This window comes from Eublepharis macularius, chromosome 7 (assembly GCF_028583425.1).
Source record: "Eublepharis macularius isolate TG4126 chromosome 7, MPM_Emac_v1.0, whole genome shotgun sequence".
Lineage (NCBI taxonomy): Eukaryota > Metazoa > Chordata > Lepidosauria > Squamata > Eublepharidae > Eublepharis > Eublepharis macularius.
In genome coordinates, this window is record NC_072796.1 from 95,088,821 (window position 1) to 95,322,778 (window position 233,958).

Here is a 233,958-nt window from a genome sequence, read left to right on the forward strand (position 1 = left end):
TATAATCCAAAAATCCTGAAACTCTATCCAAACTCCTCCCTGCTTTTCCTAATAAACTCTGTATGTGTGTAGTGATGTTTTTGTATGATTGCTTTTAATACACTTTTAATAAAAACCATTCTGTGAACACCGACTTGGTCATTTCGAGAGTCCTCTGAGAGAAGGGACCTGGTAAAAATTGGTGGAGGATCTCGCAGTTACCCCCCTCTTGCTGCCTCTCCTTGCACGCTAATTCCCCCAACTCATAAGGAGACCCCCATTTAGGGTAGCACTCTAGGCAGGATAGGAACCACCACAAAATAGTGCCTCCCAGTCCCAGCCCAGAAAGGTTGTCCAGAAGGATACCATGATCAATGGTACTGAAAGCCATTGAAAGTCTAGGAGAATCAGCTGAATTGTACCCCTTCTGTCCATCTCCTGGTGCAGGTCATCCACCAAAGCAACCAAGGCTGTTTCAGTCCCATAACCATGCCTGAAACCAGATTGGAAAGAATTCAAACAGTCTGCTTCATCCTGGAATGCCTGAAGTTGACAATGATATTATCACACTGTTTCTAATGAGAATCACAGTTCTTATGACAAACTGATACATAAAAATGAAGAAAATAGCACCAAACCGCCTTCAACTAAGTGGTGAAATCTTTTGGAAATTGGAGGAGATATCATAGTGAGTTCAGAAAAACTAATGGCAAATATTCCTCATGGATAAAAGAGGCAAATGTAGACAATATCTGAGAATTTTTCAGTATTAATTTTCCAGCACTGACTTCAGGCTTGTTTAAGAAAATCTTATGACTCAGCCTGCCAAATTTCCTTTTGGTAATAGCAACAGTGCATCTTTACAGTTTCTTTAAAAAACACTTCTGGATTTAGCCCTTAGTAACTGAAAAAAGCGAGTTACAAAAACACAGGAAAACATACTATCTACTCAGAATGTTAATCTATTTTCTCACTTGCAATTGTATTGTTGAAACTAACAGGGAGATGTACAGGTTCTAACAGGTCCCTGTGCTGCCAGAGCAGAAAAAACTGCTGGTCAGATTATGTTGCTTCTATACCTCTTCTTTCAATGGCTAGAAGAGGTAATGCAGCCTTTAGACGAGCAGAATCAAATGATCCAAAGAGCCCCTAAGCTCTTGCTCAGATATTAATTATTGCTATCTATATCCTAGCTCTTTACTCAAAGTGCCTTGTTGTTTATTGTAATATGAGCCACTACCAGCCACAATAATGGTATTATGATAAAAATGATTCTATGAATGGGCACCTCTTTTTATAGATGCACTTTTTAAGAGGATTGTGGAAAAACCTCTGTTTTTCCACAAGTGAACACACTGAAGTTGTATGATGCCAGAATATTTAGAATGCATGAACAATTTTAAGTTCCACATTGCTTTGCTTGGATATCTCCATTAAAGATCTCTGCACAATTTACAGGGATATAATGTCAAACATATGGGTAAAATGCCTTGTGGAGCTCAAGAGGTCCATTCTCCCGATCAACACACATACTTCCAATCTTTTAATCGTGTTTCAGTTTGGCCACTATGAAGAATGGATTTTTCTTACTGTTACACCTTGGCCTTGAAGCAGCACCTGTACAGGAAATAAAAGCTCAGAAACACAATTGTAGTAACCAAATGGGAATAATTCCTCATTCTAAGCAAAAGACTCAGGGCTTCCACAGGAAATCCCCATTCTATAGACTCATCATGGGTGTATTGCAACATTCCACAGAGATCCTGGTATTCTTTAAGACCCATCTGAAGCAGTGAGTCAGCATATCAGTTCAAGTATTCAGCACATTTATTCATACACTTTTCTGTATCAGCTGTAATGCTGCATTGCTTCAGTGCTTTTGAACAGTGCATAGTTTCTAAGATGACATTGTAAAAAATCTGAGTGAAACAGCGAAATTCTGGACTAAGAATTATGTTAACTATATAAATTATAAATGTTAATTGTGTGTGTAGAGTACCCTCAAGTCATAGCGGACTTATGGTGACCCCTTATGGGGTTTTCATGACGAGAGACTAACAGAGGAGGTTTGCCATTGCCTGCCTCTGCAACCCTGGTCTTTGTTGGAGGTCTCCCATCCAATTAGTAACCAAGCCTGACTCTGAGATCTGACAAGATCAGGCTGTCCTGGGCTATTTAGGTCAGGGCAAATGTTAATTATATATTCATTTATTTGCACAATTTTTTTCTTGCTTCTGATCATGGAAAGATGGAAAGAGCCCTGTCCCAACCAACTGGAAATACCTTTTACCTCTGACTTCTGAAATTTTTGGACATTTCCCCAATCTTAAAACATTGTTGTATAAAAGCATGTGGTGCTATGGATTAGCAAATTCCACACTAATATTGCAAGATCATAGTGCTCACTGAGAGTTTGGAAATCCTGAACCAGAACATTGGTCCAGTAGTAGTACAGAACAGATCATTCTTAAAAACCATATGCGCAGTCTCTCTCATAAATTCTATAATAGCCATTGTAAATGTTGTGGTAGGAACAGATTCCATAGAAATAATCTTTTTCTATTGCAACCACAAAGGAATAATAGAATGGTCCGCACCATAAAAATTGCGCTCTCAGGGCATGTAAAGTTGGATTACAGCACAAAACACTTGACCCATGTGGCTGCAATTTTGTTTTTTACCTTTAGAGTTCCCTAGTAGGAAACACATTTCCTGCAAAAAACATTTCTAATGCTAATAGCAAAAGATATATAGTATCGTGAGCATATTTAAAAATATTTTTGGTTTTAGATGAAATGTGCAAAAATGAGCAAAATGGGCATGTTCCTTGTGCACACTTCCAATATGGGGCCCCAGAAGATGGTGGAAGCCCTTAAGCAACTCACAGTGCAATCCTATGGAGAGTTACTAAAGTCTCAGCCTATTGAAGTCAAAGGGATTAGACTGGATTAACTCTCTATAGGATTGCACTGCAAGTCCTTCAGCCCTACTATCTCATCAGCAAGAGGGAATAATAGTGGCCTGCCTTAAACAGCTGTTGTGAATATTAAGAAAATTAATTTTAAATACTTATTTTAATTTTTTTTCATATTATATATTTGATTTCATTTCCAAAACATACAAAAATACATACATAAGATATACACTATAATCCTATCATCTAAAATAAAAACTATATGCATACATTTAAGTGGAGCTTACTTAAAATCTTATTCTATCTTTAACATCTTATTCCATCTTTACCATCTGTGTTCATATCTAATTTTTATCAACTAATAACATTTTTATTATAGACATCTTTCCTTTTATGATTCTCTTTATTAATTTTGTTCTTAGTTTTCAGCTATATAATTTAAAAAAGCATTTCATTTATCTTGAAATCCTAAAGTTGGCCTATTATGTATAAAAGAGGTTAATTTTGCCGTTGTCACATATTCATTTAATTTATTCTTCCATTCCTTCAGGTCTGGGCATTTCATCGTTTTCCATTGTGCTACAAATATTACTTTTGCCACTGTCACTGTAAACTTGAACAGTTCACTGTATATTTTTGCAATTTTCCTTGGTAAAATATTTAATAACATATTTTTTGATCCATTGGAAAGTTGCATTTTAATATATTTTGCATTTCTTCATGTATCTCTATCGAATATTTTCTTGCTTCCTTGCATACTCACCACATGTGATAAAATATTGCATCTATATTCTGATATTTCAAACAGTTCTCATTATAGTCCTTATTTGTTTTTTCTCTCTCTTTAGAGGTAATATACCATCTAAAAACATTTTATACTTGTTCCCCCTTAATATTTGACATTCAGTAAACTTGATTTCTTTTGTCTATACATTTTCCCACTGACTGATGTGTATGTTTTCTCCAAAGTTTTGCATCCATTTTATTATAGTTTTTTTACTTGTTCTATTTCAGTGTCATATTGCAATAGCATTTTATAAATTTTTCCTAATAGGTGTCTTAAATCTCCAGTGATTATTTCTTCAAAGGTGATTTTGTTTCTTAATCATCCCTCTTCTTTAGCTTTTTCTTCTTTCAGTTTAGACAGCATTTGATGATCTAATAACCATGAAATATTTTTCCTTCTTCTTGAACCACTTGCCAAGATTTTATTTTTCCTTGTTTGTCCATCATATACTCATATGTCAAAATTCTTTCTTGTGCTATTGTCACAGTAAACATCAACTGGGAATGTCAGTGGTGAGGCTGGTGGATTTATTCTATTTCTACATTGAAACCATATTCTTAATAAACCATCTCTCAGTATATGATTAACATCTTGCTTTCAAATTGTTTTTAGTGATATCTTAATCCAAAAATAGTTATGTATTCCTTCTTTAATATAGATTGTCTACAGTTTAACATTCCTTTGATTTGAGTTTAAAATCTAGTCTGACACCCAGACTAGGATTTGAAAATACTTATCAAAGCGATACTGTTCCCTGTTATGAGACCAATCATAACCTGATTTGTTGAATGAATGAATTCACTTCATTATTTATCCTAACAGTCACTTGTTTTTAAGAGCTTCTTGGAAGGTTACTAGGAATCTAATGATGTGATTTTAGACCTTTTCTGATGATATAAGTGCATGTGATAAATATGTATAGGATTGTAGTGGCAACCCCCACATCACATCTACATACATTCATTAGGCTTTGTGTATGGGTCCTACATGTTTATAAACTGTTTGTGCAATAAGGCTGTGCAAAATGAAGCAAATGAGCTGGCAATACACCTGAAATTTGCTGTTTTGTTTCATTAAAACGGCTTCTGCAATGACACTCTCCCACTGTGAAGTTCACGTGTTTCATTTAGGTTCTTACTATGCAGTGGCAGCAGCCAGCAGACAGGCACTGTGCAGGCATGGCAAAATCTTGTTTTCCTTAGTGGTTCACTGACCAGATTCCAAAGGGAGAGAGCCCTTACGTTATGTTATACCAGCTAATTAACTCCATTGGCAGGAAGGGGGAATGTGTGCAATATGCATGAGTACATCTTTTTTTCTCTTTTACTACTTGGTCAGTGGCATTTTCTCCCTGCCAGTTGGGTAGCAAGGAGAGATCCCTCCCCATCTCTCAGCTTTGGAAACATCAGTTTAATTCTGTTGAAAGGAAGGGGGAATGTGCATCTTTTTTTTTTTTGTAGCACTACCTGGGTAGTGGGTATGTCTCCCCCACCCATCAGAGCTCTTGGAGGTTCAGTTGCTGTGAGGAAAAGTGTCAAAAGTGGGGTGCAAGCAGTCTGTCCAATTGACCAAACTTGATAAAAGCCCTGGTACACTTCAATTATAGGTCACAATCCTAAAGACACTCACAGGGAGTAAGCACTATTGAATAACATGGGGTTTACCTTTTAGTAGATCTGTTAAAGGGACAACGTGCACCTTAGTGCTGTTAACTGCAACAGCAGCTGCCTCAAAGAGCCCTGAAGGTCTCATTGCAAAGAATGGGGCCAAAACTTATGATAGCAGGAAAAATCCAAATGGATTCGATCCAAACTAGCTACACCCATCCAGAAAACACCCATAAATAGTTTATTCAGAAACCCCCGATTTGAAACTGAAATGAACATTTTCTCAGTGCTGACTCCTAATATGCAATTGGGAAGCTTACCACCCCCACCCCCCATGTTTCCCAATTGCACAGACAAAGCCATATGTGTATGTTTGTGGGTATGTATGGTCTACCCAAAAACCTTCTGAATTCATGTAGGTTGGTATCAGGTCTTTCTACTGGAATCCTCCTCCCTATCTCATGCATATTTACTTTTTGTGCTCAGATAGTCTGCAATGCAGCCAAGGAATTCACTCTTATTTCTAGTTTTTCTAAGCAGGTGTTTCTCATTTCTAGCACTGAATAAGGAAAGCACTTTTTATTCATCCTTGAAAACCTTGGTGAATGGAATCCCCCAAGTGTAATAAATATGAAATATGCTGATTATTCCAGCAGATGGCCAATTAGCATTCTTGACATTGTCTTATCTTACTCCATATAATGCAATGATATTGTCAGGAACAAATTATTTACTGAACTGAATTATCAAAGGCATGAGGCTGCATAAACTGGTGCAAATCTTGCTAAATTTAATTGCAAAGTTTCATTCACTTCAAAAATATTCTGAAAACTTGATTAATTTGCAACGAAGAGCCTGCCAATAAAATATAAAGTCCTATTCGTGGATCTTCTTAATGCTGGTTATATTCTGTCATATCCATGAGGATGTGATTTGACTAAAAATAAATGCCTCTAATTACCAAAGAAGAAAAATTTCAAAAACTTAGTCCCTAGCTTGCATTTTATTTGTATAAAGAAGGTGGGTGGGGAGATAAATGTCCAGGATCCAATAGCTCATCTAAGAATCTGGAAGGTGAAAAACCAAGAAGCCATGATAATATTAATGCTTTGCCACTTTCACCTTTACATTGCAGTAAGTAGGTTCTTGAGCACACTGGTGGTGTTGGTAGTTCTGGATTTGCTGAGTGTTGGTAGATCCTTGGTAATAGCATGGAATGAGAGGCTGTAGTGGGATGAAGGAATTGGTGTAAATCTCTTTCCTTTTGAATTAACTCTTCTGCAAAGACCTGTGTGTGGAAGAGCTTGCACATAAATAATGGGAGAGGAATTTGTGTACTTCTCCAGTTGTAACTCCCTAGGCTGCATTTTACACTATTGTCATTGGCCACCAGAAACAGCTTTTGGGGGCTGTAGGAGGACAGGAAAGGCAGCAAAGATTCTTTCTGTGATTTTCCCTTTGTTTGCATGTTCTTAAGATCCAAGCTGCTACAATTGAAATCCCTTTTATTATGAGAACAAATGGCCATATAATTTGAATACCTAGGCTGTCTGACAGTTCAGACAGAATTTACTTCTAAGTAAGAGTATTTGCCACCCAAGGATAGTGCAAGCAATGGAAATGTGTAAGCATTTTGATTGTCAAGTTCCTATGGAGGCACTGGCTACTTTTAAAGCTTTTGTCTTTAGTGCCAAGATTCTCATATAGTTCAAATACTACAAAGATATCTCACAATGGCTATATTTCATGGACCCGAAGAGTGACATCTCTTTTGCAAATAGAGTGATCTAGGAAGAGTGGATAAGTTAACTTATTAACTTTGTATCTTTCCTTGATAAATTCTCTTCTCCATAGAAGACAATAGTTTCTCTGTACCCTGGCTCATGACACAATTTGTGATGGGGCTTTCTAAATCATACACATTAAAGGAAAGAAAACAGAGAACTAACTGTTCTTGTTTCTCTTTCTCTTTTTTTCTTGGTGGCTCTTAATTTGTCTTTGAATAGACCCTCCCTCACTTGTTATTGAGAAAGGCAGTAGTGTTTTGGCTTAACAAAGTGCATAAGAGATAACAATTCTGGAAAACAGCCCTGCACAAGTATCTCAACATAACATGAGCCTAATATTATGGAGGTGTAGTCAAGACACACGTTATGGCAAACACTTATTCTGTATAATAAATAATGGTACAGTTACTGTTTATTTTTAAGATCTTATGATCTGATACCATTCAAAATCCCAAGCCAAACTGCAGATTTGATAGTCAGTTATAATCAGGACATTGTAGAGCCTGCAACTCTGCAGTCATACATATTTTGTGGAATTTGATAACTGTCACAAGTTCAGAAATTTGCACATGCTGTTGATAATAGACTTCCTACATAATTTTACCATTGTAAAGCAAACAGCACTAATAGCAATGTAGTATTTCTGGTCTCTTCCCCATCACTTGTGGCCATTCCAAAACCTCCATTCTCCAAATGCTCTCGGTAGCACTGATGACAAGTTTCCTAGTGATACATGGGAAAACTACTATGCTCTTCTTCCCCTCCTTACCATAAAGGTAGGTAAAGGTAGTCCCCTGTGCAAGCACCGAGTCATTACTGACCCATGTGGGGAAGTCACATCACGACTAGAGATGGGCATGAACTGGAAAAAAAATGAACCATGCGGTCCGTGGTTTATCACATTTCATGAACCATGAACTTTCACGAACCTGCCCCCGTTCACAAATTGGTTTGTTTTGGTTTGTGAAAAAGTGACTTCCGGGCCAGCAAAAGGCCCAGTCCGGGTCAGCAGAAGATCACTTCTGGGCCAGCAAAAGGCCACTTCTGGGTCAGCAGAAAGTCTGCAGGAAGTCCATCCCCTGTTGCCTAGGAAACTGATGGATCAGCGCCAGGCTGTTTGCAGTGACGAACCAAAAAATGAACCAAATGAACCAGTCTAAAGTTCATGGCGGTTCGTCAGAAATGGGCTCTGATGAACCGCTGGTTTGCAAACCACGAACCGGCCTGCTTCATGCTGAATTTTGGTTCATATTCTGGTTTGTGCCCACCTCTAATCACGACATTTTCTTGGCAGACTTTTTGTTACAGGGTGGTTTGTCTTTGCCTTCCCCAGTCATCTACACTTTACCCCCAAGAAACTGGGTACTCATTTTACCAACCTCAGAAGAATGGAAGGCTGAGTCAACCTTGAGCCAGTTATTTGAACCCAGCTTCTGCCAGGATTGAACTCAGGTCGTGAGCAGAGCTTGGGCTGCAGTACTGCAGCTTACCACTCTGCACCACAGGGCTCTTATACTTTACCATGCTGAGTTTATACTGCTCAGTTCCCCAGCATGGTACTCTGTATTTCAAAAATCAGGTATCAACAGCAATGATCTAGATGGATACAATTTTGAAGGCATATACTCTCAGGAAAGCTTCTTGGCCATGCTGCTCTGTCTCTTAAGGATATCCTGATGCTAATGGCTATTTGAGCTCTCTAAACTCTAAAACACCTTACACTGCAATCTGAAGCAAAGTTAACTTCAAGAACTCTGAAGAACTCTGCTTAGGATTGCACTGTATACCTACTTGCCCAATACTTAATCCACTTAAATCATTATATTACTTGCTTTGTACTCTTTGAGAATGTAGTGCAGGCATTTTTAAAATACATCAGATTCTAGATATATTAAACAAGACTTTTTCATTACAGTTAATAAAAAATATAAGTGTGACAACTCAGCCAATAGTGAACAAATTATATATTTGATAGTAACCAATTGCCTATTCTAATTACTCAGGTATTTTAAAGAGCTGGTGTGAATTAGGATTGCCTACTGTCACTTTAATTTTCTTTATTTCAGTGACACCATTTATTTTTTTTAAAATTATGATTCTACAGAATATATAGTATCATCCTAAGTAGACTTCAATAGATTTAAAATGATGTGACTCTTTTTAGGATGACATAGTTCGAGTGTCTTGCAGTTCTGATGCTGATTCATGTTACATTTTCTTTAATTAATTTTAATGTTATGACATACTGTATATATGAAGCTTATCACACACACACCCTGCCACATTTAGAGTTCATGGATTGGACAGTCTATATGCATTGCACAATAATCTCTGCACAGAAAATAGTAATGGTAATGTATCACTCTATACTCCAGTTTCTTCAAGACCTGTATCCCATATTTCTCCAGTCTGGAATCTCATCTGATGACTTCAAAACAAACATTTCTTCAGTGATCGAAGAGTAGCTACTTACTTTTTAATATCTGTATATCCCCCCTTTTTCCAGACCAGTGCAGCCTACTTCATACATAGGGTAGTCATAGAGTAGTGAAGTGATAGCTAGCCTTGTGCTTTCTGGCCCCTGCTGCCTCAGCAAGCCATGAGCAGCTTAAGATCCATATTAGCAATATAGAAGGGATTAAGTTGTAGTTCCTGGGAGGAATCAGGAGGTAGGCAAGTGTAACATCCACTTTATGTATCTCCTCAGTTAGGGGGGCCTGTATAGGAGAGAAAGTTGAGATTGGGAGAGCTCTGTAAATATGTTATTGCCATAAAGTTTACAGTTTGTTCAAGGATTGATTGTGTTAGACAGAGATAACACACTTTGAAACAGCATAGGTGCCAGACATGAAGAAATGCATTCAGGTGTACATGAGACCTACACAGATGCAACTCTGACTACATGAATTCGGGTACGGGGAGGGCCAGCAGATATGATCTACAGCACCTCCACCATGTGAAGACAACGGTTAGTCTGCAGAGGCCTCCTGTTACTGAGGCAGATGAGTGTACTGTACTGGCTTTCTGAGTTTAAATTATATTTTTTATGGTTTGCCACGTGAGAAATACACCCACACTTTAGTAAGTAATTTGCTATGCGCTTTGTGTACATGGACAATGATGCATATTTGAGAGATACTGATGCGTACACATCCAATCAATATTTGTTTCTCTAACAGACTCTTTATATTGGTGCATGTGTTTATATAATAAACTTAAGGGGTGGATGGAAATCTGTGGGTAGGAGGCTGAACACAAGAATAATAAACTCTGAGCCAGAATCCCAGCAGTCTAGCTCGTTTGGGACATTTTAAAGCTGCAGCCTCTCAAACTGGGAGATCTCCAATTAGCTCCTAACAAAGTAAAAATGCACAAGCTTGTGTGTAAAACAAGCAGTTGTTGGCATGCAAGCGTTCCCAAGGTTGTGCTTCCTTTGCTTTTTCCTGAGTTTTGGCGCAAGGGGAGGGAAAGGGGTCGGAGTCACATGGATACAAAGCTTTTGATTAATGGCCAAGTGCTGCTGCTTGAAGCCTCCAAATCTTTCAGTTATACAAAGCAAGCAAGGAGCCGGGTGACCACTCACTTCCTTCAGGCTGGGTCTCCCTTACTGGAAAAGGACATTTGGGGGAAAGAGTACACTGCTTTTCTTCTCACTTCTTCAGCAGTGGGAGCGTAAGGGGAGTTCGCTTAACAGGCTGCGAGCCTCAGAATTGCAGCTTCTGCTGTGGAACTGAGAGGGTTCTTTTGTTGCTGTCCTCTCTGAACTTGTGTGATTGTGGGTATGTGAGGGGGGAAGTCCCAAGGCATTTCCTCGTCTTTCTCCTGCCTGTCGCCTCACAAACTGGAAAGGAGCTGAAGCAAAGTGATACGTTTCTTTTTGGGGACAAGGGTGGGGGTGGGACAGGACAATGACAGAAGAAAGCAAAGGGGAAGGGAAAGGAGAAAGCGGGAAGGACCTGGAGAAACAGCTGCGCCTCAGGGTGTGCGTTTTGAATGAACTACTGAAGACGGAGAGCGACTATGTGGGCACTCTGGAGTTTTTGGTGTCGGTGAGTTACCCCCATAATACTTCTGCTTTGCCTTAGATGCCTTTGCTGACTTGTGCACAAACAGCCACCCAGCTACTCTCCCTCCCCCCTTTACCAAGTTTGCCAGCAAAGGGGGGGGAGGGGAATGCCATGAAGGAACTCAATAAATAGGGACCAATGTGAGAAACAGTTAACTCCCCTCCCCCTCCCCTAGAAATAGGCTGTAGCATCAGGATGACTTAGAAAGTACTGCGGTGCTTTAGAGGCTGACTGGTTCCTTGGAGCACAAGATTTCCTTATGCTGCACATATGATAAACGTATCACTTAAAAACAGTTTTAAAAATCTCTGCCAAGGTGCTTCCCTGAGAACTTCTCACAGGCCAGATAATTTCCCTGGGCGTTAGAAAGTGCTGAATAGGGCTTGCTTCAGGTACATATGCACTGAAGAGTGTTTGGGGATTAGTGAAGTTTTGAGTTTCAGCTCCTAAGGCGCCACAGTTTCTGTATTTACAATAATCATTGAAACACAGTATTCTGGCAGGGGGTGCCTGATCTACAGCAGCTGTTCAATATTGAAGCCACATGTAGCATTTACCCCTTCCTCTGTTTCCTCCCCCTACATCCTCCAATACAAAAATCCTCTTTGAGTAATAAGTTGTTAGATAACTGAAGGAACCATGAATTGCTTATAAAATAACAGCACACCTGGCCATAAAGCGAATGCATTTTGTATTGAAGCAATGAGTACTCCTCACTGTGCATTTTGTAATATCAGAATTTGGCTGGGTTAGTAGAAGAAGATTTTGTATTTAGATAAAGCAGTCTTCTGGAAGGCATAAAGGTAGAACTTCCTGTATAGGAAGATAACACAAACATCATTGCATTACCATCTTGGCCCATTTTCACATTTATCAGTAGCATCACTTATGAAGCATTTGGGATAAACACATCTCAAGTTGTCTGCTTAATTTTGTGGAGTGCATGTCATAACAGCCCTCACATTCCACGCCCCCCCTCGCCATCCTGTCTGAGAGGAAAATCTTTCAAACAGCAAACTTCCTGCTTACTTTTCTAGATCTGTGAACTTTCTGCTTATTACCATACAAGAAAAAAATTCTCAGCTTGCATTTTGGTAGGAAGAACAATAGCCAAGAAACCAAAGTAAAATATAATAAAAAGTAATCTTATTACCAATTCCATTCAGTTCTGTCTCACCGTCAGGGCTGTATTATTCATAAGGCTGACTAGGCTGAAGCCTAGGAGGCCTGCAAGGACAGCTCCAATGGTTAAAGGCACTTTGCACTCTGCGCCGTAGCAATATGTGTACATGTATATATATACATATATACTATGTATATATATACTGTCAAGTATACTATATATATATATTTATATACATTATTTTAAGCTGTAGTGGGGTGAAAGATTGAAGTACTGGAGGGGGCCCAAAATACCTGAAAGCTTAGGGGCCTGGCCATGGGTTAATATGGCCCTGCTCACCATGAAAAAGTTATAAATGGATCAAAGTATTTAAAACAATAATTTAATTTTAATATGGTATATTGCTTTGTCATTTAGCTTTTCTTATGCACAGAATCTGGGTACATGTTAAGCTATCCACTGCCAGTCTGATACACCTAAAAACCTTTACATGATGTAAAAAATTATGTGAAATGTTTAGAAAAGAGCTCTTGTTTAAATTATATTTTAAAAGGGCATGGGACAGCGAGATATAGCCATTCCTGATGAATGATGATGCAAATATTGTGTCTGGATGTGTTTTAGGAATCTGTGGAATAAAGGAAAGAAAATGTATAACAATGTATAACAATATTGAGTGACTTATTATGCATATTATATAATGTTATGTACTGCAAACTAACAAGATTCATATACAAAGACTTTGGTTAAGATAGTGATCTAAATGGGATTTTCAAGCATGATGTAAGCATATTTAGTATTGAAGGCTGAATGTAAGTAACCTGGTTGGCCCTACTTAGTTCTTAGATGGAAGACTACCAAGGAAATCCAGGGTCAGTGTGCAGAGGGAGGCATTGGCCAGCCACCTCTGTTCATCTCATCTTGAAAACCCTATAGGTCACCATAAATTGGCTGTGACTTCATGGCACTTTACTCTCTCTCTCTCTCTCTCTCTCTCTCTCTCTCTCTCTCTCTCTCTCTCTCTCTCTCATTAATGGCATGTGCAGAACTAGTCCCTTGTTGCTGATTTCATCATTGCTTCTCTTTGCTACAGAAGGCTTCCTTCTGAGTGGGAGAAAGGTACTGTCACCACCACTAATGATATCAAGAGGTAGAACCAATCCACAACTGAGTCTTTCTCTACAGAAGACATCTTACACAACAATGCTCCAGTGTAGGGAGATGCAATGTTAGCTGGGAAGCATAGTTTAAATTTCACCTCTCTGTACAGAGCTAGCACCTTCGGCTCTGTCTTTTTAAACTATGCTTCCCAGCTAACATGCATCTCCCTACACTTAAGCGTCCTCATGTAAGATGTCTCGTGTAGAGAGCCTCTTAGGGTCAAGCTATATGTGCAGGTTTTTGAAGAGTTGGGTCTGGGTTCCGCAGACCCAACTCAGGTTCCCTGCAGCTACACAACTGCTTTGGGGGATGGCTGATAAAAAATAAAGGAGAGCCCAAATGGCCTTAGAATGCCTCTACGGGTGGAGAAGGGGCTCTCTCTTCCCCAAGACATTCCCCCATGTCAAAATAGCACAGGAAGGAGGATTTCCCCTCTTTTTCTGCTCCATGTGAAGTATTCTGTGCACATGGGGCAGTAAAAACAAGGGGGGAAACCTCTCCTCGTGCTATTTTGACTTGGGGAAATGGCTTGAGGGGGGAGGGAGGAGCTCATATTCCAACTTGTTGGAAAGCAAGTCCTTGAAACAATCTATATAGCACTAAGATGCTGTTAGTATTGTACCAATCTAGCAGTTAAAATTCAGTCTGATCTACATGAGGCTGCACTCCCCATAAAGGACCAGTTATGCAGCTTGGGAGTGATATTAGATCCAGTTATGTGGACAGATGTCTGTGGCATGAAGAAACGTTGGCCATCCAGTTGGCTTTCTAGCAGTGGCTGTTCCAGGAAACACACAATCTGCCCATGTTTTGATCACATCCAGGTTAGATTACTGCAATGTGCTCTGTGTGAAACTGCCAATAAAGAGTGCTCAGAAACTACAGTTGATTAGAAACACAGCAGAAAGAGTGCTAAGGTTGACAAACACCTCTCACCAGTATTTAAAGAGGTTCACTGGCTAGAAATGTGTTCCCTGACACAATTAAAAGTGTGGATTCTTTCCTTTAAAGCCTTAGTCTGAGATCTCATGTTTTGTTCGCATAAACCTTTTGGAGGCTCTGCTCTGTGTGTCCAACCTTCGGAGTTGAGCTGGGTGGCTAACAGAGTCAGGGCACTCTTTGTTTTGCCCATTCATCTATGGACCTCCTTCCTCAAACCCGTTCACATGGTGTCTAAATGTTTGAGATTTAGCCTCAAGGTGAAATGCTTTCCCTCAGTGACTCCCCTTTCCCCCTTTTGCCCTATATGAGGTCTCTGCATTTTTAAATACGTATTTTAGTGTTTTTATTGGTTTTATGAGATGTTTTTCTAAGGCTCTGTTTCAACCATTAAGCCGCCTTGGTGCACCTGGTGAAGCAGAATGGCAGGATATACATTTTGCAAATAAAATAATAAAAGAAGCGCTGAAGTGACTGATCACTCAGTTTGCTCCCATCTTATTTCAGATCCTGCAAAGTGACTGGGAGAAAAAGGAGAAACAGCAGCATCTATTTCAGAACTGAGTGGCTGCAGGATGCTGCTCTCTTTTCCTTCCTCTCTCAAGCTTCCTTTTGTAGTTCATGCCAAAAGGCAGTGTGTTGCCATCACCTTCGGAGGAGCTGTCTTCTGATAGGCCCTCCAACGGCAGGAATTCTCCTGACAAAGGCACTGCCTTCCTGCTAGAGAAATCAGACATTTTTCCAGGAGGGAAATAGCCACTGCTTTGGGAAATTGATGCATTCACAACAATTGAAGGGTAGGCACTTCAGCTCCAATTCTAATATACCATCAAGAGTAGGAACGGAAATCTAGAATGTTAGCAGCCATGTGCATTCACCCATAGAATTTTTTTTAAAGTTACTCAAAGAATAAATAGGTGGGAAATATATGTACTCAAAGAAAATAAGAATAAACTCTTTTTGTCTAGATAATGGTGATGATCATACCTATCAGTTCTTATGCTGCCTGTGGTGGGTCTGAGCAATGAAGGCTAACTGACAAAACCTGTCTCTTTCCTTCCTGTATTCAGGTGTTTGTTTGAAAGAGGCTTGACAAATCAAGGTGTATGTGGGGGGAAGCAACTTTTCCAACAATTGATCAATACAAATGGTAAATGTATATTGATGATTAGCTTGGTTTAAACTTGCTGCTGTTTAGAACAGTGTTTAGAACCTTTCATGCAAGAGGCGTGCAAAGGGTGTCAAAACTGGCTTAGCAGCGCAAGAGATTAAACTCTTGAGTATGACGGCTGTAACACTTTTTATACCTAAAAGGGAGAATGATTTGTGAACAATTATTTCTGAACAGTATTTGTTTGCTTGGAACCTTTCCCAGCCATCTTGATTTACCTTGTTAAAGGATTACAGTCTATTGTTAGAGCAACTTGTTCCTTTCTCAGTGTAGGAAAAATGTCATACATGAAATGGCTATCAAATCATGTGGTTTTGGATTGGAGATTGTTCTAACTGCTGAATAGAAATATGAATTAGCCCTTCATTCCTAATTCTACAAGTGGTTAAATCTGGCTTCTTGCCAGAGGAACTATGCTCACAACACCTAACTCTTTTTTTGCTTCTATAATTCTTCCTCACTTGATCTGCTTACATTGCTTATTTCCCTTTCCAGACTCTCTGATGCCTTGGATTTTCCCCCTCTGTCTCCTTTCTCTTCTTTTCTTCAGAAGGATTTCTAGCTTCAGCCTTGACTCAACTCTGACAAAGAAATGTTGACAACTTGTGCTGACTTCGTATACTAGTTCTCTGAGTAGTAATATTTTGGCTACTGTCTATAATACAGGCCAGGATCTTTAGAGCAGATCATGCTGCAATACTAAGTCCATGACTGGAACTAATCCTTAATACATCAGACGTAATTAAGATTTCTCAAAGCAAACTCTTGTTTACATTGAAAAAACACATTAAACCATCAACAAATTCCATCAACTGGATCTAGTAAACAGGAAATAAAATCTAAATTCTGAGGAGTCTTAGCTCTAAAATTTTAAAATGCCTGCCCAAGGTTTACAGTTGTATCTGTAATAAATATCTAAAATTTAGTTGATAAGAGTCTTCATTAACTGGTGACAGATTCTCTAGGGGTTAGTCATGTTAGTATGTTGTACTTGTAACTAAGGGTTTTGTAGTAGTTTAAAGATCAATAGGCTTATCTTGACCAATTTTTGTGGACTTACTGTTCGATCCCAGCGGAAGCTGGGTTCAGGTAGCCGGCTCAAAGTTGACTCAGCCTTCCATCCTTCTGAGGTCGGTAAAATGAGTACCCAGTTTCCTGGGGGTAAAGTGTAGATGACTAGGGAAGGCAATGGCGAACCACCCCATAACAAAAGTCTGCCAAGAAAACATCATGATGCGACGTGCCCCCGGAGGTCAGTAATGACTTGGTGCTTGCACAGGGGACTACCTTTACCTTTTACTGTAAATGCTACAAACAAAAGATCAGCCTTTTCATTTTATGATACTTTTGCCCGGATGTTTATATCTTTTCTATGCACAGTGCAATATAACTGGATAAACTGCTGCTGTTAGCAGTTTCAAAGATTTTTTTAAAACACTAACAACAAAGCAGGAAGCCTATTTTCTCTTACTGAAACAAAGCAGGGGATGAAGAGTTAAATATCTTGTCGTCCTATTAATCTTGAAGTCATATCTGTCAGTTCTGGTGTCCCACTTTATTTATGCTATTTATTTGCATAGCCCATCCTTCTCCTGAAGGCATCTAGTTTCTGATGACCTACTGCAAAATTCTTTAACATTTCTAGTTCTGTATTTTTAGGATAAATATTCCCTGTAAATTTTAGATTCTAATTAAAGCACTTTGAGGGTGAGAAAAAGCTATTCTTATATCAGCTCAGTTATCATTAAAACAAGAGCTTTCTGACTTGAACCAAATGCAATCCTTCTTGCTGATTCATACAGAGATAATTCAAATGTTTCTTGGCTGCTGCGGTACAGTCCTCTCCCAGAGCTATATCACTTCAGATGATACGTGAAGAGGGACATTTTCAATCATGTAATTCCCTGTACATAAACTTAAGTGGCACAGCTTCCTGACTAATTAAACTAATGCTCTTATCTCTCTAGTTATATCTGTGAAAGGATTACATAAATATATAATTGATTTTAAAAATCTCTGACTGAATTCTTCCTACCCACCTGCTTCCCAGTATTCCCCCATAAGGACCTATCCTTACTTGGAACCACTCAATTGGAAAAAAAGATATGCTTCAAAGAAACATACCCATTTAGGATGCTATTGCTAACACTACAAAAGCCTCAGTTCATAGTATTTTGCTTAGCTCTAATCCTGCTCCCATGCTGGTTTAGGGAAGGACAATAGGGACTGTACACACTTCACCTGTGCAGAGAGAACATGTGTATGACAGGAGTGAGATTGTACCTGCAATCCTCATCCACTACACTGTGTAGCACATCTGAAAGAACATAATGCATACAGGTTGAACGTGTCCAGGATTTTCCACAAATTGTTCTGAGTACATATACAGATGATGTGGGTTGAGCAAGCTTGAGGCCCATATGTGTGTTCACTGTATGTACATGTAATGTGTGCACATTCTCTGCTAGGCCATGTGATCAGGTTGGGGATAATTTGTGCAGCATTTTTCTTTGTTTAAAATATTTGTACCCTACATTTTTACAACATCTTTATCTAAAGTGGGAGCAGGGTCTTATTTTGCTGCTTCCTCGTTTAATTTGGAAATTTAACAGAGAGATGGTTTCTTTACACTTTCCATTTTCATTGGCTTTTCATTTATACAAGGACCCTCTTTCTCCACCTATTCAAAGCACATAGGCATTGCTGCTATTTGACATACCAAAGTTTCTGAGCCAAAGTCTAGGTTATATTGATAAAAACCTGCATACAAGCACCAAACCTAAGATGCCTGTAAGTTTGATATACAGATAGGATTTTCAAGGAAAACATAGCATTTGAAGGTTGTTAAGTAATTTTAAAAGTCAAACATATCACTGTTATAAGTAAAGATGGGCTTGTATCTTATCCTGTGTGAATGCAGAAGTGGTTATGTAAGAGAACTATCCCTATAATAACTTCTGCTGCAGCCCCCCTCCCAGTTGTGCCTTAGGATTAGGGTTGCCAGCTCCAAGTTGGAAAATTCCTGGGGATCTGGGGAGGGGTGTGTGTGAAACCTGGAGAAAGTGCAGTTTGGGGAGGGAAAGGACCTTAGCATGGCATAATTCCATAGAGTCCACCCCCAAAGTAGCCATTTTCTCCAGGTGAACTGATCTCTGTAGTCTGCATATCTCTTGTAATTCTGGTACATATTCAGATCCCACCTGGAGGTTGGCGGCCCTATTTTGTGCTGATACAAAAGGAAGGAAGCAGCCAATAATATCAGGTTTCAGCAAAAGCTAAAGCCTTCTCCAGGAACCTAGATTTTCAGAGTTTAAACCTTCCCTTTACAGGAAAACTTCAGTGGTCTCTTAATGAGACTCGGGTTGTACCAGTAAAGGAGTATTCCCTATTTTTTTTCGTCAAGTGAAAATTTAAAGTAAAGTATGGGTTAACAGAATTGCCTTTTCTACTTTGCCTGAAAACTATTTTGCTTGTTCAGGGGTCGGTAGGAACCTATACTGTTTGAATTTGCCTAGTTAGATGGGGAGAAAACTTATGAGGCAGAGTGAGTCCACCCACTTACCTTCCTATAATGTGCACACAATTACTTATCTTTGTACCCAAGCTAATGCAAGAAAAATGGAAGTAGAGAAGTTATCTCTTAATTTAATTTCTCAGTTGCATGTATATCTGTTTTTCCCTCCTTTCCCCTTCATGCAGGCAGCTATAGCCTGAGCGTATGCATGTTTAATTATAAGTAAATACCTCTCAGTTCTTAGGGGCTTTCTTTAAGAAATATACAAAATATTGTAACTTTAATTTTTTTGTTTCTCTTAATTATGCGTTTGTTCTCTCTTCCCCCCATATCTTTCTTTTCCACCTCAACATGACTTAAAGCTATGATTACTGACCTCTTGCTATGGTGGGAGCCCTCTTTGCAGCAGCGGAAGAAAAAAACCCACTGCCATTGCTGACATCGCTATACTACTTCTGGGGAAAACCTTGAAGTGATGCAGTGTAGCCATAGAGTTTCTGATGATTCCTAGAGCTACCCTACATCACTTATAGGTTTTCGCTGGAAGTATTATAGCAACATCATCAATGTCGCACACTCCTCCTCATTTCCCCACCCCCAAACCCTTCCAACCCTACTTAGAGCACACCGGCACAGCTGCACTGTAGACGCTGATTGTTTAAGTGTCAGTTCAGTGCTTAGTTTCTAAAATGCAAATGTCTTAGGGATTGAAGTTACTTCCATTTTGCTATAGAACCTGCCTATTATATAAGTACATGGACCCTCTCGTGCAAGAATTTACAGTATAGTGCTGCAGCTATCTTCCTTATGGCCATGGTTCTTAAACTCCAGCTCAGTGAAAAGCATGGAATGAGACATTACATAAATTTTATGGTTGTTGTCTCTAGTGAAGAAAAACACTAATAGAAAAATGCAGTGACCTGTACATGACCCAAGTAGGGCTGCTGTCCTCCAGGTAGTGGCTGGAGATCTCCCGGAATTACAACTGATCTCCAGGTGACAGAGATCACTTCACCTGGAGGAAATGGCTGCTTTGGAGGATGGACTGTATGGCATTATACCATTCTGAGGCCCCTCCCCTCCCCAAGTCCCATCCACTCCAGGCTCCACCCCCCCCCATCTCCAGGAATTTCCCAGCCTGGACCTGGCAACCCTAGACTCAAGATAGATAAGAAAGGTACAAGACTGAATATCATGAAAATCCTTTTTCTTTTAGACAGGAGTTATCTCAAGATGTTGATAAGCAATCCTTGTCTGGGTAGTAAATGAAATGGATAGCATAAACAATTTTCTTGGAACCAGATACAACAAGGGATTACTAGTTTCCTCTAACCAATTGTTTGTCATATAGGACTATGTTATAAATTGAATGCACTTTACATCCTAGTCCTAAACAGAATACATCGTTCTAAGACCATTAATTTCAGTGGTCTTAGAAAGATGTAACTCTGTTTAGGATTGCACTCTGAATGTCTGGATTTGTCGAAGTGGTTGCATACTTATTTTCCATTGTAATGTGATTTTAGCTGCTGCTTGCTCTGATTATAAATTTCCTGGTGTTTCATTTTCAGAGAGTGTCAAAGAGATCTCATTTTATTCTTTTAATGCCAATTTTGGGATTACTATTGACAACTGTCAAGCTTCGCATAAAGCATGCACATAACTGCATAATGTATAGTCACTTGTAGAACTGTATAGTCACCTATGTAACTGATGGTTTATGCCAGATTGGGGGAATCTCCTAAGGTTGCCAACCTGCAGGTGGAATAGTGAGTTCTCCCCAAATTATAACTGATATCTAGGTTACAGAGATCCATTTCCCTGGAGAAAACGGTAGCTTTCCCAACCCAGAGTTGGCAACTCTAAAATCTCCAGAAGTTTAGAAGAAAAGACAGAATATTTGAGAAATAATGCAAGTATAAGCTCTGTTGGCAATGCAAGACCAATGTTGCTGTGGGCGTCTGTGTAGATTTCTTGGCTTTACTAGTTTTAGTTTTTTATAGTAGAGATGGAGCACTGAATTAAAGTAATGTAATGTGTTGCTTGACCTCTCAATATTTCTGTGCCACCAGAAGGTTTGGGAGCTAAAATTAGGTTTCTTAACATGTTAGTTTTCTTAGCATCTGTTCCATATATTTGTACTCCAAACAGCTTTGAATTTATTCATAGGAAAAGTATTAATCAACTGTTATAGTAGTTTGTGCTGTATGGCTTGCAAAAATGGTTTAAACAGGGAAGGAAGGACTTCAGATGCCTGTGCCTTTTGATAAGGTTGCATGGTTTCCTTTCCCCTTCCTCTGTAACAAATCAGTTGTATTACTGATACAACATGTGAAGTCAAAAGGAAGTTGAGATACAATTACCATTGAAAATCAAAATCTCTTCCAGTCACTTCCAGTTTGTCATTTATAGCTTGTCTGCTGTGTTACAAAGTGAGGAAAAACCTGAATGGTCATTCATTAACTCAGAATTAAATATCAATAGCATCACCCGTGCCCTTTATCAAGGTAGATTGATTAGTTCTCCTATGCATAAAAGAAAATGAAGGAAAATTATCTGCAAGAATATTTTTATGGTGGGAGTTTGACCAGGACCTGGAAAATACCAAAATTGTCCGGAATGTTAAAGAGGCTAATTAACTTTTGCTTTTGTAATAATCTAGAGCTTTAAGTGCTGTAAATCTACATTTCCCAAACAAAAATTAATTGGAACAATTTCTTTCATCGCTCATCTATAAAGGGAGGACTGATTAATTAAAAGAAAAGCCTGACCCCTACATTATGCTATGCAGATGATCTTGGCTCCAAAATGCAGCAGAAGTAGTGGGTTCCCGTATTGTTCTCCTCTGCTGGCCTGCCCATCCACTCTGACTTCCTTGTGTTGGGAAGAATTTTTTACACAGAATAAAATAAATATTCCAGGATCTCGGGGGGGGGAGGGGGGAGGGAATGACTGAGGTCGTGGCTGACCTTTTCACCCAATCAAAGAGCCAAGTATTAAAATTACTAAATATAAAACAGAATACATATCAATATGAAAAATACATGTATTTATTACAGGATAATATAAAAAGTATTACAGGCCCAAATAATAGCCTCAATTCAGATTTGAAATCAAACAAAAAACTCAAACAAGAACCTTATGCAACCCTGACCAAATGTGTTTTGGCCATGTGACCTTCAGTAGTCAAGCATAATTATTACACAGGAACTCCAGACAACGCAATAATATGACAGTAATTAATAAATATAATAAGAAGGACCACGTTGGAATTATACTAGAAAAGGAAAAAAGGAAAAAAGAAAAAAATATTGATTATTAATTAATATTAATAAGTCAAGGCAGAGCTGTACTTAAAAAGCCTCATTTGAAATCACCTTCTGTCCTAGTCAGGTTCATGTGTCTTGGATGGTAATTCAATTGTGTACCTACAAAGGATACTTTAAGAATATCCTAAGAGCAAAATTTGGAAAAAGATAAATCACATAGAGTAAACTATATGTAATTAGCTTGATACCCATGCTTTGCTACAGTATTTAACTACTTTAAATCCAGTTATATTATTTATGGGTGTGTGACATTTTTTGGTTTGTGGGGTTTTTTTTAGTTGGTTTTGTAGTATAATAGCATAGTACCCGAGCTGCACAAAGGTGTTTGAATAAAGTGAAGGGTGTTGATGCTGAAAACTGATGAAATGAATTTTGAAATATAACATTTATTGAAGAGATTTTTAAAAGGAAAAGATTGTATTGCAATAAATAAAGTGAAAAATACGTACAACCGGGTTTTTTCTACTGAAGAACCTCTTTGTAGACCACATTGGTGGTTTTCCCCTCAGGTGCTGGGATCATCAGGCTGCTGGGTGAGCTCACTCTGGAGCAGGCCACATAGAACTGCCCATGTGAGAAGCAGTCCTCCCTCATGTCAATTCCTGCCACCTTCAGTGTCTGCCCCTGGGACTTGTTGATCGTCATAGCAAAGCAGGCCTTGAAGGGGAACTGCATTCTCATGAACTTAAAGGGGTTCTCTGATGGTATGAATGATATGCATGGTATGAACACCCACTCCCTCCCGACCACTACTGGTGAACAATGTGGCCTTGATGGTGTTCCTGTGGAGGGCTTTCACTTGCAGTCTGGTGCCACTGCAGAGTTTGGGTGGGTTGAGGTTCCAGAGCAGCATCACTGAAGTCCCCACTTTGAGGAAAAGCTTGTGGGCTGGGAAGCCAGGAGGGTTGAGTGTGCTGGGGAATTCCACGGGGCAGTGGACTGTGTCATCCATTTGCACCATTGAGTCCACAGATCTGTACTCCATTTCTGTCCATTTGAGGGAGTTAAGTTGTGTTTCATTAATGACGACAGCCTTGCCATTCTTGGGGGTCAGAATGGCATGCTTGCTCAGCCAGTCCATGGACTTCTCCATGATAGTGGTGATATCAGGGTATATCGTGGCTGTTTGGTCTGCTAGGGTTGTCACTACTGTGCCCAGGCCTGCAGGGGTGGTCATCTTTCCCTTGGATTCAGGATGATCTCCATCCCCTATTTTTAGTAGGAGTTCAGAGAATTCCCCAGCGGACACCTCGCATCTTATGTGGACTCTAACGTTCTTTCTTAGTGAGAGTTTCCTGATGAGGGGCCACATATACGATGCCTTGACATACACGGTAACCTCGCCAGCTCGAGTTCCTCTTGGGACTACTGGCAGAGTCTTCTGGAAGTCTCCAGCCAGCAGCACAGTGACTCCTCCCATCACTCTCTCATTGCACCTGACATCTTTGAGGGTTATGCTCAGTGCTTCAAAATACCCCTTGTGCACCATGATGCTCTCATCCCAAACAATAAGCTTACAGTTCTGTAGCACTTGGGCCATGTTGCGTTGTTTAGAGATGCTGCACAGGGGTGTTTGACCAGTTCTTGTTTGATGTCAGGAATGTTGCTGCACCTCAAGCACAGTCCTTTTTCATCCTCGCCTATGAAATAGATTTGCAGGAATTGGGCTTCCTGTGGAGGTTTGGGCAGCAGACTTCCGACCAAGGGATAACCTTTGAAAGTCGGCATGAATAATAACATTAACAACAACAACAACAACATTTGATTTATATACTGCCCTTCAGGACAACTTAATGCCCACTCAGAGCAGTTTACAAAGTATGTTATTATTCTCACAACAATCACCCTGTGAGGTGGGTGGGGCTGAGAGAGCTCCAGAGAGCTGTGACTAGCCCAAGGTCACTCAGCTGGCTTCAAGTGGAAGAGTGGGGAATCAAACCCAGTTCTCCAGATTAGAGTCCCCCACTCTTAACCACTACACCAAACTGGCTCTCAGCTTGAAGCCATCTTGTAGTCCCTGCTTGGCCCCAAATGATGTCATGCTGAAGCATGACATGACACTTCTGTACACGGTCGATGAAATGTAACATACCCATAAGTATTTTAACTGGATTTAAAGTAGTTGTTTTCTTTACCTGATTTCTACCTCAGAAATCAGAGTTCTACAGCTGACCAATCAGAGAGAGGGGGTACAAGTAGGCAGGAGCTTTCCAGCCACACAGGAAAGCCAGGCCCCACAGGGAGATTGGCAACCATAGTGAACTTTTAGGGGAAGACTGGGAGATGCATTTTACCTCAGGACACATTCAATGACTCCCAAGAGCAACTGCATAGTGTTTAGAATGTGGGGGGCGAGGACTGATCAGGCTGCATATGCGAATGGTCTCTGTGTTCCAACTGTCTCTGGACGGAGAATGAGGTGTGGAAAGTTGTGAGCACATATACAAACGACCTTGAAAGGCTGGCCCAATCCAGGAAGAGCGGCCAAGTTGGCAGTTGGCCGGGTGAGGGGGGGAGCAGGCAGCAGCCTGCCAGCCACACAGGGAAGCTGTATCCCTATGGGAAAACACATTTTACTCCTTTTTACCCCCTTAGGTGGCGAATTTCTTAAAATTCCTTCTTAGTGGGTGTTTACTACATGAAAGGAACATTTCCCCAAAATGTCATGTTTTTAGGTCCAGGGGTTTGGGCTGGCCGTTGATGAGTCAGTCAGGAGGACACTTGTCTTTATATATATAGATAACACTACCCAATTAATAAAAATTACCTTCCTATTCTGGTCCAAGAAGAATCAATGCTAAGTGCAGTCTAGAGTAACGTAGTAGTGTGTAGTGCCAAATGTAAAGTGCCTCACCCCTTATATGGCAGGCTAGGCTAGGGGGTGATGCAGTCAGAATGGATGATGAAATAAGAATGGGGAGGGGGGGGAAGCACACACTAGGAATGTATCTATCCATTAGTACAGGAGAAATAAGTGGAAAGGGGAAAATAACAGTATGTACATGAATATCAATCATACCCAGCATAATAAATACATACTGCAAGGACAATATAATATCAAACACATAGCCAATGCGCTTCCTCATTCAAGCCATGTGGATGTAAAGTGTTCAGAGTGTAAATCCAATAGGTCTCTCTCGCTCTCAGATGTTGCATAAGTTGCAGGCTCAGAGCTTGAATCTTTTCCAGCATCCAGAAGCGCAGCTGTTTATCTGTCCCAAGGTCTTGAAAGTCTGGACCAAGGGGGGCATTTTTTATTTGGAATCTTATGCAGCTTCTGTGTTCACAAATCCATGGAAATGACATTGTGCTGTTGCTGACAGTCTTAATTTTTTTTGATGTATTGTCGAAGGCTTTCACGGCCGGAGAACGATGGTTGTTGTGGGTTTTCCGGGCTGTATTGCCGTGGTCTTGGCATTAATTTTTTTTCTTTTTCTTCCTTAGTGGGAAAGGCCCACTAAGGGCAGGACACCTCCCACTCCCAGGTGGCACATGGCAACACTATTTTTATCATGCTAATCCTTGCTATCATAATAGTAATGAACATGATGATATTTTCAACTTGGCCAGAAAGAATTTTTAATAGATTTCATATTTAGGATTGCATTTGAATATTCAATCCGCCATACTTTGCTTATTTTTGAAAATAAATTATATTGTTTTAATTATTGTTTGCAAAATTTGTATGTTTTTGTATGGTACATAATAATCTATAATAAATAAAACACTGATATTTCTTTCTTGTAAAGTGGATTATATAATTGAGGCTGCTCTTCTTTGTTTCTGGCAGAAGAACAATTAGGGTGTGTGAATTCTCCTCCCTGACCCACATACCAGATTTCAAGGCCTGACCAACCAGCCTGACCTGGTCAATGTAAGATCTCATAATACACCACAAAAGCTAGCTCAAGTTTCCTCAGTTTACAGGCTATTTAGCTTTTTTTATATTAGTTGTCATCAGGTTGTTCCATGCTGATAGCTAGAGCATGGGTTGTTACAAGAATACGTTCATATGCACACATTTTTTAAAACACTCACTTCCTGTAAGGTTTTACCAAGTAACTCTCAATGACTTCACTGCATGAGCCCAGGATCTGCATGAGTTAAAGCAATTTTATTGATAAGCTACTAGTATCATTCCCTATTATATTCCTTGCCAGGAATGGCGTTTCTCTACAAGCACATAACATATGTAGGCTTCTAAGCACAGCCTAATCCCCTGAGTCCCCACCCCCTTCAGGAAACAGGTAGCCAAGTTCAATAGATGAGCAACAGGACAAAGCAGAGATGATGAATTAGAAACGCCAAGGCCATGGGGCCCAGCTTCCCAGGCGACAGAGAAACAGCACAGATAACAGTAGGCTCTCACATTCCAGGCAGAGAACAGCTTCAGCTTCTAACATCAGAGTCAAACAGAATCAAACAGTCACAGGCCTTGCAGAGTATGACAGGAGGCATCCTGAGACACTTCCTTTCCATTGGTCCAAATATTAGATACAAGACCAAAGACCTATTTGTTTGTTTGTTTATTTATGTTATTTATAAACCTCCTTTCTCACTGGATGGCGGATTAAACAGTCAGTACCATCTACAGGTTGAGACATCTAATAAACAAAACAATAGGCTATGTATTGTAGAAATCTGAAATCAACCAGAAATCTAAAAACAGAATTGAAGCAGAATGCTGGTACTAACATGACATGTTAAACAATGCAGAAAACTACATAGTAGGGTCCTATTTACAGCAACAGGCAGCATGAGCACAGTATAGTATAAATCATAGTTCCTAAACCTTTACCCAAGCAACTTTCTAAACCATTCTGTACAGTACAACCTTATTGCAGGAAAGACCTCTTGTATAATTAAGTTTTGCATAGTTTGTAGATACCCAGGAGAGTGGGAGCTTTCCTGACCTCATTAGGCTGGCCATTCCATAAGGTGGGGCTGCAATGGAGAAAGCATATATATGAGCAGAAGGCTCTGCTCAGGTGAGTGGAGCTGTCGTGGGCTCTGTGTTGATTTTGAGGAGATACCAATGTAAAGTGCCTAGTCTGTTCTCACTGTTCTTGCTGTGGCATGGATCCAGGTGGCCAGGACAGCTATATCAAGGTAAGGGACCTCTTCTGGGCTAGACTGAGGTGGAAGAAAGAGCTATTTTTACAACTGCATTAACTTGCTTATAACCCCAAGGTTGAGTCAGCAAGGGTCAGCTGAACTCCATCAGAAGCGGAGAGTGCCGTGTCCTTCAGAATTTCCACTCTCCCAACCAGCATGACCTCAGTTTTTTCAAGGTTTAGTTAGATTTGTTTACTCTTATTCAATTAATCACACCAGCCAGACAACTATTCAGGATCTCTACGGCACCACCAGAAGATTTGGATAGAACTGAGTATCACCTGCATATTGATGACAGCCATCCCCAAAACTATGAATGTTTTTTTCCTAAAGGCTTTATGTAGAGATTGAAAAGTATGGGAGATACTTTCCACAGATATGTCCATAGAATTACTCAGAAGCAAGGTAAGCAACTAAGCAATAAGAACAGGTTGACAGGAATGGCATCATGTGGGAAAACCATTCCTCTTAAAGAACACAATTACTCCTTTCCCCCCTCCCATCTGTAAAACATGGCTTTTGGTGCAAACCTCTGCTGAAAACTTCTCACATATTTTTACTATCAAGTCTAGACACCGAGAGAGCAGGAGATCAAAGTTGAAACACAGTAATTCATGGGAGCGAGCAGTGTACAAGGTCAGAAGCACTGAGAGCTTCCAAAGCCATTAGATAAGACACCTGCAGCTTCAGTAAGACTGTGAAAGCAAAGCAGTTATGGCATTGGCAATATGACATTAAAGTATAGCATGAAACATTGGTTCAGAACAACAGGTCAGCATCAAATAATGTCATGGATGGGGCACAGACATGACATTACCCATATCACAGCTGTTAAGGCTTATGAAGCTTGCAAGGGTTTTTTTTTAATGCACCAGTGTTGCAACATTGTTGTTTTAAAAACAATTTAAAGAAAAACCTAGATTGGTTGCTATTCAACCTATCAGGATGCAGGGAGACAAAGGACAGGGTGAAAGGCAGGGCAAGAGCCAGATCACACACTAAAGAAAACATTCTGACTTCAAAAAAGCCCTGGTTTGATTTCTCTAGAAAAAAAACCAGAGTATGTTGCAGGGAGAAAAACTGCACAAACCTCAGGAAAAAATGAACTCTGCAGCTGATGCAGCATTTCACTGTGCAGAATGCAAAAATGTCTGGGAAGCAGTCTAGAGACTGAACCATGTATGTCATCTTGTTAGGGTTGCCAGGTCCAGATTGGGAAATTCCTGGAGATTTTGGTGGTGGAACCTGAAGAGGTTTGGGAGGGGAGGAGCCTCAGTGGGGTATAATTCCATAGAGTTCACCCTTCAAAGCAGCCATTTTCTCCAGGGGAATTAATCTCTGTTGCCTGGAGTTCAGTTGTAATTCTGGGAGATCTCCAGCTATCACCTGGAGGCTTCATCTTGTTGAGATGCTCGGAGACAGAGGATATTAGGGGATGAGCATTCAACTGGTTCAAATGGTTCTTCATGGATAGGGTTCAAAAGGTTGCCATTGGAGACCAGTTATCATCAGTGTGGGACCTATCCTGTGGGGTTTCACATCTCCAGTGGCCAGCCTGAAGCCCTGCTAGGCAAAAGCCCATCTGGCTCTGTCCTCTTTCTAAAAACCTTTTATGGGCACCAGGGTATCCATGGGTGTCACGCTGGAGACATCTGGGGTACAGTAGCAGACAAAGTTGTACATTCAGTTCCTGACTTAGCCATGAAGCTCATTAGATGATCTTAGGCTAGTTACTCACTTTCAGCCTAACCTACTTCACAGATTTGTTGTGAGGGCAACAAAATATACTGGCCTGAGCTCTTTACAAAGAAGATGGGATAAAAACATAAGAACAGACACCTCTGACTGCAGTAATATCAGAGTTAAGTCAAAGATCTTAACAGCTGGGTGTTAAGTTTCCTCATATAGTCAATGAAGGAAGGTTGTGTTTCAAAGTGATGAGGCATCAGTGGAATAAAATGCAAGTGACCATGTTGAAGATGCCGAGTGCCTTTATTTTGGATCATGGAGGATGTTGATTCTTCTGTTTAGCAAAGGAAGCAATAAAAGAGCTTAGGAATATCGTGGTCGAGGAGGATGGAATGGTTGCATGCCATTTTATTCATGAATACAAGCGTGGCGGTCAGCCCAGACTTCTCAATGAAGTCCCTGTGCAGCAGTTTTCAGCTTAAATTCATGCTGTGATTAGATGCAAAAGTTCTTTTTTATTTATAGCAGCCGAATGTTTTCAGCAATCGGCAAACCAGGGCATCCATGGGTGCCTTTAGATAGATTAAATTTTTTGTTGTCATTCTTGAAATATTCCCACATAGATTGTCCATAGTCTAAAGATGGTCTGTTCTCCAAACTAGATGTAATAACATACAGAGCTAAAAGAAGGATTTGATATAATCAGATTTTTTTAAATTTTAGGCTAATTAATATAATTTCTGATGCAGTGAAGAGGATAGGGTTCTTTTTAACAGAATGTACTTGGGTTTTGTTATGAAATTCTTTGTATAGTTTTTTTTATTAGAATTCCATGCTTCTTTTCTTATCTGCCCAACTTATTCATGATGGATTTTTTAAAAACGATATATGTAATCATCAATGTTTTCTTTCAAAGTAAATTGAGGGGAAAGAAATTCATCTATATTGTGCAAAAAAGCCTGCAATTGGGAAACTTTTGGAAATTCTCCCATACTTTGTGCTAACGTTAATGTAAGGGATGTTTTTAGCTTTATAGAAGTTCTCTGAAGGTCACTGGTATAATTTAGAATCAAGTTATATGTCTATTTCAAATGTAGGTCCTAAGTTTTCAAATAGAGACTGAGTACAACATGACACAAGACGTGGGAAATACAAATTTAAGGCTGTTATTCATGACAGGAAGTGCCAGAAAACTAGAGTGAATTCTCTGTGCTTTGTGTGTGTGGGGGGGTGGGGAGGTGGGGGGAGGAATGAATGATGTATTACTCGGCAGCACTTCACAAGCTGTTCTGTTTTTATGCCAATAGAATTATTTTTGTATTGGCAGAGTTGTGTCATAAGAAAAATATATATATGATTGTTTGGTAAATCTTATTCAAGGAGGAAGCTATACCAGGGAAGATTAGGATACAGTAGAAAATTTGTAATCAACAGGAGAACATTAGTTGGGAGAAAAAGTGTTTGATATTCCAGGTTGTACTGCTGTTGATTTGATCTCAGGAGAAAGAATGGTAATGGTTTGTCCTCACTGGCAGGGATTACTGCAGTAAGTATAGAAACCTCCTACTAGCTGGCACCTTCTTTGTGGTAACATACATGTTTGAATTCTATGAAATTCTATGTCCTGCTAGAAGTAGTGGTCAGTAGTGTTTGAACAGCTGCTAGAACCTGGCTTGGAGTCATGGGCCTCCTTGCCTGACAAGACAACTGGACAGATAAAAAAAAGAGTTGTTCTTGTCAAAGTCTAACAAGCACCATAGAGCCTTCTTGTTCTTGATAATAGCATTCACTTTGGGAATTGATTTACTAGTGAAAGGAGAAGTTGTACCTCTACTTTAGTGTAACATAGGAAGAACAGCAGTGTTCTTTCAAATCTTAAGCACACCAATGTGGAGACTGCCTTTCTGCCAGCATTCGTTGCAAAGGTGGTAAAACTAAGGCCAGGAAACAGGGAGCAGGGTGTCCTAATATACGAACAAAGTAAATAAAGTTTCAATTGTAGACAGTTACGGAACATTTACAAAAAATACATGACAGTTAATATGGGAGCCTGAATAGAATTAGAATGTAGTCACTAACGGGCAAATCATGCATAAGAACATAAGAAAATAACAGTCTTACATTTACAATGCAATCCTAAACAGATTTACTCCAGTCTGAGCCCATTGAAATCAGTGGGCTTAAACTAGAGTAGCTCTGCTTAGGAGGACTGCACTGTTAAGAGAGAAGTTGTTATATACATTATCGGAGCAGGTATTCATTATAGGGAAACTGTCATGGAAATAAGAATTTTTAGGAATAAAGAAAAGTGCTACCGTTGAAAAATCCATATCGCTCAGTCATTATCTACAGTCAATAGAGTTAACTATAGTCAATAGAGTAAAATCAAACTGGCAAAAAATAATAATAATGTGTTTTTAGTGGAAGGTCAATAAAAGCACAAAGAAACACATCTATGAGATTTACTGAGGTGTTTTCTACATGGTCAGTTTACAGTTATCCAGATTCTATTGTACTTCTCCTGATCTCCAGAGTTCCACACAAGAAAAGGAGGCGTCGGCTGCAGAACTGAACTTCCCCCAGCTTTCCCCCAACTTTTTTTCTCAGAGCACTTTTTTGAAGCTGCTATTAAATCAACATTGATGCATCTTATATTGTGTACTGCTTCTCTCCCACCCCTCCTTTTTTCTCCTGGGTGTCAATTGGTTAGCAACCCAGTGGAAATCACTTCATACCTTCCCCCTTTAAAAAAAAAAACAAGGAAAGGGTCATAATAGCACTGTGTCCACAAATTACATTTTTCTTATCTGACTGATTCTTTGGCTTTAGGAGAAACCTCACAGCAAGCAGCCAACTCCCCCCACCTTTTACAGTAGGGGAATGTTGCAATCCTGTGACATTCATGCATTCTACCCCTTTAAACAATGTCTGTCCCTTTCCCTGATGGCAATCCACATTCTCCACTGATCCGTTTCTTGGGTTTTCATTTTTTCCTTTCTTTATGACCAGGGATCATGATCATAGTGATTTGGAAACTGGGGGAGGGGGGATCATCTCAAGAATCCACCCTCCCCATCCTGGAACATGGCCATATGATGTGAAGAGGCCAATGAGAATGCTGTTTTATTTGGGCAGCAACATTTGAACATTTTGCTCTGGCAATCACGAAGAACTCCAATGGCTGCAATCTGCTACTGGAACAAGCGTGAAAAGCCCAGAACTCTGCAGCCAGTTGTGTCTCCAGAATTCTGAAAAAAAATGGTGGGCAAGAGACAGTCCAATCAGCAAATCAGGGACAGGGAGAAGGAGATGGTTGACACAATGAGTTCCATCACTGTAATGCTACAATGGATGCGCTAAATTTTTTAAAAGGTGACATCAGTGTATAGTTATATACTGTTTTGTATGTATTGCCTCTTTTGGAAATTAATAATAATAATAAAAAAGGTGACATCAGCTGCAGCCCTCACAAAAGGCAACTCCAAAGAGACACATTTCAACATGTCTGGAATAAAAAAACAGATGCCAAATCGCTTTGGCAGTGTGCAGTGCAGAATGTGGGTACCCCAGGTGAATTCAGCACTGATTGGCATGAACGCTCAGAAAAGCCAGTTTAAAGTGTGCCAGGTGAAAAGGGCCAGAGTGAATCTTGGCCCAGTTATTGTCTCTCAACCTAATTTACTCATGAAGTTGTTAATAAAAATGAAAAAGTCATGCATACAGTCTTGAGCTTCTGGAGGAAGAATGAGATAAAAGTATAATAATCATATTATTGGTTTATGTTTCTTCCATTATGGCAGCAGTATGTATTATGATCAGAGGTGGGCACAAACAGAAAACCCCCTGAACATGATGTTTGTTGTTCATTGCCATCCTTAAATAGGGACTCAAAAACAACCACGAACATGGCCCTGTTCACAAACATGTTCGTGGTTGGCTGTTTGTGGGGGCCAGCCAGCAGGCTCTCCTCCAGTCATCATCCAAGTCAAGATCCCTACTGCACCACTCCCAGAAACCTGACCTGAGTAGGCACCAGGAAAGGTACCAATAATAAATAATAGCTTGGCTCCAGAGCCTGGCAGCAGCCCTGGAACTTGAAGGGGTAGATCCTTACCGCACCACTCCCAGAAACCTTACCTGAGCAGGCAGCAGGAAAGGTACCAATAATTAATAGCTTGGTCCCAGAGCCTGGCAGCAGCCCTGGAACTTGAAGGGGTAGATCCCTATCCCACCGCACAGAAAGAAAATTCAAGCTCCAATGCACTCTCTATCAAAATGCCAACAGCAACCCTCTCCCTCTCCACTGTCTGCAAACTAAGCCAGAGCTGGGAGCCCCCCTCCTCTACCCTGCTCTTTGCTCCCTTGTAACAAATTTGGAGCCCCACACTTGAAAGGAAGACCTGCCTATCAAGCTAAATTGGGTTTAGATTGGGGTTTCCAGGGCAACAGCAGGAGTTCCAACAGAGTTCAGACAATCCCTGCCTAAGTTGCCAAGGGAATTGATTGCAGGTGCCAGACTGTCTGGCTTGACGAACAGCAATGAACAGCAACGAACGAGGCCTGCAACGACCACCTGTTCATTTAGAATGGGGCCTCATGAACAGCTTATTCGCGAACAGCAGATTGGGCTGTTCGTGGCTTTTTTTTGTTCGTATTGCTGTTCGTGCCCATCTCTAATTATAATATTCAACAGAAAATACTGATTTGATAAATTCAGCTAGATTTAAATAGGAAGCTATAAAATATTATTTTATATTATTTGCTCCCAAAGTATATTAAAAGGTGAAATGTGGATGAAAACTGGGAAATAAACTCTTCTGCATAATCTCTGAAAAATGTAATGGAGACATTAATTCATTATGTACATTCGCTGAAATTTCATTATAAATTATGGATGGATGGCATTGTTTAAAGATTAATGTATTTTTGAGTTGCAGAAATAGGGTCATTCTGAAATGTGGGAAGCCTATTAGTCAGGTTTTATTTACTGTAGAAATAATTGAATGAGTTATAATGAGTATATGGTACTATAGCATTATTAGATGCCAAGTGGACTGACGGCTAAAGCTTCTCAATATAGGGTTAATTTTGTACCTCGAATACCTTGAATGATAGTTTTGACCATGGAATTTTCAAGAAAGGAGACTAAATCAGGCTTTAGATTGCATGCCACTCAAAGATCTATGACATTTCATGTTCAGGCAGTGTCATCAACACTGAAGTTAAAGATTAGGGTTTTTTTTAAAGTTATAATGGGTACCTAATTCCTTTGTACAAATAGTACTTCCTAGGGCTTATTTTGATTCAAATAACACATTTAATATGACAAGGTGTAGTGATTGAAATAACAATTTTACCACAATCTTATCTATCAAAATTTCTTGATTATAGTCTTGGAATGGCATCTGTTTTATAAAGAAATCATCAATAAAAGCAGACAGCAGAGAATGTTCAAACTGCTGCAAGGCAATTATCAGATCCAGGAGTAGGATATTAGCTTTCCAGTGGATTGGAATACTTACCTTTTCCAGAAGGCCTTTTAGCTTTGTGCATTGGGGTTCTGAAGAAGGGTGTGCACCCCAAAAAAACAACAACAGTGATCAAGATACCAAATTTTTTTGCTATCCCTGAAATATAGGAAAGATTGTCAAAACTGGTTAGAAAATTCCAAATGTAGCCTGACATTATTTTCTATGGGGAAAACGATTGGGGGGCTATCCAAGAGATGAGAGGGGCAATTTTCAAGCAAACTCTACCAAATTTGCAGGTTACCTATTCCTTACTGTCCACTAATGACCCCCTAATTTTCAGAAAGATTGAACCCTGGGGTCCTTTCTATGGGCCCCTGAACTAAGTGCTCCCAGCCACTCTCCATTGTCTCCTGTGGGGGAAACATTTCGGAGGCAAAGAGAAAGCTTAAGCAAAGGCAGCCCCTGGCCAAAAACCAGTCCCAAATGCAAGTCCTACTCCCATGCAAACTAAACCAACAAAGCCCAACAGAACCAATGTCAAGGAGAAGAGCCAGTGTCCAGACAGAGAATCTAAGCTGAAGCAAGGGTGGTGGTTGTGAGGCTCGTCAGAACTGCAGCACTTAATGGAAGAATACATGTTTATATCATATTTTATATGTGCTCCCAAATTTAAATTCACAGGCTAGATTAGAATCTTTGCTTTAAAAAAGATGGGGCGTGTTATTGTCCTTGGATAGCGGGTTGTGTGTTTCCTTTTGTATCTTCAGTGCTCCAGCCAAATAGGGGAAACAGGTGGTCATCCAGCTGGTAAATTACAGAAAGAAGGGGCTTTTTGTTCAATGTTAGAGCAGCAACATGATTGGATGCCTCTTCCTGTACTGCTGGCACAGGTTAATGAACAGAGGAGGAGAGCCATAGGAGCCTGGCAAGTGCTTCCAAAATCTTTTTTTAAAAAATGTCACTGCAAGGTTAAGGAAAGCACATTATCTCCTACAAAGAATATTGAATGGTTATGAATTGAATTTAACATTCATATGTTGTGCACAAATATATCCCCTGCTCCCAGCCTCTGCCCCCTGCCATCTCTCACTTCACTGGCAGTGGGGGTGGAGGAGACATAGGAATGGGGCGGATAACTCTGGATCGTGCTCTAGAACACTTTCACATTGCTCTGGGAATGACCTCATTTCTCTCACAATGTAGAAGCAATGGGTTGTGCCAGGAGCTAAGTCAATAAAAATTCACCCCAAACACTTAATTTGGGGCCAGTTTTTACTGAATCGCCACACAGTGTGATCTGTCACTTCCACATTGCACCAGGAATGAAGTCATTAACAGCACAACGAGGAAGTGTTCTGCAAGATGAGTGCTCACAGGTGTCCTCCCCCAAGACCTCCAGTCCTCCTCTTTGAGCTCTATAGTACCGTACTGGTAACTAGCAGGATCTATGGGAGGAATAAGGAGCTACATGATCATATGTGCTATACAGCAATTGTTAATTCTTAAGTTAATTCTTCTAATGTACTTAAGCCAGTGGGTGCATTATACCACCATTTAATTTCACATATCTGATGAAGTAAATTGCCTGTGTCAACACTTCTTGTGTTTTTGCTGTCAGAGAATATTGTGAGTACTCTAATGCTGTTTAATGCCTTTATCATTTCTTAATTTTTTCCAGGCATTCTTTCACAGAATAATGCAATGGGCTGCTTCCAAAGTTGATAAAAATGTTACAGAGGAAACAGTTAAGGTTAGTAGTTACTTATTCTTGCTCCCTTTTTATTGTCATTTGCTTTTGTTTATTTATATTTTACATTTCTTAATTACAGATGTTGTTCTCAAATATTGAAGATATTCTTGAACTGCACAAGGATTTTCTGTCCAGTATTGAGGAATGTCTACTACCTGAACCCAATGCTCAACAAGAAGTGGGAACCTGCTTTCTTCACTTTGTATGCCAACTTTAATCATATAAGTATAGTATTTAATTGATATTTCTCTCTTCAACTTTTCACCCCAGTAACTGCTGGCACAGAAATGCATATACTCTGATTTGAGGACAAAAAAAGATTGCATAATTTTAGGTTTTTTGAGGACACTTGGAAGCTGAAATCAGTACTAAAAGTTTTACAGCGCAACCCTAAGCAGAATTACACTCTTTGGAGCTCAGTGAAGTCAATTGGGCTTAGAATTATGTAACTCTCTTCAGGACTGCACTACTATGGGCCAAGCTACAAGTGACGAATGACACTTGCCTGGCAAGTGTATTCCTCCCTGTTCACTTGCCATTCACTTGCGCTCCACTTGATCAAGTGGCGCACAAGTGAATGTCAAGTGAACAGGGAGGAACACACATGAGTTTGTTCACTTACCAGGCAAGTGTCATTCGTCACTTGTAGCTTGGCCCTATGTTACAGTGTTAATTTTGTTGGAATTGTATTTTCACTGTGGTAGCCTTTAGCATACTTTGCAGGCTACTTTACAAGCTACTGGATTTCATATTTTTGGATAGGTGCAAATAACATTGGTTTTTTATTAGTTTCATATTTAGTGTGGAAATATGCAGCAGTTTGTGCGTGACCTGCTATTTGTGTCTACACTAAGTACTAACTAATTTATCACAATGTTAAATTCGGTAACTGTGCTACAGAAGGTTAAGTGATAGCCCATGCTCAGAGATCTTGAGAGTCAACGAGCTATCAGGATGCTGTTTTATTTGAGAACTTTTAGATACAGGTAATGGAGCTTTCTTGCTTGCATTAAACTAGATGTTATCCTATATAACAACAGATCATAACATTTTTAGAAAGCCATTGCTTCTACTGGTGTACATCTCTCTAGCACTAGAAAATGTTTTGATTCCAAAAAATTAAAGTGTCTCTCCTGTCCAGGATTAGGCATTTTTACATATGTTGTTGAATTGCAGGAACTAGAAAAGAACTTGAAATATCAAGCAAGATTCCAGGTTTTGAAAGCCTCTGTAGGTGTGACGAAGTCCATATCAGGAGATGGAAAAACTCCGTTATTCCTCTTTTTCCCAGAGTCCTACAATTGTGGGAGTTCATCCTGTGTTTGACTATAATATTGTCACACATTTTTCTTTTCAACCTGACATAATCTTTAAAAAGGAGACCTGTGTCTGAAAAAGGGAGCTCTAGTGCTTGAAAGCTTACAATCTGAAAACCTTGGTCTCTAAGTTGCCACTAGACTAAAATCCTGCTATTCTACAGACCAACATGACTACCCACCTAAATTTTGCAAAGGAGATTTGTCAGAGGAATCAAGGGTTCATTAACCACAGATTGTAGGGTCCATACTCTTTCATCCAAGTAAGTACTTCCGGTCACCTGCAGGGAATTCTCAGAATGAATAAGTTGCAGTTGGAATGATTACAAATTGCCATATATGTTTAACCTTCGTGCTCCCTTGACATAGTTGCTTTAGCATGTGTTTAGATTCCCTGTTCAAAGACTCACCTTAAGTCAATGTGTTGCCTTGAACATGCAAATGATATAAACATTGCAGGCAAAAATAAAAATGGATTGATTGCTAAAAATTAAATATATTTATGTCATTTAAAATTTTGTACTTCATGATGATTGGGGACATGGAATATAGAGTGGACCAGGACACGGACTGACCCTTAATTATAGTGCAAACAATGGCACTAATAGTGGTCATGTTAAAACATTCCCAGATCAGTCTTGTTCTTCTCTATATTACCTGGATTTGGGAGGTGCAAGTGCAGTGAATTGAGTAAGAGTAATGAAGCACATTTTGGTTTTGGTAACGCAGCTTATGCAATGTCTAAACCAAATCTGCTGTTGCACCACTTATTACTATAAATTGAATTAACATTTAAAAATGAGTATTATACTACTTTTAAATACAAAAACAAGTCAAGTCATGAATCTTGTGAAATATGCCTCATATTGTGGTTGTATTGGAAACTGGAATTTTCAACAGATTTATAACAGCAGCAACAATTTTCAAAGGAAAATACACAGTGGAAGAGGTTTCCCACAGCTCTTCTGGAAGATGATTTTGGAGAATGGATGCTACACAAGGAAGGCCTTACCAGTGCTTATCTTATCTGACAAAATGATGCCACTGTCAGAAAATCTCACTGATCTGATCTTAGCTGGTACCTAGCTCATATAGAGAAATACAATCCTCAAAGTATGAAGGTTCTAAGCCATGATAAAGCTTAAAATGAGCATCTTGAATTGAGCCTGGAAAGCTGTTACAAGTGATTAAGGCCAGCAGCACAAGGCTGGTAATTAATGGGAGGCATGGGCATCACACTGCCCTCACTGCTGGTCAATGCTATAGCAATATTTTGTGCCATTTTTGTAAAGCCCTGGTGACCCAGGAGGGGACGTAGCCATTTTCTGTGCCAGAAAAAGCAGCACTGTTTGAAATGGCCACAGTGATTCATATTCAGTTCATAAATGGATGTAAATGCTGTTTGGAACTGCCACCACCACATCGCTTTACAACAAAGTTGGGGCAGCAATGGATGACCTGTGTTAAAATGGAAATGTGAGGAGAGCCAAGAAAACAGCAAAATAAGGCAGATCTGGAGATCTGAAGGCTTGCCATAGCTGGCTGGAAAGGCTCCTCCCCTCAGCATTGTTGCTTGACTACTACTGACAAAGCAAAAAAGGACTTGCGAAGTCTTACTAAGCACAATCTGCAATAACAGGAATAAAGCCAATCTATACAACCATTACTACAATTTAATAAGGTATCATAAAGTAATAATTCGTATACAATAACACAGTCTTCTGATTCAATACAAATGAAATATTCATTCAGAAGACTGTGTTATTCTGTATTAATTATTACTTTATTATTAAATTGTAATAATGGTTGTAGAGATGGGCTTTATACCTGTTATTGAAGATTGTGCTTAATAAGACTTAGCGAGTCCTTTTTTACTTTGTTACCTGATACCACAATACTCTCTTTTTTTGGTTGTATGGCTACCAGCAGCGGCACCAGGGTTTTCAGTGCTCACACGCACACACACAGCAGCCTGCGTGATGACGTCATGCGGGCAGCTGGGACGGGGCGCAGGTGGCCTCCGAGCTCTCCTGCTTGGTTGCCCTGCACTGCCGCAGACACCTGCCCGCGGCTTCTGTGCCCAGCCGGGGGCGTGTGCTGGTGGCAGCGGTGGCACGGGGCGGGAGGGCTAGGAGGCTGCAGCTCCATGGCACACACTCCCACCCCCCGCACCTCCTCCGGCGCCTCCTCTGGCACCCTGCACCCTGAGGTCACCGCCTACCTGGCCTCAATGAGCGCACTGGCCCTGATAGCTACCTCTGACTGCATGCTTGGATGAGTCTCAGGTGCCTTTGGAGGGACCCAAAGCTGATTGGGTTTTGCTGGCTACCTCTGGAGCTCTATGTCCTCTTCAACAGACGTCTGGGACTTGTTTGTTTGTGATCTCAGTGCCAGACTGTGCTGCTCTGATGGCTGCCCCCTTAACTGTATGAGCCCCAAGCTGGGGCTAGTAGGTGGAAGCAGCACTCTGAATCTGTTGGCCTCTAAAAGCTGGATAATTGTAAGACTCTGTCCCTTGTTTTGTCTCTCTGTCTCAGATCTATAATGGCCTGTATTGCTTCCCTATTGGTTGCTTGTTAGGTTAAATGTGGCGTAAGAGATTATTAGTTTGCCTGTATTTTTGTATTGTTGGTTTATAATCTCTGACAGAATAGTGGGTGGGTCTGATATTGGCCTGGATTTGGTGATGGAAGAAGGGTCTGCTTGATTGGGTTAGGGAGGGAAGTGGATCTAGCAAAGTGTATAATATTAGGCTGGGGACTGGATGCCACACTTTCAATGGAGGCCCAGGTCACAGCTGTTGCCCGGTAGGCCTTTTTTTCATCTTCGGCAGGCCAGTCAACCCTGCTTCTTATCCCAGGACCTGGTTTCAGTGATTCATGCAGAAGTCATCTCCAGATTAGACTACTGCAACTCACTGTATGCTGGGTTGCCATTGGGCTTGACCCAGAAGTTACAGGTGGTCCAGAATGCAGTGGTATGGGTTCTTAAGGGAACCCCATTCAGGGTAGATATTCATCCAGTACTATCAAAGGGGGAAAAGGATACTATGAACTGTGCCAGTTTCCCTGTGCCCTATTGAGTTCCAGACCCAGTTCAAGATGCTGGTTCTGGTATTCAAAACCCTTAAAAGACTGGGGCCGACATACCTATGGGACCATCACTCCCATTATGTCCCTCGCAGGGCCTTGCGCTCTGCAGATAAGCAACTACTGGTAGTCCCTGGCCCGAGGGACTTTTACCTGTCCTCGACCAGGGCTAGGGCCTTTTGGGCTCTGGTTCCGGCCTGGTGGAATGCACTCTCATTGGAGATTCGGGCCCTGTGGGATCTGTTACAGTTCTGCAGGGCCTGTAAGATGGTGATGTTCTGCCAGGAATTTGATCAGCATCCGTCCTTTCTTCTACCTTCCCTCCTGATCACCATGCCCTGTTTTCCATCCCGCTCTGGGTGCCATTCCACAGCTGACTCTATAGAATTTTAGTTTATATCTTTTATAGTGGCCCATATATTTTAATGACACCTGGAATTGAACTACTGTGATTGGTGATAACTTTTATAGTTTCATGTGTTTTTAAGCCTGTATTTATTGATGTTTTGTTAACAACAACAACAACAACAACAACATTTGATTTATATACCACCCTTCAGGATGACTTAACACCTACTCAGAGTAGTTTACAAACTATGCCATTATTATCCCCACAACAAAACACCCTGTGAGGTGGGTGGGGCTGAGAGAGCTAGAAGCTGTGACTGACCCAAGGTCACACAGCTGGCTTCAAGTAGAGGAGTGGGGAATCAAACCCAGTTCTCTGGAGTCTCGCACTCTTAACCAGTACACCAAACTGTTGATGTTAGCTGCCCTGAGCCCATTTGTGGGGAGGGTGGGATATACATCTAATAAAGTAAAATAAAATAAAATATTTTACTTATATAGGTCAATTACTACAAGCTAATAACTACAAATGCTTAAATCCCATGCTCTCCTTTCATATTTGGCAGTTTGCAAGATGGCAGAAACTGAGTTCATAGTATCCTTTTCCCCCTTTGATAGTTTATGTTATGTGATTTATTTTCCATTTCTTATAGCCTTTAAAAATTCTTATGACAAAATGTCTAATTCAAAATCTGTTTTCCCTCAGAAAGACAGATTTCATATCTATGATGAATACTGCAGTAACCATGAGAAAGCACAGAAACTTCTGCTTGAACTCAACAAAATAAGAACAGTACGGACTTTTCTGTTGGTAAGCAAATATTGATTTGTATTTTGCTCTCAAGACTTTTGATTGGGCTATTGCTTTGATACCACTTATCTTCTAAGTAGCACACTTGCCTGTTTTGAAAGACAATCATGGCTATAGATCAGATGAATACCAAAACATGTTTGCAGAGAATCTGTCTGCATTGCACAGTCAGTGCCATCTCCTGACAATTTACAGAACAACAATATAAATCTGCCTAGCTTGGAAACACAGCATAATGTATCTAATGACAACAAGGAGTAATCTAGATCTTGCTCCATGTTGTTTGCTTCTTTAGGTGCATTACATTTGCCTCTTAGCATCTTGTTGAACACTCAGCATGCCTATCACATAGTAAATTTTCAGAAGCTGATTGATATTTTTCTTAATTTTGTTTTTAGTATCAGTTTCCCTTACAAATCTGTGCTCTGGGCAAACTGATAAAAACAAGAAGGTCTGAGTACTGTTAAATGTAGAGTAACCAGCTGCGTATGTGCAGTTCTTTGAAAAATGCAGGAGATAGCTCAATTCAGACATAGTTTTGGTTTAACTGTAGTGGGTTTGAAGCCAGAATTTGACTATCAAACTATCATTCATATCTTCATTTGCCTAGAAGAAGCTGATTTTTTGCCTTTGTTGATTCTGTGCAACCCATGTAGGGATTTTGCATTGCAAGATGAGTGGCACTGAGGAACAAGCCAGGCTGAAACCAAGATGTCTGTGTTTTTACATCACGTGAAGCTATAATTAGAGAAACTGTAGTTAATCAATCAACCATACATTATCCAATCATGGTTTAATTAAACCATGGATTTGTGTGATGTCTGAAGTGAGCCATTGTTTCTTAGTTTCCCGAAGACATTCACATAGGTGAGACAAGTGCCTTTGGAATTTTGCCATGGTAGGTGTCTAGTTTGCCTTTTGGGATGGTTGCTGAACCTTTATCACATTGAAATCTGTGGTGTGTGAAGTGACAAAAACTACCTTTGAAAGGATATATGTACAACACACACATTTTATTTAAAGCATAGATAATATTCTTAACTGAAATTTGCTCATAATTTCTTTCCCCTCCTAGTTGGAATGAAGAGACAGACACAGGTGTTGGATATAAGGGCCACTTTATTAAATTAACCTCAACATTAAACATTAACCCATAACTGCGGCAAGGGTAAAAGCAGTACAGGTCAAGCCACGGGGTCACCCCTTTAATGCTTTTTAGTATGGACTAGAAAGAACTATATTGAAAGTATGTATTATACTGACATTCAAGAGTCTGAATCTATATTGAAAGTTCCACTTAATGGTTTTCATATATTTTTCAATAATAAAGAGGTTTTTAAAAAGCCAGGAATGCATCAGAATTATTATTCATTCATTTCTCTATTTACTTCATTTACAACCTGCCTTTCTTACTAAGACTCAAGGCTGATTACAAAATATAAAAACAATACTGCCAGACAGCATAAGACGTCTAATGAACAATGCAATACTAGTATTACAAAATTAGAAGACAATGCAGACAAAATATAATTCATGACAAATCATACTAGAAATTGTTAATTTCTGTGCATATTTGCACCAGAACTGGATATTCATGGTGTTTCTTTGGACTGCCATAGTGAAATTGAAAAATGTCATCTTTAAAAACCATTAAAATGATACAATACAAAGAATATAAATAAAAACAAAAAAAACACAGGACACCGAACAGAGTTTACCCCTGCTGAACCTAACGTAAGTTTATGTGCAAAGAGAAAAGGTGTTCCCAAAAATATGTGGGCCCCCAAACATTTAGATTTTTAAAAGTAATAACTATCATCTTGAATTGAACCTGGATGCATAATGGAAGCTATTATAGGTTTGATATGGTTTCTACAGGCATGCTCCTGTTTATAGTGTGAGTTTTGTACCTGATGAAATTTCCAACCGTTTTCAATGGCTGCTCTATTTAAAACCCATTATAATAGTCCTTTGGGAGGTTACCGAAATGTGGGTTGCAGTGGTTGGGTCACGTAGCTTCAGTCAACTAATAAAATGAAGTTGGTAAAAGGCACTCCTGGCACCACATGAAAACCTAGCAGCAAAACATGATTCATGAGCATTCCTATGCGAGATTTCTCATGGACTTATATAAACACGTCTGTAAAAGATAAATTCAAAATAAATTTTGATTCACCCTCCCATTTCTAGAACTGCATGCTGCTAGGAGGACGCAAGAATACTGATGTACCATTAGAAGGATACATAGTATCACCAATCCAGAGAATATGCAAGTATCCACTTCTTTTGAAGGTATGCATTAAAAAAATATTCTCAGAGTATTAGAATATGGTTAATAGAATATGATTGATAAATGAAAACATTTTGAGTCTACTGAGCCAGAGGTACTAGAGGATCAGCTGGAAAAGCTGAAAGTGCAGATGCCGGTAACAGACAGGTGAATGACTGCCTTGTCCAGTTTACTGACATCATTGAGGCCAGGCTTCTTTCAACCTCCTGTGCAAGTGCTGCTGACCTTTTGGCACCTCCAGTTTGTAGGTCTGTTGGCATGATTGCTCAGGGGTAGCCCTATCAGCTTGTCTAAGGGGTAGCCATGTTAGTCTGTCATAGAAAAATAAAATAAAGGTCCAGCGGCACCTTAAAGACTAACATTTATTACAATATGAGCTTTTGTGAGTCACATCTCACTTCTTCAGATAGATAAGCGAAGGAAAATGTTGTTAGTCTTGAAGGTTCTGCTGGACTTCTGCTGGCATGGTCATGGTTGGGGCAGTGATTGAGCCTGCTCCTGGTGTTTTCCCTTTTAACAGCATAAAATGACATGTAGCATGGAGGGTCACAGTGATGAGGGGGGATAAGTGAAATGTCCCCCTTTCTCTTGCATGAGTGAAAAGCTTGTTCCTCCAGGTTGTTTCTACTAGCGGAAGAATGAGAGTGTGATTCATCCTATATCCTGTGGTCATTTTGTCCATGACGGTCTCCCGATTTTCAGCATCTGCATATGGGTGGCTCACACAGAATTGCTGAGTGAACAGAAGACAGAGAAAAAGCCTCCTCTGCAAGTGTTTCATAGAATTTCCAGATTAGAAAATAAAATTAAAAAAAATTTTTTTTTACAGGAGTTGTTAAAGCGTACTCCCAAAAAACACAGTGACTACTCTGCTTTAATGGAAGCTCTCCAAGCCATGAAATCTGTCTGTTCCAACATAAATGAGGCTAAGAGACAGATGGAAAAATTAGAGGTTTTAGAAGAATGGCAGTCTCACATTGAAGGATGGGAGGTAATGTCACAAAATTTGTCATTTTATCAGTTTCAAAAGGCATTTAGAAGTCTGTCCATTGTATTTTTATCTACTTATTACAGTATATTATGTAACACTGGGAACAGTCTAAGAATAAAATTTCTTCATCTTATATCTTACTGGTGATAGTACTGGGTTAGTCCATATCCAGATGACAGAAATTGTAAAATGTTTGAGGCAGGCAAGGTTTCCAGTAATTACTGCCTCAAACCCATTGCTATATTGGTGATTCTTGGTAGTTTTGGTTTCTTTAATTTACTTTTATATTAATTGACATATTAATCAAATAAATGAAACAAATGGGTTAAAAAACCCAAACCCATTATAGGAGCTTCCCTTCACAATTCCATCTATATTTTCCAGTAGGCAATGCAAAGGGAGAAAAAAAGGCAAGAGTCCCTCCCACTGCTCTGTTTCTTCCTAGGAGAGTGGAGAAAGAAACTGTGGTGAGCAAGGCCAGTTATAGTGCTAGACGCTGATGTCCTCCTGACCCCCAACTGATGGGGACTTTATCCAGGTGCCAGTGTACTGAGCAGGCTGCTGCAAACTGAAATGGAGCTAAGCAGCAGTGACTGCTGGTCACTCACTCACCCCCCTTACAAAGGTCTGATTGCCTTGAGTGGTTGCTGCTGGGGTGTGTGAAAGGAAATGCAAAGTCTCTCCTGGAGCTGCACAAAGAGGCAGTTTGCTAATGAATGTTAGTTGATGAATTTAGATATGAAAGAACATAGGTTCCTAGAGATAAATTAACTTATTGATGCTGATTGATTGCTTTCAAGCTTGGAAATGTAATCATGGGAAGAGGGCATTGGAATGTGCTAATGGGGTGACACGGCGAAGCCCACTATTGTCATGATCTCAAGCCAGTTGCTGGGAAGATAGTAAATCCAATCACCCTACTCCTTTGCATTTACATGCACATTCCAGGCATACCTGAATCTCTTGGACTGGATCCAGCAACATTCTGCCTAGCCAGCTTGGAATTTCCCCTGATGCAGACCAAGGCTGCATCCACATGTACCCGGATAGCACTAAACTGTTGGAATGCCAGTGTCTTCCTGGCATGATTCCTGATGTCATCGCGCCACAAGAGTGGCATTGTGGCATGATGACATCAGAAATTGCGCTAGGAAGACGCTGGCATTCCGACAGTTTAGTGCTATGCTGGTACGTGTGGATGCAGCCCAAGCTGCATTAATCCAGGGGCCCTGTGACCTTTTATATCACAGCCCTGTATATCAAATATGGTGAAGGCCAGGGCCGACTGCTTACAAAGTGATGGTAAAAATGACTGTGATATGTTTGTATTCTCTGGGAAATATATAAATAAGACAGCTTTGATATTAAAAATCAACTTCCTTGAAATTAAAGTTCATCTTGCCTGTGTACTGGGGGTAATTAATATAATGAATTCAGCAAGTTCTCTTGTACCTTAGGTAGAAGTAAGTTGCTGATGTGTTATATTCTTTTGTGTGACATCTTGAGGCTGAAGACTCCAGAAAATGCCCAAAGCTGCCTACTTCTGATGGTTGGTGGAAGGAAAATAGGTGCTGAGAGAACGCCCTCCTTTCCCTATCTGTGTCCTATGCCCTTTCCACTCTGATTTCTTAGGCATTTCCACATGTTGATCTTATTTTTAAGTGAATCACTCAGCATAGAACTATACAGAATGCTCGGCTTCCACTGAAAGCATCCCAACATCCTACTGTCTTGTTACTTATTGAGATTGTTACACTCTGAGAGAGAGAAGAGGAAACAATGAGGTTGTGATGCACTCAACAGCTGCAATATGGTTTTGGGGTCATCTTGTTCCATGAGCATTCTGCAGAATCACATGATTAAATCAAAACAAAGACATATGTCAGCCAGTGGTATAAATTAAAATAATGAAAATATCAGGGTAAAGCTTTCTGAATTATAGTCTGCTGTACATTTTCACACGCTGATCTAACTTTTCATTTGGAAAAAAATAAATGGGGTTGGTGTGATTGATAACTGGTTAAGAAAATATAAGTGCCTAACTTTAGACAATGTATGATTCTGTAGCTGACAAATAGCAGCCTTCATGCATTAAGCAGCATACATTTAACTATCTCTAGAATATGTAATGATTTAGAATCTACAGCCTCATACTGAACTCTGTGTTGAAATTGTGTTAATGCTTTTGCCATATTCATAGAAATGGGATTGAGATGGCAAAGCACAGGCGATTTAATGAATAATAGTCATTGTTTGTTTTTAAAAAGACAATATTCAAAGGGACAAAATTTGTTTGTAATCTCCCTGGTCATTAAACAGGCTGTTGTGATCTCAAAATAACCTGGAATGGAAAGGCTGAGAATGGAAAGAGGTGAAGACTAGGCAAAATGACTTGAGAGGAAGCAGGAGTTGGGCTTGAATTTTATTTATCTATATTTACATTATTAATAATTCGCCATTCCATAGAGATTCAAGATAGATTATGTAATGTAAGTCAGCACAATCAATAGAATAGGACATCTGATAAGTAAAGTAATAGAACTAGGATGATAAAAATCTGAAACAAGATATGTTAACAATGGAAAAAAATGGAATCACACAGACAGAATACAAAGTAGTGAAAACTAGATTATACCTACAGCAAACAGATAACATACTATTGTTTCACCACAGAGTTTTTGTAAATCCTAGAGTGTCCAATTTTTGCACTTTTAGTTTTTACAGGAAGTGCTATCAGTGTGCTGACATGATGCCAGCATGCCAGTACCCACCCTCTGCTTGCTCCTGGGGGGTTGCTTGCTGCAGTTTGACAGCCCTAGTGGAGATCCAATCTAGTATAGTAACTACAGTGTTAGAATAGTACTAGACAGGGTGGGTTCAAATCTTCCTTTTCATATGAAGCTCACTAAAACATCCACTTTTCTTCCAAGAACAGAGAACCAAGGCACATAGCAACAACCCCCCCCCTCTATATATTTTAAAAACCATTAAAATAGTAAGAAAATTTTTAAAAGCCCAAGCGATTGTTGTTCAAAGTTCTAAAAATTAATTGTAGAGCTTTGGGAATGTAGGCTGTTGGGTGGAGCAAAGCACCTACTTAATTTGCATACTGGGAGGAGTGTATTTAGCTTCTTTGGTCACTGTAACCTTGGTGGATTGTGGAGCAAGAGGGCTGGTTATTTTGAACTGAGAGAGAGGTAGTGGGGGAACTTTTGTTTGCTCCAAGCAACTGTTAAACTATTGTAAAGGAGTCAGCTGAAGAAGCCACAGGCAGGCTTATACCAAGGTGTGTGAGTAGAAAGTGGGGTGCTTTAAGAAAAGAGACCATAGACCATGAAGTCACCCTTGATTCCACCATCTGGGTTACATAATCCTATGTGCCTGAACCTTCTTCACATATGTCACAGTGTTGTTGTGAGGATAAAAGGCAGTAGAGAAAGATTATGTTCGCTGTCCTGAACTCCAAGAAGGAGCTTGATTAATATTAATAAGACTGTAGTGAAATAATTAAGACTAGTCAAACTGATTCCATTCATTAGTAGGAAGTAGAATTAGCTAATATATGTACATGGACCTTTAAAGTAGGGGTGTGCACCAAATTTTTTTTGGGTAAATCCATTTTTTTTACCAAATCTGAGAAAAAAATTGGAATTCCTTGAATTCTGAATTAATTCTCTAATTTGGTTTGGGTATTTCTGAAAAATTCAGCCGTTGTTTTCTATGGGAAAATCACTCTGGGGGCAATCTGATGGGCTAGACAGGTCATTTTTCAACCAAACTTCATCCTCCTCCTGACTATCCTCTAAAGACCCCTCAAATTTCATGAAGATTGGACCTGGGAGCCAATTTTATGGGCCTCCAAAGAAGGTGCCCCTCCATTATTCCATAACGGGAAAATATCTGGGGTGGCTTTTTTCATGCAAACTTCAGCAAACATTTAGGAGACCTACTCCTGACTGTTCTCTAAAGACCCACCAAATTTCAGGACCTTAGAAGCCAGTTCTATGAGCCCCTGAACAAGGTGCCCCCAGCCTTGTGCTTGGGTACTGCTTGGTTCTGTCTTGTGGGGTATCCCCAGTGCCTGGCTGATTTGAATGATACTGGTTCTGTTGGACTAAGTTGCAACAGTGTTGCTTGCTTCAGTTTGGTTTGGGTGGAATGCATCTGATTCTCTGACGTGCTGTTAGACTCCTTGCTTCACTTTGGTTCTGGGGGAATTCCATTCCTGTGCTTCAGTCTCATTCTGTTGGGATTTCTCTGGAATGAGCTCAGATTGCATTTGGGAGTGTGCCTTGGCCATAGCAACCTTGCCCCAGTGTGTTTCTGCAGTGGAGATCAGCTTTGACATTTTCCCCATAGGCAATAATGGAGTGGCTTAGGGGCACCTTCAGGGCTTCATAGAACTGGCCTCCTGGGGTCCAATTTTCCTGAAACTTTCAGGGTATTTAGAGAGGACAGTTAGAAGAGTAAGCCTCCTGAAAATTTGATTGTGTTTGCATGGGAAAATGCCAACCTGGATATTTTCCCCATAGGGAATAATGGAGAGTGGGTGGGGGCACCTTTTCAGGGATGTATATATTGGATCCTGGGGCCCAATGTTCATGAAACTTGGAAGATCTTTAGAAGACAGTCAGGAGTGGGTTTCCTCTAAATTTGGTGAAGTTGGGTTGAAAAATGACCTCTCTAGCCCATCAGATAGCTCCCAAAATGATTTTCCCATAGAAAATAATGGCCACATTTTACTGATTTTTTTCAGAATTTTTTACTGAATCAGCCAAAATCTGGTATTTGATTCTGAATTCTGAACAAAACTGCACACTTCTACTTTAATGTGTAATAAATTGACACTATTGGCACCTACTCTGAACATGCTTAAGGACCAACCATCTTCCTTTACTGGAATTTTTATTTATTTATATAACTCTATGGCAGGATATACCTGAGCTGAAAATAAATTGGAAATTAGCTGTTTCAGGTTGGCTCATGAATATCCAAAATATTCCCAAACACTTCCAAATTCTGGTAGTAATGAAATATTATCAGAGGCCAGGTCTATTTTCATATAAAATAATGGCCCTTTCAAATTTGAAGGCTCTGGATACACCAACTAACAGCTGATCAAGGAGGCCTGGTCTCAGATAGTTCCATTATTTCCTCTAAGTAGACCTGGCCTCTCTACCACTCAGGAAATAACGGGCTTCTTCTTCCTATGAGCAGTAAATCTGGACTGTCTGTAGTATATAATGGACAGATTATTTCCAGTGGACAGTAAATAAAAAGCATGCCCTTCACAAGTCTGGATCTGGCATTATCATGCACTGAGGTGCCTCCTCTTCTCCTGGTCCCATTCCTGAATCTCCAGGACTTTACCAATTCAGAGTTCGCAACTCTAGCTCTGTCCATCTTTCAGAGTGTCTACTCAAAAATTTTGCAATGTAATGGTGATTTTTTAATAAGGGCATGACTAGTTAGGATTGTCAAGTTGCCATCAAGAGAGAAATGAAAGGGTTGCAAAGGGTTGCTAGCATCCTGACTTCTTTTTTTAATTTTTTTTTATTATTCATTTCAACAATAACGGTACAACAATATTAAAGATAATTAAAAAATAGAGATTATGAATTACAGTAAGGACTATAAAATTTGTTTAAGCAATTACATTATTGAGCATATGTTAAACAATCACATAACAAGATTTACAAAAAGCTAAGTAAACAGAGGGAATTACATTATCATTATATCTTATTAAATTAAAGTGAGAAATTGCAGATGTTTAGGAGGGTGTAGTTCAGTAACAATGAGATATTCAAAAAACGGAAACCATTTCGTTAAAAAATCACTTTCTTTCATATGATTTTGTGCTTGGTATAAATCATCATGGATTTTCTCTTGGATATAGTGGTCCCATATTTTGCTAATCCAACCTTCCACCGTTGGTATTTTTGTAGATTTCCAATTACATGCTATTAAAGATTTAGTTGCCATCAACAGGCAGCATCCTGACTTCTGACGTAACTGGAAGTGACATCAGCTTGTTTCTGGGGATGCTGTAGCATTCACCCCAAACTCTGTAGCTAAACCACAGAATTTTGGCCAAATGCTTGAATGTCCCTGGCAGCATGCTAACATAATTTCCAGTTGTGCCAGAAGTGACATCAGTGTGTTGCTAGAAACATCATTACATTGCCGGAAAGGGAATCCCGCAGTGGTGAGTCTGCTGCCAGTTGCCAATGTCATACTGACAATTCTAGTTAGTAGTGAGATTTTGAGACAAATCAATATCCATTTACTAAATGTATAAGAACAGACATTTTCTTCATATGATGATTTTCCCACTTCAAACTGTCTAAATTTAAATTATTTTTACAAGAGCTAGCCAAGTTTTATGAGCATTCTCAGCAATGAATCCTTCTATATTACAAGAGCTTCTTTAATTAACTAAACATCAGGTTTGCTGTGTTGCTTAAGAACTGAAGACAATACTTGGTTAGATATTTTCTGCTGGGGAAAAATGTTTAGCACATTGCTTAGATAGGAAAAGAACTATTTTTAGCATCTAATAGAGGATCAAAGCATGGCTTGCATTCCTACACAAAAGTATCATAAAACTTGATTTGTGCTGTTCGTACTAAAATATCTGTGGATAAACAGATATTTTCAGTGTTGTAGATACTAATTTTAATTTAATATTATAGATATTAAATTAGTAAAACTCAGCACCAAACTAGTTGGAATGGATTTTTAACTTGTAGTAACTCAGTAGTTAAAAATTGTCAGTAATGATTTTGTTTTGCGAGAGAAGAAACCCAAAATAATATTGCTTAAATTAAGCATATATAGAGACATAGAATCTGCTTAGCACATACGGAGCACTGTTTGTGGTATCAAATTTTCCAACTCTCCTGGCCCTTATTGAAGCCTGATGTGCCCCCAAAATTCATGATGTGGGGGAGACAAAGTAGTGGTAATTAGCGTGAGAGAAAAATTGGAAAACGTAACTCCATTTTTTGGTAGGCAGAAATGCTACCATTAGTGGAAAAGACAGTCCAAGCCTGTATTGTTTTATAATCAGAAAATCTATAGCAGGATGTATTGTCTTCTGTTACATAATAGTATTTTAAATTGCGGCATTATGCAGAATAGATATCTTATTAAGTTTTTGGCTGTAGCTTTACCTTGCATCCTTTTAAATAAAACAGTGGGTTGCATTCAAAGGTCCATTTCCACTCATGGAAGTTCTTGAACCTAGAGGGAAGATTCATCCATGTGCAGAAAGATGCTATTTGATCCAGTTTAGTGGGTCAAATGGATCACTATTATTACTATTATTAGTAATAGCTGGAGCTAGAAATCTTAATTCCATGTAAGTAGTAATCAATATGTTGCAGTTGGGTATTCTATTTTCCCCAATAACAAGTAGGGGTGTGCACCCAAAAAAAGATTCAGATTTCCGAAGGCAAGTCGCTTCAGTTTCATGTATTTAAACCACTTCAGGATTATTAGGTAAGATTTGGCCATTGTTTCGAATGGGAAATGCCATTCCTGGCTATCCGGGGTTCTGAGGGGGCATTTTCTTACCTAATAATTCCAAATTCTAAATTTGCAGGGGACCCTCTCTTAACCCTCCTCTCATGACCACCCAAGTTTCAGGGAGATTGAACTTCAGGAACCATGTTATAGCTTCCCAAAGAAGATGCCACTATCCACCACCAATCTCCATTATTCTCTATGAGGACCAATCTTCACATCAGAGAATCACACTATGGAGAAAATTTGGGGGGATTCCTAGGTGACTGGGGGTGGCATTTTGCAAGCAAAATGCACCAAACCTTCAGGGGACCCTTTCCTAACCCTCCTTTCACAACCACCTAAGTTTCAAGGACACTGGACTTCAGGAGGCCATGTTATATGCACCAAGAAGGTGCTTCTATCCGCCATCAATCTACATTATTCCCTATGGGGAAATGGGGGGGGGGAGCTAGGTGGCTGGGGGTAGCATTTTGCAAGAAAAATGCACAAAATTTGCCAGGGACCTCCACTTACCTGTCCTCTCACAATGACCCAAGTTTCAGGGAGATTGGACTTCGGGGGTGTCATGATCTGGCTGTGCCAGGAAGGCCTAGCAAGGCCTCAGAAGCCTGTTAGCAGTGGGAATAGGCCTGCTACAATTCCCAGGAGCCCCTGGGCTGTTTTGGTGCCCTTTTTGGCCAATCGGAACACAGGGGGCTGGTGCTATATAAGTCTGGGAGGGGAAAAGCCTGTGTTCTTTCTTCCAGGAAGCAGGCCAGAGGAGGTTTCTGCTAGGGAGAGAGGCCCTCATCCAGGTAGGGAGAGAAGACAGGCCTGGCAGACAGAGGGACAGTGAGTTCAGTCATGCTAAGGCCTTTTGTTTATTTTGCTTTCACCCATCTATTGGTTTTTTTATTATTCTTTATTTAATTTTAAAGTTACATAAAGGATCCAAAAAAAAAGTTCCAGTAACAAATTTGTATACAAGACATCATATCATCATATGAATATAGAAAGCCACTACATAGACATTTAATACCTCTTGTTCCTTCAATCTTCCCTTTTAAGCTCTCCAATCAGTTATTTTATTTCAGTGCTTTTTTATCCACTTATTCTATTTCTTATTTCATTTCTCATAATTCTTTCTTTTATATATATTAAGTATAAATCACATTGTATTGTCGAAGGCTTTCACGGCCGGAGAACGATGGTTGTTGTGGGTTTTCCGGGCTGTATTGCCGTGGTCTTGGCATTGTAGTTCCTGACGCTTCGCCAGCAGCTGTGGCTGGCATCTTCAGAGGTGTAGCACCAAAAGACAGAGATCTCTCAGTGTCACAGTGTGGAAAAGATGTAGGTCATTTGTATCTACTCAGAAGGGGTGGGGTTGAGCTGAGTCATTCTATAAGAGTTTCCCAGGGTGTGGAATGCTAATGGCGGGAGGCTTCACTGTATCCTGAGGAGGTTCTTCAACTGTATCCTGTTGAAGTTTTGCTTATTCACAAAAATTCACAAGCATAAGCAAAACTTCAACAGGAAAGAAGAAACCTTAAGAATAAACAGAGCATGGTTTCCAGTTCTGAAAAACACCAGGCTAACAAAACATTCTATCCCCGACAATAGCCCTGCAGAGAAGATTAGCACATCAAGTACCAATCCATATGCAAAAGAACCTCCTCAGGATACAGTGAAGCCTCCCGCCATTAGCATTCCACACCCTGGGAAACTCTTACAGGATGACTCAGCTCAACCCCACCCCTCCTGAGTAGATACAAATGACCTACATCTTTTCCACACTGTGACACCGAGAGATCTCTGTCTTTTGGTGCTACACCTCTGAAGATGCCAGCCACAGCTGTTGGCGAAACGTCAGGAACTACAATGCCAAGACCACGGCAATACAGCCCGGAAAACCCACAACAACCATTATAAATCACATTTCCAATCCCTTAAATTTTTTGCCAGAATAGTTAATCCCTTAATCAGTCCCAGGAGTAGAGGGTAAGATAGAAAAACAAAATAAAAAAGAGGAGACAGAAGATATAAACGGAAGAATTAATGCACCTTACTATATATCAATATAACAATACATTTTATACCAATCTACCCTCATTCTTTCATCAGTTTATACAAGCCATCTAATCTTATATACGAAAGTGAGGCTAGAAAAAGAAAACCAAATAAATACATAAAAAACTTAGGCTTAAACAGTAATTTATATTCTAGAGAAGATAGCTAAAATCTAGGAATAGTTGAAGCACTCCAAAGATCCAGTTATCACATTATCTCAAGTCTTTTAAAAGTAAATATACAGTATCTAACATGTTATAGAACATTTAGGCTTAAAATAAGTATGCATTTACATATCATTAAGTATAGGGAGGAGATTTAAACCATAATCTATGTTCCTCCTTTCTCTCTTTCAAAAGACAATAATAAAACCAGAAGGCTCTAAGAATCTATCCATCCCCCTCCATGTTATCCCTTCAGAGTACACAAACAGTATAACATGTTAGAAAAAAAGATAGACATAAAAGATTAAGCCTATGCAGTTGGACCATAATTTCAGTTTCATTCTGATTTCTTCTTCTTTTTCCCAGTAGAACGGTGGATCATTTTCTCTTTCATGCTAGCTAGCCAATAAGAGCTTTTCTTATTTTCTAGCCAGTTCTGGAGGGGGTCAGTAAAAATATTGCTGTTTCTCTGTTCACTTCTCTTCCCGAAGATACGTTGCACAGTTTTTCCATTGTCCAGAAGCAGCACGCTGTTTTCTCATCATAGCTCTGGTTGATTGCCCCTCCCCTCTCTTCTCTATGACTTGCTTTTTCAGAAAGGGGTATTGGAATGTTCCTCCATCTTGCAAAGTAACTTTTTTTTCATTCCGCTCTAATTTCCTTTCAACTAGCTTTGTCCCTTTAGAATTTTTTTTTGTATCATTATTTTTCACAATGCCTTTATTCACCTCCACTCCAAGGATCTGATCTGCTTTGCTTAACAATTTAGCCATCCAATTGACAATTACTTGTAAGCTGGACAATATTTCCTCTGAAAAAGCCATTTCAGAGTTGCTTGTAGATATTTTGGTAAAACTCTCTTCAAAGTGGTGAAAAGCTTCTCTTAAATTATTTATGGTTTCGAAAATGTATTTGCTTTCCAGCCTCTGCTGGGAGAGTTTTCTTTACAATCACTCCTTCATCTGTTTCCCTCCTCCCAGAACTTGTAAGGGTGGCTGCTTTGCCGGAGGTTAATAAATCACCTCCTAATGAAGCTGGTTAACTCTCATTAAGTCATAAAGTACTCTCCTTACTTGGTGGGAAGATTCAGGTTGCTTTTTTCGGCCTTCGAAACGTCTTTGATCTGTCTTGCCAGGAATCTGCTTTGTTTATTCGCTAATCGGACTTCAGCTTCCACAGCTTCGTAGCCATATTGGCTTCTTCCCCGGACGTTGCCTTTCAAGCTAGCGTGGGATCTTCCAGGGGATTGCCGGTCCTCTTGAGCTCCCTCGCCTTGCTCCAGCCTGCCTCCCCTCTCCGTGGGAGGGTCTTGGGGGCCCGAATTCTCAGGTCCCAAGGTACCAGGAAGATCAGACAGAGAGCTCATAACTCAACTGTCATGCCTCACTGCTTCATTTCCCAGAAGTCTCACCCATCTATTGTCGATAATGTGCCTTGCTTCTTGTTTGCTTGTCTGTTTGATATTAACTGACCTCCTTGTAAATCATAGAATCATAGAATCATAGAGTTGGAAGGGGCCATACAGACCATCTAGTCCAACCCCCTGCCCAGTGCAGGATCAGCCTAAAACATCTCTGACAAGTATTCATCCAGCCTCTTCTTGAAAACTGCCAGTGAGGGGGAGCTCACCACCTCCCTAGGCAGCTGATTCCACTTCTGAACTACTCTGACCGTGAAAAAGTTCTTCCTAATATCCAGCCGGTACCTTTGTGCATGTAATTTAAGCCCATTATTTCGGGTCCTACCCTCTGCTGCCAACTGGAACAGCTTCTTCCCTTCCTCCAAATGACAGCCTTTCAAATATTTAAAGAGAGCAATCATGTCCCCCCGCAACCTCCTCTTCTCCAAACTAAACATCCCCAAGGTCCTCAGCCTTTCCTTGTAGGGCTCAGTCTCCAGACCCCTGATCATCCTTGTCGCTCTCCTCTGCACCCTCTCAATTTTGTCCACATCCTTTTTGAAATGAGGCCTCCAGAACTGCACACAATACTCCAGGTGCGGCCTGACCAAGGCAGTATAGAGAGGGACTATGACCTCCTGTGATTTCGATGCTATGGCCCCTTTGATACAATCCAGGATTGAATTAGCCTTTTTTGCCACCGCATCACACTGACTGCTCATATTTAGTTTACAGTCCACTCTTACCCAAAGATCCCTTTCACATACACTACTGCCCAGAAGTGTATCTCCCATCCAGTATTTGTGCTTCCTATTTTTGTGGCCCAGATGTAATACTGTGCACTTGTCTTTGTTGAATTGCATCCTATTCACAGCTGCCCACTTCTCCAGAGTATTCCGGTCTTGTTGAATTTTAATGCTATCTTCTTGGGTGTTTGCTACTCCTCCCAATTTGGTATCATCAGCAAATTTAATGAGCAGCCCTTCTACTCCTTCATCCAGATCATTGATAAAAATGTTGAAAAGTACCGGGCCCAAAACCAAGCCCTGCGGCACCGCACTGGACACCTCCCTCCAATCTGATGAAACGCCATTGACCACCACTCTTTGAGTGCAGTCCTCTAACCAGTTCCCTATCCACCGAACTGTCCTATAGTCCCGTCCACAGTCTTCCAGTTTGCCTATCAGAATGTCATGGGGGACCTTATCAAAAGCTTTACTGAAATCCAGATAAATCACATCAACAGAGTTCCCCCGATCCAGTAGTCACTCGATCAAAGAAGGAAACCAGGTTGGTCTGGCAAGATCTGTTAGGAACAAAACCATGCTGACTTCCCCGGATCACTGAGCGGTCCTTCAGATGCTTACAGATTGATCCCTTTAAAATCTGTTCTAATATCTTCCCAGCCCACAGAAGTCAGACTGACTGGCCTGTAGTTTCCCGGGTCATCCTTCTTCCCTTTCTTAAAGATTGGATAAAATTCACTCTTCTCCGATCTTGTGTCACATCCCCAGTCCTCCAGGAGGCCTTGAAGATGATGGACAGGGGTTCTGCAAGTTCTCTAGAAAGTTCTTTCAGCACTCTTGGGTGCACCCCATCCGGCCCAGGGGATTTGTATTCATCCAGTGCAGCCAGATGCCTCTCCACACCTCTCTGTCAATGTCAATTAGCCACTCAGGTGTCCTGCCACATTTTCTACTATCTCTAGATGTGCCTGAGTTCTTCAGGGAGAAAACAGAGGCAAAAAAGTCATTAAGCCTGTCTGCTTTTTCTCTGTCCTGCATTAGAGTTTCTCCATCTACTCCCAACAGCGGTCCAATTGCCTCTTTTACCTTGCGTTTGCTTCTCACATATCTGTAGAATTTTTTTTATTGTAGTGAGCCCTCCTGGCCAGACCCAGCTCATACTGAGCTTTGGCCTCTCTGATGGCTGATCTGCAGTACCTAGTAACCCTCATATATTCCTCTTTAGAGGTATGTCCTTTTCTCCATTTCCTGAACATTTCCTTTTTCTCCCTTAGCTTATTCTGGAGCTCTCTGTGCATCCACATCGGTTTCTTGGAGCCCTTACCATGTTTCCGTCTTGCTGGGATAGTGAGGGCTTGAGCTTGCAAAAGCTCGTGTTTGAGAAGGGCCCACCCTTCACTCGCTCCTTTCACTTCCAGCACACTCCCCCACGGAATGACTCTCATCAAGCCTCTGAGTTCATCCAAGTTGGCCCTACGAAAATCTAACCTACGAGTCTGGCTACGAACTTCCTTGGCCCCCTACAGCAACTGGAATTCAAGGAGGACATGGTCACTTCCCCCTAAGGTCCCTACCACCTTCACCTCATCTACCAATTCTTCCCTGTTGGTTAATATCAAGTCTAGTATGGCCGAGCCCCTTGTAGCTTCCTCCACCTTTTGAAAAAGGAAGTTATCGGCCAGGCAGATCAGGAAATTGCGTGATTCATGACGCTTTGCTGAGCCTGTCTCCCAGCACACATCGGGGAAGTTGAAGTCACCCAGAATTACAAGGTTCTGATGTCTGGATACTCTACCAATCTGTTCAAAGAGGGCAGCATCCATTTCTTCTCGCTGGTCAGGTGGTCTGTAGCAGACTCCAACAATAATACCCTTTGTCCTTCCTCCCCTTATTTCTACCTATATGCTTTCCACCGGGCTGTCCGCCCCATTCTCCATAACTTCTTGACAATCAAGCCCTCTCCTCACATACAACGCCACTCCACCTCCTCTTCTACTCTTCTGGTTTTTCTTGAACAACTCATACCCATCCACTAGCACATTCCAGTCATGGGAATCATCCCACCATGTCTCAGTAATTCCTACTATATCGTAGCCCTCTGCTTGCAATAGAAGCTCAAGCTCTTCTTTCTTATTACCCATACTTTGGGCATTGGTATATAGACACTTGTAGCCTTGTACCTTTGTTTGACCTGTCCTACCCAGGTGGGTCCCCACTGCATTCACTTCTTCATTGAAATCCCCATGTTGATCGTCCCCTTCCCCTTGCGGCATCAGTTTAAAGCTCTCCTCATGAAGTTCTTCAGGTTCATCCCAAACGTTTTCTTCCCTGCCCTTGAGAGGTGAAGCCCATCATGTGCTAGAAGGCCTTCTCTAAGAAACCTATCCCATGGTCCCAGAACCCAAAGCGCTCCTGCTGGCACCACCATCTCAGCCAACGATTCACCTCAAGTATGGTCCACTCCCTGCGTGTTCCTCTTCCTATGACTGGAAGGATAGAAGAAAATACCAGCTGAGCCCCCAATGTCTTCAACTGCCTTCCAAGAGCTTCATAATCCTCTTTAATTCTTGCGACAGTATTCGCAGCCGTGTTGTTCGTTCCTACATGAATCAACACAAACGGGTACTTATCAGAGGGCTTGATAAGTTTCGGCAGCCGGTCAGTAATATCCTGAATTCTGGCCCTCGGCAAGCAACACATCTCTCGGAATAGGGGATCTGGCCTAGAGACATGGCGTTCCATACCCCTGAGCAAAGAGTCCCCGACGACTACCACCTTCCGTTTTTTCCCACTTCTGTGTGGCCCCATGTCCTCTGCACACCCTCTTCCAGATATTTGTGGTTCTCCTTCCACTCTCATCTCTGTCACCATCTCTAGCACTTAAACTATTTTGTTTGTTGTTACTCTGCTGGGTCCTCACTCCTGTTTATTGGCCAAGCTACGGAGCTCAGAAGGGTTGGGAGGGTACTCTGGGCCTTCCTAAGGGACCCTAAATCCCAGAGTGGTGGCAGCGTAAGGTGGCTCAACCCACCTGAGGCATAACGGGGGGGCTATGTTATAGCTCCCCTAAAAGTTGCCCTTATCCTCCAATTTAAATCCCTGCAGCATTTTAAAAAAGGCACTCTCCTTTTAGTGAATCCCCATTGGCTGGAAAGAGAGCTGCTTCAGGATTGGTCACTCTCAGATTCACCCTTCTCTTCCCTGATCCCCCTCCCTCCCCCCTTTCTGACTCACTTTACTCCAGCCCCCTCCTCTCCCTCCCATTGGCTAAAAACAGGCACAAAGCACTTTTTCTCTTGCTGGAACGGCAAGTGAATGAGTGCTGCCACGCTATCCAAAGCTTACCGAATCATTCTGAAGCAGTTCAATAAGCATTGCTTAGGTATTACCAAATCACTTCAGCAATGCTGAGGCTGATTCAGTAATACCAAATTGTTCTGAATCAGGCCTGATTTGGGTTAAAAACCCAAATCCCAAACCCAAAGCACACATCCCTGGTAACAAGTCATAATGTGATCTGTTAAGAGAATGAATATTAAAATATTTTGCAATTTATGTAGAGCTGTTGCTGCTGAAAAAAGGGTAAGAGGAAATGAAGGTGGTCATTGTCAGATCAGTCACATGAATCTGTTCTCATGCTTCCACTTGCCTCTGTCTTTGAGGATAGATGCATACCCTGGCTGTCACGTGGTCCACCAATATTCTGAGTCCCAAATCCCAGTTTCAAAACTGTCATCTCTATTTAAGGGCTGTTGAGTGTCTGAGCTTAAAAGATTTCTACCTGAAGTTTTCAAGAGGTCACATTCATGATGTTATTCATAATAATACATATCTAAATGGACCAATAGTCTGACTCAGTATAAGGCAACCCAGTATGTTCCCATGACACTAAATGCTCTGGATCCAGCATATCTAGACTTCCTGCTCTGGTACAAACTTGCCCATTCACTGAGTTTTGCCTTGTAGGCTACACTCCTCTACTAATTTTCTTTCTACATGCAATTAAGTGCATATAGGGCTGCAAGATGGGGTCTGGGATAATACTGAATCCCAAGGAGAAGGAGGGCACTAACTTTATTTTTGTGATAGTTGTGCATGGGTGCAGTGCCCACATGCTCCTACCCCAGCATAATGATGTCACTACTGGAAGTGATGCAATCATGCTAACCCCACTTCTGGACTCCTGACTGGCTGGCCATTTCTGGGTGGCATCATGCAGCCACAGGAGACTGACTGGGCACAGAGCTGGGTGACAGAGCTGCTGTGAGGATGAGGAGGAGCCAGGTTCTAGTATTTGGGGAACATTTCCCCTGGACAGTCTCGTAAATAAAAAGCTGTCCAGGTGAAACCTGAAAACCTGGCAACCCTAAGTGTATAACAACAAGTAAGAAAGTCTTCTTAGTGGTGGCTTTCTTGGAGGTTCACTAATGGCCTTATTACTGGCAAATGTATACTAGAGAGACTTTTTTTTGTTTTGTTACACATTTGGTTGAACCATTTTGTTACAAGACTTCTGCATTCAATTTTGGTCCATTAAGTTTTGTTATTAGTTCTTTTGATGTGGTTTTAGTGGAATTCAGTCTAATTCGATTGACTTACATTGAAATTAATTGATGATAGCTGCTATGAGCAAGTTGTTATTTGGAAAGTGGAATTAAAATATTGTTTATAAAACAGTCTTGGAATAGAGGAAAAGAAGTGCCTAGGAATAGAGAACACAGTCCATTCAGCTAATTAAACAAAGAGTAATTGGGAAAAAAATTGCTGCTAAAGCATTAAGTTTATTCTTTAGAGTACCTTTAAACAAATGATCCTGGTAACCCAATCAATGAATAATTTTAAAAGACCATACTTTAGCATAATGTATTCCTTTATTCAGCAAAATTTTGATTTGTACAAATGGCTTAGCTCTTCAGAGTTGCAAATTTGGCTAGCACTCTGGTGCTAAAGCTGTTTACCATGAAGCAAATCTCAGCTATTTCAGCACTTGCTTCCAGAAAACTGTATTTAGGATTGCAGCCTAAGGTTTTATATTTACAAATGACTTTGGCCTGAATCCAGAAGGATGTATCTAATTTTTCCCCTGGAGGACATTCTCTGGACAAGATGGTTGTACAGAATGCCCATTAAAGTTGATATGCTTCCTTGTGGAATTGGAACAAGAACTGTTTAAAAGGGGAAAAGTGCCAAGAAAGAAACTTTCAAAAATAATCAAATGCATACACTGATGGTGCCCAGTGGAAAGTCAGCCAGTACACAACAAAGTTCCTAATCTAAGATCTGACAGCAGATAATGCTTATGAAGAGTTTTGGTTAGTATAGTTTTTCCAGTAAAATGTGCTGTTCTCAAAAGTCATCAATGCTGTTCTGATAGTGTAACCCCCATGAGCGAATTGGTTTAGCCCAGGAGGGCGAAATGAGTGAAGCTGAGCAGCTGAGGAGAATGCTGGTTGCTGGGGAGCTTGATAATATTTTACGAGCTCTTATCACCTTGAATAAGAGCTGTAATTGCTAAGTTGAAGACAAAAGCCTGGGTTCCAATTTGTTTCCATAGTTAGATTTTGCTCTCCCTGAAGAGAGCAGTTACTTGGCTTAACTCAAAGACATTATTGGTTGCAAGTTTCTGTTATTTGTTGCAACTATGTATTTGGTTGTAAAAATCTAGTTGTATTGATCTGACAATTAAGAAGTTTTGATTTAAAGAAATTTCTTAATTTACATCTGTCTTGCAAGTTTAATTCCTCATGTAGCCATACAACCCATACAAAAAGAGGTTTCAACAGCTTGGGAGTAATCCAAAGATATTAAGCCTTTAAAGTTAACTGTATATAATCAGGAATTTTCTACACTTGAATTGTTTGTGGAATTAACCTATTGGTTTCTATGTGATTTAATGAAAATTAAGGACCGGTGCTGTAATTTTATGAATGAACATCAGTGAAAATGTATGGAAATGTATGTCCATCCTTATTTCAGTATTTTAAATTATGTAGTAGTATGCACATTTTTAATAGTAAGAGTTTATTAGAATGACCAATAAGAGTTTGAACTGATAATTGAAAGGTTGAGTTGGTTGAATTTATCAGCATTTGAATAATTTGCAAATTAAGGGGCAAGATTATATGGATAAATGGGAAAAAGAAATTGGATATCTCATTTTGCAAAAAAATGGGACTGGATTTGGTGAAATACTATTACAATTCTGATGTTTGTATGAAATTGTTTAGAAATTATAGTTAACAGTGGTATTTAATCAGTGCTGGATCTAGGGTTGCTCGCGCCTAGGAATTACAGATCAGATACAAGCTGAATTGGATGCACTAGATTGCAAAACAAGAAAAATTATGACAGCAAATCATGCCTTACATCCTCAAAGCAACATAGATTGATTTTATTTGCCCAAGAGTAATGATGGTCAAGGATTGCTACAAATAAAACAAACAACAGTAGAATTTAAAAAAGGGCACTGAATGTTTACATCAAGAACAAGAAAGAGAAGATGTTGGCTAACATTTACAGAGAAGGAATAAATAAAGGGTAGAAAAAATGAATATAGGAAATAAATGTTGAAAAACCATATGGAGGCATGGCAAAGTAAATCACAGCGCAGTTAATATATGAATACTGATGGTAAAGTTGGTAAGAGTAACAGCTTTAAAGGCGAATGCAAGGGATATTGAAAAAAGAGACAGAAAGACTTTTATTAGCTGCACAAGAACAGGCATTAAGAACAAACCATATGAAAGCAAAAATTAAAAAAGCCACAAATCACAGCAAATGTAGATTGCGTAATGAGATGGGTTGAATAGTTGATTTTCTCATCAGCAGGTACAGTAAGGTCATGCAAACTTACTACAAAGCACCATAATAAAGAAGCTGCAACAGTATATTGGAACTTATGGAAAATGTACAAGCCTGTGAATCACTGGTGAAAAAATATACCTGAGAAAGTTGTTGAAAATGAAAAATTTAAGATCTTGTGGCATTTCAAAATCTAAATGGATAAGAAGCTAGAACATAAATACTCTGGATATTACTGTGGTTGATACAGTGGATATTGCTGTGGATCAATGTGGCAATCCCAGGTGACAGCTGAATTGAGGAAAAAGATTGAAAAGATAACAATATCAGTATCTAAGATTTGAAGTTCAGTGTCTCTGGGAGAATCATACAGTGGTTATCCCAGTAGTGATGGTGGGTACACCAGGTGCAATTCCAAAAGGACAAAGTGAACACCTAAGTGATACTCGCATAAACAGAATATACAACTGGCACTACTTGGAAAATGCCACATACTAAGGTGATACCTCATTGACTCCTAGATTCTTGGATAAAATCTGAGTTGATGACGGACCAAAAATTCTAGCCCAAACATCTAGTGGACTGTGGAAAATAAAAACAACAACAATTTTACTTTATTTTGATTAAAATTGAAAATTAATTTGTATGAAAAATGGCTTTTTAAAGTTTTGCAAACGTCATTTGTTTGTTCTCTTTTTTTCTTGATTAGGGTTCTAACGTCACAGACACATGCACAGAAATGTTGATGTATGGCGTCTTATTGAAAATCTCTGCAGGAAATATTCAGGAACGGGTGTTTTTTCTTTTTGACAATCTTTTAGTCTATTGCAAAAGAAAGCATAGGTAAGACATTTTATTGGCTTATGCTTTGAAAGTTGACTTTGTATAACAAGTGGATTTTATTGCTAAAATAGTCCCAATATTCTAAAGAAACCATAATAATGCTAGGCTGTGCTCTTAATTTTTGAATTATGAAAGCTCCATCCAGTGTGAACTATATTAAAGATTTGGAACAAAATGCTTGAGAAATAATTCCTTTATCTTATCTCTTCAAATGTAAATAAATGATGAAATAACTTTATCACAGGATACAGAATTTTAAAAAGGAGTTTATTGCACTCTTAATACAATTAATTGCTAATAATTTTTAGTCTTGATGAAAATAGGTGCTTGTTTTTTGACTATTGGTTGTCTAATGAATTCCTCCTGTGAAGTAGCAGGGCACCATACTTAATTCAAGAGTTATTGAATCCAACCAAATGCCATTGTGTTTCTTCACCCCTCCACAGACGATTGAAGAACAGCAAAGCATCCACAGATGGACATCGGTATCTTTTCCGTGGCAGAATAAACACAGAGGTTATGGAGGTGGAAAATGTAGATGATGGTACAGGTACATGCATCTTAACCAGTCTAATAATACATTAAAAAAATGGGTGATATGTAGCATCTTTTTAAAAAATAAAATGTCATAGAACGATGTTCATCTGGTTGAAAACCTTGACAGCTACTGGATCAAATTGTAAAAGTACATTTGTAGGTAGATCAAATTTATTGTATATAGCCAAAGGCCAAATTTATTGTATATAGCCAAAGGCCAAAGGCTTTATATTCTAACAAAAACAACTGCTCAAGCAGTGATAAATAAAACAACAATAAAAGCACCATAAAATTTGATGTTAAAACTTCTGGAGCCAAAACATAACATAAACTGCAATGTGCTAAATGTTAAGCAAAAATTTGCACACGTTTTCTTAGAGGCCATTGTATACAAAGACATCATAGAAGTAACTTGCAGGTCATTATTAAAAAGAAGAGAGATTATTTTATTTACCACTAAGTGTGAAGCTAGCCTGGCTAAAGTGGCTGCAAAAAAACGGAGGCGTCCGACTTACTGGGCGCCCGGTTGCTGCCGTCAAGCTGGGAGGGAGCGAGGCCTGCGTCTTCGTCGTCGGCCCATCCGGGAACCCCCGGGTGGGCCGCCGACGAATCACATTCAAACCTCGGAGCCGGCCAATCAGGGTGTTCGGGCCGGCTCCGTGGTGGGGTGGGGTGGGGACTGCGAACCTCCGGTCCACAGTCTTCACTCAGGTCCGGCAGCTGGGTACTTAACCAGCTGCCATCCCCGCCCACCCTCACTTCGGCTCGTCGCGTCTCCCACCCACCTCTCCCTTATTTTCTGTGTTCCACTTTGTCACAACTGTCGGGCGGTGGGCATTGGATCAGATCACTTTTGGGGAGTTGGGGGCCTCCGCGCCCCAGGCTCCCCGTTAGGGGATTCCCATAAGGAATCTTGGGAGTGAGGCTTGGGGTGCATGCCCAGCTCGGGGGCTGCCGCGGCATCCTCACTCCCAGGTGGCAGGGGAGTCACTCAGGGGTGTACACCCAGGTGATCTCTCCTCAAAATGCCACTCCTATGGTTCCCTCCCCCAGCTGGCGTCTGGGGGGGGGTTGAGGTCCATCGGCTGGCAGGCGGGTCAGCCGATGTTTGTCTGGGATCTGATCCACATGCTGCACCAATACTCCTTTACTGCTGTTTCAATAAAGTTGTGGCCATGTTTTCTCCAAGCTTTGTGTGGTCTGGGTTTGTTCAAGCGTCCTCCTCTCTCCCCCCCATCAGCGCTAGGCAGCAACTTGGATCTGTGAGCCAAATAACGATGACAAAACAGGATGTAGAACTCAATAAGCTAGAAATTGGTATGTGTAGCAAAAGTGAGAACATTGCAGTTAAGAATTATAATTTGCCTTGCTGTATCAGATCTTGTCCAGAATACTAATGTCCTGCCCAAGGTTAAGGTCAAGAAATCTGGGCAAGAGTCTAGGCAGGGTGCTGGAACCAACAACGCTATAAGTGAAATCCTAAACAGAGTTACTCATGTACGTTAGTAAAAAGCTAGGGGTGAACTGAGGCCTTAAATACTGTTGCAAGGAAATGGTGATACAAACCCCTCCCCTCCAGGAGCAGACTACCAGTACTTACTAGCGCTGCATCTGGTTATGGTGGCAAGTACTGTGGTAGGGCTGAGGTGGTTCATGGCTTTGAGGGAATTGTTAGGGGAGAGACCTCTGATTCAGCAGCAGGTTGTGGGGAAGAAGGTTCAGGGTTCAAGTTGGAAGAGCTTTATCCCAGGATGACTCAGTATCTTGGGGCTCCTCCTGCAGGTCAAAAGAGGCTCCTGGAGGTGTCTGAGCTGCCTCCTTCTGCAGTGGTATTATTGCTCAGCTGCTTTATCCTTATAGGGCCAAGCTAGAAATGACGAGTTACACTTTAATGGCAAGTGAACAGACTCACACGTATTCCTCCCCGTTCACTTGTGCACTCCACTTGATCACTACACTTGCCATTCAAGTGTAATTCATCACTTCTAGCTTGGCCTTGAGTCTTTGGCCTCTTCACCTGATAAGGAGGAGTCCATCCTCTGGTCTATGACAACTAAACAGCTGGAAGTTTATAAACAGAACTTCAAGCATTTTTCCCTTTAAATATTACAAGCAGGATCCCCCAGTAGTGTATATGTGTGTGGGATATGCCTTATGCAATTTTCCCTATCTGAAATGGCCGCAGGAAACCACTGTTAGTTCCATTGGGCAACAATACAGGAAGCCATATTAAAACTTCTGTGTTTGCCTCAGTGAGAAAAACTGTAGTTTCTTTGAGCTGTTTTAGATAGGAAATATGGTGCAGGAAGGGAAAGCTTAAGCTCCCCTCCCTTCATGCTGAGACCCTGGTTGAATCAAGGACTTTCCACTCGTAAGTGGTTAAGTGGCTCCGTTGCAAACCAGCACTCTACAGGTTCAAATCCCACTACTGCTAGGAGCTCAGTAGGTGGCCTCGAGTAAGCCACTCTTCTCAGCCCCAGCTCCCCAGCTGTATTGTGAGGATAATAATAATACTAACTTGTTCACCACTCTGGGTGAGGCACTAATCTATCTAGAAGAGCAGTATATTAGCACAGTTATTATTATTATTATAAAATGCAACAATAAAAAGGCACCCTTAACTGCTAAAGCAACAGAAAGCATAGTGGGATTGGGTGAGGATGTCTGTATGCCTCATCAGCACAGTGCTTGTTGCTGATGCTGCCTTCATCTTCCCTCTTTCTGCTCACTATGTCAGTGCAGTAGTGCAACAATCTCCTGCCAGCCCCCCTCCTGAACCCAGCAATCCTCTTATCACAGCTGTGCTGTGCTGGTCAGAGCACCACAGCTCATCCATGAAATGAAAAAGGGGTGGGGGAGTGGAGCTTAGCTCTATCTCCTCTCCCCTGATTGGATGCAGGCAAAACTTCCACATGGAATCTTTGCCTGCAGCCATACTGCATTTCCTATTTCTATCGGATCAAACTAGGATTTTCTGAGCTCAGAAGGAATACAATAGGCAGTAGTCTTGGTGAAGGGTGACTCAGCAAGATGTATGGAAAGGTTTAGCACTCTGTGCTAGTGCCACATCCTCGAATTGCATTAGGCCATTCTGTGATTGCCTTTTAAAAATGGCGAGAGATCCTAACTATGGGTCCATGAGGCAATCTAGTTTGATTTTTTGTCTGGTGTTGCTAATCACTTTTATGGTCTGAAGTGTTAAGAGCTTTCTTTCTACTACCCCTGCCCAGCTGACTACCATAGCAGTGGCCATATTGTTATAAATGGATGGAAGATACACAACACTGCAAAGAACAAATGGTTTGTGTGTATGGCCAAAACAGCTGAAGAAAAGCAGGAATGGCTGGAAGCTGTTCTGAAAGAAAGAGAGAGAAGAAAAGGTGAGTACATAAACTTTACACTGTTTTTTTTTTGCCTAAGTAGATAATGTTACAGTTGAAATGTACTTGGCTGTGTGCTTTTTTGCCATTGTTCCCCTCATCTAATCCAAATTATCTTTGCAAACTCCTCCTTTCTCTTTTGCCTTCATTCATGCTTTCCTATTTCTTCTTATTTGAGCTGCAGCTCTAGAATCTTTACACAGAAGGATGTTAAGAGTTTCTTTAATCTCTTTCAATCACCATTCAACTAATGTGTTTCCCTTGCCCCGTTCATTAAAAAAGAGGAATAGTGAGAATAAAGACTCAAGATCTGATGAGGCAATGTTGCACAGTAGAGGATGTGAAGCTTTGCTGTCAGTAATATAGTATGGCATATTAAATTCTGAAATAAAGAAAAAAATGTTGAAATATTTTTGATACTTCCATATCGTGGTGATTTTCATGCACAAAGAAGCAAACGGGTAGGATTCTACCAACTGTGAGTACAAGTCATTCATACAGGTGGATTTCCCTGCCTCTCTATTCCACAGCAGCCCTCTAAGATCCCTGAAAAGGTGAGGCTAGGTGTTGGGGGATATTCATGGACAAAATGCACCAAAACACCGGGCTGGCTTCAGTAAGTAGGAGAATTGAGCGACATTTGTAAGGTTCAACTTGGATCTTATTAAAGGTAAAGCCAAAGGATCTGAGGGAAGGGACACATCTCTCACCTTTTATTTCAACAATCTATACATTTCAACTGTTTCTTCATACAATATTTTTAGACACCTCTTTTAATAAGCAGGATGAGCTCACACTTCTAAGCAGAATAACAGATGATTCATCAACAAAGGTTTGCAAAATTCAAATACCATAGCAAAAAGTTGCTATGAACTGCATTTCATTCACCAAGAATAAAAAACAATACTTTAAGTCTTTTGTTTACTTCAGAAGCTATTAAACAAAATTCTGCTTAATTCCATGGATGCAGACTAACTTAACACCAGTATATCTGAAAAGAGAATCCAGCAGGCTTTCTGAGGGAGAGATCTAGTGATCTTAGAAATTATGGAGAAAAATGAAAGGAGGCAGCATATTTTTTCATTTATCCTCCTCACAATTTTAACATTGTGGGTATTGGTCAACTGGATACATTAATACTTGTCATGCAAATAATGTCTTCTTGAGCACAGAGGAATTCATCCAAGAAGATTTTAACCCAAATGTTTGATGTGATTTACCAAAGCACTATTTCCCAGGGGTTGTTGCTTATTTCTGTGGCTGTATTTAACTCACTAATGTGCATGTTTTAAGATTAACTTGGATAAGATGGTAGGAAATCTGTGACTGGATCTGCTATGGCTTTTTAATATAGCTGTGTGTTGTGCCATCATGTTGCTTCTGACTTACGGAAGCCTTTTGAATTGACAACCTCCAAAATGGCCTATCATTAGCAGCCTTGCTCAGATCTTGCATGTTGAAGGCCGTGGCTTCCTTTATTGGATCAAGCCATCTCATTTTGAGTCTTCCTGTGTCTAATACATTTGCCAATTGGAAACAATTCTGTTTCTCCATATTCTGTTTTAACAGTAGCCTCTTGTCCAGAGTACAGGTTGCACATCAAACCAATCAGATGTTGTGGCACAACCATTTCTATGTCATCCACAGCTCTTCATGATCTGTACAGTCAAAAGTTCTGCTGTAATGTGTAAAGCAGCTGTAGAACTGCCTAATTGGACTGGGGGAGGGGGAGGCTTAAACTTTTCCTCTATTCTATTTATTCTCTTCCCCAGTTGTTATTTGGGTACTGGTTTCAACTTAGGTAAACATTTCAGGAGGAATGAATTAAAATTTCTCTCCCAGTGCCATAGGCCTGCTCTGATTTGCCCCATTGCCATGGTTGCCTTAAAGTAAAAAAAACAAAACAAAACATGGGAGGTCTACTAAGGACCCTCCTTTGTCTGATGTAGCTTCATCTTATGGAAGAAGGTAACATTTTTCTTAGCTGTCTATCCTCGTCTGAGTCTTCCAGAGAAATATGGTTGTTTCGGATTTGAGGCTAGAAACTATTGTGATATAACATAAATGGATACCAGCTTTTGTGTGTTTCAGTGTCTGCTTTTATTCGGTTCTTTCCTTCCAATCCCACCTTCATTAACTAATTTTGTCAACCTGGTTCCACAGCTGTATTTCTGGTTTCCCTGGTAACTCAATTTGCAGGATGAAACTAATTCCATTCAGACTTTTCAAATTATTATGTGTTGGGATCCCTCTTGAATGGTGATGGCCGAAAAGCTTCAATATACAATGGTCTCTATGGTCAATATGCATTTGACAATCAGCAGACATGATAGATATGTTGCCCTTTGTGTACCTTAAGTATCAGGGTCATCCGAATCTATCTTATGTCTCCTAGCCAGAGTCATTATCTGATGCAGAATAGCAAACAGCTGCTTTTTGGAGAAGGAAAGAGGAGGGGTGGTATATGCTACATTTCAGACATACTAGCTGGATATTTGTTTTTCCAGTAATTTTAATATTTGATTGCTGTGGTCAGGTGGAAGCAATTTCATTTCCCTTCTTTTCCCCCTTTCTTTCCTTCATTCTGAATGGAAACCTACGTTTTAAATTTCTATGTTCAGTTATTTACAAGTAGACAATTTAAATCGCTTAACTGAAAATGCTTATCTGGGCAATAATTCCTTTGTTTTTCTGGTGATAAGGATTACTCTTATTTTGCTTATAGGTAGCATGAGTCCTAAGATAACAAACGAAGTGTACTATAACTAGGAAATCATCTCAGATGTGTATTTGCCTTAAAGGGAGTTATGTTTATTATTAAGTATTGTGATTAACAGCTAATAAAAACAACTTTATTGAAGACTGGAAGCAGTCAGACTGAAACCAGGCTCAGCAGGAGCCAATTTATACTTAAGAAAACCACACCCCTTTTTAGCAACAACCAATACAAAGCAAGTAGTTAGAATCCTTCGTTTGCATGAACTATATACAAAGTAACTATTTACAGCACAGTAATTGGATTATAAGTAGAGATGGGCACGGACCGGCATTTGCCTACGGACCGCCGGTTCGGGGTTCGTGGGCTTCCACGGACCACGGTCCATGAACTTTTAACGGACCAGGCCCAGTTCGAGAACCGGTTCGAGAACCAGTTCGAGTCAGAAAAGGCCTTGGTTTTCCCACAGATTTTCACTTCAGTCGACTTTCCCCACCAAAGGTTCTCATGTAATGCTCCTCGATTATCACTTTTCCAAAGAGACAAACAACAACTTCCCCTCCCCTATTCTGACTGACCCTTACCCACCCTTGGGGGAAGGAGAGAGACTTGTGCTCCTATCCAGGAGAGGTGGCTGCCCACAAAACCCACCTACATGGGGCTGCATCAACAAGAGATGCCCTCCCCGGGCTGGGGAGACCAACTCCCCATGATGGGAAATGAATGGATGTACTTGAGTGAAAGCCAACTCCGCAACAGGATCATGTAGCAATTCAAAGGCCCCTTGTTGGAATGGAAGGCACAGGAGGGATGGAAAGGATGTCTTCCACACCTTGAGGGAAGGAAACTTATGCTACCCTGTTCAGAGGGAGCCTCTTTGGGCAGTGGACAATGAGTCCCACCTTAGTGACGTGGTGCGTCAGCTTGCTTGCTATCAAGCAAGCTGACCTGGGCCACTGTCCTACTTCTCACTGGACTTTGGGGATTGACCCTCAGAGGGGCCCTTGAGCTAGCAAGAGCAGGACGGTCGTCGACAAAACCCACTTGACTGAACGTGATGCAGTTCATCAAGGAAGCTCATCATGTGCCTTAGACTGTTTTGTCAGCATACAAATCATATCAAGAAAAAGAAGAGGTACTTAGAAGGTGCCAGGGAAAGGGCTTGTAGTCGGGAGGAGGATAATATATGTTTGTAAAGCTCAGTCATCATGTGCCTTACAATGTTTCGTCAATATACAAATACAAACCCACTATTTAGGGAGTGAAAAAGGCTTAGAAAGAAGTGAAGCAGACAGAGCCCCCCAAAACCTGCTGCCAGTGGTTCTAGGGTGGGTGTTTCACAGAGGCCAGTAGCAGTCTTCTCCCTGCACCTCAAAAGCCAGTCTGGAAATATCCCCCAAGTCACCCACTATTTAGGGAGTGAAAAAGACTTAGAAAGAAGTGAAGCAGACAGAGACCCCCAAAACCTGCTGCCAGTGGTTCTAGGGTGGGTGTTTCACAGAGGCCAGTAGCAGTCTGCCCCCTGCACCTCAAAAGCCAGTCTGGAAATATCCCCCCAAGTCACCCACTATTTAGGGAGTGAAAAAGGCTTAGAAAGAAGTGAAGCAGACAGAGCCCCCCCAAACCGGTTGCCAGTGGTTCTAGGGTGGGTGTTTCACAGAGGCCAGTAGCAGTCTTCTCCCTGCACCTCAAAAGCCAGTCTGGAAATATCCCCCCAAGTCACCCACTATTTAGGGAGTGAAAAAGGCTTAGAAAAAAGTGAAGCAGACAGAGCTCCCCAAAACCTGCTGCCAGTGGTTCTAGGGTGGGTGTTTCACAGAGGCCAGTAGCAGTCTGCCCCCTGCACCTCAAAAGCCAGTCTGGAAATATCCCCCCAAGTCACCCACTATTTAGGGAGTGAAAAGGCTTAGAAAAAAGTGAAGCAGACAGAGCCCCCCAAAACCTGCTGCCAGTGGTCCTAGGGTGGGTGTTTCACAGAGGCCAGTAGCAGTCTTCTCCCTGCACCTCAAAAGCCAGTCTGGAAATATCCCCCCAAGTCACCCACTATTTAGGGAGTGAAAAAGGCTTAGAAAGAAGTGAAGCAGACAGAGCCCCCCCCAAAACCTGCTGCCGGTCATCAGAGAGTGGGTGTTTCACAGAGCCTAATAGCACTCTCCCTCCACTTGCATCTCATCAGCAGCCAAGAAAGAACGTGTGGGAAAGAAGGCAAGGACTCAGGCAGACAACGTCCAAAGCTGCCTTGCACCCACTGTGGGTCTGTGCGTGGAGTGGCGTCGGATAGAACCCACTGGCAACCAAGAAAAAAGGAAGAGATTTGGGGGGGGGAGGGGGGATTAAGCCCGAGAAGAACCCAAGGACTCAAAACACAGAAAGAAATCAGAGTAACCTGATAGTGCAGTAAAAGGATTTTTTAAAAAGTGCTCTCAAGAAAACTAGAATAGAAAGGAGAAAAAAACAGGAATGGAGAAAAGAGTAAGCTCTCTTGCAACTGAAGCCCCAAAGCCCCAAGGCACAAGCCGCACTCTCACAAAAAAAAACCCCTTCCCCACAGCAAGCAGTTGCTAAGCTAACTCGCGTCCCTGCGCCAGCAAAACGGAGCGGAGCTTCGGGCGCTTTGTCTTTTATGCAGAAAGGCTGGTGATCTCTGTTTGGCTGACAGAGCTGCCAATCAAGGTTTTCTGAGCTAAGATTGGTGTGTTCCAAACGGGGAAGGTGGCTCCACACCACTGCCGAGGAAATTGTTTGAGCGGGAATCCTGGCATGACGGGCCAACAGACACACGGACAGAAAGTCCCAATGTTAGGCGGTTTCATGAGAAAAACACGAGCCCATGGGCCGCGTGTTCGCGAAGGACGAACTGGGTAAGTTCGTGACAAAATTAGGTCCGTTATGCGGACCGTGCCCATCTCTAATTATAAGGCAACAATTATGATTGGCCATTACTGGTGCAAAAATATACAATAGCCATGTAGGCCTCAGGAGCCTTCATTCAGACTCAGGTTCCAGCAATACACAACATTTATAATGAATGGAGCGCTGGTTTTGACTTTGGCAATCCTGCCTTCCTTCCAAGATAAATAGCCCTCCATACAATGCTTGTGAATAGAACTGAGTTATTGTTGCAAATGGTTGAGATATAGATATAGATATATTGATACTAATTTTGTTCTATGAAATGCATTAAGATACATTTAAATACTGATTTTATTAACATGAGTAATGGTGATAGTGAAAAGTTAAGACATAGACAAGAGATTAACAGAGATGGTTTGCCATTGCCTGCCTCTGCATAGTGTCTTCTTTGGACATCTCCCATCCAATTACTAACCAAGATTGACCTTGCTTAGCTTCCGAGATCTGATGAGCTATACAGGTCAGGACAACACGAGTAATAGGAACACACAAATAAATTTCTGTTTTTATTGCCCTGTAAAAGCAAGCATGAATTTCAGAGTGGCCTGGGGCTGCAAATGGATGTTTTCAAATTTTATTTAGGTGTTACCTGCAAGCAAAATCCACCAAATTTGCAGGGGAGCTGTAATGTACTGGTCGAACTCTAGCTTGATAGAGAACTCAAGGCTATGATATCATTGGCTACTAAGTACGGGTGGTAGCAAATCAGAAGAGAAAGATTAAGACCAATCACTGAGCTGTAAATAAGTTACATTGTATATGAGTTATGCAAACGATGGTATTCTAAAATACGTATTCTCATTGGCTATCACTATGCAGGGGGTGGAACGTATATGTATATATATTGAGGGTTTCTGTTTAGTTTGTGTTGTGTGTGATTATACTGAATAAAGAGCTGTTGGTTTACCTCAAGTCTGAACCCAGTATTTAATACTGGCGACGAGGATGGGATTTCTGATTGGGTAGGCAGCCCCAATACCAGAGCGAAATCACTAACAAGGTGCTTGGGTAGGCAGCCCCGAGACCTAAGCTGAAATCTTAAGTGTGAGGAATTGTCACCTCAGCCATCCGGCATACGCTCGCGTCGTCCAGAGGGCAGACATGGCCACTAAGGGCCACTTGGAACCGTTTGACTCAACAGCCGAGGACTGGGAATCCTACATTACCCGGTTCGATTTCTACCTTGAGGCGAACAAGATTGAAGACACAGATCTTGCGAGAGCGACGTTCTTCAGTGTGTGTGGGCGTTCCACGTTTGATATAGCACGGGCACTAGTGGCGCCAGCCCCGCTGCAAACTACAGCGTTCGACACAATAAAGAACAGACTCAAAGAACACTTCTCACCTCAGCCATCAGAAATAGCCAGCAGACACGCGTTCTACAAGCGCAACCAGGCACAAGGGGAATCCATAGCGGCCTTCGTCACAGCCCTCCGACAGGCAGCCCGGCAATGCAATTTCCCTGACCTAGAGATGGCACTTCGGGACAGGTTGGTGTGTGGGCTGAGGAATGAAAAACTCCAAAGACGGCTATTTGCGAAGAAAGAGCTGACTTTCAAAACGGCACACGAGGAGGCACTCGCCGCTGAAGCAGCAGAACAATCCGCAAAAGAGGTCCGGCAGTCGCACACTCCCCCGCCGTCCCGCAGGTCTGAACAGGTACATCAGGGGTGCGTAGAGGATCTGTCATCATCAGAGGATGACGAGGAAGAGGTACTGCGAACTAAGTTCCACGACAAGCAACAGGGGGGTCCAACAACATTTCAGGGCACCCCTTGCGCAAGCTGTGGAGGACCTCACTGGAGGAAGTCATGCCGGTTCCGGGAAGCACAATGCCGGAACTGCGGGAAACTGGGACACATCGCTCGCGCCTGTCGCTCCACAAAGAACCAAGTAGGATCGCCCAAGTCCAGCCACAAGTCAGCACCGGGCTACAAAAAGGCATCAACCCGCAAGAGCGACTGCCATACAGTAACAATACGCCACGCTAATGTAGCCCAGACTAGTGAGTCATCGGTGCAAGCATTACAACCTCCAAGCAGCAACAAAATAAAAGTAACCGTGAAAATCCAAAACATGCCCTGTGAGATGGATTAGTGGTAGTTCAAGGCCGCCAACCTAGCTTACTCGGCCTCGACTGGTTCCGACCTCTCGGCATACAAATCGCAGGCGTGCAGCGGCTGCATCGTGATGAGGTAGCATCAGTGTGCAGAGAGTTTCCAGCAGTCTTCGACGGGGCCCTTGGCAATTACACAGGACCGCCTGTCTCGTTTGACTTAGACCCAGCCGTGGCCCCCATCCGCCTGAAGCCTCGCAGGGTTCCATTTGCGCTCAAGCCAAAGATAGATGAGGAACTGGATCGTCTGATCGAACAGGGGATCCTGGAACCAGTTTCTCACGCCAAATGGGAAACTCCCATTGTAACCCCACTGAAGCCCAATGGAGCGGTCCGAATTTGTGCAGACTATAAATGCACAATCAACAAAGCACTGCAGCAACATGCCTACCCAGTACCAGTCGTGAGCCATCTCCTGGCATCGCAGATTTTTGCCAAGCTTGATCTGGCACAGGCTTACCAACAACTACCTGTGGACGAGGCGACGGCCGAAGCCCAAACGATCGTGACACACCGGGGGGCGTTCAAGGTTAAAAGACTACAATTTGGCGTCAATGTTGCCCCAGGAATTTTCCAAGGCATCATGGAAGGACTTCTACGCGGAATTCCAGGCGTCATTCCGTACTTTGATGATGTCCTAATTGCGGGAGAGTCGGAAAGCGCACTTGCAGAGAGGCTTCGCTGTGTCCTTCGCAAACTACAGGACGCCGGCTTAAAGGTAAAGAGAGAGAAATGCCAATTCGCTGTTGAGAGTGTGGAGTTCCTGGGATTCCTCATTGACGCAGCCGGTATTCACCCCACACCAGCAAAGGTACGGGCCATTAAAAGTGCGCCTCCTCCAGGATCAAAGAAGGAACTACAATCATTCCTGGGCCTATTAAACTTCTACCATGCCTTCTTGCCACATAAGGCCTCAGTTGCAGAACCCCTGCACCGTCTCCTAGATTCCTCTGCCCCCTGGGGGTGGGGCAGAAGAGAAGCCACGGCGTTTGAAGCAGTAAAAAAACTACTGTCGTCAGAGAGCGTGCTGACACACTTTGATGAGAAAAAACCGCTCGTACTCGCCTGCGATGCCTCCCCATATGGTATCGGAGCTGTCCTAAGCCACAGAATGCATACCGGGCATGAAGCGCCCATCGCCTACTTTTCAAGAACCTTGTTGGCCGCGGAACGGAACTATGCCCAAATAGACAAGGAAGCTCTGGCAATCGTAGCTGGAGTGAAAAAGTTTCATGATTACCTCTACGGCCGGAAGTTCCTCATCGCAACCGACCACAAACCGCTCCTGGGACTACTCGCTCCAGACAAGCAAACGCCCCAAATCCTTTTGCCCAGAATGCTGCGGTGGACAGTGTTCATGTCTGCCTACTCCTACGACTTACAGCACCGCCCCGGCAAAGCAATGGGACATGCCGACGCCCTGAGCCGCCTGCCACTTGCTGACCAGGGGACCGACCCATCTCCAGCTCATCACATCATGCTGCTAGAAGACTTGCCGAGTCCACCACTCAGAGCCTCCGATGTGGCGTCACATGCTGCTAAAGATCGCACCCTCAGCCGCGTACTCAACTGGGTGTGGAGGGGGTGGCCATCAGGCCAGCTGGCCGAAGAGTTTCGGCCGTTCCTCATTAGACAGCACGAACTCTCAGTACACAAGGGCTGTCTGCTATGGGGAAACAGAGTGGTAATCCCCAGCAAACTGAGACAACAAGTGCTGGAGGCACTACACAACGGACACTCAGGCATAGTGCGCATGAAGGCAATGGCATGCAGCTATGTATGGTGGCCAGGCATGGATAGGGCTATCGAAGAATGGGTCCGCACCTGTCAGCCGTGCCAAGAAACACGCCCAGCTCCAGCGCAAGCCCCAGTACATCCTTGGGAGTCAGCAAGAGCACCCTGGTCGAGACTCCACATTGATTTTGCAGGGCCATTTCAGGGACAAACCTTCCTAATAGTTGTGGACTCTTATTCAAAGTGGCTAGAAGTTGTCCCTGTCTCCACAATGACTACTACTGTGGTCATTAGGGCCCTACATCAGCTGTTTGCAACACACGGTTTGGCTGACACGGTAGTATCGGATAACGGAACACAATTCACATCAGCTGAGTTCCAGCAGTTCCTGGCCAACAACGGCATCAGGCAAGTCACGTCTGCTCCATTCCACCCTTCCACCAATGGGCAGGCAGAACGGATGGTGCGGACAACAAAGGACAGCCTTCGGCGAATCCGCCAAGGAGACTGGCAATCGCGATTGGCTGCGTTCCTGTTACAGCAACACGTCACGCTGCATTCCACGACAGGGCGTAGCCCCGCTGAGCTACTGATGAACAGGAAGCTCACCATGACTCTTGACAGGCTGCACCCCGACCTAGCGGTCGAGGAATGGCCCATGCCAGAAGGAGAGGTAGGGACCTTCCAGCCAAGAGATCTTGTATATGCCCGTGACTACAGCGGATGTCTGCCATGGGTGCCTGCGTCCGTGGACACCGCAACGGGACCAGTATCATACGCTGTTGTCGCTGCAGATGGCAGGAAACTACGAAGACATGTGGACCAGCTACGACGCAGATGGCCGACCAGGACAACGGGAGCCGAGAGCTTACCAACGCCCAGTGTACAGGACACCGTCACTCAAGAATCGGACAGTGAACCTATACCACAGCATGCACCAACATTCAGCTCATCGGCTGCAGAGGCAAGTACTACCCCCGAGAACCGAGCGGAATTAAGTAACGGGCTGCCAACCACCCAAACACTGGCTCAATTGTCGGACTCATATTGTCCCTCGCCTCAAGTGACCATACAGAGGTCCCAGCGGACTCGGACTCCTCCCAGCCACCTGAAAGACTATATTTGTTAGAAGGTCAGTTCTGACTTAGGGGGGAGGAGTGTAATGTACTGGTCGAACTCTAGCTTGATAGAGAACTCAAGGCTATGATATCATTGGCTACTAAGTACGGGTGGTAGCAAATCAGAAGAGCAAGATTAAGACCAATCACTGAGCTGTAAATAAGTTACATTGTATATGAGTTATGCAAACGATGGTATTCTAAAATACGTGTTCTCATTGGCTATCACTATGCAGGGGGTGGAACGTATATGTATATATATTGAGGGTTTCTGTTCAGTTTGTGTTGTGTGTGATTATACTGAATAAAGAGCTGTTGGTTTACCTCAAGTCTGAACCCACTATTTAATAGGAGCTAGTCCCCACTGTCCTCTAAAGACCCTCCAAGTTTCAGAGAGATTGAACCCTGGGTAAGCCCTCTTCACAGTAGTAAAAACTGGAGTAGCTGCTTGCAGCTACTTTGAGGGGCTACAAACGGACCTTTTCAATGTCCAAAACCCACCAAATTCGCAGGGAAGCTGGTCCTCACTGTCCTCTAAAGACCCCCAAAGTTTCAGAGAGATTGAACCCCGGGAAAGGCATGATCCATGGGTCCCTCTTCCTGTCCCTTTAATAGTAAAAACTGGAGTGGCTGCTGGCAGGTACATTGAGGGGCTTCAAACCGACCTCCCCAAGGTCCAATCTCCCTGAAACTTGGAGGGTCTTTAGAGGACAGTTAGCAGTTGTTCCCATGAAAGTTTTGTAGATTTATTTTGCAAAATGCCACCCCCATCCCCCTGGATAGCCCCCATAGTTTCCCCCATAGATAATGGAGGTCAGAGGTGGCTGATGACAAACAGGCAGGAAAGAGTTGTTTCTGACAGCAAGAAACCCTGCCATGGCTTCTGACATGGGGATTGCCCACTCCCCTTTGCATAGATGCCCCACTTCCTGGCAGGACAAGATGCAATATCTCCACAGAGGTGTGGAAGCCCCATTTTCAGCCCCCTCCCCACAGGAAACCCCTCAGGTTTCCTCCCTCCCCATAAATTTAATTCAGTAAGCAAGTCTCCCTCTCAGGAAAGCTGCAGAGGAAGGTTTGAGCATGTGTAAAGAGAAGATGCATCATGGGATACTGTCTCTCGTCTGGAAGGAATGGGAAGGAAACACGTGCAAATCCAAGCATGGGATCAAGTGCAGTATAGCTGCGTTGTGCAAGTGAACAGGAAAGCAAGTGGGAAACACGTGTAAGTGCCTTCATGTGTTATACACATGTAATTTGTCTTGTGTAGTTTAGTTCTGAGTTCAATGAGATTTACTCCCAGATAAGTATACATGTGGAATTGCAGCCTCAATCTAGTTCAAAGGTCTTGTGGTATAAGTGAATTGTCAATTTGTTTTGGAAGAAGGGCTGCCAGTCCCCTGGTAGGGGTGGCAGACCCCCCACCCAGCCTCTGTCCCCTGCCACCACTCACCTGACCAGTGGGGGAGAAAGTCATGGGGAATGGGTCCAAGTGCTGGAGTACACTTCCACATGCTCCAGAGCCTTCCTTGTTGCACTGGTAATGATCTCATTCCCATCACAATAAAGGAAGTGATTTTGCTTAATATCAGCCAATTTTAAGCTTCAGAGTGAACACATGCTACATGTCCATGCAAGGTAAAGTTTCCAGGAGTGCCCTCCAGAACCCCGCCCCCATCCCACAGTTACATCCAGGGGGCCTGGCAACCCTATCTGGAAGATCTGTAAAAATTATGCTAATCTTACCTCCTGTAGAAATACCACAGTTGGGGAATTTAAAAAAGTCCTCTGTAACTTCTGCTTCAGGCTATTTAGGACTAAAAATAACACCTGAAAACAAACTGGAAGCCAATGCAAGTGAATTTCTATGTGTTCACGTAACTATTGCCAGGTATCTCACAGGTATCTCACATATAAGATTTTAAAGTGAACACTTTGCATAGACCAGGTTGTCATTTAAGCACAGTCATCAGGTCTCTAGAGATGCAGCTAGTGGTCTTTCCCACCTCTGTGATCTTTGTACAGTGAAATACTAAACAGAATTACTATTAAAATCAATGGGCTTAGACTGACATAACTCTGCTTAGGATTGTGCTGTTAATGCATTAAACTTGAACTTTTGGCGTCACTGTTAATATATAAAAATAGGTAACATTATTTTGTTGGAAAGAAACCAACTTGAGTTCACAAGCTATTACATTTTTGTTATGCAGTCCTTTAAACTTAAGAAAACTTAGATGCCATTTATACATCCAAGAAGACCATATTCAAATGAAGTTTGAAAAATTATCCGTACAGCCGTAGGTACTGTTTCCTGGAAACATTTTTTAAACTTATTTTTCATTTTATTTGGCAGGGCTAAAACTAGGCATGGAACAAGATACTTGGGTTATGATCTCTGAACAAGGAGAGAAACTTTACAAAATGATGTGCAGGCAAGGTAACCTGATCAAAGACAGAAAGAGAAAATTAACTACCTTCCCCAAATGTTTCCTTGGGAGGTATGGGCCATTTTAATCTTACTTGAACCTTGTTTCAGCTATTATGATATTTATTCTCAAATATTTTAACTGCTATATTAAATTATTTTTATTGCTGATTTTAGGCCATTTTTATACTGCTGGATGTTTAAACCTTTAAACTTCTATTTGATGTTTGTTTATCAATATTTTGTTACCTTTATTGTTGCTGAATTTTTTTTAAATCAACACTTTTATTGAGTTAATTTCTTGCCCAAAACTGAAAATTTGAAATTTTGGATTAAATGGTAAACAAGAAACAAACTCTAATTTGTTGAAACACCTGAATGTCACAACTGTTAAACTAGAAAGGCTTCAATAACTCTACACATGAACAGAAGAGAGAATGCTAGGTATTAATCAGGCTTGAGATCAGCACAAATAAATTGGTTCACAAGACATTAAAACTGGCTCGTTACTTTCATAGATCCTGAAGGGCAACAATAAAATCAAAATGGCCTTTTAAAACTTGAGGCAGTTTTGTACATTTGTTTAATAGCATTTAGTCCTAGAAACTTTAAAGGGATTATATTTATATTAAATATATAAATATATTAAAGGGATTATATTTAATCCCATTCACTTTAAAGGGAGAGAAAATAATCATGATCCATGAAGGATTAAATATCTTTATAAATAAGCATAATTATAAGAATTTATTCAAGTTTCTCCAGATGTCTCTCCACAAGATAAGGAATACTCCTCTTAAATGAAGAGGCAGATGGTTTAACCACAGTTGATAGGAAACTGTCTCTAGCGATGCTGCTGCTGGGCTATGTGGCCATATACAGGTCCAGAGAGCCAGACTCCTCCAAAGTTCACCTGCATGTCACATGGCTTGAAAGAAATAGAGATCCTAGATTTTTGAATGAGTAATACATATTGCCACATAGTAAATTAAAAATCAAATTCCCCTCTATTGCGAGTCAACCATAGCTCTGCTGCTACAGCTGTTGTCACAATTCTACTGTCATTGAGGAGGGACTGTGGCTCAGCGGCAGAACATCTGCAAGACCTCTGCCTGAGTCCCTTGGGAGCCACTGCCAGTCGTAGACAATATTGGCCTGATGGACCAATGGTCTGATTTAGTCTAAGGCTGCTCCATGTGCCCATCACCAAGTGTCCTTTCTAGAAGTTCTAAAAATAATGCTTATTTTAACTTCTTTTTCTAATTAGTGAATTTGTATCTTGGTTGCTGGAAATTGGAGAGATTCACAGACCCGAAGAAGGTGTTCATCTTGGCCAGGCTTTGCTAGAAAATGGCATTATCCACCATGGTAATTTATTTCCTACATTTTAAATATACTTTTAAATTATCTCTAGGTGTGTTATATGAAAAGTCTGAGCTCATTTTATCATATATGCTTGGATTACTTTGGTTTTGAAGTGTTAAGATATGGATAAGGCCCTTGGACCAGTGCAGTTCTTCTGCTAGACCTTTGCTCTTTCTGGGTTTTTTTTTTGAGAGATTGATTCTATCTGGTAATGTCTCCGTATGGGATGGAGTGACCCTTGACCTGTTTAAAAGAAGGCATGGTGAGACTCCTTTTAAAAGAATCTTTTATCCTGCAGACCCTGGGAAATATCAGATAATTTCAATTCTGCCATCCTTGGCCTGTGTTCAAGAGAACATAGTGGTAGATCAGCTTCAGGTTGTCTTAAATGAAACTAATTATCATTCATAACCTTTTCAAACGTGCAAAAATACAAGATTTAGGATTAAAGCTACCTTGGTCCCATTAGTGGATAATTTTTACTAGGGGTATGTGATTGTTGATTCTCCTGGTCTTCTCAGTGAAATAAGATGTCCTCAATCATGGTGTTCTTCTGGGCTGGCTTAGAGGGTTGCAAGTTGCTAGGCACTAGTTCTGTTCCTATCTTGACATGTAAGTTCCAGACAGTTTTGCAGGGAACTGTTGCTCCATTATAGGGAATTATTTTCTGAGGTGCCATGAAGTTCTTTCTTATGTTAATGGTGTATAATATCTAATTAAAGTTGTTGGGAGAGGTTGTGTGAAGATTTAGAATCGCTACATGCCGGTGTTGGTTTTAAGTAGTTGCTTTTAAAGGATTATGTATTTTGTGGGCTATGTTGCTGCTTAGCTAAATATTTATTGCAATGTTTGTTGTTTTGTGTTCTGTGGCAGTAACAATGCAATCCTAAAATGAGTTACTCCAGTCTAAGCCCATTGAAATCAGCGGGCTTAGACTGGAGTAACTCTTCTTAGGATTGCACTGTAAGCCACTTGAGCACAGTTTTCTTTATTAGAAAGCAGGATTTAAATGAAAATAGCAATACATGTAAGAGATTATACATTCACAAAGATTGTGCATTTATTTAATATAAAATGTTCCTTGCTGACACTGCAATCCTCAGCAGAGTTACACTCTTCTAAGATCATTTAATGTAACTTCTCAGGATTGTGTGGCAAGTTTGGTGTCATTCTCTCCATTCATTAGTGGGCACAGCTGTCTTTTTAAATATTTTGCCAGACTCATAAGAAATGCAAGTTAATAAATGTCAGTTTCCTATCGGTGCAATGAAATGTTTCATATCATGAAGCCAGTTAATTTATTTTAATAAGAGAAATGAATAATAATCTACATTTTTGAAAAGGTAATAGACAAAGAGTGGGCAGCATGCAATTACTTGCTTCCTCTTTTGCAGCCCACCCACTTAAACATCCCCAGATGCTGTGTGTAATTACTTTTCCTGCTGCTGCTGCTTCCTTCTTATTTTCTTCCTGTTCTTAATGTTCTATTTACTAGATTTGTAGTCATTTCTAAGTTTTTCTAGATCATTCAGTTATTTTCTAGTAACTGTTTGGCTGCAAGTCTGTATCTTCTTGAAAACAGTTGCTCTGGTTGCAGAGTATGCCCACCCAGCAATTCTATAGCCAATCAGCCAGATCTCTCACATACAGACACATAGGCAGCATTCTGAGCCTGATAGCGAGATGAAACATGAGCCTGACAGACCATCCATATACTATGTCATTCATCAAATAAACATGTACTAAAGGACAGATAGTGAGTTGTTAAACTCATCCATAGCTATGGAATTGGATGCCATCAATATGCAGATGATATTTAGCTCAATATCTTGTTATCCAAACCCCTGATGATGCAGTAGAAATACCGAGTTGCTGCAATAATTTAAAAAAATTATTAGTGCAAAATAAAAAAAATTAAACACAGTGCTCACTACAAAAATACTATTAGCAAATCTATATAAATGCTTCTATAAAAGATGGTTGTTGTGGGTTTTCCGGGCTGTATTGCCGTGGTCTTGGCATTGTAGTTCCTGACGTTTCGCCAGCAGCTGTGGCTGGCATCTTCAGAGGTGTAGCACCAAAAGACAGAGATCTCTCAGTGTCACAGTGTGGAAAAGAGAAGAGATGTAGGTCATGACCTACATCTCTTCTCTTTTCCACACTGTGACACTGAGAGATCTCTGTCTTTTGGTGCTACACCTCTGAAGATGCCAGCCACAGCTGCTGGCGAAACGTCAGGAACTACAATGCCAAGACCACGGCAATACAGCCCGGAAAACCCACAACAACCATCGTTCTCCGGCCGTGAAAGCCTTCGACAATACTTCTATAAAAGGTTTCCAAATATCAAAAAAATAAGTTCATACGCAATATCAAAAAATAATTCCATTTGCAATTGTGATATTGTGATATATTCAAATGTTGATAAGGTCTTCAATTCAGTGAATTACAGGAATGGGCTTTTGTCTTTCCAGTGTTGTAGCAGAAGTCTTTTAGCAAGTGTAAAGGCATGAAGAGTCCATTTTCGTTGACCATCAGTTAGGTTCCAAGAGACAGGCAAATAGTTTAACACTACATTAACATCCTCAAAAATATATGTAATGACTCCCTCCCCAAAGGGCTGAATGGACATGTCCAAAGCATATGCTTAAGAGACTCATCTTGTAAATTGTACAGCCAAAAATTTGACATTATATTTAATTCTTAAGTAAAAAGGCACTTTAGTGTCCAATATACCCTAAACATATTTTTTTGCTGTGGTTAAGTGGTTTGGCTGTGAATCAGCACTCTACTGGTTCGAATCCCACTATTGCCATGAGCTCAGTAGGTGGCCTTGGGTAAGCCACTCCTCTCAGCTCCAGTTTCCCAGCTGTATTGTGGGGATAATAACAACACTAACTTGTTCACCGCTCTGGGTAGTGCACTAATCTGTCTAGAAGAGTGGTATAGAAGCGCTGTTGTTGTTATATTCATGACTTATCTGGTTGTACAATCTGCCACTATAACAGGCCCAACAAAATAATACTCCATGTTCAATTAACGTTGCTCTAATTATTTGTGGTCTTTCTTTGTCTACTTTCTTTATGGAACATGTTTGGCATGCTTTTAACAAGAGAATTATTAGTAATTTAAAAGGTAGGAAACAAAACTTGTTCAAATGGGGATTTCACATGGCCACCTTTCACATTTTGGACCTACATATGAACCTACTTGTCCACTGTGGTCATCTTCGCAGGCTGTACTTCAATGCCCTTACCGTTTGAGGCTAGATGGGTAGCAACTTGAAAAAAGGGACTTCTTTGTCATGGCACCAAAATTATGGAATTCCCTCCCCAAGGAGATTTTGTCTGTCCATTTTTATCACTGACTTCTGCCAGCAAATGAAAACTTTTTTTTGTTTTGTCTGTTGGTCCCTCACAGATTCTCATTGGCCCTTATTTATGTGTTTCATTTCAATTTTTTTTTTAAAAAACGTGAGTTTAAATTTTGTTTTTAATTTTTTTATTGTTCAAGGCCTTGGGTACTCAGTTGGGGTTGAAAAGTAGATTTTAAATGTTTAAAATAAAAAAAAATGAAAATTGGGTTGAATTCAGAGGATAGCTGAATTTGCAAGTGACACCAAAATAAAATCCAAGCTGTGGAAGAGTTCCAAAAGGATCTTTCAGTCTTAAGGCATTTGTAAATGAACAGCATTTTCATTTAAGGGCGAATTGTGTATATTGGGACAAATGGAGAGAGATTGTGGGATAGTGGCAGAGAATACACAGATATAAAATTAGTAGGCTGCCAGTGTGCTTGATGTGCTAAAACACTAAACTTTTCGAGGTAATGTTATGCTTGCTTTTGTTTTAGTTACTGATAAGCATCAGTTCAAACCTGAACACATGTTGTACAGATTTCGTTATGATGATGGAACATACTACCCAAGAAGTGAAATGCAGGATGTAATTTCCAAGGTATAAGCCTTTCGTTGTTTTAGTATTAATTTTCCAGATACAGAAATTCTGCTTAAAAGCTAGATAGCTGCCTGGGTCAGACTCTAGTGATTCCTGTCAGTTTCCGTTAATGTGAATCAGATTAAATTTTGCATATCATGTTTGATTCTAATCCTCAGCTCAAGCAAATGATCCTCTGTATATAAGCTAAAAATGAACAATAAAATTGTTATTTGAACATTACAGAACTACATACAAAATAGCTGGTGGTCTGGGAAAGTAAGTGCAATTTAATGCAGTGCTTCAATCTATTTTGATTCCATCTAGGAGATGTAGAGAACATTTGGAATCTAGCAAGATGTTTTCTACTACTTTTAGATCTGATTCGTTGTTGATTTTCTTTCAATGAGTAAATTATGATATTTATTTCTTTTCTTTCAATGAGTAAATTATGATATTTATCCCCTTGGGCTTTGTGTTGGTTCTTGGACTTGAACCACCCTGCTTGGGCTGGCCCAGCCCGTGACAGTGTCAATGAGAGCTGGTAATGCCATTGTATCATTGTCTCAAAGTCTAACTTGTGAGCCAGTTTGGTGAGATGGTTAAGAGTGGCAGTACTCTAATCTGAAGAACTGGGTTTGATTCCCCACTAGAGATGAATACGAACTCAAATATGAACCAAAGTTCATCACAAACCAGATCCGTTCGTGGTTCATGAACCAGTGGTTTGTCAGAGCACATTTCTGTTGAACCACAACGAACTTCGCCCATGCCTTTGTTTGGTTTGTTTGGTTAGTTTTTTGGTTTGTCATTGCAGACAACTTGGAGCCAATCAGTCAGTTTCCTTGGCAACTGGGGATGGGATTTCTGCAGTAGCAGTGTGCACCCAGCTGCTTTTCAGCTGATGGGAGGGGGATCCCTGACTTGGAACCGTGAGCTCTTCATGGGAATCAGTGAGATTTGAAGCTACAAGCCACTGTGCTTTGCTAGAAATCACTACATGATTGAGGAGAGTGAAGAGGCTTGGGAGGAAAAACTTAAAGCCTGAAACATGCCTTTCCTGGCTTTTAAAGCCAGCAGGGAATAAGCAAACTCCTGCAAACATGGGAAGCAGAAATGCTTTAAAGTCCCAGTGCTAAAAGAACCTCAGCTGATGGGAGGGGGATGCCCCTCCTCTCAGCTGAAAAAAGTAGCAGGCATTTGAAAGCAGCAGCACTTTTCCTGCCATGCCAGAAAAATGTTGCTGTTTTCAAAAGCCAGCAGTTTTTTTCAGCTGATGGGGATCTGCCTCCCATCAGCTGAAAAGTGGCCAGTGTTTGAAAGGAGAAAACCAGAAGCACATACCCCTATTCTGTGGACCTGCTGCTCCGGAAGTGATGTTTTCACGAAGCAAACAAACAGTTGACGAACTGGGGCAAGTTCATGAAAGTTCATGGTTCGTGAAACTCAGTGAACCACAAACTGCATGGTTTGGATTTTTCCAGTTCGTACCCATCTCTATCCCCCACTCCTCCACTTGCAGTCAGCTGAGGGACCTTGGGTCACAGCTCTCTCAGAGGTCTCTCAGCCTCACCCACCTCACAGGATGATTGTTGAGGATAATAATAACACACTTTGTAAACCTCTTTGAGTGGGCATGAAGTTGTCCTGAAGGGTGGTATATAAATCAAATGTTATTATGTAAAGTGTTGTTGGCAAAATGTACCATATAGCTTTTGCTATCCCTCTGGTTCAGTGCTGACCAGCAGTATCATTCAGTAAATACTCACCGTGATCTTCCCTTTGGTTGCTGGTAGGGCTTTTTTTCTGTGAAAAGAGGTGGTGGAACTTTGAATTAAGTCATGCGTGTGCGAAGAGTGTGTGCGCTCCTGAAAACACATGATGATGTCACTTCTGGGAAGTGATGTCACTTCCAGAAGTGCTGCCACTCCTGGAAGTGATGTCATCATGCAGGCCACGGCCGCCCCAGAGCGCTCCCTCAATTCAGGCCTGCTCACTTCCCCGCCCCTTACCTGGCAGCAATGTTTCCTCTAAGCAATGCAGTGTTCTGACCCAGAAATCCACTTTGTGAGCAGCAACTTGCAAGTTTTGAGCATGCCTTTTCCAAAACCAGAATCCATTTGATTAAAAGTCTTTTGAGTTAGATTGTCTGATACACTGGTATTTGGTGCCATCAATATGTTGTTGACACCCACTTATTAGCAACAGTGCACTGGCAGAACGTATAACCCTGCCATGCTGATTTTTTAGGAGATCATTGGGCTATAGCATGTTTTGCTCAGCAAATTATGGCCAGAAAGCTTGGTGTGTAACTTTGCCCAAGGAGAATTTCTCATTGACTTTCTTCTGAAATTGCTCCAGTGATAATGAACTCGCAGTATACCAGGCAGTGGAGAATCTTTCCCACAGTGTAACTTCCACATGGCAAAGCAGAAAAGTAGAAAATTTCCTCTGCTATTCATCCATAAATAAATACTGTGGATGGAATTCACAGTAGGGATTGTATACTACACTACTGTGTACTGTCTATGATCCTACTGGGTAGTTTGTGCATTGTTTAATATGTCTTAAAAATAACAACAACAACACAGCTTAACAACAACAACACAGGCATATTGCTATACTGTATAAAGCTGAGTCTCCTATTTGCTGTTTTCATGTTGGATTAAAGTAAAACATTTTGGCAACACATCTAAAAAAAAAAAGAGTTGCCCAGGATATTTTAGGCATGAAAACAAACCAAGTCCCAGGAGGTGATACTGCAAAGTAAACTTTACACACTCCCCAGACAGCAGGGGCTGAGATTGCACAGGAAATTATGCACATACATAACAATCAACAACTAGCAATGCACAGAGCAATTTACCCCCCCCCCCACACACACACAGGCTGCAGCAAAACAAAGGACATTGCAGATCCAAATAAAGTCTACTATACTTTGTCAAAAGCTATTTTAACTTTTTTAGAAGTGAACAGGCAAATACACTTGTGTACTGCAAATCACATACTCATGTATGTACCTCAAGAGCTGATGTTGCATGGGAATTGCATCCACACACATGAGGCTTAAAAGTGCACAGGAAGTTTACACACATGCAGGAATAGGTAAAGCAGAGAAGTTTCTGAGTCATCAGAAGTTATTTCACTCACACTGCAGCCAAGCTATTCAAGACATTACTTGTACAAACAGATAAGAGAGACCTGCCTTGGAGGGAAGTGTTAGATCCAGAAAGACTAACAAGGCTGCTTTCCCACAACCATACACAAAGCACACATCCCTGCATGTATAATGGCTTAATGCTGTATAATCCACCCAACAGATTCAAACAAGATAAAATGATCACGCACACATGTATATGTGAGATTTGATATGCACACACATTTGGGCAATACACACAGTCTTTATGGGTTTAACTTTGCACAGGTGACTCCTCACGTACCATGCACAGGGCACTCTCTTTGCATACACACACACACATAGTGGAACCCTAGAACTGTGTAGGCTGTCTGCCACACACATCATGAGAGTTGTCTCTCTCAAGAAGTAAGATTTGATTCTGAAAAGTTTACAGCCAGAAAATTGGGACTAAATTCCTGTTTGCTCTCTCTCTCTCACACATACTTTAAACTTCTTTGTATAGTTAGCTACCCTCACATGTTGGCCAAGTGTGGTGTGGCTGACTGAAAGATCTGGGTTTAAAATGGATTTCCCTGGCTATGTATTCCCCTTGCCTTTCTCCCAATCCAGGTCCCAAAATGGCATACATTGTTCTCCTCCCCTCCTCTTTTTGCATCATCACAACAACCCTTTGAAATAGGCTCAAAGTCACCCAAAGAAGTTTCCATAGAGCAGGGATTCAAACCTGGGCCTCCTAGATCCTAGTTTGAACACTGTAACCATGAACCTGAGTGGATGACTCCCTTGGCCTCTCCTACCTCACAAGATTGTTGTGACAATGCAAAAAGAGAGAAGAAGGAAGTAGGTGGGTAGCCACGCTGGTCCACAGGAGAACAGCAGAAGTGGAGTCCAGTGGCACCTTAAAGACTATCAAAATTTTCAGGGGATGAGCTTTTGGGTATAGAAAAAGGAAGCTCTGCCTCTCCGAAGCTCATACCCTGGAAACCTTGGTCTCGCTACTGGACTCCAGTCCCTGGAAGGGGTGCTCGTGTGGAATTCAAGGACAGGCCTTCCAACAGTTATTGGGGAGGCTAGCATGAATGGAGCCTCCTAGTTTGGAGTCAGTCTACCTTAAAGTAAATTCTACCAGCGGAATTTCAGGATTTGACCCTTGAAAGCTGAAAATCTCACCGTTCTCCACCTTCCAGCAAAGGGGGATTTTCAGCAGCCCACCCTACCTTCAAGGCACTCCCCCAACCCTACCTTCAAGGCATTCTTCCCCACCCTACCTTCAAGGCATTCCTCCCCATCCTACCTTCAAGGCACTCCTCCCCAAACTACTTTCAAGGCATTCCCCCACACCCTACCTTCAAGTAAGTCCGGCAGCTCTCCCAGGCAGCAGGGAGCAGGAGGCTGGCGAGCAGATCAGCTGGCCCTGGCATGCAACTGGGGTGGCAGGAAGGAAGGTAAAGGCATGGAAAGAGGGAGGGGCTACAGAAAGCTCACCAAGGAGCAGGAAGTGAAAGAAAGGAACAATGGAAGGAGAGACATGAAAAGGGGGGAACAGAAAGAAGGCAGCAAGGAAAGAAGCAAAGAAAGACAAAGGGAGGGAGAAGAAGGACAGGGAAGAGGCTGGGAAAGCAGGCGGCTGGAACAGACCTGCTGCTGCCCTGGAAGCACAGTAAGAAAGTGAAAGGAACGAAGCAAGGAGAGACGTGGAAGGGGGGACAGAAAGAATGAAGCAAGGAAAGAAGTAAAGAAAAACAGAGGGAGGGAGGGAGGGAGGGAGGCAGAGAGAGAAAGGACAGGGAAGAGGCTGGGAAAGCAGGCAGCCAGAACAGACCCGCTGCTGCCCCGGCAGAGCAGGAAGAAAGTGAAATGAACAAAGCAATGAGAGATATGGAAGCGCGGGGGGAGACATAAAGAAGCAAAGAAAGAGAAAGGGAGGGAGGAAGTGAAAGGACAGGGAAGAGGCTGGGAAAGCAGGCAGTCAGAGCAGCCCCACTGCTGCCCTGGCAGAGCAGAAAGAAAGTGAAGGGAATGAAGTAAGGAGAGACATGGAAGGGAGGGGGATAGAAAGAATGAAGCAAGGAAAGAAACAAAGACAAAGGGAGGGAGGAAGAGAAAGGATAGGGAAGAGGCTGGGAAAGAAGGCAGCGGGGGAGCAGGAGTCTTTGGGAACTGGGGATGGGGCCACCAGTCACGTGGCTGTTTGTTGGAGGTGTCAGAACAGCGTTCCGGCATGTTCCGGGTCAAAAAAAGCCCTCGTTGCTGGTCAGCGACATAGCAGTACCCTATTCCTCATATTTCCTATTAGGCTCTTTTGCTGTCAGGATAATTTATAGATTTTGCATTGGATGCTATATTATAGTTACTTGTTTTCAGTGCACTGTGCCCAGAATATACAGTGCTGTCATAAGCAGGTCTGTTCAGAGTCCTACTAGGTCTATTCAGCGGGGCTTACTTTCAGAATACATTCTTTGGATTTCACTGTTCATGTTCTTCAGGTGCTAAAACATTTAAAAGTCAATTACAGTATAAATTGCTCTTAAAAGATTTTCAGTCACTTCAACATGAATCTTCCATTTATTGAAAATGTCTGGATGATTATTTTTCAAATGGATACAAGCACAAACAGGCTTCAGTTTCTATGTGCCTGAGTGAAAAATCAAACACTTGTATAGTAACTGTTACATTTTATATACTGAATACATAAATTCTCACACATGGAGCAGTTTGCTTTTGTGAAATGGTAACTAGGGGTGTGCACGCTGGAAATATTTGGATTTCCTGCTTTGGGTTTATCTGAAGCAGGAAAAACATTCGGAAACACCCAAAACCCGAAGCAGCAAGCTGCTTTGGGTTCGGGTATTTGAATCGCATTGGAATGCTCTATAAAAATTTGGAGCATTCCAAAGTGATTCAGGGAGTTGGGTTTTCCAGCACCCCCACCCCCCACCCCAACCCCCCCACTTAGCCCGCCTCCCTAACAGCTGGCAGTCGGCAGGGGGGATTCCCCCCTGCTGCCTGCCAGCTGATAGTTTAAAGGGCCCTGTCCTACCCCAAGGCCCTTTAAAAACCCCACAACACCCGCCCCCAGCACCCACACTTACCATTGCCGAGCCCCTGGTGGGGAGGTGCAGGCTTATGCCTCAAGGCCCTTTAAAAACCCCACAACACCCGTCCCCCAGCCCCCCCACTTACCATTGCCAAGTGCCTGGCGGGGAGCGCCCAGCAGGGAGGTGCCCGTTTCCCTGCTCGCAGGAGGCATTTAAACCCGAAGCTTCCCGAAGCATTATGAATGCTTTGGGAAGCTTTGTTTTGGCCTTTCCGGATCATCCCCAAACTTTCCAGATCGGGTTCGATCTGGGTATTTTACCCGAATCAGATTCCCGAAGCGCACACCCCTAATGGTAACACAAGAAGCAAGCTCAAAAGGACCATGTGACAGGTATGAGGGGCTGTGGCTCAGTTAGATCACAGTTCCAATTCATTTAGATATATTTGGTAGAAAGTGGCCTGAAAGACCTGAACCTGAGAACCTGAAGATACACTGCTTGTCAGAGCAGACAACACAGACTGAAAGGTCAATGGTCTGATTCAGTAGAGGCAGTTTCATGTGACAGAACAGTTGAAAAATAATCTTATTTTATACAAGAAAATCCTGTGTACTAGTGAACTGTTCACTTGGTATGTGTGTGTATTTTCATGCCTATGTTTTTGCTTTTATGTTACTCTATATTGTGTTTTTGTTCATTTTAACAGAGATGGTTTTGTATGATTTTTATTGTTTTTACTTGTGAGCTGCATTGAGGAGGTCTTAGGAGATATGCAAGTAAAATTTTAAAATAAACAATTTAAGGTAATATTTAGTATAAGTATTTTGGATTAATTTTTTTGTCAGTACGTGTACTGATTTTACAGTGGTTTTAAGTTTTGTATTTTGTTTATCTGTATTTCTAACAGGGTGTAAGATTGTATTGTCGTCTGCACAGTCTGTTTACCCCAGTGGTAAGGTGAGTCTGTTTTTCAGAACGTTTATTGTGGAAGATTGGGCTGTAATTGCTACCCACATATTCTAGGCTAAAAGTTGGTTCATGTATTGGTAATGATGAAGCTATGAAGAATGAACTGGAATTTTTACAAAAGGGAGAACAATAGAAACCTCAAGCATGACAAGATGCATGCACAGATATACTAGGAAAAGTATCCTGATTCGTTGGTCGTCTCCCACCATATTTACAATTTAAAACTGGATATTACACATGCATGCTAGTTTCTTTGTCTTTTTCATAATGGCCTTAATCATTTCCAAATCTTTAGGGGTTTGGTTACAGAACATGTGATGAGCTAGTGTGAGTTAGGTTATCATACAAATAAATGCAAGTTCTTGGTTTGGTTTTTGTCTAGCCCAGGGTAGAAATGATTAAATGCAGGGTAGGACATCAGCCTCTTTGCTTCTCTGTAGCATGCAGGCAAGTGGGTGGGCAGGTAGGTGGACAGAGGAGGAGGAGTGGGAGCTTCTTCTGCCCCACCACCATTGAGGCCAGCCCCTCCACTACTGCCTCTCCTCTGTGAATGGAGGAGGAATGGTGGAAGCCACCTGGTCTTGCAGCTTGGCTCTCTGACTGCTGTCCAATGGACTTTTCAACTGTCACTTGTCCAACATTCCGCCAAGCTGCCTACATTTCCCATCAAAACTTGAGGGAAGCTAGCAAGTGTCCAACCTGTGTCAGGCGTCACTTGTGGTCCCGCTCTGAGGCAGCAGTGCCAGAAAAATCTTTTAAAGTTTTTTAAATATGGAGGGGTGTTTACATCTGCCAAAATGGTGGAGATATGAGGCCTGCTGAAGAGGAGAGGGGAGCTGCCATTGCTGCAACAGCCAAATAGGCAGAGGTGCTGCCAGGTGGGCAGTGGAAGGAGGATGAGCAGGAACTGCTGCTTCCCCACACTGTACACTCAGGAAGGGGGAGAGGAAGCAGGTGGATGGGCAGACAGAGTGGTGATGGGTCAGGCAGGGAGGAAGGCAGAGGAAGGGAAATAGTACGCAAATTTCCCACTTGTGAGTGTCACAGGTCCCCCACTTGTATGATTGTCATATGCTTAATAATTGTAATCAAACATTTACAGACACTGATAGAAACAGAGATGGTTTTTAAAGTGTTGGACATTATAAACATCTGTTCAGATTATAGTTTCAGGTGGGTAGCTGTGTTGGACTGTAGTAGAAGAGCAAACATTTGGGTCCAGTAGCACCTTAAAGACCAGTTAAATTCCCAGGGTATGAACTTTTAAGAGTCAAAGCTCCCTTCAACAGATACCTGATGAAGAGAGCTTTGACCCTTGAAAGCTCATACCCTAGAAATCTAATTGATCTTTAAGGTGTTACTGGACCCGAATCTTGCTGTTCATATTTATTATTACCGATCATATTAAATGGAGGGTTCAAGATGTTAAATATATCTGTTTGTGAGCAAAATATGTTTGTATTTTCTACCTAGAGATAAAGATTATCATCTAAGGACCTACAAATCAGTGGTGATGGCGAATAAATTGATAGACTGGCTAATTGCACAGGTAGGACTGTTTTCTGAAATACATGCACTAGCATATAAAATGGAAGTATATTTATTACAATGATAAATATAGAACTTTCCCCATCTTATATCATAGCAGTGGATATTCTTTCACCTTACAGTTCTTTGTAAATAAATGTTCTGTGGATCTGGAAAGCAGTTTCACTTTCATACCAAACTAATTTTATTTACTGTGTATCTTCTATAAAATATCTCCTTAATTAAAATTAATCTTTTTCACTTTTAATGAGTGACTATGTCTATTGAATTGTAAATACTGAATAATACTGAAAGTTAATCAAGGTATCACAGAAAATGAGAAAAAAAGACTTTTTAGTGATGTGTTATTGAAAGAAGACATTTTAAAGATGCAGAAAATATATTTCACACATCAGTTTTAATAATAAACGCATAAATGCAGATTTTAGTTGGGAGGTAAGCAGTGTATATCATACATTCTTTGACTGGCCCACAAAATCTTTTCCCACAGCTCTTATAGCCCTAAGATGCCATCATGCAGTGACTAATCTACAGGCAATAATTCCTTTATTAACAAGGTTTTTACCCTATCTTTCTGCCCTCATAGGGCCACTTAAGATAGCTAATGCATTTAAATATACAACTTAAAACCTCATCTTTAAAAAACCATTAAAACCAGCACACAAATACATTAAAACAATTTAAAACCAAAGCTTAAAATAAATGCAGAAGATAAATTTATTTATTTATTTAACTCGATTTATATTCCACCCTCCCCGCATCAGCAGGCTCAGGGCGGATTACAATTAATAAAATAGTATAAAATACATATAACTTTAAAACAAATAAAACTCCTTAAATATTTAAAAACAGACAACAAAACAATGTAGCAGCAGATTATAAGGACATATAGCAGCAGATTTCTCCAGTGACCGCCACCTAACCACCTCCAGAAGTATTTGGCAAAGGCTAGGTGATAGATACCCTTTGTAGGGGTACAGCTTCCTCTAGGTGTCCAGCGGGAGGCTCAGGGGTGTCAACCATATGCCTGGCAGAACAGCTCTGTCTTGCAGGCCCGGCGGAAGGATAGCAAATCCGGCCAGGCCCTGATTTCTTTAGACAGAGCGTTCCACCAGGTTGGAACCAGGACTGAGAAGGCCCTGGCTTTGGTTGACGCTAGGCGGGCCTCTCTGGGGCCAGGGACCAGTAACAACTGTTTGTCACTACTAGATCGAACTGTTGTAACAACAGTTACAACATTGGGAAAGGAAGAGAGATCACTGTGGGAATACCAAGAGAAACAAAAAAGTCTTCATCCGCTGCAGAAGATGGCAACAGAAGGGGACAGTCAAATTTCCCTTGCGAGCAAGTTCCAGATTTTTGATGTCACTACTGAGAGGGCCTTCTCTCGGGTTGCCAGCAGGGGGCGCACAAAGCAGGGCTCCTGAAGATGACTATAGTGCTATTTTAGTGAGTTATGTTATGATACTGAACAACTAGCCAACAAATTATCATATACAGTGACTGTATATAATTTTAAAAATAGGAGATACTAATTAGTTATAAATCCAGAAGAGTTAGCCGTGTTAGTCTGTAGTAGCAAAATCAAAAAGAGTCCAGTAGCACCTTTAAGACTAACCAATTTTATTGTAGCATAAGCTTTCGAGAATCAAGTTCTCTTCGTCAGATGCCTGATCCAAACTGGCCACATACAGAAGAGGAGGGGAGAGAGGGAATGAAGGGGACATATATCACAAGGGGACAGGATGCAATTAGCGTGGAGGCAACCCAAACATTCCTTTGCTAGTAAATGTAAACATCTCCTTTTGGTGTGGAGTCAGTTTGCCGTGTTTGTTTGGAAAGTATCCAATTCCTATGTAGTATAGGCCTTCGATAACCACAGCTCTCCCTGCCAGGCAGGGAGAGCTGTGGTTATCGAAGGCCTATACTACATAGGAATTGGATACTTTCCAAACAAACACGGCAAACTGACTCCACACCAAAAGGAGATGTTTACATTTACTAGCAAAGGAATGTTTGGGTTGCCTCCACGCTAATTGCATCCTGTCCCCTTGTGATATATGTCCCCTTCTTTCCCTCTCTCCCCTCCTCTTCTGTATGTGGCCAGTTTGGATCAGGCATCTGACGAAGAGAACTTGATTCTCGAAAGCTTATGCTACAATAAAATTGGTTAGTCTTAAAGGTGCTACTGGACTCTTTTTAATTAGTTATAAAAATATCTTTTATTGTTTAATAATAATTTGTTAACTTTGTAGCAGTCACATTCTGGCTTATGTGCAACAGTTCTCTATATGTCAAAAATAGCACAGACGTATGTGCAATCCAAGTTCTACATATGCTGCAAAAAGATATGTAATCTCTTTTTTATTTTAAATTGCTGCCTATGATGTCTGTATTGATAGTTGTACTATTTATATATAGGGGGATTGCAGAACAAGAGAAGAAGCAATGATCTTTGGAATAGCACTTTGTGACAATGGATTTATGCACCATGGTAAGCAATTCCTAACCAACAGCTTTAGATTGAATTCATTTGTTCGGCTTTTTAGCTCCACTCCCTCTATTGGTGTGCACAGTTCTGAGTTTCTGAATCAACTGATGACCAAGCAGAAAAGTTGATTTACTGTCAAATACTGTTGATTTACTGTCAAATACTGCACTTTAAAATGATGGATGATTTTGGCTTTAATTTGAAGTTCTTGAATTAGATGCCAGGCGTTGAAGAAGGTAATTCCTAGAATATAGGTGTCCACATTTAAGAAATGCTGAGATAGCTAGACAAGGATGATGGTTAGGCTTGGTTGTATGAAAGGTACAGTGTTCCTTATTCAAAGATCCAGAGGAGTTAGCCGTGTTAGTCTATAGTAGCAAAATCAGAAAGAGTCCTGTAGCACCTTTAAGACTAACCAATTTTATTGTAGCATAAGCTTTCGAGAATCGAAAGCTTATGCTACAATAAAATTGGTTAGTCTTAAAGGTGCTACTGGACTCTTTCTGAGTGTTCCTTATGTTGACCATTGCTTTAGATATTTACAAGTAGGGAACTGCAAGTAATTGTGTGTGGGGGATCTCCTCCTCTAGTATTTTTCTTTCTCTTTCCTGAAAGCCCATATAGCATCTCTCCCCCTTTCCTGCTTCTTTTCTCTCTTTCCCACTCACAAGCCAACCTACCTTTCTCCCCGCACCCGATCTTGTTTTCCCTCCGTTCGTACTCCTGGCAGCCTCTGACCAAGTTTACAGCACTGGCCACTAGCTAGACCCAGTTGTGAGGAACCTGCAAGGACTTGCAAGGGGTGCTGCAGTTTCCCTATATCCCTTTCCTCACACTAGGATTCGAGTCCAGTGGCCAACAAGACTTTTCAGGATGTAAACTTTCAAGAATCAGAGCTCCCCAAACCAACTGTTCTTCTCCCAGGGCTCCCAAATCATGCTGTTCTACTGCAGACCAACATGGCTATCCACCTAAAGCTTTCTCTACACTAGTTCCTCTTTCCCTTCTTCTGGCAGCCCCCATACCCTCACCTTTCCTTGCTTCCTTCCACACAGCAACCAACTTATCTTTTATCTGCCCCCATCTTCAGCTATATTTATTATTTACTTCTCTACATTGTGGACCCCAAACAGCTGATATTCCCCTCCATTTTATCTTCAGAAAAACCCAGTGAGGTTAGTTAGGCTGAATGTGTGTGACTGGCCCAAGGCCATCCAGCAAGCTTCCAAGATAGAGTGGGGACTTGAACCTGGGTCTTTCAGATCCTAGTCTGAAACTGTAACCTCCACACACTTGTTCATAGAGAGGCTCCATGTGCTCACCTTTCCCTACATCCTTCTTCAAACCCACTGAACACCTTTTATATGTCCCTATATTCATCTATATTTATTGATTTACTTCATTTATATACTTTCTTCGTCCATAATGGGAGCCCATACATCATTCTTACCTCCTCCATTTTATTCTCACAACAACCCTGTAAAGTAGAGGGTGTATGACTGGCCCAAAATCATTCAGTGAGCTTCCACAGCAGAGTGGTGATTTGAAACTCCCAGATCCTACTCTGAAACTCTAATCACTACAGTATACTGGCTTTTGTGGTGGGGTGGGGGGTGGGGGAATGGGGTCTGCTTTTGAACAGTAGCAAGTAGGGATGTGTGCTTTGGGTTATGGATCCTGGTTTTGAACCCGGATCAGGTCCGATTTGGGATGTTTTGGCATTCCTGAATCAGCCTCAGCATTGCTGAACTGATTCGGAAATGCCAAAGCAAAGCTTATTGAAGCGCTTCAGAATGCTTCATTATGCTTTGGGTAGTGTGGAAGCAATCTTTCCCTTGCTGTTCCTAAGGAACACCAAGAGGAAACAATTCTTCTGCTGCTAGTGGGGCTTTCTAGATGGCATTTGGGTAAATCCGAAGCAGGAAACCCGAATCTTTTTGGGGTGCACAGCATCCAGACCTGGGTGAGTCACACAAATCTTGTGGTATCAAGTCATCTGGTGGTTGCTTCTGGGCTGGCCCCAACGAGTCCTACCTCAAAGGTCAAAACAGCTCTGCAAAGAGCCCTTCCCTTTCATCCTGCTTTTTACTGATAGAAACAAAGCCTGGAATACTGGCTAAACTGTTATGGTTGCCTGGCAGCAGTCACTGAGAGTGTCTGGTTAAAGTTTGCAGGTGCTTCATTTATCATTTTGGGTTTTTTTTAAAACTGCCCTATATATTTCAGAATTTTCTGCAGACCTGGGATGTTTTTCAGGTGTGTAGAAAGATGTCCATTCAGGGCTTCAGACTCCAGATTTAAGTATCCAAAGATCAGGGCCACTTGGCTATATGTATATAAAATTATAGTTTTTTAATATTTTGGAGGATTGTAGTCTTGGGTGAGGTCTCTTTGCACACAAACATGCACTACCTTCCACTTTTGCTAGAATCCCTATGGTCCAGCAATTTATAAAGCATGAATGCATATTCAGGATCTCCTAAGCTAAAGCATGACTGTTTTGTGTTGTGATCTTTAGTACACATTTTTGATTGAGAAAATGATGGCTTGATGTGCATAATACCAAGGTCTACTTATTACTAGACCTTTCCAAGAATCCCTGCAGTCAGCAGGCAATAGGTAATAAATGGATAATGACTAGAGATCTGCCCTAGATTAGGGAACAAAATTTAGCTTGTTTCTGCAGCATAGTTCTGTGCAATAGTTACTTTTCAACTTCGAAATATGCAATATTTAATAATGGAACAATCTTCTGTCAGGTCAGTTTTAGATTTGGGATTAGCAAGCTGGAGTTTTTTCCAAACTATATAGAAAATAGCTCATTTTTTCCAAGCCAAATTCTGAATTTTGGATCCATCACTCCAGTCCACTCCGCAGGCGTCTTATCCTCTCCCCATCCAATAACTTCTTTCTTCCTCCAAATTTACCCGTGGGACAGCAGAAACAAGCTGGAGGCCTTTGTTACCTTCTACCCCATGTTTGTCCCCCAGACACCAAAGTGTCTTGCAAAAGTAGTTCTTTGAGGCTCCTGAGTTCATGCTAACTATCTTTCCCACGGCTTCTTGCAACTGGAACATCGTGGTGGTGACATTCAAAGCTGGAGGGAAGGATTCAGAAACCTCCAGACAAAGGACCAGTGCTGATGCCTCTGATGAGTCTGGGAGAAGGGGAAGGAGAGCACTGGGGCAAGAGGCAGGATGAGATTCTTGTATGACTCAAAACACAATGCAAGCTGGAGAAGAGCTCTTGGGGCTATAATTCCCCAGTTTGCTAGTGAGCACTGCACACTTCCATTCATATTTCAAGGAGGAATCATTTCCAAAAGTCTACCAGGTGTATGTGGTATCAGACAAGATAAATTAATATTTTATTTGTGTATTAAACAGTACTGGAAAAAAGTGAATTCAAAGATGAACCTCTGCTCTTTCGTTTTTTTGCGGATGAAGAAATGGAAGGCTCAAATATGAAGCACAGGCTCATGAAACATGATTTAAAAGTAGTAGAAAATGTAATAGCTAAATCATTGTTGGTAAGTTTTTTTAAAAAATATGCATTTACATGTGTATATGTCTTTTGCATATTTACGTTTGCATGTGTATATGTAGTTTGCTGATATATTCACTCCATGTTTGTGATGTATGAATTGTACATTATTTTTCTCATAATGTATGGTGTGATTGTATTCATGAATTGTGAATCAACTATGCTTTAACATTTTTCATCTTTTTTCCCCTGACGCCACCTCTGTAAATTCACTCACAGATGCTGATTTGCACGAGTAGCCCATAACACAGGTGGTTGAGTAGGTAGTCAGATTAGTAGATAAGTAGGTGGATAAAAGTGATAAAGTTAAAGCAGACTTGTAAGCAGTTTGACATTCACCTGAATGAGTTACACAGACTGAAGATCCAGGCCTGAGTACAGGACCAGACTGGGATTCTGTTGACCCCTGGTCCCTACTGGCCTAGATGCTGACGTAACATTCCTGACCATCTGTAGAACAGCATAGTTGAGATTAGCCGTTCACTTCTAACCTTCCATGGTCACATGGAGATCGAGGCACCTGGCCCCCACCCACAGTCTGAGAATACACCTGTGCCAGTGAAGCAGGTACATAAACGTATTAGGAATGCATGAATATTTTGTCTCATTTCTAGTCTCTTTGTCAGTCATGAACAAGGAGGTGATTTTTCAGAGATCAGTTTGACTGTCCTTTGACTGATTCATGGATGTTTGACAGGCTGCTTTGTTGTGTTCCTTGCTAACAGTGCAATACAGTGCAACTGTGTTTTCCTGCAGCCATTTCCCCTGCCTTGCCGGTGGAAGGCTTTTGGAGATTTTTTTAAAATTGGTAATTGCTACTGTGGTATGATATTTTAAAGATATAGGGCCATAATCTCCAAAGTCTTCGCTTTCATTTTTTAAAAAGAGAAGTCTCTGGCTCCTTCCTTTTGTGGCGCTATGAGATCACAATAGTGCAATAGTAATTATAGATTTTTAAAAACTCCAAAAACCTTCCAGTGGTAGTAATATTTGCAATTGATGGAAGTTTATAGGAACACAGGGTACTAGGAGGTCACATTTTAATTCACATACAGTATTTTGTAATAATATGGTGATGGCACAATTTATTTGTCATTTATTAAAGTAATTTTATATAAATAATAAGTATCTTCCCTCCTTTTCAGATTAAATCAACTGAAGGAAGCTATGGATTTGGCTTAGAAGACAAAAATAAAGTGCCAATAATTAAAGTAGTAGAAAAGGGATCAAATGCTGAGGTGATAAATGCTAATTCATAATTTTGCATATTGCTATATTTTCTTCAAAAGAAGATACTTTGAAAAGGCTTTTATAGAGTTTCTCTATTCAGTTTGGAGTATAATTCTGATTATATAATATGAAAGATGCATGGAACTGCTTAAGTGTTGAATATAATGTGAAGTATTGCTGACACAGAATAGTCATATGTTTATGTTGGGGGGTCTGTGTGTATAGATACTCTGAATTATCCTTACAACATGGTCAGTACAATCCTGAGATCCCAAACCGGGTCTGCAGTTTCAACCCGGGATGGGCGGGGGGGAGCATATGCCAGGAAACACTTCTGAGGTGCATACTGTAGCCATCAAAATGACAATTATAGACCCTGTGACTGCATCTGCTCCTTCTGCTGCTGTTCTTGCTGCATAAGACCCCAGCCTGCAAGGCTATGGGTCCCATAGTTGCTTGGCAAGCTGATCCACAGAACACAGTAGGACAGCTGCCAGGCACCCCAAACCATTGTTTTGCCCTGCCCCCTTTGCCCTGAGGAGAGGAGGCACCCTGACAAGAGAGTGTGCTAACATCGCAGCAGGGGCTGCAGGTATCCCTGCCCCCATCATAGGCTGCTCTTCTGGGTACACTTCCCTGGAGGATGGTGCTGGGAGGGCCTGGCTTGGGCTGCTCCTGTATATACAACCATTGGCCTCAGGTGTGGGAGCCAGCATTGATGAGGAGGTGCCTGATGAGGAGGTGCCTGGGCTCCTATGAAGGAACTGAGGGGGCAGGTGTGGATTTCTGGGCCAGAACAGCTGGATTCCCAGCTCTGCTCTCCTGTTAGTGTGTGGTTCTCCCTTTGGGTTGAATTTCCAGAGATGGGGTATGTATTAGGTTTCTGAAATGAGACATGATAGCCACATGGCATGGACTTTGTTTTCTCCTTTGTGAATCAATGCTCTGTGCTCCCTTAGTGCTCTCTCTGTGCCTTTTCTGCTATGAATATACAATACTGTGTGCTCTGCACGTGCACAATAGGGATCTCTGAGAGTTCTATCCTATGTGCGCTACCTACTGAACTGTGGGGCATCATGGCTGAAGTTTATATAGTGCTAGGTGGGCTGTGATTTGATGTTGGGGGGGGGGGGGTTGGCCACTGCTGCACAGAGGTGCATTGGTTGCAGTTGTAGTCAGCATACTGAGCTCTGCCAGGGCTTTTAAGCCTGTGGGGGCACTTGGCTTTTTCTGTTGCATGGGTGCCTATGGGCTATGCTGCGATTTTTGATGGCATAACTTTCCATCCATTTAGGGGAAGGATTCCCAGGCTGGGGTGATTTAGGGAGCAGGCTAAGCAGCTCCCCCCGCCCTCCAATATTTTGCTGTTTCATTATTTTTTAGTTTATGGTAGTATTGTTTAAAATTGTTCTTGTGTTTAAAATTGTCCTTATACTTAATTGTTCTTGTGTTTAAAATTGTCCTTATCCATTTGTAGACTTAAAGTAGTAAGTTGATAGGCTGATGTGTTTTACATTAAGATGTTTTTGATAGAAAGGTCTGTAATATAGTTGTTTTATGCTTTTGTGCCTGTGAGCATTTTTAAATTTAAATTGTTGGTTTTTAAAAGCTTACAGAATAAACCAGAGTGTTAAGCTACACAAATATTGTCATATTCTAATGCAAGTCCCTCATTTGTGTGTGTGTGTGGGGGGAGATAACGGACACTGGTGAAAGCAGGAAGTCATTGTTAATGTCTTAGCGGTGATCAGTTCCCAAGCAATCAAAGCTAATTATTAATTTCACAAAAGTTAAGTTTTAATTATGTTGAAATCACTAAATGGAGGTGTAGGCAGTTTCATTGTCAGATTACTCTGGATGTGAAGGGTTCTGTAACTTTAGATGTCGATTCACAAACTAACATTTAATAAATTCTGCATGTTCAAATGAATCTCTCTATCTAAATTAATATGGTGTTTGGTACATGGAAGAAAGGCAAATTGCAATAATATGTTATTATTAATTTAAACTTTTTAATTTACAACTTTTTGAGCCCTACATAAATTAGAGAGAAACCATAAAGCCATACTTGCAGTAATCTAAATTTGTAAAAACTGTACTTTTAGTACAGAGATTCGATCTTTTAGTTCTCTTTAAAATAACTTACTGTATTTCCCTTGTTTTCTTACCTAGATGGCAGGCCTGGAAGCTGGAAAAAAGATCTTTGCCATTAATGGTGACCTAATTTTTTTGAGACCCTTCAGTGAAGTGGATAGCTTTCTGAAAGCATGTTTAAACTGCAGAAGACCCCTCAGGGTGCTTGTGAGCACAAAGCCCAGAGAGTAAGTTATTCCTTTGATTTAGGAATTTGCAAAGATGATCAAAATGCATTATGAAGGCATAGATATAAAGCTGAAGAAGCTCCTTTTATACTAAACATCAAATACCTGGAAAAAAGAGATGTGGTCATGGGTTAAGGGAGTGATGGTGGAAAAGGACTTTAAATAATTTAAGTTTTTGGGACTGAGTGGCAGTGAGTGTTTTTAAAAAATTACATTACATTTTAAATTTACCTACCTGTTCACTTTAATGATGCTTTGTCAACATTATAGAAAAACTTGTTAAACACATACTCAAAGGTCAAACACACAGGACATTTTATAAAATATATAAGCCATTTTTAAAGATTATTATATAACTGTTTATTAAATAGTCATGTCAACATATATATATATAAACATGTCAACATATATATATAAAAGTTAAGCTTTATTAAAAGACTGTGTGATGAATTTTCGGTTAGGATATTTTTGAATAGATATGCATCTTTGTTAATTTAACAAATTACAGTAGATGAGTTGGCATTGGATCACTTATCTTGAGGTTTCTTTTGATCTCAGGACAGTGAAGATCCCTGACTCTGTGGATGGTCTTGGATTCCAAATACGAGGCTTTGGTCCTTCTGTTGTCCACGCTGTTGGAAAAGGTAGGAATTGGGATTTAAATTATTAGTATCTTTTAGGAACATAAATACGTTCATCCCACAAGAGAATATGTAAATCATATAATTGATTCTTGATTGATACTTGCCTTCAGCAAATCTCTGAGGGAAAAAGTCACCCTAATTGCAGAATGCATACAGATCAAAAACTTTGTTATTTTATGTCATTGTCACCTGAACTTTATTTATTTAGAATATTTTATACAGCTTCTCCAAGAATCTACTTGAGATGGCTTAGAAAACAAAAATAATACAAACAAAATATTTAAAAATATGGATTAAAACCAAGCATTGAAAAAGCCCCAGACAAGAAAAAACAGAGATCATAAAATCACTACAGACAGCTTAGTATAACAGTCTCCAGGATAAAATAGTGTTAATAAATTAAAAGCTTGGGTGAACAGAAGTAGTGTAGGAGCTGGGCAAGCCTCAAGAGGAAGGGGTAGTTGCACCTTCACGAGGGAGGTGCCACCACTGAAAAACATGGATCTGGGTCCAATAGCATCTTAAAGACCAACTAGATCTCCAAGATATGAGTTTTTGAGAATCAAAGCACCCTTCATCAGAAGCTTTGACTCTCAAAAGTTCATACCTTGGAAATCTAGTTGGTCTTTAAGGTGGTATTGGACCTGGATCTTACTCTTCAACTGCAGACCAACATGACTACCCATCTGAAACTACTACTGTGTGTCTGGTTGCCTTGAAAAAGAAGGCAAGCAACCATAGTGTGAGTAATTATGTAGATGAATCTGTACAAAACAAAATCATTCAATATAATTACAAAAGTTATGGCGGATTCAATAAAATTGTGACATAAATGACTTCTTCTGATAATAATATGGCATTGCTATTTAAAGACAGGATAATACTTTAAACCACACAGTCAAGAGCATACCGTATTTTTAATATTACCCCAAATCAGCTAACAAATACTTTTATCTAGCCAGGAACTAATCAGCATAATAAAATTGTGATCATATTCTAGAAGAAAGACATAGCAACTTTGGGAAAAACATTTCTTCAGAAGAAAATTTCCCCCCTAAGTTGTTGCTGTAGATGAGCTGTAACACTGAGGCAGAAAAAACATTTACCCTTCATTTCCTTCACATCATTCTTTAGTTTATCTATTTGGTAGTGGAGAGTGCCCTCAAGTCATAGCTAGCAACCTCCGGCAGAGTTTTCATGGCAAGAGACTGAGTGGTTTGCCATTGCCTACCTCTGTAAACTTGGTCTTTGTTGGTGGTCTCCCATCCAATTACTAACCCAGGCCAACTTGGCTTAGCTTCTGAGATCTGATGAGATCAGTGTCACCTGGGCTATCCAGGACATGTTAGGGATCTCTCTCTATAAGCCTTCATAATTGTCTAAAAGAAGCAGGAGTAGCTTTCCTCACCTTTTTTTTAGCCAAGCTCATCCTGTCTTCCTCTTCTCTCTTTTAAAGCTTCTGAAAACTATTCTGTTTTCCTTGTATCATCCTGTGATATTCCTACTATATCATTTACTCAGCTTCTCTCTATAGCCATGTGTCTAATTTTGTAATTTTGTAATTTACAGAGGCATATATGTCTTCCAGTATAGGATACATTTCTTACATCTGATTAAATGGGCTCTACTGACATATCTTTTTAAAAGATTAAGTTGTTTGTCATATAACATAAAGCTTAATGCCTGCAAATGCATTTAGGAATGACCAAGTATCAGATGTCACACCTATACAATAATAATAATATGAAAAATTCCTTTGTTTAAAATCTAATAAGATCACATCCAATTATTTTGAGGACAGTAGTTCTAACTACTAATCTCAGACTTCAAATATACTTTAACTAAGGCATTTTCCACATGGTCAGTTTACGACAATTTGGATTTTATTCTGCTTTTCTTGATCTCCAGAGTTACATACAAGTACAGGAAGCATGAGATGCAGAATTGAACTGTGCAGAATTTTTAGTCCTGTACTGCTTCTCTCCCCCATGCTCTTGACCACTATACCAATGAGAATGCTGTTTCGTTTGGGCAGAAGCATTTTAACATTTTGCTCTGGTAGGGGTGCCATTTTGCTCCAAGTAGACAATTCAAACCACACCAGAACAATCTGCTAGTGGAACAAGCACAAAAAGTACTTTGTAGCTTTCCCCTCAGAACTCTGCTGCCAATTCCAGACTTTTTTAAAAAATGGTAGGCATGGTACTGTCCAATCAGCAAATACATGGACAGGTAGAAGGAAGGGGATGGTGGACAATGGGTTCTAACACTGCAACATTACGATGCACACATTGACTTTTTTTTTAAAAAGTGATATTGGCTTCAGCTCATGCAAAAGGTGGCTTCAGACACATCTCAACATGTCTGGAATGAAAAAGTAGACACCAAATTGCCCATATGATGTGCAGTGCAGAATACCATGAACCCAAGTCAATTCTGTACCGATTGGCGTGAATGCTCAAAATGCTGGCTTGGGCTTCTTCCCAAACAAAACAAAGGGTTTGGGCATTGAAAGGGCCTTCCACTTGCAATCTGCAGGTCCCTTTAAACTATCAGCTCGCAGGCGGCAAGAGGGGGATCCCCTCTGCCGCCTGCCAGCTGATAGTTTAAAGGGACCTGCAGATTGCAAGCAGCAGGAAAAGTTTAAATGGCCATTTCCCCAGGGAAATGGCCATTTAAACTGCCCTTTAATACGAACCAAACGAACCAGTAGACCAGTTTATGGAAGTTTGTGGAAACGAGCTTCCACGAACCACGGGTTCACGAACCACAAACCGGGCTGGTTCGTGGGTTTTTTTGGTCCGTATTCAGGTTCGTGCCCATCTCTAGTTATAACTTTCCAGCCAGGATAAAGATGAGAAAGAATGAGACTAAAACCTGAAGATAAGGGAGGGAGGCTTTTTGCCTTGCTACAGTGCTGGCTTGGTTGATGAACTTAGCAGCATCTCAGGATAGGTAATTGTTTGCCTCAGTATCACTGTAGTATAGTATTCAGCTGCTGTGTTATCCAAATAGGTCTCTTTAATTAGATGGGGGATTAGCTTTAAGGAGGCAAGCAAGTGGGGGCAACTGGGATTCTCCACCTATGTTTATGGAGATTATTTCTTCAGAGATGTTCAACTGGAAAGGTTTTTTTATTAGAAAAGAAATAAAAAGGGCAAACATACAAAAAATCACACACAACACGCATACAAGGCTTACTAAGAAAATCAGGGATGAAAGGAGGAGAAAGCAGTGTAGGGAGGGTAATAATTACCAGTCTTGAAGACAGAGGTCCACAAAGACAGCAGAAAAATGACCAGGAGGTTGGACAATAAATTGAGAGAGGTTTGACGGTTCCTATCTCAGGTAGACTATAAGTGAAAAAGTGTTTCATGACCCTTTAAGCTACCAGGTTTTGCTGAATAGCTTTGATTAGCGTAGGTGGGTGCAGGCAAGTGAAATCTGGCATTGACAAGATAAATCAGGAGTTTCCTGGGAGCCTCATTGATCTAAGTTATGTATTTTTCTCTGGGGCATGGATGGACATCAGTCAGTCAGCCACGCTTACTCACGCTCTGGTAATTTTCCAGGCTCCCACTGGCTAGTATCTGCTCGGGGCCAGGCAGTAATATATGAGGAAGGGGTGTTTTAGATACTGTCCATAAACTGCCCTCTTAGTGTGTGTAAGGGTCTGACTGCTGACAATTGATGGCTTCCACATGGATTTAGTGATGTTGGAAAGTGGGTTTTTCCTGTTCCTGCACAACATCGTCATGCATTTGTGCATTTCTTGGCTTTTTGCTGGATTTTCTCTGATCTTTCTCAAACCTGCTTTGGGAAAGATTGATTGATTGATTGGATTTTTAGCCCGCCTTCCCTGCAAGCAGGCTCATGGTGGGTTACAATCATAGATAAATTACAACAAAAAAACCCAGTAAAATACAACTCAGAACCAACATGGATTTCAACATTCCAGGTGGTGCACCCTTCCCCCTTTCCCTGCCCACCATACACAAAGGAAGAAAAAGATGGAGGTGTGGGAGGCAGGTGGACCATATGCTCCCCCCCACTGGCAGGAGACCGGCAGGAAGGCTAATTAGATGGATCCAGTGCTGGCCTCAACCGCATGCCTGTGGAACATCTCTGTCTTACAGGCCCGCCGAAAAGATACAAGATCTTTGTGGGCCCGAGTGTCTTCCGACAGAGAGTTCCACCAGGTTGGGTCACAGTAAAACCTAGATGGATGCTATGTGGGGTACGATTGTACCCCTGCAGTCATTTCCTTCCCCTCACCACAGGAGGCTTTAAAATTTTAAATTAACATTAGAATATCATTATATCAATATGTACCAAGTTCTCTGAATTCTCAGGTTTCATTTTTTTACAAAATGTCTAGACCCTTCTGGTGAAGAGATACAAAAGGAAAAGCATATCTTTGCAATGGAAAGAACTATAGACGGACTTTTTAAAATGAAAGCTGTGGATTTAGATAACCTAATATACATGTGCTCCTGTAATTTTGTTCCCTCTGTCTCTCCTTCTCGGCAATGCTGTTGACCTGGTAGGGGGAATGATACTGATTTCAGATGCACTCTCTTGCTGCTTCCCAAATGAGATTTCAGCACTCAATTGTTTTTGAACAAGAGAAATTATCACAGTCTGCTGCTATCTCTACATCAAGATCAAAGTGTTTGTTCAGTACAGTATGGTTCTGAATGGACTGGCCAGTACATAATCAAACATTTTGTCCTCTTTTTCTAAAAAAGGAAACTTCTAACTTGGCCACTTTTCTCTTTTTAAAGGAACTGTGGCTGCTGCTGCTGGCCTTCAGCCTGGACAGTGCATAATCAAAGTGAATGGAATTAATGTGAGCAAAGAAACCCATGCAAGCGTTATTGCCCATGTCACAGCCTGCAGGAAATACAGACGCCCAATGCATGTAAAGTTGCTGCTTAATTTGTTTATTGTAGACAGTGCTGCTTCCCCCCCCCTTTGAAAACACATCAGATCAGCTTGGGAAATGAATGACAATAAGTATAATTAAGATAGCACTTCATAGGGAATTCTATCAAAGGCTTCTGTCTGATCTAAAGCTGTAATTTGAGGCACACATATTGGAACTACATTAATCCAAAGGGAAGGCTTCCATTCCAAGTAAATCTGCTTCAAAGCAGGGTAGAGATACCTTTCTGAATTTTTATTCCTTTCTATCACTTGGAGAAGATTATCTATGATAGATGGAACATCAAGGTGAAACTTGAGAGGAAAAGGACTATCAGGATATTTAACTTCATATTCAACAGATGTCCTTCAACAGCTTCTTCAATAAATTCCCGTAAGAAGGATTATTAGAGGCAAGGCAAAGAATAGATAGAAAGCTTTTTAATATGGCCCTCAAATTATGGTTAAATCAAAATTTATTATTCTCTGGATGATTTCACAGTGGTGCAGAATGGTTCTGGAATAATTCTAATGATATTTAGGATTACAGTGTTGTAGTAAGCATGTATGAGAACAGTCACACTTTGCAGTGGTACATAGACCCCTGGTTCTAATGATGTAGCAATATCAGCAACATCCACATTTAATATTCCAAATGCATCGACTTCAGGTTACCTTCCCCCATTTTACAAATGTGTCAGCATTTCTGGCAAGAAGGAGTTGTAGTATGACATAAAAGTTTAGAAACCCTTTATTATGATTAGTCTTTATAAAATAAAGAACATTGAATGCAAGCTTGTGTTGTGAAGAAAATATGTTTCAAATCTTTCAGGAATATATTTGCCATATGAAAGTGAAGTAGATTTAAAACCTAGCTTAATGTTTCATGTGGAAGCAATATACCAGTGATCTGATTCTTGATGTTCTTGTTCAACTTTTATTTCATCCCACACATTTCCCTTTACAGACTGTTTTTTCAATTCTGGCAGAACATAAGGCTATTTTTGTAGTTCATCCAGCTGCAATAAAATGTGTGTGTATGGGGGAGGGGATAGAAAATTTTGTGTGGGAGAGAATACATCTGTGAGCCAGTATGGATTGATTTTTATTTTATTAAATATATTTTTAAAAGAGTCACTTTTTAGCATTTTACTTTTCAGAAACTATTGCTACACAATTAATAAGAGAAAATATGGGTTTAAATAAATGTGGAATAACTAACTAGTCTGGCTGGAATGTAAGTCCTTGGTTCATGATTTCCTTACTAAAAATCTATTAACTCTTGAGATGAACAATATATAACACCCAAAAAGCATCAGCGTAGATTTGTATAGTTTGAATTTTAAAAATGGCCAGTTGAAATAATTTGTGAAGTAAGCACTTTAGTGGTAGCAACCAGGTCTCATTTGGAGGCGGAACACGCTGGAATGGTGTTCTGGTCGATCTGAAAAGAGGTCATGTGGATTTTGGCCCCGCCCACGTGATTCCGTTTCCTTCCGGCTGTCCTAGTCCTTAGCAGCAAGCTCTGCTGCTTTATTTTCATTTGTGACTCGTGAGAGAGAGGGAGAGAGAGAGAGAGAGAGAAAAAATGAGTGAGCGAGTGCAAGCCGAGTGGGGCTGGGCTCCAAAGGAACGTAAGCTGCTTTGAATTCATAGAATCATAGAGTTGGAAGGGGCCATACAGACCATCTAGTCCAACCCCCTGCCCAGTGCTCTGCTCTGCTGCTGCTGCTCTGCGGCTTGCTTTATTTTCATTTGTGACTCGTAGGAGAGAGAGAGAGAAAATGAGTGAGTGAGTGCAAGCCGAGTGGGGCTGGGCTCCAAAGGAACGTAAACTGCTTCGAATTCATTCTGCTCTGCCGCTTGCTTTATTTTCATTTGTGACTCATGGGAGAGAGAGAGAGAGAAAGTGAGTGAGTGAGTGCAAGCTGAGTGGGGCTGGGCTCCAAAGGAACGTAAGCTGCTTTGAATTCATTATGCTCTGCTGCTTGCTTTATTTTCATTTGTGACTCGTGGGAGAGAAGGAGAGGGAGAAAGAGAGAGAGGGAGTGCAAGCCGAGTGGGGCTGGGCTCCAGAGGAATGTAAGCTGCCTTGAATTCATTCTGCTGCTTTATTTTCATTTGTGACTTGTGAGAGTGAGTGCATGCATGCATGCGTGCAAGCAAGCTGGGCTGACTCTCCAGAGAAGGGTAAGCTGCTTTGAGTTCTTTCTGCTTTAAGGAAATACCTGGAGATTTTTGGGGAAAGGGGACTGAGGGGTGGATGGTGCCTTCGGACACACTTCCGGTGATGTCAGGGGGTGTGGCATATGTTAATGAGATATGCTAATGAGTTCCTGAAGTTCTTTTTCTAGGAAATGACCCCTGGTAGCAACTAAAATGGAATACATTTTCTGGGGAAATGTGTTTCTTTCAAAATATTTCAATCATAAAAAATTTCTACTGATACGAGAGTTATCCATTTAGAAGACCGTGATACTGTAGCTTGAACTAAGACTGCCTTTTAGCTATATGCAGTAATATAACAAGCATTATTGATTTGAATGGAAACCTATGTAAAAATATTTCTTTAATGTGAAAACATTCACAATGATTTTTGCTGCTCAATATTTTCAAGATGAAAAATATGCTTTTGAGGGCAAACAAAGGTCTTACCATTCCTTTCCCCTTCACACCAACTTTTCTGGTTGGATCCACTTCTGCATTAGTACCATTTTTTACTTATTGTTTAAATTCTTTCTCAGTAAGTCGAGAATCATATAGCAAATGTGGTAGTATGAATCATATTTGACATCACTGAAAACAAACGAAGTTGTATTATCCTTACTATGAACAGGATCTTGGAAAGAAAGCAAGATGTCCTCATGTTGTCAGCTGACCAGCATTTCATTTCATGCTGAGCTGCACAGCAGTGATTTCATTGTCTTCCCTTACTGTACTGCACAGTGAAGAGGAAGTATTAGGCACTATAGAAGTGTCTTTACTGTCTTGCACTATGAAGTAATGAAGTAGCATGATGAGATGAGGACAGTCTGGGTTGGTTTTGTAGTAGAGGGATTCATTTTCCATTCTGCCAGATAACACTATGGCAGTTGTGTGGTGGTGGAGACTGCCCTCAATTCACAGCTGACTTATGGCGACCCCTGGTGAGACTAACAGAGATGGTTTGCCATTGCCTGCCTCTGTAACCCTGGTCTTTTTTTGGAGGTTTCCCATCCATTTACTAACCAGGGCCGACCCTGCTTAGCTTCTGAGGTCTGACAAGATGAGGCTCACCTGGGCTATCCAGGTCAGAGCATGGCAGTTCTCCCTCAAATATTTTTGTGTCCTCCAAGCTCAGCAATTCAGTGAAGTGGGAAGCCCAGCTCCAGTAAAAACATTGTTTTCTCCTTCAAAGCTGTTTTGTTATACAGTTTTTTATGAGGAATGTACATTTTAAAATCAGTGATGTAATTTCCCTACAGCAAGATTCTATTCAGTGGGTATATAATAGCATTGAGAGTGCCCAGGAAGATCTTCAGAAAACAAACTCCAAACCCTTGGGGGATGAAGGAGAAGATGCATTTGACTGTAAAGTAGAAGGTAGGAAAGCATTGTGTCTCTCTGTGTTAGTAAGTTAAACGAAAGTCAACTTTGGATTTTACACAGAAGCAGAGAGAGAAAATATCTTAAAGGCTTTTGCATACTCTTTTCATGCTTTCAGTATAACATCTGAAGAAGATACGTTGCGTGTTATTTCTGCAGTGGGATAGATGAACAGAACATGAAGGGAAAGTAACCCAGTGCAGTGAGACACACATAAAGAAATACTATGCATGTGAGAAGCCCCTATGTGAGCCACTAACATGTCTGATTACCAAACATGCAAAGTTATTGAAAAATGATTTCTAATGGATTTCTGAATTCTACTATTGTTTCCAAAATTTTAAGCTGCTTTATAGATACTTGTATGAAAAGGTGGAATATAATTATGTCAAATAAATAAGAAAGGTTAAATTCAGTCTAAAATGCCTGGTGGTATTTAATTGTATCTATCTCCAAACTAAACAAGTGAAAGAGAAAGCTGGGCTACTGAGCAAAGCAGAGTCTTCTACACTGGGATGTCTGCTGAAAAGGTCTTTCTCATAGATGCACATTTTGACTGAATTTGCAGATTCCCCTTTGAACAGTATTCTGGAGGAGATGAAAATTCAGTCAAAGAAGAGAAATATATAAAAGAGAAAAATCGTTCAAAGGGATTTGGCTACCTTTGCATTTGCCCCACCATTTGGAATGACGAGACACACACAAGGCTTGGGTATAAATTTGGGCCATTTATTGACCAAAATTAAACTTAATAACGGCAAGGGCATCACTAGCGGTACAGGTCAGGACCAAGGGATCACCCCGGACCTCCTCCCTGACCTGTCTGGGTGAGTCACCCCTGCCCCAGGTGCGAGTTATCCATGTGAATGGCTGTAACCCGGCCGGCCAGGTGAATGGTTCCCCCCTTAAAGCTCCAAGCACCCCAAGCTGTGGAGCCTGAGGGAAGGACTTGCACAGAGAGTCCCACAGGCAGTCTGCCCTCTCAGCTGGCCGCCATAAAGCCTGCCAGCTGATCCTTGACAGATCCCAATTCCCCACCAGTGAGGAGGTGCCGCCAGGTGCTCACCGGCCTGCTCTGTCTACCCAAATCTAACCTGCCAGAGACCTAGGTTACAGTTCCACCACTCCAAATACCACTCCTACATGACAGTACATGGTAGGCAAAAAACATCTCTTCCCTGAGCCAATTTGGGAAAAAGAGAAAAAATTCCTACCTGGCCCTGGTAACCAGCAACCAGCTAATCCTGTACTGCCCTAAGGTGCGGTGGGCGGGCCGAGCTTTCAAAGCTGACTGAGCCCTACGGAGGCAGAGCCTCCCTTTATAGGGCCAGGCGCCACCTCCCAAAACCTGAATGCCTAGGAATGCAAGGCTGCCTCTCCCTCTGTGCAGTGAGGCAAAAGCGGCCCCCAGCCCAAGCATGTTTCACATGCAGCTGGGTGTGCCATCTTCCCTTCTTTTGAACTTTTGACCATACCACCCTAACAGAATTTGTCCATCCCTGATGTAAATGAGGAGTTTGTGTACCTTGGGATTAAGAAGATTGCTAGATGTTTCCTTGACTAAGGCCTGTGTCATGACAATCAGGGGTGAACTTGTCATTCTGTCTACGTCCATTGTTCTGACGAGCAATTTTGGGGTTTCAACCTCACAGCTAGAATGTTACAGTGATAATCAACTGGTTTCTTCACATTAGCTCATCCAGCTAAATCTTTAATTTAATTATTTTGTTTAGTAAATATAATAAAAGTTAGAAACAAGGAGAAAGTGAAAAAGTTTATTTTAATTCTTTTTAGAAGTAATTGACAAATTTAACACCATGGCGATTATTGATGGACTGAAGGACCATGTCAGTCTGACTGTAGATAATGTTCATCTGGAATATGGTGTGGTTTATGAGTATGACAGTACTGCTGGCATAAAATGCCATGTTTTGGAGAAGATGATTGAACCAAAGGGCTTTTTTACCTTGACAGCAAAGGTAAGAAGCATAGAACATTTTTATTTCTAGCCTACTTTTATCTTTGAAAATGATCCTTCGATTGTTTATGTTTTTAAAAAACTGCACGAAGTAAAACATACATAGCTCCCCCACCCCAAACCATAAAAAATTCTTTTCAGCAGAGTAAACTAAATTAATATAAGCAGCATTTGACTTCCCAAATCCAGGAGTGAGGGGAAAAGGTGGTCCTCTGCAAACAGTTTCACAGCTTTGGTGCTGCTATGGAAAAAGCCCTTTTTTGTGCAACCCTCCCTATACACTGTTGATGGTGGGTGAATATGAAGAACTGTCCAGGTAGATTGCTTCTGTCACTAAAACAGCATATTTTAGTTAATGATTAATGTGGTGTGGAAAGTGCCATCAAGTCACAGTCAATTTATGGCAACCTTTGCTAGGGTTTTCAAGGCAAAGGACTAATGGAGGTTGTTTGCCATTGCCTGCCTCTGCAATCCTGGTCTTCTTTGGAAGTCTCTCATCCAATTACTAACCAAGGCCAACAGTGCTTAGGCTTCCAAGATCTGATAACACTGGGCTTGTCTGCACTATCCAGGTCAGGGCACTGATTAATAACAATTAATAAGATTATTAAAAATTCCATTCAAAGTATTGTTTGTAAGTGACCTAGTTATCACTGACCTGAACAATGGTTTTGTAACACTCAGGAAAAAATAAAGCCATGGCATTGCCATAAATTAAACTTCTGAACTTAAAATAACAAATGCCAAAGAGATGAAATATCTATTAACTTCTTCCCTTGTGCTTCTCTCCTCCAAACTGCTTCTTGTAAGGTAATTATAGGGCAATATGGCATTTTTCTCTAAATTGTGTTTGGAGGTGATTTTTAATGAATCTGGCTTCAGTGTGACCCTCAGCTCCCACACTGAACTGGAAAATGACATCATTTTTTGTGCAACATAGGAGCTGTGGGTTGCATTGAAGATAGATTAATTAAAAATCGCCTCCAGATGGACTATTTTTAATTAATCTGTCTTCAGTATGACCGGCAGTTCTCCTATCACTCAGGGTAATGGGAGAGCACTTGCACTTCTCTCCACTTGTGCCTTTCTCCCCCACTGGCCAGGTGAGCCGGCCACAGAGTGGCAGGTGGGGGGTGGGGATTTCCCTGCCCCAGGTGTGTTTATGGTGGCAAGCCTACTTGTCAGCCATGCTCCTATATTTCCTCCCTCCTTTCTTCATGCATGGACAGCAACTGAAACTTCTTGGTTTTGGAAGCCTTGAATCAAACTAATTTGACATGATACCTAATTGTCGGTGAATTGAAATTTATCTTCTCACTATCAATCAGAATTCTAAACTCAAGATGCAGCAAGAAAAAGTTGCTTGAAATATAGTAATTTGAAATAAATTAATGTTGTACAGCAACCTGGTACTGTTAACTACATTGTTTTCAGCTATAACCAAATCTAGCCACTTTGAAAAAATGCTTTGTATTTTTAATTAAACTTGAGGAACTGTAAATTAATTGGAACCCTTTAATTAGTACGTTGATTCACTTGTACAACTCTGTTTAAAAATCTGGCTATAATTACTTCCATTTTAGGCTGACTGGATCTAAGCAAAAAATGAACTTCAAGTATAAAAAGCTCTTTATTCCACTTATTTTACGAATTACCATCAGAATATTTCACCAAGGATAAATTAATTTGAATCCAAATATGAAATATTTTTCCATTATAAATTTATAACTAAGTCTGTTGATATCTAATATTTGTTTGAAAAGGGAAAATTGTGTGCAAATGCTCTTACTCCCCCCCCCCAACTGTACCATTAAGGTGAGGAAGGGCTAATAGGTTATAAATCTGCACTCTCTATTGCATGCAAAGTATATTTTAAAGTCCTTTAAGTTTGAGAGGAGCAACAGAGCAGCATAGAAGTATTGCATTGCATGCACAGTTTTCACATGCATCAGTTCATTCCCCAGAGCTACAGCTGAGTTGTAGCAATGAGACATATTCAGTCTCAAAATGCATACTTTGCATGCATTTGAACTCCTATTTGAAGATTACATAAAAAAAATTGCCAAAGGATCTGGTGGTTTTGCTTGCTTCTCTTTTCTCTCATCTCCTTGCTCTAGCCCTTAAGCTTGTGTTTGTATGCGAGTTAAGATCTTGGAACTGAATATGTCTCATTGCTACAACTCAGCTGTAGCTCTGGGGAATGAACTGATGCATGTGAAAACTGTGCATGCAATGCAATACTTCTATGCTGCTCTGTTGCTCCTCTCAAACTTAAAGGACTTTAAAATATACTTTGCATTATACAGAAGTTAATAAATTTCCCACTGTTCTACAATTCAGCATTTTAATGTCTTTAATTCCAGCAGTTGTATAAGAATTCCAGCAGTTTTAAAATTAATTTCTGGTTCTTGTGATAGGATTACCAGCCAACTAATGGGAACAGGGAACCCCCATTCCCAGCCTCTGCCCCCTCACCTCTCACCTAATCAGTTGGGGGGAGTGCAAGAAAGCATGATGTCATTCCCAGTATGATGCAGAAGCATGAATTGTTTTGGGAGCTGATTTACACTCTGGGGGACTTGGCAACCCTATCTTGTGATTAATTTTAAAAGGCTTTCACAGAAGATTATAAATATAGGCATCAATTTCCAGAATTAATTTCAGTTAGTAATAGATTTGTTACAACTATGGTTGCCAGATTTAGATTGGGAAATTTCTGGATATTTGTGGGTGGACCCTGGAGAGGGCAGGGTTTGGAGATGAGAGAGATCTAATCAGGGTACAATGCCATAAAGTCTACTCTCCATCACAGTTCATTGTCTCCAGGGGAATTGATCTCTGTCATCTGGAGATCAGTTGTAATTCCAGAAGATCTCCAGGCTCCAAGTTGGCAATCTTATTTATTTATTTATTTATTTATTTATTTATTTATTTATTTATTTATTTATTTATTACATTTTTGACCTGTCCTCCCCACAAGTGGGCTCAGGGCAAGGTACAACGTTGATTAAAATACAACATAAAAACAATAATCACAGCATAAAAACAGCAATCAATAAAACCATTCCAAGACGGGGCAGTCCTGCACTCCTGCCCATCAGCATACAAAAAGGGGAGGTAGTAGTGCACAGATAGAATACTGTACCCCTTTTCGGGGCAGCCAGCAGTGGACTCTCCATAACCCCTCATAGAGGAAGACTGGTGGAAGGCTTGGCAATGATGGACTAAAATTAGCCTCCACCATATGCCTGGTGGAACATCTCTGTCTTACAGGCCCACCTAAATGATACAAGATCCTAGTCGGCCAGAGTGTCCTCAGACAGAGAGTTCCACCAGGTTGGGGCCAGAACCAAAAAGGTCCTTGCCCTGGTAGAGGCCAGTCATGCCTCCCTAGGGCCATTGACCACCAGTAGATGTTTTCCAGTTGAACAAAGTGTTCTCTGGGGTACATACGGGGAGAGTTGGTCCCTTAGGTATGCTGATCCCAGTCTGTTTAGGGCTTTCTAGGTCAGAACCAACACCTTGAACCAGAACTGGAATTCTACTGGGAGCCAGTGAAGCTGCTGCAAGATAGGCGTAATGTGTGTCCTACACGAAGCTCCAGTTAGGACATGTGCAGCAGCATTCTGGACCCATTGAAGTCTCCAGATCAAGCCCAAGGGCAGCCCTGCATAGAGCGAGTTACAGTAGTCCAACCTGGAGGTGAGCGTTGCATGGATCACTGTCGTTAGGTCCTGGGCCGAAAGGTAGGGCGCCAGTTGCCGGGCCTGCCAAAGGTAGAAAAAGGCCACCCAAGGCACACCCGTGATATGGCCCTCCATAGACAAGGAGGAGTCCAGAATCATGCCCAAACTCCTAACCGATGGTGCAGGCACAAGTGGTGCCCCCCCAAAGGTTGGGAGAAGGATCCCCACCTCTGACAGCCCCCAGCCCAAGTACAGGACCTCCGTCTTCACGGGATTCAACTTCAGCCTGCTCTGTTCTACCCACCCAGACACGGCCTCCAGAGCTCTCAACATAGTGTCAGGGGCAGAGTCAGGTTGGTCACTTATCAACAGATACAACTGGGTGTCATCTACATATTGATGACATCTCAGTCCTAAACTCTACACCAACTGGGCGAGGGGGGGCATATAAAGATTGAATAACAGGGGAGAGAGTATCACCCCCTGTGGGACGCAGCACTCCAAAGGATAGTCTGTGGACAGTCTCTCCCCCAGCGCCACCCTCTGTCCCCAACTGTGGAGAAAAGAGACAAGCCACTGCAAGGCCGTCCCATGAATCCCCACATCAGCGAGGCAGTGGGCCAACAACTCATGGTCAACCATGTCGAATGCTGCTAAAAGATCTAACAAGATGAGCAGCGCCGCCCCGCCCCGATCCAGGTGTCTACAGAGATTGTCTGCGAGGGTGACCAACACTGTCTCTGTCCCATAGCCCAAATGGAACCCGGACTGGTATGGGTCCCGGACAGAGGTCTTTTCTAGGAACAACTGTAGCTGATCCACCACCGCCTGCTCAATCACCTCAATCAATGGGAGGTTCGATACTTGGCGGTAACTGGATGGGTCAGTGGGGTCCAAAGAAGTTTTTTTTCAAAAGAGTCCTCACTACGGCTTCCTTTAGCATCCCGGGAAAACCCCCGGAGCTCAATGATGTATTAATAATGACCTCCTATTGGGCCCCCAACCCATCAGCACTGGCTTTCACCAGTGCATATGTCGGAATCTGGTATTGCATCTGGGTTTTCTTATAATAAAACTCATTATCTTTATGAATCACTGATTTTTGGTGTCTTAGTTAATGTGGGCAATTGCTGTTGGGAAAAATAACCTGAATGCAGAGTACCTTTAGGAAAATTAATAAATTATATCTCATATAAATATATTTGTTCCTTCACCTGGATAGCCCAGGCAAGTCTAATCTCATCAGATCTCAGAAGCTAAGCCAATATGACCTTGGTTAGTAATTGGATGGGAGACCTCCAGTGAAGACCAGAGTTGCAGAGGCAGGCAATGGCAAACCACCTCTGTTAGTCTCTTGCCTTAAGAAACCCCATTAGGGGGTTGCCATAAGTCTCTGTGACTTGATGGCACTCTCCACCATCACCAGACATATTTGTAATATTCATGACATGAACAGCAATCTTCTGGTTGCTCACCTTCCCTAATCTGCCTCTGCATATGATATGGTAACAAATCTGACATTAATTTTTTTTTGGTATACTTCCTTGATATTTTCCATTTTAGTATACAACAGTCCATTTCAAATAATTATGGGGGGTGGGGGGAGCTCAGACTAGACAGTAACATAAAAGGCTAGATTTTTAAATAGACTTTCATTTCATTATTAATATTCAGATTGTTTATTTTAGTAAATATTACTTTATCATTAGTTTATAATATATATGTTGCATGAACGTAAAATGTTACTAGCAGAAGATGTACTTATTTTAAAAAGATAATGTGCTTCATATATGTTGTATATTTGGATGTGCTACTATAAATTGGAAAGAAGTAGTTATTAGGAAAAGAAAATCCTCTCCACAGAAACAGCCTTTTTGTTTGCATTTCATAGATACTCAGATTCTTAGAATGTTTGTAGTGATAATTGTCATTTTAACATCTTGACATAAAATATTACTGTTGTCTTATTTACAGATTCTTGAAGCATTAGCAAAAAGTGATGAGCAATTTGTGCAGAACTGTAATAGCCTAAAAAGTTTAAATGAAGTAATCCCTACTGATCTTCAAAGTAAATTCAGTACAAGCTGCACTGAGAAAATTGAGCGCATCTGCAGAAGAATCAGTAGCTATAAAAAGGTAAGGTCCATACATTTATTTTTATGAAAGAATAAAAATATATTGCTTAAACTTTTGTTCATCTGATGTCTTACAGTGAAACAGCAGAAAATAGTTGAATCATCTATATACCTGCGAGGGTAGGATTTTGCCGGAATGGAGCTACAGTTATGTGTCCTGTATGACAAATCATGAATCCTTGTAAAAGAACTTATGATGTTGACTTATTCAGAGCCAGACCAGGAAACTCAAGGAAGATTTACAAATTACAGGAGATATTCAGAACTTTGAGGGTCAAGTGGGGGATATTCAGCAGAGGAGAATAGTTTATTCTGCCCAGCCAAATTCCCAGACACTAGATTCCTCTCCTCTCCCATTCCTGGGCCTAAAGTGGCACATTATTATTGTAGCAATAGAAAAAAGCAAGAGTCCAGTATCTCCTATAAGACTGACAAAATTTGTAGTAGGGTATGAGCTTTTGTGAGTCGTGGCTCACTTCTTCAGATCATTGTTGTTGTCTGCCTTTCTCATTGAGAGCCAAGGTGGATTACACACTGCAAGTAAATACAATATGATCAATAGCTTGGACATTCACTGAGCAAAATACAGTATGACCAACAGTTAGGACACTCAAGGAAAAATAGATACAATATGGTATGGTAGCCACAAATTTGAAAACAAGCATAAAGCTGAACACAGAGATGAAACCTTTCTGAAACAAAATGTAATTAATTAACATGACATCTTTAGCAATATGAAACTACTTAGGAGGAGTATATCTATATCAGTACCTAATAGCATAATCTATAGTCCCTGTCCTTTAAAAATATATCTCTTTGAGCTATTTCTTATGACAAAGCCCTGTAATCTGAGTAGAAGACCCATTATGAATAATTCAGGTTTGCATAGTTTGTGGAAAGTCAAGAGAGTGGGAGCTTTCCTGACCTCCTCAAGCAGGCTATTTCACATGGTGGGGGCTACCACAGAGAAAGCTCGTATATGGACAGCTGTTGATTTTGTCCAACTGTAGGGTAGTAATCGAAGAAGGCCCTGAACAGATGAGCAAAGCTGCCATGGTGGAACATAGCGAGAGAGGTGGTTGCGCAGGGGCCCAGGCCATGAAGGGCTTTGTAATAGTCATATCCTTGAATTGATCTGAGTAATGATGGGAAGCCAATGGAGTGACAGCAGAATGGGAATGATATGCACGCTCTCTCTAGCTTCTGAGAGTAAAAGAATTGCAGCATTTTGCAGTAGCTGCAGTCTCTGAGTTGACTTTGAGGGGAGACCTAGGTAGAGTAAATTACAGTAGTCTAGTCTTGAAGTTACCATGGTATAAATCCAGGTGGTCAGATCAGCCGTATCAAGGTATCTATGCTAGGCTGAGTTGGAAGAAGGGTTTTTTTGCTGCTGCATTTACTTGCTTCTCTAGCAACAGTGTTGGATCCAGTATAACATCTAGGCTGTTAACCTAATCATCCAGGGTCAACTGAACCCCATCCAAGGCTGGAAGCAAAATGTCCTTCAAGTTCTCTACTTTTTCAGGCAGCGTAACTTCTGTCTTGTCTGGGTTCAATTTTAATTTGTTTGCTTTCAGCCATCTGAAAACAGCTTTCAAACAGTGACTCAATAACTCTACAGGATCATTAAGGAATTTGGATAAGGAGCTATAGAGCTGGATATCATCTGCATATTAATGGCATCTATGGTTTCCAGGTCCCCATACCCTCTGGGCGGGAGGTGGGAGACCTGACATTCACCTTACAGACATCTTTGCATGCACACTCTCAGGGCTACGCAATAAAGTCACTTCTGGGAAGTGACATCATCATGCAGGCCATGTGCTGCCCTGGGAGCACTCTCGCCCTCCGCAGCTCCGCAACAAGCCCTGAAATGCTCCTGCGCTCTGCAGTGGCTGAAATTGGCTCACTGCAGCACGTCACACCACCCAGAAGTGCGCCATAATGGCATCCAATTCCATACCTACGAATGATTTTTCCTGAAGACTTTACAAAGAGGTTGAATAACATAGGGGATAAGATTGTGCCTTTCTGGAACCCTGCAAGTTAATTCTCATAATGTGGATAGCTGGTCTCCAATGATTTAAACCTGTCCAGAGCCCATCCCCTGATACCTGCTTCTGCCTCCAAATGTCTCAACAGGATGGGATGGTCCGTAATATTGAAGGTTGCATATAGGTCCAGGAGGAGCAACAATGAAACATGGCCCTTGTTTACATTCAGATGGAGGTCAATAACTAGAGCCACCAGAGCCTCTCTGTCCCATAGCCTGGCCTAAAACCAGACTGAAAAGGGTCCAGATTACAAAAGTTTTTTAAAAAGGCCTGGAGTTGGTCAGTTACTGCTCTCTCAACCCCCTTGCCCAGAAAGAGCAGATTAGAGACTGGGCGATAATTGGCTACATCATTTTTGTCTAAGGATGGTTTTTAAAGTACTGGATCAATGACTGCTCTTTGAGAGACTGAGGGAAGGTGTCTTGAGTTAGTCACTGATTTATGATAGCCATCAAGGGCTACTTTATGTGGTCTTTACAAGATTTAGCAGCCAGAATGGGCAAGGATTCAGTGTACAAGTAGAAGGGGCCCAGATGATGTGTTTAACATTATTTCTGCCTAACCTGTTTTACAGCTGGCATCCACATCAGAGCATTTTATTCAAGCTATTTTATTCGAGCTATTTTATCAGCAAAAATCTTTGTAAAGGTGTCATAGCTAATTGTCTCTTTTTGAACCATTAAGGGCTCAGATTTGGAGTCAAAAGATGTCAAGTTACCTTAAACAGTTGGGATGGACATGAACCAGCTAATTTAGTGGTTGCTGAAAAAGGCATGTCACAATCCATGCTTTAATAGAGCCTGTGTTTGGTATTCCAAACCTCCTTAAAGCATTTTGGAATCCAAAAGCCTTCATGGGTGGACCATTTTAGTTGGGCCTTCCATTTTGTGAGATGTCAGGGCCATATTCACCATTGACTTCACTAGATAGTGGTCAGACCATGGTTCAGGCTGAATATCAAATCCCAAAAGAACAGTTTCCCTCAAAGGCTTAGAGCAAAAGATTGAAGTCCAAGGCATGGCCTTTTTCATGTGTCGGTCTTGTCACTATTTGAGAGGGGCCCAGGGTTACCAAGGAAGTTATGAAGTCCTGTGCTGGCCCCAATGTGGAGCATTCAGCATGGATGTTGAAATAATCCAGAACTGTCAGTGTAGGTCTCTGGCACCACATCTGAAAGCATCTCTGTCAGCTCAGAAAGGGTGCTTACTGGGGAACTAGGTGGCCAGTAGACTAGTAGAATACGCAGGCTATCCTTAGCTCCCAATGTAAGGAGCATACAGTCAATGCCTGCTATAGTTAGTACCAGAAGTCTGTGGAAATTTAATGTGTCAAGGACTACAATAACAATTCCATCTCTGCTGCTGCCTGTGTGGGGTAGGTGAAGAACTTCCTAATCATGTGGAGTTAGCTGGGACAGGCACACCATGGCATTTTCTTCCAAACAAGTAGGAATCAAACCTAAAATTAAGGATTTGGGTAGTGGCCATATGGCCCAAGGTTTCACTGAATGTATGACTGAAAGCTGCGTATAGTATCAGTTTGCTTGCCTCGAGTGCTGTTTTTATGTCAGTTTGTTGCTTGAGGCATGGAGGGAATTTGATGACAGTATTGCATACATAATTGTGAATGCTGTGATTTTTAATGTCAGATTTATGTCCATTTCTTCTTTAGGCCATTTTCTCTTATTTTTACTTTTATATTCTTATTTTTGTTCTCTTGAGACCTGCTGTAGCATAGTGGTTGGGTCGCAAATCAGCATTCTACTAGTTCGACTCTCACTACTGCCATGAACTCTGCCTTGGGTAAGCGACTCCTCTCAGCTCCAGCTCCCCAGCTGTATTGTGAGGATAGTAGTAATACTGACTTTGTTCACCGCTCAGAGTGTGGCACTAATCTGTCCAGAAGGGTGGTATATAAACACACTGTTATTATTATAATGTTATTATTGCATAGAGACTGACCTGTTTGTCCAGTGTAGAGGGTGGAAGGGCATTGCTGACACTTGATAGTATATATAACATTGGAAGATGAACAAGTGAATGAACCTGAAACCTTGGTTTATTGCAGGGTCTGAGGTTAGTTGCTTACAGAAAGTAGTATTGGAGAGTTGTCTTTCAGCCTCCTGAATGTAGTCAGATTTTTCCATGATTTCTCCACTGAATGCATCATTAATGACTTGCAACTAGAGATGGGCACGATCCCATAAAAATTAACGACCCAGTGGATCATGAATCGGCACCAACGATGATCCCGCATTAACGATCTGCAACAACTATCTCCTGTTCCCAAACTGTGCATCGTGGATCGTGGAGGCCAAAGCAGGGCACGCTGGTATTCCCAGCTATGTGGGAAGGTGGGTGGTGGCGGTGGCCGCCAGGCCTGGCGGGCACGGAGAGGCGGTGACAAGCCACCTCCCCTCAGGTCCCATTCAGCAACACAGGAGTCTGTGTTTGGCCATCAGAGCTGCCTATCAGGGTTTGCAGGGATGAGATTGGAGTGCCCATGGCTACAGAACACCCCCTTCCCCCTCCCTCCCCTGGGTGTCTTCTCCCAACTGGTGACTGCTTTGCTGCTCCGTGGTTGGAAGAAAGCCCTGCTGATCAAGGAAAGCTGGGCTTCCATTCGGGTTTCCAGGGCGACAGAAGGAGGGCAAACAGAGCTCAGGCTTTCCCCTGGCTCTGTTGCCAGGGGAATAGATTGCTGATGCCTGAGTGTCTGGATCCCTGATCTGAGCCCGAACGCTATGATCCAGGCCTCTCCCGATTGCTGGATTGTTGGCCATGGCCGATCATGATCCGCTGGGTCACAATCACACGATCGCCATTATCGTGGGTTTTTTTCGATCGTAATGTGGATCATGCCCATCTCTACTTGCAACCTATGCTGGACAATGATACTTCTTTCTCAATAAACCAAGATGCCAGCTCTGTCCCCCCATTCACTCCAACTACACTGGGGTTGCCAGGACCAGGTAGGGAAATTCCTGGAGTTTTGGAGAGTGAAGCCTGGGGAAGGCAGAGTTTGGGGAAGGAAGGAATCTCAGCAGGTTATAATGCCATAGGATTCACCCTCCAAAGCAGCCATTTATCCAGGGGAACTGATCTCTGTGGCCTGGAGATCAGTTGTCATTCCGAGGGATCTCCAGCCACCACTTGGAGGTTGGCAACTCTAGACTACACAATCACTGGCCTGAACAACACCAGCTATACCATCTCAGGTTCATTCATTTGTTAATCTTCCAATTTTATGTATGTTATCAAGAGTAAGCAATGTCCTTCCACTCCTTACATTAGACAATGAATAAATGGACATAAATCTGACATTAAAAATCAAAACACTCACAAACATTCAAAAACTAGTAGGAGAATATTTTAATTTCTAGCACATTCCATTGTTGACCAAAAAGTGGCTATCCTCAAACAAAGAAGCTTCAAGGTAGATTACAAAGTGCGATTGCTGAATTTACACGTTCAGAAAAAGGGAACCTCTTGGCTAAATAGAGACATAGGATACGGATTTTGATCTCTGCTCTGATCAAGCTGCATTGCATTTATATCCTGACTCCCTTCTTTGCTCTACCCATCCCACCCTCCGACCGGGATATAAAGGCACTCAGATCTCCATTCCTTTCTGTATCTGAAGAAGGGATCTTTCCTTCCTGCTGTTCTACTGCAGACCAACAAAGCTACCTGCCTGAAACTAGTAAAAAGTTCAGTAGCACCTTTAAGACTAACCAACTTTACTGTAGCATAAGCTTTCGAAAACCACAGTTCTCTTTGGCAGATGCAACATGCATTTGATGAAGAGAGCTGTGGTTCTCAAAAGCTTATGCTACAGTAAAGTTGGTTAGTCTTAAAGGTGCAAATGGACTCTTTACTATTTTGCTACTACAGACTAACACGGCTAACTCCTCTGGATCTAGTACCTGAAACTAGTTTCTTTGATTTACTTGCATTTCACAAGAATTCATGGTTGTTGTGGATTTTCCGGGCTGTATAGCCGACCACGGTTATACAGCCCGGAAAATCCGCAACAACCATCGTTCTCCGGCCATGAAAGCCTTCGACAATATATCACAAGAATTCAGTTTCCAGATATCCTTTTAAAATTTTCTCCTGATATGTAGGGATCTGGAATTTGGCAAATAGTGAAAGGCTGCAAAAAACCTCCAGCTTGTTTTTCAAAGAAAGCTGGGTATTTTTAACTATACTCAGTCAGAAATTCTACATAGTTGGACAGCTTTTCATATATTTCTTGTTGTAGCACTGAATGTGATGTGCATTGTCCAGAACAAGAATAGCTAGATCGTATTGGGTCAAGACGAAGAACACTGGCACAACTACATGGGGAAGGAATATATAATTACTGTACCTGACATGATCTTATTATAAGCCCCCACATTAATTAAAATTCTCAGATAAGAACATTTCAGAATCCATAATCGTGATGCAGATTTGTCATTTTAAAATGTTTATTGTTCCTGATGGCTGTTGGTAACATGTTCTATTCCAAGAATAGCTGTGCTTTTCTTTTAGGGTGGTAAATGTAACCATAGTAACAAAAGTGCTTGAGAATGCCATAGCTGTGCAGTTAGTTTTAAATGTGAAAGTTTGAGACCTATAATTAGAAACCTGGAGGGTTCCTACAGTTTTTATTATTACATATTATTTATAACATAAATAAGTCCAGTACAGAAGTCCTCAATGGTTTTCTAACTCATGCATGCCTTTTTAAAAAAGGATCTGAATTTATCATTTGAATAAATTGTAACAGGCATTTTGGACTCCATGATACAGGCTATGTGATTATTGAAATGTGGAATATGTAGTGAATTGTCTCTAGTCTCCTCCTTGTTCCACATGTTCGGAGATAATAAAGCAGTTTAACCTTACCTGGACATAAATATTATCAACACTACTGTATCAAATAGTGACGTGGATGAAACTTGTAATAATCCAGTTCCAAATACAATTTTGTTATGCTTGTAATACATTCCATTAATGTACTTCTGTATTCTGACAAGATTCCATTCCCTGAAAATTCTTCACTGATTTGGATTGTAACTGTGGATTCTCACCACATCCCCCACATACTTGAGTTCTGCTGCAACAACTACTGAAATAGCTGCTGGGAATGAAAGAAGTTCCATTCCCTCATATGTTGTTATTGCAGCACACCAAATGCTGCAATATATAAGGAGCCCCGTGGCGCAGAGTGGTAAGCTGCAGTACTGCAGCCCAAGCTCTGCTCACGACCTGAGTTCGATCCTGGCAGAAGCCAGGTTCAAGTAGCCAGCTCAAGGTTGACTCAGCCTTCCATCCTTCCAAGGTCGGTAAAATGAGTACACAGTTTCCTGGGAGTAAAGTAGAGGACTGGGGAACGCATGGCAAACCACCCCGTAAAAAGTCTGCCAAGAAAATGTCATGATGCGATGTCCCCCATGGGTCAGTAATGACCCATGCTTTTACCTAATGACTCGGTGCTTGTACCTAAGTGCCAGTAACCATAGTAAATGTAATTTCAGATGGATATCAGAAACTTTGGGAAAACTGTATCTTCCAGGATAGTTGGGATACCGCTTTGCTTGGCATCAAAAAAGGAGAACAACACTTTATTTCCATTGTCATGGCAGCATGGAGATCATGGGAAGAGTGTGGGAACTCATATGGTTGAATGGGGGACATTTCAAAACTCACATATTCCTCTGTGAGGAGCACAATCAGGTTTACACATTTTGGAATTTAGCATAAATAAATGAACTATTTTTCTGTTTTTTTAAAAAAAATGAAAAAGCGTCTTGTTGTGCAAGTCAAATTTCAAACTTTTAATTCTGTTAAAATTTGTAAATGGTTTTAATAGCTTTCCTTATGGCAAAAGATTTATTGATCCCTTGAGGAAAGTGTGTCTAGGAGAACCCAGCTTCAATTTAGCTCAAATTGCCATAGGTAGTCTTTGAGTCTGGGATGATATAAAAGGAAATCCAGGCATCTTTCTAGTGTATCCCCCTCTCTCCGTACTCAGTTTTGGTTCATAGCACTTACTTAGAGACTACAATAATTGAATCCCCAGTTGAACAACTTGTATTTGATTTTAACAACCTGCATTATGTATGAAATTTATTGATCTATTGGGAAAAGTATCTCTAGGAGAACTTATGTTCAGCATAGCTCAAGCCATCATAGGCATTCATTGAGTCAGGGTTGTTTAATAGAAACAGAGCTGGAAGAGATTCCAATGGTCATCTAGTCAGACCCTCTGCACAATCTGATGTAAACTGCCCTGAGCCCGTTCACGAGAAGGGTGGGCTAAAAATTTAACAACATCATCAACAACAATAGCTCCCCCCCCTACAATTACCCCTGCTATATGCCCAGAGGAAGGCAAAAAGCCTCCATGATCCCTGACCAATCTAACATGGAGAAAATTCATAAGACCATCTTGGTTGCCATCCTTTGGACATGTTCCAACTTGTCAACATCCTCCTTAAACTGTAGTGCCCAAAACTGAACACAGTGTTCTAAGTGAAGTCTAAGCAGAGTAGAACAAAGCAATACTATAACTTTGTGCGATTTAGAACCCATAATTATGTTGATGCAGCCTAAAATTGCCTTTGTGGGTTGATATAGAAGGAATTCCAGGCATTCCTCCTAGTAGGACAGCCACCTATTGAAAATGCTGAAGCTTTGGATTTTGGGCACTGAGCAAGGAAGCATAAAATGAGAGATCTGTTGCAACTCTCATATCCATCTAAAATTAAATTTTCCAGGGACCTTGGCACTTGGGATACTGCCAAGTCAATTTAGCTCCTTACTTGGTAGTGGTAGATTGCAAAACTCTCCTCTCCTCACCCAACAATATCTGCAGGGCAGATAGAATCTTTTCTGTTCACTCTGAGGGTTCATGGAGGATTTTATTTATTTATTTTCTGCAATTTGTATTCTGCCCTCCCTGCACCAGCAGGCTCAGTTTTAGTCTAGTTTCTCTATTTAGTATGATTACTTTGGATTGAACTTGAGCACTAGTTGATAACTAGTGAAGGATGAACTTAAGTCACATAAATACAGCTATACTTTTTTTTGAGCCCATTTGAAAGCCTGTTGCACTCTCCATGACTTCATTGATAATGCAGTGAGGTACGAATGGCTTCTTTGCCCTTCTGCCTCCCTCCACCCTTACCAGAGCACCAGCTTCTATGAGCTTTCCTTTCACCCTAAATTAACTTGGTGCCAACAGTGGTGGCTGTGACCAGGATCATTTTTGTGAGGACTGTATTATTCCTGTATCTGAAATACTGTAATAGCAGTGTACCAGTTACTAGAAATCTCGAGAAGTATGGTTTTCCAGTGTGCCTGAGAATTCAGTCTGGTGCCACGCACCCTGCAAAGTGCATGTCCCAGAGCTCCTTGTATCTGGGACTCTGCTAACTTGCTCATGTCAGCATTGCAGAAATAGGAATGCTACATCTCTTGCTTCAGTGGGAGACCTTCTGCCCCCATTGGCCATTTCAGCTGCTGGTCTTCTGGGTGATCAGAAAAAAATGGAGGCAATTGTCAACACTGGTGTTGTGATTACATCATTTCCAATCACACTGTTCATCACGTCACTGGTGATGTCACCACATTGTCAGCAAGCCCCCATTCCCCATTGGTGAGCCTCCTGCCAATTTCCAGTGTTATCCTGGCAAAACCTATGCAGGAACAAGAAGACTTAGGATAGGTAGTGTTTGCGTGTCCTGGAAAACTTCCTATCCCAGTTCAGTTAATTTTCTGAGGCTTCAGTGAAATGGCCCTCCATTTGCATACAGCTGTACATTATGACTGGGAGAAATAACACATTTCAGCAAGTGAGGGAGGGTTTCCTTTCCAGCATTAGTGACTCTAATGTATTATGCCTGGCCCAAAAAATAATCAAATAAAAAGCCACTTTGGACTTAACTCCAGAATAGTGAAAGTAAATGCATAGGTGACAGGCATATGCATTATTTACACTTCTGCTGTAATATCTGGTTAGGGATGCTCGTGTGGTGAGATAAATGAACTGTACCATTCATGAACTGCAAATGTGGGCAGAAGTAATTTTTTTCACCGTAGGTGAGAAGTACAAATTGCCTCTACAGATGTTACACAAATCTGTAAAAAATAGATACAAAGATTACCCATGCATCCATAATTACTAGTTCTCTATAATGTTCAAAGCTGCCTTGAATACATCATAGAGACAAAAAAAAAGCCCTGACTAGGTGAGGATCTCTTCACTTGGTTAGGGCCAATAAAGAGATGTTGCGACGATGAGCAGAAATATAAGGATACTGAAAACTGATCCCCCCCACCCGTTTGGGTGACTGTCCCTTTTGTAATGTTAGAGACAGAGTAGTGCTTAACGAGGGAGAAAAAAGAATCTTTTTAATACCAAGTAAAATTAAGCTGACAAAAAGAAGCTTTAAAATTAAAAAAAATTCTGTAGCCTAGGTTGTAAATGTTGATGATATTATAAACTTCCTTTTATTTTCTCATCTGCAGTTCTCACGAGTTTTAAAAAACCGAGCTTGGCCTACCTTTAAGCAAGCTAAATCCAAGATTTCACCATTGCACAGCAGTGATTTTTGCCCAACTAACTGCCACATTAATGTTATGGAAGTCTCATATCCTAAAACTTCAACATCAGTAGGTAGTGCCTTTGGTGTTCAGTTAGACAACAGAAAACATTCTTCATATGAAAAAGAAAACAAGCATACTGGTCAAGGTAAGTTTCTAGATGTGCTCTTATATCCAACTATTTATCTGCTAAACTCACATCCACGTTCCATCCCACTTTAACAAGTTTCAGGAAGGGGCTATACAATTAGGAATAAATGGCTGGACTTGCCTGGGGCAAAAACCCACAAGAAAACCAGATTGTCCCAACTCAATTAATTTTTTTCTACATAACTGAAAGGCTATTATTCATTTGTGTGGGGGGAGTAAAGCATTGAATGAGATAGCGTCCTTGTAAGAGCAAAACTGATTTCTGTCCTTATCCTGACACTGGGTAGGTAGCATGGCCTAGTATAATGGAAATCTTCAAGGAAAGCTATCCATCCACACTCACACCCCCACCTATAATAATTAGGCCTCTGCTGAATTTATATCCAGTATTGATGTTCAAGTCCTCAAACATTTGAAGAAGGGGAATGGTTTTTAAATGAACCTTAAGAAAGGAAAGGGTAAGCATTTTTTCTCCTTTCATGGCCATTTGTTTCCCCTGTCTGCTGCTACTTTCCACTGTATTTTTCTTGCTTACAGCTGCTTTTTCTGTCTAGCCAACCAGTGATGTTGTTCTGAATGTGATGACATCATGGCTTAGGATTGCCAGGTCCCTTGGAGCCCAAACTAGGGGTTTGCCCGGTCCCTTTACTCCCCCGGCAAGAGGTTGGGAGCCTGGCACTTACCTTGCTGCTCAGGGTTTCCCCCCATGCACATGCATGCTCCCAGCTTCTGGAAGTGACGTCATCGTGGGGGGGGGGGTCAAAGGCCAGCCAGGAGCACTCCTACACTCACCAAGGAATCAGTCCCTGAGTGGCACGATTCTCCCCAAAATGGGCCCACTGTGGGTGCAGGAGCATGCAGCTTGGCTTAGCTCAGCTCGGGGCGTGTGATGCAGCTCAGCTCGGGGCACATGGCTTGGCTTGGCTCACGCCATGTGCCCCAAGCTGAGCTCAGCCATGTTGTGTGCCCTGAGCCGCACACCCCAAACTAAGCTGCGCTGCATGCCCTGAGCTGAGCCACGGCACGTGGCTTGGCTTGGCTCAGGGCGCACGGTGCAGCACGGCTTGGGACGCGCTGTGCGGCTTGGCTCAGGCCACATGGTGCGGCTCGGGGGTGTGCCTCAGGGGAGCTTGCCCTCTGCCACCCAAGTAAGTGGGCACAGAGGGCGGAAAAGTGGGAGCAGGGGATCCCCCACCCTGGCGGGGGAATGGTAACCCTACATGTTGACTTTATTGAAGGCAAAGGAAGGCTATTCAAAATGATAACAATAATTAGGCAAAGCATTTAATCTCCTTTTGAAGCAATCCCCTCCCCCACAATTGCCTAAAACAGGGATGAAGGACACCAGTTTTTAAGCAGAACTTGCTAGGTCCTCCCAGCAACTGGCAGGGGAGGTCATGGGGGGTGGGGACAGGACTTATCAGCTCCCAGGGGTGCTTGCCGGTGATGCAATAATGTTGCTAGCAATCAGCTGTGGTCACCTCGCTGGCCCACCAGAACAACTCTGATATTTGGGCAAAACCTCTGGTTTTTGCAAAATACCAGGGTTTCACCTGGTGATGTGATGATATCACACAGGAAGCGATAGCAGTGCATCACCAGTGACATGATGATTTTGCTGACAAGAGACTGCACTTCCTGGTGAGTCATTTCCCACCATTTCTTCCCCACTAGCCAGCTGATTGGCATTGGGAATGCCAGTGGGGAGGGAATCTGACATCCCCAGTGGGGGAAAGGGCAACCATATTTTAAGGCTGATAAAATTTTTCTTGAAAGTTACTTCCTCTTTTAGCATATAATGACAGGCATTTTGTTGTGTATTAACAACTCCTGAGTCTCTGGCTTTGACAAGAACTTTGTATAATTTTTTTATTCTTGGTTACTTACTACAACATTTCCCCACTGTCATGCAGACTATTTTAATTTATTTTGCAAGAACAAAAACTATAGCCACCCATGATTTTTTATACATATCTATGTTGTCAATTCCAAATGGCTTGTGTACCAAATATATTTTTTTAAATATGGAATGATTGTTAATTTGGTTTATGAAATTCAGTTAATCAGCTTTGGTTTTCCAATGGTGAAGCTACCTATAGCTTCAGAGATCAATATACCCTGTAATATATTTCATACATTTTAATTTTATTTCCATTATGTCTAGGTAAACTCAGTCCTATGGTTTATATACAACATACAATTACTACAATGGCAGCTCCATCAGGGCATTCCTTAGGTCAACAGGACGGCCGTGGTTTGAGATATTTGTTAAAAGAAGAGGATCTGGAAACACAAGATGTCTATCAGAAATTGTTGTGCAAATTGCAGGCTGCACTGAAAGAAGTAGAAAATTGTGTTTCTCAAATAGATGAGTAAGTAACCCAGGGAATATACTCCTAAGGCCTTTAGACGTTAACATATTCACTTGATATAAGAGGAACCTTTCCTTGTATTGTCATGTATTCCCTGTGCTGTTTTCAAATACCTACATTATCTAACTGTATTCTGCAACCGAAGAGAGCAAATTCTTATTATCTTTATTTATTTACTTAAAACATTTAATCCTGCCTTTCCGCTCAATTAGACCCTCAAGCAGCAAACAGTAAACATTACAATCAATACATACATAAAACAATATTTAAAAACATAAACAGGAAAGAAGGTCAATACCCTCAAAGATAACTGTTATGGTTCATATGGGAGTAAAGTATGGCAGTCCCAAACCATAGAGTGTTGTAAAGATCAAAAGCAGCACCTTGAATTGGGCCCAGAACAACGTGGAAGCCAGTGTAGAGAAAGCAAGACTGGAGTATAGTCTCTGCTACCTGCTCCAGTCAATGTTCTTGCTGTAGCATTAGAGCATTTATTTATTTATTTATTTATTATTTATTTACTTATTTATTTATTTATGTCATTTATAGTTTGCCTTTCTCACTGAGACTCAAGGAGGATTACATAATGTAAGATGACTACAATCAGTAGCAAGGACGAGGACAGGCATTTTCAGACAGTGTCGAGAACATTTTCATAAACAATGTCATAGGGTAAATGAATACATGTTTACAAAGACATTAGCAAGGACCCAATATGGGGTTGAAGAATTGCTGAAATAGAACATAATCAGTTCTAGGACTGACATGAAACAACATGAAGCACAGGTAGTATTAGGGTTGCCAGGTCCCTCTAGTCTCCCAGCAGGAGACTGGGCTGCTGGCTCCTACCCCCTTGGTGCTGTTGCTGTTGTGACCGTGTGCACGCAAAGTGCATGCACATTCCTGGTGTGTGTGATGACATCACTTCCAGGAGTGATGTCATCATGCAGGGTCAAAGGCGCCCGTGCACCAGGGAGGGAAGAGAGAGCGGGCAGCTTTCTCTTGCCGCTGCTGCTGCCGCTGCCACACCCCTTGTCCCTGCCGGGGTGGGCAGCACGGGGGCAGTGGCGGCTGTGGTGTGAGAGAGAGCTGTGGTGGCCACGGCCTGCTCTCTTGCTGCGGCCGTGGCCGCCCCTGTGCAGCCAGCGCCGGCAAGGACAAGGGGTGTGGGAGTGGCAGTAAGAGAGAGAGAGAGAGAGCAGGCCGAGGCCACCGCATCTCACTCTCTCGCTGCTGCCACCGCTGTGCCTCTTGTCCCTGCTGGTGCCGGCTGCACAGGGACAGCGGCGGCTGTGATGAGAGAGCGGGTGGCGGAGGCTGCAGCAGCAGCAGTGAGAGCAGCGTGCTCTTGCAACCGCCACCTGCTTTCTCTCTGCTGCTGCCACCTGCTCTGACGGCAGCCGGGAGCACACCCCGCACCCAGGGCCGCATTTCGCCACCCGGGGAGGGGGCGCTCCAGGGAGCATGCCCCCCTGCCGGCCAGGTAAGTGGGCGCTGGGGGGAAGGGTGGGATTGGGGGATCCCCCGCCCCGAGCAGGGGGATGGTAATCCTAGGTAGTCTATAGGAGTACATATTTAAAGCAACAGATAATATGTAAAGCAGCATAATGGTGAAGTCTATGATTCCTCCTAACTGATTAGCAAAACATCTGAGACCTCCTCTCTACAATATTGCCCTCCTATCTGAGAAAAAAGCCTTTTTGAATAATTTGGTTTTGCATTATTTGTGGAAAGCCAGGAGTGTAGGGGCTCTCCTAACCTCCTCAGGCAGGCCGTTCCACAGGGTAGGGGCCATCAAAGAGAAAGCCCGTGTACGGGCTGCTGTTGTTTTCACCCATGTGCAGGCTGGCACTTGCAAGAGACCCTGTTCAGATGAGTGAAGCTGTCATGGAGGGACACAGGGAGAGAGGCAGTCCTGTAGGTATGTCTGTCCAAGGCCATGAAGAGCTTTGTATGTAATAACCAATACCTTGAACTGAGCATGGTAACTGACAGGTAGCTAATGGAGTGACTATAGGATGGGAGTGATGTTTATGCTCCTGCTTGCTCCTGCTAACAGTCGAGATGCAGCATTTTGTACTAATTAGAGCCTCCTAGTTAACTTAGATGGGAGACCAATGTATAGTGCATTACAATAGTCAAGTTTTGATGTTACCATAGCATGGATCCAGGTGGCCAGGTTGGCTGTGTTGAGATAAGAAGCCATCTTCCAGGCTAACGTGAGATTGTAGTAAGCAGCTGGCTTACCTACAAAAACTAGTATCAGGTTCTCTTGGCAACTGCCTGCTTATCCAACAGGATGCTTGGGTCCAGCAGTGACCCTGTTCCTTTTGGGGAGTGCCATACCATCCATAACAGGAGACACCTCAATACCCTGATCAGTCCTTCCACCCACCATCCTTGTTGAGATTAAACTTCAGTTTATCCACCCCAAAACTTCTCATTCAAGGTATCCCCAGTCTCCCTAGGATATGCAGTGATAAAAATAAAGTAGTGTGAATGCCTGCTATGAAATGGCATGAAAACTGCTTGTGTACATTATGGGTTTTATGAATTTCAGTGTTAGCTTCAGAGTATTTGTAAATTTTTTTCAGATGGATTAAACTGTTTTTCCCTAAAGATATTTCATTTATAAATACTACAGCACAAACATTCTAAACCTGAAATATGCTTAACCACAGGATAAACCAAGAAATAATAAATTATAAAAAATCATCAATTTCTTTTGAACAATACTTTCATTTTGTGGGCTCAGTTAATATTTCAGAAGCTTTCTACTTACCAAGCTGTCACTGTTGCTGTTTTTTTGTTTCCTAGTATGTGTGATGAAAATCTTCAGTATAAATTTTCTATTTTTTCATGCAGAAAATGGTGCAAATTATGGTTGAAGACCTATGGCTCAATACAATGCCAATATTTTTTTGCATAACATTCCAGGTTCAGTACATGGTATTCCTCTTAAATAGTCTCAAGAATTAATATTGGTCGCATATACTAATCTCTGTGGACAACTTTTGAAAGCAGAACTAACTTAGTTGAATATTATCATGTTTCAGCCTTCTTTCTTCAATAACATGTTCTCCAAAATCACAACGTAAAACACATGAGTCATTACCACCAACAGACAGTGATAACGAAAAAGGAGAACGAAATGGTAAAAAGGTCTGCTTCAGTGTAGCAGGAGATGAGCAGGAAGATTCTGGTCATGACACTATTAGCAACCGGGATTCATATAGGTAATTGTCTCTTATCTCTATCAGTGGTAAAAGGATAATGCATAACATTGCTGATATTAAACATGAATAAATTGTGCTTCTCACTTTTAGTGCATATAAAATTGTTTAAGTATGCTTTTTGCCATATTCGTCAATCATTTAATTTCAGCAGACAACACATTGTGGCATTATTTGATTCAGTTTTAAATGATAGTACCAGTGAGCTTTCTACCATTTCTTGATGGGAAGATGAATAGAAGTTAATGTATGGTTTCTTTAACAGCACAAAGAATTTTGGCAAAGTATTGCAAAGAGATGCCTGGGTAAGAAATAAAAATAAAAAGATGTGAAATATCGTCTTTAATATAAATATTCTGAAAAAGATTTATATTTTTGCATGCTTTCTTTTGCCTATTCAGTGACTGCAACAGCAACAGGAATTCCATTGCTTCTTTTTCCAGTATTTGCAGTAGCCAATGCAGTTCTTACTTTCACAGTGATGAAATGGATTCAGGTAATTTTTAACCCCCACCCCTTTTTTGCTTCTTACCAGTGCATAAAACATAGCCTTCATATACAGAATGGGCAGTTCAGTTCTCATGGCTGTCTCAGTGCAGGTGTCCGGCTGCTAGAGTTACTTTGGTGCTGCTAGTCCATTCCCAATGGACATTCCACAGGGGGAAACAATGCCACACAGTTCCCCACTAGGCACAGATGATATAGCAAGAATGCTGGAGTCTATAGCAGCCCTGGAAACATCCACCAGTCAGACAACAGCAGTCCTGTGCAGCCAATGAGACAGCACTAATTTGGCCACTGTTCTCAACCTCCTCTCCCCCAGACAGACAGCGAACAGTGAAGGAAGGTCCTGCCTCAGCAGTACTCCAATAGAGGTACATGGTCTGAGAGCCCCACCCCCCCTACCCAGCCCAGAGAGGACACTCACCCTGTGGCAAACAGGGCATCTGCTCCTTTCCCTAGCAAGGGCTTGACAAGCAGGAAAAGTGCCGCTCACACATAAACTTCCCCACTGCAAATAACCAAATAAAAAGTAAAACAGAAAGGGAAAAAATGACAGATGCCAGCCTCGAACAAACAGCCCAGACCTGTCCCCCAACAACAGTGCTAGGAGAGGGGGTTCCAAAAAGACATACCAGCAGCCATTGGGCACCCCACCGGAGCCTTAATAGCAGCAGGAGCAGCCACATGGGGCAAGTCAAGGAACATTGCACAGGCAGGCATGGCTCAGTGAAAAGGCACTAAGATATATGTTAGTGGTTAGGGCTCCTGGCTCAATCCACATGGTACGAGGTGAGCAAAACTCTGGATCTCACTTTTGGCCCCAACAAACAGCAAAAGGAAGAACATGGCGGCATAGCCAATAGGCTACCCCAGAGAGCTATCATTTTGGCTGGTATACCCCTCCACAGTTCTCCTGCAGCTGCACCCATGACACTGGATCCCTTGCATCCACCAAGGCTTCCCTGCCGATACACTAACAATCTGTGTGATTTATCAGATACCAGCAGTGTTGTGGGAGAGTGTGGGGCCTAGAGACCGCTCTCAAACCAGCCCATTCTTCGTGCAATCTGCACATAGCAGCCAGAGAGTGTGTGCAAGGCGGGAGGGGAGGTGGGGACCTGAGAGAAATAAAAGGCAAAAAGCACAAAACACAGCAAACATACAAGGCTAGCTAAGAAACAGAGGAAAATGGGAGAGAGTAATCTGAGATAGGATGATAATTACCTATCCTGAAGAAGGAGGGGTATGTGAAAGCAGCAACAAAGCAACCAGCATTTCATGGGGAGAAAGGAGAGAGGACCCAGACATATCTGAGGGTGCATTTATGGGTCCAGAACACACACTGAGCACATCACTGGGCCTCTCAGTTATAGGGCAAATCTGATGTCTTGCTCCCCCAAACAATACCTTAATGGTTTGTCTAGAGGTAGGATAATAACTTGGAAAAGGTCTGAGCCAGTTTGGTGTAGTAGTTAAGAGTGACAGGACTCTAATCTGGAAAACCAGGTTTGATTCCCCACTCCTCTGCTTGAAGCCAACTGGGTGATCTTGGGTCAGTCACAGCTCTCTCAGAACTCTCTCAGCCTCACCCACCTCACAGAGTAATTGTTGTGAGGATAACAACGCAATGGTTGTTATGGGTTTTCCGGGCTGTATTGCCGTGGTCTTGGCATTGTAGTTCCTGACGTTTCGCCAGCAGCTGTGGCTGGCATCTTCAGAGGTGTAGCACCAAAAGACAGAGATCTCTCAGTGTCACAGTGTGGAAAAGGTGTTGGCAGGTCATTTATATCTACTCAGGAGGGGTGGGGTTGAGCTGAGTCATCCTGTAAGAGTTTCCCAGGGTGTGGAATGCTAATGGCGGGAGGCTTCACTGTATCCTGAGGAGATTCTTTTGCATATGGATTGGTGCTTGATGTGCTAATCTTCTCTGCAGGGCTATTGTCGGGTGTAGAGTGTTTTGTTAGCCTGGTGTTTTTCAGAACTGGAAACCATGCTCTGTTCATTCTTAAGGTTTCTTCTTTCCTGTTGAAGTTTTGCTTATGCTTGTGAATTTCAATGGCTTCCCTGTGCAGTCTGACAAAGTAGTTGGAAGTGTTGTCCAGTATTTTGGTGTCCTGGAATAAGATACTGTGCCCTGTTTGTGTTAGGCTATGTTCAGCCACTGCTGATTTTTCAGGTTGTCCAAGTCTGCAGTGTCTTTCATGTTCTTTTATTCTTGTCTGGATGCTATGCTTTGTGGTCCCGATGTTCACTTGTCCACAGCTGCAGGGTATACGGTATACTCCTGCAGAGGTGAGGGGGTCTCTACTGTCTTTAAATGACTCAGCTCAACCCCACCCCTCCTGAGTAGATATAAATGACCTGCCAACACCTTTTCCACACTGTGACACTGAGAGATCTCTGTCTTTTGGTGCTACACCTCTGAAGATGCCAGCCACAGCTGCTGGCGAAACGTCAGGAACTACAATGCCAAGACCACGGCAATACAGCCCGGAAAACCGACAACAACCATTGTTCTCCGGCCGTGAAAGCCTTCGACAATACATCGATAACAACACACTTTGTAAACTGCTCTGAGTGTGGCATTAAGTTGTCCTGAAGGGTGGTATATAAATCAAATGTTGTTGTTGTTATATGACTATCTGGGAAGGTCTATAGGTAAAAATATTGCTTGATGACCTGGTAAGTACCAGGCAGGAAGGCTATCAGATGTGCTGAATAGTCTTGATTAGGAAAAGTGGGAGAGGGGAGGCAAAGGAAAGTGTTGATGAGATTAGGCAAGGCATTTCCTTAGGAAATCATCAAGGTATATGATGATGTAGTGATCCAGCAGATCAAGGAACATGTCATTTATGAACCTCTGGAAGACTGAGGGCATATTACACAGGCCAAATGGCATGATGAGATATTCAAATTGGCCGTAGTGGGTCCTGAAGGCAGTCTTCCATTCATCTCAAGTGCGAATCCAGATCAGGTTATACACTCTGTGCAGGTCAAGCTTGGTAAAGTGGGTTGCCCCCCTGGAGCTGGTCCAGGAGCTCAGGGATCAGGGGAAGGGGTTAGCGGTCCCAGACCATGATCTGGTTCAGGGCCTGGTAGTCATGGCACAGTCTAAGCTCCCCTCCCTTCTTCTTCACGAACAGAACTGGAGCCGACATGTGCGAGGTCGAGGGCCAAATGAAGCCCCGCTTTAGATTTTTGGCTAGGAATTCCTGAAGGACTGGTTTGGACAGTGAAAACAGATGGCCCATTGGTAGAGGCTTGTCAGGCATCAGGTGATGGTGCAGTCATAGGGCCTGAGGAGCGGCAGCTGGTCAGCTTCCTTTTTCTTGAACACATCGGCAAACTTGGCATAGTCGGGTGGAAAGGCAGGCCTGTTAGGGCATGTGCTGGAACTGGTGAGCAGTCTCCTGGGAGGATCCGGTGATGCCATGGGGAACTGGACTGACTAGTGCTCCCAGTCGATGGTGGGGTTGTTGCTTACGAGCCAAGTCAAGCCTAGCACCATGGGAAAGCGGGGCATATGGACCAGATCAAACCGGAGCTGATCCCAGTGGCCCTCAGTGACTATCTCCAAGGTCTCAGTCTCATGGGTCACTGGACATAACTTCAGGAGGTGCCTGTCGATGGCCTCCACCAGGGACCTGACTTGATTCTCCTGCATGGGGATCCGATGTTAGAGGGCAAACTCCAAGTCCATGAAACTCTAGGGAGCACCAGAATCGACCATGGCATTTGTCTCCAGGTACCTCCTGTCTGGCAACAGGATCTCTAGGGGGAGGAGGAGGTGTCCACCACCAACATCAAGGGCCCCGTTGGTGCAGATATCTTGCCCTGGTCCACGTGGGCTGCCACGAGCCAGGGCCTGTCTTTTGTCGGCACCTGTGGGACGCATTTCTCTAGGCAGAAGTTGGCATAGTGGCCAGCACCCCCTCAGTAGAACAAGAACAACAAAGTTTATTAGCCAGAGTCCATCACATTCTTGAAATCAATTCAAAATTACATGATTGCACATCAGCGAGACACACGCCATTTTAAAATAAATATTTAAAAGGTACATATTTCAACAAATTACCACCTTTAAAAATTTACTTATAAAATCAGTCCTAAAAGCCTAATTATTTGGCAACAATATAAACTTAAAATATCTAGGCAATCATTAAAATTGTAGCTTACTATAATTTATATAATATAAATACCTAAAATTCAAATTACCTTATACTATCAAATTATAACAATACTTATCTAGGATTCTGCACACAGACAAAGTCCCTGGGTGCACTGCCGGGTCTTTTCTGCGGCCGTGAAGCGGGGCTATGCACCTTCCAGCTGCATGGGTTCCCCTGGACCTGTAGGCCCTGGAATAGTGGGGGATGGGTAGCTAAGGGCTGGCAATGGCTGAGAAGGGTCCCCCTTCCAAGTGGCCTTGCTGCACGATTGCTTCCAGGCTTCTAGGTGCTGATAGATGGGCTGGCATAGCACCACTAAGGCCCGGAGTGTGGAGGGGTGTTCAGTCCAGGTCAGCTCATCCAAGACCTCGTCAGAAAGTTCCTCCATGAACTGGTCCATTAATGCTGCCTCATTCCAAGACAGGTCCTGAGCCAGAAGCTGGAATTCTGCTGCGGAGGTTGCCACTCTAGCCCGCCCCTGGCGGAGCAGCTGGATTCACCTGTTGGTGTTCTCAGCACTGACCAGGTTAGCGAACGCCATCTGGAGCCGCTCCAAAAACCCAGCATAGTCCTGCAGCAGTGGCAACAGCTCAAGGAGCAGGGGGGTGGTCCATTTGGCAGCCTGGCCTTTCAGCAGACTCAGGATGAAGCCCAACTTGGTCCGGTCATCTGGGAAGTCTCAGGGGTGCAGGCTGATATATAGCTGGCACTGAGCCAGGAAGACAGGGAACTCCTCCATGTTGCCTGCAAATTTCTCTGGTGGAGTCACCGGGCACTTGGGTGGGGCTGAGGAAGGTGGCCTAAGCGTGGGCCACTAGTGCAGCAGCTGCTCCCACGTCCATGCTGCCAGTGGTTGTGTTGTGGTGAGAGCAACGTCTCATGCTCAGGGCTCGGGGTGCTCGACCCAGGCGCTAGGGCGCTGAGGGTAGTTCACCTGTTAATCTAACAGGCACTCAGAAAGCAGGTAGCATAGTCCAAAGTCAAGCCGAGGTTCAGAGCCAAGAAGTCAGTCCAATAAGGGAGCATGCAAGTGGGAGTCCAAAGTCCAAAAAAGATGGTGTAGTCTGTGCCACTAGCATAAAGTGCTTGCTTAAGGAATTAATGCAAAATTCAGTCCTATTTATTATGCCCTTTATCACCTGTTGTTCAAGGTGCATGTGTGAAGCAACATCCTCTGGAGTTGGAAGGCTTGGTTCTTAAACAGCAGACATACTGTTTCTGTTTTATTAAGAATGCACTGAGCAACTTTATATGTGTTTCTCGGTTGTTATGGAGAATCTGGAACCTGAGGTGGCACCATGGCAGGGAAATCATGTTTTCCCTTCATTTGCTCAATTTACAATTTTGAATTTCTTGGAAAAAAGAAACCTTCAGCTCTACAAATTGAAGTGTGGTGTGTAGACAATGGTTGCAGTACTATCATGAACAGCTGTTGAATGGTGTTTTTTAACACCTGGAAATAATACCTTGCTGTTTCAGAAAAGTTTTCTTCTTCATTCTTCCCAGTCCAACATTTCACAGTGTGCCTCCCACTGCAGGGACACAACAGTGCCAATGACTTCTGCCACAGCTAGTTTTTTTAAAAAATTGAGAAGCAGCATATTATCATTTTCCTAACATTTTGAGAATGTGTGGGGACAGTTAGGGATGAAATTACTAGTAACTTTTGAAAATAAGGGTGGCTGTAACGAATATGGATTATTTTTGAAAAAATTCCTTTCCAGGGAACACTAGAACTTGGATACTATGATCTACGTGAGTGCAAGACTGCATTGATGAGGATGCATTGGAAGATGCTTTCTTCAGTGGAAACTGCCATCTGTCATTTCCTGTTTTCTCCTGCTCCTCAATAGTAGTCCTTTCTGACCCCAGGAAAGGGTTGTGGGACCCGTGTTGAGTAAAGAGGGTCAGGAGGTTGTGCTGGGTTGGGGAAGGGAATGAAATTATCCCTCCTGCTGCTTCTGTCACCAGAGCTCCAACGATGGCAGAAAAAAGGAGCAATTCCCCCCACTTCCTACTGCAGTTTCCTCCTGGCAGCAATCCTTATGTTGGTTCCAATTCATTGTCATCTCTTCCCTCTTCTCATTAAAGCTTCTTCTTGCAGGAGAAGCCTTCTGGCAGAAGAATGAGGAGTGGTGATTTTACCTGATTCTTCTCCTTGCTGCAAAGTCCTCTGCAGGGTGGCTTTTTGTCCATGGGATCCTCCAACCCTTTCTCTGACCAGTGAGGTTTCAGGGGTGACATTGTCCACTGCAGGAATGTAGAGGGAGATCTGCTTCCATGAAAAATGTATTGAATTGCCAGGAGAGCTATCCTATGTTATTATACAAGATTACCTTCAAATCCATATCATAACTTATATGCATAACACTCTACCTGTGTAATTTCTATTCAGTCATGTCCACACAACAACAACAACAACAAATACCCTTATATACCACTCTTCTAGACAAATTAGCATTCCACTCAGAGCAGTGGTCAGTGTTATTATTATCCCTACAATACAGCTTGGGAACTGGGCCTGAGAGGAGTGGTTTACCCAAGGAGTTCTATGCTGTAGTGAGATCCAGTCCAGCAGAATACTGGTTCACAATCCAACTGCTTAACCCCTATGCTACAGCAGCTCTACATACATACATACACAGCCAGTAATGTTGTCAACTATTATTTTAACCTTCAGGAGATGAACTTCCGTTAAGCATTCGTATCTCTCATGATAAGCAGGACAAACTCCACGGTTGTTTGGAACATCTGTTTGGTCAGGTAGGGGATTTTGTTTTCTGTTGCTTCCTGAAACAGGCTTATGCCTATGGGATTACAGATACAGTGATCCCATAGGCATAGGATGCTATGTTATTTTCTACTTTTGTATGCTGTGTTTGCAAAAAGCACCATTGTTCAATTTTAGGACTTCTGTGCTGTGTGCTCATGCCTAACCTTGTGTGTTTAGTTGCAGTTCAATGTTCATTTACAAATGAGTAAGATCCATTAATTATCCTGCACAAATAATTGGACATAGTACTGTACCAAGAGTTGTGTTCTAGCCAATGAGCAAAATTAAGGCATTCCAATTGGCAGTAGTGGAATGACTTTCACTTGCAGATTTTTACCTCATAATAGGGGTTGATTTCACATTTGTTTTGTGAACCAGAGCCCTGTTTTTCCTTAATTATGCTTTCTGCTTCTTACTTCCCTGTTCTTTCTTATGTATTTTACTCATCTCTTTTCATAGTAACCATATTTCCCCTCAAGAACAGTTCCAGCTACTGCAAAAATTGGAATATCAAATTAACAGTAAAGAATGTAGCATTGGTGGATTGGGAAGCAAAAACACCCTGGGAAAAAAGCTTCAGAGTGGCCCCCTTGCTTGCTTCTGGTCATTTTAAAGGGAGGAACCTAGTCGGTCAAAGTGCACAGAACTAAAAAAATACCTAGTGGCAGAATGCAAGATTGAGATTTCAGAAGGGCGAGGGGAAGCCAGGGCCATTTCCAGATGGCTTACCTGAAGCCGCTCCATGCCACAATGTTGTGGATTGTGCCGGGGAAAACGCGAAATACCGTGTTTTCTCGTGCGAGTTTTGTGCGATGTCGTGCAAAACTCGCGTGAGAAAATGCGATATTTCGCGTTTTCCCCGGCACGATCCACAACATTGCGGTATGGAGCGGCTTCAGGTAAGCCATCTGGAAACTGCCCTGTTTGGTATAGTGATTAAGAGTGGCAGGACTCCAGTCTAGAGAACCGAGTTTGATTCCCCACTCCTCCACTTGAAGCCAGCTGGGTGACCTTGGGTCAGCCACAGCTCTTCCAGAGCTCTCTCAGCCCCACCCACCTCACATGGTGATTGTTGTGGGGATAATACTTTGTAAACCACTCTGAGGGGGTGTTCTTGTCCTGAAGGGCAGTATATAAATCAAATGTTCTTATTACTATTAAGAGCTAAGAGGCGCATGGTATCATAAACCAGGCAGGGTTCCCTAAGTTAGAGGATTGCTTTCACATAATCGATGACAGAGGTCAGAGGTTGAAGCCTCTTATTCTGTGGTGAACAAGCAAAATGATGTAAATGCAATAAAATATGTAAACAAAAAGCTAATTAAGGAAGAAGTGTCCTAAAAGTAAAGGATTAGGGTATATAGTAATAGACAACAGTCTATTAAAATTTCTAAAACTTGGTCCTGTTGGGTTGTTAGAAAGGTATCAACTGATTTTCACCTCTGAAATCAGCATCAGCACCAGGAATAAAGAATACTCTTCTCACCCATCAGAGGCAGTTCTGATGATTTATGGGTTCTTACTAGAGATGGGCATTAACCAAAACACGAACCAAAATTAAGCATGAACCAGGCCGGTTCGTAGTTCACAAACCACGATTCGTCAGATCCCATTTCTGACAAACCGCCATGAACTTTTAGGCTGGTTCATTTGGTTCGTTTTTTGGTTCATCACTGCAGACAGCCTGGTGCCAATCAATCAGTTTCCTAGGCAACAGGGGATGGACTTCCTGCAGACCTTCTGCGGACCTGGAAGTGAACTTCTGCTGGCCTGGAAGTGACCTTCTGCTGGCCCAGAAGTGAAGAATTTCTAACCCGAATGTGACGTTTTCACAAACCAAATAAACCGGTTTGCAAACCAGGGCCAGGTTCGTGAAAGTTCGTGGTTCGTGAAATTTGACGAACCACAAACCACATGGTTCGTTTTTTCCCCAGTTCGTGTCCATCTCTAGTTCTTACTTTTGAGGGAGTTACTTCCAGGTAAACATGTATCAGGTGGTGGCTGCAGTCTGATGCACAGCATATTTATGTCTCTCTTGTGTGCATGCAAAGCACATATGCTTCCCTACATGATAATGGCACTTCTGGGACATCATTGCACAGGTACAGGAGTGTGTGCACACTTCATAGTGGGCTGATTTGGGCCTCAAATGGGCCAAATTCAACCTGTTTGGGGCCGAAATCCGCCTGCTATGAAGCACAGGAGTGCTCTCAGGGCAGTGTGATAACATCACTCCCAGAAAGTGACATCGTTGTATCTCCCAAGAGTGTGCCTGGGAGGCCCATTCCCATTCCTTTCCCTCTACTGGCTAAGTGAGTGGTGGCAGGGGGTGGAGGGTGAAAGCAGGGAATCCCCTGCTACTACCAGGGGGCTGGTAACCCTAAGTCCTGGTGAGATTAATGGCCAGTCTACTCCTAGAATGCAGAGTTAATGCATTTATATACAAAGAGCAAATATGTCTATGCCAATTAGTATTTAAGTAGTGTAGTGTATGATTATCCTTTGCAAACATTTTAATTTTATGACAATTATTTGACCCCCCCCCCCATTGGTACTATTCACTCAAAGGCTACGCCTTTGGTTTTTATTCTTTTCTATGGCTGCTTATGTAACATACTCTCTTATCTGCGCCTTATTAAAGATCCTACTGTCTCAAAAGAAAGATTTATCTTTTACTCTTGGATAGCTTTCAACAATTAGTAAGGCCTGTCAAACAAGACTGTTCTTTGAACACTTAGGCTTATCAGTACATTATTTATATAGGGTCCTTCTTGCAATGCTTCTTCTCATCAAAGTACACAGATACCTTTCTAGAGTTTGTTTATTTCCTTTATTGAAATTACGCTCTAGTTGAAGCATGATATCAAAATATATATGGTTATTAATATAAATCCTACAAAAACAGAACACAGAAAGGCAATAAGTATTAGGTTTGCTAACATTTCCCAATAAACTCTAAGTTTAAAACAATCAAAGTTTCTATGAAATGCATTAAGATTCCCATAGCATACAATGCAAATTATAAAATTCTCACCTACATTCTCATGAGATCTTCCAATCAGAACTTTAACATACTATTTGCATGTTTTATAGGTTATCTTATGCAAATATCTAAGATCTTTTTATGTGATAGCGTAAACAAACTATGAATGGTTTGATGCTTCATTAGAAGCATACCATTTCTATGGTATATCCTTCTAATTAGTCAAAAAATGATGTTCTATCCAACTTTCAAAACAAAACTATAAATCTGTGACAAATGACAGAGTTAAGTTGGTAGATCACCATTAGTCTATTTTCTGATAGAAGAACAGTAATCTAGATAGAGTCCACTATTTTTAATTGGCTGTCAAAGATGAAAGCACACCTGTTTTGGTCACCTAACATTCTGAAAAAAAAAACACAGTTCATGCTAAGTTTAGAAGTTCACCTAGAATACTAATGTATTGCTTTATACTGCTTACTGCAATGTGATTTAATCTATATTATTGCAACACTTATTCAGAATTACCATAGGTAATATTTTTTGAGACTTGCTATAACAAATGCCTTAGTTTTTTATTTACTTGTCTATGTCTGACATGTATTAAAGTATTTCCAGGCATTTAAAGTTAATGTTAAATTATTATTCTTTTTCTCAAATGTTCACTAATTAGCTACTTTTGAACCACACAGGTAGACTCAATAATTAATATTCTGAAAGGACCAGCTGTGGTGCGAGCTTTTGAGCAGACAAAGTTCTTCACTCCAAGTCGAAGCTTACAAGGTATTATTAAAAAATATTAGCATGTGTATTAAAAGGGATACTTTATATGAATATAATTTGCAGAATATGTATATTTTTACAAAGGAAATTGTCTTATTAGTTTACAGTAGCACTATACAGTAGCACTATATGCAGGAAGGATCTTAGGAAATTTTTCATACCAGCATACCAGTGTATTGCCTCTTAAGAAGACTTTTAAGAATTTAAATGCACTGGGAATTTCTTATTATTAGAATTAATCTCACTGCATACAAGGCTTGATTCTTTTTTTTTTACTTTCTCACATTATCCCTTTTCCATTTTAATAGTGTGAGTTAAAGCAATACTGATAAACACTAGGGATGCCAGGTCCCCCAGGGACCCAAACCAGGGGATGGAGCGCTCTGGAACATCATTCCCAGCACAATGCTGGAGTGCTCTGGAGCATACTTACCCCCCCTTGCTCTGTTCCTGTGCCTCTTTGCTGCTGGGCAGGTGAGAGGCAGAGGGGTAGTGGTGGGGGGGGGAAGAGACTGGGGGCAGGTGATCCCTCCATTGGGGGACTGGCAACTCTAGAAAACAGGCACTCACTTTGGTCACTTGTGATGAGTAAACTTTGGTTCTAGGTAAAAAGTCAGGAAGAATTTTAAATTGAAAAAGAGACAGTCCTTTTCAAACAGTCTATGTACTACAAATGGCTAATAGAGGCATGTCTGGGCAGGAGGGCCAATTAAAGGGGTGGTGGTGGTTTGGCCACTCCAGCAACTTTTCTGGAATTATTTGCAAGGTTGTTTCTGTTTCTATGAGGAATCCAAGAGATTCTTTTTCTATAATATTTTGACTGTTGGTACATTAACAGTTGAGTAGTAAAGATAAAGCTTCTAAACTATACTTAAAATGTGAATCATTGCATTTTATAAGTCTGAGGAAATAAGGTGGAATATAAATTTCTCCCCCCCCCAAATGTAAAATCAATCATAATTCTACTGGTTTTTCCAGTATCTTGGGCACATAGAAAGTACTCTTTGGATGAATTTTTTAAATAACTAAATAAAAATAAATGTGTATTTATGTCATATTTATGTGAATACCCCTCTCCCATTAAGGCAGTGATTTCCTGCAGTAATAGTAAGTGGCAATAAATCAAAGAATGCTTTTGACTAGAGTTTCAGCAGGACATAGAACCTAAACTCAGCTGTCCCAAGAGGTTGAGACTACACATCAAGCAAGATCCTTGGAACCTTCCCAGCAGTGTTCAGAATCTTGCACAAAACATCAGAAAATTTGTTGAAGGTCAGTGAGGGGTTATAACCCTGAATAATATTATTTAATAATAGATTTGTTTTGTTGTGCTTCTGAAGCCTAGTTTGCAAATAATGTAGACTCTAGAAGAGCTGTATAGCCCTAGGTTAACTAACTGAGAGAATCAGTGAGATCTATTTTACATTATAAAAGGGAGAAAACAAGTCTTATTGCTTAAGACTTGGTTTGAAAATATGGGTTTGTGTTTTCCACCAGTCTTCATATACAGTAATTTATCTGATATTTCATTATCAATCTGCTAAATTCAAATAACTGTGAAGCAATATGTGCTGTATGTTATAAATAGAAATATTTAAATCCTTCATGGGGCTTTATAATATGAAACATTGTATAAAAGGAAAAATGATATACAAATTATATTAAACAAAGTCCAGCTACATTTATCACTTCCCAGTTTCTTTCATCAGAAGACATATTTGAAGATCCTTCCCAGAAAAGAAAATTCTTTTCATTTTTTATCCATATCACAAATGATTATTTTTCTTTCATTGTGATTTAAGATAATTTGGTATAATTAATTGTTTGGATTAGATAGGTGTGTTTTGCAGAATAATATTTATATCAAATTTTCTGGGAATCTGCTCTTGTCTGTTCCCTCTAGATTCCCCAAATTTCAGGAGGATTAGACCCTGGGATCCAATCCTGTGGGCTCCTATACAAGCTTTCCCTGCCACTCTCTGTTGTTTACCGTGGAGGAAACATTTCCAAGCCTTTTAAATTCCATGTCTCCCTCCCTTTGCTTGAGATACTCTAGTTCAATGTTAACTCCCTTGCAAGCTTATTGTTGAACCAGAGAATCCCAATGTCAAACCAGAGGAGAATCCATTTACTGAAATGGAATGGTGGTGTATGAAGTCAAAGGGTTTAAAAGGAGCAAGCAGTGGCTTGAAGGGGCTGTTTTGGAGCTTGGGAGGGGAGAGCAGCAGAATGCGATGGGAACACACTCTGCCTGTTGCTGCTCTGCTGCCGCAGTGTGGTGCTCAGCTCGGCTCCATTCCTATCGAACTGCCTGCTCTCGCTGCTGCATCCAAATAATCCAGCCTAGCAGAGTCCGGGTACCTGAATTGGATCTGAGGTTCTTCAGTGAGAATCAGGAAAAATGGATTTATCTGGATTGTAATAAATCTGCCCCCCCACCTCGGTTCACAGACTCAGATTGCACTCCCCTAAAACAGACTTCCATCTTTTAAAACAACATCTAAAATAATTTTAGTGACTCAAGTATGTCATGAAAGTCCATTACAAATGTTAACTAAATAAATTGTGTAATGAATGGGCTTTTTGTCATACTTCTTTTCTATTGTGTATACTAAATTAAATTATTTGTTAATTAAAAGCTGATGTAAAATTAGGCAATTCCTTGCATGTATTTTATTTGTGCAGTGAGCCCTTAATAATAAAAATAAAATATCATACTATGGTTGGATTCAGTGGATCTACTGTGCTAATGGTTATGCTTTTGTCCAATGCAAGGAGCTTGATGGTAAAGGCACTTCCAAACATAAGGGAAGGCTCCTTGCACCTGATGAAATTGTTAACAGAGCGGATATGTGAAATCTATTTGCTGAATAAACCAAGTGAAATCTAAGAAGATAAAAGGAAGTTGTCATAAGTTCACAACAAAAACTGTCTCACCAGATTTATTCTGATCAGAGTTGCATTGCTTCCTTAAGAAAATGGAAAAGATGTTTAACTGATTGTAAAATATAAACCAAGAAATTAATTTTTAAAAGAATTGTGACCAGAAAAAAATAAATTTATTAAGGGTATGATCTTGGTGAACAGATTTTGGAGCTGGTAAGTGTTCTGCATGGATCTAGAGGGGGAGTGGGAACTAATCAATTCAGAGGAAAGAAAAACTGCATAAAGCAGTAGTGGTGAGGACCAGAGGATTATAGTATGAGATAAATGAAGAAAACAGATTTGGATGTGGCATAGTCTCAGAGGCTTTTGATACGTGCCTCCATAAAGTAATGGAATGGATAAGGGCCAATAAACTGAAGCTCATTCCAGGCAAGAATGAGGTGCTGTCTGGCAATGGACAATCTGCTTGGGGACTTCTGAATCAGCCTATCTTGGAGGGGATTGCACTTCTCCTGAATGAGCAGGTTTGTAGGTTGGGGATGCTGGATGCTGGCCTGGAGGCTAATGTCTCCTCTGTGGCACACTGTTTATCAGCTCTGGCTGGTTTTCCAGCTATGGCTGTTCCTCAAAAAACTTCATCAAGCCACAGGAATTCATGCTCTGATCACATCTAGCTTAGATTACTGGATTGTGCTCCATGAGGGGCCACCTTTGAAAACAGTTCAGAAGCTTCAACTGGTCTAAAAATGTGGCAGCCAGGTTATTGTCTGGGGATGGTTACAGGGATTATACCATTCCTGAGCTGAAGATTTGCACTAGTTACTCATCTATTTCCAGACACAATAAAATTTCTGGTTCTTATTTTAAAGGCCCTAAATAGCTTGAGGTCAGGGTGCCTGGACCATCTCCTCCTATACAATCTAGCCCACTAGTTGCATCTGCCTCTCAAGCCCTACTTTCTGTGCTCACACCTCAGAGGTGAGGCGGGTGGTGATTAGATACGTGGCATTTTCTGTGGTTGCACCTTACCTTTGGAATTTCTGCCCCCTTGAGGCTCGTATGGTGCCTACTTTATTTTTTTTAGGTGGCAAGGCCAAAACACCTTTTTATTGAGGCTTTTAATTAGGGGTTTTATCTTACCAGCTTTTTAATAGTCTGCTTCTGTTTTATGGATAGTTTTCATACTGTTTATTGTCCAATGGCAGGACACCATCAGAGACAGTGTAATGTCACTTCTGGGAAAAACCTGGAAATGACATCAGTCCTATCTAAAAATCCCCAGAAACTCTATAATAAAATTGGCAATTCCTAATGAGGCAATTCCTAGAAAGGACTGATGTCACTTCTGGGTTTTCACCAGAACCACCAAAAAGAGAGGACAGATATCACTTCCGGGCTTTTCTAATATGACATATTTTGGGATTGGTTTTTAGAAGTGCTGAGGGGAGGAAAAACAAACTGTGATTTGTGATTTTGATTTTAAGGGTAACTGCAAACCACTATTAGAGAGATTGGGTGAAATAGTAAACTGACTTGCAAACTACCAGAAAGTACATCAAAGTATGAGGAAGAAGGAGGACACACTCTACCCTGAGGCTCATTCATATTACTCCAAACCATGGTGTGATATTATGGCTGAACGATCCCAGTGTGACAGAAAATATATATATTATGTTTTTTGTTTGTACTGAGTGTAAAAGTGCAGGTGAGGGATAATAAACCAAGACCATCCAGGGCCTCCAAATTGTTGAAAGCCTGCACAGATCAGTCAGCAGATGGCAGCAGACTGGGTTAAAACTTACTAGAAATATGGTGATCAGTTCAGCTACATAATATATATTGGTACTTCATGAGTAACTTTTTAAACTGTATGTTTACAACATACATGATTCCATCTTAAAAGATATAAATGAGAAGATTGGTTAAAATCACTAGAAATATGCATTAAAAGATTAGTTTCAAATTCATTTTGGAGGATTTTTTTCCTTCAAGGTTTTTTTTTTTTTTTTACAGAAGTTAAAGCAAGGATCCTTCTAGCACTCCTTGAATATACAGGTACTTTTTATAAATCAATTGCTATATTTTTACCAGTAGTTCTCTCTCTCCAGATGTCCTGTTAAGTTGTTCTAAACTCAAGCAATACCCATTTGATATGAAAAAAATGGTAATGGACTAAAATTATTAAATGTGTGAATTTGAGCCCTACCAAATTGATATAAAGTGTGAAGAAGTGCATTTTGAGAAATGGGAGATATAATTGAATAGAAATTATAAGGCAGAAAAACAAGAAAAATAAACATTTACATAATACAAATTAAAGAGGAAAAAGATTTATCTAGACCTGAAAAGGATTGCAGAAGGTTTAGTCTGTGGATTGAAAGACAAGGGTTTAAGCAGGACTGATTTTGCTTATTTATTTGTGTTATTTATTGCCTGTCTTCCTCACTGAGACTCAAAGTGGATTACACAGCGTAAGTCATTACGATCCATTGCTGAAGCATTCATTAATGATACAATAGGGAATAGGTTGCAGAAATTTGAAAAGAAGCAGAAATCTGATACAGAGCTGAAACAAAATATAAGGAATATAACACTACATATTAAAGTTCTGCATGAACCTCAAACCCGAAGAACTAGTCAAATAAATATAGTTGGATTTTCATTATTTCAGCGACTTATGAAATGGTTTGGAATGAGTCAGTTTGTAATAGATAAAATATTTTGACCATAAATGATCATCTATTGTTTTCATTATGATCTACAAACACACTACATAGGCAGAGCATAGTGTTTACTTATCAAAAACAAGAATTTCATGAAGCCACATTACTTGAGGCTTAATAGTGGCTTTTGTGTATTTAACATTTTTCCTCATAATATAATGGCATGACTTCTTCAAGAAAAATTATAGTTTCTGTTAATTTACTATACAATGAATGTATTATTCCTTGTTTATTTTTCTCCTTTGCTGTCATTTTTTCAGATAGTGAGATACAGCTCAGGCGAGACATGGTCTTCTGCCAGAGTCTAGTGGCCACAGTTTGTGCCTTTTCAGAGCAACTAATGGCTGCTCTAAATCAGATGTTTGACAATAGCAAGGAATGTGAAATGGAGACACAAGAGGCCAGCAAAAGGTGGTTGGAACAGATATCCATTGCAGGTGTCCTTCTTAATTTCCAGTCACTATTGTCGCCAAACCTGGTGAGAATTTCAGTGTATTTTCCTGTTTCATTCTGTATAAAATTCTTATTGTCCTTACCAAAAAGCTGCTAGAATCAATCTTTGCTGAGAAAAAGGAGTGATTGTCTACAGTGTGTGTGTGTTATGTGCTGTCAAGATGCCTCTGACCTATGGTGACTATGAATGAAAGACCTCCAAAACATCCTATCACTAACAGACTTGCTCAGATCATGCAAACTGGAGGTTGTGTGGCTTCTTTTATTGAGTCAAGCCATCTCATTTTAGCTCTTCCTCTTTTCATACTGCTTTCCACTTTTCCTAGCATTATTGACTTTTCCAGAGAATTCGGCCCACCTGGATGGCAGCACAGCAGCTTGGACAGGGGCCGCGTTTGCAGCCCTGGAAGAAGGAAGGCAGTTGGACATTTCCTAGGCATCCGAGGGCTTTGCTGGATGGGCGGAGCCAAAGGCATATTTGCCTGCTCCTCCCTTCCCCAGCACACAGTTGTCTTTGTTGCTCGGCCCACCCACCCTCCCTATAGCAGTGTAGGATTAGCTGGTTGCTGTTTATCAGGGCCAGGTAGGAATTTTTCTCCTCTTCCAATTGGCATAAGGAGAGGTGTTTTTTGCCTACCTTGTACTGCAGGATGGAGTCCTAATAATTGATACGGTGGAGCTGTAAATATTTTGGCCACTGGCAGGTTAGGATGGGAAAATGAGCAGGATAGTGATCCCCTTGGCACATTCCCATTGGTGGGGAATTGGGGTCTGTCAGGAGCTCCATGGCAGCCATTTGCAAGGGCAAACTGCCACGTGGCTCCCCTGTACAAGTAAGGCCCTTCTGCTGTACAGCAAGGTGCTGCAGGCTTGGAGGGGGAACCACTTGCCTGGCTGGTCAGGTCCCAGCCATGCCTTGTATGGCTCACCCCTGCAGCAGTGGGGGCTCACCCAGACAGGTCAAGGTGGAGGTCATGGGTGACCCCAGGGCTTGACCTGTACCGCTAGTTAGTTAGATCCCTTGCCATATTCACAGTTTATGTTGAAATTAATAAAGTGACCCAATTTTATACCCAAGCTTTGTGTCTGCCTTTTATTTCAACTGGGGGGGGGAATCTTCTATTCTCATGATGTGACTAAATACAATAGCCTCAGTTTTGTCATTTTAGCTTCTAGGGAGCATCCACGCTTGATTTGATCGAGTGCCCACTTATTTGTCTTTTTGGCCATCCATATATAGTAATGGGGAATACCATAGTTTGGATTATCTTGATCTTGGTTTCCAGAGAGACATCTTTATCTTTAAGGATCTTTTCTAGCTCCCTCACAGCTGCTTTTCCAAGTCTCAATCTTCTTCTGATTTACTCATCGCAGTCTCCCTTTTGAGTGATGATTGAGCCAAGGAATAGAAAATCTTGAACCATTTCAATTTCCTCATTGTCAACTTAAAAATTGTGGAGTTCCTTAGTGGTCATTACTTTTGTAATCTTGATGTTCAGCTGTAATCCTGCTTTGGCGCTTTCTCCTTTAACCTTTATCAGTAGTCATTTCAAGTCTACAGTATTTTCTGCCAGTAACATGGTGTCATCTGCATATCGCAGATTTTTAATGTTCCTTCCACCAATTTTTGCTCCACCTTCTTCTAGATCTAATCCAGCTTTCCTTATGTCATACTTTGCATAGAAGTTGAACAGGTAGGGAGATAATATGCATCCTTTGCCAATTGGAAACCATTCTGTTTTCCCATATTCTGTCCTGGTAGTATCTTCTTGCCCAGAGTACAGGTTGCTCATCAAAACAATTTTTACAGGCATCCCATTTAATTCAGTTTGCACCCTTAAGTTATGTATGTTCTCTAGAAAATTGATAAATTGAACTAATAAGCAAACTGCCATACATTCACTTTTACTTTTTACTTTAAATTAATAATAGCTTATGTTGGAAAGTTGGAATAAGAAAAGTAATTGGATAATTCAAATTAATATATACATACTCCCCGTATGCAAATCATTGATTTTGGCCCTTGTTGCCTCCTTAGAGTTGTTAGGTGATAATTTAAGTGACAGTAAATTTCATAACTGGCAGAATTTCCTTCAGGTTCTGAACTCTAGATGTATTAACCTTCTTCTCCTTTAGTGCCTTAGCCCACCACACTTCCTAGCTAGCCAAACACTCCTTGTCTGTCTACAGTTTTCCTGCTGATTTGTACTGCCAGTACTATATCAATGCCAAATGTGTAATTTCCCCTCATTTCTACTTTTTCTCCGTCTTTCTTCAGTTCTAAGTTTACAGTTCCAGTTATTTCAAGGATCCTGCATTTTAGGCCACTGCTTTTTCCTTAGTCAACTTGCTTGATCAGCCTGTCTACCACTTCTGGGGTCCACAACCTTGTTTAGCCTTCGGGCACTTTTGAGAAAAGATAGCGGGCACCACAAGATAGCTGCCGTGTGAAGCAATAGCATAATGTTAGGTGTCTCTAAAGTTAAAAATCATCCTAGGATGAAGCAGCTATTTCCAGACGGGTGCTTCCTGTAGCTCCAAAGGTGATGCCTTCTTGGGTCTTCTGAAACAACCAGTGAGACAGAGGAAAACCAAGGATTGGCTCTTTGATTTGAGGAAAAGATATTCTGGGGGGAAAGCAAGTAGGTATCAGTAAACATATTGACAGGCATCATATTGGGGATCACTGCTCTAGAGCATACAGCCATTCTCAGCCTGTCCCAGGTGAGGTATTAACCACACAAAAGGTCAAATTGACAACTATGCCTGCCATCACAGAAGCTCAACTTTATTTTTTAGTTCCTTGAACTGAACATTCTGTGCAACCACCAGTATTGTTACTTCTTTTTATTTATTTAGAGTTTCTGTCTTTTACAAGTAGATAAATAATACTATAAATTTTAATTTTTTCTTGATTTGCTAGTAAATTAAGGAAGGTTTCAGAAAATATAACGTCATCAATTACGTTGGTTTCTATTGTAGCTTCTGTAGTTTTTTTTACTTTGTGGACAAATGTTATTCTAGATGAATGCTTGTCCTTAGTGAGCATTCAGTCAAGTGAGTTGAGGATATTGCAATTCCTTTTTATAATCATAAGTAATATACAGAAATACCTTTTCATTCTAAATATTAATGCACATATTTTAAAAATTTAAACTCACTTTGTTTTACAGTATTTCTAAGTTTACTTACTTGCTTGAGTAATAATGACAGTTCCATGAAATTAAATGCTACAGCCAACACATCAAACTGTAAATTAACTTACTTCGTGCAACATATTTGAGCATTGTTAATAATCATCTTTTGACAGCAGAAGATGGAGTGAAAATTCAATAGAAATAGATCTATCTTCAGTTATCCATGAGATTTAATTGGATTAACTACTTTAGAGAAACAGGATATGACTATCTGCAGTTAATGTTAATAATCACATACATCAATTTAGAGAGATTACTAGCCTCAAGATACTATTTTTCTTCCAGACTGATGAACAATCTATGCTAGAAGACACACTGGTTGCATTGTTTGACCTAGAGAAAGTTACATTTTATTTTAAACTATCTGAACAAGAGCCTGTAGTTGCAAGTGAGTATGGCTAATGCTAAGTATATTTATGCTTTCCATTTTTCATTCAAAATATGGGATTGTATAAATGCAGCTGTGATGGACTGCATTGTTCAGACTTGTAAGACTCTACTTGGTCTCTCTGCTTGGGCTTTTACTGGAAAATGGTCTGGGGGGAGTGCTGTGACTGTTTCTGTCTTTCCAGCTTGTCTGATGATCTTGGCTGAAGTTTACAGTTTTTCGTTGCCTAACTTTGGACAACGGCTTTCATGTATCCCTCCTCCTAGCAGTTAAAGCACACTATCCTTCCCTTCCTATTTGGCTTAGAAGTGTTCCGTCTCACAGGGTTGGTTTTAAATGGCTCAGTTTTCTCTGAGGTGCCCCAAACTTTATTTTTCTTGATGCAGGGTGGGAAAAGAGGTCTTCCCAAGTCCCCTTCTATCTCATCTACTAAAGTGGCAGCCTCATTAACCGTCTTTAACTTTTTATCCCTCAGAAACCATCTAAGTTGTGTGGAAACTTGTCTATAAAACAGTTCTAAACCTATTAATTGCTTCAATTCTTCAAATGTCTGTTCTTTACTTCCCTCAACCCATCTGTTCAAGGCTCTATCCAAATGACAAGCTCACTGTGTGTATGTTTCGCCCTGTTTTCTTTTAATTTCCTGAAAGCTTTTCTACTTTGTTCAGTGGGTAGCCCAAATCTAAGTCTGACCCTTTCTCATTCCTCATCTCTAAGTACACTCAGAGCCAAGCTACAAGAGATGAATTACACGAGGAGGAGCACATGAAGGGAGTCACAATGTTAGCTGGAAAGCTGAGTTTTAAAAGAGATCAGAAGGCTTTGACAATTTCCCCTCTCTACAGAGCCAGGGAGATCACTGCTCGGAGGGTTTGTTAATTTCCTCTTTGCCTCCCAAAGGCTCTGTCAGTTTCACCTCCCCTTCTAAGAGGTGAAAAGGAAATAAACAAATCTGAGCAGTGATTTCCCTTGCTTTGTAGAGAGGAGAAATTAACAAAGCCTTTTGATCTCTTTTAAAACTCAGCTTCCTGGCTAAAATTGTGACTCCCTTCACGTGCTCCTCCTTGTGTAATTCGTCTCTTATAGCTTAGCTCTCAGTCCTCCACAAATCTGTGGGTGCAAATCATTCTGTCCTCATCTGGAACCTCAAAATTGTTCAAGACTGAAGAGAAATGCCTCTATATCATCTTCTATTTGATAACATAGAAACTTCTTTTGTTCCACTAAGGTATTTTTCCCACCTCTCTGTGGAAGTGGCAATTCTGGCCTTAACTGAATTTCCTTCATCTTCATATTAAACATTTCTTTTTCATGTTCCCAGATTCCCTCTCTCTCTCTCCAGTTGTGCCGTTTTTGCTAATTCTTTTTCTCTATCTGCCTGAATTTTGGCTGTTGTTCTTTCTCTGCTTCAATTCTGTTTTTTTTCTTTATTTGCTTCTAATTTTTTCCAGTTCAATTTTAATTTTCAAAATTTCTACCTCCTGACTATGATCCTCCTCAGAGGATGTTTCCTCTCCCTCACCTCCATGTGGCTCTCTAGGTCTACATGGTGGTGCCATTTCTGACAGGAATTCTGTGGTAATTCCTCACAAACGTATAGAATATTTTCTTATTTTAATTTATATCTATGGTAGGAAAAACTAGTTGTGGGTTTTATTTTCATATCATCATGACTAGGGGTGTGCAACAACAACAGAAAAATTGGGTTTCCTGCTTCGGAATCTCCAAAGCAGAAAAAGAGTTGGAAATAAGTGATTTCCGAAGCTGCAAGCCACTTTGGAAATCGCTTATTAACCCACTTCAGAGTGCTCCGTAAAGATTTGGAGCGCACCAACAAACTTCCTGCCCCACCGCTTAGGAGGAGATTTCCTCCTCCCCCTCCCATCAGGTGAAATAAGTGGTGGGTGGTAGTTTTTAACCCCTGCAGCTTTGCTTCAGCTGGCAGGTGGGGAAGCCCCCGACTGCCAGCTGAAGCTGGTGTTTAAAGCACTCCTTTCCATGCCCTTTCCATGTTCCCAGTTGATGTTTAAAGCTCCCATTTCAGGGCTTCCCCAGGCTTCAGCTGAGGGGTAAATCTCCCCCTCCAGGTGAATCCCTGTCTCCCAGATGAAGTTTAAAGTGCCCATTTCAGGTCTTCCCTACACTTCAGCTGGCAGGTGGGGGTACTTCCCCACCTACCAGCTGAAGTTTAAAGCTCCTTTCCAGCACTTTAAATTCAAACCCTGAGGCTGGCTGCAGCTGACTGGCAGAGGAGAGAGCTCCCTCACCAGTCAGCTGAAGCCAGCCGCAGGGTTTGAAAGTTCCCTGATGGTTTCCGAAGTGACCCAAATTGCTTCAGGAAGCTCAGTTTTAGCATTTCTGAATCAGAGCCAACATGCTGGGTCCGATTTGGAAATCACGAATCTGTACAAAATGGGTCTGATTTGGATATTTATCCCGAATTGTAAACCTGAATCATACACCCCTGACCATAACTCTGACACCAAGTATGGTGCCCCTCCCCCTTTTTTATTTAAACTACTTCAATGGCACTAGAGGCATTTTCAAATTCAAACAAAATATTTTATTTAACATAGAGGGGAAAGGTCAGATGAAATCAGAAGTTGAAAATTTCTGAGGTAACACAATATAGATAACTCTGAGGTAAAGTCCGTTTCAGACTAATGAGAGTTTCTTAAGCTTTTCACAGTTACTTAAATCCTTATGTTGAGATGCTTTTGTCTCAGTGTTTTCCAAATCACTCTAATACACTTTCTTGTCTTACTCTTTTGGTTGTAAGAAGGTTGGTATCCTCTTTCTGTACCCAGATCCCTTCTCTTGAAACATCAGTACTCATCTTTAGTTTTAACTGAATCTTAAGGTCTTCAAAGGCATTTCTAACCACACCAGACCACAGACCACCAGACCTCTTTACTCCTCAGTACTAAGTCCCTGTTTGACTGAGTAGGAAAATTCTTCTTTCACTAGAAGATCTATCCTCTTTCTTTGGCCCAAATGGGAGTTGTTGGCTATTTCCCAAACTTCCTTGTCAACTTTCCCAGTTTTCCTATCTGTGTTAAATTGTTCTCAGTCAGGGCTGAAAACAGACTCTCCTCTTCCCAGCCTCCAGTTCAGAAGTCTTTCCCTGTTCAGCTCATGCTACCCAATCAAATCCCTTGGAGTAGCCTGTCACTCAAGGTTCTCTGTTTCTGTGAATTCCATGAAGAATTAACCGTTAACAGTCCTTCAGCTCTTTTTACAGCACTTCTAAGCTTTTAAAAAGTGCAGTCTGTCACAGCAGCATAGCTAAATATTATCTTCTCTGTGTCCTATCAGATGTGGGCATATATATAGCTCTTGGTTTGTAATAAATATGTTTTTATTTTAAAGCAGGGCTTTTTTTCAGCAGGAACGCAGTGGAATGGAGTTCCAGAACCTCTTGAAAATGGCCACATCGCTGGTGGCCCCGCCCCCTGATCTCCAGACAGAGGGGAGATTAGATTGCCTTCCGCATCTCTCATCGGCATAGAAGCCAATCTAAACTCCCCTCTGGCTGGAGATCAGGGGGCAGGGCCACCAGCCATGTGACCATTTTCTCTGAGGGCAACCCACTGAGTTCTACCACGTCTTTTCCCAGGAAAAAAGCCCTGTTTTAAAGTAAAACCAGATGTAAGATTCCTACAATGCAGTCCTAGGAACAATTCCCTAGGACTAAGCACCACTGAATAGACATGAGTAGGATTCTGAATATTCCTTTTTAGGACAAAGAACATAAGAATGTGAGAAGACCCCTGCTGAATCAAACCAGTAGTCCATCTATTTCAGCATCCTGTCTCACATGGTGGCCAACCAGTTGGTATGGAGGGCCAACATAGGGGCATAGAGGCTGAGGCCTTCCCCTGAAGTTGTCTCCTGGCACTCATATTGAAAGGTTCACTGACTCTGAATATGGAGGTTCCCTTTATTCATCATGGCTAGTAGACACTGCTAGACCTATCCTCCATGGCTGTCTAATCCCCTTCTAAAGCTGACTGTGCCTGTGGCCATCACTGCATCCTCTGGTAGCGAATTCCACATCTTAATCACTTCTTGTGATTTACTTTTGTCCATCCTGAATCTACTGGTCATCAGCTTCATTGGATGCCCTTGAGGGTCTCACTACATGAGACAAAATACACTTGTTTTACAAAATACACTCAAATTACCCATGAAATTCAAGTGTATTTGAGTGTAATTCGAGTGTAATTCAAGTGTGTTTTGTCATGTGTGGTTTGACCCTGAGTTCTAATATTATGAGAGAGGGAGAAAAAGTACTGTCTGTACACCCTCTCTACCACATGCATGATTTTATGAACCTCTGTTTAACAATTATGTTTTAGCTCTGCCTTGGATCTTTTTAATTCAGCTCCTCGTTACATTTTATTAAATTTTTATCTTGGGAGGGCCCTTTTTTCTCCACACAGACAGAGCTTCATGTATTCTCTACTTTACCCAGGCTTCTACCTCAAGAACACTTTTCCTTTGGAGTTTGAATTCCAGCTGTGGTATTTTGCCCTCTCTGTGTGACTTATATATTACTTACCCCCAAAAGGTTTTTGCAGCCACCAAAGGCTTTTGCCTTAAATCTTTTTGGTTATGAAGGCTTGTTATAGGTTATGAAGGCTTGTTATATATGAAGGCTTATGAAGGCTTGTTATAGATGAGAGTTTGACAGAACTGTCAGAGAATGGGAATGGCTGTAAGATAAAAAAAGGGATCATTTTTTTGCTTAGCAAAAAGTAGAATTTATTGATAAGTACGTAAGTGTGATGATTGCAGAGTACTGATAAGCATATTAGTTTCAGAATAGTTCTTAAGTTTGTTGGTTTCAAAATAGTCATATATTCTTAAAGGTATACTCACAGACCCAGTCACAAAGATTAATTTTCCACACAGATCTTCACTAACAGAATAAACACTCCTCTCATTCACTCAGACATAAATTCACTCAGGCTTTTTCACGTAGCTTGCTTGACCTGGATGGAATAAGCTTTTTCTAAGATACAAACAGACTGACCCAGGCTCACATACACTGCCTTAGACAGAATTTATCTGAACTCCACACAAATTCACTGAGTGAGACCCTTTTCAGGCTTCCACAAATATAGCCTTACATAGCCAGAATGAACACTTCTACTCAGCACTCAGACTAAAAACTGCAGTTCACTTCATCCCTTAGGGTACAGCTACTATCCAATCACAGCATATTCTACTCACCCATCTTTCTTCAGAGGCCTGCATTTAAACCCACAGTAAGGAATATTTAAAACCCACACATTAATATGCACTCTTTATATTCAAAGCATTATATTGTATCATCATTCCTCCCTCCAGTCATCACTTTTCAAAACTGAAAAGTCCCAGACTTCAGTTTTCCTCATAGGAAAAGTGTTCCAATCTTCTCATCTTGATTGCCATTTTCTGTACTTTCTCCATCTTTGCAATATCCTTTTTGAGATACGATGAGTAGAACTGCACACAGTATTCCAAATGGGGCAGCACCATAGATCTATATAAGATAATTATAATATTGGCTGTTTTATTTTCAGTCCATTTCCTAATAATCCCTAGCATAGTTTGCATTTTCACTGCTGTGAAAAAGCTGTGTTGAGCTGTGAATCAGTACTCTGCTGGTTCAGATCCCACTACTTCCATGAGCTCAGCAGGTAGCCCTGGGTAAGCCACTTCTCTCAGCCCCAGTTCTGCAGATGCATTGTGGTAATAATAATAGCACTGACTTTGTTCACTGCTAGGGGGGCACTAATCTGTCTGGAAGAGTGGTATATAAGTGCAGTTATCATCATCATCATCATCATCATCATCATCATCATCATCATCATCACCTTCTATTACACTGAGTTGACACTTTCATTGAGCTGTCCACTACAGCTCCAGGGTCTCTTTCCCTCTTAGTCTCAGCAAATTAAAACCCCATTAGTATTTACTTAAAGTTGGGTTTTTGTTCTAATGTGCATCACCATATACTTTCCTACATTGAACTTCATTTGCCTCATTGTTGCCCAGTCTATGGAGATCCTCTTGGAGCCCTTCACAGTCAGCTGTGTCCTCTGCAAACTTGGCCACTACACAATTTACCACCAGTTCCAGATCATTTATGAATAAATTAAATAGCACTGGCCCCAATACTAATCCTTATGGGACCTCATTGCTTACTTCCCTCCATTGTGAGAACTGTAAATTTATTCCTACTCTTTGCTTCCTGTTGCTTAACCAGTTTTTAATTCATAAGAGGACCCATCCTCTTATCCCATGACCAGGGCACATTTTGAGCAGGACCGTGCCATAATACTGTTCTGGCAGTTCTCCAAAGAGGCCACGTGTCTGGTGGCCCCGCCCACCTGATTTCCAGCCATTCGGGGCCTGTTTCAGCCTGGATTGGGGCCGAAATGGCCCAGATGGGGGCTAAAATGGCCCGGATTGGGTTGGTGCTGTTTTGGTCCTGATCCGAGCCCAAACGGGCCCAAAAGAGCCATTTTCGGTCATTTTGGGCCTGTTTCAGCCTGGATTGCGGCCAAAATGGTCCGGATTGGGGCCAAAATGGCCCAGATTGGGGCCGAAATGGCCTGGATCGGGTCAGTGCCAGGCAGGGGAGGGTTCCCCCACCTGGCACCAACCCTGTCCAGGCCATTTCAGCCCCGATCCAGGCCCAAAAGGGCCACTTTCAGCTGTTTGGGGCCCTTTTCAGACAGGATCGGGGCTGAAATAGCCCAGATTGGGTCGGTACCAGGTAGGGAACCTCTTTAAGTCTAAGAACACCAACATCTCTCATACAAGTCAGCAACTTAAGAACCACACCAGGTGTTTTGTGCCTCACATCAGTGACGTATTCAGTTCAAAAACCTAAGTTATTCCAGTTTTTAAACACCTGCCTACATACCTTCTTATTTTACCTACTTGTAAATAAACCTTCTGTTTCATTTTGAATCTCCCTAAGCCTCATGTGCCAGTTCCTTTCCAAAGGAAGTGCAAACCCTTTTTCTTTCCCCTACTTTGCCTTGGCTGGGTAACCATACCACTTATATGGTTCTTAAGGGTGGGACAAGAAAGAAGGTTGATGCTACACCATGCTACTAAAGGCTTCCCAGCCCAGTATTCAGCTTCATACACTTAGTTAGGAGAGTTGTTACCTCACAGTAGAGGAAGGTCAGCCCAAGCCTGAGTTAGACAAGGGTTTGTGACACACCCATTATTACCAAATTATCTGCTTTAGTCACTTCTCTTATTTCCTTCTTTTTCTCAAAATTAGCCTCAAGGGTTCGATCAGGTGGATGATAGTATACCCATACCTTTAAGTAACCCTTAGGGCTCAATATTTCTACCCATATTGCTTCTGTGGGAGTTCATTCCCCTGATGCCTTCTAACTTATTTGATTCTATGGACTCTTTAATATACAAGGCAACCCCTTCCCTAACATGTCCCTCCCAGTCATGCATGTAGTGCTTATACCCAGGGATGACCCTCTCACATTGATTTTCCCTATTCCACCATGTTTCTGAGGCACCCACTATATCTAAATTGTCATTTAGCATCAAGTGCTCCAGCTCTCCTATCTTGCTTCAGAGGTTTCTAGCATTGGCATTCAGATACTGTAATGTGTTTTCTTCTCCAACAACCCTCTGTTCCCTCCAATCTTTGCCATTATATTCTCACTCCCAAGTTCTATTGTGTTCCTACCAATATCACCGTGAGTGTCTACACTATCTTCTCTTTGGTCTGACTTATCGTGAACTGGAGGCTCCCCAGCTTCTGTCAGCATTCTAGATCCTAGAAAGCAATTGAAAGCAAGAGACCAAGTGGGTCCCATTTTATTAAATTGGGTTTACTCCCAGGAAAGTGTTTTTAGGATTGTAGTCAAAATTTCCCAACAATAGTTAGGGGCTTGGACATGCAATGGGTTTTGCACATTCCTAATAATATGTGTTCATACATGTTGTAGAGGTTGAGGGAAAACCAAAGGCTGAAGAATGGTGAAAGTTTTAAAATTTACCCAGTTCTGTTTATCCAAGGTAAAATACATTTTGTGTGGCATCTTCAGGCACATGGAAATACAGCCTAAATTATATTTGCTGTGATATTACAGGAATTAAGAAATATAAGAATATTTATGCTATGTCTTTTTTTCCTATTGCTTCTTCCCTCTTCTGTAGTATTTACTACTATTCTACTACTACTCTACTACTCTTCTCTATTTGTTAAAATAGTGTTGAGAAGAGATAATGATTGAGTTCTTGCCTTTGGTTAAATTGTATTATGACTATTTTCAGATACGCCAATCCTTTATCAAGCAGAAGGAAGTCGGCAAGCCTTGAAAGTTTACTTTTATCTTGATAGTTACAATTTTGAACAACTTCCTCAAAGGCTGAAGAATGGTGGAGGTTTTAAAATTTACCCAGTTCTGTTTGCCCAAGGTAAAATCCATTTTTTCTTTTTTCCATGCATTAGAATTTAGGAGGAATAGACCATAACTTTGAGTATGTTTATATTCTTGAACACCTAAGGCATTCTTTAAAAAATAATATATATATAGGTACATGTTCCTTACACATCTGATTCTGCACCATTTTGCCACCCTAGTTGTAATGAAGAGACAGGCACCAAAGCTGGATCTAAGGGCCACTATTAAATTAACCTCAACATCATACATCAACCAATAACTGTGACAAGGGTCAACTAGTGGTACAGGTCAAGCCACAGGGTCACCCCTGGACTGCTGTCTTGTCCTGTCTGGGCAAGCCCTGAAGCCCCGGATGCAAGCCCTCCATGCAAATGGTTAGGACCTGGCCGGCCAGGCAATTTGGTTCCCTTCCTTCCAAGCTCTTAAGCCTCAGCTGTACAGCAGTGAGGGAAGGACTTGCACATGGGGTTCCCCCAGGCAGTCTGCCCACGTGTGCTGGCAGCCATCACAAGCGGTACCAGCTGCTCCTGGCAGACCCCTCTTCCCCACCAATGGGGAAGCACCAAGGGTGCTTATCAGCCTGCTCCCTCTCACCAAACTCACCAAGTTTCCTCCTGCTCATGCCACTTTGGCTCATATGAGATTTATTCTCTTCCACTGAGGACTCAAGTGTTGCATCTCATACTGTTCCTATTCCTGTACTAGTAAATACTGAAATGTGGGAGCTCTTCATGACATCATCATAGCCACATAACCATAGCTACATAACAACAATCAATATAAATTATAAATTGAATTTGATAATAGTAGTAGTAGAGAGTACCCTCAAGTTATAGCTAGCTTATGGCGACCCCTGGTGGGGGTTTCAGGGCAAGAGACTATCAGAGATGGTTTGCCATTGCCTGCCTCTGCAACTCTGGTCTTTGTTGGAGGTCTCCCATCCAATTACTAACCAAGGACAACCCTGTTTAGCTTCTGAGATCTGATGAGATCAGGCTCACCTGGGCTATCCAGGTCAGGGGAATTTGATAATAGTTGATAATAGTTGATAATAGTTGAAAAATATAAGAATATTTTATAAAGATTTCTTTTTCATTTTTTTGTAGCACTAGAAAGCATGGATGGCTATTATTATAGAGACAATGTGTCAGTAGAAGAATTTCAAGCCCAGATTAATGCAGCTTCACTAGAAAAAGTAAAACAGTATAACCAAAAGCTCAGGTAAGTAATCAGCTACCTACTTTGGTTCAGTCAAGTAACAGAAATTTTATCTACAGATCTCCAGCAGCCAATCAGATGCCATGCTGGGTAAAAGCCCCATCTGGCCCTGCCACTTTCTCAAAACACTTGGCAGGCACTACAAAAAGTGTTGGTGGGTACCATGTTGGAGACACTCTACTCAACACAATACTGATGGAGAAGCATCTCAAGTGTGTTAAGCTACATTATAGAAAGATACAAATAACTGACTTTATACTTTAAACTAAAACACAGAAAAATAATTATAAATAATAATCTGCAACAAGGAAAATGAACAGAGCAGTGAATGTTCATAATCTGAAAACAGTTTCACTTCATTGTTAAAGGTTTATGGTATTATTTTGACCAAGATAATCATGATACCATTTACACACTTTAACTTAGATGTAGCTTTGAAATCATAAGAGAATTAAAGTAATGTTGTGTTATAATCCTTTTATATAATATACAGTGGATATTTGGGTTTAATTTACTTCATCTATAAAATCAGTATTTATGCAGAAGGAGGACCCCATGAGGAATATGTCCCAACTCCTGCTGGCCCCAGTTTCCCCTCTTCATCTGCCTAATCACACTTTTTTCTTCTTCTACTCCCTTAGGCTGACTTCTTGTGGTGGTGGTGGAGGGGGGCTTATACCATTGCTATTATATCACTATGCTTGCTTTTATGATCTTGCTTACTTAACCATATTCAAGAAGATACAATGTCCCATATTTTCAAATTGCTGGTAACTTTATGGAAATTCTTCAGGATTACTCCATTGAAAACAAAAATTAGTTTTAGTCTTAGTTTAATGCAAAAAAAATGTTTAACTCACATAACGTAAAAGCAAAAGGAGAAGGTAAAGGAGAGGAATTATGCCACAACGTGGATAAGAATTTGCAAGAAAGGGCATTTTCCCCGCTAAATCCAACTAACCTAATAACCCATCAACCTCTTCTTTACCGAATCTATCAAAGTCAGTTTACCATGAAATATATGCCTCATTTTCCATATTTTCATATCTGTATTGTGGCCCCTAGGGTGATATACTAGGTTGTTGCAAACAATCAAGGCATAAGAAGAAAACTTCTAATATGTGTGAGTTCCTACTTTTAAAAGTGCACTTATGATTTTACAAACTGCAGAGAAGTCTTTAGTATATACCCCGGCTCATTTTAATAGCTGTATGTATTGTTGTTAAAATCTCAGCAACACTGCAGTTGTATTTTATAATTAGTCTTTACAAATTCTCTTGTATTGGCACTTGGCAATCTGATTTTTAAAGGTTCCCCCCCGCCAAGCTTGGGGAGAGATTAGTGTTGTAAATTTACAAATTTCAAATGCTGTTGTGATGAGTATCTTTTACTCTCACATCAATTGTTTTTCAAAAACCAATCTTTTTAAAATCACAATTTATTTAGCATATTGCTAATCACTACTTATACATTATATCTTACGGAGTCTCAGCAGAATGAAATTATTGTAATTTTATTTTTGTTAAAGGTTGATGATTTCCCATTGTTTTTCTGACACCATTGCACCTGCACAGTGCTGTCTGGCAATGCTACATAGGATTATAAAATACCTTAGCTTCCTGAAGTGAAACCATTTTGCTAAGCACTTTATTGATAAAATCATTTACATCCAGTCTGACTTAACTCTGTTGTTTCTTGAAGTTTCTGTTTGTTAAGTTCATATGGATGTATTTCAATCACTTCAGCCTGAGAATGTGAACAAGATACTTAGAAAAGTGAGACTGATCACATGTCCTTTTCATTTATATCCTTCAGGGCTAGTTAAATCAGCCAAATGAGGTCTGTCACAATGAATGGTACAGATTATAAACAGCTCCTTAAAAGAAGTTGAGCACCTATGGGCTTGAAAGAGGCCACAGTCAGACTTCTGTAAAGAAAGCATGTAGACCAGTTTCCAATCTCTAGTTCTTAGAAAACTCTTTGAGAGTGATGGCTGTACTTATTCATGAATAAAATTGAATATTTAGATCCCTTTATCTCCCTTTTCCATCTAAATCTAGAGAGGCAACAGAGATGCTAGACTGGTATCTGGAGACAGTAAAGGGCTAGATAAGAATAAATAAATTGAAATGCTCAATCCAGACAAGCTGGGAATGATGTGGTTGGTGTTGATTAAAGCTGATTCAAGAATAGACGTTTCACTAGTATGTGATGGGGTAACACTCCCCTTGAAAGATCAGAGTCTGTCGAATTAACAAACCCTTTCAGGAACAATCTCTGCTGACTCCGTGTAGAGAGGTGAAACTGCTCTTCCCAGCTAACATTGCATCTCCCTACACTTGAACATCCTTGTGTAAGAAGTCTCGTGTAGAGAGACTCTCTCAGTTGAAGTTGACTGGGATGGATTTTGACTAATCTCCCCAGACTATAAAACTATCTCCCTCAAACACTAGGGTTGGCATTGTCCCCACAGGCCTTTGGCACTGGAAGGCATTTAAACAGAATTAAGAGGGGATAATGCCTGTTGTTTTACCCCTGAACTTGTCTTAAATGGATTTATGTTAATTTGGATGGATTTATGTTAAATCTTATATGAATTTCATTGAGAAATTGGATTTGTTGTGAACAGCATTGAGGATATTTGGGGTATTTGCTTTCAAGGACAGACTAATTTCTTACAAGATTCTAATCTAAAATAATAATTCTACCTTATCACAATTCTACCGAATATTTGCAATCTTTATATATGCAGTGGTCATAGTTGACTTACTACAACCTCTGCTGGGGTTTTCATGGCAAGGGACTATCAGAGGTGGCTTGCCATTGCATGCCTGGTCTTCATTGGAGGTCTCCCATCCAATTACTAACCAAGGCTGATCTTGCTTAGCTTTTAAGATCTGACAAGATCAGGCTCACTTGGGCTATCCAGGTATTCCTATCTTGGGAAATACAGTAGGGTTGTGGTAGTTGACAGTAGAATTGCTTGCTATATTATAAATCACATTTTCTTGTCTTTTCCTATCAGTGCCAACAAGAAAGAGATTATATTGGTTTGGAGAAAATTCACCTGATTCTGCTAAAATGCTTACGTTGATTTAGAGCATCGGTATATAACATGGGGGACCCACAAAGACTGATGGGGAGGGGGCATCCTCCCACCCGATTGGTCCTTGTGATCTCCAGTGCGATCAAACAGAGGCTATAAGTGAAAAGCAAGCACTGCCTGCTTCAACTTTTATTCTCTCTAGCTAGGTGATGGGGGTGGGCTGGGCTTTGAGCAGAAAGCATACCAGATGGCTAGGGTGAGAGGCATGGAAAAGGAAGTCCATAGAACACACTGTCCATTTCAAGTTTCTTACCCCAGCCACCACCAACCAGCTGAGTGGGTAGCTGTAATGAAAAGTGTGCCCTGCATTCTTTCTACTATAAGTCTTCCCTTCCATTACTGGCCAGCTGACTGAGAGAGAGATCTCCCCTTGGAGCAGAAAGCATGCTGAATGCACTTTCTTTTCCATTCCATCTCTGACCAGTTACCACTGAGCTCTAATTATATTCAGTGTGGCTTTTTTATTTGTTTGAAATCTGAGGTCTGTGTTTGCACAAACATTGCTTCTCTATTTTCTGGGAATATGCCTACTTTTAAAGTTTTGGGATTGTTCTGCAACCTGCGATTTCCCAGGTTTGAAAAAATATTTCCCTGTTTTTGTACCTGGCCTCACTCATTGTGGATTTTTAAAAAATCTCCTCTCTGGAGCTAAGTTCAAAACTAGATACATAGATCATAGCATAGCACACTTAATTTTGAGAGGAATATATGTTATAACTCTGTGTGGTTTACTTATTATAATTTGTTTCATGTTCTGTACATTTCTGTAGAAATAATGTAGTAATTTTATCCTTCCCAAGCACATAACACATTCTGTTTGAGGAATTTTCTTTTTTCTGAGTTTATTTACAGAGAACAAGTCCTGAGCCAATCAGTAATTTGATTTTTTTCCACATAGCATAATTTGACTCAAAACAGATATGATGGCATTCTATTCTTTATTTCAGTAATGTATTAGAACAAAAGAAATATATGATTTGCTTCCAGCCAGGACTAGTTAATTATAATTTCAGAGATTGAATGCATGGGGAAATGCTTTTATTTTGATAGCAAAAAATGATTTCTTTAATAGATTTTAGTTGGAGGGCTGAGCTGACTTTCACTCTTTCAAATTAATACACAAAATAAATACTATAGATTCTACTAATTAATAACTGGTGATTCATCTTAGGAAATAAATCACAGGGGCTAACAGGCATGAATTTGTCAGCAATAGATTCTTTAATTCTTTATTTACATTAACCTGACAATAAGTAATCTAATCTAATCTGTGAAGAACTATTTAAACCAGTGCAAAGAACATCCCCTGATGCCTATTTCTGCCTCCAAGTGCCTCAATAGGATGGCATGATCTACCATATCAAAGGCTGCATATAGATCCAGTAGGAGCAGCAATGAAGCATGGCCTTTGTCTACATTCAAGTGGAGGTAGGCAAATAAAGCCATCAGAGCTGTATTCGTCATGTAGACAAAGGCCATGCTTCATTGCTGCTCCTACTGGATCTATATGCAGCCTTTGATATGGTAGATCATGCCATCCTATTGAGGCACTTGGAGGCAGAAATAGGCATCAGGGGATGTTCTTTACACTGGTTTAAATAGTCCTCTACAGATTAGACTCAAAGAGTGGAGACCAGTGTGTGCGATTTTTCCAGTGGGGTTCCACAGAGCCCAATCTTATCCCCCATGTTATTCCTTTCCTTTAGCCTGTAGAAGCTCCTTGATACATAGATCTTGAGCAGCAGACATAAAGACTGATAAGAACTTTTCAAATGCCAATGAAACTTTAGAATCCCTATCACTCAATAAAAGGGTATTACCTTAGAATAGATACTGATAATCCAGGCTAATCAGTTAAAAGAGGAGTAACATAACACAGTTGAAGATCCTTATAAAAGGGACAATCCAATAGCATATGTGCTAAATGATCAGTCGAACCGAAAGAACACAAACAAGCCCTTTTTGAGTAAGCTAACTTAATATATCTGTCTTTCATGACCATAGAAGGGTCAGTGCATACTCTGGCAAGGAAAAAAAAGCTTTTAAAAAGTACAAATGCAAAATTGTAAAAAAATAAATCTAAGATGTCAAACGAGGAGACAGATGAGATGGGCAAGCATGATGAAATTGCATCACCATGCTAGCATAATCAATCTCTTTAATATATTTTTTATTAAGTTAAGAAGGCTTCAATTCCCCAAGTTCACTAATAATATCTAATGATACCAATCAATAATAATTTATCACCAATTGCTTTTTGTCATGAAGACTTATAAGAATCTTGCTTCAAAAGAGCTGAGTATCCTTCTGCATCTTCTGCTTCAAAAGACTTATGACCAAACTCGACATGGATAACAATACCTGCAATGGCCTGTGGAACACGTAGCAACCTTTGCAAAAATTGGAGAGGTTGATCTATAGCCTCATCAACTGAGTTTAGTCAAATAGCAACACTAAAAAGAACTATTGGAGTAACTTTTAAGTTAAAAACTTGGAGAGTTCCTGGGATATATTTTCTTCCTTTAATATTAAAAAAAATTATAATAGCACCAGCACTAGGTTTAATTTTATCCCCCTTTTGGTGGGAATTCCAACTCAGATTATATGAAAACAGGATACTAAGATAAATGAAATTTGTAACCTGTTCAACTTCAATATCATCCAAAAGCCAATGAAATGAAATCAATTTCCTCTTTTTAAAGACGATTTAATTCGTGGTGATTTATCAACAGATCTTCCCTAGAACAATACTCAAAGAAAATTTTTGGTGACCTTTGCAATTCCACCCTTGTACAGAACAGGAGAACTGCATCATCTGTATACAAGAAGATCGGAATACTACATTTTGCTAACTTAGTTGGGTGACAGACCTCTTGAAAGTGTCCTAACAAATCATTCCCATGTTATTCAACCTCTGTGTAAAGCCTTTAGGAAAAAATAATTCATAGCTTTGGAAATGGACACCATCAATACACACTGTCCAAGTCTCCCGGTCATGCAGGAGATGCTGCCTGACTGCTGTGGTCAAATGGTTGAAAGTGAATAAGTTGAACCCAGACGAGATGGAAGTGATGCTGGTTAGGAAGGTGGATGGAACACAATACTATTCACTTGCAATGAGGTTCATCTTACTCTTGCTGATGTACTGGCCCCCACATTATGGAAGGGCCTGCTTGATAAGATAAGGAAGGCTCCCATTCTCCTGGCTTTCCACAAACTGGGCAAAGTTGAATTGTTCAGGAGAGCTTCATTCTACAGGTAATAGGATTTGAATTGCAGAAATCAGAAAATAAGCTGAAATAAAGCTTAATTATTATGATGATATTTTAAATGATGCAACCATTACATAGTAGGATCATACAGCAACAGGCAGTACACATTATGCACAGTCTCTATACCTTTACCAAAGCATCTTTCTGAAACTTGAAATGTCCCAGCTGTTGATTGTATTGACTTACACTGTGTAATCCGCCCTGAATCTCAGTAAGAAAGAGAGACTATAAAATAAACAAATAAATCTTTCATTCTTTGCAACCCCAGCCGGAATGAAGAGACAGACACAGGCTTGGAATTAAAGGGCCATTTATTCAAATGACCATTAACATAAACAAGGCAAGGGCCAACTAAGCAGTACAGATCAAGCCATGGGGTCAACTCCGGACCTCCACCTTGACCTGCCTGGGCGAGCCCCAAAGCCCCGGGTATAGGCCATCCCTTGAATGGCTGCAACCCGGCCAGCCAGGCAATAGATCCCCCCATCAAGCACCTAACGCCCCAGCTGTATAGCATGAGGGAAGGCCTTGTGCCTGGGGATCCCCGCAGCTTCTGCCAGTGCTATGGTAGCCGCCAAAAGCATACCACACTAATGGCAGACCCTGTTACCCACCCATGGGGAAGCGCCACTGGGTGCTCACAGCCCGCACCCTATTCCCAAAATCTCCTTCTGGTGACAAACAACAGCACCACCCCCAAAACGCCTCAACTCTGCCATTAGTGCAAGGTAGGTGAAAAAAACCCTTTCCCATGGCCAATCAGGGAAAAAAGGTAAAAAAATCCTACCTGGCTCTACAACAGCAGCCAGCTAGTCCTGCACTAAAAACAGGGAGAGGTGGGTGGGCCGAGGGTGTTTTCGCCTGCGGCCGGGGGAAAGCGGAGCTGCCTGCAAATGGCTCCTGGCTCCGCCCCCCCCCCCGGGCCAAAGCCCCAGATGCCCGGGAAGGGAGCCTGCCTCCTTTCCTCCAGGCGGGGCCGCAAAGGATGACTCCCTGCTAACGCTGCAAAGCAGCAGCAGGGTGAGTCACATTATCACAACATTTAACTTCAGAATAAAGTTGCTATAGCTTTGTAATATGAATAGAAATTATTCATCATAACAGCCCAGGTAAAGCCAATATTTTTGTTAATTTAAGGATGCAATTTATTTGTATTGTTGTATCTAATGATATAACACTATACATTTTATTGAAAAGTCACAGTTCAGCAGAAGCTGATGCAGGCATGGTTTTCCTGATCTTGTATCTATGAAGATCACTTCAGAGCTAAACATAGTTCAGAGTGTCATCTGTCCAAATGTTAATGTAAGCCACATTTGGTTTCCATCTAATTTAATCTCATTCTGTTGCTTAATGAACAGGTTATTTCCTACAAATATGAAATAACTATCCCCCAGATTAATATTTTTGTTTACAATTCAAAGCACTTGTACAAATAAACATAACTTTGGAATAAGGATATACAAAATGAAATGTAAAATGGTAAAATACCAAAAGTACTGATATGGATCTAAGGGCTTAACTTAATCTGTGGCCTGTCCTGGGAATGTCCCTTCCTGTGCTGGTGTGGCAGGTACACCAGTGGGCATGTGGACACAGGGCATTACAAAATAAGTTTGAACTTCTGCAATTCCAAAAATACTAAAAGAATTTTTTTTTTTGCATAAGGACTAAGTATTTAACATTTGATGCTGTCACTTTAAGTAGATTCAAAAATATTGTGGTGTTTTGGGCATCCTGCCAACTTTCCCATTAGCTTTTCTCATAAAATTTTATTAAGGTTCTAAGCAAGCATTTAGCAATTAAGAAAAGTGCTTCGGGAATTTGTATGCTGTCCTCAGCTTTCCATGGTCTGAGAAATATCAAAGATAATTTTTTTGAAAAGCTATTCAAGTGTTGTGCTTTCATATTTTCTGTCAACTAATTATTTCATTTTTTTTAGATAGCTTACTTCTGAAAACCAAATTGGTGTTGCAAATTATGTTATTCAGTTTCAATGGTTAATGAATAATGATTTCATTAATGCAACAATTAGCTTAATTGCATGTTCTCTCCTAAGATCCATGTAGCTTCATTTTCTGTATTGAGCTGATTATTTTTCATGTACCACATTTCTGCATAAGATTAGTCTAAATCTAGTATAACTAGTGTAATGTAGTGTTTAGATCATTGGAACAGAACCTGAGAGACTCTCAAATTGCTACTCAACTGTGAGTATATTGAGTGACTTTGGGACCCCATCACTTTCTTTCACCCTAGCCTATCCCATAGGATTGCTATCATGACAAATGGAGGTGAGAGAAACCACGTACATCACTGCAAGTTCGTTGCAGGATAAGTGGGATAAAAATATGATAGATAATATTTCTAATTTAACTGAAAAAACAATGTAGTTTTGCTGCATCTTAAATACAGATTTATATTCAGGGCCGGCGCACCCATTGAGGCAGGTCTGGCCCCCGCCTCAAGCGCTGAGGTGCTGAAGGGGGCACCAGAGGGGCGGGGGTGGGGGGTGCACTGCAAAGCAGGCAGCAGTGCTGGCGGCTGAGCAGGAGGGATGGGAAGCTGCTCGCGTGCTGCCCCAGCTGCCTGCCATGCCTGGCCCACAGCTGCTGCAGTCTGCCAGCCCTCCCGCCCCCTGCTGCCACCACTGCCAACACACACCCCTGGCCAGGCACAGCAGCCACCGGCCAGGCGTGGCAGGCATCCAGGGTGGCATACGGAACAATGGAGCGGGAGGGCTGGGAGAACACACGTGCACCTCCCCAGCCACCCACCGTGCCAGACTGGGAGCGCGGGCAGCCTCCGTACGCTGTCCTAGCCACCCGCCACACCAATAGGGCTGGCTTGCTGCATGATGACGTCACATGCAGTGACATCATCACGCAGTCCGGGGCACCAGCAACAGACTTGACGCTGCCCCCAGCCTCAGGTGCCAGAAACCCTGGTGCCGCCCCTGTTTATAATGCTGTAAATTTGAGCAGATTAAAACTAACTTTGTTGCATGCAGATGACCACTTTTTATAATTGCAGTATGTGACATTGCCAGGCCGCTGGGGAACCACACCTGCTTGCAGAGAGCCAAGAGACTGCTAGTTGAAAGGAAAGGGTATCCAGACAGCATTGACAAGCTGGCTTTAGGAGGGCAGAGCATGCCTCAGGCAGAGCAGCTTTTGGCTGATGACCCTGGGCTTGAACAGCACTGATGGACATAAGTTGCAGCAGCTAGGAGAGGGTGGGGCCATGAGACAGCTAGGTTAGGCTACTTGTCCAAGCAGGCCTTAAAAACAGTAAAAACAGCTTTGGGGTGACCAAACTCAGAGTCTGGTTCTTAGGTAATGCAGTGGGAAGGATAATGCTAATCACTTCTTTCAACGAAGTATGTTGGTGTTGAAATAAAGGACTGCAGTTGAACTGTCTGAGGAGGCTGGTGTGATTTTGGGAGGGGTAGTAAAAAGGGAGAGTTGCCATCTACCCAGTCTACTCAAGGTACTAATGCTCAGGGTGGTTTGGTAGTTGCCTATTCCTGCCACAGACTAGTATGATGTGGCCAGTTGTAACGACTTTTCTATCTACCTTTCTTGGTTTAGGTGACTGAATGAATGGTGGCAAAGCAGCTGCAAGTATGCCTGGGTGATATATAGCCTCATAACCCATTTCATTCTGGTGTCAGGCCTAGTTTCGGTATCACAGCATTCTTAGTTGCTATTTTGTACCACCTCCAGTTACAACTGATAGCAACATGGTCCTTTTTGGTTTGTTGGTGGCCTTTGAGACTCTTATTTTATTACACATGCTGAAAAATAGAGCTAGTATTAAGGAGCTGGGTCTTTATACCAATTCCACTTAAATGATTTTGGGCCTTTTTGTCCAAAAATAAGCAGAGAATTTCCAGTGGAGAGTTATCAGTTTGGGACCAATTGCATTTCACTGTTTGTCAGGCCATTGAAAAAGGTCATCTGAAGTTATGGCGTCAGGTTTCATCAATATGCTAATTACACCAAGCTCTTTTTAAACCTCTAGATACTGTTCTCTCAGTTTTGAACTGGTGTCTTGAGGCTATGATCAAGTAGGTACCACAGAACAAGCTGAAGTTTAATATATACAAGATGGAGGTTCTGCTGGTTGATGAGGCTGATTTTCTTGAAAGAAATTACCTACATAGCTTAGATGGGGCTAAATTATCTTTTGCAAATCAGATGAAGGATCTGGGGGTTCTTTTGGATCCACTGTTATTTGACAGACATAAGAATACAATATGAGTCCCATTGGGTCAGCATCTAGTTCAGCATCCAGTTTCACACTGAGGATAACCAGTTGTCCTGGAGGGTCAACAAACAGGGCATAGAGGCCTCTGATGTTACCTCCTAGCATTAGGCTTCAGAGATTATTCCAAATTGCAGTGGACCTTGTCAGGGACCAATAATGTGAAATGTTTATGCCTATATTAAGACATCTACATTGGATGTTAGTTTTTTCTGAGCTCAGTTTAAGGTTCTTATCTTTAAAGCCCTTCATGATCTAGGACTAATATATCTGAAGCATTGTCTCTTCCTAATACAACTCAAGGGCCAGTGATTGTCTTCACATGAGTTACTCCTTGTCATCCCTTTGCAAAGGGTTATCTGTTGTGTCTTGGCACCTGCCTTGTAGAACATATTGCCAGAAGACGTAAGAAGGGCAACTGCCTTCCAGATTTTCAGAGACATGTAAAGCAGTGTTTTCCAGGAATTTAAATGATATTTGTGATGCCAGTGTCCAGTTTAGTAATGCAACAGCCTACTCCACTGGTGGAAGAGCCTTTTACGTTATGGGAAGGCTCCTTGTGACAGAAAAATGCACTAGAATGGACTGCTGCTGGGAACTAATGGAAGTTTCATGGGTAGATTGCATTAAATTGTGCATTTCCCCTGCATGGGTTTTCATGATTCTTCTTTGATTTGTGTTGAGTGCTGTAGTCATCATAAAAGTACACCACTGAAGCTCTTAAACAATTAACTTATTGTAGATACTTGTTTTCTCAGGGCATTTTACCTGGACAAGTCAAATCTTCCACCTAATTCAACATCAAAAGCTGCTTACATAGATAAGGTAAACCAAAATGTTTTGTGTGTAATTAGACTTTCAGCATCTGAATCAGCTTTGCTTTGAGCAATATTTTAATGCATGCTGCCCACAAGAAAGTATTTAAGCCTCATAGGAGGCAGTAGATTGAAGGGCTGAATTGTAGGGGTGTGCAGTTCAGTTTGGTATTCGGAATTAAAAAACGAATGTTAGTTGATTTGGTAAAATCCAGATATTCCGGATCAAAATAATGAATACCAAATGAGGTTTGGAATACCAAACTCTGTTTGGTGTGACAGCCAGTTTGGTGTAGTAGTTAAGAGCACAGGACTTTAATCTGGAGAACCGTGTTTGATTCCTCACTCCTCCACTTGAAGCCCGCTGGGTGACCTTGGGTCAGTCACAGCTTCTAGCTCTCTCAGCCCCACCCACCTCACAGGGTGTTTTGTTGTGGGGATAATAATAATATACTTTGTAAACCACTCTGAGTGGGTGTTAAGTCATCCTGAAGGGTATATAAATAGAATGTTATTCTTATTAATTTACCAAATTTGATAAAATTCAGTAATACAGGCTGGACTGTTCCTTTTCTGTTTCTCTGCAAAGAAACAGCAGTTTCTGCCTTTTTTGCAGAGAGGATGGAGGGGCAGGGTGTCTTTTTTCAACCAAACACTGTTGCAACTTAGCCAAACAGAAGGAAACTGAAACAAGGGAATGCCTTGCCCTTGTGACTAGAGATGGGCACAAACAGCAATACGAACTTAAAAAAACCCACGAACAGCCCAATCAGCTGTATGTGAACAAGCTGTTAGTGAGGCCCCATTCTAAACGAACAGGTGGTCCTTGCAAGCCTCATTCGTTGCTGTTTGTTGCTGTTCGTCAAGCCAGACAGTATTGCACCTGCAATCAATTCCCATGGCAACTCAGGCAGGGATTGTCTGAACTCTGTCTGAACTCCTGCTGTTGCCCTGGAAACCCCAATCTAAGCCCAATTTAGCTTGATAGGCAGGTCTTCCTTCCAAGTGTGGACTGGAGCTCCAAATTTGTTACAAGAGGAAAAGACCAGGGGGGAGGGGGCTCCCGGCTCTGGCTTTCAGGGAGAGACAGCTGCTGTTAGAGAGACAGGGTGAGTGCATTGGAGCTTGAATTTTCTTTGTGTGTGGTGGGATAGGGATCTACCCCTTCAGGTTCCAGGGCTGCTTGGCTCTGGGGCCAAGCTATTATTTATTATTGGTACCTTTCCTGATGCCTGCTCAGGTAGGGTTTCTGGGAGTGGTGCGGTAGGGATCTTGATGGCTAGAGGAGAGCTTGCCGGCCCCCATGAACAATGCACAACAAACATGTTTGTGATAGGATCATGTTTGTCAGTGTTCGTTGTTTGTGGATGGCAATGAACAACGAACACCATGTTAGTTTTTTTCCCTGTTCGTGCCTATGTCTACTTGTGACTAGGTACTTCTTGGTTCTGTTCTATGGTGTTCCACCACTGGCTGAACCCAGTGACCAGCTGTTGTGAATGATACTGTTTCTCTTGGACTAAGTTGCAACAGTGTCCCTCGCCTTCAGTTTGGTTTGGGTAGAATGGATGTTGAGTTGGTCTCTTGGCTTAATTTTGGTTCTGGGGTGATTCCATTCCTTTGCTTTTTGGGGGCTTTCTCTGGGATGATCTCAGCTTGCATTTGGGAGTATGTCTTGGCCATGGCAGCCTTCTCTCAGTGTGTTTCTGCAGTGGGAGTCAGCTTTGCTTCCCCGCCCCCATAGGAAACAGTGAGTGGCTGGAGGCACCTTCTTTGGGTTCAACTTGAGGGATATTTAGAGGACTGTCAGGAGTAGGTTCCCTGAAAATTTGGTGAAGATTGGTTGAAAAATAACACACACACACACACCCTCAGCTCAATGGACAGCCCCAGGATTGAGTTTCTTATAGGATACAATCGCCAATTTTTACAGAATTTCTGCTACATTACCAAACAAAAGTAGAGAATAAATTTGATATTCAGGGAATACTGATTCCACCCCCCCCCCTCTGATTCAGTATTCCTAGTTCAGATTTACCAATTTTTGTGCGGGTGCACACTCCTACTGTATTAATCATGTAAAATAACAGACTATTATGGAACCATAAGTGCTGTAGGTTTGGAGGGCAGAGGTTGATACTGTCTTCCACTGTATGTTCTAGAAAGGGTCAGAGAATGTGAGATGTGGTACTGCTGCTGCCCTTTTTTCTATAAATACACAGATGTGATCATTTGCAAAAATGGCTACTTTATACTAACATACACAGTGTCATGCTAATTGGAAGTCATTTATGGATATGTGTGTGTACACACACACATATACACACACACACAGGAAAAATGTGTGATATTGAAAATCCACATGTTGGTAATTACACGTACTGGTGTATAATGCATTCTCCCTGTAAGCACAGTTAAATCTGTTGGCAACTGCACCAACCAAATTTTCTGATCCATTTTAATGTATAGAGCAGATTTTATTAATATACAGTATCTAATTATAATCATTGACTCATCTGTGGATACTTAAATCCAGAGACTAGAGCCGGGAACAAATAAGACAAATCCTTCTATAAACCCAAGGAAAGCCTCAAGTTTCTGGAAAAATGTGAAATGTAAAAAACAAAGCCCCTAAAATAAGAGAAATAGCACATGTGCCTTTAAGAAAGGCACTCTGAAGGCTACCACAATAGTATTGTCAGCCTTCAAACCTTGCTGGTTTCTATCAGCAAAAAGCAGGGGAAGGGCTTCTAGGGCTGTTCTGGCCTCCTCATCCACCCCTGTTCCCCATCCCCCTCATGCCCTGGAGGAAGGACTCAGTGGGGGCAGGTTCAGCAGCAACCACTAGGAAACTTGCTACCGTGCATTTTTTGTAACTCACCCAGGTGTGGCTGTGAGACAATTTGCTTCTGCACAATTTACCTGGGATTGGCATTAGCCATTATGCAACTCACCTTAACGCCACCGCAGAACTTTTGCAACTGGGCTATATTTTTCCAAGGGTGAACGGAGAGGGAGGAAGAGTTGAGAGCTAGTGTAGTGTAGTGGTTAGCATGACAAACTAGGATCTGGGAAACCTAGGTTCAAAGCCCTGCCATGGAAACTTGCTGGCTGAACTTGGTCCGGTCATTCTCCCTCAGTTTAATCTGCCTCACAGTGAGGATAAAATGGAGGAAAAGAGAATGACGTAAACTACTTTGGGACCCCACTGGGGACAAAGGGAGGGTTTAAATGATGTAAATATATTTTTAAAATAAAGCTGAAGGCTGAGGGGGCAGATAAAAGAAAGGCTGGTTGGTAAGTGGTAAGTAGAGAATGAAGGAGAAGGGATGTGGTGGTTGCTAGAAGGAGAGGAATAAAAATAGTGTGGGGAGGCAGATACAAGGAAAAATGGAGTGACTCCTGTAAGTCCTTGTGGGTTCCCCATTTGTAGCAATCCAATATTGATGTTCTCACTTTGTGATGGAAAGAGCCTTAATAACAAAGAGTTTTTGGCCCTTATTTTCAGCTGATGCGGCCTATCAATTCTTTGGATGAACTTTACCGACTGATGGTATCTTTCATAAGATCAAAACGCACAGCAAGCTGTGCAAACACAGCCTGCAGTGCCTCTGGAGTTGGACTACTGTCAATTGCTTCAGAACTCTGTAGCAGACTTGGAGCTTGCCATATCATCTTGTGCAATAGTGGAGTTCACCGGTATGATAATTTAACCATTTTCTTCAGTGCAATTTATTGCTATTTAGTTTTAATAAGATCTATTCAATGTTTAGTTGTATTTATTATGAACATGTATGTAGAGCTGATATAACATCACGATTAAGAACATGTTGTGTTGAGTAGAATTCTCTGACTCAAAACATTTCAGCTCTGCCATGAAACTCCTTTGGTGTCTTGAGGAAAGCCTCTCAGCCTCAATCATCCACCTCCCTCAACACTAATATAACACTGGCTGCTAGAGGGATCGAAAGGCGGATTATAGGTAACATAAATAAATAAATAAAATTGATGAGGTGCTCCATGTATAGTATTCTGAGGCAGAGAAAAGCGTTCCAGTCACATTTAGGCACTTTTAAATCCTATTGATGACAGTTGAAGTACATGCTCAATTCTTTAGCTCTGAAAAATTAATGTGACTTAAAATGTTTAACATTGGTTAGATTGTGTCCTGTGTGAATACTAAATTATTCTTAGTTATGATATTAATGCTCAAAACCTGATAGTTATTGCCAGCTTGCAATATGTAATGTACTTTCTCTTCACATTATACCTTCCAACACAGGTCAAGGAGTTTGTGTATACACAGAATGCATGGTCAGGAATAATATTTTGAAAAGCTTTTACCAAACTTTAGTGATATAATGATATACAGGAAGGTACAAAACAATATTTAAAAACGTACTATACAAAACTGGAGAGTGCAATTAAAAAAATCAGTAAAGTGCTGAGTAGATGAGATACATCCTGCTTTGCCAAAACGTAATGATGTTTGTCTGGTCACAATCTACAGGATGGCTGCCATCAAATTTCACAATGTGGCTTCAATGTGTTGTACCTGTAGAGTAATGTGATTATACAGTATCTGGTGCAAGCATCTGGTATGGATTAGAACAGAAAATGGATGTTTGAGAAACTGTGTTTTCATGTGAGGTGTGCAGTGAAATTAGCAAGAAGGTGCTGTGAAACAACCTGGGATAACAGCCAAGTCTGTTGTGGAGATGCAAGAGAAAGAACAGAGACTCTTAACACTGGGATTTTCTAAGACACAGCAGCATTCAATGATCATTTCCAAATCAAATCCTTGTTTCACAAATAGTAAAAGTTTCACATTGTGTCTGAACTGACCCTGTACTTTCTACTGGCCTATAAGGACTATAACCCCATACTGTGAGAGTGGCAATTGATACCCAAGGATAACTTTCAGAGTTGTTTTCAGAATGTGAACTCAGACTTTTTGCTTTGCACAGATGGAGCCCTAAATGGAAAAAACTGTTACAATTTTTTTTAATAAATAGGAAAATAATGTCTGAAAATAATATAAGCCCTTATTCTTAGAATAGTTAAATAATTATCACAGTAAATATAAATTTTAGTTTAAATTTACATTTTGCATAACTTGTTCAAGTATTTAAGTCAGGTATAATTCTGCCTCTCCAGAACTGGTCAACTATTTGTTCAATGTTTAATCAATTTTAAGCCAGATTCTTCCATAACATAAATTTCCTTAGCTTTAACTTTTGTATTTGACTTAATTCTTTCTCTATCAGAAAACATAGAATCATAAAGTTGGAAGGGACCTCGAGGATCATCTAGTTCAAACCCCTGCACAGTGCAGGAAATTCACAACTACCCCCCCCCCCCTGCTCCATGCCCAGAAGATACCATGTACTAGAAAGGGCCACCACATATGGTTGATTTATATGTATTGTATTTATAGAGTATAAGTGAATAGAGATTATCAACAATTTGACGCTTGAGCATTTTGCACTTTATGATAAATTATATTTATAACTACCATTAAGTTTGTGTTTGTGAACTGTTGTTTACCCATGGGGTATTTACAAACTCAGTATGTTGTACTATCATGCCCAGAAGATGACAAAACCATCAGCCAAACTGGTCTGGGGAAATTGCTTTCTGACCCCAAAGTAGCGATCAGCAATACCTTGGGTGTTTAAGAAGGGGCCATGAGAACTAAATACCAATGTAACCCTTCCTGCCCTCCCATAAACTATTTAAAAATTCTTCTGAGGTGATTCACGCTCCCTTTTGTTGTGAAATGCAAATTTTGTGGCCATTTTTCCAGACGGTGACAAACAGCAGCATATCAGTTCCTCCTGCAACAAAAGACATTTCCACTTATTATGTGCAGCTATGACAGACTCCTGGGAGCATCACCCAAAGGCTAAAACACTTTTTGTAATGGTTTGCCTGATTATATAGAAAAACCTTTACTGCCAGTGGTTTTGAAATTGGCCAGTAACACTCCACTTTGGAAAAGTCAGAAACCGTCACAATGGAAGATTTTAATCTGGTAGCCTGATAGAGGGTGGGTGAGAGCCAGGGGTATTATGAGACAAAGGAAAAAGTATTGAAAGGACTCAGCAAATCTTCGCTTTCTGTACTGAAAAAAAAATGGATACAATCAGATTAAAAAGATGATGTGATATAGATGATCAGAAATTGACAAATTGACCAATAAGACTTACCAACAAAAGATGTAATCAGATTTTCATTTTTTTGGAGTACATGTGCCTGTCTCCAGCTTGTCTCTCCCCCTTGGCACAGAAAGTAGCTACTGAACTTTAAAGTGTCTTTGGCAATTTTTATCAGTTGCCATTTCCCCCTGGTGTGATCCAAATTCAGTTGTGCTTTACAGCAGTAAGCTACAACAGCTTGAAATAAATATTATTTGAATTCCAGTATCCAAGCTAATAATTGAGTTCAGAATCGCCAGTGATTACTTACGCTTTAATTTTTGTTCTATTTTGTAGTTTTACATTAAAACAACAAATCATGTGTCTGTTTGAAACAGACATCTGAAATATGAGCCTTCACAATGATCTATAGAGCATTTATTATAATTTATAGAAAAATCAATTCTATTCCTTATTATATTGTGTATATTGGCTCAAGTGGACCCTGCATGTATGATAATGTCTTCACAGTGCCTTCTGTATGTATAAAAAGGGACTGGGTCCTGCCCATTGTCATTGTGAAGGCATCAGAATTAGTGATTAGAGTTTCATGAAATCATCCATAAGGAATAGCCATCACCTACCTTTTATTATTATTTCATAAATTAAATTGGACTCTTACTTGATATATTTTATTTTGTATTGCAGCTGTACTCTTAGTGTCACTCTGGAACAAGCTATAATTCTTGCTCGGAGTCATGGTCTACCCCCTCGATATATCCTACAAGCTACAGATGTGATGCGCAAACAAGTAAGCCTTATATAAATATAAATATATATAATTATAATATATTACATTTTCCCCATCCAAGACATAATTCTTTCTCCAATTGAATTGTTTATTTCTGTTTTTATTTATCACAACTTATTTTTAAAAACATCTTTACGCTCCCTTTCCATCCAATTTAGGGTCCCGAAGGTGGCAAACAACTGAAACCATTAAAACAACATTTCTCCATTCCCCACTGATGTTTCAAAGGCTGGCAGAAATGGGGGGGGGGACCCTGCCAGTTTCATGTGAATGTGCAACATTATTTCCAGAAAAAAACTAAGGAGACATCATGACATCAGGGTAATCCTCTAGGATTCAACCAAACCTCTGTGGTTTAACTAAAGAATTCTGGGTTAATCCTGGTGTGCCCCCCATGTCATGATGTCAATTGTTGTTTTGACCAAAAGTAATGTTGCACTCCTGTTCCCCCCAAATCCTCCTATTTTGAATATATTTGACGTTCTCAATATTTATTGTTGTTTGTCTTAACATTTTCTTCATTTAATTAAAAAGTAAAATTTAATTTGGACATACATTCTTGTATTTTCTGTGAGTAAAAGATATTATATTTTAAAAACTTGAGTCATATTAAAATTGCAGGGTAGGTACTCTCACCTCTCAATCCACTAATTCCAATTAATTTATGTGCATCTGTTTTTGTACTGACTTGTTCATTTTCCATGTCTGACTTGAGCTCAATACAAGCCACAAGTTAAATTCTGTGATGGAAAAATTCTCTGAAGGTTGTTCAGTCAGATTATGCAGGGATGCTCAGGAATTACAGCTTTAATTTAAATATAGGACAGCTCGGAACAAAGGAATTTCACCTAGCTCTAATAATATAGATTTGGAGGCATACATAGAAATGTACAGAAAGAGGAAAAGAGAAGGAAACAGAAAGAGAAGGTTAAATCTTTGTTCTTGGTTTTCTCCATCTTGCAATTTTTCCTCCAAGTATAGTATATCTTTTCAATTTTTTAAATTTCCTGAAAGAACATTATGGATAGCACTAGCTAAAGTATTTTAAGGGTTTATTCTTTGAACCTGACACATGCAGAGAGAATGTTCATAACACATAAGTTAATCATTTGTGGCCTTCACATCTGTTTTCTGCACTGCATCACAAATTTTTGAAGACTTGTTTGAGCTGCAAGAAAACCATGGCCTCATTGTAAATCTATGGCATTTTCTTAGAAAGATAAATACAGTTTAGCATTCCTGTTACATTTAACCATGGTAATAAAAGACCAATGGATGAAAAGGCCTCCTGGAACACTGGGGATGTGCCACAAGATTGGAGAAGAGCAAATATTATCTCAATCTTTAAGAAAGGGAAGAAAGATGACCTGGGAAATTACAAGCCGGTCAGTCTGACTTCTGTTGCTGGGAAGATATTAGAGCAGATTGTAAAGGGATCAATCTGTAAGCATCTGAAGGACCACTTAGTGATCCGGGGAAGTCAACATGGTTTTGTCCCCAACAGATCTTGTCAGACCAACCTGGTTTCCTTCTTTGATCGAGTGATGAGCTTACTGGATCATTTGAACTCTGTCAACGTGATTTACCCGAATTTCAGTAAAGCTTTTGATAAAGTTCCCCGTGACATTCTGATGGGCAAACTGGAAAACTGCAGACTGGATTATAGGACAGTTCGGTGGATAGGGAACTGGTTAGAGGATCGCACCCAAAGAGTGGTGGTCAATGGCGTTTCATCAGATTGGAGGAAGGTGTCCAGTGGGGTGCTGCAGGGCTCGGTTTTGTGCCCAGTTCTTTTCAATATTTTTATCAATGATCTGGATGAAGGAGTAGAAGGGCTGCTCATTAAATTTGCTCATGATACCAAATTGGGAGGAGTAGCAAACACTCAAGAAGATAGCATTAAAATTCAACAAGACCGGAATACTCTGGAGAAGTGGGCAGCTGTGAATAGGATGCAATTCAACAAAGACAAGTGCACAGTATTACATCTGGGCCACAAAAATGGGAAGCACAAATACTGGATGGGGGATACACTTCTGGGCAGTAGTATATGTGAAAGAGATCTTGGGGTAAGAGTGGACTGTAAACTAAATATGAGCAGTCAGTGTGATGCGGTGGCAAAAAAGGCCAGTTCAATCCTGGGTTGTAGCAAAGGGGCCATAGCATCAAAATCACAGGAGGTCATAGCCCTTCTCTATACTGCCTTGGTCAGGCCGCACCTGCAGTATTGTGTGCAGTTCTGGAGGCCTCACTTCAAAAAGGATGTGGACAAAATCGAGAGGGTGCAGAGGAGAGCAATGAGGATGATCAGGGGTCTGGAGACTGACCCCTACGAGGAAAGGCTGAGGACCTTGGAAGTGTTTCGTTTGGAGAAAAGGAGATTGAGGGAGGACATGATTGCTCTCTTTAAATATTAGAAAGGCTGTCATTTGGAGGAGAGCAAGGAGCTGTTCCAGTTGGCAGCAGAGGATAGGACTTGAAGCAACAGGCTTAAATTACATGCAGAAAGGTACCAGCTGGATATTAGGAAAAACTTTTTCATGGTCAGAGTAGTTCAAAGGTGGAATCAGCTGCCTAGGGAGATGGTGAGCTCCCCTTCACTGGCAGTTTTCAAGAAGAGGCTGGATGAATATTTTTCAGGGATGCTTTAGGCTCATCCTGCATTGGGCAGGGGGTTGGACTAGAAGGTCTGTATAGCCCCTTCCAACTCTGTGATTCTGTGTGATTCTGTGAAAACTAAGAGACTTAAGACAGGCAACCCAGATCTCTCTTATGAATTTAAGTCATAGGCAATGAAAGGAAAGTAACCACAAGAAACTGATTTTTGACTATAATCAAATAGTTCTATTTAAAAAAAAGAAACACATAATTAACTATATTGCACTGATAAGAAGAAATCCACTCTAACTGCCTTGTCAATATAATTTTTTTTCATGGAGAATCATTGTTGTTGTTTTTTTTGAAAATTTTTTTATTGGGTTAGAATCCATTATTTTTACATTTACATTCAATTTTCCCCAATTTTTCATCTCTAACCCCCTCCCTTTCCCCCCCTTTTGTTGACTTCCAACAGCTTTCCGACCCTTTGTCCCCTTTCCCTTACTTCTAATAGATTCCTCTATCTAAAACAAATATATATTCTCCATTAATCTAAGCAGTACACCCTTAGCTATTTTTAACTTTGTATGCCCAAACTGTAAGTCTTTGTTTCCCTCTTAGATAAACAATTTATCCCATTTTTCAATTTCAAATATTTCTATATATCATGAACCATGTAAATCATATATTCATTTAAATCAAACAATTTGACTTATTCTCTATATATTACTCATTCTATCTTTTTGTAATAATTCTGTATAGCTCTCATCACATAGTCAATCAATTTAACTCATCTATATCTTCAGACATTCAGTTTGGTACATTTTACAAATCTTACCAAATAAAGAAAATATTGTTGGTTAATCAATCCTTATATTTAATCCTTATAGTTAATTATTTTCTATCTATATTCTGTTTGTTAACCTATATATATCTATATATATATCAATCTATTAGTCTAACTGCTTATTAATTCACATTTATCTCTTCTCCCCCCGGTAAAGTCTCCCCCCTCTACTTCAGTACTTCAGTAGTTCTCAAACTGCCACAGTTTTCCTCCCACCTCCCATTTCTTCTCCAAGTATTGTTTCAGCTTCTCCCAGTCTGTGTTAAACTGCCCTGAGTCCAGATCTCTCAGTTTTCTTGTCATCTTATCCATTTCAGCCATATACAGCAATTTGTAAATCCAGTCTTCAATAGTTGGCACTTCTTGTACTTTCCATTTTTGCGCATACAAAAGTCTAGCTGCTGCTGTCATGTAAAATATCAACGTCCTGTGTTGAGCTGGGATTCCCTCCATTCCCAAGTTCAGTAGCAGGAGTTCTGGGTTCTTATTAATTTGAAATTGTAAAATTTCACTCATTTCTCTTATTATTTCCCCCCAGTACTGCCTAGCTACGTCACACGACCACCACATATGATAGAGGGAGCCCTCATGCTTCTTACATTTCCAGCATTTATTAGAAGTGTTCAAATTCCCTAGCGCAATCTTCTTTGGTGTCATGTACCAACGATAGATCATTTTGTAAATGTTCTCTTTAATATTAGTACATGTCGTTGTCTTCATTGTAGTTTTCCACAAGTATTCCCATGCCTCCATTGTTATTTCTTTATTAAAATTGATAGCCCATTTCACCATTTGTGTTTTAACTGTCTCATCCTCGGTATACCATTTCAACAGTACTTGGTATACCTTGGATATTTTTTTCTTGTCTTCTTTAAGAAGGGTCTGCTCTAGTTCCGAATTCTCTATTCGTATACCTCCCTTTACAGAGTCCGAGTTATATAAGTCTCTGATCTATCTATACTGGAACCAGTCGTAATTAGGTGATAGTTCCTCTTGCGTCTTTATTCTAAGTTTGGATGCTTCAGTTTTAGTTATTTCTTTATACGTTAAACATTGTTGTTCATTATCAACAGCTCTTGGGTCTATCACCTCATATGGAACCACCCACAAGGGAGTTCCTTCTTGTAAATAAATTCTGTACTTCTTCCAGATTATATATAGACTTCTCCGTATAAAATGGTGCAGGAACATCGAGTTGACCTTTACTTTGTCATGCCATAGGTATGCGTGCCATCCAAATATTTTTTTATATCCCTCTAGGGCTAGTAGTTTCTTGTTCTTTAATGTCATCCATTCTTTCAACCAAACTAGGCAGATTGCATCATGATAAAGTCTCAGATTGGGCAGTTGCATTCCGCCTCTTTCCTTTGCATCTTGTAAAACTTTCACTTTCACTCGAGGCTTCTTGCCTGCCCAAACAAAATCTGATATTTTCCTCTGCCATTTTTCAAATTGTTTAGAGTCTCTGATGATTGGTATTGTCTGTAGCAAAAACATTACTCTTGGTAACACATTCATCTTAACTGCTGCAATCCTGCCCAACCATGACAAATTCAGTCTATTCCATTTGATCAAGTCTCTCTCTATCTGAGTCCATAGTTTTTCATAGTTGTTTTTGAATAAATCTATATTCTTTGCAGTCAGCTCGACTCCCAAATATTTCACTTTGCTTGTTACTTCACAATCCGTTGTTTCCGTTAACAATTGTTGTTTCTGCTTAGTCATATTTTACATAATATCTTTGACTTCTTTTTGTTAATGTAAAAACCTGCCAAGTCATGGAGAATCATTGTTATACAACTGAAGGAAGAGTATAAACCTTTTCATATTATTCTAATTGCTAGTAGAATGAGTTGGAACAAAACAAAGTCTTCTGTGCTCTATTGATTTACAATATCAGTTTACAAGATTAATGTTGGTTATAATCTTATAATTTTAAATCTTTTATAAGAAGAGGTTTACATACAGTCTGAATTTGTATATATTTCTGTTCTGTTGTTATGACAACTTGATTCATGAGTGCAGAGGTACCAAATCTTGTTAAGCCTGTGGGCAGTTTTTGAATTTTGAGGCTAAGGAGTGGATGGCACATTAAATGGCTGCCATCAGGGCTTTTTTTCAGCAGGAACGCGGTGGAACAGAGTTCCGGAACCTCTTGAAAATGGTCTTAAGGCTGGTGGCCCCGCCCCCTGATCTCCAGACAGAGGTAAGTTTAGATTGCCCTCTGCACCGCCGAGCGCCACCGAGCAGTGCAGAGGGCAATATAAACTCCCCTCTGTCTGGAGATCAGGGGGTGGGGCCACCAGCCATGTGATCATTTTCTCTGAGAGCAACCCACTGAGTTCCACCACCTCTTCCCCCCCCCCCAAAAAGCCATGGCTGCCATGGAATGCTTGGACCCATTTCAAAGTTTCATTACAAGCTAAGCATTCTCCTACAATAGTGCCAGCTATTTCTGAATTGGAGTATGTGCAAAGGTGATGCTTCCTTGGTTTTGGCTCCAGTGACAAATCAAATGGGTACCAGGAAACCCATTATGGTGCCCATGGTGCTTCATTGGGACCACTGGTGTAATAATTCCATCAGCACACCATGTCTAAAGGTTTGAAAGTTTTATTTAACAAAAGCAGGGCCTTCCCTGGCCTCTGCTTGGTAGAGAACAAGCAGCCCACAACATGAAGGGAAAATGAAACCAAAACTACTACACAGGCTTTTCAGCCTAAAGGGATCAGGGGAAAAATACTAAACAGTTCAATAAGGGAACATCACCAAATTCACAACTTGCCACGATATAACACCTGGACTAGAGTATATTAAACCACAAATCTTCATCTCTCTTTATTTTGTATTCAGTTTGCTTCTCTGTCCCTTAGATTTGAAACAATGAATAGTGATAGTACATAAAGAACAAGATCCCTTTCCCTGACAAGGAAAAGAACAAAGAAGGAGAGAGAGAGGTTAAATAACATAGAAATATACCATTAGAAGAAACCTGTGGGAAAACCCTGACATTATACCTTTGAGGGAATGATATGTTACACACAAACATGTTACAAATACCTAACAAATAAAGAATAGGGATTTTGAGATGAGAAACAATGGGACAGAAAAATGATTAATTTTTCCTGCCTGCTGTTTTTCCATTTCAACACTTGCCATGAAGCTGCTTTTCTCTAGTGGTGTTCCCATAGCATCTTTGCAAGCGCAGACTTGGAGGCAGTTGGTGGAGGGTAACAGAATTGCAATACAATGCAAAAGCAGTGATTGCTACTTCACATTCACTTGAAAAAATGCGTTTCTTAATAAAAATTACTTATCAGGGCTTTGCTGCACACATTTGTGTTTAAAGTTTGCACCTCCATTATTCATAAAACAGAAATCTGCCCTGTTAGTCACAGTACAATATATTCTAACTAACTTCAGTTCTGTAACTATGTTGCGGGGAGAGAGCTTGATGTAACCCTAATGCAGATTGAGAATAATGACCAATCTTCTTTTGTTCTGAATATCCCATTTTGGTATTTTTGACATTTTTATTTCAAACGTAGATGATTTTCTCCTATAAAGGATAACCCCTCCTACTGGTATCAGGCAATTCTGGACTGAGACTCAGCATAGCTAGACATAGCAAATAACTAAATGCACCCCAGTGATGCACTCTGTCATAAGTCAGTGTTGTCCTGCGCTCAGTGAAGAGTTATCAGACAAAGAGCTGCTTGCAGTTTACCCCCCCCCCCAAACTGACCCAGCTGCAGCTGACCTTGAGTCTGATGAAGAGCAATTTCCAGCTAATCAGCTAGCACAACCTCAGCTGTAACAGACCCAGATGCAGCCAACAAAGCTGCAGAAGCCCACTCCTCCCATCCCTCTTCTCCGACACCCTTGCAGTGCCAACACTGTCAGAGACAAGTAGAGCTTCACAAGCACAGAAGGAGTACATGGCTCATGAGTCAGTGGCAACTGTTAAATGACCAAGACAAATGAGTAAGTTCAGGATGTCTGCCTAGTAAGTGGCTGACAGTTTAGCTCATTGCCATAAAAACGGCTGGAAGGAGCAGCAGTTTGTGGAAGCAACTAGTACACTTCACGGCTGCTCCACTGACCCCCCCCCCCCGTGTGTGAGCGTGTGAGCGTGTGAGCGTGTGAGCGTGTGAGCGTGTGAGCGTGTGAGCGTGTGAGCGTGTGTGTGTGTGTGTGTGTGTGTGTGTGTGTGAGAGAGAGAGAGAGAGAGAGAGTGTATGTTAAGTCGCTTCCGACCTATGGCAACCCTATGGATGAAAGACCTCCAAAACATCTTATCATTAACAGACTTGCTCACATTTTGCAAACTGGAGGACGTAGCTTCTTTTATTGAGTCAAGTGATCTCGTTTTAGGTCTTCCTCTTTTCCTACTGCCTTCTACTTTTCCTAGCATTATTGACTTTTCCAGAGAATCTTGTCTTCTCATAATGTAACCAAAGTACGATAGCCTCAGTTTTGTCATTTTAGCTTCTAGGGAGAATTCAGGCTTGATTTGATCTAGTACCCACTTATTTGTCCTTTTGGCTGTACATGATATCTGCAGAACTTTCCTCCAGCACCACATTTCAAATGAATCAATTTTCTTCCTGTCAGCTTTCTTCACTGTCAACTTTCACATCCATACATCATAATGAAGAATACCATTGTTTGGATTATCTTGATCTTGGTTCCCAAAGAGACATCTTTATCTTGAAGGATCTTATCTAGCTCCCTCATAGCAGCTGTTCCAAGTCTCAGTCTCTTTCTGATTTCCTCATTGCAGTCTCCCTGTTGGTTGATGTTTGAGCCAAGGAATAGAAAATCTTGGACAATTTCAATTTCCACATTGTCACCTTTAAAATTATGTAACTCCTCAGTAGTCATTACTTTTGTCTTCTTGGTGTTCAGCTGTAATCCTGCTTTGGTGCTTTCTCTTTTAACCTTCATCAGTAGTTGTTTCAAGTCTTCACAATTTTCTGCCAGTAACATGGTGTCATCAGCATATCTCAAATTGTTAATTTTCCTTCCACCAATTTTTACTCCACCTTCTTCAAGATTGAATCCAGCTTTCCTTATTATATGCTCTGCATAGAGATTGAACAGGCAGGGAGATAATATACATCCTTGTCCGACACCTTTTCCAATTGGAAACCATTCTGTTTCTCCATATTCTGTCCTAACAGTAGCCTCTTGTCCAGAGTATAGGTTGCTCATCAAAACAATCAGATGTTGTGGCACCCCCATTTTTTTAACACTACCACAATCTACACAATCAAAAGCTTTGCTGTAATCTATAAAACACAGGCTGATTTAGGGGTGTGTGCTTCGGGTTTCTGATTCAGATTTTTAACCCGAATTGGGCCCAATTTGGAAATATCTGATGTTCCCAAATTGGCCCCAGCATTGCTGAACCAATTCGGAAATCCCGAAGCAAAGCTTCCCAAAGTGATTTGTATCGCTTTGGTAAATTGCGGGCAAAGAGCAACACTTTTCTTGCCGCCTGGCTGCTTTTTCAGCTGACAGGAGGGGGAGTCTCCTCTCATCAGCTGAAAAAAGCCTTTTAAATGCCCTCTGCTTTTTTCAGCTGATGGGGGATCCTCCTCCCATCAGCTGTAAAGTGGCTGGCATTTGAAAGCAACACTTTTCTTGCTGTTTGCAAACAGCAAGCTGCTTTGAGCTTCGATGTGCTCTGTAAAGATTCTGAAGCATTTAAACATCCAAATCCTGAAGCGGCTTGCCACTTAGAGATTTGGGGTTTCCCGAATAGTTTTCCCGCTTCAGGTAAACCCAAAGTGGGAAACCCAAATTTTTTGGGGGTGCACATCCCTAGGCCGATTTTCTTCAAAAAACCCTGGTGCGTTCTATTAGCCATCATAAATTTGCTACGTGATCTCTTGTGCCTCTTCCTTTCCTGAATCCATCTTGAACATTTATGGAACATTTCTTGTTCCATAAATGGTAAGAGTCTTTGCTGTAGAATCCTCAGCATCACTTTGCTTGTATGGGAAATTAACGCAATAGTCCGATAGTTGATACACTCTTTAGCACCCTCTTTTTTTGGAATTGGAATGTAGACTGAGAATTTCCAGTCTGTGGGTCACTGTTCTGTTTTCTGTATTCTTGGACAGATTCTTGTTAAGATTTTGATGAACTCCATTTCTGTAGCATGAAATAGCTCTATTGGTATTTCATCTACTCCAGGTGCTTTGTTTCTCCCAATTGCTTTGAGTGCAGCTTTTACTTCAGTTTCTAAGAGTTCTGGATCTTCATCAAATGACTCTTCTTCAAAAATATCTGTCATCCTTCCATCTCTTCTGTATAGTTCTTCAGTGTATTGTTTCCATCTTTCCTTTATTTTGTCCTGATCAGATACTGTATTTCTGTGTTGATCTTTCAGCATCCCAAGCCATGGCTTGAATTTCCCATTGATTTCCCAGATCTTGTGGAACAGATCTTTTGTTCTTCCTTTTTTGTTGTTCTCTTCTATGGACACTGACCTTGCTGGTACCCTAACTCTGGAACTCTGCCCCTTGGATTGGAACTGACTTGTGGCTTCTCTGGAACTCTGACCCTTGGACTGGAACTGACTTGTGGCTTCTCTGGAACTCTGACCCGTGGACTGGAACTGACTTGTGGCTTCTCTGGAACTCTGACCTGTGGTCTGGAACTGACTTGTGACTTCTCTGGAACTCTGACCCTTGGACTGGAACTGACTTGTGGCTTCTCTGGAACTCTGACCCTTGGACTGGAACTGACTTGTGGCTTCTCTGGAACTCTGACCCTTGGACTGGAACTGACTTGTGGCTTCTCTGGAACTCTGACCCTTGGACTGGAACTGACTTGTGGCTTCTCTGGAACTCTGACCTGTGGTCTGGAACTGACTTGTGACTTCTCTGGAACTCTGACCCTTGGACTGGAACTGACTTGTGGCGTCTCTGGAACTCTGACCCTTGGACTGGAACTGACGTGTGGCTTATCTGGAATCCCTGACATTTGGACTCTATTAACTCTTTGCTGTCTGGTTGTGACTGGCCTTTGCACTCCGGCCTCTGGCTCCTAGGGGACTACACCAGTACACACTCCACTGGAGCTGATAGTAGCCAAACTGGAGACCCTGGATAGCATAACCTTGGAAATGACATTTTGAGAAGGCATTTTGGGCTCTGTCAGAAGGGGAAAGCTGAGAAAATAGCACTCTGCAGGCAGAAATAATGGAAATAAGCTTGAAATAACTCTGCCGTCCATGCTCCCAGACATGTTCACTGCCCAGCATCATCAGTGAAAGGGCATGCAAGTGCTTTGGGCATTTGTGAGTACAGTTGGTGAGAGAGATCATGTGGGGTTAGGGGAAGGATGCACAGATATGTAGATCAGTGGGAGTGAAGAGAGGCATGGGGAGATGGTGGTGGGCAGAGGAGGCAGGTGTCCCTGGGCTGTCTACCCAAGACCTTCCAAAATCTGTAACTGACCTTGGTAGTCAGCCCCATGTCTCTGTATTCCCTCCCTCTGCACTGCAAATTGACCTAGAACAGTTGAGCACTGGCAGCATTTGAACAGGCTGGGACTATGTGGCTTCCTATGCTACCTTCCAGCCCAGCTGCCCCAGCCAAGCTCTCCTCCAAGTTTCTCACTTGTCTCTGCTTGTACATTTATATTTACTGAAAGAACAAATAACTTTTCACAAGTTACCAGTTTTGAATTACTCTTGTTGATTAGGTAGTATCTGGTATTTGCCTCATTGCAAGTAAAATGTAAATTTATTTATGTAAATTTTGATAATTTCTTAATTATCATGCTGGGAAGGTTTTTAAAAAAGATTTATTATGTGATGAGAAAACTCTTTTCTCTACCTTATAGGGAGCAAGAGTCCAGAATACTGCCAAAAATTTAGGAGTGAGGGATCGTACACCACAGTCTATTCCAAGGTAACTAAACATTAACATCAATTGCCTGTGACCAGGATCATCATATATGTAATTCTGAACCAGCCTCCCATGTGAATAAAACAAAACAAAACAAATTTATTATATTTTCAACAGACAGCTAGAAAAGTCCAGAGAATGGGGACAGGTTCAGATGGGGATATTCATCTGCAGTCCTTGGAGGACCCTCAGCTTTGTATAAAAATATGAAAACCCTCAAAGAGATTAATGTTGTCTGCCATAAGGGAGTGTTTCCTTTGTAGCAGCTATAGGGTCGGCAGAGGAGCAGGAGTGGAAGCTGCTACTTCCTAAGCTAGGTGGGCAGGGAGGAAGACAGAGATAGAAAATGAGATGCTGCCATATGTGCTGAGCAGGTGAGCAGGTAGAAGGAGGTAGATGCTGGAGCTGGCATCACATGAGCCAGGTGGTGGCACTGCAGGGGAGGAGGAGGAAGAGAGGGGATCTGGAGCTGCATCTCTGCTATGTGATCCAGGCAGCCATTGGCAACGTCATAGGATTTTATGAAGATGTAGCATTAGCAAAGATCTGATACAGAGTTGAAGAATTGCTGAAACAGAAAATAATCAATTCTAGTACTAACATTAGATAAACATGAAGTACAGGTAGTATAAGAGTACATTTTCAAGCAACAGATAATATGCAAGGCAACGTAGTGGTGAAGTCTATGGTCCCTAACTCATTAGCGAAGCATTTGAGACCCCTCCCTATAATACTTCCATCCGATCTGAGTAAAAAGCTGTTTTGAATAATTTGGTTTTGCATCATTTGTGGAAAGCCAGGAGAGTGGGGGCTCTCCTGACCTCCTCAGGCAGACCATTCCATAGGGTGGAGGCCACCACAGAGAAAGCTCATGTGCGAGCTGCTGTTGATTTCGCCCATGTGCAGGCCAGCACCTGTAAAAGACCCTGTTCAGATGAACGAAGCTGCCATGGAAGGACATAAGGAGTGAGATGATCTTGTAGGTATGCTGTGCCAAGTCCATGAAGAGCTTTGTATGTAGTAACCAATACCTTGAATTGAGCACGGTAACTGATAAATAGCCAATGGAGTGACTGTAGGATGGGACTGATATTCATGCTCCTGCTTGCTCCTGCTAACAGTTGAGTTGCAGCATTTTGCACCAATTGGAGCCTTCTAGTTAACTTAGATGGGAGACCAATGTATAGTGCATTACAATAGTAAAGTTTTGATGTTACCATAGCATGGATCCAGGTGGCCAGGTCAGCCATGTTGAGGTAAGAAGCCATCTTCCAGGCTAGAGTGAGATTGTAGTAAGCATTTTTTGCTGCTGCCCTAACTTGTTTTTCTAGTAGTAGCACTGGATCCAGTATAACCCCTAGATTCTTAACTAAGTCTGCAAGGGTCAGATGAACTCCATCAAAAGCGAGGAGTACAATGTCTTTAAAGATCTCTGCCTTCCCAACAAGCATCACTTCAGTGTCTTTTCTGGGTTCAATTTCAACTTGTTATATTTCAGCTCTTTTTGGAATTCATCTATTTTTGAAATTTCTTGGTTCTTATTATGTACTTATTTTGAAATAAGCTCTATTGAATACAATGGGAGTTACTTCTGAGTAAATGCATAGGACCATCTTATACCATTTTGAGATGGTAGAGTGCTTCATATCTTCAGTTTATCTATTTAACTAGCTATCTAGTTTCTAAGCCTAGAACATACCGAACTAGGAAGATTTTAGGCAGGCATGGAGAGTTATTCTTCGGAGGAAATGTTACTTTTCCCTTGTCCATTTAATAATAGAATTTTTGAGCTTCCATTTTCACCACTGTGAATTCAGAATTACCTGGTTAAATGTCCAGCACTATTTAGGAGTAGGGACATGGCTCAGTAGTAGAGCATATGCTTTGCACATAGAAGGTCCCAGGTTCAATCTCTAGCATCTCCAGTTTAAAGGATTAGGTAATTTTTTTTAAATCTCAAACAGAAGCCTGAGACCCTGGAATGCTAATTTCTGTCACAGCAGACAGTATGTTAGTAAGTAGATTAAGATCTGATTCAATATAAGATAGGTAAATGTTTGTGAATTAAATAAATTTACAAAAAAAGGGGCCTGTGAGGGCTCATGGGAGAAGGTCAAGCTCATTCCACACTCTTCTTCTGGCTTTGCTAATTATTTTAACCACTCACTTTTTTTCTCTACCTCTCCTTTTTGGGTTCATGTTATGCCAACGATACTCTTCTGCCATTTACACTGGACAAATGTGTCTGTTTGTGCAAGGATAGAATCAAAGAAAATGAATCAGACATAAATTACAACATCAAGAAATAAGTGTGTGTGGGAAGGGCATTTTAAGTTCTGTGAATTTACTGTCACAGACCTGAAAGTCACTGCAATACAACAAAATCCTCAAAGAGAATATACAGTGTGAAAATGCTGCATTAGAACTCATTAAGACATTAAACACTATGTCATTCTGGTTTAAACAGAGACTTGAATTTCTCTCTCTATAATCTCTAATCCCCCTTTTATAAATTGTACTTGGCTGTTCTAACATGATTTCTCAGACCATAACCCTTTTGCCAATATTAGTTTATTTTCACTTAAACTTCAGACTATGTGTCCCTCAAAACCTTGTAACTATTTGTAACTGCTAATCCTGTTCTAGTAGTTTACATGAGAATTTACACTTGAAAGACACATGACAGGGTTCACACACAACCTCTCTGTTTCAGCCTCTCCTTCCACCCAATACACTTCCCCTTAAGGAGAATTCTGATTTCCCTCCACATATGAAGAAGTAAGCTGTGACCCACAAAAGCTGATACTGAAATAAAAATTAAGTCTTTAAGGTGGCAATGGACTCTGAGTTTGCTGTAACAGAATAATACAGTTTTAACTTTGCAACCCAAAATGATGGCCAAGGTTTCAGCATTGTTTAAAAATTTAAACCTTCTCCCTTTTTTAACTTTAAGATTTTTCTGTAAATGTGGATTTTTCTCAGGTTTGCAGAAGCATCTAGTCTAGCCCTGTGTAGTCTCTACATTGTGAATTTTGACACATATACAAGAGGAGCACAAGGATGGCTATTGGATACATGATTTTAATGCTGAGTGTTCATTACTTCTTAATAAGGCCTACAGTGGTGGTGAATAATCTCACATTTAAAATGTTGTAAAGTTCTTTTTGTTAGCAAAGCATCCTTTTGATTGAAATATATGGCTGGCCCAGGTTTATCTTCATTCAGTGATGGATTACAGGCACCTGAAATGTTTTGTAACAGGTTGAGGCTTAATGGACAACCTCAAGGAATTTATTAGTTTCTTTGCCCTACGGGGCTCATGTCAATCGTTGTTTGACTTATATTAAGTAGATCAAAATGTATGAGTTTGTTGTCAAGAATAATTGAACATTGATGCATTTGCATGAGCATACTATAGACTGCCACTTATGTACAAACATAACTAGGAAAAGTATATTATTTCTGAATTATCTTTTTTCCAAGTTCCCAGAAGATTGAGTATGGCACCCATCTTTTTTTTTAAAACACATTAAAAGTATACTGGTTTTAGCTGTTGAATATTAAGAATGCATGTAGACTTCATTTTTGTGGGGCTTACCATGAATAAATTAAATTTATACAGGAGTAACTTTTGACTAAAAGTAAATTTACTATGGTATAGAGATATTGTAATACTGCTTCTCGGTACAGATGAAACCCCATAGTATAACAAATTCACATAGTTCCTAGCCCTGTCTCATAGGCTTGGAATCAGCACTATATTGCTGCATCCCTTTTTGGTGTCATGTTATCTATGTTTTCTTCTAAGTCAATTTCAGAGCAAGGCTTCAATCCAGTAGCAGCTTAAAAACCAACACAATTTTCCAGGATGTAAACTTTTAAGTGTCAAGCTCCCTTCATTGGATAAGTTTATGTAAATAACCATGTAATGAATAAATGTCACCGCCTGTTTCATAAATCTAGGGCTTGAGGTAATGGTTGTTCTTTGTTTTTAATAGGTTGTACAAGCTGTGTGAGCCACCACCTCCTGTTGGAGAGGAATAAAAATTCCTTTTTGAAGAGTAATGAAAATGCCAGCTTCTGTGAAACTGAAGTAAAACCTGATCACAGTCTTCCATAGAATGTGCTTTGAATACTGATAAAAGGCAGCATTTAGCTCTGGGTACAGCAATGTTTCTTCTTCAATATGGCTGTTCTAATGAGGAACAATTCTTTCTGAAAAGAAAATATAGCTGGACTTCTTGTGCTTTTCAGTAGTTTTATACCTAGTATTTTACACTGGAATAGAGCTAAGTGGTTAGTTCAGCATTGGTTGTTAACCAATAATGTACTGGTAGCAACATGAACACAAAGATATAGCATTGTGTGAAAAGGCCATATAGATGTTCCTTTTAAAAAAGCAATGCTTTGATACTAAGGAAGATAAAAAGATAGTTTAAACTTGTAATGCAGCACTTTTTTAGTCCCTTGCTGCACATATAATCCCTTTCCCTCCTACCAATATGTTGTCTTAATTTCTTAAAGTGTAACTATATATATGAAATCAATGAGCATGCAATTAAATATTGAACAGAGGTGCAAATGTTAATAGGAAAAATGCAAGTTTCTAGTATAGTGGGAATACAGATAGCACTACGGACGATTCATTTCAGTATTCTAAGAAAACCATCTTAACGTCTGCTCTCAAGTGAACTGATGGTGATAACCATTTCTACATGGACCAATCATGTGAAAAATGTTCCTAATGTTTAGGTCAGAATGCACCAGTGAGTCACAGGAGTTTTGTATATGAGTTGCATGACTTTTAGTACTGACTGATATTCAGTACAAGATGTTCACTTTGGTTCATGCTGAGATCAGGCATTGGAAATGACAGATGGATTCTGATGAGTCAAAATTCCATTAGTTAGTCCTCTTTAATTAGTAGTTCAGGAATCATTGACAGGAACCATCTTTGCAACAGTGATTTCTTTATGTCATAACTTTGATCACACTGAGTTTGAATAAATCTCACCTGAGAATATATGCATTCCGAAAATGAGAAATATTCATTGAAAGGAGTAGAAATACTGACTAAAGGAGTGACCTGCCAAATGTTGTATTTTATAATTTGAATCTGATAAAAACTGTAGCACTGAAAGACAGAATTCTCTCAGTGTCAATGTGGCACTGAGAGAATTCTGTCTTTCGGTGCTATACCTCTGAAGATGCCAGTCACAGCTGCTGGTGAAATGTCAGGAACTACAATGCCAAGACCATGGCCATACAGCCCAGAAAATCTACAACAACTTGTGGGGAGAGTTAGGCAGCCATGCCGTTAGACCCCCACCAAGCTCTGGAGTGTGAAGAGGTTGGGTTGCGGGGGAGGGAATGTGGAGCCCCTGCTTCAGTCCCCTCCTTCTCAAAGCAACTGACCGTGCTCAGGAGCTGTTGGCACTGCAGCAGTGAGCTGCGTGAAGGGCAGGATGGCACCCAAAAGAAGGCAGCCAGACTTTGCTATCCAGCACTGCCTGGCTCCAGCCACATCCCCAAGTGCCAAAGCAAAACAGCTGAAAGTTTTCTTTTTACAGAGACACAAGCTCTGCCTCAATCTCAGCCCTGGCTTTCAGGATATGAGGGGTACCGTGTTAGTGCCTCATCTAGGGCTTAAATTTGAGCTTAGGGTTCAGAAGCTGACCTTTGAGTGCTGGCATTCAGTCCCCTCTTTTCTCCACTGGAAAACGATAGAACGGAAGAGGGTTTCTGTGCAGCATGCTTTCTTCTATTGTTTACATTAATGGCAAAAGGGAGGAGGGAAGCAAGCAGCTTGGAACAGGGCCTTTAAACTTCAGCTGGCAGGTGGGGGATTCCCCCCCCCGCCTGCCAGCTGAAGTAAGGCACGGGGTTTAAAGTGCCCGCTTCCATGCCCCTCACTTGCAAGTGGCATGGAAGTGAGCATGCTGCTGCGGGGCTGAAGATGGACCACAGACAGACGAACCAGTCTGCAAACCAGGCAGGTTCATGAAAAGTTTGTGGTCCGTGGTCTGTGAAACGCCATGGACAGATGGCTTGTGGCTTTTTCCTGGTTCGTGCCCACCTCTAGTCTACACATACACTACTTTCAGTATCTGAGCTTTGTTTATGTTTAAGTACATCCATTTGAAGCACTCAAGTTCCAAAACCTAAAAACAATTTTATATTGTACACTATATTATCATACAAAACATACAATATTTTCATGATGGGTGTGCTGTTTGTCTAGAAGTAAAATACTGTCTTCTAGCCATAATGGCTACCATAGTTCAAAGCAACATTTAATGTGTTCCAATAGTGCCTGAAATGTATTTTAATAATGCAGATGTTGATATTGTACTGTATTTCCACAATGCATACCATCATACAAGTTTTAAAATATTATAGCAGTTTTATTTAGTCTGTTGAATCTTGTATATAATGTAAGTCCAGAAAACATATGTGCTACTTTAGCAGATTTTGCAGAGGGAGAATATATTTTTGTACTTACATGAGTAAGGTTTATTCTTCTAAATCTCTCATACTTATAATCCTTATAATTCAATTTATATTACAATTAACAACATTGGTAAGAAATCTCTTTAAAGAAATCTCTTTAAAGTATGGATTTGGATCAAATTATTTTTCTATGTAGTATGTTTCTTTGTTCATTACAATATTACTTATGGTTTAATCAAATACATTCTATTTTTATTAGATACGTGTTTATTTTAAGTATATATATAAAAAGTATGGAATTGTACCACACAGTAATAAACTTTTCATGTATATTCTGAACTATTTAAAAAATTATTATTACTATTAATATTTACCATTAGTGTTCATAGCTCTCTAAAGGTAATTCAAAAATATAAGTCAAGACCTGAATATTTTACAGCCTAAATTTTAACACAGAAGAATTCCAGCAAATGCAATTAACAGCTCAGTCCTAAGGGGAGAGGGTGCTTTGGGAGACAACTAATCCCCACAATGGTGTATCTGGTTGGTACTCTGTCGAAACCCTACATATGATGGTGGATCTCTTTGGTGTCACTCTGCCCAGATTTCTTGCCAGAAAGCATCTACTGCAGCCAGGCACTGGCAGATCTGGAGTGTGGCTCCTTGAGCCGGCAGGCCTGGTGGTGGGTCAAGGAGCGGGTCGGGAGTTAGTTGGCCCTCTAAGCTGTTCCAGCCTCGGGAATGCCCCCCAAAGCAATAGAAAGTCACAGCATGAAAAAGGTGGCATAGCCCATAGGAGCCTATGGGAAAAGTTTGCTGCTCCTTTCCCCCATGCACCCTACCCATATGGCCTGGAGGAACATAAGATGCTGACTGGAGCTGTGACCAATCCGCTTGCCCCCTGGTGGTGGCCAAGTCCCCTCCCCAGCACCAATCACAGCCCCCCCCCCAAATGCCAGCCAGTGCTCCCATTAACTCCATAAGCAGAAATGTGGCATGAGGCTCTGCCCAAGAACCCTCTGCCGTGGGGACTTAGCGCAAGAGTCAGCTTGGAAGCTCAGTGGTGGGGGGAAAGCATATAATAGGCACTTTGTGAAAATCAGTGAGCATCTTTCACTCACACAAGGGAGGAGTACTAAGTCCAGAATGTCTGACTAACGTCTCCCATTGAAGTTCTCTAAAAGGTAACCCATCTCCAGATTCTCAGATCAAGGCGGCAAGGATGCATAGGTAAAAGAGGAGCTGGGGAACTGGCTGCCCTGGCTTGCTTGTTCACACCTGCCTCCCCTCATTCCCTCCCCCCAAATGCTAGCTTCCACAGTCTAGGCTGGTGGCATGGGGGGCAACCCTCAAGGCTCTGTGGCCTATGCCATCCAGGGAACCATGCTTGACAGAACTGCCTTGGATGGAGTGGAGATGTTAGGGGCCCATGTCAGGGCTGCGTGCACTGCAGACTCCCTTGACTGCATTCCCTTCCTCAGGCAGAGGAGAGAGCATGGGTTAGGGTGACTGGGTGCTGGCTCTTGCAACTTTTCTGTGATGGCAGCCATGCAACCCTTGGACTGTTTCCCTCACAGGATCAGAGTTCCATGTAGCCATGGCAGCAGCAGAACAGCTTGCTGCAGTCAAAGAGCACCTTCTCATGGAAGGGCGTTTGTCATCTGGTTGCTGGCAGCACCTGCATCGGAGGGGCCACCACTGTCCCTGGGTCATGGACACTCCCTGAAGGCACGGCAGACCTGGCTGTAGCTTGTGTGTGGCCAAGATCCTCACCCTCACTGCACTGTTTCCCTTTCAGGGGGTGGGTGACCTGTCAGGGAGGCTTGGGAGAGTGCCTGTTTCAGCCAGCAATAATTCTCTAAGACTGTCTTTCCAGCCTAACTCCAGGAGCATTTCTCTAGCCTTTCTTTCAAGAAAGCAGCACAAGGACAGGCTCTCTTGCCTCCAATAGCAGCATGCATAGGCATGGTTAGGGCTTTTTTTCTGGGAAAAGATATGGTGGAACTCAGTGGGTTTCCAGCACAGGGGGCAACTCTTAGTGGGAGGTGGTGGCCCTGGTACCACATGCGCGCATGCAAAGTGCGTGCATGCTCCCAGGACCAATGATGTCACTTTGGGTCAGCTGGAACAAGGGGGGAGTTTTTAAAAGTTTAAATCACCTTGGCAAAAATGGCCACATGGCTCCGCCCCCTGATCTCCAGACAGAGGGGAGTTTAGATCGCCACTGGAGCAGCATGGAGCGCAATCTAAACTCCCCTCTGTCTGGAGATCAGGAGGTGGGGCCGCCAGCCATGTGACCTTTTTCAAGAGGTTCTGGAACCCCGTTCCACCACGTTCTAGCTGGAAAAAAGCCCTGGGCACGGTCACCACTCCAGACAAAGAGAGCTGGCAACCTACATCGATACACCCTTCTCGCTTTTGGCAGTTCAATAAAGTCTGTGTTGTACCATAATTCTCTTCTTGTCTGTTTGCTTGCCTGCGGATGACAGTAGCTCCATGCCCCTCCCCTCTGCAACCCCTCCCCTCCATCATTCACTTTCCCTTAGGGCTGCCCTTTCTGACATCCCAGAGGGGCACATCTGGACTGGTAAGAATGGGGTGGCCCCAAAATTGTTCTGCTGCTGCTGCTGCTGCTGCAAAAAACGGAAGTCCATAGATGCCTTGTAGGCTGTAGCCCCACTTAGATTTCTTTCCCCCCTTCTTCCCCCTCAGACACACTGCTGGGAGCTGGGTGGGACTTGGAATGTTGCCTGTGTGAGTCTCACACTCTCCCACAGCACTGCTGGTATCTGATAAGCCAGGCAAATGGGAGGCGCATGGGGGGATGGAGCAAGATTGATGCAAGGATGAGCCGGCCAAATTAATGAGTCTCAGAGACGCCTCATTGGCAAGACCAGCCTGCTCTCCTTTTTGCTGTTTGTGGAAATCTGACCCAGGGCTTTAGCCCACCTCACTCCCTCCATGCTTTTGAGGTTCACATGACGATCACCAGGCATGATATCCCAGCAACTTTCCAGTGAGTCATGCTGATCAGTATGATATTCTGCATGGCCCCAAGTAGCTGCAGGTAATGTCAGAGTTACAGAGGGGTCTCCCATCCTGCCTGTCATGTCTCATGGGAGCAGCCTCTCCTGACTCCAAAATGGGTTCAAACCTGGCCATGGATTTCTTGGGCCCACCACTCTTCTGTTTTTACTCCTCTGGGAGTGGGGTGCCTTGTCATGGAGTGGCAGCAGTGAAGGGGCGTTTGAAAGCAGGAGGTGCTCTTGCTGCCAGCCTGACCCTTGCAAGCAATGGGGTTGGCACCCTGTCTGTCTCATGGGTGGGTGTCCCCCTGAGTAGGAGAGGGCACCTCTCTGTTGGGGCATGGCAAGCGTGAATGTGGGGATCCTTGTGCCCTATGCACCAGCTGTCTTGGGGGGGGGGAATAGCATTGGCAGGCAGTGGTGATTGTGGCTCGCAGATTAGCTCCGCCTTTGCCTGCCACTCATGGAGCTGTCAATAGTAGCTGCTCTGCAATTGGTGGATGCTTCTAGGGTTTCTGGGGAAATGAGAGAGTATGTATTGCTGGCCATGGCTGGCTGGGCTAGCTTGCAGGCATATCTGGCTCCCAAAAGACCTTTGTGAGAAAACAAGTGGCGCTAATGAAGCATGGGCTGTTGGCTGTCTCTGCCATAGCAAAGCTGAGGATTGCACTGCCCATTACAAACCTAATTTCTAACTGAGATGGGGATTAAGGGATTAAACAATATGTATATTACTTGCGGTGTATTAGTCATAGCTTGAATAACTTGTGGCAAGCAGGCCTGTGCAGACGGTTGCTGCAGCATAGTAGTTAAGTGGTGTGGCTGCATTCAGCCTCCTTGTGGCTCGTGCTGCTGGGGTACAATAGGGAAATAAATAAACACATAATTATATAGAGTGTATTTAGCCAGTTCACTATGCCACCCAAAAAAGGGGGCAGTATATCTAAGGGCAAGCAGCCCGTGAAGCGGCTGGCTAAGTGGCCTACAGCTAGGAAGCCTCCTCCTGCACTCTTCTCCTTGGATGGGGATGATAGCGGGCCTAGAAGGCAGGAGAATTTGGATGGCTTGTGGCACTTGAGGGGGCTAGAGGGGGCTCAGCGCCATTGGGAGCAGTGGTTAGGGCACACCAACCCCCTAGATAGGTCTCTAAAGCAGAGTTTCACAGGGATATTCTAACTCATCTTTCTGCTCTTGAGCGATCATCAGGACGGATTACAGGAGAAGGCAGCAGCACTCAGGTACCTGTGGCATCAATTGAAGAGTTGGTGGAAGGGGTACAGGACTGGCTGACAGACGGTGGGCAAGTTGCCATAGCAGGGAGCTGGCTGTGTCAGATGGTAAGTCTGCCTTGCCTCAGCAGCCATGCATCTGGCTGTGGGTCCCTGGGGTCAGCCGGATGCCTCTGGGTCCCCAGGCTCCACACCATTGTCATTGACATCACCTATGGGGGACTGGCCCCCTGCGGGTCAACCTGGTTGGCCTGGGTACACTGGTGGGGCGTTGGAGCAGCAACAGACACAGGTAACTCCTGCCCAGGCTGGTTGGAACAGCAGGGATTATCAGGTCTCTCCGCTCCCAACAACGGATTAGCCTGTTGGTTATGGTCCTCAATGGGGCTCCCTTTCATATGGGTTCCATGCTTATGGCATGGTTCCTTATAGGGCATTACCATTTGGAGACACCACCTTGCCCTTGGGTGACCACTTAACACAGGCCACTAGAGACAAGATTGTAAAAGGGGAGTATGTGGACATCTTCACCCTTCTCTTCAGGGAGCTGGAGAAGAAGGATACAGACGACCTGGACAAGAGGGACAAGAAGAACAGGCATAGATGGATTGACCGCATTGGTTACTCGGGTTTCTTATCTATGCCGGGGTATTGGCTAGGGCGCAGCCCTGGAGGGCTCTCCCCCTCTTCCAATACATGAATATCATCTACAGGGGATACACTGACTTTGAGGGGGAGGTTTGGCTGTAGTATGATGAAGAATTTTGCATGCATGCGGCCTTGAACCTGAGCCTACTGTGGGACCAAATCCACCAGCAGCTATGGCTGCAGGTATGGCCCCTGCTAAATCTAATCTAGGTGATAGATCTGACTGTGGTAACCTGATTTTCTGATCTTTGCAAGCTTCTGGAACCCACACCCCTGCGGGGCAGTAGGTTCAATTCTGTTTGCTCTGTTGGGACTTTACGTCCAAGGGAGCATGCAACCGGAAGGCATGTAAATACAAGTATGAGTGCCCTTCCTGTGTCGGAGCCCACCCATACACAGCTTGTCCCAAGGCCAAGCAGGGCAGTAAACGCTCTACGGGTGGAGGTGGTCAGCAGGCATCTGGTAAAGAGGCCCAGTCCAGTAAAGCTGAGGGTACTTGAGCACTTGCTTCAAGCTTACCCTAGGCACCAGGATGCTGCTTATTTACTTTCGGGTTTTAAATTTGGGTTTCGTATCCCCTTTCAGGGCCCTTGGACGCTTTTCATGGCAGCCAACCTTAGATCAGTGGCTGGCATGGAAGAGGTGGTTCAGAACAAAATTTTGAAGGAACATGCAAAGGGCCATTTGATGCCCCTCTGGTCCCTACTTTGAGAGTGTCACCTTTGGGGGTGGTGCCTAAAAAGATGGCCGGGGAGTTCTGCCTTATCCACCACTTGTCTTTTCCTAAGGGAGGCTCAGTGAATGATGGCATTCCCAAGGACCTTTGTTCAGTGCATTAAACATCCTTTGACCAGGTGGTCAAGGTTGTGTGCAGGTGTGAGGTGGGAGCTGAAATGGCGAAATGTGATATTGTCTGTTTTCACTTGCTCCCGGTTCACCAAGAAGACTTTGATCTTCTGAGATTCGCATTTGACGGCACGTTTTACATGGATAGGGTCCTTCCCATGGGGTGCTCCATCTCTTGTGCAGCATTTGAGCGCTTCAGTTCCTTCTTGGAATGGGAGCTGCATCTTTGTTGTGCTTGCTTAGATACTGCTAATTATTTAGACGATTTTTTGCTAGTGGGGTCGCTCAGGAACGGGCAGTGTGCTAGGCTCCTGAGGGGATTCATGGCACTGGCTGAGGAGCTGGGTTTTCCTCTGGCACATGAGAAAACAGAAGGTCCTTCTGTGGTGTTAACATTTCTAGGCATAGAATTAAATATGGTTCAGCAAACTTTGCAGCTGCCCCTTCAAAAGGTGGAGGATTTAAGGGCTAGGTTAACTGACTGTAGGAGTAAGACTAAGGTGTCCCTTCTTGAGTTGCAGCAATTAGTAGGCCATTTAAATTTTGCCTGTAAGGCAATTGTCCCAGGTTGGGCCTTCCTCTGATGGCTGTGTGATGCTATGGGGACCTTGCAGTTGCCCCATCATCATTTAAGGATAGGTAAGGGCATGCGCAAAGACCTGGAGGTCTGGCATTTTTTAAGTTCATTCAATGGGGTAACTTTTTGGAGGGGGAACCTGCTGCTTGAAGCTGAACTCCAGGTCACCTCTGATGCCTCCAGGTCTACTGGCTTCAGAGTGTATCTCCAAGGCCACTGGTGTGCTGACCAGTGGCTGGATGATTGGCTGCAACGGGGGTTGTCCAAAGACCTTATGTTTTTGGAATTTCCCCCCTTATTAGTGGCAGTATGGTTTTGGGGAACAGAGTTAGCCAACTACTCAGTCCACATTTGGTGTGACAACTTGGCAGTAGTGCATGTGGTTAACTATCATCTGAATCCCCCAGGATAATCAGGCTGGTGCGTGTCTTCACTTTGAAATGTTTGCAGTTAAACATTTTATTCAGGGCCAGACACGTTCCAGGGATTAACTATGGTGTGGCAGATGCTTTGTCTTACCAATAGATGGAACGATTCTGGCAGCTTGCCCCTGGGGCTGACCAGCAGCTGGCATGGATGCCCAAAGAGCTTCGGCAGTTTGGATGGCAGAACCAAACAGGGCAATCCAATTGTCCATTGCCCCCAGCACACGCAAGGCCTATGACCGTGCGGTAGGGCAGCTTAATGAGTTTAGAAAGATGGCTGGGCTTCAACAGTTATGGTCTATTCTGCCTGAACACCTTATGCACTTTTGTGTGGTTCAGTGTGGTAGGGGTCCAGTCAGGTCCATTAGGGGACAGCTGTCTGCTTTGGCCTTTGTGAGCAAAAGCGCGAGGCCTACCAGAAGCCACTGGGGATTTTAGGGTACATAAAATGTTGGAAGGCTGGTCCTGGGAGTCCAGGGCACAGGGGGATACCAGGCAACCCATCTCTCCATTAGTTTTGAAAGGGTTGGGGTCTGCTTGGGGGGAAGTTTGTTCATCTAGCTATGAAAGGAAGCTTTTTCATGCAGCTGCCTTAACTGCATTTTTTGGGGCCCTTCAGGTCAGTGAGTTGGTGTCTCAATCGCGAAGGGATGGGGAAGGCCAGGGCATGTTGTTCTGCCATGAGGATCAGAGCCCTTTAACTAAATATCAATTTGGGCAGTTACAGAGAGGGGTCTTAAGAAAATTGGTTTGTTGGGGGTCAAATTCAACACTCATTCCTTTAGGATTGGGGCTGCCTCTATGGCAGCAGCCATGGGGTATCCTCACCGGGCGATACAGCATGTAGGCAGGTGGAGGTCAGGTGCATTTTGAACCTACATCTGTCCCTTGCCTCAGTTTACTAATTGCTATTTCATTAGGTGCTGTGTCTGGCCAAGGGAAGAGGAGGATCCTGATTTGTGGCCACAGCATGGTGTTCTGGCTTGCCTACCAAGCCAGGAGAATGCCAATTGGATACTAGCTGGGCTTGAGTGCTGTGGCCACTGACGAGTGACGGATGGCGTAGCCTTAGATGGCTGGGCCTACTGCAGCTTTTGTTTTGGGGAAGGACAGGTCCTCCTCCACACATTTTGGTCATCCACTTCGATGGTAATGACTTGGGGTTAGTGCAGGGAAAGGCCCTGTCACTGCAGGTAGCTGAAGACCTCTGGGTTATAAGCAGCCGATGGCTGGGCATGCTTATATTTTGGTCTGAGATGCTACAAACACAGGTATGGAGGGAAGCATTAGACTCTCAGGAAATCAAAGGAGCCTGGCATAAGGCCAATAGAGACTTCAAGAAACCGTTGGGGAAGGCTTGGTGATTTACCACATCCCAGAATTTGGGCTGAATTTGCCCACCTCTACCGAGGCAACAGTGTACACGTGTTGATGGAGGGCAAAGAGATCTTTCTCGATGACCTGCAGCAAGGGCTTCAGTTGGCTTTAAGCCACCTGTGGGATGTGAGGGCCTAAGCAGAGGCTTGGCCCTTGCAGTGGCAGGAGATTATGGGGAAATAGGGAGCAGGCCAGTGAGCACCCAGTGGCAATTCCCCAGGAGTTGAGAATCAGCGTCTGCCAGCAGTGTAGTATGCCTGTGATGGCTACCAGAGCATGGGCAGATGTCTGCGGGGATCCCCAAGGGCAAGTCCTTTCCTCATGCTGTATAGTTAGGGCATTAGGAGCTTGATGGGGGGGTCCGTTTGCCTGGCTGGCTGGGTTGCAGCCATTTCAGGGATGGCCTACACCTGGGGCTTTTGGGATCGCTCAGACAGGTCAAAGCAGAGGTCCAGGGCTGACCCCGTGGCTTGACCTGTACTGCTTAGTTTGCTCTTGCCGTGGTTATGTTAATGTTGTATTAATAAATGGCCCTTTAGTTCCAAGCCTATGTCTGTCTCTTCATTCCAGCTAGGGTTGCAATGCTGACCTGCATGTCATCCCCAAGGAATATCACTATAGGCAATACTGGCATGTCTCATGTAGTCTTGCATTTTCTTTGGAGTTTGAAGTGGCTGCAACCTGTTGAAGACATTTTTATGTGAGGTAAAAGGAAACGATAAAATTCCTGTTCCAACTTCCTCTGCTAAATGACTAACAAGTATATTGTGGGGGAGTATTGGGTAAGCTATGCACATTTTTTCTCATGTTGTCTAAGCTGCTTTTACTAGGAGTAGATACAGTTCCCCTTATCTTTTTTCCTATGTGAAAAGATAATTTGGGTAGGTTTTTGTAAAAATCTAAAAAATATCTGAAGAGGAAAAAAACTTAAGCAGCCTCTTTTCCACTCCTTCCTTCTAACCACATATTTATTTGCTGTATTTGTAGTCTACTTTTCTTTTTGAGACTCCAAGTGGAGTACAAAAGTAGAATAAACAATGGAATAAAGAAAACAGTATAAGATGCACCATAAACAATGCAATAGCAAATAATAGGGTTCACACAAGATTATACATACAGCAAGAACTGCGGTAAATGACAGGCCTATATAATACATACTACCTATTCAAACTGATTTTGCTTTTTTAAAAAAAATGAGAAGGAAATAAACTCTGGGTTTTCAGTAATATGTGTGTTTATGCTCAGATCCTGTAAGTAGCTTCCTGGTTACAAACACAGCTCCAGCCCTTCTACATTATGCAAAATATGGCTCGAGTGAAGGGAGTGGTCTTTAGAACTTTAATTGCAATTATTAGAGAGAGAACAAAATTCCAAAAATAGTTCCAAATTCCAAATTCCTCTGCCTCTTCCCTTGAGCAGAAGAGTTTTATAGCAATAATGACATCACAATATCTGTGTGTACTTAATTACAATATGATTGGTTTATGTCGCAGTTAGAAAATTCAGTATGCATGTCACCTTTTTAAGTGCAAAGTCAGCTCATGTTACATTTGTGCATGTGTGATCCTACAGAATAAGCCACAGTCTGAATATAACAACAACAACATTTGATTTATATACCACCCTTCAGGATAACTTAACACCCACTCAGAGCGGTTTACAAACTATGTCATTATTATCCCCACAACAAAACACCCTGTGAGGTGGGTGGGGCTGAGAGAGCTAGAAGCTGTGATTTGACCCAAGGTCACCCAGCTGGCTTCAAGTGGAGTGAGGAATCAAACCTAGTTCTCCAGATTAGAGTTCCACGCTTTTAACCACTATACCAAACTGGCTCTAGCCGGTACTGTTATCTTGCCTTTGGTACTCAATGTTACTTTTCAAGAATTCCTTTCTGCCTGAATGTACCTGGCAAACACAGAATGCTAGCCTGTACCGTTATCTTGCTTTTGGTACTCAGTGTAACTAAACACAGCTCTCAAAGTTACTAAGAAATTGTGAACTGCTTATAGCAAACTCATAAGAAATCACTGCTTGTATTAGGTCCATCAGCATACAATTAATTATTAATTATTATATCGGAGCTTGGCTGTGGTATCAATGTCTTAGTTAAGAAATGAAGACACATTTAAAAGAATTAGGTAAATCTTTTAGGGGTATGCATGCTCTTTTCCTTAACACATTTTCCTTGCACATTTTAAAACTTGAAAGAATTTTTTCTTTAATCAAGCGGTATTTTTTTACTAGGCACAATTCAATGTTGGTAAGTCTTAGGAGAACTCTTCCATCACAGGGAATCATTTTCAGTATGTCAGACACAGCATATTAATGTCCCTTCATTCGTTCTATGAATTCCATCATAAAATTTCAAAGATTAATTAGCCATAAAGAAAACATTAGTAGTGTGGTTATTACATTAACACAAGGAACTTTCTGCACCTCATTTCCTGAGTATAGGAAGGTTTGGACTCAAAAATTACATAGACATCTTGGGCATGTTTTGACTAGAGCAACCAGATTTTCACTTGAATTAAAAAAAAATCAGAGATCAAAATTAAATGAAACTGTTTATGTTATCAATGCTTGATAAACAACAGAGCACAACAGATCCCATAATCTGGTTTAAAGGACTTGAAAGTAGCAGAAAGCAATGATGGGCCAATAAAGTTACCCCACAGGCACACAGAAAAAAAACCATGAACGGTCTTGAAGCTACTGAATTACTTGTAATTCTGCTATTACAAACCAACTGATAGATGTCCCAAAGCCCCCCCCCCCCGATTGGAAGGTCAGAGGCTGGGGAAGTGATGTCACCACGTGGGTACCATGCCACCTTGGGAGCGCTCCCATGCTCTGCTGGGGGACAAATCGGGCTGCTGCAGTGCATGGGAGTGCTCCTGCGCTTTGCAGCGGCTCCATTCGGGCCCAATTTGGCCCAATTTGGGCTGCTGCAGCACACAGGAGTGTGCCCCAGGAGGTGCGTTCCCCCCCGCTGGCCAGGAAAGCAGAGTATGGGGTGGAGGGTTGGAGTGGGGATTCCCTGCCCCCAGTGGGGGACTGGGAACCCTAGGTACAGATATAGAACATTGTTCTAAACCTGAGTCCAGAAATTAGAATCTTAGCTTCATTTTCCATTTCTTTAAATGAGGTTGCTGCTCTTTAGGCCTACAAATACAGAATTATGAGGGTCAAGCTTGGTAAAATATAAGATACTATAGAAAGGCAGTTGAGTAAAATTGTTTGCTTATTTGTTGCTTATTTGCTGTTTAATTGGTTAAAACATCTATATACCACCTTTAGACTTCAGGGCAGCTAATCAAGATGCAACAAGCTGAAAACTAGGGTTTCCAACCTCAGAAGGGCTCTGGAGATCTCTTAACATTACAATGATCTCCAGATTACAGAGATCAGCTCCCCTGGAAAAATGGCTGTTCAGGAGGTGGTCTCTATAGCATCATGCCCCAGTGAGGTTCCTTACCTCCCCAAACCCCACCCTACCCAGGCTCCATCCCAAAATCTCCAGGAATTTCTCAACTAAGAGTTGAGTAAAATATATATTGCACATAAAACACTATATAGAAATAAACAGGGTAAACAGCACAGAGGGTAAAAACAGTATAGAAATATCTAAAAAAATAATTTACCCTCCACTTATAAAGAGTGTACCCAGAGAGAGGCTAATTTTTTTATAATGTAGCTAGAAACTGGATTAAAACATAGGTTACAAATATGTCATTTAATTAAGATATATTATGATTGCAATTTGCCAAAGAAATGCTATTTATAATTCAAGATGTGAAATTTGGTAAGATCTCCTGTAATTAAACTTTTTATTTCTTGAACTGCCTATCAACATATTTACTGAAACAAATGTTGTGATGTCACACTGAAATCTCCCCTAACACATAACCTGAATGATTTGCACTCCTGAAACAATACTAGAATTTTCCATCTAGTTCCATGTGGTATTTTCTGTTGTTTAATATGAACAACTGTATAGCTGAGTCTTTACAACATACAATTCTTGTGCAGGGCAAGCTATATTTAAATCTGTATTGCCAACAAAAAGGCAGCTGTTCAGTCTTTGTTTGATCTGACAACTACACAAAGCTACCAACATTTTATTCTAAATGCCTTGAATATTCATTCAACTGATCTGAAGGGTAGATTTGCACTTTGCTATCTTCTGTGATTTATTCTGTTTGTCCCTCCACAAGGTTTAGGTAACAATCAAACTTCCATGCTGTATATGTTAAGAACAAAGGATATATGTTTTAAGAATACAAATCTCAAACCATTCTCCTCACTGCATCGCTGACCTGTATGGTTTTTTATCCATGTGGCTCTCACAATTCCTGGCATATTCTTTTTTGGGATGTTAAAAGTAGCTGTTCCTCCCACAAGCACTTGAAGAAAAGCTGGTAGGATCCAGCCCTCTATGTCGTTCCCAATTATGTCACTTGTAAATCTTCATTGCCTTGATTACATAATATTTATGAGATGCTCATTTATTTATTTATTTGTTTATTTATTTTACTTTATTTATTTATTTTATGAGATGCACAATTTTATTTATTTCTTTATTTCTTTATTTATTTTACTCAACTTATACCCTGCCCTTCCTGCAAACGCAATTTAGGAACAATGAAGTAAACTAGTTAAACTCACTACTGCAATGATATTAAATGTATTCAAACCCAAGTACTCTGGTTTTATGGGTTGTGAATTAAGCTGTAGATAGGTGCTTTACTTACCAATTCTACTGTAGTGTGATTTGTCGCGATCCTTGATCTGCCATATGTTACAAACAAGTCAGTAGTATATAAAAAGTAATACATAAAAGAACAATACATTCTGTATGGGATTCATTTCACTGTTAAATGAAAAAAATTGTAAAATTTTGGACCAATGTCATCCTTGTTGAGAATGCCAAGGTAGCAAAATTTTGTTACCTTAAGGGTGGTTCCATTGAAACCAACAAGGAGAAGAAAAGCATTTAATCTCAAAGCAGCATTGTCTGAAATTAGCCTGTGAGGTAGGGGCTTCTCAGTTTTTATTCATGTCTAAAGCCTGAAATTTTTAGGAATTTATAACTAGTAAAGTAGGATGGTAGTTCTTAGAATCTTTTGTTACATATGGAAATTACATGTAGAGTCCACTTACATAGGTTATCAAGAAGGCTTACGCTTCAACACTGAGCACACTGGCAATGATTCAATGAGTCCATTTGTAAAAAAAAGACTACTTGTATGCTTGGAGGAATGGGTTATATTTTCTTTCAGCATAGCATGCCTCTTATTTATGCTCTGCAAGCTACTTTCTAAAGTCATTGAAGTAGTTTGCAATTCTGCAGCTGCGATTTCTATTATTTTGGAGTTTTTACCCCCCCCCCCCACCCATGTTTTTGCATAAAGATTTCAGATGCTCAAATCTGGGGCATTTTTTAGGTTTGTAGAAGGTCCTTTCTTTTCTGTTCATGGCTCCAATCTCTGGATTTAAGTATCCATCTATTTAGACAAGTTGAGGTTTGTATGCCCTAAGTTCCTCCAAGTGCAAAAGTATATAAGAAAACATTCTTCTACATGTCACTCAACTTGTTCCAGATCCCTCACACTAAATGCCCATCTACTTATGCTGAAAGTAGACAGTGACAACAATGTATTTTCATTATGTCAAGTGTGTTGTCTACCAGAAAAATCTAGTATTTGTCTGCCTGGACAAACATTTACATATGGAATAAATGAAATTCTTGAAAATGAAAGAGCAGAAGTCTTTTATCATCTTCAAACACAATTTCTTGCCTTGGAGATTAACAAAAACATTTCATAGGCACATGTGACAAATTGTATTCCTGAAGATAGGCAGTGGAAATGGGGAGATTGCAAGAAATATTCCCCTTCTTTTAAAAATTTTCTTTATTTAAACTATAAACTATAAACAATAACATAAAACTATAAACAATAAACATAAAGGATAAGAAAATCACAACATTCTAAACAGAAGACCCACTAACAATACATAAACAAGTAAAAAAAAAATTTAACCCCCCCTAACATTACACTACAAGTTGAGTTCCGATTATCTCTGCAACAAATATATATCATTTCTAGAGTCTCACTTATTCTAAGTTAATCATAAGAGCCCTCTTTTTTTATTGTTCCCGTTTCTTAATCCATAGATCCAGGTGTCATCAAGTCCTTGTTATCCATTTCATGCAAAAAGTCTATAAACAGTTTCAATTCAGTCAAGAAGTTAACTAATGTCCTTTCTCTAATCAATGAAGTAAGTTTTGCCATTGACGCAAACTCCAAAACTTTTGTCTACCATTCCTCCACTGTAGGCAATGTTGGAGTTTTCCACTTTTGTGCATAAAGTATTCTTGCTGCCATAGTAAAGTATAAAAACAAAGTTCCAAAACTTTTTTTCCAACTGGCTGTCCATTATTCCCAACAGAAGGCTCTGGTTTCAACTGAATTTTAATCTTCAAAATCTTCTGAATTGATGATTGTATCTGCAACCAGAAACTCTTTGCTTTCTTATATGTTCACCACATATGAAAAAATGTCCCTTCTTGTTTAGTATATTTCCAACATACATTTGAAGCACCCTTATACATTCTAGCCAACTTTTCAGGAGTCATATACAAACAATACATGAGCTTGTAAAAATTTTCTTTGCTACTAGAGCTTAATGTAAATTTCAACCCCCTTGTCCACATATTTTCCCATTGCTCCATTAATATGTCATGGCCACATTTTTTTGCCCATTTAATCATACTTTCTTTTACTTGCTCTTCTTCCATCTCAAACCTCAACAAAAGTTTATACATTTTAGAAATAACATATTCATCATTTGTACAGAAGCAATTTCAGATTCAGTTTTAGATTGCTCAAAGACATAGTGACTTGTCTAATTTAAATCTCTCAGATATTTGCATATAGGGAAACCACTGGCAAACATGCCCTTCTGCTGCTAAGTCCTCTCTTGATTTAATTTTAACTTGGCCTTGAGAAAATTCCAGTAAGTTATGATAAGTTAACCGTTTAGGTGGACTCACCATTTCCCTTCTAAAATGAGCTTCTTGCGATGACAACCTGAGAGGCATTTTCAAACAAAACTTAGGCTTGTATTTATTCCATACTCTCAAAATGGCATGGCTTACATAAACTCTTCATTGGCCTTAACTTTGGCATACTATAGATACCCATGCCACCCAAATTTTGTCATGCCCTTCAAAGTCCAATAGTCTTCTATTTTTTAACAGTATCCATTCCTTCATCCAAACCAGACAATTAGCCACAATATATAATTTCATACCTGGTAGACCCAAACCTACTCTTTCCTTTGCATCCTGTAGAACCTTAAATTTAACCTTTGGTTTTTTGTCTTGTCATATAAATCTTGATATATCCTTCTGCCATTGCTTAAACGGTGCCTCAGTTGTCAATACTGGAATTATCTGAAATAGGAATAACATTCTAGGTAAGACATTCTTTTTAATTGTAGCTATTCTTCCCAACAACAATAATTGAATCTTATCCCATCTTAACATATCCCTTTTAATTTCATTCCAAGTCTTAATATAGTCATTTTGGAATAACATACAGTTCATATTTGACAAAGTAATACCCAAGTTTTGTCGAAGGCTTTCACGGCCGGAGAACGATGGTTGTTGTGGGTTTTCCGGGCTGTATTGCCATGGTCTTGGCATTGTAGTTCCTGACATTTCGCCAGCAGCTGTGGCTGGCATCTTCAGAGGTGTAGCACTAAAAGACAGAGATCTCTCAGTGTCACACTGTGTCACTGAGAGATCTCTGTCTTTTGGTGCTACACCTCTGAAGATGCCAGCCACAGCTGCTGGCGAAACATCAGGAACTATCACATCACACTGTGTCACTGAGAGATCTCTGTCTTTTGGTGCTACACCTCTGAAGATGCCAGCCACAGCTGCTGGCGAAACATCAGGAACTACAATGCCAAGACCACGGCAATACAGCCTGGAAAACCCACAACAACCATAATACCCAAGTATTTTACCTTTTTCTCAATTTTAAATCTTTGAGTTTCATTTGGTGCTGTATTTTCATATTTGTAGTTAACACTTTGGTCTTCTGCTTATTAACCTTAAAACCAGCCACTACACCAAATTCTTTCAACTTTGTCATTAAGGTTTCAATTCCCTTTAAAGGGTCCTCCAAAGCCAACACCAGATTATCTGCAAAGGCTCTTAATTTTTAATTCTTTTGTTTCACCTTTACACCTCAAATTCTCTCATCTTGTCTTATGTCCCTGTTCAGAACTTCAAACACCAGTATAGATAACAAAGTTGACAATGGACAACTTTGTGCCTCTTTGTATTCTACATGGTTTGGTTAAATCTCCATTCATGACTATCCGTGCTGACTGGGATGTATAAATTGACTTCGTCCATTTTATAAAATTGTCTCCAAAGATAGAGAGATGCTCTGAGAAACATATTAAGATGATCCAGGGTAAACTGCCTAAAACTTTCTTGATTTAATGGACAATTTGGGTTTGATTGATTTGTGGAGACAGAAAAATGGTAATGCAAGAGTATACTTTTTTCTCAGAAAGACATAGATCTTTCTCAAGAACAGATATGATTTTGACATCAAGGGACATTATCACCAAGGTGGTTAAAACAGAGGTCCTATCTTAGACCTTCTCAGATCATAATCCTGTATCCATGACTTATAGGCGGGGGGTAGAGTACCTTTAGGTGGAGATTAAATGAAGCTGTGTTACAAAATGAAGGGACTATTAAAGACTGTAAAAATAAACTAAATAATTTTTTTGAATTAAACTTAAACAAAGGAACAGACATGAGAATGGTCTGGGATCCAAGTAAAGCATTTATTAGAGGTTATCTAATCGAACATAATGCTCAACTGAAGACAAAGAATCAAGAGAAAAAGCAACATATTCTGGAGGAGATAAAGAGCAAAGAGGAAGAATTAAAGAGAGTTCCTGGAAATACAAAAATACTGCAACATATCAAGACCTTACAACAACAACTATCAATGTTAATGTCAAGAGAAATGGAAATTAAACTGAATTATGCCAAACAAAGAACATTTGAATATGCAAATAAGACAGGAAAATGGTTGGCTTATAAATTGAGAAAGGAGACAGAAAAGAGAATGCTATTAAAAATACAAGAGGTGGATAAGGTATTAACAGATACTGCAGATACAAAAGGCATTTTATCAGTATTATGCAAATCTGTATAAGAGCTGCAACATATCAGTGGAAAAATAGATGAATATATTAATAAACAGAAGTTACCTAAGATCACGGAACAACAAAGACAAATTATGAATGGATCTATAACAGTAAGAGAAGTGGGAGATGCTATAAAAAAGAGTACGTTGGGGAAAGCACCTGGATCAGATGGACTCCCAAGTAGCTACTATAAGTGTTTTGAGGATGAACTTTTCCAGCCTTTACAAAAGACGATGAACTCTATTTTGGAGGGATGTAAAATGTCAGAGGAAGGAAGTCAACATAACACTTATACCAAAAGATGGTCAAGAGCAGAGATTGACAAGAAATTATAGACCAATATCATTATTAAATAATGACTATAAGCTGTTTGCAATGATCTTGGCTGGAAGACTTAAAAGTATCTTACAGGACACTATTCATGAAGATCAAAGTGGATTTTTACCTAAGAGGCACCTGAAGAACAATGTAAGAATAGTATTGGATATTCTGGAATACTTGGAAAAACATAATGAAAGACAAGCTGCATTGATCTTCCTAGATGCCGAGAAGGCCTTTGATAATTTAAATTGGAAATTTTTGTTCAAGATCTTGGAAGATACAGAAATGTTCCCCTTCTTGTGGTCATAGAGTATCACTCACATCTAATAGCAGCAACTGGTTATCAGTAACTTGCAGCCTCAGTTTGCTCCATTCATGCATAAATATTTTAGTTGATTCTATCCAACTTCTCCTTTTCACTTTGTGCACACAAAAAAATGACACAAGGATGTTTGTGAGGTTAATAACCCAAGCCAAGGAAGCAATAAAAGACAAAACAGCTTCCTTTAAAAGCAGAAGGTTTTCCCAAATGAGGTAAACAGAAAGGAGCACAGGTTCTGGTAAAGCAAAGTTGTCAACAGGGTGAACAAAAAGAATTTGAGGAGCAGACTGTTAAAAATATTAAGACAAACAATTAGCATTTCTTCAAATATACCAGGAGCAGGAAACTGGCTAGAGAGACAGCTGGGCCTATTGATGACAAAGCAGGTCTTTAACCAGCTGTGATGTAGCACTGGAATTTTTGTCACCTGATTGTTTACTTCAGGGTTGTCCTAGTCACTGGGATTCCACTGTTGTAATGCATGTATTCTTGTGGGACCTCCCTCAATGTTGTTGATATATTTTCTCAGTATTTTTAATATATAATATTTATTGCGGATTTTAATGTTGTAAACCACTTTGGACCTTGTCTGACGGAAAGATGGTCTAAAAATCTGAAAAAAATACAGTACAGTACAGTACAGTACAATACAATACAATACAATACAATACAATACAATACAATACAATACAATACAATACAATACAATACAATAAATAGATGGTGCACTAAAGGCCATAAGAATTTGCTTGAGCCAATCAAACATGTTGCTTTTATGCTGAAAGTCCAAGTTTTGGTTCCCAAGAATAAGTAGGGTTGCCAGTCCCTCGACCCCGCTCAGTGGGGAGGTTGGAGGCCCGGCACCTACTTTATGGCTTCCCTTCTCGAGCGTGTGCACACGATCCCAGCCTGTGTGATGATATTACTTTTGGGAAGTGATGTCATTGCGCAGGTCACATGCCACCCTGGAAGCTGTCCTGCACTCCCCAGGGGGCTGAATCAAATCTCATTCATCCTATTCAGTCCAAATCCGGCCAAATTGGTCCCAAATCAAGCCACTGCAGAGTGCAAGAGTGCACCGTGCCACCTGGGAGCACATTTCATTGCCCAGGAGTGTGCCTCAGGAGGCACGTTCCCCCAGGTGCCAGGTAAGGAGGGTGGGAGCAGGGGATCCCCTGCCCTCAGTGGGAGACTGGCATCCCTAGGAAGAACCATTAATTACAGCAGTTCTATTACTGTTTTATGCTCTTGAGTAAGATTGAATGCTCACATCAGTGAGTAACATGCTGATAAAGACACTATATTTATCAGACTGGCCATGCTAAAGTCTTCATTTTTGAACAAAATGGATTTCAGACCCTGAGTCTGTATAGTTTGTCATCAGAAACTGTAACTTCTGCTGAAACTGCAGCAGTAAAATACTGAGCTATTGTTTTGTATTCCATGTGGAACATCTAGCTACAAGCAGCAGCAAACACTTGAGAAATAGCTCTTAATATCAAAAGTATTTTTTTTGGCCAGAGGGACAGCTTGTCCAAATAAATTTTTACAAGAAAAGACCACTTCCTGTGTTTCACCATGATCCGTTGCCAGGAAGGTAAACAGCATAGAAATGAAAGCCAGGACCAAAACACTTCTATCAGGAAAGTCTCAATGACTTATAAATGAGAGGCTGAGGAATTCTCACTCTCTCTAGCTACTATTTGTAAATTTTTAAAAGATTCTTCATCCAAGGAGATTAAAACAGGGCATGTAGCCCCTTACTTACAAACCTATCAGACAAGTTAGGCTGAGAGATGGTGACTGGCAAAACACTACCCAAGGAGTTTCAAGACATAATGGGGATTCGAATCTATTGTACCTACTACAATGAGAAAGGCCAGCAATACTGCCCAATCCAATTGTTTGGGCTTCTGTCATTGTACTGACATATTTTCTTTATTTGCATCTTATAGGAAAACTTTTAACAGAACCACATTTTCCTGCTGACTAACTTGTATATTGATAAAAATAAGTTCTAATAGTTAAACCGTTTGTCTTAGCTCTGCTTTGAAAGCTTTGAGGTTATCTAATCTGGGATCTTCTGAACTGAAGTGTTCCATACTTAGAAAGAACTGACTTTGACTAAGGTTTCTATTCTGAGCAGTCCTTGGTACCAGCTTTTCTAAGGCAAAAGAAATCCAGGGCTATGTTTGAAGACGTTTCTGTATTAATCTTATTACAGTTTCACACCAGCCCATACCTTGAAGTAATTCAGGAGATATTAAAAACTGCATTATAGAACGATATAACATCCATCTTTAAGATACAGAAAAGGTAAACTAAAAAACTTTTGTAAGAAGAAACCAGAAAGTTTAATTTGTTTCCAAGACAGGGAACTTGGCCCAGACACCCACTCCTAGAAGAATAGTAACTGAAAAACCAGATAACTTTCCATGTCAAGAATTACTAGATCTCTGTTTCTTAAACCTTCATAATGCAGTTTAATATTGTATAGCAATGCTTTCTTCTTTTCTGCTTTCCACCCCCCCAGCCCTGCAGCAACAGGTACTATCATCAGGCCCTGCAGTGAATCCTCTATCAGTCCTCAGTTGCAGGTGTCTCCATGGAGCCCCAGGCCACCTTTCCCCAGACATGCAGCCAGCTCATCTTTCTCCAGCAGTAGCCAGCCCCTGACAACTCAACGTCATCTAGGCCTACAGGATGTTGTTACTCCGGCCAAGGCAAACACAAAGCCCCAAGGGAGCCACTGGAGAAGTTTCAGCAGCAGCATGAGTAAGCCAGGCAGGGAGCAGAGCAAATTCTCTACCCTGAGCTGAGATGGAGTAGGTGTGACCAGGAGTAGACATGGGCACGAACGGAGAAAATATTCCAAACACCCTGTTCATTGTTCGTTGCCATTCACGTACAATGAACAATGAACAGAACCGGACATGTCCCCTTAACGAACATGTTCGGTGTTTGTGTTTGTGGCCCTTTAAAGATCCCTTTAAAGGGACCTTTCCTGCCATGTGCAAGGGGCAGGGCCCTTTAAACACCCCACAACCCCACCCCCTTGCCCCACCCCAGCGCCGCCGGGCTGCTGCTGCCAGGTACAAGAGGGACAGAGAGATTCTCTCCGTCCCTCTGACAGCGGGCAGAGCCGACGCCGCGGGCCGCTTCTGCCCACTGTCAGAGAGATATTGGTATATTTTTAGTTGCAAGCTCTTAATTCTTTTTCTAGTATAAAACTGATGTGTGCAATATAATGGAATTAGAAAATTAATAAATTCTTGGCAATAATGGTTAGAATTATACTTGTAATCAGATGTATATAATATTTATCAAATTTAAGTCCCGTGGAGTTTACTTATGAGTTAGTTTAGGATTGTAGCCAAAGTATAACTTGTTCACAAAGACTTTAATTTCCTCTAAAATAATGATCTTTGTAATGTTTTCTGAATTCCATCAGATAAATTCCATCTATAAATCAAGTCTGCAAAGACTCATAAAAGAAAATGACTTGGCGCTACAGATTTGTGAATTTAAAGATGGCTTTGCAGAAAGCCAGATCATCACCCCCATTTTCTTTACTTCGGTGGCATATGTATTCAATTTTATTATGCATTCAGTTTCTTAAGCCTGGCTTTGATTTTCTTAGAATGCATTACTGTTGGTAATGGTTATGAGTGGTAGAGAATTGTAGCTTGGAAAATGCAGCTGATGAGTACAAGATATAAATCTTTTATTTAAAAGAACTCTGAAGATAAATTGTAAAATACTTAACACAAGTGCTTTATGATGAAATTTGCTGTAGAACCTATTGTGGGAGGAGGATTTCATAACCAAAATGCTTTGTGTCACATATGTAGTGTGCCTGAGGAAGATGCAACTGATTTGTTTCAGAATTACTGAAATGTGTCTGTTTCATGGTCTCCGCAATCTGTTGGCCTGGTGATACAAAGGTGTTTTCTTAACTAAAATGGAATTTTTCTTACTAACTTTGTTTTAACTTGTACCCTCCCATTTGTGGCAAACTAGAACCAATTAACTTAGGGAAAGTATTTTTGTACAGCATAAAGGTCTTTGTTCAGTAAAACTTGCTTGTCATATTTGAGCCTGTAAACTTCTCCAGCACATGCTGAATAAACCAATCAATATGTAGCCTGCTTTTATTTCATCAGTTTCCACAATCCTATATACAACACCAAAACTGAAGCACTAAGGAGCATAGGCTTTATGCACTGAAACAACTTCTTGTCCATTTCTATTCATGGTTCCTAGACTTTATAGAGACTATTTATGGCAACCCCATCACTTATCAGAGTCATTCTTCTTTAAAACTGATAATCTTTTGTAATTTTCCATTGAGGCTCCTTTTGGCAACTGGTGTCACAAACAGTACTAGCTGAGCTTTGAATGTTGGGATCAGGTAGAGCATTTAATTACTGATGTGTTTATGATTTTAACAGTCCTGTAGTTAGAGATGGGCATGATCTCCATTATGATAAAAAAAAACCCACGATAATGGCAATCTCCCAATCATGACCTGGTGGATTGTTGTCTTCCATGGCAAATGATCCAGCAGTCGGGAGGGGGCTGGACCAGGGCGATCATGATAGGACCGGGAGGCTAGACATTCAGGCGCCAACAATCTATTCCCCTGGCAACAGAGGCAGGGGAATGCCTGAGCTCTGTTTGAAACTTGATAATATTTCCCCCAGCGAGGAAAAGCAAACAGTTGTGAGTGAAAAGGTGGCTTCCTGAGAAAAATATAAGCAAACTGATTGGGAGAGGAATGGGTTAAGAGAGAGAGAAAACGTTGAGTGCGGCTATCAGAAGCTGTTTTGCGCTTCATTCAGTGCGTTGAAAGAGTTAAGAGGAGATCTCTTCTCAGTGATCTCTTTCAAAAACCCCTTGCTTTGAGAGCAGCTATCAAGCTGTTTTGTGCTCCTCTCCTGACTTTCAGTGCATTGAAAGAGTTAACTGAAAAGAGATATCTCTCTCCTCCTGGCTTCTCAGCCAGGAGCAATCAAGCTATCAAGCTGTTTTGCACTCCGCTCCTGACTTTCAGTGTGTTGAAAGAGTTAACTGAAAAGAGATACCTCTCCTCCTGGCTTCTCAGCCCAGTGCCTGCTTTTTGCAAGAAGTTGGTATGTGATTTGATGTTTCATTTGTGTTTTTCTTATTTAAAAAACCATAGGATCCGCGAGGATACGTGTGGATCCTGGTTTTACTTTCTTCCTGTTTAAAATATGCTTTTGGAAGACTGGCTGCTTGCTTTTAAAATCGGGTGGGATGGAGGATTCTATCCCTGCTTTTTTTAAAAAGCTGGCTGAAACTTGTTGACAAGGTGTCTCTCTGTCTCTCTCTATTTGGAGAGGCAGGGATGGGTTAAAAACTCCCCCCTCTGCTCTAAGTGAGTGCGTGTGTGTGTGTGAGTGTGAGAGAGAGAAAATGTCCCCTCCCGGAGGGGAGGCAGCTCATTGCTGGGTTAAAAACTTTTTTCCCCATCTGCTCTAAGTGTGTGTGTGGGGGGGCGCCCCTCCGATCCCAGATCGGAAACGGGACTTGATGGGAGTGAATCGGTGATCTGGGGTCGTCACCAGAGCAGATCCACGAACAGCTTGATCGGTATTTTTTTTTGGATTGTGCCCATGTCTTCCTGTAGTATTAAAAGAAGTGAAATTGTACATTTTGCTGATATATGAAAAATACAGACAATTAATGAAGCTGACTAGCATATAGGGAAACTATGCAAGCAAATGGACTGAAGAGTTACTGCATTGCTCTTCTGTTGCTACTCATATTTTATTGTTAATGATTATTTTCCATAGTAGAAGTCTTAGCTATTTCCTTTTCTGTGTGGTATGTAGCTCATTTTCAATTACCATAAATTTCTATGTGTTCGCCTGTGTGAATAACATGTTCTCTAAGATGCTCACATGCCTGCCAGTTCACATCCTGTTCTCAGCTGGTGATCAGGCAGCCAATTAATCAAGAGGCTGCCCAGGTGTTTGCAACCTGTTTGTACCAATTTGTAGAAACAGGCTACTTGCAGTCATCAGAAGCTGATTCTTAGCTGGAGGGAGGGAGTTTTTAAGGGTAGAGATCAGGACGGGAGCTGACTCCCAGCTGATCAAAGGGAAACTTTGCTATGTCCTAGACTTGCTGAAATGCAGTGTGTGTGACTGGAATCCTAGCTGATTCCCCTTCTCTTTCCCAGTCTGTCATCTTGGGCTGCTGAGAGAGGATGATATTGCTCCTGTTCTCCATAGCCAAAAGTTCATATTGGGGTGAGGGAGAAAAATATTGTGTCTCTTCTCCCCACCTTGTGCTGTTGGCTTATATTGCAGATAATGCTTGCTCTTCTCCCTTTCACAATGGAGAGATCAGAAGCTGATCATTTTTGATCTCCACCTTCACTTTGTAGCAATTATTTTGAGTGTTAGTGGATCACAATCCCATTCTCAACTTCTTACCCCATCAACTGGTCAAGTTCTGACCTACAGGAAGGGGCAAATTTTGCTCAATGAACATTGATTGTCAGTTAAAATACGTTAAATTGCTGAATAGATTTTCTGTGTAATTTGCAGCATCCCTAGTGAACTCCAGTTACATGAATCCACGTGTATCACCCTGCCATTCAATTTAATCCCCAATTCACACTAGGGCAGTACAAATATAACAAAAAAATAAATCCCTTCTTTCTAGTGCCTCTCAGTCCTTTGGTTTTATTCTTGACATTCTTGTTATGTGGACAATAACCAGCACAACAGGCAACAAAAGGATTACTGACAAAGCAATGAAGCTCCTGGCCCAAGTTTGTTAAAAGTACTGAAACCTTTAATATGGTAAAATCAGAGAGTCTGAGGGGGAACAGTAGCAATACCTAACATTGGAATGCACCAAATGCTCTGTACTAAGGACCTTTAGATTAAGCAGAGCAAGATTCAAGCCCACTAGTGCCTTAAAGACAAACTCTATTCCCAAGATATAAGCTTTCAAGAGTCAAAGTTCCCTTCATCAGAAACAAGGAGTGAGAAAAAGTAGGAATCTTTATAGTCCAAGCAGAGGGTTGGAAGGGTATTGCAAATTATTGTGTCTGGAAGCTAGCTGTAATACATATTGTAATTAGCTTGACAGAGCAGATGTGTAAAGTGCAGAAAATGAGCATCTGTGGTGTGAGAAAAATCCTATGTCCCAGTTCAACCTTGGGGGATCCATTGATCTGAATTTGCAAATAAACTCAGTTTCAGCAAACTCGCACAGTAATTTCTCTTTGACGTTTCTCTGTTTGGCAACTGATATGCTGCTGTTATAATGATGTTTTAACGTATATGGAATTTTTATTGTGTTTTAATAGGTTGTTATCCACTCTGAACCCACCTGTGGGGAGGGCAGAACAGAAATTCGAAATAAATAAATAAATAAATAAATAAATAAATAAATAAATAAATAAATAAATAAATAAATAAATGTACTGGGAGATACTGTGCGATGGTTAGGATGAAGGGAAAGGTTTGGTTTTCTGAAGCTGCTACTGTTCTTAGCAAAAATGATGAGATTATGCAGAACTAGGCAAAATCCTCCATATATAGGAAGCTTGCAGACTTATTGCGGGCTGTGTTGGCACCGAGGGCAAGGCTGAGGTGGAAGCGTGGCCAGTGATGGAAGAGGAGTGGTGGCAGCAGCCTCTGCCAGAGCCACAGCATGGTCGGCACCATTCTTAGAAGAAGATTGGCAGGAACAGCACATTTTTGTTTTCGCCCAGAGGCGTGTTGGGGCTCCTGCCATCACCTCATTTCTAGGCCTCATGTGATGAGCAGAGAGGAGCTGTCTCAGCACCAAGATGGAAGAAGGAGACAAAAATATCAACAAAATGTAAGCTGAGTGGCAAAAATAGTCTTTTATACAGAGATGCACATGCATAGTTATTATTATTATTTTATTTACAAAATTTATATACCACCTTTCAGCCAAACAGGACCAACAAGGTGACTAACAAAAAACAAAATACTCTAAACCCAGTTAAACCCAAAAATGAAATGTATAAAAACCAGCAATTAAAACATGGGGCAGTGAGGAGAAGTCATTAAGGGACACCAAACCAAACAAAAAGTCTTCACCTGCTGGTAGCATATGAATATCCCAGTGGAGGGAGCTGTATAGTTTTGGTGCCATGAATGTAAAGGTCCTCTCTCAGGCTGTAGCTCAGAAGGTGAGAGTAACAACAACATTAGATTTATATACCACCCTTCAGGACAACTTAATGCCCACTCAGAGCAGTTTACAAAGTATGTTATCATTATCCCAATAACAAAACACCCTGTGAGGTGGGTGGGGCTGAGAGCTCCAGAGAGCTGTGACAAGCCCAAGGTCACCCAGCTGCCTTCAAGTGGAGGAGTGGGGAATCAAACCCAAAGTAGAGCTTCAGAGAATGGTCATAGGGTCACAACACATGAGACGAACTTCACGTGAAGAGCACTTGATTGGTCCTGCAATCTTTGCTGGGAATGGTAGTCGAATATCGCCCCCCCTCTGAACGAAGTGGATTTTCTTGCAAAGAGAGACTGATTCTCTTTCAAAAATCTAATCAGCTGGTTTGCAGCTCAGAGACGGGTGGGGTGGGGTGAATCTGAGCTGCGATTTCCTGCTGAGGATTTTTGAAAGTGAGTGAGTGTGTGTGTGTGTGTGTGTGTGTGTGTGTGTGTGTGTGTGAAACTTCCCCCTCCCTCTCCAGCTGAGAATCATGTTGAATGGATGGTTTTTTAAAACTACAATTCCTAGGGATCATTGCAGGATCTGACACTTGCCCATGTGTCTCATGTGTTTTGACCCATAGCGGTCAGTTAGGTCCTTATGGGATTATGTGATCCTTAGGGCATGCTGGTCCCAGACTGTGTAGGGCTTTGAATAGGAAGGTTGGACCAATACTGAAGTGGATGCAGCAAGAGAAGGAAGGCCTAGCCATGGAAGCCATTGGCCCAGATTGCCATCATTCACCATGGGCCCACCCTCTGAAGAGAGGCAATTGTGGAAACCCAGGGTCAGCCCTGCTCCAAACAATCCTTTATTAGCCCAACTCAGAGAGGGGCAAGGAGGAAGGGCCATACTGCTCACAAGATGTCAGTGGATGCAGGATGGCTTGAGAGAAAGTGACCAGGATGCAACTGAGCCACCCCCCCACCTCCTCCTCCCCTGTATCCCGACCTTAGAAAAGGGAATGCTGGAGGGCACTGCAGCCCCAGACTTTGACCCACCGAGGAGGAGTCGGACACTAATCTAAATGTTAGCAAGGCATGCACTGCAATTGCCAGATCTTTTCAGTACAGGCAAGACACAGCTGGCTCTCCTGCAGGGTTGCCAACTATAGACTGGAAAATTCCTGGAGGTTTGGGGGAGAAGCCTGGGGAGGGTGGGGTTTGGGGAAAGGAGGGTATAATTCCATAGAGTCCACTTTGCAAAGCAGCCATTTTCTCCAGGGCAACTGATCTTTGTTGTTTGGAGATCTGTTGTAATTCCAGGAGATTTTCCAGGCTGTACCTGGAGGTTGGAAATACTGCTCACCAGTTGAGGCTACAACTATTACTTGCTTATACAACAGGTGAGTCCTACTGCTCAGCATTAGCACTTCCATATTGTCAGGATTAAGCTTCAGTTTATTATTATTTTTAAATAATAATAATAATAATAATAATAATAATAATTAGTCTGCATCCACACCCAAACTTCTTACAGTTCAGGGTTTCCACATGCTTTTCGGGATCCGCTGGAAACCTGAGATAGATCTCAGTGTCATCCACATATTGCTGATAGCCCAAACCAAATTTCTGGATGACCTCACCCAGCAGTTTCATGTAGAGCACTGCCAGGTAGGACCAAAACCACTGCAGAATATTGCTTCTTAGTCCCAATTCTGCAAGGCAGTCCAGAAGAATGCCATGGTCAAGGACATCTAAAGCCACTGAAAGATTTAAGAAAATGAGCAAGGCTGTACTCCCCCTATCTATCTTGTAGTGCAGGCGGGTATCTAAGCTTGAATTCAGACTGAAAAGATCCAGGTAGTTTGCTTCATCCAGTCAATCCAGCCACTTGATCTACTTATTCAAGAATGTTATCTTTGAGACTGGTGGATAGTTATTCACATTTCCTGGGTCCACAGGGTAGGTTTCTACTAAAGTCTTCTACAAGATCATCAGTTGTTTATTCCCATTAAACAGGAGTGATATATTCTTAGCTATTTTGAATAGTTTAGTGTATTTCGTTTAAAGTGTTTTTTAAGTTTAGCTCCTGTCAACTTCTTGGAAGATTATCCAGACAAAACAAATGAAGAAAAATGTAGAGTACAGATCACAAGCTCAAAGTATCACCCCAGATTCCAAGGAGGATTGCTACACTCTAGCCACTATACCATGCTGGTTGTCATAATTTATAAGTATAAATATCATATTTGTAAAATCCATGATACTGGTTTTTATTTTTATGATTACAAAACAGAAGATGTGTAACTCCTCCTACAGAACAAAAGGAAAGTAAATGGAAAATTGCTAACAGTGCAGTTTCTTGCTTTCAGCGTA

At 41.3% G+C, this 233,958-nt stretch overlaps 1 protein-coding gene across 1 annotated transcript; it reads left to right on the forward strand.

Moving 5' to 3' along the window:
• The first annotated feature begins 10,982 nt into the window (after window positions 1–10,982).
• On the forward strand, window positions 10,983–205,503 carry PREX2 (phosphatidylinositol-3,4,5-trisphosphate dependent Rac exchange factor 2). The gene is made up of 40 exons (XM_054984937.1): window positions 10,983–11,123; window positions 36,332–36,403; window positions 36,483–36,605; window positions 41,863–41,967; window positions 44,158–44,259; window positions 45,087–45,248; window positions 64,641–64,774; window positions 65,221–65,324; window positions 68,542–68,691; window positions 81,645–81,789; window positions 82,984–83,084; window positions 86,934–87,037; window positions 94,101–94,150; window positions 95,636–95,711; window positions 98,132–98,204; window positions 101,588–101,730; window positions 102,890–102,982; window positions 105,147–105,295; window positions 105,854–105,939; window positions 110,724–110,860; window positions 114,327–114,444; window positions 116,242–116,426; window positions 122,086–122,247; window positions 132,820–133,042; window positions 135,209–135,416; window positions 138,473–138,652; window positions 139,051–139,145; window positions 146,003–146,085; window positions 149,771–149,861; window positions 151,005–151,133; window positions 154,761–154,802; window positions 155,731–155,948; window positions 159,406–159,508; window positions 167,813–167,956; window positions 169,050–169,164; window positions 180,564–180,630; window positions 184,129–184,319; window positions 187,466–187,568; window positions 198,871–198,938; window positions 202,934–205,503. Exons 1-40 carry the CDS (start codon window positions 10,983–10,985, stop codon window positions 202,977–202,979), a joined length of 4,821 nt encoding a protein of 1,606 aa, XP_054840912.1. The 3' UTR covers window positions 202,980–205,503.
• Window positions 205,504–233,958: the final 28,455 nt, after the last annotated feature.

Bases quoted from the DNA above. Each gene is read 5' to 3' on its own strand.
- PREX2 (XM_054984937.1), top strand. From the start codon at position 10,983: ATGACAGAAGAAAGCAAAGGGGAAGGGAAAGGAGAAAGCGGGAAGGAC. The intron at 36,606-41,862 runs GTATGCCAACTT...GTTTTCCCTCAG, and splicing joins GAACCTGCTTTCTTCACTTT to AAAGACAGATTTCATATCTA. The intron at 135,417-138,472 runs GTAAGTAACCCA...ATCATGTTTCAG, and splicing joins TGTGTTTCTCAAATAGATGA to CCTTCTTTCTTCAATAACAT.